This window comes from Tachypleus tridentatus, chromosome 8, assembly GCF_004210375.1.
Source record: "Tachypleus tridentatus isolate NWPU-2018 chromosome 8, ASM421037v1, whole genome shotgun sequence".
Classification (NCBI taxonomy): domain Eukaryota; kingdom Metazoa; phylum Arthropoda; class Merostomata; order Xiphosura; family Limulidae; genus Tachypleus; species Tachypleus tridentatus.
In genome coordinates, this window is record NC_134832.1 from 35,505,806 (window position 1) to 35,739,100 (window position 233,295).

General features: G+C 32.1%; 1 protein-coding gene across 10 annotated transcripts; it reads left to right on the plus strand.

Moving 5' to 3' along the window:
* Positions 1-72,160: 72,160 nt before the first annotated feature.
* LOC143222169 (A disintegrin and metalloproteinase with thrombospondin motifs 20-like) lies at positions 72,161-212,375 on the plus strand. 10 transcript variants are annotated; one of them, XM_076448244.1, is made up of 40 exons: positions 72,161-72,464; positions 77,009-77,096; positions 77,563-77,906; positions 94,062-94,236; positions 115,878-116,092; positions 120,141-120,224; positions 121,621-121,745; positions 123,046-123,086; positions 125,117-125,222; positions 126,022-126,171; positions 135,840-136,098; positions 136,535-136,683; positions 138,938-139,001; positions 139,484-139,601; positions 139,849-139,982; positions 145,174-145,291; positions 145,978-146,073; positions 149,709-149,875; positions 152,501-152,627; positions 157,190-157,313; positions 159,343-159,553; positions 168,215-168,379; positions 170,138-170,302; positions 170,865-171,167; positions 171,512-171,682; positions 172,867-173,094; positions 173,429-173,590; positions 176,237-176,422; positions 181,837-182,001; positions 184,520-184,687; positions 186,188-186,352; positions 186,780-186,947; positions 188,215-188,388; positions 190,258-190,470; positions 191,405-191,540; positions 192,676-192,862; positions 193,509-193,645; positions 194,906-195,102; positions 199,495-199,593; positions 204,409-212,375. In XM_076448244.1, the coding sequence occupies exons 3-39, from the start codon at positions 77,904-77,906 to the stop codon at positions 199,588-199,590; spliced, it is 5,652 nt and encodes a 1,883-aa protein (XP_076304359.1). In that variant the 5' UTR covers positions 72,161-72,464; positions 77,009-77,096; positions 77,563-77,903; the 3' UTR covers positions 199,591-199,593; positions 204,409-212,375. The 10 variants fall into 10 exon arrangements, 6 of the variants coding, with proteins under 6 accessions (XP_076304359.1, XP_076304355.1, XP_076304354.1 ...); XR_013012048.1 differs by lacking the exon at positions 77,009-77,096 and having other exon boundaries at positions 72,162-72,464; positions 194,906-195,067; positions 199,495-199,607; XR_013012047.1 differs by lacking the exon at positions 77,009-77,096 and having other exon boundaries at positions 72,162-72,464; positions 194,906-195,067.
* The last annotated feature ends 20,920 nt before the right edge of the window (positions 212,376-233,295 follow it).

The following is a 233,295-nucleotide window of genomic DNA, read 5'->3' on the forward strand; positions in this document are numbered from 1 at the left end:
GTTTAATGAAGTAAGCTGTAATTATTTTCTAAGGCAGTTTGTCACAAGTCAATAATAATTGCGCTGCTTGAACACGTACATCGAGACAATCCAAACATTATAATGCTATAAATAAAAATAATCGGAGCTGATTTTAATAATTATTTACATTAATAACAGAAAAAAAAAAATCTTAGCAAGCTTCGCAGGAGAAATGTTGAAAAAAATAAAACTGTTGTGAGTACATGAATAATTAATAAAAGAATCATCTAGTGTAATTACAGTTAAGAAGAGTGCGTTATCAGCACGACGATAATTAGAGTTATTTCAAGTTGGTGTTTGTATAAAACGTACATATGGCTTTATTAATTTCACGTCTTAACAATGACTAAAAAGGACTTTAATTTTTCTTGCAAAGCAAATTTTCGAACTTGTATTAATAATTCTTCAAGGCATATCGATTGCATAATTGAAAACACGACAATCGCTTTGTTATTTAACCATGCACTTCGAAAGCTCTGACTTCCTTTCAGCTGATTACTTATGTTATTGAGTTTACATTATGTACTTATTTTATAATTAATGAAATAAAATTATTTTTGTAAATGGATCAATATAAGCGTGATTAAAAGCTTATGCAAAGAATAACAGAAGACGAGCAATAATATGAATAAAAACAAGTCCATCCCTTTCTAAAATATATATGATTGTTTCTCATCATACATTCAAAGTTTAATTCAGAAACAAAGAATTGTGTAGCAGACAACTAATTAGGTGAATTAAGAATAGTATGCAGAAAGAAAAATGTTTATTTGATCAATATATGATCAAACTCATGCATATACTTATAAGAATTTTGAAAATTATTAAACAAAAACAGTTTCATTTCGTTTCTGATAAAAAATACATTCAATGATAACTGACTTATTTGTAGAAATAAATTCATAAAACTATATTTATTCGTGTATATACCGGAGAGTTTGCTTTACAGATATATATATATATATATATAATTTATAATAACAGGTCAAAAAGAGTGTCACACATTTAATACATACAAACCTATGGTAGAGATTGTAAGTAAAATGCACTCTAGTGGAACAGGTATCAACAGAAAGAGGACCACACAATTTAGAAGACTTTAACTTTTTTTCTTTTGTATGTAAGTCTCACAAGTGAAATGACGCATAATTATATGTCATTTTTATCTAAATGTTGAAATAAAAAATAAATGAAATTTAACATCCTAATTCTTTAAAAAAGGAAATTTGAAGTCATGAAAAAGTGATTAACCATTAGCGAAGTAGCACAACGAACTAAAAGGCAATGTAGGACAGACAGAAAATTTTCACTAATAATTTGCATTTAAAACATAAAAACGATAACAGAGAGGATTTACTGCAATACATGTATTTTAATATCTGCAATTGTTTCAGTTTGATGCATGTAACATATATTGTTAGATGTGTATTATGAAAATCCCTCCTGTTTTCCGGATTTGTAGAAGATTCTCGAGAGTAAGAATCAACAATATATGTTTTACGAAAATGCTAGCGTATCTTCAAATATTGTTGAATGTTCGAGAATTTCGCCTGATTGTTATAAATGCTAGCCAAGAGACAGTAATATATTATTTGACCACTACAGTCCGTATACTATAAGACTCGAAAATTATAACTGTAGTAAACGCTCATTGATCGGAAAACTACAAACATTTGACCAGGAATGTTTAGAGATTTCGAAAACTATGAGCTGTCTAGCTTCAGAGAATTAACTCTCGACGTTAGTATTTCTACGGGCCTGGCATGGCCTAGCGCGTTAAGGCGTGCGCTTCGTAATCTGAGGGTCGCGGGTTCGCGCCAAACATGCTCGCCCTCCCAGCCGTGGGGGCGTTATAATGTGACGGTCAATCCCACTATTCATTGGTAAAAGAGTAGCCCAAGAGTTGGCGGTGGGTGATGATGACTAGCTGCCTTTCCTCTAGTTTTACACTGCTAAATTAGGGACGGCTAGCACAGATAGCCCTCGAGTAGCTTTGTGCGAAATTCAAAAAACCAAAAAACCAAGTATTTCTACGAGGACATTAGACATTGTTAGCAGTAAAAAACGAACGTGTGCCTCAAGCCATCAAGAAAAGTGTACCTGTGTATTAACATAGAATTCATTGGTTTGAATTTCGCGCAAAATTACACGAGGGCTATATGCGCTAGCCGTTCTTAATTTAGCAGTGTAAGACTAGAGGGAAGACTGCTAGTCATCACCATTCACCGCCAACTCTTGGGCTAGTCTTTTACCAACGAATAGTGGGATTGACCGTCACATTGTAACGACCCCATGGCTGAAAGAGCAAGCATGTTTGGTGTAATATGGATTCGAACCCGCGACGCTCAGATTACGAGTCCAGTTCCTTAGCCACCTGGCTATGTCGGGCTCAAAAATTAATTAGCTCTCCGTGAAAATCGATGAAACATTCAGTTCTCAACCAGATAGAAGACTCAAGTATAGTTTTTAAGTTTGTAAAACTTTTGTATATAATATTATTCGTATAATACAATATTATATATGGTATATAATAATATATAATATTATTTTTACTAAATATTTCTAATAACTATTAATATCATTTCTATATAAATATATTTGTGTTAAAAAATTGTGTGTATCAGTCTTGTTGGCAAAAATATCATATATTTCCATTTATTTAACTTCTAAATTAAAATTAAAATTTCCGGTTATTTGAAATCGCACTATTGAAAGCACATAACATAATAAATTGAAGACTCGTCTGAGATAAATTAGAATACGTAACATAATAAACTGGGGCCTCATGTCTGAGATCTGAATCAGAGATAAAATTCATTCTAAATAAAAATTCAAATCTTAATTCAATTTATATTTATCAATATCAACAAGATTTGATCATATCTGATTATAGAGGTTTTCTTCAATTACCCTGTCTAGCAAAACTAACAAAATATAAAAAAGTAGTTGGTCTAAATTGCCAAAATTTTAGATTTAGAGGTTAAAAATTCAATGAGAAAAATTAACTATAAAGCATATTGTTAAAAATATTAGTGGATGATCATTTTTCGTCTGATGAAATATTAGGAGAATAGTTTGGTGTGTCCACTAGTTAATAAGAGTTGAGTGACAAAGATAAGTTAGAAATCCAGTTAAACCTAAATCAAATCGAGCTTGAACAAACCCGCATTGAAGCTGAGAAAGAGCACATAACGAAGCCAAAAGAGAGAAAAAGCAAACCTGTATTGAAGCAGAGAAAGAATATGCCAAATCGAAGCTAAAAGAGGAAGTAAACGTCTCGAGGCTAAACAAGCCCATATAAAAGCCGAGAAAGAAATTAGGCTGAAAAAAAACGTCTCGAGGCTAAACAAGCCCATATAAAAGCCGAGAAAGAAATTAGGCTGAAAAAAATGGAAACTTTACTCATCTGTTACCAACCAAGACAAAATGACAACTTTAAAATCAATTGATAATTGAAATACCACCATTTAATGAAAGTTGTTTTGATAAACATTTCCAACATTTAAAGAAAGTTCCCTAAGCCATGGAATGCCTCACCAAAAAAATATTCTTTATTGTGAGAAAGTGTTTTGACTGGTAAAGCACAAAAAGCTTATGCTGCTTTTTCCCTCTAGAAGACTGTAGAGATTATGATAACGTTAAAGCAGCTATCCTCAAAACATACGATTTAGTACCGGAGGCTTAACTCCAAAAGTTTCGAGGTTATCAAAAGCAAGATAATTGAACTGATGTGGAATTTGCCCATGAATAAGAGGTTTATTTTGATCGATGGTGTAATTCTATGCATATTGGCAACAGTTTCGACAAACTAAGACAATTATGTCTAATTATTGTGCAAGTGATGACCTCAAAACTTATTTGGGTGAAAAGAAAGTTGAAACACTGGAGGAAGCACCTGCTATTTCAGATTATTACACCTTAACACATATACTACATGGTCAAAAGTATGTGAACATCCGACAATCATACCCATATGTGCTTGTTGAACACCTCATTCCAAAATCATGGGAAATAATGTGGCTGAAATAGCCGAATCCGCTCATTAGAAGGGGTGTCCACATACTTTTGGCCATATAGTGTGCAACCAATTTTCATTTTAAAAATTCCTGCCATCTCACCAAATACACATGTCTGGTCAATCCACTAAAGTTGAGGATTCTTATAAAACATTCAGTTCCTCTAATTCGAAATTTTCTAACAGTCAAAATAAAACTTCATCAAAATCATCAAGGATTTCTGTTAAAGCCTCATTATGTTTTGTCTGACTCTTTAAGGAGGGAGGTGTAACGGATTTACTGTTATACATTTATTTTAATATTTCCACTTGTTTCAGTTTGATGTGTGTAACGTATATTGATGTATGTGTATTGCGCCATTTCCGCCTGTTTTTTAAATTTCTAGAAGATTCTTGATAGTAAGAATCAACAATATATTATGTTTTACGAAAGCACATAGCATATCTTCGAATACTGTCGAACGTTCGATAATCTCGCGTAATTGGTATAAAAGCTGGCCAGGAGACAGTAATGTAATAATTATTGTTTGGTCGTTACAGTCCGAATACTAGAAGACTCGGAAGCTATAACTCTAATAAACACTTATTAATCAGTGAACTACAGATATTGACTACGAACGTTTATAGATTTCAAACATGACGAACTGTTCAACTTCAGAGAATTAACTTTGGATGTTAGTATTTTTACGAGGACATTAGATGTTGTTGTCGGTGAAACAGTACGTGTGATTTAAACCATCAAGAGAAATGTTCCTGTGTATAAACATAATTAATCAGCTCTTCGTGAATGTTGAAAAAATGTTCGGTTCTAGATCAATAGAACAGTCAGTATAGTTTGTAAGTTTGTAAAAGTCTTGTATATATATCAATATTTCTAATAACTGTTTGTAATAACCGCTATTATAAACTGTACTGTTTTTGTATATCAAAATATTTTTATGTTAAGAAAGAAAATTATGTATATTAGTCGTGTTGGCAACTATAATAAATTTCATTCAATGAAGAATTCAATTAATTCTTAAGTTGAAAATTAAAATTTCAGGCTATTTGAAATCGTAATACGTAAAGTACGTAATATAAATTGAAAATTCGTCCGATATAAATCGTGATAGGTAACAATGGAAAAATTATAATCCGTGATCACAAGAAAAACCTACTTGTAGAGAATTATGTACAGGGTGTCTGGAAAGTCACTGGGCACTTATTTATTTATTAACAGACATGTTTCAATATAGAATACAGGAGGTAAATATGAATGACAATTATAAACAATATTGAAAGTGACCCTCGTTTGCATCAATACAGACTTGGATCCTTCTTATTTTGTTTCTAAACACCGCTGTCAGTTGCTGGCTTGAAATAGACTGAATGAATGCTGTTATCGCTGCTTTCAAAACTGCACAGTGACTTTCTGAGCACCCTGTATTTAAAAACGGCTGGTATGGGTAGAGAGAGAAAGCACTAGTAGAGGAGCGAACTAGAAGGTCGAAACGTTGTTCGCTCCTCTACTAGTGTTTTCTCTAACCATAACAGCAGTTTTTATATATATAATGGAAGAAATGGTTTAAGCAAAAAAAAAGAAAATATTATATCTAAATCGTTTATCAGAAACACCTGGCTAATAATGATAAAAATAGATATAGCAGTATTTATAGCATGTTAAAGGTAAAGTAAATGTTAAAATGGGGACTGGGCTCTTATAGGATGCCGATGGTAAGGTTTTTTTTCCTTTTCTTTGGTTTTATAAGAGAAAAGATATTAGTAATGCATTAAAATCATGTAAATAATAAACCCTTAGTGGTAAGATGAAAGACTAAGAATTTAATATAAATAAAGTAAAATGTGTAGAAAAGGTTTTCCTTGAGTATTGTAAAGCTGTTATTTTGAAATGGGGGGTGATAAGAGTTGATTTGTAAATTACTGGTCAGATAATCTTACTTTTGAAGTGATTCTGATTTTAAAAAATAGCTATACAAAATCACTTAGAGAATAATCGTAAAAGAATGCCAGCATGGAATCATCAAAGGAAAATATTGTCTTACTAATAAATTTCTAATCCCCGTTGCACGAAACATGCTCGTCCTTTCAGCCGTGGGGGCGTTATAATGTGACGACCTATCCCACTATTCGTTGGTAAAAGAGTAGCCCAAGAGTTGGCGTGGGTGGTGATGACTAGATGCCTTTTCTCTAGCCTTACATTGCAAAATTAGGGACGGCTAGCGCAGATAGCCTTTGTGTAGCTTTGCGTGAAATTCAAAACAAACAAACAAGATACAAGTAGTTTGAAACGACATATTAATGATGTGTTTTGCAATAACGCCTAAAATATTGTTTGTATCAATATTAAAAAATAATATATTTTTAATATTTCAAAATCTAGAAGAGAGATGAGCGCACAATTTCATTATTTCCCACATCTGAAATGATTTTCGCCATCTATAGTCAACTGTGGGAATGTGATTTGTCCCAAAGAAAACAATAACCAATAAAAGCATTACATTAAACCAAGGGTTACTGGGAATGCTATGTAAAATTCACTCGCTAAAAAATTCCGAATCATTACGTACAGTATAGTAAAACTCATTATAAGTAGGTCAGTAAGTACTCCATTGTTTCAAGACTGAAACTGGAATTTACTTTGTTTTGTTAAAAGAAGTTAAAGAAAAATAAGAAATATCAAAAACGGTTTGAAGCATGTATCCTTCCATTTGGCGCTCGCTATTCTTGGTACGGTTATTATACAGAAGCAAAGTTGGCAGTCTATTCTCTCGAGTTTTCAATGAAATATTATTAAATTATTTCCCTATACAGTGTATATGATAAAAATATTTCGAAAAAATAGTCATTACCACGAAGAGGCTGTTATTTAAAGGAAGCCAGAAAAAAAGGGCTTAGAAGGTGGAGGGGTAAAGAGTGTGTTTTAGATACAAGTAGGGCCTGGCATGGCTAGGTTGGTTAAGGCGTGCGACTCGTAATCCGAGGGTCGTGGGTTCGCATCCCCGTCGCACCAAACATGCTCACACTTTTAGCCGTGGGAGCGTTATAATGTGACGGTCAATCCCATAATTCGTTGGTAAAAGAGTAACCCCAGAGTTGGCGGTGGGTGGTGATGACTAGCTGCCTTCCCTCTAGTCTTATACTAGACATAGTGACGTCTACATTTGTAAAAGAAGCACAAATTTAATGGAATATTTTAAGGTTTAATTTTTATTTTTACAATAAATCTCATTCGTGACTTTTCTTATTATTATAACAATGACTATGATTACATATTTATAGCTTCGTAAAAATCAGGTTTTGCGAAGTAGGTTTAAATAATATAACAATTTAGATTGTTATTAATGAATGGTCAAAGTAATGTTTTGTTTTATTAAACACCGTTGGGACTGAAAGCTACAGTTTGGTACTATTAAAGTCTTCTAAAAATGTGCTTTTACTTCTTATTTCATTCATTAATTTTATCTTGGATCCCTTCCAACTTCCACATCTGTTTATAAACATGTCTAAGTTCCGCGTGTTTTGGTGGAAATAAATACATAAATAGCTTATTATACTCAGTGTAGAAGAAACACAATGGCGTAAATAATCATTCAAATACTTACTCTGAGAGTAGACAGAATAGTTCATGAAATTATGGTGTACTTTTACTTTTTGAATACCAGCAACATTCTGTAGTGAACCCAAATCAGCAAAGTAAGGCAGCCTTTTAAACTTGGACTCTGAAAGACAAGTACTGATACTCAGTTAATAATAAAGCTCGTTATTAGAAAAATAAAAATAAACAAACACGTGAACCAATACAAACTGATTATATTCCTTTGTGCAGCAACGTGTAAATTATTCTTTATGAGGTATAAGAAAAAGAAGGATCATTATTTTAAAATACAGGTATTAAAAACATATTCAAAGTAGCGTAAATACGTTTACTGGTGTACCATTTAGTAACCCACCGGTAATACAAAAAACTGGGTTTCGATACTCGTAGTGGACACAGCACAGATGGTCTATTCGTAGCTTTTGCATAACAACGAACAAAACTTTATGAAGGTTTAATACGTTATTCTAAACCAGTTCTGAAACCTCAGCGTCAAAATTTCGTTTTGACATGTTACCACGTCTAGTGATGTTAGGGCATCTTGACAGAGTAATTTCGTTTTCCGTAGTAAGAACGTTGAAAGCAAACTACATCTCTCTGTATGTTTTTGTTAATTTAGCTATTGCACAAGGACAGCAGTTTTCTAGATCCCGTTTTCATAGTCCAATCGCACAAAAATCCATAAGTTACTAAACCGGTATGTCCATCTATGATAAAGTGTGAACGTCTGTTTCAGTCTTCAACTGTTTGAAGTATAACAGAAAATATATATATTAGTGTCTAGTAACTTACATTACTGAATAGGTTTTACATAGTTAGATGAAACATCGTTTACTTATTCAATCATTTGGACAGCAGTGTCCCAACAAGTTTTAATAATTCTGTCTTGAATTAAAGATTTAAAGTTATAATTTCAAGTTCAAGGTCTTCTTTAAGCACTCAATGTTTAAATCAAATAGGGTGTAAAACTTGAGCTTCTTCTGTTTTGCATTTCTTGTCAAACATTGTAGACACTTCTAATATTTTTAATGTGGCGAATGATAACAAAGTCCTTTAATTTATATGATATGAAAACATTTTTCGTTGCTACAAACGGTAATGAAACCTAGCAATAATAAAACAGTTGTCATCCTTCTCATGCGTCCGTTTGATGATTTTTTAATCTACCCATAGGTGACAAATTTTGAAGATCAAGATCAAGATCATTTAAGGTCAATGACATTTATTTTAGTCTTATACCAGATAATATTAAACAAATGAAGTAAAGAACATGTTTATTGTGTATTTCATTGGATAAGAAAAAGAAAACAATAAAAGTCAAAGTAATTATCTAAATAGAATAGATGTTTAGACTTTTGAGTAATTTCTTATTGCTAGAATTTTCAAATTTATTCCCTTAATCATTGGCCACGTAGGGTAGAGCTGAAACACGCTACAAGCTGCCGTTTAAATTTTATAAGATGAAAGTATGAAAAATTCTGTTCGACGGTGACACGGGTTATGTTTGACCAATAACCGAAGGATTTTAGTTACGGGCAGGATATAATGATTTGTGTGGTCGATATGAGATATGATTATTGTACTTATGAAAACATTGTGTACAAGTTATGTTTCTTATATATGCTATTAATAGCATGTCAAAAGGAGGAAACTCTACATAAGATATAAACAAGAAAAACAACAAATTATAAAATAATATAAGGAAATAAATTTTATTTTATTTTTTTCTATTTAATTACCAATAAATATAGTTTGAACATTGTATGGAGACATCTTTAGAGCATTCCAATAAATTAATACTGACTAATAAAGATATACAATTGTATTTCAAAATACGAGTTAGAATTTTAGGAGTGGTTAATAAAAGGAGATAAGGGCATTCCAGTGTACTGACTATATTTTAAAACGGATTAATAAATGTAAAAAGATACATTTAAAAAATAATATGAAATTTAAATGCAAAGTGTAGAAATATTCAAATAAATCCTGTATTGTATGGACTGATCAATATAACAATCGATGATGAATGAAAAATGCGTCTTTATTGTGTCTGTATAACGTGTTTATAATGTATGAGAATTTTAAAACAGTTTAAGTATTACTTAAATAAATTCTTTGAACGTTTTCTGTGAACTATGTCTTACAGACAGAAAATAAAAGAAATGTGTCAGTATGCTGAATAAGCGTTTTTATGTATTTTGTTACAATGACACAGAAAGTAAGTGAGAGTGATAACTAGAATACTTAATTAAAATGTTAAACACTACACTTGCTAAATAAAAAAATTAAATTAAATTAGAGAGATAAAAAGAGGCTAAAATTAATAGAAAAGACGAGAGGCTGCTAAATGATAAGTTAAAAGAAAATTAAGAATAAATAGCTCACAATAAAGTTCTGTAGGCCTGGCATGGCCAAGCGCGTAAGGCGTGCGACTCGTTATCCGAGGGTCGCGGGTTCGCGCCCGCGTCTCGCCAAACACGCTCGCCCTCCCAGCCGTGGGAGCGTTATAATGTGACGGTCAATCCCACTATTCGTTGGTAAAAGAGTAACCCCAGAGTTGGCGGTGGGTGGTGATGACTAGCTGCCTTCCCTCTAGTCTTACACTACTAAATTAGGGACGGCTCGGTGCAGTGGGCTAACAACCTACTCACTTAAATATCTGTTGAAGAATCCGCAAGCGATTGCGGCCCTATGTTCCTTGATGGAATCTAATGGTGATAACTAACTAACTAACTAAAGTGCTGAGTCATACGGATGAAACTTCTAAATTAGATGACTAAAGAACTGAAGAATCAGGAGTGTAAAAGTGTTGTACATTATATTACTAGATGTAAAGTTTGAATATGTGGTAAATCAAAATGCTGAAAAGATCATACTAATTCATTTGTATGAGGCAAATTTTCAACTCAGACGTACAGAAAAGATATTGCATTCATATTTAAATTCCTAAAACAAATAAACTAAAATTCACAGGATGAATCAAATAACATTAAAATGGTGTAATGAATTATAAAAGAATAAACAGACTACTAAGTCTGTAAACTTCTAAGTTAAAGAGATGGAGATGCTTGTAAAACAAAAAAGAAACAAAGTATCAAAGAACATATAAAATTAATGTGTAAAGGTATGCCAGTACCAAACAGTTCATTAAAAAACAGCAACGAGAAATACTCGATTTCAAAAAAGAACCATATATGTTGAACTTTACTTTTTGTTTAGAAGATAGTTTATATTCAACATCTGGGACTTATTTTATGTGTGAAATGTTGTGTCAATTTGAGTGCTGCTAACATTACTTTTCCAAATAGTATTTAGAGATTTCACTAAATAGCGAAACAATACTAATTTTTTACCAGTCCGAAATCAATCTATGATTAAATTATCACAACATAGACATGAAAGCAATTCATCCTGTATGTAAATGATATGCGTGAAATATAATTTTACTCCCTCATTTTCGAGAGAAATGTCCTGCTCAGCCCCACTCAACTAACTCCAGGCTCCCTCCAATAGTTACATTGCATGAAATCTTACAAAGGTCTTAAGAAACTGTATATTATATTATCTAACTAAATTCTTGTGTGTTTAATAGTAATTGTTAACAAACGTGGTTTTCCAGATGTAAGTGTAATATACAAGGCTACAAAGACTTGTTTTTAAGAAAAAATATTAAAATTTCAAAAAGCCAACTTTATAGTTATTCATACTAAATTTACATGCTCATTTTTCTTTTCTGCAAGACAATTATAACAACGTATTTTTAAACGCTACGTTAGTAAAGCATAAGTTTAATTTGGACTACCAAGCAAACACCATTAAAATTGTCTTTAGACTATAATCTAAAATTTAATGATACAGAGTTTCTATTACAACTACTAAAAATAAAATTTTCCCTTGTCAATTCTTCTCTTTATTTGGGATTAGCTATTCCCTTAGATACGTTGAATGAATGTTCCCTTATGATTTATATATCACAAACCATCACACTCCTGTAAAGCTGTTGGTCAAACCATGAACTAAATGTTTTCTTGCCTACTCCTGTTTAAGCAGTTTTGGGATTTTGGCAATAGTATGATTGCATGAATTTCAAATTGTATAGCATATTGTAAGATAATAATTCCTATTCCATTTGGCTATGATTTTGTTTACAGTTCAGTTATTGTTCCTTCTGTCGTTTAGCTTACGAATTTTTAGTTACATTAAAACTCTAACTCAACTTCTACATAATCGCGTTTATTTTGAGTATTTTGCATGTATTATAAGACTGATGTTAGTTTCTTCTATCAGTAACGTACAGAAATAATTAATTCTGCACAAGAGTAATAAATTATGTAAAGATATTTTTCACAAAATTATGTAAAGTATTATTATATGATTTGTAATCACGTAATTTAATAAGTGAATAAAAATCTAGTTCACGAGATATATTATTGCTTTATGTTATTAGTGGTTTTGTCGTTTAAATATCGAATGCTGTTATTTTATAATTAGACTGTTTTCTACTGATTCCATTTTTCTATTTATTTATTCCATCACGTATCATAATTTATCTCGGACGAGTCTCTGATTTACTACGTTAAGTACACTAGATATTAAGATTTCAAACAACCAGAAATTTTAATTTTAAAGTTAATTCAGTGTCAATATGTATCAAGTTTATGATATCTACCAACAAGACTGATATTTGTATTTGTGTTTTCTTATAATAAAGCCACATCGGGCTATTTACTGAGCCAACCGAGAGGAATCGAACCCCTGATTTTAGCGTTGTAAATCTCTAGGCATACCGCTGTAGTCGCTGAGGGGCAAGACTGATACACACAATTTTCTTTCTTAATACAAATTATTTATAATAACGGTTATTACCACTAGTTATTACAAATATTGGATTATATACAAGAGGTTTACAAACTTAAAAACAAAAGTAAGTTTTTTATTTGGCCTAGAACTAAATATTTTATCGACGGTCTAGTTGCACGACAAGAAATTAATTCTGAGTTAATATTATTACACCTCGCTTAAACTAGTACTGTTATTTTTTTGCTGGTCTCACACCGCTTACAAGGAGACTTTTTACCGATGAAAATATTTAATGTTTGCATGGAAATACTAACGTTTGAAGTAAATTCAATTTAGTTAAACGGTTTCTAAAGTTCGAAATATGTGAAAGTTCCCGGTTACATTCTTTAGTTTTACGATTACTAAACGTTAATCACAATTATAACTCCCGAGGCTTATAGTACTCTGACTGTAGCTAACCAATAATATTTTATGATTGTCTCTCAGCTAGTATTTATGCTAATTCAGGTAATATTCGCGGAAGTTGAACAATATTCGAAGATACGCTAGTGTTTTCATAAAACATATATTGTTGATTCTTACGCTTGAGACCCGGCATGGCCAGGTGGGTTAAGGCGTTCGACTCGTAAACTGAAGGTCGCGGATTTGAATTCCCGTCGCACCAAACATGCTCGCCCTTTAAGCCGTGGAAGCGTTATAATGTGAGGGTCAATTCCACTATTCGTTGGTAAAAGAGTAGCCCAAGAGTTGGCTGTGGGTGGTGACGATTAGCTGTCTTCTTTTTAGTCTTACACAGCTAAATTAGGAACGGCTAGCGCAGATAGCCCTTGTGTAGCTTTGCGCGAAATTCCAAAAACAAACAAGCAAGCTTCTTACTCTCGAGAATTTTCTGCAAATTTAAAGAACAAAAAGGGCTTGCGCAATATATTTCAGATGCATCAAACTGAATCAAGCGTAGGTATTAAAATAAATGTATAACAGTAAATCCGTTACAATTTATTGAAATATTTATTAACGTGGATTTGTATATTTTATTGTTCATTAACGTTTGTTTCAAATTCTAGCCAGGCACGTATTTTTTCACTGTATTTTAGTATATTTTCAACTTTGTATTTCAATTGTTTCAAAGTCACATTTTAAATGTTTGAGTTTATCAAATTATAATAAATTTGTTAGTGTTTTGTTCAACCGTGGTTATGGCGGTGAGTTACCTTGGACCTTTGAAATACATTAACCTTTTCTTCAAGTACCCGTAGAGAAAAGCCCCACGCTAGCATAGCGGTAAGCCTATGGATTTACAACGCTAAAATCAGGGGGGCTCGAATTCCCCTCGGTGGGCTCACCAGATAGCTTGATGTGGCTTTACTATAAGAAAAAAAACAACGTGAGAGAAAAATTTGCCCTCCATAGCTATCACTTTTTCAATCCTAATACAATTCTCAGTGGTAATTTTGTTTCTGTTATATGTTATATAAACTGCCAATCAATTGGCTAAGAATATTACGTCATTAAAATGTTACGTAAAGAAACATTCTCCTAAACTTGTAAGAAATTAAGAACACAATTTATTCACATTTAAAGCTTTTATATAATATACATGAAAATCATCAAGCATTAAGAAATGTGTATGTTGAACCCCAGTAGAACATTTTATATTGGCTACACAAAAATAACTGAATGTTATTTCAACATATACGTTTTCCAATTAATGCATAGTTTATCTGTAATGCACGAAACTAATAAAATGTTAAACACTGTGTGTGTATTGAGATCTTTGATTTTTTTTTAAAAATCAACTTAGTATTGAAGATAAAGCCAGGAATAGATAAAAACGTACTCACTGACCGACCAGTTTTTTATTCTTCATACTAAATATCGAGGTAAGTCTCTCTCTCTCTCTCTCTAGGTGTTTGGGTATATATATTTTGTATACCCAGGAGGGTCAGGTTCACTAGACCTCCTCCTCCTTCCATAACTTTGTTTGAATGGCCTCATTAATACATTTTGAGTAAATACAAAGGGCTGGAGTAATAGCATAACTTTAAATCTGGTCCTTTTCAGGAAAATGTCCATTTATATTGTTCTTTAATTTTTTATTTTTTTAATAAGACTAGAACGTAGTTTGCCTGTTTTATTTTAGCACTATTTTTAATTATTATTATTATTATCATTATTATTATTTTAAATTTGATTTTATATCTTAAAGACCTGATGCATAATAAGTTTAACGGGGAGAGGTGTTTAGGTCTCTCTTCATCATATATGCAATATCTGTCTAGTTCGCATAACAACTCATTTTTTCGCCAATTTTTATCAAAATATTTTATTGTACTATGTAGAAGTCTATCTGGTATTGTTTGTGTATTTGAGTATTTGTGCATGAACTTTGATGAAGTGGTTTTAGTTACTCTATATGCTGATATAATTAGTGTATCTTGTAATGTTTGGAGTTTGGTTTGTAATTGTTTTTCACTTACATTAATCCATGCAGGAGCTGCATAGTCTATTACTGGTCTAATGTATATCTTGTATATTTTCATGATATTTTCTGGTGTTGTTCCATATTTTTTTTACCAGTTAGACTCCCAGCATAGTCTAGTTCGCATAATTCGCCAAATTTTAGTTTTTATGCTATTTACATGTTTTATCCAGGTAGGTTTACAATCATATGTTAACCCTAAAAATTTTGCAGATTTAGCAGTCTGGAGAAGCTTTCCGTTCATGTAGATCTAGGGTTGAACTTTTTGATGTTTTGTTGATTTTGAAAATATCACTAACTGTGTCTTCGCTGTGTTTATTTTAATTTTATATTTTTGGCAGTATTCACATAATCTGTTTAGTTGTGGTTGTACGTTAGTGGCTGCTATTTCTGGTGTTAGGGCACTTTTCCAAATTGCTACATCATCAGCGAACTGTGACGCATATCCATGGTTTGGGTCTTTAAATGGCATATTATTTACAGTCATGATGAAGAGAATAGGACTAACTACCCCTTCTTGAGTAATGCCAGCTTCTGGAGTGAAGAACTCCGAGAAAGTTTCCTCTACGTTTATTCTACATTTTCTATTTTCCAAAAAGTTAGATAACCAGCTAATAATTCCTCGCGGTAGTCCCATTTCATATATACGGAACCGAAGACCATTGTGTCATACAGTGTCGAATGGTTTCTCGATATCGAGGAAGCAGGCGACAGTGCATTCTTTTTTATTAAAGCTGTTTATTATTGTTTCAATTAATCTAATTAAGTGATCTGTTGTTTTTCTATATTTCCTAAATCCGTTTTGTTCTTCTGGTAATTTTGAAGTAATCTCCAAAAATGTGAAGAGTCTATTACTTATTATTTTTTCAAGAATTTTGCCTACACAGCTGGTCAAACTGATCGGTCAATAACTGTTTGGTTTATTAGCTGGTTTTCCTTCTTTGTGGAACATTAATATATTAGCTTGCTTCCAAAGAACTGGGATGCACCCAGAGTATAGAGATAAATTAAATATGGCTAATAGGTGGTCAAATAATTTTGGAGTGCCTTTTATGAGAAGAATTGTTTGTATTCCATTATTTTCCGGTGCTTTATTTTTTGAATTTTTGATTGCTTGTTCAAGTTCAGTTAGTGTGATTTTTTTGGTGAGTAGTAAAGTATTATAGTCATATGTATTATTAGTTAACTGCTTTTTGATGAGCTAATAACTTGAATTTGGCGCGGTATAGACACTACAATGCATGTCGTGTTCTACTGCAAGTCTTTGATTGTTGTCCCCTGCTGAGGCAGCGATGAGTTTACGGACTTACAAAATAAACAAACAAAAATATTTATTAGTTAATTTACGGCTGTCAAAAGGAAGTTACTTTAGGAAATGCTCTGTTAAACTTAATCTGGAAGAACTCAGTCGGAGTGGGAGCCAGTGATTTGTATGGCTTTTTATATCATGCTCTTCTAACTAGTTATTATATTATCAATAATTTATATTATTGTCTTAGAAGAGTACTTGGTCATCACAGTATAAATACAGTATTGTGGGATGCATAAGATTGGAAACAATGACCAAATATATCCTAGGTTTCACTTGTACTTTTAATGTAATTTCAAGACATGATCTGCCACGATAATTTCCCTTTCAGTTGCACAACCTCCAGTAGCTTACATTGTCGATATAACAAAAGAAAGGCAAAGTGTCTTATGTAGTTGTTTATTTTACAATAAATAAATAAAATTCGATTAATCAGACTACATCGCATGTTTTCAATCATTCGTTTCCCTCAATTTGTGCTCTTAAAACCAATGAAACTTTGGTTGACTTTTTGTATCTGAAATAAGCAGGTTCTTAACTGGTTGTCGGCTGCTGCATGAAAAAGAAATTATGATGTATTTCACACAATCTGGTTGTGGATAATATTTTATACGGTCTTCCCAAATCTCACAAAACAGGCACCCCACTTCGTCCAATTCTCTCCGCTCTAGACACGCATAGTTACAAGTTTACCAAATTCCTTATACTACAGCTACTCATTACCTATCAATTCACTAATTCTTATTTTTTTTTTTACTATTTTACATGATAATTAAGTAAACCACCCAAAAAAACATACTATGGCTAGCTTTGATATTACCTTCCTTTTTATAAATGAAATTATTGATATTTGTATTTCTGAGCTTTCACGTAATAATTTTTTTCTAAACATCATGTTAAGACCGTCCTGGACCTTACAAATAGCACAAATAGATGACGTTGCCGATGCGCTCCCCGCATGGCCACACGTTAGCTAATATATTTCTCTCTTATCACCAACAGAAATGGCTTGACATCTGCTCAGCTAACTTTAGGTCTACCCTTTAAAAAAGTTAAGTGCACGACACTTTTATTATTTTTCGTAATTAAGATCATCGCTCATAATTTTTAAAATATCTGAATTCACATCTTGCCATTAAATTCACATACGAGGTTGAAAATAATAATAATTTATCTTTTTCTTTTTGACATTATACTAACTGTAACACTGATGAATTTTGTACATCAATCTAGAGAAGAAAAAACGTTTCCTTGACTCCCTCTACAATTCGACAGCTTTATCCCTTCTACATGCAAAAGAAATATTGCAATATGCTTATTAAACAGAGCTTACAACCTGTATTGCAAGTACCTAAGTTTAATTTTGAAATGTGAGACGTTTAGTAGCTACTTATTTGACCATTATACCTTAGATTTTAATCACCAATTACATAAAATGAATCAATATTAATTTCTATGCAGTTTTCTTTCTTTTCAAGTAGATTATGCTTACTCAGTTCTCTGAAGAAGCATAACACCTTGCTTGCTTCATCATACAATAAAATATATCTGTGTGACACAAATTGTTTCTTGATTGGATTATCTGTTAATAAGTTAATGATTTATGATGTAAAAGGACAACGTTTCTCCAATATACGACTTTGGTGAGAGTACAAATTGCATGATGTTGTTGTAATTTTGGTGTCTATGTTTATTCTGTTTCAATTATTCGGATTCTAGGTAGAGACTTTTATCTGTCTTTATATGTTTTAAGCCTAGGGTCTAAAATCTTTTCTCTATTTTTTTGTTGCAATTTAAGGTTTAAAATTAGTTTTGTTATAAGGAACAAAAATATGTTTAAAATTAAGCACATAGCTACACAATGGGCTATCTGGGCTCTGCCCAACACGGGTATCGAAACCCGGTTTCTAGGGGTGTGAGTCCGCAATACCACTGGGGGGCTACATAAAAATACTCGCTATAAACTGCTTTATTAATGAATGCTAAATACAAAATAATACTTAGCTTTACACAAATAAGCAAACAAAATTAATGTATATGTTATGTTTTTATCTGCATATTTATCGAGAATAGTTTTGACCAGACGTAGTCCATGATATAATTCGCTTTCATAATCCAAAAAAAGTTAGGGTTTACAAGAAATAAAATGCTTCTCCAGTAAAAGAAGAAAAAGTTAATATTGTCCACACTATTTTTTATAACACATGGAAAGGGAGGTTAATTTTTCAACTGTTTTTTATTGCAAGTGGTTTAACTTTTCGTTTTTGCTTTACATTAAGGCTAGATCATGACCTAACTTAATTTACTAACGTCCATCAAGGGAAAATCTATTTGTTGCTATTCGTACGCATTTTCTCACTTTTTATATAGAGTACGTATTTCATTATAACCAACAAACTAGAAAAAAGTACCCTCGACGGGCTCACTTTCATTACCACAAGGATTCCTTAGATTACTTTCAGTCAACGTGAACTGCCGATTTGTTTATTTATTTATTTTGTCGTCTAGAATGTAATGTACCTGAATAGCTTTATATAAAAAATACGAATATACTGTCAGGATTAATAAATATTAACAGAAACGAATAGCTGGAAACATACTTGTTTCTTGTACGTTCAGCTACTTTCCTTATAAAATGTGTTACTCTTGGATAGCTACTCTTTCTCACGGCATGAGAAGATTTAGGAACTGTCTTTGTAAATAGTTTTTCTCAAACAGTTATGCATGTAATGCTTCACCTTTTTTAAGAGACAAGGCTGAATTACAACTTACTTTATTTTTAATACACCACACACAGATTGAAAAATCCTGCAGCTTGAAACGACATGAACATTCCAGCATATGATAACAATAAGTCTTTTTTTTCAAGCAGTTATGGATTAAAACAATGCTGTATCACGTTGTCAGTCTCTAAACTGAGGTTTAATGAAAAGCTGTCAACAAATCACATGGAAGATTTTATAAGAGATAATCCTTCGCTTGGTAAAATAACTAAAAAATAAGCCAGATTTCCAGACGTGATTCTAAATTTTGTTATTAAACAAATCTAAAAGGTTGTTAAAGTTTTATTAGTAGGTAACTATTTTGCTCATGCGACCTGAAAATGGATAAAATCAAAGAGAGAGAGGCTAGGACCTTCAGAGAAAAATTTAATTAGTTGTTGCTGTTTTATGCTGCGTGTTAAACAGTGGTTTAGTGTTTGCATGATACCTCATATCACATAAGTGTAATTAGGACTTGTTTGTACAAATAAATGTGAAAACCATACGCTACTTTCTGATTTAACTTTTAACTTCGTCTCAACTGTTTTTACATCAGCACTCTTGGATAAACAAACTACATCTTCTTTAAATAAGCTTCATGCGTTACGCAAACTAACCGAGTTAGACCAGCTTTGAAATTTGAAAGAGTTAACCGACACTTGATGATTACCCTTTGTACAACGGAACTCTCTTCGTGCTAACTAAACACTTACTAATTTAATACCAGACACGCTGGCGAGGATCCCAGATGTTCAGCATCGTATTTATTGTAGTCAAATCATTAACACGTTATTCTTGTTGGCAGTTACGTTAAATCTACTTGTAATAAGCGAATACAGTTATCCAGTTAATTAATGAAATTATAGATCGATTAGGTATCGTATGAGAATTAACAATTTTTCCACATATTTGCTTCTAGTTTGATATTGCTGAGAAAAATTGTTTGTTTTGTAAAATATTTGTAAATTACATAGTGGAGTTCCTGAAAATTACGAAATTTAATGGAGCTTTTTCAGAAAGTTTTAGTATGTTCATGCGTTATATGATGGTTAAAATTGAAAATAATTTAAATTGTTCAATCGGTACTTGGCATTGTTAATCTATAAAGCAACATAGTGCACACCTAAACATGTACTTTTTCATCTCTTATAATAATTATTATAATACTTAATTTACAAATTCTCTCCAGTGTATTCAAGGTTTTCATGTTGTTGCAAATTTAAATATATATAAAACGCTAATAATATAAATAAGGAGTATATATAGAATAACAGAATAAAGAATAATAAGTAACCTGTGGTAATCCAACTCTTTGTAGCTCTAAGAATCAAACCCAGCATCTAATTCCTCCTACCAAAATAACTGGGCCTTAATCCTTCTCGATCGTGTTATACAAAGAGAAATACTTTGGAAGACGAAAGAAAAACGTAATATCTTACAGTAACTCAACTTCTTGCATATCATGGGATCTAGTTCAGGATCACTTTCGCATCTTTATATCTAAGTATAAAAAACAACTCAACTATCAAAACAACATTCCTACTTCTTACAAACAAGACTCGTTTTCAGGCATAATTTTTAGGTTAGTAGAACGACTCCACATTCTATGATAATCCCCTTTTTTGCGAGTCTTAAGACTGAATAATTTTGTATCTCTCACACCATCAGATTTCAATATCTACTGACGAATTCAAAGTAATCTTAAGGACTTTATTTTGAATTATAAACAGTTTGAGTGTCATGCATACAAATAAGGTAAAACTAACTTTCGATGCATCAATATGTTTGTAAGTTCACAATTTTGGAACATAAATTGCTTAAATTATTCTGATGTTTTTAATTGTAATATTGAGGGAAAATAATAGATTTTTTGGTTTAAAACTTAAATCATACACTTTTCTAAACAATACGCGGCTGTCACAAAAGTACGTCACGTCGTTTAGGGGAATATCTGAAAGATTAAAAGAAAGACTTAGGATATCATAAAATGAAGGACTTGAGGTTTACGAAATCCAGAGTACGAATTATAGGTCTTACACATTAGCATCCCCCGACAGGTAACCTATTTGTTACTTCGAAAGTACATGAAAGTTTCTTTTGTTTACCTCTAAATGATGTACTCATGTAGCTGCTTGTGAACTTTATTCAGGTGGTATCAGTTATTATAAAGTCACAACTCACTTCACATAAATATGAAGATGAATAATTCTTAATTCCCACGATCTGTTCTGAAAGCTGTTGTATAATTTTAGGCTAGCAAATTAGAAAAAAACAAACTATGTTTTCAATAGTTCGTTTTCTTGTTATCCAAGACATGGAGCATGGGGGAATATTCAACACAATTATGATTATAAATAACAAATCAGTGCGTTTGTTTTGTTCAAATCTTTCGCACAAAGCTTCGAAAAGGCCATCTATACTTAGACGTACCTAAGTTTGAACTGATAGACTAAAGGGAAAATAGCTAGCCACCGCCAACTTTTAGAGGGTGGGTACTCTTTCCTAATGACCCTCATCCTTGTAATGCGAGAAAGCGTTTTTTTTATTTTTTGTAACGGAGACACGTGAATACATAATTCAACATACTGCTCACTGCCCAAAGTCCATCCCTATATCGTGATGGCCATTTGAAGGAAAAATGTATCTCAGGACGGCTAGTATGGTAGTAAATCTTTTTACTAATGACAAATACCAACCAATTAAAAATATGTGAATGTATGGCATTTAGTGACAACTCATCATGCAGGAATAATGCAATTCGCAATTTTCTTACATAAGATGTTCGAGGTGAAACTCGTCATTGATCAAACTCAACTTCGGAATAGCAAGACACTGGGTCAGAAAGTATAGTTATATATTGGCACATTTTATTTCATTTTTTCTGCAATTAAGCAATGGTCCCATTTTAAGGTGTACACTGTTGATTGCAAATAGAGCATAGTTGCACAAAATAAATTACAATATTGATTGCCTCTACGTAGGACCTCTGCAAAGAAGTCTCCATCTCAACAGCTATATATACTCTTTCTGAGACTAGTTTTTCTTAAATATGGGTACTACTTGTGAGACGTTTGTTTATATGTAGTTAAGGGTAAAGCTACACAATAGGCTATATATGCTCTGCCCAACCGCGTATCGCAACTCGGTTTCTAGCATTTCAAGTCCGAAGACATAGATACCGCTGTGCTGTTGAGGGCTTGATGAAAGGAAAAAAATTATTGTGCAACTAATACTTTATCCATGCATAGTCAGCCATTAACACTGTATCTAGCAATACTTATTTTGCGAAAATTCCTAATTAAAAGTTTGTAAATTCGCAACAAGTTTCCCATGTCGCATGGTTTCTGAATAAGCCTGTATATAAGAGATATCATACTTTGGACACTTTTAGGCATGACTACAAATATAGTACATATCAATGTCAAAGAAATAGTTAATTTTTCAAAAAATTCGTTTCATTGTTTCTTAGGAAATTATCAGTAAACGTAAATAGTAGCAAAAATGAGAGACTATCAGGAAACGTAAGTAACGAGAAAGATTTAGTATTGCTTTCTAGGAAGATATTAAAAATCAAGATGACATCTCAATTTCACATTTAGTCAGATGAGTAGACGTAGATGGTCGTTAAATCGCCCCTATTTTTGCTTTTATAAACATTGTTCAAGAACCGATTTAATACATTTAACGCATGAAAGACTAACCATAGCTTGATTTTACATCAGCAAATTTCTAGTAATTGGTTTTACATGCTGCTGTACAGCTGCCATAAGGATCTAAGCACTGTAATCGATTGTTAAAAGGAATTTTCACATTATGCTAAGAAGTTTTGTTTTGTTTATATTTCGAGCAAAGCTACCCGAGGAATATCTTCGTTGGTCGTCCCTAATTTAGCAGCTATAGGCAATACGGAAGACAGCTGTCGTTAACTCCTTAGATATTTTTTTAGCAACGAGTAGTGAGATTGACTGTACATAATGATGCCTTGTGGCTGAAAGAGCGAGCATATTCGGTGACGGAGATTTGACCTCACGATTCGCAGAATGCGAGTCGGCTGCAATAACAACCAGGTCCTAAAGAAGCAAGAACATTATTCCATCAAGAAATGTCACTACAACCCAATCGATATACAATTCACTGAAATGCACCCAAATCTTCCTGCTTCAAAACTCGATTTATGGATTGCTGTATTAGTGTTCTAAACCTTGTTGATGATTAAAAGCAAGCACTGAATTGCATTTTACAAAGGTAAGTAATTCATTTTGTTCTGCTCTTAAAAGTAAAGCAGGAGGACAACATACACATTACGGTTTTATAAATGTTTTATTTTTTGCTTTCATTGCAAGAATAGCGAAGGATAAAGATGAGGCAACAGATGGTCAAAATCTTAAGTGGAACAAAGTTAGTAGTGTGTAATGCCATTCTCAAAAAGGACGTTGCACTTTTAGTTACAGATCCCGCAAAAAGTAAGATATGAGAAATAAAAGAAGAAAAAGATGTAACAATAACTGCGTTTCATTCGTAGTGTAATGATAGTGCATGGTAAAAGTTCGTTTTAATAACTCCAACATAAAGTGTGAGTTTTTCTTTTATACGGTCCAGATTTTTCATGATAAACATTCGGCTTTTAAAACCACTAACTACGTAATTAGGTAACTAATATATTTCGCAATATTATCAGAAATTGATTTTAAATGATCAAAGTTAAAAGTATGTTGGCACTTTTGACAAATGAATTTTTTTTAGAATAAACTTTTTATAAACTACTTTTTCTGTATACATATCTGTATGTAAATTGTACTAAATAATAGGAATCGTAGGCAAATGTTTATTGGCCAAGCAGTATATAAATGTTTTGTAGTTTAAATACAAAGCTACACAATGGGCTCTGTGTGATTTGCCTACCATGAGTATCGAAATCCGTTTCTAGCGTTATAAGTTCGCAGATAACTATTGTGCTATTCGGGGCAGAATGTCGTTTTTCTCTGAAAATTATACAATGTTTGATAAATTTGATTTTTTAGTTTTACAGCAAAGCCACATTGGGCTATCTATTATGTTCACATTATCATATGACTATCCTTAAATTCTTGTTTTTTCTTTCTTCAACAAAGATACACATTTTAGTGAGGAACAGAAAAATTCGCAGTTTATAATGTTGTTATTTGTGAAGCTGGCATAAACTAAAATAACGTTACAATTATAAAGTGACAAGAAAAAATGCTTGTTTTAATAAGTGCATTTTGCCATCAATATATTAGACTTATTATCTCTGTCACGAAGAAATATTTAACGTTAAATGCTAAGTGAAAAGAGGTATCTGCTTTGAAGAAACTGTCAGTCTTTGATCATTTTTCATATTTTCAATCAATAAGACTAGGTTAAGAAAAAACAGTTATCATAAATGAAGCATTCCCCATGCACGTAAGTGCAAACTTGTCTTGTCGCTTTTGAAAAGATTTTCAACTGGTTTATAATAATAGTAGTTGCTTATTATAATAATAAAGTAATGCTAGGTTTGATTCTGATAACTGTCAGTTATTGAGGTTTTATGAAAAGACCGATTCCATATTTTATTCATTTGTTACGTCTTTAAATTAATTATATTATAAAAACAGGCGTTACACAAAAGAGTGTCATGTTCATTACAAATGAAAATTACAAACAGAAATACTGACGCTCTATAATAGTGATGTAACTTTAAGGTAAGCATGTTCTTATTTTCCTAATTAAAATTCAGAAAAGCTTTTTGCGGAAATTAACCTGACAAATTGAAAATTTTGTTTCTGTTTGTTTTTGATCACATCATTCCTGCAGACTGTACACACACACACCTGCACTAACACACACAAACACAAATATATATCATAATGAGAATAATTTTATTTCACCTTTCCATTTTATTGGAAATTATTAAATAAAAATCTGATTTTAAACATTGATAATCATACCCGTATTACTATCAGTAGCTTGACAAGTTTTCGCCTATCCTACTCATTCATTTGAGAAAAGCAAATCCTGACTATACAAAAGGTTAAACCATATTTCAAATTATTTTATAAATTTACTAAAGCCCTTTTAACGTTGGACAGAATTGAGGTTAGTTGACACGTTTCTTTCTTTCACAACACTACTGTAGGGGCAATTCTTTGTTTCATTGACAAGTGCTTTAAGCACAATAATGAAACACTACAAAGACTTTTTGTTTGCTCTACAATACTGATAATCGTAGTTTGGTTTCCCTTGTTTGCACAACATCTCAGAAATAATGGCTGAATTTTTACTAAACTGTTAGCTCACAGCTAAAGCGTACTTCTGTGACGTATAACGTGGAATGGCATACATGGTCATAATGCCCTAAAGAAAGGGATGGGTTAGTTTCAGATCTGTTGTCCCGAGATAATATGTAGCTTTGTCCCAGCAAAATGATTTTATTAGAAATCTTTTAGTAGCGATTACAATTTTCTGATCCCAATGAGTTATACTTCTTAAACTTAAGTACCTATACAGATCTATTTATACATACCTATAACACACGCGTAAATATATCTTTCTTGGTGTCAACGTCTGTTACTTATCTTTTTTGTTTATTCTATATTTTTAAACTTTCAAGTATACAATAAGTATTTTATAGTCAAATAATTATGTTCATGATATAATGGAATCACGTTACCACATATGTTAGTCAAAACACAAGTTTTAGATGAAATTAGATAGACGTTGATAATTGAAGACAAATAATTCTATTTTTTTTCTTCTAACATACGTTCTTTCACTATGAAACTTTACATAGAGACTTTCTAAAGAAGTGGAAGCGTTCAAAAGTTACTACAGCATGTCTTGACAATAGCTGAATTGAACATTCTGTTTATTCAGCTTACCTATTATTAAAGTTATTGGTGTTAGCAGTTTGTTTTGTTTTAGGGGCTGAATCTATAGAGGAGTATTACAGCTCCAGCTTCAACAGTAAATAGGACCCAACATGTTTTGTTTAGATTGTGAATTTGATTTTAATCGAATCAAGAAACAAACACATAGAAAACTTTCTATGTCACATATTTTGTAACTCATACGTTTACAACTGAGGCCAATAGCTTTTAACTAGTTTCGTGCGTAAACAGTCATAACTCTGTATTTCTTTCGTTTAACCCCGAAACCTTGTGTCGACTTACCTCGTGCATCGTTACTTGAATTCTGTAAAAGCACATATTTACACATCCGTGAAGACCAGCACAAACAACAAGGTTAGCTTATCTACTTATAAAAGTAAATAAATAAAAAATAATTTTTACGAGGTAACTGCTCAAGTTACAAAGCATGAAAAAGTTTGTTTGTTTTTGAATTTCGCACAAAGCTACTCAAGGGCTATCTGTCCTAGCCGTCCCTAATTTAGTAGTGTAAGACTAGAGGAAAAACAGCTAGTCATCACCACCCACCGCCAACTTTTGGGCTACTCTTTTACCAACGAATAATGGGATTGACCGTAACATTATAACGCCCCCACGGCTGAAAGGGCGAGCATGTTTGGCGCAACGATTATGCGAACCCGCGACCCAAAGATTACGAGTCGCATGCTTTAAAACACTTGACCATGCCGGGCCGCATAAAAAAAGTAATAAAAGCATAACAGACTTACTGCTTGAAGTTATGAAATACCTTTCGCGTTTTGGCTTTAAAATATTAAGTAATATTTAACATTTAAGTGTGCAATGTTACTGACGTATATGACTTGTTGTGATAATTTAGAAGTTTCAGAATACGTTTCTGGATAATTAATGGTAAATTAAAAAATTTTAATACTCAGACATGTGATAATCAAATAAGAGTACAGAATGTGGTTCATTCTTAACTACAAATAAACATCAAAATACTGAAAAATTAAAAAAATGGTTCAAAAAATTCAGAACTTCAGATTTCTCTTATCAAGTCTTCATGCTTATAAATATTTTACTAATTTTATAAGAGAAAATAATAACATACAAGAAACTTTGTGAACTTTTTGTTTAAATAGTATTGTTTATGGTGAATAGCACACAAACGTCCCATTGAAGAATTATTTCACGATGCATACAACTAGTTATACCGAATTTTGCAAAAGTTAAAGTCTTTGGAAATTTGTAATAACGAAAACTCCACTTGTAGTAAAATTATATCTCATGATGGCTGGTATGGGTGTTAAAACTTTTATTAAAATAAAGTAGAGAACACCGTTTCGACCTTTTTAGATCAACTTCTGAAGATGACCTAAGAAGGTCGAAACGTTGTTCTTTATTTTATTTTAATAAAGTTTTAGTACCCATACCAGCCATCATGAGATACAGATTTTGAAAATCTTACTCAAAAATATTTAATGTAACTGGCTAATCTTAACTCTTCTCAGAACAACATTTTATTGTTGAATGGTTGGAAATTCGCCATAAATCAAATACTTAAGTGCTAAATATGTCACCCGTGCCGACATGTCAAAAGTATTTTTTTGTTTTTGAATTTCGCGCAAAGCTACTCGAGAGCTATTTGCGCTAGCCGTCCCTAATTTAGCAGTGTAAGACTGAAGGAAAGCAGCTAGTCATCACCACTCACCGCCAACTCTTAAGCTACTCTTTTACCAACGAATAGTGTGATTGACCGTCACATTATAACGCCCACACGGCTGAAATGGCGAGCATGTTTGGTATGACCGGGATGCGAAAGCACGACCCTCAGATTACGAGTCACTCGTCTTAACACACCTGGCCATGCCGGGCTGTAAAAAGTAATTATAATGTTTATTTGGGTTTACGTTTCATATCTAATGTTTTCTGACAAAGTATATTCACAATAACACACTCACGATAATATGCTTATTTGTGCTAGTCTTGTTTAATTTATTATTTACGTTTCTAAGATAAGAATGTCATAAAATAATAAAAATAACCATATGTGAAATGTTCCAGCTCAAAACAATTACTGTAGGGTTCTCCTCTTTTCATCCTTCTCTTCTGAAGAAAATAAAAATGCCTTATTGTATCCGATTTTAAAACAGTTGCAGTATTTATATTATACTAATGTCCCTTGAGTAGCTATTTCGAGAACCAAGTATTCCAAGTCCAGGATATTTTACTCATACTGTAGGTGGTAATGGATAAGTGCCAGTTCCAAGTGAAAATCCTGAGTCATTTGCTATTAAAGTTTTATTCTAAGTTTCCTTACATGAGAAAAGCAACTATCGACTTACTGTAGCACTCTGAAGAAAACAAAGATGCTCATTTGTTCTAAATTCGTTTGTATTTCAAGAGAAACGGAAACATTTTAACAATAAATATGTTTAATGTCTACTGAGACAGTGTGGCGTAACGTTTTATCTCATTGATAAAAGTTATTGAAGATAATCAGCAAATTAAGATGAGTCTTGCAATATGGCCTCAATATGAAGACACTTACTTTTAATCCTTAGGACTCAACTTAAATAAAATCACACATGTTGACAGTAACGTAATGTAAACTACAGAGTAAGATCAAACGTTGGTGAAAAGGGCTTTCTTGACATGTTGCCAAATTCTCAACACAAACTTTGTTTTTGCTACGACGAAGTTGTAACTGTGGTGACAATTCGACGAAATTCTGCATACCTACATTATTTAGCGATGTGCTTTTACGAATATAATGTAGCCTAATTTTAATATTTAGTCCACTGGTGATGTAATTAGAAAAAGATGGATATCACTTTAGAATGCAAAATTTACTAAATTTAAGAAGAAATGTAATAAAATGAACTTCGATACTTTTATTTAAAACAAACAATAGCTAGCTGGTCTAAGGATGTCTTCGTTTAACGATTGCATAAAATATAATAATTAAAGGTTGTATAATAAACATTATTTATAACAAAGGAGTGTTTAATTTTGTGCTAGCGTTTTGTTTTTTGCATTTCCTAGAACTTGTCTTATCCCCGCTGAAACAGCGGTGACTCTACGGATTTACAACGCTAAAATCAGGGGCTTGATTTCCCTCGGTGAACACAGCAATAGCCCAGTGAGACTTCGGTATAAAAAACACATATAAACATGCCGTTTTATTTCATTAAGAATAATATTATAAACTTTCTATATTTTTGATACATAAAACTGTACCGCGCCATAAGATTTTGAAATATAATTACTTACTTATGTGATGTTTCGTTTTTACATCCATCATGTTTTTCTATAACCTAAAAGGTATTCATTGATTTAACTCAATTCTTATAAATACAAATATATTGACAAAAAAAATTTTATTCGCACACTGATACTGGACATGATATAGTTCTATAACAATGCTTTTTTCTTTTGTGTTTTTTAACTTAAGCGGAAAGCTACGCAATGGGCTATCTGTGCTCTGCCACCACAGGTAACAAAACCCAGTTTCTAATGTTGTAAGCCCGCTGTGCCACTGGGAGGCTGATAACACACCTAAAACTAGTTTATGTTAAGAAATCAAAATATATTTCCATAATTATTGATATATACTCAAACTCGATTGTGACTTGAGAGTTATTTATAACAAGAACTTAGCTCTTAGACAGATAAGTAAGTAGATTTTATTGGAGTACAAATTGTCATTAGCTTTCTTAACGAAAGCAGTATCTCGCAGCAAAATGTGACGATGTTTTATCAGTTTATTAATCTTTATTTTTTGTTAAGCATAAAGCTGCACAATGCTGCACGATAGCTATTCCTTCCAAGGATATCGAAACAAAATTTGAGCGTCATACTTCCACTGACTTGCAGCAATGTCACTGAAAGGCTTTATTTTAGCTAGATTTTATAGGAACTATTACAGGTTGGAGAGCGCTTAATCGTCATTCATGAATAGTGCTACGTTATAACAGGCCTAATTTTCTCTTTTTTTTCTTAATTCTGTTCTCTTTCTATGTGCATTTCTTTCTGAATCCAATTTCCATTCGTAAAGGTTTGCAACTGATAACTAAAAAACAAAGATGAATTAAATATTTGTATTTTTAAGAGGGATGTAGAATTTATACGCCTAATTACCTGCTACAAAGCTGCTCTTATAAAGTGTCAAGTACCAAATATTTAACTTCAGGCAACAGGTAACACCCAAGCAAAGTAAAATGCTGATGAAACCAAGATAATCTATTTTAAGTGCAGATTAAAGCTTGGAAAAGAAGACTGAGCGCAAAAGACAAAAAGTCTTAATTTACCACCTCAGAACTAAAGTGAAGTATCAACAATTAACTCATAAACATGAAACACTAAAAGAAACAAATTACTCATATTCATTTTAAATGTTAAATATTTTCCAAAGTTAGGGATAAAAATGACCTTCTTAGAAACCTTCTTCAGCTGTTCAAGCTTGAACTGTAATGGTGTAATTATTTTTGTATTAGCCTTTCCATTTCAGTGGTCAAATACGACATAATAAATCCATACAAAGGCTGTGTTCATCTTACGAATATATATAATATATAAGTACTTTTTATGTTAATATTAAATTTATTCCAACGGTGCTAAAAGATGTGTAAGGAAGTGTTGTATTGTATTTGTTATATTTTCACAATATAAAAGAAAACTTGGAAATTTTCTTAAATTTAAGTTATTTGTCGATGAAATTACCTACTGTCATCGTATCTAACAGCCACTTAAGTTAATTACTTAAAAATAGTACTATTCTATATTTTAAATAAAACGTTTGGTATTGTTTATTGGTCGTTTAACTCTTCTAACACTGTTAGAATGAGTTAATACTAAACGGTTAGTCAGAATTAACCGTTTTGTTTCTTTGGCTACCTATTGTGTCCATTGCAGAAGTCACCCTACTTTATCGAATAAGCAATGGCTTTGTGATTTTTCTTTTTCTTTAAGAGATAGGTACACTGAATATAAGTAAGATACATCAAATTAACAGATGTCATCTAAGCATTTAAAAAAAATAGTTGGGCTTTTGCTTCTTTAGGCTTTCTGAATCATTATTATTCCAATATAAGTTCGTCACAAAGTTAAGATTTCTTGCAGATAAGTTAGATTAAAAAGTCAATGATTTTTAAAACTAGTTTATTATTGGAAAAAATAAATGAGTATGTTAGTATTCATAAATCGTGGAAAACATCTTTTTTAACACATATAACTTCTAATTCACTCCTTTGAGTATTCGTCTTTTAATAGTGAATAATGGTTATACAACGCATTTTAGGATTGTAAGATCTGTATGAGAAACATGTAGCTATGTTTATTTTATAATAGAAACATGGTTATCTGTTTGTTATACAGATCTAAGTAACTACGTTTATTTCTCAATACAATACTGTAAACATATATTACAATTTAATAACAATAAATTATAAATGCAATACATATTAAATTATAATTAATTCAATAACTTTTAGGTCATGCGGGTTAACAAAAGTAATTATTTAATACGTTATCAAATCACATTTAACTTTACAACAGCAATAACTCATTTTATTACCTCAAATAAATCTTCTATGTTTTTATAGGTAAAAATTCTCTTACTAGTACCTTAAACACAGTTAAGTTATTTTATTTTAATTTTTTATAGCTAAAGGAAAATTATTAAATTTTTGGTGCAAAATAACAAAATGTTTATATATAATCTCCTTTTATCTATTGTAATTTTATATCATAATGTATTATATTATGCATGAAATGGAGGTGGGCGTAATCACGTAAATTTGCTTGGGAGTCACCGATGATACAAACTTATAAGGTGCCCTAACGGGACTCATAAAATATAAAAAAGGGTTAGGTATATTTGGATACACATAATTTCTTATCTTTATGCAATAACTTTATACTTTTGTTAATAATAAAAATTATATATATTAATAACTTGGAATATTGTTTTTAGAATATTGATTTGTAAAAAGACAATTGGCTTTAGTGTATTTTAATAAGTCCCTCCCCTTCCTTCTTTTCAAAATTCCATACTGAATTATTGACTGCATCAATGAAAAATAAAGAATTCTTAACACTAATTACTTAACCGTTTTGTAAGTAAGAGGTGTTACTGCCCATAAGACACTTTCAATTTAACTTGAACCTTAAACATTTAAGTCTAAATATCTTATAACAATCACTCACTCAATTTTCGAATATTTAAAATTGTTAATATTTGTACACCAATTAAAACCAACATGGCCAGATATGGAGAGGCGGATAGGACGTTTAACTAGCAACCTGAGGGTCACGATGGTTGGTGATGACTAACCCCCTCACTCTAGTATTACACTGTTAGAACAGGGGCAGATAGCCCTTGTGTAGCTTTGCGCGAAATTAAAAAATAAACAAACAATTATCAATGTGCAATTTAAAATCGTTTTCGTTTATAGTCATTTCAATTTTTATTTAAGAAAAGGTATACTCTGTTTTAGTGTTATCAATCGTTAATTAGTTTTAATCAACAATTTTCTATTTACAAAATATTTTTAACGAGTAGAAAGTGCCAAAGTATATTTAGTTTACTTAATCACATTCTTATCTAACCATTCAAGTTCAAATATTTGGCAACAAAATATGTTTTTAAAAATATTTTTAAACTAAAATTCATCTTCAGCAACGTTAATACTCTGAGTACTCAAAAAACCTTCAAAAATTATAATCAGTCATTTCTGTTTATGGACTTCTTAACAGCAGAACGAATCTAGATAATGAAGACAAATAAAATTACATAAGCAGGTGAAAAACGTATTTTTGAAACAGTATCAATAACAACAAAGCGAAGCGAAAGCTAATTATTGAAACTACGTCAGTGAACTAAGTTTATGATGACGAATGCACTTCTCTTCTTCACTACATTCTGGAAATGAAAACGTGTAATTAGAGTTTATATTCATAATAAATATTTTGAATTACTCATTATCAATGTGTTTTAATATTTTTTCTAACAAAGGTTTAAAATAATTATTACATTTATTTTCTAAAGGTTTAACTTATCATTTCCTTAGTCATCAACAGCACAACCAGATAATATCATTACCGTAGGTACCCACGTATAGTGTGCAATATATGTTAACGTACCTGCAAACAAAAAAATAAAATAAAACCAAGAAGTTCATGTATCATTTATGAATACGTACTTTGAAACAATGCCCTAACCATACAACATATTGAATGGTACGGTGGATGAATTGTAACAAAGGATAGAAAAATGATTTTATGATTCAAGTTGAAGAGCTCCCAATAATTAAAAACGGTTTTGACCAATTATATTGTGACTGATCATTGTTAGCAATCACCAACGTACAAGCCGTGCTGTTCTAGTGGTTAACAAAATGAACCCGTTATACGTGTTTAACTTGAAGTCTTAAAGATAAATGTCAAAAGTTCAGACTTTTTACGCATTCCTTTTCGTTTTGGTTATTTTTTTACTTCCTTTGATTCTACAGCGACTAAAGATGATGAGATAAAAACATTAGATGTGTTGAGGCAACATTTAGAAAGAAAATTTAATTTGAAAAGTACTGCAAAAATGCTGTTCTCTCTTAAGGTGCGCTCTTCTTGTTTGTTTGTTTGCTTTTTGAATTTCACACAAAGCTACACGAGGGCTATCTGCGCTAGCCGTTCCTAATTTAGCAATGTAAGACTAGAGGGAAGGCAGCTAGTCATCACCACCCACCGCCAACTTTTGAGCTATTCTTTTACCAACGAATAGTGAGATTTACCGTCACATTATAACGCCCCCACGGGTGAAATGGCGAGCATGTTTGGAGTGACCAGGATTCGAGCCCGCGACCTTAGATTATGAGAGGGGAGTGGTAATAATTATGGTACATTATTTTCTCTATCAGTTAGCTATTTCCCATCTTAAAAATTCATTTTGCAGTATTTACTTTTCTTTTTATTATTTTTGGATTGATTTGATTTTTATAATATATAAACTTATTTTCAGAGTATTCATTAAAGGGATAGAATTAACTTTTACTAATTTTTGTTTCATTAGTGATGCATGGTTTCTTAAATTTGTTTGTTTATAACGTTCTATATATACATATATATATATATACTTTATTTTTTGCTTTTATAATAAATATTTCTACAAATATTTCACATGAACTCTCTCTCTCTCTATGTATATATATATATGTGTGTGTGTATGTTTAGTAAAATTTTACTAAATTTTATTTTATGCGCAATAATTTGTGGATAAAATCCAGTTTAATAAGAATAGGTAAGACCACAGAACAGATACTTTGTACCAAGGAATTTTTAATTTTACCTCAGATAATCCCTTCCTAAACATTAGTTTTTCAAGCACCACATTGTGTGATGAGATTCTGCAGGCAGCTTAATAGGGTCTTGTGTATAACTGGGAGGGTAAATGAACCTAAGGTTTATCAACAGAAACACGTCATATCTAAGATACACTAATAATGCACAGAGATATAACAGAATGATCACATTACCTTCTGATTCAAACGCTAGCCAAGTTTTCTTTGTCTTTTTAATCCTAGTCTTCATTATTTCCACTGAGAGCTAAACTTAAAGCATTGATAATAATTTGACAGCAAATATTCGTTCATTAGTTTACTAAGCCGAGTATTTTGCTTCGCCTACCATCATGCCCCATGTTGAACAAAAAATGCGGTTTAGCTAATAAATAAATGAATATATGAAGAAAAACTCAGTCTGTTTAACTAATTTTTTATGTATTAAATAATATTTGTATTAAAAAACAGAAAACTGTGTGTATCAATCTTGTTGGCAAATACCACAAATTTGTTATATATCGACATCCAATTAACTCCTAAATTTAAAATATCATTTACCTCACTTTCATGCTGTTTCATATTATAAAATGTAACATAATAATATTGATGCTCGACCGAGAAAAATTATAATACGTAACATAAAGAACAAATATTTGCTGCAAAAGTCTTACCAGTGCCACTAGTACAGCCGTTTCAAGCATCATTATTTTTGCTAATTGTTTACGATAATATCACGTGACGCTAAACGCTCTTTAATTAAATTTAAATTAGATAGTGCTAATCTAATTTCATTTGCTTAACCAATACTTATTTATCTGCAGGTCGTTTACCTTTATACTTTTGTTGCTATAAATTAGTTTATTTAATCTGAATGACAAAGACTAAAAGCGATCCAATTTTAGTCTTAGTTTAAATTCTAGTAAAAATGTTAGATCGATATGATGGCTCACGTTACTTTCTGCATAGGCGTGTGTAAAATTTTCAATGAATTTGAGCGGTTTCTGGTAAATGACTTTACACGTGTGACACCAAATGACACTCGTAAGGTTACAAAGCTATACCAGTTTACCAAATTTGAAAAAAATATTCATAAAAGTTATGTTTTTCTATCAAATAAAGTTTCTGAGCTTGTGGTGCGAAGAAAAAAATAGGAAAAACTCAGATGGTATATTTCAATTCTTTCTTAATGGATTGCTTTGAAATGTGGTATGTGAAATGAAGTCTAATACAGTGCAGCTACTGAAAATATATGACAGCTTCGGGTACCGCTGTTAGAGTTACAGAAGGTGGAAATCACTAAATTATCACTCCTGTTAACAGCATACAGGCTATTTTTTTATTGAAATATGTACTAATGATAAACATTTTACACTGTGTTACTGTTCTTACTGAAATTATGTCATATCCTAGACTTTTCTGATTCTATTAGAGTTTAATCAACTAGAGTGAACATGAAGTCATATTACCATGAACTATTCTCTCTTTATGCATGAAGACTCGGCATGTTCGCCCTTTCAGCAATTGGAACGTTATAATGTTTCAACCAATCCCACTATTCGTTAATAAATGAGTAGCCTAAGATTTGGCAATAGGTGACGACGACAGCTGCCTTCAAACTGTTAAACTATCTGCTAAGTCCACTGAGGGGAATCTAACCCCTGATTTTAGCGTTATAAATCCGTAGATATATTGCTGTACTCCCGGGGGCTTATTAAAACGAATTGAGAAAAAAGTTTCTTAGTGAAAGCAACCTAAAGATGAAACTTCATTATATATGTTGTAAAAAGAAACAGAGTATCCCAATAAAAACTAAAAATTCTAGGCACCTCAAAGACAAACTAATAAAAATTTTTATGGCCCTAATCAATGAAAACATCACATTACTGAGCCAGAGTTAAAAAAAAGTACTTGGTCCTAAAAAGAAATTATTAATTTGTTCTCGAAAAGGCTACCAGGATATAAAAAATGGAATATAGTTAAAAATACAAACTAACAAACAGATTTGGTTTATGTCAACCAAGCTTCTCAAATGTAAATAATTGTCGACTAAATAATTTGGGCCTATTTATGTTTCATATACTATGAAAAATAATGTGTTTTATTTCAATCATCATAACATATTGTATGAATGTATAAAATATTTTGATCACACATGAAATACTTTCTTTTTTGGCCGTTACGATATACAATTGTTTTTTAATCTAAGGAAAGATAATAACAATGCAACCCACAAAAAGGGAACACATTTGCTACAAATTGTTTATTTGTGTTCATATAGGTTTAAAGGGCAAAGGTTAAAGACCCCGGATACAATGAAATGTGAAGCGATACAAAACTGATGAACACATCAAGAACTATACACATTATTGCCAATTTGTGATACCAGTTTCAGAAGAAAAAACTACGTTGCAACACTTTGGAAAAACCACACAAATTCTGGTGTTCAGATGGTTGTAGGAAAAATATTTCACTTCGCTTAAAGTGATTTTTCATCAGTATCTTGTTGCTCTTCATAACTTTTGAAATAACAACTTAATTCTAAGCGAGATGTAAAAGGTTTACGATACATTTATTATGATAGCTAAATATTAAATAAACTCACTAGAAATAAGACGCCAGACAATCCAAGAAGAACTGTTTTATACCATATGATCTGCGAGAATCTTCTTTACTGCTAATTGCATGAACTAACCACATTATTCAAACTGAACAGAATACATTAAAAGTGTTAACAAATTATCAGAATATAGAAGGCCAAACAGCAACATGACTTCAGAACTATTCGTGTTTGGCTGTATGAGTGAGTGGAATCCTAGAAGTGTTACTTATTTTGCTAATGAGAACCCTTAGTTAATAAGAGAGTAATGTCGTTTATGTTAGTAAACTTAAAAATAATTTCAAGTTATCCCGGAATGAGGCTAGTTAAAACACCAGAAATATACTAATGGGTGATAAATTCAAGTGACCTCGCCGCAGATTCATGATATTTAGAGACTCTAATATCAGGCCTATCTTTAACTGGGGAAAACATGTTAAGATAAGAAAACGATACTGGTAGGTACCTGAAGTCTGCAGTTTGATTTACTTAACCTACGTGAAGAAAGTTAATGCATTTAATAGATCATATACACAGTAATATTTGATCCAGTCTAGCTCCATCCAGTTAGGATAAGCACCTGCTCTTTCTCGACCTTTTCTTTTCACCAACTATAATCTCAATGTTCTGTGTTAAAAAGACGTTGCATAGAATATATGAAAAATTTAATTTGATATAATCATGCGCGATGTCCAGCGAACAGTCTGTGTTCTGAAAGAAAAGGCCCGGCATGGCCAAGTATGTTAAGGCGTTCGACTCGTAGTCCGAGGGTCGCGGGTTCGAACCCCGATCGCACCAAATATGTTCGCCCTTTCAGGCGTTATAATTTGACGGTCAATCCCACTATTCTTTGGTAAAAAGAGTAGGCCAAGAGTTGGCGGTGAGTGGTGATGACTAGCTGCCTTCCCTCTAGTATTACACTGCTAAATTAGGGACGGCTAGCGCAGATAGCCCTCGAGTAGCTTTGCGCGAAATTTCAAAAAACAAACAAACAAACAAACTGAAAGAAAAAAAAGAGGATGATTAATTATAGCAACTTAATGGCTGATGTGTATTCATAAGAGCGGAACTTCATAGTTACACTGTTACACTGTTACAAATTTATTATGGAAATAAACACATCATAGTAAGATTATTGTTTTTCCATAAGCATATACCTTTTCAATCCAAGAAGCTAAAACATTGAAATATAATACTGACATAAGATTAGTCGCACTGTCAAATACTTTAGGAATTTCAGTGTAATGAACAAAAAGAATTTTGTAGCAGTGTTATAAGTCAAAACGTGTAAAATCTTGTGTATAAGCAAAATCAGAACAACAGCCTTCAATTCTTCTTCATACGCAATAATAAAACTATAAAAAGTACCTTTTTACACCGAGTAGTTATGTACATGAACACAATAAAGGGAATATAATAACAAGATCCATAAGTAAAGCTGGAGACCTAAAGAAACACAACGTATTTAGAATCAGTCAAATTTACCATAGTTTCTTTTTCATATATATAATATCTTCTTTGTTTGACTATGTTGGTGATGTACTTTCCAAGATAACTGATCAATAAAATGGTCTTTCTTAGAGATGATCCTGCTAAACACACATCGATTATAATGTCCCTTTGAAAGTTGATGAAATTTAGGATCTTGGCCACTGTCTAATCGTGATATAACTAAATCTCCAAAACAAAAGTCTTAAACAACATTCTGATGCTGTGTCTTATTTCTCTTACACGTGCATATAGATGAAGCGTTTCACAAATGTGCATGTAGAGGGTCTTACTAACATGTTCAATTAGTGAATAATGTATATTTTATAAATGTGAAATATACAAAACTATTTAAACTAAACGCAATTTATTATTGTCTATTTTGTTTTTTGATACATTTCTTGCTGTACTTAACATTCTATTTTATTTTCCTAACTACATCAATGATAAAAAATTGTTTGTTTGATTATAAAAATGTAGCCATTTATTACATATAAATTAAAAATTAAGTAAACTAAACGCATGCAACTAAATAATACATACTGTAATTGTTCTTTATTTAACTCTCAAAAACAATAGATATAGTTATGAAATAGAATGCTAAAAAAGAAATCTTTAAAAGTTATCTGCACAGTGTTCTTCAATATTACCTGGTACTTTCTATGAACTAAATGTTTTATTGTAATATATTAAATTTTAATGTGGATAAATGAGGCAGATCAAATAATATTATTTCTGAGTAAAAGCGCCTTTCTTTTAGTATTTTTGTATACAAGATCTGATATTTAATACATGCATTTTTTCCTTTTAATGAGACATTACATATTTTATTATAAGGATATGTTTTAACTTCAAGAAATGTTTGATCTTTGGACAAAAGGCAGGTTATCTTTCCTTTTATTGTAAAATGTTTACATTCTTTGGTGTTTAATGTGAGTTATTTTGGTTAAACGTACTTTTAAAGTTACTTTTCTCTAACATCTAAAAGTTTGGTTGAATAAAACTTTGTTAAACATTTTTATTTATAAAATATAGATAAAAACAATATATTTTAACTACACTTGTTGAGTGACATTTAATGTTGACCTATTGTCAACTTATGACAGTGGGATTTGACAGTCACTGTTATATCACGCCTACGGCCAAAATAGTGCTTTTCATTTGTACTGTTTTTAAAATAATTGGTATAAAAACTTTATGCTATCCAGTAATGATATTATATGCAAAACATTGTTGTTGTTTTTTAACTTGCGAGTTAATTAATAGTTTAATTTTGAGTTTACTTTTTGAAAATACATATATTTTTCTCTAAAAGCTGCAAATTGTAATACAATTACAGAACGCAAACAATTAAACTGATTATTAAGCATCCATAAATATAATGCTTTTTCACATTAAAATTTATTCAAGCTCAATTGTGCTAGGCATACTAAGAGCTTATGTTTGTATAGGTGATCTATTCATATATAGCCGTAGATCGGTATATTAAAATACTCATAAATTATTTAGCTGCTAATAACGAACTTTATAGTTACTAATTATATGCCATCAATACTTAATTAATTTTACTGATCACCCACCTGGAAGAAGGATTTTCGTGTTTTTGAAAAATGTTCTATTTTTCTATCATTTTTCTTTAACCTTTTTTTTTCTATTAAAAATACGAGTTAACTAGGTATGACATCATAGAAAATATATATTATATTGCTTTTTATATGAATATAGAAATTTTGACTCGTATTCGTTTTAGAAAAATCGCTGTTTTAATTTATTTAACGCTTTAAAAGGCTAGAGATGTTATCCGCTATAACTTTAATAACAAACAATTACAGGAACTGCTAGTTTGTTGATTTTACGTTTTTAGCGATGTATTAAAAACTTGTTTAAATCAATCACACACTGGCACATGCAAATGCACTATTAACGTCCACTAAATACAGAGGGCCTTAGGAAAGTTATATGTATGATCGCTTTTAGTAAACAGCTAATTGCTTCTCTTCGACAGGAAATTTAAAGAAACTACTTATTTATCTAGTAACCAATTTCAAACACACACAGTAGCTGTGAACCGGCTAAGTTTGAAAAATGTATCTTACAAACTGTTTCTATACAAATATAACAACCATAATAAGTTAAGCTATTTTGAACATTAATAGGTGATGGAGGGTATCATTCTGAATTTTTGAAAAAAAAAATCAAATAATATTTGAATTCTTAGAGTAAACCGACAATTTCACATCTTTATTCTAATACTGTCGATTTGTTATACATCCTTTTTGGCAAACACACACATTCAAACCATTTTATACTACTAGCAAAAATACCAGCTCAGAGGGCGGGTATATCGTCTAGTTTCTGCGTCAAGCTACTGGGCCTGTGGCCTTCTCTGGAATTATCTGACAGTCTTACAACAATGTACACATACTCTACATTCAATAACGTTCACCATCCATGAGAAAAAGAAATTTATCGAAATTTCAGTTTTAAAATGAGCTATCATCACAGAGTGGATTTTATTTAGGTATTTACTTATAGACTATGTTATCAATGAAAGGGTTTTGTTTTTATGTCGAAACACTTATGAAATTTTCACGAAATAACCCCCCCCCTTCGCTAGTACAGTGGTAAAATAACGGGTTCGATTCCCCCAGGTGGGCTCAACAGATAGTCCGATGTGGCTTTGCTATAAGAAAAACAAATATCCTTAAGTTTGTTTTTTACTGTTTTATATTTGAAATTTACTCCTATTTGTAATTTTTATTGGTTAAATTTAAACTTTCTAAGGCATCATTTTTATGGAAATTCCAACTTATCTACTTTTCAGCTCCTAGTTATAAAAATATTACCCAGTTATGGTTTCTGATGATCGGTGTGATAGTTTCCGCGATCCTTTAAACGTATACTTGGCAAGTCCTATTACAATGAAATTGAAACATTCTAGTACTTTATTTCCTGATACCTTTGTCCTGATCACAAAGTTGTGTCCTCTAAATAGGTTTATCCAATGTTTTTCTGTATCTCAATATAAGAATGAATGTAGATGACCTCGGTTTTCACACTGCTCCCTCAAATGTTAAAGTTGTATCAAAAATACCTATTTAAACGTGGTTTTGCTTTTTGAATTCAAGTATCCAGCCTAATGAGAGAGAAATTTCTTAACACTTTCTTGAAACAATTATTGTTGTTTATTATCAGACCAGAATACAAACAATCTCTCGGTTTTTACTCTATTATATTAAATTTTCGTATATTAATGAAACTGAAACATTCACAAAGAAACTGTAAGATTTAGGAACACTGATACTATTACTAGATTTTGTTTTATTAAAAGCATACAGCTAGCCGAATGTGTGCCGCTTATACTAGCTATGTATAGTATATATATATATTAGTGAAAATCATTACATTTTAATGAAGTGAAATAGTAAAATAAGTAAAATCATAAGGAAGAACTGCGTTATAAACAACAAATCCAAACCTCTGGGCCCGGCATGGCCAAGTGTGTTAAGGCGTTCGACTCGTAATCCGGGGGTCGCGAGTTCGAATCCCGGTCACATCGAACATGTTCGCCCTTTCAGCCGTGGGGACGTTATAATGTGACGATCAATCCCATTGTTCGTTGGTAAAAGTGTAGCCCAAGAGTTGGCGGTGGGTGGTGATGACTAGTTGCTTTCTTATGCTAAATTATGGACAGCTAGCGCAGAGAGACCTCGAGTAGCTTTGTGCGAAATTCAAAACAAAAAAAAAACAAATTTTTGACTTATTATACAGTTTGTTATTTTAACTTAAAAATAAGCTGAAACAAAAACAAATTTAACAAAAAACGCTGAATCAACCGAAAACATTCCAGGGTGTAATCTCCCTGGATTGTAGCTTGTACCCTTGGATTTTCTCAGTTGATGCAGCGTTTTCTGTTTAATTTGTTTTTGTTTCAGCTTATTTTTGAGTTAAAATAACAGATTATATATATACATAGCAAGACGGGACAGTTAATCTCATTTCTTCTTATATATAAAGTCTAATGGCAAAGTATATGATAAAGCAACAACAATAGTTTCATTAACTTTAGTAACTGAACATAATTTACGATAATGCCATTCCTAATATAATGTATATTATTTTAAAATAATAATATGAAACGGATGAAAAATTGTAGCTCGAAATTTTCAGAGGTAGCTGCCAATTTATTTGTATGCTTTTCACTACAATGAGGGTCTACATATTGGGGAATTTTTTGTATTTAGTTTTTTTACCTGTTACAACAGCAATGTAAAGAACTGACTCAATCACTCTGTGAAATCGCTTATTTTCTATACGTAACTCAATCAATAACAAGTGAGATAGATTAAAATATTTATGATATTTGTTAATATTTTTGTATTATTTATATGTTATTAGAGAATTGTTAACCAATAATAAAGTCATGTATCTATAAGTAATTTGATGAATAAACAGATAACAATAATTTGTTTAAAATTCCGATCGATATGGACATCATTATTAATTTTAGTTAAGTCTTAGGGCTTATGACGCTACAAATTAGGTTTCAATAATCAAAGTGGACACAGCACAGATAACTGATTTTATATTTTTGTGCTTAATAACAAATCAAAACTGATTTCGTGTTTTAACTTTTAAAAATTGAGAATTTTTAGTATATCCTTCTGTTTTTCACGTTTCACAAACAGTTAACACAATCAATCATTGTTTAATTACTTTTATTCCTAGGAAAGATTACAAGATTTAGTAAAAAGAACCGAATATCATGGATAATACTAAGATAATATATTCCTCTAAAACAAAGTATTTGTTTTCTATATTATGATGTAAACTGAAAATGTATTCCACCTAAAAAAAAATAACATCTACGTTTACCAACCCATTAGTGGGAGGACACTCCGACACTTCTCTGTTATATATCAACATAGTGGGTCATGGGGAGTTGAAGACAAAAAAAAAATAGTTTCAAGGAATTACTTTGACCCACTAACTTTACGACACGATAGATGTGAAAAAAGGCCTAGAAGCTAATATTAAAAAAAAACACTTGTAATATCTTTAACCAATTCAGTAATTGGAGTTTAAACGAATTTGTCTGTCATTGACCTGATGTGTGAATGGGGAGACCACGCGACTAACACTAGTAGGAAGCTCTGTTACAGAACGGTGCTTGAGTCTTGAAAATTCCAGGACATAATTAACTTACGAGTTCGTGGTGTAAATGTTTTGAAATTACCACAGACTATACACAAAGAAATAACAGTCACAAACATCCTTTAACGAGTTTTTACCCACCAGCAGACGATTCCATAGATTCGCTTATAACACACGACTGAACTTATAATAAAGATGTCCTAACTTTGTTGAAGTAGGTAGTCTATTATTTAATGTTTTTTTACAGCCTGAGCTGACTCTAATTTCTAACTTCTACAGGCAAACGTCTGTCTAATTCAGGACAATGTTGCTAAATGTATGATTTGGTGTGTCGAGGTAATAAAGTAACGTTGGAATTCTGTCAGTTTTAATCTATTCATGGAGAATTATAAAATTAATTTCGTATATTTACGTTCCAAGACAAAAAACACTTGAATTTAACACTAAATAAAAGTGTTATATTGCAAAAATGAGAGAAGAAGCAATGACACAAGCACTGACTACTTGACAACATTAAAATATATAGAGAATTCAATTATTTATTCAAATAATAAAACCAAACAAGCTCCAAAGTTTCCTTGATATAAAAATTGTACTAAAAATTCGATCTTTTTCTTCCAATTTGCTAATTAAAAATGCTATCTGCTAAATCGACGGAGAGAAATCGAACTCCTGATTATAGCGTTGTAAATCCCTAGACTTACCGCTGTATCAGCGGAGGACCCCTGATAACTATTTAAAAATTGTTGGTACTACGAAGTTTTGTGAGTTTATGATACAATAAACTTCGGTGAATATTTATACTCATTTAATAATAAACTTGGTAAAACAAAGAGGTGGATTGTTTCATCTCGTCAAGCTTTGGCTACTTTTAAAAAATATTTTTTGATGGGAATGGCGCTCTAAGAAACTTGTCTAAGACAGTTACTCAAGTTCGATCAAACGATAATGTCTTTTGCTTTCCTTGATTTCATCAACTTAATTTACAGACAATATTCGAAAAACTGATATCCAGTAATATCACTGATTATCCTTTGAACTCATGAAAGGTCACAATGAGTTAAATGTTTGTGTGTTTTTCATAGCTTAGATCAACTATAATAACTGATAAGAAATCACAAACAAAATGTATTAAAGCAAATGTGTAGCGAAAAAGCAAAAATATCACTTCAGAAGATTTACTTCATATTTAGTGTGTGTATATTTTCTTATGGCAAAGCAACATCAGGCTATCTTCTTAGTCCACTGAGCGAAATCGAAACCCACGTTTTAGCGGTATAAATCGGTAGACTTACCACTGTATCAGTGGTGGACTTTGTACTTCGAGGCTGAAGCGAATATAATTATTTATTTAAAAAACACAATATATATTCGAACTTAAGTAAAGTTCAATTGATATATATATTTTTTTAATTTTGGAGACGACTATTTAATCTGTTAACGTAGGACTTCACCAGAACTTAATGAGGACTTATGCTAGCAAATCGAACTATTGTTTAAAAAAATCTCATATTTGTAGGTTAAGCTAGATGAAATTCTCCAAAGTGGATTGTATTCCTCTACTTAAAATATCTTTTAAATAAAGTTTATACTTAATGTACTATTAGAAAGTACTCTAAAGTAGACTTACTCTTAAGACTTGCTTATTCAATGTAACTTTTAAATGTATATCCAGACAATAGCGATTTATAACACTATGTAACACCAATTTTGTTCCTAGATAGTATGTACTATTTCTTAATTGTTTATCTTGTAAAAGTACAGAAAATGGCCATTATTCCCTCAAACTTGTCTTTTGTGACCTCGAAAATAAAATTAACCTATTTTCTATGTAAAAACGGGCAAATCTGCACATTTTCATTTACATAAGGTCTGAATAAAACAATATATGAATCAAGATTTACATGTATTTATACTAAAACTATACAAAAATGTTTAGAAATGAGTAGTTTTTCGAGATTTGCGACTGTAATGTAAATCACTTTCACGTATCAGCCCCCAAATACAGTTCCCATCATGTTTTCGTTACAGCTTCCAGTTCTTATTAATCTCTATAAAATTTTGAGGTTGTAAAGATTTTAAATTTTTCTTTCATTCATTTCTCTAAATGAATTCTAAGAGAACCCATTTGAAACAACATTACACGTAATTATATATATATAATTTGTTTTGAATTTCACACAAAACTATAAGAGGGCTACCTGTGCTGGCCGTCCCTAATTTAGCAGTGTAAGCTAATTCTTTGGCTACTCTTTCACCAACAAATAGTGGGATTGCCCATTACATTATAACGCCCCCATGGCTGAAAAGGGCGAGTATGTTTGGAATGACAGGGATTTTAACCCGCGACCTTCGGAGTACGAATCGCGTGCCTTAACCACCTGGCCATGCCGGGCTAAGTATATATATATCTATGCCTTCAGCATTTCAATAGTTTACAAGTAATCATTAAATTTTTATAATTTTTCACCCACTTTTTAAAGCTGTGAGTTTCTCAGCCATTTTTTAAGTGTATCATACGTTGTTATTACAAAATAGTAGACAAAAATACGCATTCTGAGTTTTATAAGATGTAGTGATGCAAAATTGTTGAATATATCGTTTATATAGCTACCTATTTTAAGCTATCTAATTTTTTCTCATTTTTCTAGTAATTACGTTAGTTACAACTGAAATAATAATAAACGGTAATTTGAAGTTGACATAGGTCAAAAATTCATAAACTTGTAGTCATATCCCATTTGGCTACATGTCTATAAAGCTTCTCCTTTCGAAACCGACATCTACGTACAGAGAAAGTATATATGAATGTTTGAATAAGCCTGGTACAATGGAAATTGCAATGTCGGGTAACAGTTCGTAATCACATCCAACAGCATTGAATATAAGCACCTATTGTGGGAACAGTTCTAAAGACATGTTTCATCAGTTGAACCAATTAATCTATAAGTTATACAACCTGAATTAAATTAGAAAGGTGCGGCTACGGTGGAAACATAGTTCTAAAAGTGTGAGTCACTTAACTTATAATGTTTTTTGTTGTTTGTAATTAAGCACAAAGCTACACAAAGACCTATCTGTGTTCTGGCTACCACGGGTATGGAAAACAGGTTTCTATTAATACAAGTCAGCAAACATACTGCTATGCCACTGGGGTAGTAATCTGTAAAGTATACAATTTTGTCCTTGAGATGATATTGCGTTATAAATGTCATAGCATAATAAAATAAAGCACCAACTACTTCATTTATAGTCTTGCAGTGGATCAGCGGTAACTTCACAGACTCAGACGCTACGATCCGAGATTACATTCTTCACGATTTACAGAGCGCACGTAGCCTATCATCTTAAAACAAACAACTTATTTATTCTATATATTAAACTTTAAGATATTTAGTAAAATTTATTTATATAGTAATATAATGTGGATCTCTTCATCTTAAAAAAAAGTCTTGTCCATTGTGCTGTAGACAACTAAAAATGTTTAAAAGATGGACGAACATATTTTCACTTAATGACATAATCGTACAACTTTTCACTCTATTAAAGAAGTACGTGAAGTCGAAAAACAACGAGAAGCTTTAAAACCAGTTTTTAAAAATAAAAGAATGCGTTGATATCAGTTTCACAAACGTTGGCAATAAAGCGTAATAAAAAGAAATAAAAACTGATTGAAAACCAGATATCCTGAACTTAATGGAATAACGACTATAAGACCCAGAGATTTTGATACACAGTATGTCTTAAAGTAGCTCATTTGAATCGCTAGGTAATTACTTTTAATCTCAAAGCTTATGTTGAGTCCGCTAAATTTTATTTCTGTGAATTATTTCTTCTCTGTCTAACATGCTGAAGGTTTTGTTTTTGTTGAGTTTTCTTTGTTTATATCAAATCATGACTAATTCATCAAGAAATATATTCTCAGGATCTCTAAAATGTATTTATAAACTAATCAGAATGGGGCTAGTTTAAGGTTGGCTTGAAAGAACACTTTGTATTACTGACAGCCTCAATCTGGATTTACTGAAATATTTATTATTGTGTTGATAAGTAACTTGTCAGTTCGCAGAAACATTAATAAACAAAATTCGTGTTATTTCATTTTATTTTATAAGCAGTTAAATATCATCTTCAATATTTTCATGGATAGTTACTTACATAAGTTACCCATGTACAGTAACTAAATTGAAGAAGTACTGATGTAAGCGCATCGTAAAAGTAAACAGCAACAATAATGTATACGATAATACAATAATGGAAAACTGAGGACATTCGCATATAAGGTTGATATAGAAAATTACTATGTTAGGCCTAAGTAGGTCAAGTATATTATATTCTTATTCGTGGAAATATATAGATAAATGAGTAAATTTTAGAGTAGATGTATTACCAAGTAGAGTTCAAAACTATATTATGCATCAAGATAGTTACAGCTATACCTCAATGATAAAAAAAGTTAGGTCTATATGGAGTCAGTTTTATGTACGAAACAAATGTAAATATTTACACTGTTTTTAATTTAATATTTATAACCTCAAAATATTATCTAAACCTCAGTTAAAGTTCTTGGCCTTAAGCAAAACAAGAAAAAAGCAGTTTTAATTTGAAAAGTAATACTTCGGTACTTAAATCTTGACACAGTTTTATCATTTAGAATTTGACTATAAAAACTTAACTTTAGTACTATTTTACAACAATTATCAAATCTACTTGTACGAAAGCGTTGAAAAGAGGACATGGATTACTTAAATCTACTTAACTTAAAAGTTCAACACTAAGGAGAGCCTTTAAGTAAAATTAATTTTAGTGCTGAACTGTTCTAGCCTATACAAATTACGTAGTACGCATTGAAATTTATACTTCATTCTCATAATATTATCATATTTACTTAACCTATTTGTAATGCGTCTCATTCTGCTAATTCTGTTAATCTAGGTAAAATAAATACAAAATAATCTTTTAACTTGCAATATAACAAATTAGTAAATTTAATAAATAAAAATTAATAAAAATAAAGGGAACTATCATTTTTAAAAAAATAAATTATGGTTTATAGGATGTATAAATTGTTAGACTACATTCGTAAAGTTCTCTGATGGATTAGTGGTAAATTTATGGAGAAATAACGCTGAACTTGAGGATTCGATTCTCTGCTGTGAACAGAGTACAGAGTCCATTATGTAGCTATACATTGAAACATAAAACATTCGTAAAGCTCTTATGTTAAAAGCCAATTAAATGCATATTTATCTTTACTTTTATAGGAGATAATTTCGATAAATATAAAACAGAGTGGCTCCCGCAATTATACAAGTAGCAACAAACATGATTACCTCTAAACGTTTAATCTAGGTACGACTTGTAATTATCCACTTCTATATCAATACTTATCTCCTTTAGTTTGATTATTGATTTAACAAAATGTTTGTTTGTCTTTCAGTTTCGCGCAAAGATACACGAGGGCTATCTACGCTAGCTGTCCCTAATTTAGCAGTGTAAAACTAGAGGGAAGGCAACTAGTCATCACCACCCACCGCTAACTCTTGGGCTACTCTTTTACCAACGAATAGGGGGATTAACTGTCACGTTATAATGTCCCCAAGGCTGAAGGGGGCGAGCATGTAAGGTGTGACGAGGATTCGAACCCGGGTCCCTTAAATTATAAGTCGAGTGCCTTATTCACCTGACCATGCCATTTGTAAAATAGAGAGAAACAAAGCCCAAACCTTTTAATCTATCGAATTTTACACTGTCATACTGAAGCACATTCATTTTAGGAATTAATTATTTATTATATTTGTTGAAATCTATCACCAATTAGATCAGATATTTTTAGTAATGTCGTTTTAGAATATATTTTTATAAAATATAAACTAGAGAATTGTCATTGTATGTGTTTAAGACTTTGTACTTTAGGGCCAAAAACACAAATGCACTAAACTGTAGTATTCTGAATTTCTATTTCCAAAACAAGGGTGAAGGAGAAATCTTTGGTTTTATGCAACTTATGTGTTAACTTGTATTGTAAAAAAAATTGACGCATACTGGGTTTTTAACTAAACAAATAAACACAATCTTATTGACGCGTTTAACCTGAAATGGTGTGAAAAAATTTTTAAATAAAATCACAAGTAGTATGATACAAGAAGTAAAAATCATTAAACGTTAAAGAGTAGGTTAAACGACAACTGAACATACAAAACTAAAACAAAAATCATTGTCGCTTCCAGGTTGCCGTGTTCTCTTTGAAGACTATACTAAAACACTTTTAAAAGAAGCTTCAACTCCGATAGAAAGCCTGTCAAAAGTAAGCAAATGATAGCTTTGTCTTGTGGGCGGAACTATTTGATCAGTGATTACTAAAACACAATGAAAATACTGATGAATCTATAATTCTAAATCAAAAATAACAACAGAAAGCGCCAAAAAAGTTTGAAACTTAAAAAAATGTCATATCATAAATTAATATAATACATTTTTAATTAAAGCAGATTGTTAAATATTTTACACAAAAAAGGTCTTCTACCTTTCATTTGTTCTTCAGCTTTAAAAAACAGATGCAAACCTCAAGTAGAGGTTGTTCTTAAAAGTTTTAAACAAAAAACGGTGACATGACATTTATTTTTATGTCCACTAGGCAAACTTTAGAATATTACTGTTTATCTGTTTTCATTTTTATGAAGTCTATCACATACACTTGTGAAAGCCAATTTACAATATTGCGTAGCTCTTACTGCAACAAGAAATATACTACACCTTTAACAATAACCTTTTAAGTTTTCAGAATAAATAAATAGGCATTATCTTAAAATCTATGTTTAAAGATATAAACAGATGCATCAAACCGAAATGTAAAACAGACCACACGAAATCAGAAGAACAAATCGATTTAAGAAACAATAAAAGAATAGGAAGTAAACCTTATAGCATATTAAGTAATGATAGATATCAATGAAAAAAAAGTTTAAGCTTTCTCCAATCTATATTTTTTTTTGTTTCTAGGACTGATCATTAATCTTTAATAAACTCGAAAGATATGTGTAAACCTGAAATGCAATAGTACAATGTACATTTCTATCTTGGTGATATCACTTCCGGTTTATTCTAACATTAAAAACACATTCTAGGTTAAACTCTGAAAACTTTAGAGCATTAAGCATTTTATCAGTTGGTGTTTCATTAATAATGACAACGATTTCCTGCTGAATAAACGACAGGCATCCTGGTAAGAGAATAGAAAATCCGGAAATATAATATTTGAAAAATATTTTATACTTCTTAGGTTTTTCTTTGTGAGAACTTAACTCATTTTAGTTTATTTTTTAATTGTGTTTGTTAAATTTTACTATTTAAATAAATCATCTGTTCAAGAGTTCTTAAAGTAAAGTGTAATTATTAATTCCTTAATAAGATCAAGAAGAAATATTACTAGCACTTAAATAGTAAGCAGGAATAGTATCGTGTTTAATTGAAGTATTAATAAGACGGAAACATCTAGTGAGGGATAACCCAACAGCTTTATGATAATAAATTGTAAAGCTAATTTTATGCATTGCTCGTTTATAGAACTTATTAGTTAAGTTTAAACTGATAATGTTGAAGTGTCTCCCGAATCATTGTGTTGAAATATAAGTATTGATTACTCTGGACCTTTTTCTTCTACAAATTACATGTAAACCACGAGTTCTTGAAGAAATCTATCTTTGTGAGGTATATTCGAGGAGCGATAAACCGTAGACCAAACAAACTGTGAAACGAAGAGAAGGATAAAGATTTTCTGTTGATTTTTTGTTTCTGCTAGAAACACTTTCTGTATCCCTGGTGAGATTTCTTCAAAACTCAAAGCAAATAAAATAAAAGAAATCAATTATTATAGTTACAATGACGGTCAATTAATATATGTATTTACGATTTAATTTATAGATTAATTTACCAGCTATTATATACTGTCTGTAAGATAGCTAGTACAGCTGTTTAAAACAACGTACAAGTTAATGATAGACGAACAAAAAATTTGAGGAATTTCGTTTGCCAGAACATTAAACCGCCGAAATCCTTAGAAATAACTATCATTTAAAGTTTTAAGTGTCTTTCTGGATTTCCTTCATCAAGACGATCTCAGACGCCTCTTGACAACTGAAAAAGACAAAACAAAAACACATCAAACCATTACTGTGCTTGGCGGTAATGTAAAGTTAGAGAACATGAATTCATCAAACAACATACACACTACTATTGCAGAGTCACAAAGGTGCATTTTAAATGCATCTGTGGTCAACAACACTTGTGCATCAGTCTTCTTTTTCATTAGTCGCTTTATAATGGAGGTTTACCGAAATGAGCATGCGTACTTTCTAGATAAATATCTAAATCTTAATGCCTGTCTGTAGAAATAATAAAGCTTATGTACGCATGCATCATTAAGTGTTTGTGCCTAAAAGTGTAATTTTATTTGTTTACCAGAAAAATAATCATAAAATATCTTAAACTGCAAAAATTTTGATTTTTTTAATGAATAATTAATAACCATTGATAGATATTGTGTAACATCTACAACCTTTCCATCAAACAGAACCTTTCAAGACTAAAGTATTATTACATAATATGTTTAACCTTAAAACCTGACACGCACACACACACAAAGAGAATCTTGTTTCCCTGCTTCCTGCTGCGTAGTAATAACTTAACGTCTTCGAATTATGTAAGAACATGAACAATATTCTAGCAACACTGTTAAATAATACTTCTGAATAATAGATGCTTTATGTAGAAGTTATCAATTGAAATGGAGGACCGATTATAGAAATATTTACTTCGTGGTTGGTCTATATAAGTAGACAACTTTTCACTGTTGCTACGATATTGGTGTTCTTTTCTTCTTGAGAAAAATGAAACTTCTCTTTAAAAGCACCTCCTGAGAAAATGCTAGTTAATTTAATTGGTATAAAATGCTCTTTATACAAGTATGTATCAAAAACGAAATATTTCTGTGAAATTTCCTTATGACGTTTATGAACTAAACTTAATAGTTATAGCATCACCCACTGACTGCTTATTCGCTGTACAGGGTACGTAAGGTACGTCTACGGCAGTCGAATGCGAGCGTTCCATATACGTCGCACAGCTTGAAAAAATTAAACGCGCTTTTACAAAAGCTGCAGTCAGTGGGTAAATGAATTACCACAAAACTATTTAACTCCCTTTTGGTCCAGTTTGTGCCTTACATTGCCGAATACTCTATGATATTCTCGTACTTCGGACTTCCAAGAACACATACTTGACACACAATAATAACCTTGATTCTATATTCACAATAGTGTATGCTGAATAAATAATACTACCCTAAAGTGTTTAAAATAAATTCAATGATCTATTCTATATAAACTTGTGCATGGACAAATATATTCTCTATTCAATAAGAGTAAGTAAAGATAGTGATAAGGGTTTTAATCATAAATTATTTAACATATACTAGTGTTAATAAAAATAAAGAGCTGATATTTAAACAATTGTTGTTTTTACTGTCAAGAACATATAGTTAAAACAGCAGTTGCAAAACAAAAACAGTTATTACTAATAACACAGATGTGCTCAGAACGACAAAGCATTCTCACACAAAGATAAATTTTGTATAAAACCAGATAATCAAAGCCTTATAAAAGAAAGGTTTTACGTTATATCAGTTAGTGTTTACTCAGAAATTATGTTTCAGTAATCAACTGCCTTTTATTGTTTAGATACGCCAAAATGAAACACAAATAGATTTTTCTATAGCGTATAGCGTGGTGCTTAGCAATCACACAATATATATTTTTCTTTTTCAATATAAGCCCATGTGGTTAGTTTGTGTGAAGATGGAATATGATATTTAAGAAAGTGTGGAATCTCTTCTCTCATTTAAAACGCTCTTAACCAGATGCAAAATATCTAGCAAGAATATCAGGTCAACATTTGATCACTGTTCATAAGGAACCTTGATTGTCTGCTAAAAATATAAATACATTATGACAGATTAGTACTCAAACATTATACATTTGTAGTCGGTATGTTATTTAACTAACATAAATAATATGGATAACAATTGGCTATTGCATTTGGATGTTTCGAAAAGTAACAACGATATACTCATATGGTGGCACATGCTGCCCATTTTAATAAATTAGTTTTGGATTTGTTAATTTTTCAGTGCAGTGTTAGAATGTCAGTATTCAAATTACATAAAAACAACATTAGCCATTGTTACCACTGACTGTTACAATTCTCTCGAATCTTCTGAAAACATGATACACTCATTTCAGTTAATTATCTTTAAAACTTGAAATAAAAATACTAATTAATTTTCAAAAGTAATTCATATTGATTTAATTAGCCAACAAAAGGAACACACTTCTTGTGTTTTGTGCCTGGCATAGCCAGGTGGTTAAGGCGCTCAACTCGCAATCTATGGGTCACATCAAACATGCACGCCTTTTCAGCCGTGGGGTAGTTATTATGTGACGGTCAATCTCACTGTTCGTTGGTAAAAAGTAGTCCAAGAGTTGGCGGTGAGTGGTGATGACTAGTTGCCTTTTCTCTGTTCTCACACTGCTAAATTAAGAACGGCTATCACAGATAACCTTCCTATAATTTTGCGCAAAATTAAAACAAACTCGTGTTTTGTACAGCTAATGGAAAAACCCCATACATTTCTTTGTATTCAGTTGACCATAAAATCATGTACAGCTTTATTTGCAGCTAACTGTAAAATTAAGTTCTTTGCTTTGTTTACAGCTAGTTGTAAAATCACATTTATTTTTGCTTTCTACACAGATAACTATAAATTTACATCCCTGTTTTATATATAAAGATAAAATATGATATTTCTACGGCTGATCTGTTTATTCTAAGTAAAAAGAAGTAGATGTAGAGTTAGAAGTATCTAATTACATAACGAGATAGAACTAACTGCATCATAATTTGTTTCATTGCAACTAGCATCCAGGAATGTTTATTTTTGAAAACGTTCTGGCAAATGTATTAAATAAAATTTATACAGCATTTAAAACAACTGATAAACTAAAATTAAAAGCCTTAGTATACGGATCTTTTTTAATTCTATTACTTTATAAATGTAAAATTATTAATTTATCAAAGCAATATTGTATTTTGAAAGCAACAGGAATTGTAAACTGTTCTCTTTGTAAACTGTTTTTCATAATTTGAGGTCAAAATATCAACTTACCTATTATTTTTAAATATATCGTGGGTGAATGACGTTGAAGTGGTCAAGGTCTTATCATAAATGGCTAAAGCTTCTTATGAGTGCGTATTCTAGTGTGTAATACGTGTTCCTCTTTTGTTTATGCTTTTTGGAGGGAGAGACTGTATATGTTGGATTATTTATTGGCTAAATGTCAAACTACTCTCCTAGTTATCACAAACAAGGACAGGTTTAGCGATAACATGCTTGACATAAAACGAAGTACAACGTATGTTTTACAAGAATATCACTTTATATGATAGCGTTATAAGTGTTTGGAAACTAAATTACACCATGTCTCTTTCTCCTCCAAAAGGAGAGGTAGTTTAGTACATACTTTTTCAATTAATTTCTCCCTTTTATTGAGACGTGTTTTCCCAACCTTTAGTTTTTAATGAATTTACTACTGTACAAAGATTGCAAAAACAACCACATCCTTGGGCAATTAAATTACAATAGCAAATAATGTCCTTATGACCCAAAAATGTTCTAACGGTGTCAGGATTTTACTTTGGGTCTCGTATCTAACATAGGGGTTGAAAAATTGAATATAGCCTTTAAAGATAAAATATTTTTGTGATAAGTGTTATAACAATCGATATTTCATCTGAAACAAAAAAAGGAAAGTTACGTTTATAACTGTCACAACGTGTGTGCTGCCCACGATGACAGAGTAACAAGACGATAAAACATTACATTTTTTTATTGATAAAAACATATTCAAATAATGATTTTTTGTGTTGATTTAACATAGCTTGTTTATAAGTTTGATTATTTGAAAATGTTTGTTTCTTGTAAAATATTTTTATTCATTTATAACTCAGGTTATAAAAGATCTTACAAAAAGCACCGTACTGTAGATAACGCTTTGCCAGCACAAGGCATTATATACTATGACGTATACGTCTAGGTTAGCCTAAAAATGTAACTTAGTAAATATGAATATATTTGAAATATGTGTACGGTTCTCCAAGGCTTATTTTGTTTTTATTAGTTCTTTCACAATGAAACACTCTGTATAAAGAATGTCTTAAAAAGTAAAGTTAAGAGAAGGTGAAAATTAATGCTAAAATATTTAATCTTGTCATGAAATAACGAAACACCTTTCATCAAGATCTACCTTTTTGACATAGAATGTTACACTTTCTTGTTAGTTAGTATTTTTTATTTATTTTACGAACATAAAATAAGACATAAGCATGCCGTTTTCACATCACTTCAAGTTTACAGAAAGCTAGAACGTAATAACGTGCTGCTGGCACGTTATTATATATAATATATTTATTATAAACTAATCACATATGTGGTATGTTTCTTATAACTTTGATGGCCATCTTTCTGTGTCATCTGTGAAAGATAGATAGAAATTGTTGTGAAGACATCTTATAGGATAGAGCGACAACGTTAAACTCAAGAAACACTGCTCTACGTTGTATCTTAAGACGGCTGATACCCATAATAGCCATCTCGAGATACATACTTACTTCAAGTGGGTTTCATCATGAACTGCTCTACATTCTGCTTTTATAAGTTGATGCAGATGGCTGTACGACATTTTTCATGTTAACGCAGGGCCTTTATCTGTGCGTACTGTAAACGTATATTAGAACAAAACTAGTAATTTCATAGGGAGCAAATCAATGGATCTCGCTTGTCGTTTGGACGGTAGTTAGTGCCTGAAAACGTACGCAACGAGCGGAATTTTTTCTCCGTAGGTAAACATTTGGGCTAGGTTTACGTCGGTTACTGCATCATGTATTAAATGACAAAGGTGTAACAGCGATTATATGATTCAGTTCCAGTACACAGTAAAATATAATAATGAACATACACTGCAATACCCATCAAGCAAGCGTAAACAATAATACATGCGAACACCTACAAAGGCACATGCAAAGTAAATACACATAACACTGTATGAAAACTGAACACATGCTCAATACATTTCGAGTGAGATTATGTAACAATGCATAAACATGTGAAATTTATCACAGTACACATGGAATGGGTATGTATTTCTTGTACATCAAATAGATTTAGAACAAATATTTATTTGAAATCCTTACATTTTAAAATGAACCAAAAATTCGTAGATCTGAATATTTTACTCGGAGTCCATAAAATTTGAAAAATAACTTAAGTCTATGTCTTCGAATATTTTCTCATCAATCGATATATTTTAAATTTTACAGGAAGCCTATATGATGAGATAGATTAACTGTTCTTGCTGTATTTTCTATGAACAACACCACTCTCGTGACATCAACATACGAATTACCTTAATCTACTGAATATAAAAAAAAGAAAGCTCGAGTGCCAAATCTATTAGTGAGGGTTTTAACCCCCATGTTGAAATTTACAATTCAATTTCATGCATACATCTTTGTCTTGTGAAGTTTATTTATTGGCCATAAGAAATATCTATTAGAAATTATACATTTTTTTCTGTGAAGGATTGCTAATAGTAATGATATTCTTATTGAAAACTTTTTGTTTTCTCCGCATGGTCAGGTGGTTAAGGCGCTCAACTCGTAATCTGAGGGTCGCAGGTTCGAATCCCCGTCACACCAAATATGCCCGCCCTTTCAGCCATGGATGCGTTATGACATTACGGTCAATCCTACTATTCATTGGTGAAAGAGTAGCCCAAGAGTTGGCGGTGGGTGATGACGACTAGCTGCCTTCCGTTTAGTCTTTATACTGCTAAATTAGGAACGGCTAGCGCAGGAAGCCCTCATTTAGCTTTGCGCGAAATTCCAAAACAAACAAGCTGTTTTCCCCATAGAGAGTGCACAAAACCTCGTGACACTAAACACTGTGGTATTATATATTCAACATACAATCGTTCATTGCCCGCCTATTGATATACTTAGTAAAATTTAATATATTAGAAAGCTAAAGCGCTCTGGTAACCATGCAAAACAGTTTGCGTAATGAATAAATTACTTCCGTTTTTAGAGATTATTCAAAATAATTCAGTCTACAAAAATATTTTAGAAAACAAATTTTGCGTTTCATAGTTACGATTTTTCACATTTTTTATTGCCAACAAACAAGTTTGTCTTTATAACAAAAGAATTAATTCAAAGTTAATTACCATTTTAAGACTTTCAACAAACAAGATGAAAGTGCACGCTACCATCAAATGAAAGACAGCTGTTTCATATATTCGAAAATTACAGGTCATTCTGGCTTTCTTTCTATATATAAATAAGGCATACAGTTTTAGGTCATTTATATAATGTAAATTTAACAAGAGTAGATAACTACAGATTGAAATTTTTGTAGCTGGTGTTCGATATAGCAAACAACATGACTTGTAAGACCTTATAAAAAATAGCTTTGTCGTAAGATATCATGATAAGCTGGTTCTACTCATAAAAAGCACCATGAACACATGACAGTTGTAACTGGCTATAGTAAATTGTCTACGTAACCATACTTAAAATCTCTTGCTAGAAAAAAACAGTAATTCTTTTCTAAATCAGGAAGGATCTCAAGTAAATGACAAGTTAATAAAAATTACCACAGAACATCAGTTTCTTTACTTCTTAAAGTCATATATGTGTAAGCTACAGTTCGCATATTTTTGCTGTGACACGTTTCTTTATTGCTCTCATCATACAGCATTATGATTTATATATCTACAATTATAAGTTTATACTTTAATTCTGTAAATTATTGTGTTTTATGGTGAATGATAATTTTGCGTTTGAATGCATATATTATATGAAACCCAAGTGAGCGGAATAATCTATAGGCATAAATGTTTAATATATAGAAAACATATAACTTTATGAAAACTTTATGTTAAGAGACATCATTCTCTCACTCTCAGTGTTTGGGTATGATATGTTCGTACCCTGGAGGGTCAGATTCTCTTTGACCTCTTCCTCCTTCCCGTACTTATGTGGTCTTGCAGTATTTGATATTGATAGTTACTTCATTTTTGGGTCAAAGTGAACTGAATATTTCTCCGACCCTATTCAGGGCAAAGTCCATGTATTGTGATGCATATATTAGATATCATTTCTAAACTGATTGATTGATTTTGAATTTCGCGCAAAACTACACGACGGCCATCTGCGCCAGCTGTTCCTAATTTAAATAGATTAAAATAGTATTTAAATGTTGCCCTGCAACTTTGGACTAGCAGTATTGCGCCCAAGAATTTAGCTCAGAATTATAGCTTACTACTGAGACACCTTAGCTTATAGCACGTAATATTTCTTTGCTAGAAATTAGTTGCAATATTAGTTTGAGTAATAATAGGTACAATTTATTGCAAAGTTGAAAACTCATGTTTTATCTTTGTTGGTGTTTTATACGATCTCATACCAATTTTATAATATAAATATAATTGTGTGTATTATTATTGTTGGCAAATTTCATAAATTTGATACATATTAACATCCAATTAATTTCTAAATACAAATTAAAAGCCCAAGCTATTTGAAATCGTAATATGTAACATAATAAATCGGAGACTCGTCTAAGATAAATTGTATTACGTAACATATTACATTATTCTTGATTATCAACATTACGTTAAAGGCAGAAGTCTCAGTTGTTTGATATGCTTGGCATGTTACTTGGCGGTTGGGGCGCACATCTAGCAATATACAGATTTTGGGATTGAATTCCATTTCCGAGCATGCTCCTCCTTTCAGCTAGGGGGGTAGAAAGAAGTATAATGTTGCGTTCAATCCCATTTTTAATCTATTCCTTCTAAATCAGGGACGGCTAGCGCTGATATCGTTTTAGTGAACTTCAACAAAAATAAACAAATATTCGCTTGACTACAATATATTCAAATAACGTTAGCATGTTTGTCTCTTGTATAACTTTAAACTTCGTTTACAAATTTGAAGCCTTCAAAATTATTGTCATCACACAGCTTTTTGTTTGTTTGTAATTAAGCACAAACAGTGCTGTGCCACCAAGGGTGCTGAAACCCGATTTGTAGCTTTATTGGTTCGCAAACTTACAGCTAAGTCACTGAGAGTTCACTATGAAACTTTTTTTTTGTAAGTTATAACCTCAAATAAACTGTACAAGCAGATAAAACAAACAGTTTACTTTTAGTAAATAATATATATAGTTTGGTTTTAATGAACTAATGCAAGTGATTACCAATCACAGATTTTAAAAAGAGAATCCGATGAAGTTATTTATTTGGCAGGAATCTTCATTACCCTATTCACTATTATTGATCATAAAAATGTTGTCTATTTGCACTATTCTATATTTTATTCATAACTTAATTAGCGGTTTATCAAACATCTTCTACAATTTTTTCAAAAAGTTGACCTATTTCCTTTATTGTTTGTTTTGGTATTTTTTAACAAGTTATTGGTCATTTTTCTCTGGTTCGTAATGGCTAAACAACAACAATAAAAAATACTATTTTCAATGAGTTATAACTTTTTAAAGAAATGCTATCAGTAAAGAAAAATTATGAACACTTTAGAATATAGAACTTCTGAAATTTTCTTAATACCATCAAAAAGTAATTATTAAACCCACTCTGGTCTGCATGTTTTTATTTTAGTAATGTATTTTTATAATATTGCTCTAAGATTTTGAGGAATAAAGAAAAATCCTTCAACTCTTTATTTTTAACCTGCTATAACATAAAGCTATCATGCATGTCTAAAGCACACAACTCATCATGGTTACTTTGCATTTACGGAAATGACTATTTAGTAGTAATTTCCATAAGATTTCGTTTGCATAGAAATCCACAGGCTATATGTCTTTTTATTTTATTCTCTTGCTGCTTAGGGTATGCGACTATTGAACTAAAATGTCGTAGAAGTAACTCATTTATACATAGTTTCTGTTTGTTTCCAAACGATCACATTCTTTCTGATTACGTTGCGTATTGCTGTCTGATACACTTGGTAGCTTTTGCCGGTGACCTTACTGTTAAAAGAAACCGCATTTTGTCTACCACGGCTTGTCTCTTTCTAGTATCTAACAGTGATCCATATTTCTTTGTTTTCCAATGCCATTAATTACATGACTTAATATCCCCAGCTTTGAAATCATAAACTTTCTATCTAAATACAATTTTATATGATTGTATGAATACTTTTTTGGAAATTACTATTACAAACCCATCCCAAAATCGATTAATTTTTAGTGGTGTCATATAACATACGAATGCTAAATAATGCTAAAATCTAGTTGCCATTCCATCGTGATTTTATATTGGCTGTGATTGTTACTTGACTTTCTCATTTACATATTATAGAATTGTGTTAGTGGAACGTAACCTCATTATTTAACCCATTCACTACAACTGTGACGTATGTTTCCCAGTGCACTCACCCCATTCATGCTGCGATTGGGACAAATGTTTCCCAATTTCGACGGTGTTTACTCCTGTCTCTGATGAGGCCAAACTCATCATTTTGATTGCTATCATTATCTTATCTAAATGCCTCTTCATCATCACGCATATAAATACCACTTGACTCACTTTCCTTATCTTCTGAGCTATATGAGTCAAGCACAGCAAACATATCTACAAAGTAATTGAGGTTGCTACTCGTTGCTCTCGCGATGGGAGCACGAGCATGGTCAGCATGCGCTTATCGTGCACTCTTCTTAGACATCTTGTTGGTCACTAAAGAGCTGAGAAGAAAACATTAAAAAACCCATATATTAACATAATGTTGGATACCAATAAATCCTTTATAACACATTTTACTCCCATACGTCACACGTGACAATTTTGAGTGGTAATTGGAAATATTTGTCCCAGTCGCAGTGTGAAAGGGAAGGATCACTGAGAAATATACGTCACAGCTGCAATGAATGGGTTAACAAACTAGCATACTCACTTTTATAATTCCAAAATACTAGATAAAAATAGATTTTAAAAGATTTAGTGCAAGGTCTGCTTGACAATCCTACATAGAAAATGTATTTAATTTATTGTGTTCCAACTATGTCAACAGTTGGAACTGTGCTCGGTTGTTTGGCAAAGTTTAGATTCGAACATCATCCAGAACTTTCTGATAATCAAAGAAATTACTTTCGCCAGAACTACAAAGATAAAAAATTCTCAGCAATACCAGCAGGCATTTCCTAAGATGACATATAAAGAACAAAGATGGAAGAAGCACCATCTAACTAACACAACTGGGACACAATATACTGAGCTTAAACAACCTTTGACCACAAATACAAGAGCATTAAATATACTAAAACTCTACAGCGAACGTTTTAATCCAATCTATAAAGTATCAAGAAGAAACACTTCAAAAATTCAAAAGACTTACGAAGACAGATAATCCTGCGACTACTACAAACATCCACAATTACAGGTTGAGATTACTAAGTGATAAAGAAAACAAAATCCTCAACCTAGGTCTAAGTTTCGCCATGCAACCTAGCACGGTTTCAACTGTCAAATAGCTGCAATCTTATAATCTGCTCTACAAAATCTTCTGAAACCTATGGCTGAACAATTCACATTTCACACTTGCACTATCCTCAGGAATGCCAAAAATCCAAGCCCGAAAATCATTAAACAGAAATGTAGTCCACTGAACATTCTAAAACAAGACAACAATATCAAGATTCCATCAGCGGACAAAGGAAACAGTATAGTCACCCTGTACGTCAAAGATTATGACAAAAAGGTCAAGCAATTACTACACAAACACCAATACAAATCGATCAACAATGACCTTACAGAGGAGAATGAGAGAGCCATCGATAGAACACTGAACAAACTTAAGAAACAAAGCTTAATCAACTAGAAGTTAACGAAAGATTTAAGAATCAAGGAAAAAATTCCCTCATGTGAATGCGATCATGGCGACGCACCAGTTTCTTTAAACGTTGATCATAAGATATGTCAGAAGAGATTCAGTGGGGGAAGTACTGTCAAAAGTCTGAAGAGAAATATGTCTGAGTACAGGAGCAGTAAGTAAACTTATGGTGTGCGGATCTTGACGATACGAACAATGAGAATGATTCAAAATCAGATAAGGATAAAAAATACGAAGACTTTTACTGAGTGAAGTGCTAAGTTATCAAAAAAATTGAAGATATGGAAAGAGAAATACAGAAAGAGAAGAGCATTAGAGTATAACAAAATAGTATTGTCCTATCGTACGGATGTACATTTGGTACGATAGACACGTCGTAACAATTAATTATTTGGATAAAAAAACAGAACAGCAAAAGAATCGTTGCATCATGCCATACACATCTGTTTACCCAATTCATGAACTTTCGAATTTCAGGATCGGATAGGATACATAGCTCACAACCTATAAAAATAGTAATATTTTCTGCTGTTGAGTCAGATATTACTTGTTAGGCTAATACGTATTCATATCTTAGAGTTATCAGATTGAAACTTAACGTATAGAAAGAAACGTGTTTTTAAGTGAATAATTGCATAGCATGATATTTTCTGTAACACTGTCATCATTATAAAAGAAAAAGGGCAAGACATATATTGTAGAAGAAAAGAGAACGAAGTTCCTGATTATTTCCGAACCACTCAGACCATTCCTGAAAACGTATGAATGTTGGTTCAAAATACAATCTCAGTGCGCTATCGAAATTTTAGTAAGAAATATCAGTACACAGAAAACTACATCTTAACCAGAACCTACATTTTATCACGTCAGTTTTGAAGCTTATTAAACTTTAATCTGCATTAATCTGTTATTATAAGTTATCTTCTTAGAACATCTCAGTGCCGTAGACAAAAGAATCCACTTCGCTATTGGAATTGAGAAACAAAACAGTATTGTTTCTTGACATACTCACCAGCAAACAAGCAAGACAAAATATAACAACTGTATACAGAAACCACACCCACGCCGACAGCTACCTACACTTCCAGCCTTATCAACCAACCTCGATAAAACGTAGTATAATCCAATGCCTAAACAAGAGAGCAGAAAACATTTGCCATAAGACATCCATCGAAGCAGATCATAAGATCATAGAAAGTTTTAAACAAAATGATTACACTTCCTTCTTCATCAAAAACTCCTTGAAGAAGAAATTGCCAAAATAGATCAGAAAGTTACCATCATTACCACCATTTACCTACAACATTTGAGTAAAAAACTCAAATGTATAGCCAAAAAAGTCAACATAGAAGTCCGGTGAAAATCCTACAATACCTTAAGGTCCATTCTGGTAAAAAACAAACAGCAACCTACCAAAGAGAATCTCAAAAACGTCATTTATGAATTTCAGTGTCCCTGCAACGATATATAATTGGAGAAATGGGTAAACTTGCGACAAGAATAAAAGAACATAAAGATAGTACAAGACTCATGGAAACACAAAATTCAGCCATTGCAGAGCATGCCACGTCAACTGGACACAAAACAAACTGGGAAAAAACTAAAATCATCAACACAGACAAATTCTAGAAGAATTCTAGAAGACAAGAAAAATCAAAGAATCATTTTATATTAATACTATTAAACCTTCACTAAACAGAGATTGCGGATTAGAGGTGAGCAATCTGTGGCTGCCATTGGTTGAATCTACAGGAAATCTATCTTCCAACCATAAACAGTGATAATCCAACCAATCACAACACGCTTTCCACAATCTACCAGGATACTATAAAAGACCGTCAACACCTACACACACACTCAAGGTTCAGGCTATAATCTTTAAACGCAAAATCTCGAGAAAAAAAATCTATCCCTAAAGTCAAACTGAAAATGGTGAACACTGAGCTTAAATTTTCTTCAACTATAAAATTTCTTGGCATCATATTCAACAAGAAACTAACTTGAACTGATCACTTCAAAACCATACTCTCAAAAGTCTATAAACGAATCTTCTACCTCAGAAGAATCAGTAGTATTGTCAAGGGCTGTAGAAATTAAAACGATTCTCATCATATACAAGATTTACATCCGGCCGATCATTGAATACGGCAACATGATTACTGCGAACGCACACCTCTACCACCTTAAAAAATTATAACAGGCCCAGAATCTTACCATTCAAACTGGCATATCGACTCCCTAGTTACACACCAACAGCTTACCTTGACAAAGCAAGCACCATCTCGCCTCTCAAGAAAAGGCTTACCTATCTAGCATCTAAACACTATAGAAAAGCAAGCAACCGCACACAATTAACAGGGCAATTTCCACAACTAGCAGCCACCCCACGAACTTGGCAGCGATACCTCTCTCCATACAACTACATACATGCCCTGAATGTAAACTCTAATGTCTAGCCATATATGCCTTCATACTTTCAGTGTTGGGCACTGGTGGGGTTGTTTTCTTTCGGCGCCCCGCCAGTGAAAGTGGGATTTCTCGGGATACTCCCGTTTCCCCCCACATCAAAATTCTTTTTTCTCCTAGGATTTATAGACGGCAGTTACCGTCCATTCTACAAAGTTTCATCATGAATACTCTCCCTAAACAATCTACCAAAGCTACTATTGTATATATACATTAAACACCAATTCTCTGAGTTTCATCAGTTTGTTTAAAAACTACACGTTATGAATTAAAAAATACAGAAAAACAATAAGGAAACAGCCTTTCAACTTGCAATTTGTATAACAATTGTATGTGCTAATTTTTTAACGTTTTGGAAATTTTTCTGAGTAAACATCATAGCTCAATACCTATAACGGTGAGAAAATGCACTAAAGTAACATTCGTACTGTAACATTGCTCTCTAATCGGCCTAAAGGATAAGCAAAGTTTTGTCTACTAAGGACATGTTTTCGCTTGATCCTGTGCTTAATAACTAAAAAGAAGTGGGTAAAGTGAAACGCATAGCCTTCACCTGAAAGCCAATTCACAATCTTAAATTACAAGTACCTTCTCAAATATTGGATGTAAAGAAACATTTAAATAGCCACACGAAATGAATTAATGATATGGCCTTTTAACATGATGTTAATAAATAATATATTGGTGTCGTTTGTTATTAAGCACAAACTCCACAAAGGGATATTTGTGCTCTGTCCGCCACCGGTATCGAAACGTGGTTTCTAACAGTATAAGTCCGCAGACATAGAGCTGTGCTAATTAATACATATGTCTTTGTTGTATTTTGACAACTGAACTGTTTTTTTTATAATCTATTTTATTCGGAAAATCTTCACTGTTTTTTTATAGACTTCAGTAAATGTAATTAAATTTAGAGCAAGTTGTTGTTGTTTTGAATTAAACAGAAAGCTACTCAATGGGCTATCTGTGCTCTGCCCACCACGAGTATCGAAACCCGGTTTTTAGCGTTGTAAGTCCGCAGACGTACCACTGAGCCACTGGGGGGCATTAGAGTAAGAATACAACGAAAACAATAATTTCCCTTTCATTGGATCATTTTAAGGCATGGCAAATTATATCTGTTGGTAAATAATTATTAATATTCCTTATAAACTCAATTTTTACTATAAGACTTAATACAAGTTAAGGCGTGCGACTCGTAATCTGAGGGTCGCGGGTTCGCATCCCCGTCGCGCAAAACATGCTCGCCCTTTCAGCCGTACGGGCGTTATAATGTGACGATCAATCTCACTATTTGTTGGTAAAAGAGTAGCCCAATAGTTGGCGGTGGGTGGTGATGACTAGCTGCTTTCCTTCAGTCTTACACTGCAAACTTAGGGACGGCTAGCGCAGATAGCCCTCGAGTAGCTTTGTGCGAAATTCAAAACAAACAAACAATTAATACCTATTTTATCAATATTTACTTTCTGGACATTACTTTGGGAGAGTTTGAAAAACTCACTTGTGTGTGAAACAATAACATTACGAAATCACTTTTAGACTTGTTCCACACAAGGAATCCTGTTTATTTGACTCGCAACAAGTTTTATTCATAAAAACACAAAACGACTAAGAACAAAGTGCCACAACAATTAATACTATTGGAGCCATCGTCTTTTATGTATAATAAACTTTAAAATATTCAAAAATAGATGAAACTCAAGAACGTACCAGCAACCTTTACAGGAGATATTTTTATGTTTTCTGTTGAAAAATCAAAAGGAGAGAAAAGTAGGCCATTACAAATATGATTCGTGAGCTTAGACTGGTGTCCAGGTGTGGTTAAGTAATTAGTGTGCTTGGATCATGAAATCCCGGTGTTTTGCAAGTCGTTGTTGTAGAAATATGCTCCATCAGACGAGAGTAGCTCAAGAGTTAGTAATTAGTGCTTGATGTTAACAAAATGTCTTTTTCTCTAATTTATCAGTTCAACATTAGGGACGACTATCCGCACCGAGCTTTGTAGGGAAATGCTGAAACAAATAAACTTACTTAAATTAATCTAAACTAACAAAGCGATCTGCAGTTTGTACATGTTTTTAGACACTGACATTTCTGACATATATGGCTAATAATGTTATATCATACAGGCTTCATTGAGCATATTTACCTTTAACAATTTGTACAAACTATCCCTTTCAATTCAGAAGGAACAGAAACTAATGTTGTTTAAAAAAATTCTTGCGAAGTAGAGGGTTCGAAAGACTGACTCCAGTTTATACTGAAACAAAGTCCGATTGGCTTTTGTGAGAAAATTAAGCTTCTCATGCATAAGTTGACTATTGTATACATTCATCAACAAATAAAGAAATAAATTAAATTTCGCCAACCAGTTTTACCAAAATGTGTGTTTGTTTAAGACAAATAAATAAACATGCCTTTATATAGGTTATATACATCTTTTCTACCAAAAAATAGTACTATTAAGTGTTACAATTAACTAATCAGCAGAGTTGTGTCTATCTGTTTTAGAATTTAGTGTAACTGAATTTGATACAATATTTATTAGGTTAGCTCTTTTCCTACTATGTCAAGCCCAGCGTAGCAATCTGAGAGTCGCGGTTTTGAATCCCCATCACACCAAATATGCTCGCCCTTTCAGCGGTGGAGGTGTTATAACGGTATGACCAATCCCTCTATTCGTTGCTAAAAGAGTGGCCCAAAATTTGGCGGTGGGTGATGATGAACTGCCTTCCCTTTACTCTTACATTGTTAAATTAGGGACGCCTAGCGCAGGTAGCTCTCGTGTAGTTTTGCGCGAAATTAAAAATAAACAAACAAGCTACGTGTAATCTTATTTTCTGTCAATTATCCAACCAGGTGGTTAAGGCACTCGACTCGTAATCCGAGGGTCGCGGGTTCGAATCCTCGTTTCAACAAGCATGATCTCCCTTTCAGGCGCAGGGGCGTTATGTGACGGTTAATCCCACTATTCATTAGTAAAAGAGTAGTCTAAGAATTGGCGGTGGGTGGTAATGACCAGCTGCCTTCCCTCTAGTTTTAGCTTAATTATGGAAGGCTAGCGAAGATAGCCCTCAAGTAGCTTTGCTCGAAATTCAAAACAAACCAATCAATTATCTTATTTTATAAGACGGAAATTTTCAGTTAAGAGGTTATATTTAAAATGATTTCTTAGAATGTTCAATAAGAGTTTATTTTTAAGTGTTTAATCAAACTTCTACTTGAAAACTTGATTAAACTTGTTGAAACGTTGAATAAAACTAAAAAAAAACAACGATAAATTAGTTTTGTTTCTAAATGTCAACTGAATGTTTGCTTTTGAGTATTGAATAAAACTTCTTGAATCTTTCAATAAACGCTTTGAAATGACGAATACAACTTTTTAAAATATTGAATGCAAAACCTCTTTGCTGTCAAACTAATTTTTAAGCTTTTCTATCAACATAGAAACTTTTTATTACAAATTTTCTTTAATTACCTTGCCTCAGAAAGCTAAATTCAGGAAGCGTGAAAAACACAGTGAAAAGTTAATTTTCACGACTGACTGATATTAAATGAGAACTGAAAGTTAACACCTTATTCAATTAAAGAGTTCTCTTTTATTTGCCATGGTGTAGGATAGAATAAAATTTAATTTATTGCATGTTTTTAGCTGTCGAAGCAGCCAAATATTATTAGAATTATATTAGGCCTGTGGTATTTGAATGATGGTTAATCACCTTTCGACCTCTGGCCAATAATGCAAAGTTTTTATTCTTCATGACAAGAAATATACGAACTACTATGTCATTTTCTAACCTACTGATACAAGGATGTAAAAGAATAGGTTGTATCCAATTGAGGAAAAGAGTATCAGCTTCTATAAATGTTCAAAATGCCAGGCATGGACGACACATAACCGAGATAAGAATCTGTCAGCACTCAAACTTAAACTGAAACTTGCATTATCAAGCAAAATTAAGTCGTGAACAAAAAACTGTTATAATATCCGTACAAACAACATACGTAATCTTGAAACGTTACTCGTGGGATTACATTCGTATCAATTTTACCCAACTTTTCTTACAATCAGGACAAGTAAGGAGAATAGGATGAGCTTCCTTATTTAGGATAAGGATATGTTTTAATTCGTGGCATAGCACTGCTTCTGTAAATTTACAAATAATACATTGACTGTAGTTTAAGTTATCATGTGTATAGCTATATTTCGTGTAGATTGCAGTTACTCCAAATTAAACAGTTCTTTTGAAAAGTGCTAAAATGTAATATACAAAATAAAAATGCACCTTGCAACGTAATTTGATTATTTGTTCACCAGTAAAGGCTTGACTTGCACCGATAGAATTAATAGAATAAATTTAGAACAGTAGTGTTATCCTCACGTATTACACGTACCTGAAAAATACTTTACGCAGATTGTTGATGTTGTTGTCAAGTAACATTGTGTATTTTGAGATGCGTAGATTAAACATATGAAGACACACACGAAAAAAAATGGTTTATGTGTTTCTATTCTCAGTTGTTTTACAATGATTAAGAAGTCTTGATATGAGCATTTGAAATTAAAATTTTATTACCTTAGTTTAAAAATATACTCGAATCAATCTTCTTCTAAAGAATAATTTTATATTATAAAAAAGGTAGCTTACAAAGCATGAATATTATGTCAAAGAATAATAATGTTTTGGTTTCATGCCCTACTAGCAATTTTTATTATTATTCCTCTGTTTGACATTGAATTGATAAAACTAACGAAGGTTATAAAGCACGTAAAAGATCAAATAAACTTATATATTACCATAAGTTGCATCAGTTTTGTTAAAGATACAAACACACACTAAACTAGTTTGTTTGTTTGTTTGTTTTTTGAATTTCGCACAAAGCTACTCGAGGGCTATCTGTGCTAGCCGTCCCTAATTTAGCAGTGTAAGACTAGAGGGAAGGCAGCTAGTCATCACCACCCACCGCCAACTCTTGGGCTACTCTTTTACCAACGAATAGTGGAATTGACCGTAACATTATAACGCCCCCACGGCTGAAAGGGCGAGCATGTTTGGTGCGACGGGGATGCGAACTCGCGACCCTCAGATTACGAGTCGCACGCCTTAACACGCGCCATGCCGGACCACCACTAAACTACTTCAGAATGGCACGAGAAAATAATTTTGTTCAGAATTAAAATTATTAAATAATGTCTGTGCTTGTTAATAACATACATGATAACAACAAGAAGGATAAATTGTGGAGAATTCGAACAGTGTACTAATAGTGTTTGCATCTCAATTAAAGTTATTATGCATTTCTCACATCAACTCATAAGTTTTAAGACTGTGAAACTCTCTGGGGTCAAACTTTAACAGTAGTTGTAACTAGTGATGGAAAACTAAACTTGTGAATCAATACAGAATACATATTGTTCAATAGAACAATGACAACATATTTACCCGAACAGTTCTTTTATCTAATCTTCTTATTACTCAGTGTGTTATCCTAAAAAGAACTTTTAGACCAAACAAAGAGTAAACTTTGCACATATACTCTCAATTTGTTTCTAAACATGCATAAAATCTGCTTAATTTACCTAGGTGTACCTTATTCTGAAATTGATAAATATCTTGTTTCAAAGTTTATCTTATTATTCAATAGAAACTTGGAAAACTTAATTCTGCACGTAATGCATATCTGGGTTTTGTTTCATAATTCACTTTCATTACGCTTGATATCGCATCACTTTTCATAAACATTTCCTGGTATACTAGATATCGTTAAAATAACAGTTAAATGTCTATCAGGATGATGTGCTGAGGCGTTTCACCTATTTTACTATTATACTGCAGTGGTAAATCTGTACACAGCTCCCACACCATTAATATTCAGGTTATAGATTACTTTCAAAAATAAATATGTCATACTGAAGTATTATTATTATTGCAAGATTCAAATTATTTAGCTAACAAAAGGGGTTTGTCAGACTAGCAAATTGAAATAGTTGGATGAAGGAAAAAAGAAACTGACACATTAATAAAAGCCTCAAAGTATTCGTACATATAGTGAGCCTTAAATAACTTGCATAAAAGCCATTAAAACTGGCATTCAAACAATACAAGAGGTTTTTGAAGTATTAACTGTTTGAAAAAACAATGTTTCAGTAAAATAATTTAAAGTTTAGAATTAGACATGAAATAGTGATAACAAAAGAATTATAACTGGTCAGGTTAAATGAAAGCTCATTCAGGCACTGTTAGAAGTCTAAAATAGTATAGAAAAAATGAAAGCATAAATATATAATGACCTAAATCGACAAAGCAAGATGCCTTAAACTGCTGTTGGAAGGTAAAAAAATGAATAACAAACTGCGCAGTAGAAGAAAAAAGAAAATGTAAAGTTTATTGGCTCAATTTCAGGAGTCTTGGACTACTAATTCATGTATGAAAAGGTGGATTATATTTGTATCACCACTATAAAAGATATTTTTTCACTGAAACGCTGGAAAGTGGTGGATTTGTTTGTTTGTTTTTGAATTTCGCGCGTAAAGCTACTCGAGGGCTATCTGCGCTAGCTATCCCCAATTTAGTAGTGTAAGACTAGAGGGAAGGCAGCTAGTCATCACCACCCACCGCCAACTCATGGGCTACTCTTTTACCAACGAATAGTGGGATTGACCGTCACATTATAACGCTCCCACGGCTGAAAGTGCGAGCACGTTTGGTGTGATGGGGATTCAAACCCGCGACCCTTAGATTACAAGTCGAACGCCTTAACCCACCTGACCATGCCGGGCCTAAAAGTGTTCAATCTTCGAGGTGACTCAAGACCAGTAAAAACGAAAATATCGCTAAGTACCAAACAGTGCGGAGTGTTTTTAAGTAAAAGTAGGAATCTCAAATAATTAAATAATATAATAGCCCTTCAAGCACTGATGTGACATTCAAAGTGTTCGGACAATAAACAGAGCTTTCAAACATTAATGTGAGACTTAAAATATTCATGCTGTTAAAAAGTGACCGAAATAATGGAATTGTTTAAAACGTATAAATAGAAATTTCAAAAGATTTTATTTTTATTAATGAAGTCAAAGCTTTTTACATTGGACCCTTCATGTTTTTTAATTTACATAATTAAAGATAAACTACTTACACTTTTTATATAGCTCGTAGTATGTGATCAAAGAGGTAGTTCTTATTTTAACCACTAGGGCTTGACACTGTTCACGGTTTATATGTGTCCCAAATATAACACTAGGAAGAATTGTTTCCACACAGTACGCTGTGCAGACAGAGACATCGTGGGTTCGGGGAGCTTCGTCTGTCGTACTAAATTCAAAGGCGTCTATCAATGTTCCTAAGACTTTGTTGTGTGCTCACGTGATTTTGATCTGCCAGGTCATTGTGTCTTGCCTCCAATTAATCAAATTGAATGGCATGTGCCAAGATTGTTTCATCCAGTTTTTGAGTTGATAGTGCTTACGTGTTTTGGATTCTGTCACGATGTGGTGGGTACTCACATCTGTACTTCTTGCAGGAGTTACTGTAAAGAAAGCGTACTTTTTAAATACAGGTGAGTGCTTACACTAAATGTGTAATCTGATTTATTAATACTCGTTCGGAATGAGAAAAAGTAAAATTAATTTTATTTTAATATATATTAATTATTCCTGGCATTATATATTACACTTCTAGGTTTAGATTTGTATTCTTTATTTGATAGTTTGTTTTTCTTTTTGGTTGTGGGGACAAATATCGTGATTTGGATTACTTCTCAACATTTAGTTACCTATTAGTAACATAATATTTTACATATATTTTAGTGACAAAACATTTCACGTAACTGATAGAATCTATGGTAAGGTTTTGCTTCCCGACGAATTAAATGAGTCATATGGGCCATTAAAGAAATTCGGGTATTTATTTTTATTTTTTGAATCAGCCTTGCGCGTGGGTAACACTCAAGGTCTCGTACAACAAGCAATAATGCAGTTTAAAATTACTTCTAGATTTTGCTAAGTTGTTACTTCATAAATAAGTAGGCAAAATTCATAAAACTGTAATAGTTATTAAATGTAATGGCCCCTGTAGTAGTCGTAACATGTGATTTTAAAAAATCGCATATATGTGACGATAAACTCTATTTAAACATTTGAATTTTATTTCATAATAAAAACGAATCTCACCTTAAAATAGTTAAAATGAAAATAAATAACAATAAAACTTTTATATGGTATAATAGAACTCGAAAACTAAGTAAATAAAAATCTGCTTGTACCCAAACGTGAATCTACATAAAAATTGACTTGCGACATAGATAAAATGGGTACAATTAGACGCGCTGATGCATACATATGAATGAAAGGCAACGTGGGCGAAAGCTTGGGTTCATAGCAAGCGTTAATCGGTAATATCCTAGTTTAATATGACAAATCTCGCACACCAAAAGTGTGCTTGTCAGACGAAATGAAGGATTTACCGATTCTAGTCATTCTGGTCATTACATTCATTCACAGCTATCAAATGAGATTAAACTTATTACTTCAACGCTTTTGATTATTTCGATACTAAAATAACAAAACCTAAAGAAAACGTAAGCTATCGTTACTCTTGAACCCTTAATTTACATATAATACACTAATAGGATATAGTTTCATTGTTAAGAAAGAATTGACAGAAAGTAGTGCCCATAGGATTTGTTAAAAATGGAGAATGAATTGTTTCTAACTTATGTCCTAAGCCCGGCATGGCCAGGTGGGTTAAGGCGTTCGACTCGTAATCTAAGGGTCGCGGGTTTGAATCCCCATCACACCAAACGTGCTCGCACTTTCAGCCGTGGGAGCGTTATAATGTGACGGTCAATCCCACTATTCGTTGGTAAAAGAGTAGCCCATGAGTTGGCGGTGGGTGGTGATGACTAGCTGCCTTCCCTCTAGTCTTACACTACTAAATTGGGGATAGCTAGCGCAGATAGCCCTCGAGTAGCTTTGCGCGAAATTCAAAACAAACATACTTATGTCCTAAGCTTGATCATGAAAGTTATAAGTAGTGAATTCTTTAATTCATATCGCATATAAACATGAGTGTGTAAAATAGCTCAGGAATTTTTTCTGAGTATCATTCCGAACATAATTTAAGTTTTTACTTAATATTGAATAGAACAAAATACATCGTTCTGCCTTTGTTACGAGAATTCAGTGTTTAGTTAATTTGACTTTAGTTCTGATTTGTACTAGTATTATTAATAAAATATTTTTGTAATATAGTAATAATAAAAAAAGGTGGATGTAGCAATAAAAACACCGAAAAAATATTCCAGTTTGTATTTCTAATAAATTGGCTGACACACTCCCTATTTTGTTTCTTAAAATAATGGTGATTTTTTAATACATTATTATATTTCAACCCTTCTTAGATGTTTAGTTAAGAATTATTTTATCCACATTAATTTAACATATATTATTTTCTAAAATGATAGACAAACACCTGTAAAATTTAGAGACTACTTGGGATATTACAAATTGTTTTATTTCAATGTAAATACATAAATATGTTAGATTTTTACAGAAAGTCGGAAATAATGAACGTAATTATTATTATATCATTAGTATTTTCAACAATGACGTTTATGGATTCTTGTTTTTTTAACAATACGATTTGCTCAAAACCAATACTTCAGTTTCAATGAAGAACAGAGGGAGGCTTCTGAACTGGTTTGGCTTAAATATACTTTAACACGAAGTTTGGTTAACTTCCATATTTATAAATTATATTTAGAAACCTCTCCCTGCATATATATAGTCATTCAAAAATATTAACAGTATTATCCGTTTCTGAAATTAATATTGTGATAGAGTAAGAATAAGTGTATAGGTACATTTTTATACAACTACCACATCCAGCCAAAAAGACAGTTTTAGTGAAGACTATATTTTGCTCTTTTAGAATTTTCGCGCAAGGTTATCCCTAATATTCAAGCTACAGCTGGGAGCTAGTGGAGTTTTGGCTTTTATGACCTGAATCTATCAACACTTGCAGAAATAGTACAAATGAATCTTTCAGTCTCGGCAAAGTAGCAGTTTTGTGTATTAATATAGATCGTGTCCTTGGTTATGCTTTGATTAAAATTAAACTTAAAACGTACCCATATCTCAACCTTGTGAACGCTGTTTATTCAGTAACATTATAGTTGTAATCATTTCCTAAAATAACAACTAATCTGAGTAAAAGGTAGTTTCATAGCATTGAGAAACGTAACTGATTTATATATTTCTAGAGGATAGTCTTGTTGTTTTATTTTGGTTCTAGCATAAAGAATATGAATTTATAACAAATGTGACTGTCATATCACTCTTCGGAATATACAAGGTGACGGTGTTGTTTCTGACGCAGCAGTTAAAAAACAAGAACAAAAACTTAGCTGTTTTCTTTACTTTGAAGCTCCTATTTGCGGTTTAGAATATGTTGGTCTAAACTCTAATTATGTTTTTTTTTCAGTTTTCTATCCGTCATCTTTAATGATTTAGTGCTTTCATTGTACTAAGAAAAGTGTTAAATATACATTTTCTTTTAGTTGTGTTTAAGGTTGCTGGGTAATATATTACTTGCACAACGTGTTCAAGGTTTATACGTAATATATCTTAATACCACTGTTTAATATTCGTGGAAGGTGTTTCATTTAATCACACTTTTCATTATTCAGAGAAGATAATTATAGTAATAATTGTGACCAGTATTCCTGGAATAAGTGTGTTGCAATCGCAACGTTCAGTTTTGTGGAAAATATGTTTTTTTTTATTGTCGAAAATGTCTTAATCACAGTATCAAGTGTTCCTAGAAGATTGTTCTTAGTGACAATATTTAGTGTTCTTGAAATAGACGTAGTTCTGATAAAGGTGGTATGTCATTATCACAGTTGGTTTTGTGTGCATTTTAGAGATACGTATCAGTCGCAGATAATTTCGTACACTGAGAATAACATGACTTCAGTGTCAGAACTTTACTTTTCGACTAGGCTAACTGCTTTTAATCATCACGATAGAGAGAAAAATGTTAAATGGGGACAGTGGGAACAGTTAATAGTTTCTGTTCTTTTGTACAAATTAATAGCCTTAAATGATGGAGAATCCAATAAAATGATTTAAACACTACAACCAATATTTCGCTTGAATGAAACCAAATGCATATAAAATGTCCTTCCCAAGAGATTCAACTAATCTAGCTCAATTCAGCTGTTCATTTAACTAGTTATTGGAATCCTTCATTCGTTTTATGATAACTACATTAAATAAGAAATTGTTGTTTTTATTCAAGTTTAATTAACTGGTCTGTAAAGAGTTTTGGTTGGTTTTACGACCACGTTTATCTTCTGATACCGTGAAGAATAACTTTGATGTTGAAACGTTTTACATGTAGCAGAAGATTCACATGATTTTTTTTTTGTAAACTGAAAGAAAATTAAAAAGACAGATATGTAGAAATAACTCGTTATTCGTCCCTTGTCACACGAGCGTCAAAAGCAAAATATATATAAAATTGTATGTAGTTATTTGAACACTAGAAAATAAGTTTGGGAATGGGAGCTTCTCGGTCATAATACTGCCACTCAGTTTAACAGTTAATAGTTTCTGTTCTTGGGTGACTCACTTCCTGCTGTAGTATAAAGGAAACTAAAATATATTAAATTTGGTATATATATGGAGAGCACATTCAATTTATTGTCATGTGTGTGTTTAACGGACTACAGTACACCATGTCATTCCAAATTATATAGCATAAAACTCGGTTGTGAAAGAAAGTAATTTTTCGTTTTTTGTCTTATTAAAACTAGTTTAAAAAAGTTTAATTAATCATCCTATAAAAGGTACAGACACGAAGATCTGCTAAATGCTATACCTTCGTAGACTATTTCTGTCATTACTAGAATTCAAGATGATTTCTACGTTTCGTATTATATGCAGTTATAAATATTTATTTGTGACACAAGGAAACATTTTTCTATTTTATTTTAAACTGTCACATTCCACTTGTTTGTTAATGTGTGTGTGTGTGTGTATATATATATATATATATAACATTTTTTTTTTCTCTACGTCAATCTCAAACGGGCATCTTCAGACGAATGACGCTCTCAAGAAAAAGCTTAATGTAATGATACGAAATCACCAATAAAGAAAGAGGAAGATAATTTGCTGTTTTTCACGCAGTTAAGTGAAATCTAGTTTCATGCAAAAACATTAGCTGATCTTATTTACCTTAAAACTTTTACCATACTAATGGGCCCGGCATGGCCAAGTGTGTTAAGGCGTTCGACTCGTAATCCGAGGGTCTCGTGCTCGAATCCCGTTCGCACCAAACATGCTTGCCCTTTCAGCCGTGGGGACATTATAATTTTAACCCCACTATTCGTTGGTAAAAGAGTAGCCCAAGAGTTGGCGGTGGGTGGTGATGACTAGCTGCCTTTCCTCTAGTCTTACATTGCTAAATTATGGACGGCTAGTGCAGATAGCCCTCGAGTAAATTCAAAAGCCCGAAATTCAAAAACAAACGATACTAATTTTTAATTAGATAAATATGTTAAACAATTGGTTAAAATCTCCGAGATATGATTTAAATCTTGTATTTCTGTTCGTATGTGATTGATGATATGATATCTAATCAATTATTTTCAGATTCTCAAGTGAGTTCGTTGCCCACTAAATCTCAGCTGGTGCACCCCGTTCGTCTCGATGCCAGTGGACGTCCTTTTCCTGGTGGTCAACACTACCGCCGGTGGAGTTTAGAAGACTGGAAACAAAAAGTATTTTATAGATGGGTTGCTTATAACAAAACATTCCTCTTGCAGTTACAAAAAGATGATAATTTTATAGCTCCCCAATTTCATCATCACACTGTGGAATTATTAGATGAAAATACAACGTTGTGGATACGGCCATTTCCAGAAAGGTGTTACTACAATGGCTATGTTGAAGGGGACAATCGATCCCGTGTCTCCCTTAGTCTTTGTAAGGGAATGGTAAGTATTGCATGTAACCAAAATTGTTACGTAAAGTATTATATTTATTAAGAATTATTATGTTATTTTGTTCTCGGCACACTATAAGGTTTTCTTACACCAGGTGTTAGTTTTTATTCTAATGCATCCATCATATCTGTGATGAACACTAATTCAGAGGTTCTTTGCTGATTCTTCTTTACACATTGACATATTACAATGTGGTATTAATTTTATGTTTTCTAAAATCATTAGTTTCAACTCATTTTCAATTATATACGATGCGTTTACGTATTACCAATGAAAACTTGTTCATGTTTTTCCCATGGGTGTTTTGCGAAATTGTGAAATTAACTATTTGTAATTATAAATTTTTTCTTGAAATTTGTTTTCGGGATAACCTGCTTTCAGGGCTATGTTTAGATGACAGAACATTAACAGTTTCTCATGGTCAAGTGCGTAAGATAAGATAGACTTCAAAACTACCTTTGATGAAATGTATTATGAAATACATTTTTATTTATATACATCTTTTTATCACAAACTAATTAATGTGAAAGAGGTAACATCTTATTTTCTTGATCATACGGTGCAATAAGAATCTACCTCCTTATCATATTTGATCTTCCTATTTCTGACTGTTGGGTTTTATTGGAGTGCATTTCGTGATCTCGTGATATAGAAAGGTTTGCACAGTTCCTGAAGCTTCCTTGTTAACTTATATATGAAAACCCATAATTCTTGAATTACTTGTATAACATATAATTTTACATAGATCCAAAATATCTTCAGTTATAGCCATTTTCTTAATTTATACGTCAAAGACAAAGGTTAAGCATGAAAAGACGAGGCAGGATCTGTGACATTTTAAGATTTAAAACTCCCTGTGATCAAGGTACACCATTATGCTAGATAGAAACTCTACAACATTATTAAATTGATATGTTGCATAGATTACAATAATATTAAATTATACACTACCCTTGATATAATATTTTTACGTTTAAAAAAATTGTAGTCTCTCAGAACATTCGCATCGACGATATAAAATGAGATCAAAATATATATCCTTAGAACATTTTGTTATTAAAGACATAATACAAAATCGGATGACACACCCTTAAACAGCCTGTGCTCAAATTTTTATGGTACATCTATGTGATCGACTACTAAATATTCTGTGATAAATTTAAAATATTAAGATCAATAGTAAACATTTAGAAAACAGTACAATTAAGATATTCTAAACATATCAGTATACAGAATACTATAATTTCTTGTGGAAATGTAATAACATGAGATTAATGTTGGGGACTTAAAACACACGTAATTATATTATATGCCCAATCAATCATATCGTATATCCAGAGCATAGATATAATGTGAAAATAATTAGTAAAATCTCAGAGCCTACTATAATAAAAATATAGCCATGAGATAACAGAGTAGATCAAAAAAGTATTTTGGGTTCAATGTATTAGTGTATGATAAGGTCATAGGCTCTTAGAATTTTATGTTTAAAGCATAAGAAAACTTCATATTGTAAAGATTTGTAATGCACTATGGTGAAGAAAATATTGTAAATTAGAAGTTAAATCCAAGATGTCGATCTCTTTTAATAGAATTGTTGGCTTCTACAGCGCTAGGAGCCACAAGAAGTCTGAGACACATTTGATACAAACACTAGGATCTACGCTGAACTGTATTCTATCCTTACTTTAATTATTCAGTGGTAAAAGGCACGATTGTTTTTACTTATGTAAAAATCACTCTCATGTTTTTATAAAGAAATATTAAGAGAATTTTGAAATTAGCTGAACTATCATCGCATCACACTTTTCAGTTGACTAGTGGATATCCAACTTCTTATTTTTTTTGTAGCTTAGCAAAGACAATAAAGCAATAAGTTCTTCCATACACTCAGTATACATTTGTTAATTCCCTTGTGCTGATATTAGTGGAGAGTGTGTGTATGTGTGTCCTCCAAGACGTGCCGACAAACATTGAGAAATGCAAAGTTCAATAAGCACTAATAAGATCTAATCACAAAATCAAATAAATTTTATAGTGTTTGATATTTCTGTAACCAAGGCGGTTTTGCCAAAAATTAGTAGTGCATGTGCCTAACAGAAAGCGGGATTTTAACACCCAATACTCTGTAAAAGAAACAATGAATAATTTTATACATAGTCTAAACAAATCTCAATGATGACTAATTATTAAATTATATTCCGTGATGACGAGAAAACCCACTTGTAGAGAAAAATATATGTGTAAAAACGGCTGGTATCGGTTGAGAAAAATTTTTATGTAGAGGAGCGAACAACGTTTCGACCTTCTTCGGTCATCGTCAGGTTCACAAAGAAAGAAAGGAGTAACTGACCGTTAACTGACCACATGTTTGGAGGGGGTTGTGTAATTGAGTGTAGGAATGTAGAACCGATACACGATTTAAAACAGAAATCCACCGAAAAATCACCCATACTAAACTATACATTCCTTAGGACTCAGCACATGAAACAAAACAAAAATTGAACGTACTAAGAAACCAAATAAACACAGCCATAAAACTATTTTTACCAGATAAAATTAACGATGAATTAGACAAAATAAAACAATACTTCATGAACATCAATAAGTTTCCTCCACAAACCATAGAAAACATTATACGCACACACCTAGACAAAAAGCAAAATCAACTAAATATATCCCACGGATTAAAAAATCACGAAACCATATACTGCTGCATACCATATATTCCCGACATCAGCAGAAAAATAACCAACATTTGGCAAAAACTAATAACAAAATATGACATTCCAGTTAATACCAATTTTATTTAAAAACCAGACACAAAACTGAGGTATATACTATGTAAAAACTACACTGACAAACATTATTTATAAAATACAAAGTGATAACTGCCACGACGTCTATATTGGAGAAACAAGTAGACAAATAGAAACCAGATTCAAAGAACACAAAAAGTCACCTTCACACGTTTTCAAACACTGCAAGTCAAATAAACACAACATAACCAATAAAAACATCCAAATATTAAATAAAGAAACAAATATAAACAAGCGCAAAATTAAAGAAGCCTTACCTATACAACAACTCAAGCCCAAAATAAACCAATACAAAGGAACACCTTTATACCTATATTAATAAATATATCCAACACATAAGCACGCCCTCTACATTCCTACACTCAATTACACAACCTCCTTTAAACATATGATCAGCTATCGGTCAGTTACCTCTTTTTTCTTTGTGAACCTGACGATGACCGAAGAAGGTCGAAACGTTGTTCGCTCCTCTACGTAAAAAGTTTTCTCAACCCAAACCAGCCGATTTTACATATATATTAAATTATATTGTTTATTTCATATGAAAATACCTGCTAGACAATGATCCATATATTATTTTATAGTGTATTTCTAAACGAATAATATTTTAAATTAGTTATTTAAGAAATAAAATGTTGAGTTATGCTTATGTTTTCAAAGAACTAAGAAGTAAAAAAATCAATCTGTGCGGCAGTCAAAAGGCTATGTTGACCTGCTGCTTTAATAACACAAACACATGAGAAAAAATCAATCTGTGCGGCACTCAAAAGGCTATGTTGACCTGCTGCTTTAATAACACAAACACATGGTGACACATTTCATGTGGATGGAATACCAATTCATTGCAAGTTAACCTCCCACCTACTAACAGCTGGTACTTGTCATTACAACTGGGTAGACTGAAATAGTTAGGGTAAAGTGTGCTTAAGAACACAAGACCATGTTGCAAGCAAGCCTCGAGCTCACAACCTTCCGAATGTGAATCCGTAGCGCGAAGCTAGCTACTAAACCACGCTTTTGATTTGATTATGGCTTAGTTATTAACATTTACTTTAATTTATACAATAAAGCACTTTATTTACTGTATTATTTATACATAAAAAATATATACTAGTTTTTATAAAGTACACAAAAATTGAATGCAATTTTTCTCATCTAGTAAGGTGAAAAAAAAATCAAGTTTACTGAGCTGGCGAATGGAATTCAAATCCATATAATACTCCAAAATATTCCTCTTACTTGAAGTTATTAACGGGTTCTCAGGGTGACAGTGAAGCACCTTAATGCCTATCATACATGTTAATGGATTGACTGTCCGTATTTCTATGCATGACAAAGATACTGTGACATTTGCCGCCGTCTCTAATTTTGAACTATTAATCAGAGAGAAGGCGGAAAATATCACAGTATCTTTGCCATACATAGAAATACGGAAAACTAAGTTCATTTGATAAAGAACAAAGTTTCGCAGATATTCGTCACAAAACAATACTTTCAGCCTCAAGTCCAGCCAAACAAAATTTGAATATGTTTATGATAAACTTGTTGCCATCTGCTCACGTCGGTGATACGTCAACAAAACATGTGTCCAGATACAGCATTTTAAATAAACTGGTGAAAAGACAAAGACAGTTTAAAGTGAGCACCTGAATACCGGTATGAAATTCAACTTGTTTGTAAAGGGAGGTTACTCAAACATTACAAATTAAAGCGAAAATGTTGAAATTCTGGTGGTCACATTTTATTTGGAAGAGTAAATAATTTGTTAGAATAACATAATTTTTATATCTTATTTGCTTTAAGTTTTTACCTGATACCTATTTCGTTCTTACTTAACTGAAAACAAACTCTCAGACATCTGTTTTTTTTCTGAGAGTATTATCGTTTTTTCTGCTCTGTACTAGAATGTTCTACTGTTAGAAGAGTATTATCGTTTTTTCTGCTCTGTACTAGAATGTTCTACTGTTAGAAGAGTATTATCGTTTTCTTTGCTCTGTACTAGAATGCTCTACTGTTAGAAGAGTATTATCGTTTTCTCTGCTCTGTACTAGAATGCTCTACTGTTAGAAGAGTATTGTCGTTTTCTCTGCTTTGTACTAGAATGCTCTACTGTTAGAAGAGTATTATCGTTTTCTCTGCTCTGTACTAGAATGCTCTACTGTTAGAAGCTCGAATAATGCTGATGCTTTTTTCTTATAAAACAGAAAGTTTTCGAAAGTAAAAAAAAAATTAGGATCCTAATAATTCGTATTATCGTTAAAGATAAATACATTACTTCTTAAAGTTATTTTCGCTTATTCATCTCAACAACTATATGATTTTAAAGAAAAAGGCCAACCATCCGTTATTCAGTGAACTACTTTGTCGCGGATGAGTCTTGCCATGCTTTATGGGCTGATTTATCATCACTGTCTGCAACATTGTGTTGACGCAACGAAAGTAGTTGAAACTATGTCTTTATTTCCATCAACACTCAAGACTACAGACTGGTAGTATAGATAACACGCTGGTAATAAATAATACAGAGGAAAATAGAATACAACAGTTTTCTTTGAATGCATATGGAAAATTTTTGACTGGTAGAAAAATCGTTTCAGTGATTTATTAGTTACATTCATATGGAAGTATTTTCGATACAAAAGACTTCTATGATGACTTATTTATTTGAAACTATTAATTTAAGTGTTTCATATTGTATAGAATGTACTTTTTCATGAAATTTCATCATTTCAATTCCAAAGGATATATTGGTCTAATTCTGTTAAACGTACTTAACAAAATCAAAGTATGAAAATCATTTTTAGATCTAGTAACAGAAGTTTAAAAATATTGTTACTCATTTGTTACTGTAGTTATAGGTATAAATATAAATTTTAAGATCTAAAATATGATATATTAAAATAATATCAATATTATTTATAACAATTTACAAATTCCTATACAAGTGTGCACCAATTGCATGGTGTCTGTTACATAAGATGGCAAAGAAACTTTTAAACTAATATTTCGCAATTATTCAAAACTTCTTCTCGGTGGACGCAGCAGATAGCCTGATGTAGCTTTGCTATAAGAAAACACACGCACGCACACACTTTTTAAAACTTAATATATTTGAGTTAAATTTATCGAGGTTATCGAAGCTCTAGCATGTTACGATAAAACAGTTATGTTACAGCTCGTGCTCTTTGTATCCATAAGCATGTACTGCAACATGAGAATAGATTATGGTATGGTGTTTGTAATTTTCATATGTAAGTAGTGAAAGGTGTCAAGAGTTTAACTAATATGTGCGTAGGTTAAAACACTTATATTAAGTTACGTTTGTGGTTTATGACTAGATTCGAACATATTCAAGTTTCTCTTCATAAATTATTAAAATAGACAACTTGTCAACCTTGAAAACTGAATAAATCGTTAAATTCGCCCACATGTGTTCGGAGTGAAAAGAAGAATAGAAGATTGTGTTGCTTCCGAAACTTTTGGTTTACTGAAAAACTTTAACCAATGGAAATCGAATTAAATTTAAAGTTGTAACAATATTAATTTTGTTCTATAATATGTAGAAACATCGTTATGTTGACATTCTGAGTTCATTATCATTTGTTAAGACCACTCAAACTCGGTAGCTCAACGTTAGTACTATAACCTGTTTTTTATATCCTTATGTATCTTCAGAAATTTCTGATTGCCGATCTTATTTATTGTTATAGACTAAAATAATTTGCAACAAGACGTGTATTTATTTGAAACTTCTTAAAATCCTTAAGTTTTGGAAAGTTTTTCTTGACCTTAAAATTATTGAGAGGAACCATAATGAGCCAGCACCACACGAATTTTAAAAAATGGAACAAAAATATACAGTCTATGTCGCTTATTACAACTGTTTTTGCATATGTATCCTACACTGAGAGTATATTATTTTACCAGCTTTTTATTGAGTGCTTTACATTGAGTGTTGTAACAGGTGTATAAACTTAACATTACTCAAAATAATACATCATGTGGATATCATTGTTTGTGAATATACAAAAGTCAGTATTTTGAAGATTAAGTGAATGGTATTTTCAATGCACAATCATCTGTTTCGAAAATGTAACCTCTACCAACCCATCCAACACACATACTGAAAGAGTACGTTGGAGGAGTTTGCTGTATTTTCTCCTGTACACACATAAGCGAAACCTCATTTGTCTGGTTAATGTAAACTCAAAAGGACTTCAAATTGAGTACATGTTTTAATAAGTTTTTTTTCTTACTTACCCTTGAGTGAAGTATTTATTATATGTACAGGAGGAGGAAGTCATTGTAGACGACTTTTTTGAACATTACAGTATTTACGTGAGAGTAGTTTGGATGAGGCAAAATATACCTCCATACCTCTTCTTTATGAGTAAATGACGAGCTTGAAAATAATCTGTTTATTTCATTCTTTGTTAAATAGAAAATTATTTTGTATATTTTCAAACCACCGTTACAAACTTTGGGTCTGATGTTTTCAATGAGAACCGATATTGTAAAGGTTGCCCTTTGCATTAGTAAGTGAGTGATATACAAGGATTTGAAAATAAAAAGGAATTAGAACAAGACATTATGTATTTTCAAAGCAGTCAAGATTTAATTCGTTGATAGTGAATAACTTAGTACATATTTGTAACTAAGACGCAAGTCTCGTATTAAGCAAACCATTGAGATTTTTGATGTTATACTAACAAATCAAAATTTTCCAGGATCATTAGGTATATTCATATTCAAAATGTAACAAAGTATCGATAAGCTATCTTGTACTTAAATGATGTGTTTCAAGAAAAGTTTGATGTTCACTTTTTGTTTTAAAAAAACTCACAATTATTTAATACTCAATTCTAAAAATAAGACAGTTTCCAGTCACAAAAATACAATAAAATATCAATAAATTACTATACAAGATTAAAATCAGTAAAAAGCCTGACGATACTGTAAAACAGTGTCATACTGTCTCATACATGTTTCCACGTATATTAATGCGTCATCGTTCCTGGCCCAAGAAGTTTTCATTTACTGATAAAATTGAAAATTAGTTCGTTATTTTAAATAAGTTGTAATTCTTAACCTTTCTTTGTAGTCTATAGTATTTTAAGTTGTTAAGAAGTGAGAAAATATTGTAATATTTATACAAAATATTTGGAGTTAAAATCAGTTAAAGGGAGAACACATTTAGCTAATAATCTAATTTTTACAAGTCTTAGATTTGTGAGGCGAAATTTTGGAGACATTACAATACATGTATGGTTGATCTAAAAAATCTAGAGAAAACTAACCATGCAGTGAATGCACCTGTCCTAGCCTGTCAGTCCAAGGGCTCATGGTTTGCGTCCCTTTGCCATAAAATATATTACTTTCTGGGTGCACCATAAAGGTGATACTGAAATATCACTATTCAGTCGGACAAGATTCAGCGGTTGGTGTTTTTGATTAGCTGCCTTTTTTCTAGTCTATCCATCCAAAATTAAGGGCAATTATGCGCAAATAGCTCTTGTATAATTTTGTGCGAAAGTTCTAAGCACTACTACTACAAGGCTGAACTGCCTGTATCAACTAAAAATGTTGTATCTTTCATTTCTTTCCTGTTACATAGCATATCCACCTACAGCCTTACCCAAATAACGATTTGTATGTTATTTGCAAAAATAGCTCTTAACGAAGGTTTTTGTGAAGAGCAAGAACTCGTCTTGTTTTTCGAAAGAGAAAAATGAACAAAACATCTAGCTCGGAAATGAACTTAAAAGGTAGTGTGTAAGATTATTTAATATATTATACATAAACAAAGAACGGATGGGGTCATAGCAAAAGTACAGTTGACGCAAACCTTGATATAATGAGTCGTTCTTTAAATAACTTATACTCTAAACATTTCAATTACTCTTAAAATGTTTTATGATAAATGTTCATAGTACTTACTAAATTTTTATATATAATGAAATATAATAAACGTAGATTTTAACAAAGCTGAACTTGATTTCTTTTTCATTTCAAATCATTTGAATTGTTAACATTGTTACAATTTTACATTATACTACTATTTACAAGTTCGTTTACTTACTTATCTCAAGTATGTGTTACTGTCACGTTACCACTATGACGTCAACTGTATTCTCAGAGGTAACAAAGGCAAAACAACATACTTTACAAAACTGTTTCAGTGCTGTGAACATCAGTTCTTGTTCTAACAAGTTTTCTTACTAATAATATATAATTCTTATGGATTCTCTTTGTTTTCAACAATTATCTACAACCTTATCTATTTGGGTAAGCAGAAAATCGTGGACAGGTACAAGTCTTTCCCGGTTGAACATTAAAAGTTGAAACTTGTGACACGTTCCCTGCAAAGAACTTTATTTATAAGTCTACAGCAAAGAAAGTATGAAGTAATTATTTATATAGATCTTCTTTTATGTGGGAGAATAATAGGCTTAGATGTAATTCAGACGTTTAAATTTGAAAGTCGGGTGTGGCCTAGTGTTTAGTATACACAAATTGTGAATATTTCAGAATCGTTATTGCAAATAGGTCTTTGAAACGCTAAGTATGCATCCTAGAAGGAAAAGTACTGAGGCCTGTTACGTATTCCTTTTAGGAGAAGGAGTAGAAAAGCCTGCTAAGTACACCTTCTAGAAGAAATATTAATGGAGACTTGCTAAGTATTCCTACTAGAGTACGTATTATGTAGGCCTATGAAAGCCTACTGCATATTCTTATTAGGAGGAGGAATAGTGATGGTAGTAGGTCTGTTAATATTTCTATTAGAAAGAATAGTAAAGAGGCCTGCTGAGTATTCTTACTGGATATAGTAATATGGAGACTTCATTAGTTCTCTTACCAGATAGAGAAGTATGGAGGCCGGATAATTATTCTTACTAGGAAAAGGAGTGCAGAAACATACTAAACAATTTACCAGAGAGAATTGTATGGAGGTCTATTAAGTGTTTTTTATTAAGAGGAGGAGCATGGAGGCCTACTAAGTATTATTATTATGAAAAGTAGTATGAAGGCCAAATAAGTATTTTTTACCAGATGGAATAGTATGGAGGACTGATATGTATTTTCACTAAGAGAGTAATATCGAGACCTCTTTAGTATTTTTAATAGAAAAAGTAATTTATAAGTGATTTAAAAGGTAGTCCCCAGTTAATATCGATTTATAGCAAGGTGACCTGTTAAAATCTGCATGGTAATAAATGTTAAAAAGTTGTTCTCGAATTAACAGTTTCATCATTTACAAAGTAATAATAATACTTCAGTGCGAATCATTCTATCTTTTGCGAACATATTAAAAATAATGACACCCTTGGATTGAAATGAATTAAAAGTGATTATTTATTTTATTATATCACCCAATCACGAATTTTTTGCTGTTGTTTACATTAAACAATAAAAAAAATGAAAATCATAAAATAGCTTTGTGTTAATAAAACGATCAATAAACTTTTGATGCTCAGACTTGGGTCTGCTGGTTAGTAGAAACAAAAACTGAGAGTTACATTTTGTCACATTATTTAGATTTATTCAGATTTTTAAATCAACGCTACAAAAGGACTACCTCGACTATCTACACCTGACCTTGCCTGATGTTTAACTGATAGACTGGGAGGGAAGGCAGCTGATCATCAGAACTCGCTAACAACTTTTTGACTATTCTTGTCCGACCAAATAGTGAGATTTTATCGACACTTTTACAGTACATCTACGGTTCCTAAGTGCTGAGCGAATTTTTGCAGTAATTAGCCATGTATAGTTAATCTTTGAGTTGACAGTCTGATCACGCTAACCATAAGTCACGCCTGGCTCTCATATCACATCACCTAGGAGGATTAAGTTCAAGTACTAACGATAAAAATATAAATTACTTAAATAAACCTTATTTAAGAACCAGTAAAGTTTTTCTGATTTATAATGAATTGCCGAAATTTTTACAGTCAATTACGTAATAAATGAATTTTGTTGCCCGCTGCCTGCGGGTGCATCTTATTTTGTCGCTAACACAAAAATTGGAGTGTGCCAGATACACTGAAATAGACACATAACACTAAGCTTTGAAGTTTCTGAAGTTTAACCTGTCTCTTACTGTGAATCGTATAGATCACAGAGCTTAGACAAGTTTGTTTGTTTGTTTGTTTTGAATTTTACGCAAAGCTAAACGAGAGCTATTTGTGCTAGCCGTCCCTAATTTAGCAGTGTAAGACTGGAGGGAAAGCAGCTAGTCATCATCACCCACCGCGACTCTTGGGCTACTCTTTTACTAACGAATAGTGAAATTGACCGAAACTTATAACGCCTCCATGGCTGAAAGTGCAAGTTGGTTTGGTGTGACGAAATTCGAACCCGCGACCCTCAGATTACGAGTCGAGTGCCCTAACCACCTAGCCATGCCGGGCCTGCTTAAACAACAAGGCGTGCAATCTAATAGAAAACCTGACAACAGATATCTATCTTTCTTGAAGGATCTAGAAACCTTCTGTAATAAATATCAAATATTTGAAAACACTCTTTGTGTAATGTTAAGCTGTATCTAGATAAGCTGCCAGCTGTTTCTCATGGTTAAGTGATTCATTAACTTTTATTTATATTTTATTTTTCATCTCAAACACTATTCAACTGCTGAACCATTAACGTTTCATTTCTTTGGACAATATTTAAGGCATTTGTATTTCATATAAAAGCTTATGCTATTACGCAACAAAGAATATAACTACCTTCTTATTAATTAATGTCAATTTTATAATTATATTACATTAAACAGTAGATTCTTGTTATTTAGTTTTTTCATGTTAAAAACACAATATTGGTTGCAGTTAGAAATAAAAAATGGTATAAAAAATTAAGTTTGCTTCACAATGAGATAAAATATTGAGTAACTTGAGGAAATCAATATTATTTCTTAATGAGAAGCTTCCAATGGCAAAACGACATGTCTGTGGACTTACCACACAAGAAACCGTGTTTCGATATCCGTGGTGGGCAAAGCATAAATAGCCAATTGTATATCTTGGTGCATAACTTCAAACAAACAAACACAATTAAATTATGGTCAATTTTGGAAATATTATTTCAATTTGCAGAAAAATTCTTTAAAGATGCATACTCAACTACTGCAGAATTTATTGCCTTCCATTTTTAAATTGCTGTATTAAATACCTCGACACGAATTGTTTAGGCAAACCCCATTTCAGAAATCCAAAATGGTTTACAAAATATATTGTACAAAATGCCTATGTACGTTATGGATGAAAGACTGGGAAACAACTGACGACTCCTGTGGATTAACATAAAATAATTAAAAATGGAGATGGCTTATATTTTGCTGTAGCAGAGCCTACGTTACACAATGAGAAAGAAATTAATGATAGAATTTAATAATTAATAAAGAAATAAAAACTACGGAAGTTTTTACTGAAAGTTTCTGATAAGTATTTTTAGTTGTTAATAAAGTCACTTAAACAACTGGGCACTACTTTATGTGAATTAACACTTTATCACACATAAAAGCTTGTTTAGAGTCTAAAAATTTGTAGTTTCAGTGGACTTAATAGACGGTGGTTGGGAGTCATACTAGTTAATTTAGATAACTGGTTGGAACCCTTTATGCTAGTATAATATCAAAACATATCTGGAGTCAAACTTAAAAAGAAAAAACAAATATTTTTCCAAAATTTTCCGTTTCAACACATCTAAGCATTTCATAAGTTTGAAAAACTTCTATAACTGAATAAAGATTTTCATATTTTGTGTGTGTGTGTAATTTCTTTTTCAAAACGTACAATTTTTACCAAGCTACACCTGTCTAATTTATGAAATTCAATGAACTGCTTTACATGACATGGTAATTTATACCAATTTTTTAACAAGTTATGTAAAATTTTAATATGATCAAAATTAATTGGAATAAATTCAGTTCCATAATAGTAGGAACAACATCCAAGTTAGCGTCACCATTCGACTAATGTATATAACTTTAAAATATTTTTATGGGCTTTAATTATTTGTACACACCTTAGGTGAAACATGGTATTAATTATTTCCTTTAAGTGAAGATAATCAAAACTTTAACATTGGATAAAGTGAGTGAAAGATATTTTATTTCTTAACATATTCATGTAATATGGATTCAAACGTGCCAAATATTCGGATTTTTGTTTTACATTATACTTTTTTCATTTTTTTATGTCTAAACTTAAAGTTAAACAAAACACTTTCTGCTCTTTGCTTATTGCGATTATCGAACACAGACTTTTAGCGTTAATTTTTAAAGCTTATCGCTAAGCCTTGAGGCGATGCACCATTTTAAAAAATCATTTACAAATTAAATTTTTAAAATAAAAAATAAATGACTGTAAAGGGATGAAGGCTAAAACTATTTTAATTTAGATTTATTACAAAGAAAGAAAAATAAGTGATGGAATTTTGAATTTAATGTAAGTTTATTGTTAGTGTATTATTACGACATTCGTTTCATTGCTATAGTTGGAAAATTGCTTTTAATGCGTAGGTAGCATTGTTGTTAAATAAAAACAATGCAATTAATTAGTTTTATTATTGATTACAGTGAATATAGTGAAAATCAAACTTTCCTATAAACGATATTCAAGAAACAAAAAGTTGCCAAATCATTCCAGTAATAACTCTTATATACGACTAAATGTTGAATATCTGTCAGTTGTATGAATTCGGGTTTGAGTAAAAACATATCAAATTAACAGTATTTAATAACCATAAATATGTGAGACTGAATTAGTACTTACTGTCTACTTATGTAGTTATTTTTATTTGGTTTTTTATATTCATCCCTTCCTTGTTTCTCTCCTTTTTGGTATTGCGATCCCTACATCATACTGAATTATTGCAAATTCTTTTTTGTTATTTGTTGATTAGAAAATGGGCATCCTCACTTTTAGCAAATATTTTGGCCATAATCCCAATAATACCTCACTGAATTCGTTCAGCTCAGGAGGTTTTGATTAGCCCTAAACCTATGCTAAGGTAACAACAGTGTAAAACATTTCTAATAATAACAATAAAATATATGTAATACAAATTTTAATGTCTAAATATCTATACTTAATATTTTAATCAATGTCGTTAATAAACTAACATTAAAGAAATATTAGAACATGCAAACAAAACATAAAAAAATGTTTTCGCTTCATCCACTATCAATGATTCCATACCCCTTAATTATATTGTTCACTTCCCGGCTTACTCCGAGCCAAGGACCATTATGAAATGCAAGAACTCTTGTAACCTTGAACTGAGTTGTTATCATGTGATGAAGAAATACCCTGGGAGAGATCTGAAAATAATCTCATCTCTCACAGACATCATGTGAATACAAAAATAAAAATTAGTAAGAACAAATATGTCTGACGTCTTTCAGTAAAAATAAAGTACAAAATAAATAGTTTCAGCTAATTTTCTGTCTTCGCATACAAATATTGCCATTGATTACTTCTCTCTATTCTTTATACCAGTACATCATAGTAGCAAATACGTCTGAGTTTCAAAGTACAACAGTGACGTCAAGGAGTGAAAATTTATGGGTGTACAATGATATTCACATATACTGTAACGTCAGGTCTAGTAGTCCAGAATAGTAAAAAAAATGTTCTTTTCTTACAGGTTTTGCTAATTGCATCTAGTTACTACTGTACTTTTAATGTATTTTGATATATACTATAGTAATGTATTTATATAATCAATACCATGATAGAGCAAAAATAAACATCAACAGTAACGTTGTAAGCTTCCTTGTATCATATGATATATGCGTTTTATAGTAAAGATATTAGATATTTATAGAGTAACAAGAGTAGTCGTCAACGGTCAGCAAGAAAATAGTGAACAAAGTTTTATAACTGATGTATGATTAAATAGTTTTTCAGTAAAAAAGAGAAAAATATATTAATGCAAGAACATGCTAGACCAGAAAAATTCATTGTTTTCACTATAGCTCTGTTGAAACCGTTATAATGAAAAGAATTCCAAATGGAACTAAACTGAGTATATTAATTATCTTTACAATTACAGTTAATTTCCAGCATCTTCTTTAATCGCAAATCTCCTTATTGTAACGTATATGTACGCACCAGAATATTTCAAATGATAATTATACGGTCAATATATAACTTTATTTTGTGTTTTCTGAGTTGATTGTTAATTTCAATCCAAAAGGTACTGCAAAAATTATTCGTTCTAGAACGTTACTTTTGTACACTAAAATAAAACGTCTTCCAGGTATTAGTAATTGCAATGAAAAAGTTGCAACGTATCTAATATTAATTTTTATTACCAGCACAAAACATGTAAGCTAGATTTTTTTGGGTTTTCTGGTTATTGTTAATCAATGTTTCTAGCGTAAAGTTCTGTTTAATTTCAACGATTCTTTTTTTTAAATATTATGGTCTATAAGTGTTTTGAAGTGTTTAAAACACCCGTGCAGCTAAACAACAAGATAGCAAAACAATGTAGTGTCATAAGTAAAAAGAAACTGGAGACATTATTCGAAATCTCTTGAGCAATGACAAAATATCTTTAGTTAAAAGTGATAAATTTCAATAGAAGATCCTGTTTAATTTAAAGATAAAACTATACGTTTCCACTGCAAAGCTGGTAACATGCCTATTATCCTGAGAATGCTGCTATAATCGTCGTTTTCCGCTTACAAAAAATAAAGCTCAATCGTTTAAACTAGTGACGTGAGTTTGCATCTACCAACTACATTCTTTCTCAAGCTACTTTATAATTTGAGTCCTTTAGATTTGAGTCTCTCTTTCGGTTTTTTTTACATTGAAGTAGATTCTACAAATACGTCCCTTACTTATAAAAAACAAAACAAACTAAACGATACCGTTGCATGTTTAAATAGTGTGTTTGGATTCACTGTTCACTTTCTAAAGTACTCTATTTAGGTTTGAAATATTAATTATATTCTCTTTACTATTTCCGAGTGAACAGAAAATATTCTATTATTGAAAATTATACGTTCAAGTTTGTTGTTTTTTTTTGCTTTGAGGTTCACTAGATAGTCATTTTGATAGAGAATTATGTGTTGTTCTTGTACTGTAATATGATATTTATGAGAGGTCATTCCCACTACATAATAAGAAAAGTCAAAACATCCAATTTACACTTAATTTTCAAACAAATTGAACTTGGAAACTATTGTTTTAATATAAACTGAATATTTCAATATAGAACTAAGCAATATACTGAGAATTATAATAAATGAAGTTTAATTATTTTTAAGCCAAGTGTTAAAACATGTGGTTATGTCTATATATTTGTTTGTTTTTCACAGTTTGGATTAATTCATACTTCTCATGGAGATTATACAATTGAACCAGTGTCCTCTAGCAGTGAAAGCACGAACTTCGATGATATATCTCAGAAAACACATCGCATGATTCAGTTAAGCCTGACTCATTCATCTGGAAAGAGCCGTAAAAGTCCTATGGAAAGGTGTCATTTAAAAGGTACATTTTCAATGTATGAAATCTTAACACATTGGCTACCAAACCTGTTTTGCCGATACTTTCCAGGGTCCAAAAAATAAATGTTGTTCTAATGTCGCACTCTCATCTGTATATGTAGCCGTTGTGTCCCAGCCAACAAGTGGCCCTTTAAAAAAGAAAATAGAACACGACTCACCGGTGGGTCGTGTGAGTCATACTTGAAGACTATCACGACTCACTTGAGGGTCGAGTGGGAGCCAACTAGTTATAAACTATTTACATTTACAGGTAACAAGTTTTAATATTAAATTATTAAAAGTATTAAGTGAAAAAAAGGTAAAAAAGAAAGAATGACTCATGGAAAAAAAAGCTGTAATTTGATAGTTATTTCTAAGAAAGGGAACCCAAGTTGTGATATCCTATATAACAGTCGATACAGTTTGTATACAAGTACAGCAAAAGATTAAACTCGTGTATTAATTAGGTTTGTTACATTCATTGATTTAAATGCGCGAAAGAGTTCCTACTTTATACATAATGTAAACGTTATTCTAAACATATAATGGATATATGTGTAATAAAAGTGGTTTATAAATAATTGTCAGTGTATGCAAAATATCAAAGTATAATAAATCATTTATAAGAATATAATGAAAAGCATAGGAGTTATTTCTTAAAAACAAAATTATTCGCCTTAACAACTGATATAGATATTAATCTTACAATTCAATATTTAGTCCAAGAGCTAGGACTCACAATTTAACTTATTGGTACTATCTTGAGGAACAAAGTCTGGCTCTACTTTTTGAAGTAGTCTATGCCTATAGTACGTATTTTGGTATGATAACCGTTGCAGAGAGGTAACTTAGTGGTGGTAATAATCTACCTCTGGAAGATATTTTGCTACAACTCTTGTTGTATAGTTTATAAAGTACAAATTAAGGCAAGTGAAATCAATACATAATTTATTTATCATGTAATTTTCATTTATGTGCGATCTTACAACGTCTGTAAATCAGTGCAGAAGCCATGTAACAGTGAAGCTTTTCCAGATATGTAACCCTTCATAGAAAATATCAGATATATTACAAGGATATGGTAACATTTTCAGACCTGAAATTTAAAAAAAAAAGTATACATTTATTTCATTTAATATACCATAACAAACATTATAATAAAGGAGAGATTTTGTAGGCTGTCATTTCCATACACTTTGTTATAATGAAAATATCTGTGAATAAAAATTAAACTGGTACCGGCGACAACTATGCTGAGTGACAATTAGTCCCACGTTTTTATATCTGTGTTGTATTAGAATAATTTCCTAAACCTGGTTTATGTTATCAGTATTTTTATTAGGTAAATTATCTTCTTTTTAGTTAATATTTTAGTAGCTTTAATCTAGGGATTTCTTAATGAATTGAGACATTATTGAACTCTCGATGATATCAGTAGGAATATTAACAGGTTTTTTATGTGCGAAAAAGAACTAGGAACTGTTAAAAGTGTGATTTCTTGACTGTATGTGACTAAATCCAGCAAAATGATATTAATAATACATGAGAGGTTAAATGTAGGTATGTAAAAGTAATGGGATAGAGACAATGAATATGTAGCAGAAATTATATTCAACCATAATGTGACAATTGTGTCCAACACGAAATTTCATCGTAAATTGGTTTAAGCATTCGAGTTCAAGGGCATGTCAGTTCCTAATGTTTAAAGCTTATATTAAGCAACATAACTCAGACAGTAGCATTAAAGCCAAGGCAAAGCTCCATGACGTGTGTGTCTTCTGCTGTCACTATGACCATCTTTAACTCAGGCTTTGCAGTGTGAAGTGCATGTAGGAACAGACAGGTATCAGCTGCTTCTTTAGCAGATCCCAATTCGGCAACTTCCGTTGAGTTATCTTTGGTCATCTTGTAACAAACATCTTCATAAGTTACATGCAGTGTCTTGTCTTATGGCTTTTTTCCATTCTTTGATCAAAAATTTAATCCGGCTTTATATATTGGAAGTGCATCTCTGGAACTTTTTCCATTGCTAGACTCCGTAGCCTTCTACAATTGTTCTTGAAATGAAGAGATGTACCTGATCCGTTATTGCATCTATAAATATTTTTAGTTGATGACTTTTGGAATACATCAACAACACATCAATCCTGTATCTCTTTACACTCTTACGTAGAAACAAAGACATTTTAGGCTCTGTAAACTTGACAAACGTCTTCTTGTTGGCAATTATCTTCTGCGCCAATCTTATCCCATCAATGGGTCAGGGATCTCTTATGCTGTAAATACATTCTTCTCTAGCTCCCTAGCAAGTGCAGCTTTGTTTGTCTTATGCAAAGATCCATCAGCATTTGTAAGTGCACATAGAGTGCATGGGTGGATGATGACATTTTTCTTGAGCAGTTCTTTATTCTCGGCAGCATGGATAATATGCCCAAACAAGTTTCTGTCAGCCTTAAGCAATACCTCTTTAAATTTACCTATTTCACTGACTGTTTTCACTAATATTGTGCTTACATTGGAAAAGTTTTTAGGTTCAACTTTCTCATCTTGTAATAATATTTCACTGTTGGCGGATCTTCTTCTGAGTGAATCTTTTTGAAAGCCTGATATTTTATTTCTTCTAGTTCTCTTGGCCACACTTGGTAGCGCCAATAAATCAGCTGTTTTCAATGAGGTCAACAAAAACTTGGCATATTTTTTTATAATTCTGAATCTTTGAATGCTGAAGATCAGAATGAGCCACTTTAGATCTACCGTGGTTAATTATCTTTTTCAGTTGTCTGAGGTACAGAGCCCGTACTGAGAAGTCTAATACTTTTTCACAGTCTCAGGCTTCAAATTGAACCTATTTGTTCCTCCTTGCATTTGAGTGTCATTTCTTATCGTCTCCTCCACAAGGATTCGTATAAAGGGTTTCTGGACCCAAATTGAACTAATAAGCCATTTTGCATGAATGCATCATCTATATCTAAGTGTTTAATTGTGCACTGATTGTGGGTATATAGCCAATACTATACTAAATTATTCTAGCATCACCAAAAGTCAGGATGTCAAAGCCAGTCCAACTTTCAGCCAGTCTGACATGTGTGTCATAATCCAGACAATGTTCTTCATTTTCGCTTGCTTGACAATGACGGAGTCGCTCTCCATGCTTTCAGTTTGAGGTTTACGGGTAACCTCGTTGATCCAATACTGATACTTCTCTTCTTGATTTTGTCAACAAAATGCAGTAATTTAGTCGGTTATCTTCGCATTAATGATAATCCCATTAACTCTGTTGGATTTCCCATCACTCAGGTTGGTCAATGATGTCCTAGACTAGGGTCTAGAAAAGTCCAAGACAGATCTTTGCTGGAAGAACGACTTTATCTTCTGACAGTGATAGCTTTTTCAGGCATAGGCTGTGCTAATCTCTTCTGTCTAGGAGTAGAGTACACAGTGACCAAGTTGTTGAGAATCTGACTCTTAATCGGAGATATAACTGCAAATGATAGTAAATTGCAGGGACTTCTTCTTGAGACAAATCTTTTGCCAAGTCTAGTATTAGAACATACATTCATATTAGGGCTGCATTTACAGAAGTAATCCACGAATATAAACTTTGCGGAAATACAAGCTTCGAGCCTGCTTTCTCATCAGAACAATAGATGGGGCAATCCGTGTACGGCTGCTTTGACGACATGGTGTTGTTCATCTCACCAGTATCCTTTTTCATTCAGGCACCTTACAAAATACTAAACATGAAACTTTCTTCTATAAATATAATAGTTCTGATTTCTGCACAAACTTAACTAAATAGCTAAAATGCAATAATTAGATTACTCTCATTGGAAAGGGAGTGATCTAAAGCAAATTTGCACACGTCTGTAACAAACATGTCTAAAACTGGAGTTTGTTATCCTGCATGATTGCATCACTTATGTATTTTTTTCTGTATCTTATCACAGGGTATATTTATTACAAGGGAGCCACAACAAAGTCATCCACTTGCCTTTTATGCCAACAAATACATGACCTTTAGCCCAAAGTAATTTTGATGGAGGTGGGGGATTAAAGCACTCCTCCCATCTTAAATTTTTATCCAAGGCTAATTTTTCTAAATTTTGGCATGTATATAATTGTTGCATTTGTATAATTTTGACATGTATATAATTTTGACATGTATATAGATTAGGTCATGTTTAACAAATTGCCGCTTTCAAAATTTTCCGAGCTCAAATAATAATGTTGATTTGATCGGAAATATAAAATGTGCAAAAACGCAGCTTTTAAAGGAATTTTTATTAGGATTTAAAATTGTTTAAATACCATCCAAATTTTAATGAAATGTGTCTGATACAGTTGCTACCTCTTCTAGAACATACAAAATAATATTTTTATAGTTTTGAGTGATATTTATTTGAAAAACATGACTAAGGTTTTGTGTATGCTATGGCAACCCGGATAAATATATGCATCAAACTATAGTATCAATATGTTTATAATAAATTTGCAACAAAGTCATCTGATGGTAATCACCCTACAACGAAACAGTAGTGAGCTTTATAATGAGCGTTGTGCTAAAAAAATATAAAGCTATTCATTTGAAAATGTTATGACAAATTTTATTACTTTTAGGGATGATACAGATAGTTTAGCACAAATTGCATTCCTAAGTGGTACCGATAACAGGTCTGGCCCGTATACCATCTTCTTCTGTGTTTTCAACTGTTTTGTATTATTTGGCTGAATAACAGAACTTCGTGACAGTGTTGATTGAATAAATTAATTACTGGTGTATATCACAGTACTGAAATTTTCTTAATATTAAGCTAGTTGATATATTTACGTCAGTATGTTTTTGAGATATCCATAAGCGCTAGTTTTTGAAACTTAATTTTTTTTCTCAATCTCTTGTTACAAAAGGGTGCCTTTAATTTTCTGGAACATTTCAAATTGTTTACAAAAATATTTCAAGAATTTCCTTGAAACATAGAACACTTTATTGCAAGTTTGACTGTCGAATCTTTGCCGTAATGAATGGGTCTCTCATATTTGTAATTAAAATCGTAAAGAAACTGTTAATACCACTCACAGCCAACTTAATATTAATAACATACACTGAATTAGCTAGAAAATGGAACCCTGTGTGTGTGTGTGTGTGTCTGTGTGTGTGTAAAGAATGCTTATAAAAATTGTTTTTTATCCACTTAAAAGTTCAGTGTGCTTCGTAAAAACACAAACACCAAACAGGCATTCTATAAAGGTCAATAACATCGGACCACAGAACATAGAAAGAAAAAAAGAAGAGTCATAGAATTATGATATCTGTCAAATCAAAATTATATTAGTAAACCACGGGGAAGATGTCTAGTTATATGGAAGTTTCTTAGATGTTTTTCTTCTCTATTTACGACCTTTAAAGGAAAATAATTTTAATGTGTAGCACACCAACATTTCGTGTTTACATTCAATTACAGTCGACATGGAGAATGTGCATTAGAAAACTGTTTTTATACAATTAGCCATTAAAAGAAGAGGCTTGTGGTAGGAAAAGAAAAACTTATCACACTTTCATTCATATGGCAAACTACCCTCGTCAGAGGAGGATAATTTATCAATAAGTTCTCAAATCATAATTGTTTTCTTGTTTATTAAAACCTATAATATGTAATAAATGTGGACTTGTCATTAATTAATTGTACTATTGCTTTAATTATCAAGACAGTAAAGGTTTAACTTTTGGCTTTAAAATATATGACTTAGCGTATTTTGTTTTGTTAAAACGAACGACACCGCCCTTACTTTTGAAAGTATTCTAGACTATTCAGTTACGGTTTTTTTCAAGTACACATACGATTTTGACACACTCTAGGCTCTGCCAACTAATGGTGGCTCCTGATAAGTTGGTGTTCTTCTATGACCTACTTTACAACGTTAACATAGAAAACGAATGTTCACATATATATTTAACAAATACATTTCCGTTTTGTTAATAATCTGATGTAATTATAGAGTCTACAGTTTTTCTAAGTATTTTAATGCGAGATTTCACGTTTTCTTCTTGTTAAACATGCAGAAGATGCATGTGATGTTTGTACTAGTGTTTCTTGTCATTTTTAAATGTATGAATCGGTAGCATAAAACTTATAACTTTTTTAAAAACTATTTTTGTAAGTAAGAATTATTTATGAAAATTAATCGTTAGTTTTCGTCTCACTAAAATGTGTAATTCTAGTGAAGAAAAGAAATAATTTGTGAATGAACCCTAAAGTCACTGATGTAGTATAACGCTTCCTTCGTTTCTTTGCAAACTGAAACAAAAGTTTTGAGGTAGAAAATAAAATATTTTTACATAATGTGATTACTGTCTCAAAACACAAGACAATATTCTGCCTAAACGCAAAAACATTATCCTCCTGAATGAATTATTGTCAACTTTACTCATAACATCTCGACTGAACTTTCTAGAAATCAGTTATGAAAGAACGTGGTTGAACTTTAATTGAGCGGTGTTGCAGAAGGGCCCTAATCGTACCTTACTTCTTTACCAGAATGTTGTTACAGAACAAGCCTATTTGAAGGTCCGTACGTACATCATATAGTTAATCATTTATGTTTTATGCTTAAAATCATACTAGCGAATCAGTTTAACAACTTTAAAATTTTAATGACAAATCCTAATAAATGTTTATGACGTATAAAACTATTACAGGATTTGAATCTAATGAAATATCAGTTTTACGATCATTTATGTGTGTTACTATTAGGGAAAAAAAAGAGAAGTTAAATTAGAGTTTACTGTTCAAATAAACCCAAACAAAAATATATTTTAATTTTTGGAAAACAGTAAATTCTGATAATGTTTGTTGTTGCTAAATTACGTATTCTTGCCAGATGTAAGTGTAATTATTAAACCGCAATTTTAAGCAGTCACTCTCTTTCCTCCAGATGTTTATATGGAGTGTGGTCAAATAATGACTACCCAATTATAAAACTTGACCCTTGTTTAAACTAGTTTCAACAAATATTACATATCTTAGAGATAAACTGAAATATGTAATAGTAGTATGCTGACTTTCATTGAAAAAAATAAATAATTTGTGAATGAGCCCTAAAACTTACTAATGTAGAATTAGTTTTCCTGGGTCAAATTGAAACAAAACTCCTTTACTCAACAATTCTGAGCAAAGATTCAACATATTACTGAACTTTCACTATTTGTGCTACCCTATTCACTTTTCATTATAGTTTATATCATTGAAATTGACAGAAATATTGAAAGAAAATACAAAAAATAAATCAATTCGCGAAAGAAAACGACGCTGATATTTATGTCTTTTTTTCCCATTTTTAAAAATAACTTTCAGAATTCTAAGGTCTCCAAATAACAAGGAATAAAAAGGATCGTAAAGTAATACTACGCAATTCTATCAAATTATGAGACTGCCAAAAGTTGTGTATTAATACTTCGAAAGGTCTCCTTATGGAACTTTGAACATGTAGTCACAGATAGGTCAGGGGCAAAATTAAAAAAAAAAAATGTGCTGAAGACCCACTAACCTATTTACATCATGTCATTTGTGATTTTCTAGTATACAATTTCGATTCTTCTTCAATACAGTACATACCCTACTATATTTATAGCTATCTTTTATACCCCGTTAATGTCAGAGTTTCATCCTGCAACATACTATTGAAGAATGGAGGGACGGAGACTTAACGTCACATACAAAAATTTCTGCCTGTGTTTTAGTGTTTGCAGTGTATATCTAAGTGGTGTTTAGCAAGGTATAATATTATTTTATGCACATTATCCAAACTTCATAAAGCTCTGAAACTACAACGTATTTAGTAAGTGAAACTATTCAGTGTCCTAGAAATTATAAACGCTTACAGAAATAAAGAAAGAATGCAATTGTATATAATTTCATGCCAGAGAAAATTTAAAGACATGATATCCCAGTACTGAGATATCTGTAGCAAAATATCTTCTATTCTTGAACTTTATATATTGAAAGCAGAGAAAAAATTATTTACCTTTGTCTCGGTTTTCTGAGTATTATTAACAATTTATTGTGTGCAAAATATTTAAGTGTAAGGAGGAGAGATGTAAAGATAGTACAGTTTTTATTGTTTTCAATAATTATTCAGTGTTATGAATAAGTGAAAACTGCTTTATTTTTCAACAATATTACTATATATCTTGTGATATCTTAGCAACACAACAGCTTCATGATAGTTCTTGGAAATATTTGTAAAATTTAAATGAAAAAGTTTTAATTAGGTTATTTTTGTTTCTTTTTTCATGGAAATGGTAAAAATTAATCATTTTACTACCACTAATTATTCGAGCAATGAAAAAAGGATAGAAAATAATTGAAACATTTATGGCTCTGTATCTCATACTAAGTTGTAACATAATGTATTGTATCAGTTTTGTTTGTAATTTAACGCAAAATTTTACCACGATTTGTTACTTTACATGCATTTTTGTTTGCCTTTTAATATGAATAAAGAAAAAAATACTATGATTACATTTAAAATGTAATTAAAGAACACAGTGTATGTGAAATTTACACTGTTCTTGAAAGATAACAGCTTTAAACATCTTACAACTAGAATGTAATAATTACCTGTTATAAAACTGAAATGCATTAAAAATGAAGTCCAGTTTATGGAAAGTGAAGCCTAATGGAATTGTGAGACATATGATGAACATATGAGATTGTCGGCAGCAACTTTTAATATATTAATCTTTAAATCGTTTATTTTAAAAGTTATTACTCATAAAGATTTTTTATAATTTCCTTGTCTACTCAAAAGTCAACATGTTGAAGTTAGAAGTCATGAATGTGTGGATCCATTCTTATTAATAGCGTCTTTGTTTGTTGTTATATTTTTAAAATGAAGTGGCTCAACTAATGATTAGTTATTCTATTACAACTAATTGCGAGAGATGGGTTGTATTATAAGAACGGGATATTGTAGTGACACCTCATTTAATTTTTTTATGGTTTAGTCTCTGTGTTCATATCTTACTAATTTTGTTCTTTATGATGCTACTCTGGCCTCAACTGTTTTAATGTTTTATTAAAACTTTGATCAGAACCACAATAAATTCAAATTTCATAATTTCCGAATAACTTTGTAGCTTATTAAAAAGAAAACAAATTGGAAACGTCACGAAAGAGATTAATAGCAGGTCTTTTTTTCCTATCTTAAACGAATTCAAAACATCCGAAAACACGAAAGTAAGTTTTTAAGTCTTATACGTGACTACAACACTGCTAAAAAATAAGCGTTCGTGTTATTCGTTGTGAGACAAAACTACATACGATTATAACACTCGATTACATAAACAGTAAGCTGTAGTAGTTAATGTTTGTTGGTCTTTTCTTTAAACGTTATCTGACTTCTGCCGAACAAAATTAACCTAATACTGACATCGTCATAAGTTATATACTTACAGTGGCTTATCCCAACCTAAGTTTTGTAGCTAATTTTCAGTTAGGTCTTCTTATCGACTGTGCAGTAACTAATGCATACACAAATCAAATACCACAGCTATATTTATTTTTTTAAAACACACTAGCATCTAGAGATAGCTGTTAGCATACTGTTCTTTCGTTATGCTCCCCATTGACACAGCGGCGTGTCTGCGGATTTACAACGTTAGAAACAAGTTTTCGATACCCGTGGTGGGTAGAGCAAAGATGGTTCCATATGTAGTTCTTTTATTAATTACAGTCAAATAACTAATCAATCCTTTGTAACAACAGGAGAAACAGAAATTCTAAGAAGTGTATAATTTAAATACTTTTCCTGTTTCTTACCCGTAAGAAGTATTTTTTCCCCTTTGCTGAGGTTGTGGTTGTTCAACTTATCTTCTATTTCATATATTGTAAATTTCTTTTAATTACACCATCGAAAACAATAACATTACTATTGTAAGGCATCTAAGACATTAATTAGACAAGTTATTTGTAATTTTAAGATTTGACGTAACTAAGAAACTAGCACTGGTTCTCGTTAAGTTAAGCAAATAGTTTGTAAATATATAAAGCTAATTATATATATGTTAATCTGACTGAAATTAAAAAGGAACTGAGTATAGATAAGTCTTATTATTACGTTGAGGTTGTAATTATTATTCATAAGAAGAACTTTCTGTAAAAATACTTATGTTCTGAAAAATTATATAAATTCTTCAAACCTTGTTAACTGCCATGAATTTTGTTGTAAGTTTTGAATTTTCACATTGTTATACATATTTTGTGTTAATACATCCTTGTAGATGTTTCATTTCCTATCCACTTCTTAACATTTTTCTGTTACAGTTGTTCATTTGCATGTATATATGAATAATTTTCGCTTTATTCTGTAAAGAGCTATTCTATATCTAGTAGTATCCTACCACGAATTTAGCTTCGTTTTCAGTTATATGTTGTAAAACACACACGAAGATTTATATATAAATCAATATTTCAAACTGTCTATATATTTACGTCGTAAAGAGTTACATGTCTCAGTATATTTTAATAATTATTACACATTACAATTTGTGTTGGTGTTGGGATGGAAAACTCAAATATTTATATTAGCAGCACAACGACTCAGCAGAGAACTGTTACAAGAAATGAAATGACGTAGTTACCTTATAACCATATTAAATAAAGTTCAAGTCGTGATTTATTGCATAACGAAGATTAATTACCAACTTTATATATTCAAACAGTTTTGAATACACAAACTGACAACAACGAGTGATACAATTTGCGGTAATACACGAATCACAACTATATTTTACATTGTTTGACGTTTTCTAGGTAGTGTAATGCCCCCTAAATAGTTATCTTTTGGAAATGGTATGTAACAACGCTTTTCTATGCAAAATATTAATATATTTGAGTCATAAAGATGGATTAAGATAGGGAATTTAAAATTTCTAAGACGCAAATATACCTTGAATTTGATGGCATTAAAAAACAAAGGAGGATGGATCAAATGGGGTACCTAGGATCACCCAAAAAAGAGACCTGCAAACCACAGTTATATTAGACATAGAGTGCCAGCTTGTTACTAGTAAGAATCTACATACATATCTCAGGCACCATTATGCAATATAAGAAGGGTTTCTGTCTTGAAAAGCGTCACAATTCACATATTCATAAGTTTTCTTCCAGTATGTATATACATTCAACCATCACATACTCCAATTAACTGGAGAATAAAACAAGTTTTCATGCTCTTGATGACAAGAAACCCATTTGAAATAGAACCTGAGGATTACCTAAGAAGGTCAAAACGTTGTTCTATCGTTATCAATGAAAGTGTTAATACCCATACCAGCAGTTCTGAGATACAGGTTTTCATGCTATTCCATACGATGACATACAGGTAAAATTTATAAACACAGCATCTACCGAATTTTGTGCAATAGAGCTATTTAAATGGGAACAAGAATACTGCCAATTTCATAAGCTAACTAGATTATGAAAACCCATAATAAATGGACAAACTGTCCATGACGGTCAAATAATTGACGGTCATATTATTTGTAATATGCTTTCAACATGACAACAGCTTTATCGATGGAGCCTCTTTCAATGGAAACTATGCTGCAGTGGTATAGTAAAGAGGCACGTTCGTCAAAAAGAGCATCATAGGACTTACCATCATAGACTGTAATGACGTGGTAAGATTCCAAATTTGTCTTGATATAACGTAGTCACCCTCTGTGTGTATGCAAAATAAGGATTACAGAAAACTTTATTATATGATTCTACAATCCCGTTTAACAAAACAATCTGGTGAAATTTTAGGCCTATATATGTCTTCATTACGTAATTAATAAAGATAAAAAAATTCATATTTGCTTGATTTATAAATCATTGTTTATATCTTCCTGATGCAAACCTCGGGTAAATTCATTTATAATTGCATATTTATCTAATACGCCGGACTGTGAATCCTGAGTTCTATCGTTCAAATCTCATTTCTGCTAGTTCACACACACATGCTTTACTTTGGGGCCATGCAGGCGTTAAAAGAGTAACGGTTAAATACCACTATTCAATTCGACTGCAGACAGATACATGAAAGTAGCTTTTGTGTAGCTTTTCATGAATATCCATAAACAACTGACCAACAACCTTTCAAAAGCAACATCCATTCGTTTTGACTGTTGAATGCAAATATGAAATACTTATACATAGCTGAGTTTTAAACTCCAGCTAAACAAAGGCGTTAATATCAGATGAATAAATAAACATAATAGCGTGACGTTTAAGCTTGATAATTTTGAGAAAGTTTGTTTGTTTGTAATTAAGCACAAAACTACATAATGGGTATCTGTGCTCTATCTACCGTATCGAAAACCGGTTTCTAGCGTTTAAAGTTGTGCCATTGAGAAGGAGATATTTTAAGAAAAAACGTAAGCATTTCTCTCTTTATTTTGTTAAATATAACTCTCTCCGAATATGGTGACGAGAAACTCCCTTTTTGAAGCTTGTCAAAATGTTGTACATTTTTTCCTTGTAATAGTTTTTTTCGTTACGTATTCAAGGCCTTCTTAAAACTTTTTAAATCTCTCCTACTTTTATTGGAGCCATAACGTATTCTACGCCTATTGAATCTAGAATAAGGCCTTGTGTTTCCTACTGATAAGAGTTATTGATTATTATTTTTGTTTTTTAAATATAATTTTCTTTCTCTTACTTTGTTCTTCCCAAATGAAGCAAGTTCTATTTTTTTTTTATCGTAAGAAAATCATCAACCCAATCTTTATTATGTTAGCATTTATTTGTAGTCTTCTGGTCATTAAACGCTTGGTAAAATGCAATAGCTTATTTCGATTGGGGTACGGTATGGCCAAGTGGGTTAAGGCGTTCGACTCGTAATCCGAGCGTTGCGGGTTCGAATTGCGGTCGCGCCCAACATGCAAAGCCACATTGCTGAGTCCATCTGATTTTAGCGTTACAAATCCGTAGACTTACCGCTGTAACGCGGGGATTACTGTTTCGCCTTTTTTTTTAAACGTTAGCCCGCGTAATAGGAGTGCAAAAGCAGTATCCATTCTGATGAAAATCGATTTTCGACACAAGCATGCATGTCCGTAAAAAAACAAAAAAAAACGTATTTATAATGAATGTTAAAACTCGATGCTTAATAGTTTTCAAACCTTAGCCTCAGTTGCCTTTCATATGATATCATCATACGTATCACACACGTCCTTATACCAAGGTTGTATTACTTGCTATGGAAGACTGCATAACTAGCACATGCACTCATACATTCCATTCCAGCGAGTATAATTTTCATTGCTTTGCAGTTTACTTAGTGTAATATCTTGTCAAGCGTGACGATGTATATAAGTTGTTACAAATATGGAAATAGAGCAGTTGATTTGTCATTAAATATATATATAAATTTCTGTTGAAAAATGATTAGTGGACTAAATGAGAAAAGTATAGTTTTTCATTCAACTCAATGTACCACTGAATGATGCTAATCGGTAATATTGTAGAATGGGAAGGATCCGTTGCACAAGCAACTATCCGTTCAAAATCGTTAAGCGTTTTAGTGTTCATTTCAATGATAAATGACTTGATAAGGTAAATTAATATTAAGAGATTTCTCTTCATTGTGTTTCTACAGCAAGTTCCTGTAGCAGAAAAAAATAAACTGAGATGTCTGTAAAACCACATAAATATTTTTCATCGTTTAGCGTCGTAAAGAATCTCCATGATAAAAACTATGTATGTATGTACCATTTAATTCGAAAGATTAGTAAAAGCAAGTTCTGTTGCCTACGATCGCTCGAGGTGCTTGTCGGTCGAATAATCATATTTTTACATTTTATTGAATAATTAATAATTTAGATGAAATAGTCACATTACATGACGTTCTAATCCTGAATAATATTTACTTCCTATTCTTTTGTTACTTACGAAGTGTTTCAATACAAGACGATGTTTTTTTAAGATACAAAATCAATAAAAATTGAGAATTTAAAAAAACTTTCGAATAGAGATTAGAGAATAGAGAAAAAAGCAACCAAACGAGACTGAAGACATTAGTGACTCCAACTACAAACTCCTATTTTGGCTCTATGTTGTGACTATGTTGATTAAATAATATTTAACAGTCACATTGTTTCCTTACATTTTTTACGATCCCTATTTGCAGGTTTTAAAATTCCGAGTTTTTTATTTAAGTTGTTGAATTTTTTACGTTCAGCTATAGGCAAATGATTACTTCTATGGTAGCTAATTTTATGCATTATAATCAAAATAAACATAGCTAGTAGCTTGCGTGATACTTTTCATGATTCTTATCTCTAGCTGTTGACTACTTGGTCACATTAGTTCGAGATGTAAAATACTAACCTGTAGCTGGAGATTGTCATGAAGACGTGATTGAAAATATAATGATCATTTATAGATTTTAGGTAACTATATACTCTATAGAAGCACAACAATGGGCAAGTATATGCCTAGACTAAGACACAACCTCCTAAGCGTTTATAAATTTTTACTAGTAGAAAAGCTGCCTTTTCAAATAAAACATGTACGTTTAAAATATTGTGGTAATTTCGCACGTAGAGTACGTAAAACAAAATATTTTTTTTAGGTTTGATACGTGCATTTTAAAATAACAAACAAATTATTATATCGATATCACAGAATTTCACTATAATTTATCAGGTTTAATAAATAAGGTGTATTTGGGTTGAAAAATATACATAATATTTCGAGCTCAGTTATCTCTTACCTCTCCACTTCGATTCTACTAATAAAAGGAAGGATTTCCCGCGTAAACAAAGCCCGAAAAAAATTAGATGGAGGACATTCTGAGCTTTTGCTTTGTTGTACATCCGTCATGGAAAGAAATTGGTGGACGTAATACAGTGTTTTCAAAGATGGAAAGGTGAGCGGGGCTGTCTTGGTTTATTAACTAAATATGATAATATCTCAGAAAATACAAAGACAGGAGATTCTTATTTTAAATTTTAGCTTGTTAATGTCGGTATCTTGAGTTTCTGATTCGAAAGAAACTATAGATTTTTAATTTGTTTATCATAAATGTCTGATTTAAATCAAAGCTACATTCATTATAGCACATGACACACAAAAAATTATATTTAGGAATTTTGTTTTAATATTTACTTTTAAATTAAGAAATTACCTAATGTTCAATATTGAAAGTTAAATTGTATTGCACAATTTGATACCAAAGCTATTGACATACATTGGTAAAAGACTAGTTAATAAAATTTGTAAAGTATACAAAAGTGATAATATGCTTTTTGACGTCTGACCTTAAGAAGACCCTCAGCGCGTAAAGGTAATGATATCTTCGTTTATACTATAAACTACGATGTGTTTTTTTTTACCTTAGGTACAATATAGAAGAATCAAATCAACTTCTCATTACTCCTACAACCTTCGCAGTACTTTATATAGTATAAATACTAACTATTCAATGACACTGTTTTAGTGTGATTGGTTGCGTTTGCTGATAAATGTATTATTTTCATCTCACAGGATTATTAATCACATCTCACTGAGTTTGTCAGTTTGTAACAGTAATGACTTTTCGTTTGTAAACGTTTTGATAGAACTGAATTAATAGTTATGTGTTAGAAAATAAGCAGTTAGTTGTGGATGACAATCGGTCAGTGTCTTAAATCGACGGAAAAGGCAATAGTCTGTGGTGTAAAAGTGATCATCTGACGAGGATTTCAACTTTTTTATGGTTCAAAAATCGATTATAAGGGCAAAAAAGAAGAAAATGGAGTTTTGCCTTGTGATTTTTCTTCTTTTTTTATAGAAAAATAGCTTTACTGGGTCTGTACTACTATTTTATTAATCGGCATCCTTATTGGGTGTTTATCAAAATACAAAATAAACTTCTGTAAATTGTTTGTTGTTGATCATTTAAAGAACAAGAGATTATAGCATGTTTAGCTTAATATTAACTACATTTACGAGCTCAAACTATATTAAAGGTGTTTTATAAACTATTTTATCATTTACAACTAAAATACTTGAGAGTTAAATAATTCTCGTAACACGTAGAGAAAGCCTCCGTTGCACAATTAACTTATAAGGCTAGAAACCTGGTTTCAATACCAGTGGTGGACAGAGCAAAGATAGTCCACTGTGAGGCTTTGTGTTGAAGTGCAAACACACAAACAAACAGTATCGAATAAAATTAAAATAAAGATAAAAATGAAAAAAACGAAAAAAAAGAAAGGTATCCATTGTGAGTTCCTGTCATTATCATTTAACTCATAACAGACAGTGTTTGTGATCCAAAGTCACTTCTAACATTTCTGACATAAAATGATCCAGGGAGAAAAAACTGATATCATTTTCGGATTCAGCGTACAGGAATTAGTGTAGAATATGTAAAAATGTCAAGACAATATGTCTATGCTTTGATTTCCGGCACAACTATGTACATCCGACAATTGCCATGAACCTTATTATAATTTTACACGTACAATTCTAGACAGTTCTGAGCAACGAGAGAAATAAATATAAATCAAGCTTACAGAGACACAAAATTAATACCTATAGCTTTTTGTTGTTTTATACTGTCTGGGCTACTCGTCTCTAGTCTAGCAGTGTAAAGTAGCTAGTCATCACCACCCACCGCCAACTCTTGGGCTACTCTTTTGCCAAAGAATAGTGGGATTGACCGTAACATTATAATGCTCCCCAGCTGAAGAGGCGAGCAAGTTTTATGTGACGGGGATTCGAACCCACGACCCTCAGATTGCGAGTCGAGCGTCCTAACCACCTGGCCATACTGGGCCTCCCTTGTAGTATGTGACACAAAATTAGCTTTAACACTTGCATAGTTCGTGTAAGTACAAATAGACAAATATATTTTGGGTTATACCTTGTATAGTAAGGGCATCTTGAAGTCTCATCTGCGTTGGTTCCTTGTCGGTAAGCCCGTTTCATTAAGTCTTAGAAGAAGTCCTCTATTTTACATGTTTCTCATTTTTATGTATTTGTTTTTAACTTCTTAGCTTTATTGAAAACCTTGTGTTTCGCATATGTAATAGATTAAAATCACTAAATAGAAACAAACTATATCATTATTGTTTACTGTGTTCTTGAACCAACAAGTAAAATAAAACATAGACCAAAGTTTACAGAGATACAGAAATTAACAGCTTCAGCTTCTTTTATATTTCAGGATCAATCTTGTTGTTTTGACCTACAAGTCGTCCTGTGTGCTTTTTAGACAAAATAATGCGTTAAATATATTATTGTATCGTTGTACAGCTGTATCATAAACATGTTGTAGATTTATTTCGGTATCCACAAGTCTTGAATTCCTTGATAAAAAATAAAATAAAAAACAAAAAACAAACTCCATATAGTACTTTACATGTGAATACAATATGTGTTGCGATTAAAAATACTTTATAATGTAACTTGCATTTGGTACTCTTATTTTTTAAACTTCAACAGCCCCACCGCTAGTACAGCTGTAAGTCTATAAACTTACAATGATAAAATCAACGGTTCGATTCCCCTTAGTGGACTCACCACATAGCCCAATGTGGTTTTGTTATAAGAAAACACAAACTTAAACACTTTTCAACAATTTTTGGAATACAAATCCCCTACACGTGTCAAACGCTTCAACAATAACATATTATTTGTCACATAATGTAATTCAAGTTTTAGTTTTATGGCAGTGCTACTAAGGTTATCTGCCACCGTTACTAATTTTGAAATGCCAGTCAGAAGGAAAAGAGCAGATCGGCAGCACTTACGACAACAAATTGTGTGTCAGGCGCTCTAACCACCAAGTCAGAACCTTTTATTTATTAATACTGTTATTCAACATATATCACGTACGTTTCAAAACTCCCTTGTGTCATGGAAATGGTGTGCATTATATTGTATCTCAGAACGGCTGGTATGGGTATTATCACTTTTATTGATAAGGGTGTGCATTATATTGTAACAAGATTCTCAGGAACAGAAGTTATCAAAATTAAACATTAAGAGAAAGTAAAAACTGTTGCCCGTAATTCACCTTGGTAGATGTATTTAAAAGATAATGACCATATCTGAAATCAGGATTTTTTAAAAGAGCGACTTCCGAACAGAAAATCAGAAGTCGAAGTAAGGTTAAAATGCCAGTTTGGTGTTGTGTCTGATTAATAGCTTTTAAGTATTTGGAAGCTGTTGGCCAAAATCTTAAGGCCAATGAACATAAAGAAAAATATGCATTTTGCGTTGTTGACTCAACCACTTATTTGAGTAGAGCTTCGAAAGATGAAAATAAGAAAAAAGAAAATAAAAAAAAACCTTTTAGCATTTAATAGGAAAAATGTAAACACTATAAAATTAGCTTAAATACCAGCTGGTCAAAAGTTTAAGATCATACCAAAAAGAAGTCCTAAACAGGGTAGGAAATGCCCAACAAGAGGTCTCAATAAAGAGTTGAATGGCCGTCATTGCGAATAACTTCAAACTTTCGCTTTGGCATGGTAGATATAAACGTTTGCAGAAGGCTGGCTGAAATGTTATTCCAATTGGTGAAGATGGCTTCTCAAAGATCATGCACTGTTTGGAATTGACGTCCATTTCTACAGACTTCCCTTGCCATCCACCCCCAAACATTTTCAATTGGATTCAGTTCAAGCAAACACTCTGGATGGTCCAAAGGAATCACGTCATTCACCATGAAAAAGTCTTTGGCCTGCGGGCATTGTGGATTGCAGCGTTGTCCTGCTGAAAGATCCAGTCATTTCCACACAAGCGAGGGTCTTCAGTCAATAAGGATGCTCTCTTCAACATGCCAATGTAGCCAGCTGCTTTTTGACGCCCTTAAAGCTCCATTGTTCTATGGAAGGAGAAAGCACCCCAGATCATGAAGGAACCTCCTCTACTATGTCGTGGGATATCCTTATCGTACCAGTAATGTTGGAAGCCATCTTAACCATCCAGGTTAATTTTTTTTCGCATCAGAGAACAAAACCTTCTTCCACTTTTTTACGTCCCATATTTGGTGCTTTTCAGCAAAGTTTAACCGAGTTCTTTCGTGGTGTGGAAGGAGGCATGGCCTTTGAAGACGTTTACGGTTTTCAAAGCCTTTCTCTCGTAGATGCCGTCTTATTGTTGTTGAGCTGCATTTTGCGTCCGTAAGGGCCTTAATGTGATTCGAAAATCGGCTGGTATCTTGCCGGACAACCCGTTGAATCCTCCTGCTTGGCCCGGCATGGCCAAGCGTGTTAAGGCGTGTGACTGGTAATCTGAGGGTCGCGGGTTCGCATCCCCGTTGCGCCAAACATGCTCGCCCTTTCACCCGTGGGGGCGTTATAATGTTACGGTATAAATAATAAATAAATAATAGTTTATTTATACTTATTAATGTAAGTGTACGTTTCCTGCATTAGCGGTTATATAAATAGATTTAATTGAATTTTACCTACTAGTTTAGATTTGTATTTTCTGCATTAAAGATTATATTTAGGCTTAACTAATGTTAAATCATTAGTGACGTGCTGTAAACCCTCTAACGAGAATATGAAGGTTCATTTTTTTTATATACAAAAACGGCTCGTTTGGGTTGAGAAAATATTTTACATAGAAGAGCGAACAACGTTTCGACCTTCTTCGGTCATCGTCAGGTTCACAAAGAAAGAGGTAACTGACCGGAAGCTGACCACATGTTTGAAAGGGGTTGTGTAACTGAGTGTCGGAATGTAACACCTCTACATTCCGACAAAATAAAACAATACTTCATCAATATCAATAAGTTTCCTCCACAAACCGTAGAAAACATTATACGCACACACCTAGACAAAAAGCAAAATCAACCAACTAAAGTAAATATATATCACGAATCAAAAAATCACGAAACCATATACTGCTGTATACCATATATTCCTGACATCAGCAAACAAATAACCAACATTTGGCAAAAACTAGTAACAAAATATGACATTCCAGTTAATACCAAATTTATTCAAAAACCAGGCACAAAACTGAGGTCTATATTATGTAAAAACTACACTGACAAACACCACACCAACATTATTTATAAAATACAATGTGATAACTGCCACGACTTCTATATTGGAGAAACAAGTAGAAAAATGGAAACCAGATTCAAAGAACATAAAAAGTCACCTTCACACGTTTTCGAACACTGCAAGTCAAATAAACACAACATAACCATAGAAAACACTCAAATACTAAATAAAGAAACAAACATAAACAAACGCAAAATTAAAGAAGCCTTACTTATACAACAACTTAAACCCAAAATAAACCAATATAAAGGAACGCCTTTATACCTATATTAATATAATAAAATAAATAAAATTATATATTCAAACATCTAATACCGCCCTCTACATTCCGACACTCAGTTACACAACCCCTTTCAAACATGTGGTCAGCTTCCGGTCAGTTACCTCTTTCTTTGTGAACCTGACGATGACCGAAGAAGGTCGAAACGTTGTTTGCTCTTCTATGTAAAATATTTTCTCAACCCAAACGAGCCGTTTTTGCATATAAATTTCTCAACAAGTGGGTTTCTCGACATCACTGATTAATATGTAGGTTCAGTTAACGTAGACTCGATAAAAGTGAGACATTCTTCAAATACAAAAAGACTCGATTGACGTTAGCTTACTGATGTTTATTACCTATTTGTCGAAAAAAATAAAGAGCTGAATTGCACAAAGTTTAATGGGTTGGTATGTTCATTTGTGTGAGATGTGGATGTCCCATCCTTGTGCTTCTTAACTTAGCCCATAATGCCTAACGTCTATGGTTTCTTTCTTTCTTTCTTTTGAAAGATAAAATCATCAGTAAACATGAAACAAAAACAGGAAATCTGAGTTAGGTAAATAAAATCTTACTTTCATTATACGGTCACGAATAGTAAAAGGGCGTATTCTATTGTGAGTAAAAGTGTGTGTGTATGTGTATCCCAAAAACAAAAACATAAGGAAGTCGCTAATTGATTGTTTGAAGTTCTAATGAATACATCCGACTTTACTTAAATATGTAGTTCTTGGTTACATCAACACAAGTGATTAAGAAATCATAAAATCAAACAAAAATCGTGAGTCGTAGTTACTGCCATTTCTAGAATAGATTAATGTTTTAAAGACTAAAACTTGATGTTTGTTTGATAGTAATGCTTTATTTTAAAACAGTCTTGTCCTTAAAGCTTGCATTCTTCTTATATCTATTATTTATAAGTACTAGCATAAAATGTTCGCGCTTCCTGTAGGGTTTTAAACCTCACTAATGATTCACGCCGACCTCAATTTACCGAGCAGGCTCCTTTATTATCCAAAATTAATTCTTTAGCTATCCCAAGGAAGACCTGATAGAAATTCTACTACTTACAGACCACCAGCATGTCGAGTGACCTTCCAAGCGCGTTTTTGCTCTCTCAATCCCCATAGTAAGGGAGCTACTCCTTATGAATAAGAATATCCCCAGAACCACCCCAAGATCTCATGTTAGCTTCTGAATTGTGGGAGGAATTCATGGACAAACAAACACACAGCATTAAATAACATAGGATATGACACACATTTGCTTCTATTTACAGTAATTTTTATTAGAATAAATAGCTTAAAGTACTTAAAAATAAAATATTCTGTTTCAGATTCTGCTAAGTCAAAAAGAAAAAACAAAATGAAAACTGAAAATTTGAACATCGGAGATAACTTTCGTCGTGATTTTAATAATTCCTTCAGAATGCGCTCCAAACGCTCAGTGTCCTTTGAGCGAAATGTGGAGGTGTTGGTTGTCGTTGACAGGCAGATGGCTGATCAGTATGGTGGAGAGTTACGTCACTATGTTCTGACATTAATGTCAACGGTAGGTACTTACTTGTTCACGACAGTTTTTAAATTAATGGCGTATCCAAAAGCATAGACAATGCTATTACAATTTTTTTTAAATGTTCCCATCATTTCATGATACGATGAAATAAAAATTATTTATTTAAGAGTATAATATCACCAGAATTGCAAATCCATCTAAAACTACCCGAATGTGTTTTTGTTGTTTGTTTTTACAGTTTCATCTGAATGAAAAAGATAACTTTTAGCACTGAACCACATCTAAATTTGTATAGAACAATTAAATCCAACAAATGATAGGTTAAATAAATTTGTCATAAGATATTAGTATTATGTTTATTATACTTTTTAACAGTGTCCACTTTCAGCCGCTTAGTTGTTTTGAAAAATTAGAAAAGTATACAATACTAGAATATCAGCCACACATGATTTGTCATATACATTGCCAATGATGCATTTACACAATCGAAAGTTCATGATATTGACTTAAGCACAAAAAAACACTGTTTATATAAGCCATTTGTTACAGCCACAGTTGTTATGGTCTTGGTGCCTTGTTCAAGCTGGTAAAAGCATGATCATGATTAATCATAATTGTCATAAGACTTTAGTATTATGTTTTTATTTTTTTAAATTACTGTTGTGTCCCCAGCGACGTAATTAGGTCTGGACTGAGTAGATGCGTTATTTGCAATGGAGTTGGCGAACATAGTGGGATTCAAATACTGTTATTATAACCTCTTCTATTTTTTTATTATTAAATACGTAGAAAATTAGATAAAGAATGTAATATTAAAAATATAATAGGTCTAATACTTATATTTTATGCAATTATAATAAAATATATTCATACTTTGCCAACTTGAAAAAAGTTTTAATATCATAACAATAACCAGTGGCGGCGCCCCCAAATGAGCCAAGCTCCCCCTCAGCCCCCAATATTGTTACATACATACATTCATAAAATATGGAAAACACAATCGTCGTTGTTGCTTAACGATTAACATCAAAAAGACACAGATCTGTAAAACTCAACGTCTTCATTAAGATGAAAGATAGTTAGCCTGATAGTGACCTTACTTTTCCTCAGAGTGTATTAATTTCAAATGAAATAATTCGTTTCTATTATGTAAACTATGTCTTTATGTTATATTTCTTTTGATTTGTATCTTTACTCTTAATGGTATATTAAATGTTCAATCTAAGCTAATCTTGATTTTTTTTATTATTATGTATTACCTTGGGTGGAATTTAGGTGAGCTTCCTCTTTTACATATACGTGTATTTTCATAAACAGATTATTTCTCATTTAAAATAATGAATTATTAATCAGAGTATGAGTTTCCAATGAAAACTGCATTAAAAATGCAGTTCAAAATAGCACACCTTTCTGAAATGTACCTTGGTATTTACATTATTATAATTTACCATTTATACTTCATATTGATTGCATTTTGGGAAGCCCCTCCACAGTTTACCTTAACCCCCTCCCTAACGAAAATATCTTGACGCCGCCACTGACAATAACAAGGTTGCTCTACGTGAAAACTATTCTTGCAGACTATTCTTTTAGTTTACAAAAATTATATACAAAAGACATATTTTGTGAAAAAAGTTTTTAAAAACATAGGTCATTCATGGATTAAAACTATTTCGCAATAACTTTCGCTTTTCAAATATTTCATGACGAGTTGCTTAAAAATCTCATTGTCTGTCATAACTTGTAATCCATACTAAACATATCTTACAACACCATAATGCTATATGGATCTCCTAGTTACTCATAAATTTTACATCACAGCAATAACCATATATACCGAATCTAACCATGTGTAATGGCTCTTTATTACAAGAAACTGAAAAATGTGTTCTGTAATTACACATGAGGAGGTGCTTAAAATTATTACGACGTTTATAAAGTAGTATATGATGCATTCAAGAAATTACTAAAACTTAAGAACGACTATTCAGATTATTTCTGTTGTCTTCTTTTTAGGTCACTTTCCTATGCAACTTAATTATTTTTATAATATAATACTTAGGGACAACAAGGGACCTATTGGTCCATCTCGGCTGTCACATCCTCTAAGCCAAATTAAAATTATTAAAAAATAAAGCCAGTCCTTTTCATTTACAACCTATCAAGCTCTCTTTTAAGCTCACTCAAATTTACTTCCTCTACGAGATACGCCACAGACCAAACACCCTATTTAAAATTTAAAAATATCTTAGCTAAAGACAACTTATACCTTCGCTAAATCTATATTTGTGTTTCCTAGTTCTATAATTCTCTTTGTTAAGTATTAAAAAATGTCGATGCACCAACATTATCAATTCCTTTTACAATCTTATACACTTCAATCAGATACCTTCTAACGCCTCTTTTTTCAAAAGAAAACAAGTTTAAAAATCTTAATTTCTCCTCATATGACGACCTCCATCCCAGGTATTATTTTAGTAACCCTCCTCTGAACCGTTTTCAACAATTCTTACCTAAGGTAAGGAGTCCAAGACTGAACACAATATTCCATATGTGGCTTAACAATGACATTATAACCTCTTTAGAATTGTATTCAATATTTCTGTAGGTACAACCTAAAATCCTTTAGTGCTACCACTAGCAACAGCACACTGCTTTGATAATTTTATATATATTGATCAAACATTACATCAAGATCCTTTTCTTTCATGATATTTTTAAAATAGACTAAATAGAAGGATGTATTTAGATTCTGAAGTACCAACTTAACTTTACATTTTGGTTATCTCATTAATATACAAATTGACAATGTAAGCTGTACCAAAACCATCAGTAAAAACAAACAAAAACCCTCATTTAGTTTTATTTCAATTTTCGTTTTTGTAATAATAGAGGGACCTGCATTCCATTGACATAAAAACACACCACTGACAATTGCTGGGTTACTTGTGTTATCAATATGAATATACTTGTGAGTTAATTCTGATAAAAGGGAAAGTGAAATATTACTCAAATTTGTTTTTGTCATTTTGTTTAGTAAACATTAATGTGAAGAACAATCCATAGAAAATTATCTAGCATATTGTCGCGCATTCACTTTATTTTGTTAATTTTGATAGACATAAGGAAACAGCCGCCCGCTAGTACAGCGGTATGTCTTCGGATTTACAACGCTAAAATCAGCGGTTCGATTCCCCTCGGTGGGCTGAGCAGATAGCCCTTTGTAGCTTTGCTATACGAACACACACACACACACACATAAGGAAATATACGACGTAATTTGTAAAATAACCTTAGGTGCAGTTCAGCTGTTCAAATTTAATAGTACATTATGACAAATGCACGATCACAAAATTAAATAAGTGAATAAAGTTTATATCAGTTGCCAAGTTTCATGCTGTTTTTCGAGCTATTACACTTAAGATGTAAGCAAAGTTTGCAATATGCAAATCAAGTTATGTAACAACTACAACTGATATAATGGAGCGATATAAAGGAAACTGCAATTAGTTATATACTTATTATGGTAAGCAAAGTGCAGCATCTTGTAACACATAAACCTATCAACTACAAACTTAGTTGGCAAAGGCCGACCACAACTTCCTGGCAACTTAATCAAAGAGGATCTTTGTTGGGATTCACCAAAATAAGGCATAAGTTGCAAAGTGAAATGGGTAATCATACTATTTTATACGAAGACATACCTTCCAATTTTTTTAGATAAAGTGCTTATAGATTTCTATGCAATCTCACTGTTGAAACAGCCCTTGAGAAACTGTTGTCCTTGTAAATAAAATAGTGTATGGAAGGCATGCAAAGAGGAGGTGTGCATTTTTAATAAAATAATTTATTGCAATGAGAACTACGTTTTTTGGACTATTGTTCAGATGCACAGTTGTCAGACAAAACATAACCAGACATGGTGATATGTACCGTAACGAGGCTCCAAAATTGCTTTAACTATTGTATTTAGCCTCTGTGAAAAAGCTCACTAAAATATGCAATAAACAAAACTAAATAAAATTGAAACTAAATTTTGTCAAACTATTCTCATCTCTTATTTTATACTTGCTTCTTTCCCTAGGTTGCAACGATTTACAAGGAACCCAGTCTTGGAAATTTCGTTAATATTGCGGTGGTGAAACTTGTTACGCTAACTGAAGAAGAGGTACTATCCTAAATTTGTACAGCATATCTTAATGAGTTAAAACATAAGAATTTTATCATTGTTATCTGCAAAGGTTTATTATATCACATTGATACTACCGACAGAGTTTCGTCATTAAGCTGAACAGAATTATCGATATGCATACACTCAGTACGGTTCACAAAATGTCTATTCTACATGTTCGCTACAGTTCCATTTTTTATTACATCAGCGAGGAAACATTTCTTTGACTATAACTGATTTAAGATTTTTTAAAATAATTTTGTGTCCCGGCATGGCAAAGTGGGTTAAGGCGTTCAACTCATAATCACAGCCTTGCGGGTTCGAATCCCAATCGCGTTAAACGTCCTCCCCCTTTTAACCATGGGGGCGTTATAATGTGACGATCAGTCCCACTATTCGTTGGTAAAAGGGTAGCTCAAGTAGTGATGACTAGCTGCCTTCCCTCTAGTCTTACACTGTAGAATTAGGGACAGCTAGCGCAGATATCCTTCGAGTAGCTTTGCGCGAAATTCAAAACAAACGAGTAATTTTGCCACACACTGTACCGTAAAAAAAAATATGGATTACGAACATTAACCACGAGAATTTTATTATACCTGTATAAAAGCAATTTTACTGAATTTATTATCTGTAAAAAATATATTTCATCTTCTGTAATAACTTCCCTGATTTGAACCAGAACGGCACCAGCAGAAATTCTATACCACCATAAAGTCATAATACCTTGTAGGAAGAATTAAACGTTTGTAGTGCAACTAATAATTTATTTCGTCATTAAGTCAGCAGCATCCTAATTCATTGAAATCTACAATAAAAAAGTCAGTTGTTTCAAAACAATATTTTCAATTTGTAACTTGATTTCAAATACACATTCATTCCTTTATAGTTTTTCAATTCTGATCATAATAGTAGAAAAGTTTAATGTTTTAAGTATTGGTATTTTCAGCCAGAAAGCGCCTCATGCACACATGGGTTAAATGACCATATCAGACTACTATGGTCCAAGCAAAGTTGTCTCTATAGCTATAAGTGCGCTTTAACTGTGGCATTAAGGTGCACATCTTAGACCTTTCAATTAGCAGCCCAGCAAATTAATTTTTAACTAATTGATTTGCATTTTTATTCACAGGATTTTGGCTTTAAATATCTAAATATCGTCATTGACATCATTTCGCGATTTACTGTTGCAATGTGACAACAAATGTATATTTTATGTATATCAAGTAAAATAATGTGGGTGTCATAAAACATGGAGAAATTAGTGTCGTTGTGTAAGTCAAAATAAAACACTCACAGTGTAAACGTACCCGACTTTTTTAAACGTGCACTTGTATAACTTGTGTTTTCTGTAAATCTTATCTATTTTTTATATTTGCTTGATTTGTAATTATAGGATCGGGAAATCGTCCATTCAAGTGCTTCAAAAACATTACGTAGTTTCTGTCGCTGGCAACGGATAAACAACCATGACGACGATAGCCATCCCCATCATCACGATACTGCTGTCTTGATCACAAGGTAAGGTTCCCCATCATCACGATACTGCTGTCTTGATCACAAGGTAAGGTTTTATACAGAAGACAGTGACATTTTTTATTCTTCTAATTTAACCAAAGAAGACGCGTAAAAGTGTCGAAGTTTGTTTCCATGATAACGTTTTCAATGTTAGTGAATCTTAACACTTTTACTTCAAATTGGTTTCTCGTCATAACGAATCTCAACTTTGTTTTATGCTATTTTATACTGTATTTTGTATTTAGTTAGTTACTGTTGTACTGTAGATAAATATAGAATTCAATTTTATATGTTATTTCATTTGACCATCAATCTGAAGTATTAAAGGTGAATTGTATTACAATGAAGTGTTAATTTTTAACAGATTGTTCGGTGAATATTAAAAACAGGTCGGATAGAGTAAAAACACTAACTTTTGTAATAATTAAGAAAAAAAGACTTTGACGTGTAAGCTATGGAATTCAGATCAGGGCGTTTAACTTTCTAAAGCTCACTCAGAAAAGTCATGAACGTCAACATGTTTTGCAACTTGGCAAAAGAAAAAAAAAAAAACTCTCTGCGTTAATGCCCATACAGCGACTGACTACGTTAGTACCGTTGACTTCTTGTGCCAAATGAATAACATCATAGTCAAGGGCGGTGTGAAGGATGCTATGTTTTTTGGTTTGGTAACGAAAACTTGGCGTCAAGGATACCTAAAATGTGTCCAATACAAGGAGGAACAAGGCCTCTCTTTCGAATGCATTGCGAAATATCACATGCTAGTATACAAAGTAGATTGATTATCCGTATTTTACTGATGATTATCTGTTGTGAATAATAAGTTATATTATAATGAGTAATCAGACTCGGTAAAAAGTTAGAATTCTTTAAAAATAAATTATGTGTTTTCAACTTTCAACTAGAAAATTATGTATACATATTTCTTGTTCTTATTTTAATTTTCAATCTTGAGCACTTTTAATTGAAATTAAAAAGGTGTAGTTATAACGTTTCATTGAAAAAATGTCATAACAACATCTTACTATTTAGAAATCTGAAAGGAACTTTCATATTATCTTTGGATCTTAATATTTATAATATACAGTACAGTTGATTTTTAGTCTTGGAATAATGCTTCTAAAGTTGTAAAGAATCTGTAAAGAATACTTAGTAGCTTTCACTAAATCTAAATGATTATTTTATTATATAAAACATTTTAATGCCTGCAAGACAAGTGAATATAGTTCGCTTTTGTTGATTTTTTTCTAAATCCTTGAGAAGCTTCTTTTGTTAAATTGATTTAAATTTTATCTTTCCTCAGGAAGGATTTGTGTAGAGTCTCCAAAGCCTGTGACACTCTTGGTAAGTGCTAAAGAATCATTCAACAGCTTTTTTATTGTTTTTTTATATATTAGTTCTTATAGAAAGCATATGTTTTTTTTTCTGTTTTGTTCGGGTTTTTTTCTATGTCGCAAATATATCAAGTTATAAAAGTACACTTTTATACCGTGATATAAACACTTTGGAAACCAAATTGACAATAATATGTTCAGCTAAATTACTTGTATCTGATGCATAAAGATTGCGTGTACAAATATATCCCTTGTAAAAAATTGGTTAAAATAAGTTAAATAACTAACATTCCCATTAGTAGCCTATGTCCAGTTTTAGTATAGACTTATCCAAAAGTGGCATAAATATTGAGTATAAGTTGTGGCAAAATATTATGAGGACAAATTCTAATTCATTAAAACATTTAACATAGAAACATAGCCTTACTAAGCTATTGTTATACACAATTCTGCAGGTCGTGAGTTCGAATCTCCATCCCACCAACTATTTTTGCTTTTGGGGGCGTTATAATCTACAGTTAAAATCCCATTATGCGTTGATAAAAGCAACAGCCAAAGCATTGGCGGTGGGTTGTGATTATTAATTGTTTTTCACTAATACATTACTGACAACTAGCGCAAATAATACTCGTGTATCTTTGTGCGAAATTAAAAAAACAATAAATAATACTGAAAGATATGCTGATAGCGACGTGTTATGTCAATAATTTTGTAGTTATGAAAACTTAGAAATTTTTCTTTGTAATCGTTCAACGTTAATAGATACAAAATGCATCAAGTGGCAACGCTTTTATCACTTGCTGTAATTGTGTTAGTGTGTTCTAAAATGTTATTGCAATTTATTTATCATTATATACTAACTTAAATGGCTCAGTACTACATTTGAGGGCTTATAAACTAAAATTTTGATTTCATTATAGACAACGAATGAAGAACAGATAACTCATTGTATAACTTAGAGCTTAACAACAAACGAACTTTGATCTATAGATACCCATTGCATTATATACGTTTGCGTGTCAAGTCCTACTATCACAAATTAGTCTGTAATCTACGCCACGTTAATAGATCACATGTCAGTCTATAATCTATAGATACTTTCTTCATTACCGAGAAACTTTGACCAGTTAACCGAAAGACTTAGCATCAAGTTAGCATTACCAAGAAATTTTGAACAACTAACCGAGAAACTCAACGCGTCAATTTAGCATTATTAAGAAACTTTGACACATGTTGTGATTTAATATCAACCATATATTTCTTCTTTATGTTCTTTCGTATAATAATAGCATAAACGGACACCAGTGCAGAAAGTGTTTAATGTCGCGTACGTCCCAAGAATGGTATTTAGCGTATTAGCTTGCAACATCTCTCCGGGATTCGCCACAATGGTATTTTTCAGTAGAGGAATGAACATTAAGTTATGGCGTCAAGCATATATTTTTAAAAAACTCTGTAACGAATTATGTTCCCACCTCACTTATTTTATCAATGAATGTGGCAATTTACGATCCAGTAGTTACCGAAACGATTTAGTATGATATGAACATGAAAATTCATGATAACGTTATCGGCCAGTTGAATATCGAAGCTTTATAATTCATATGTAATCTACTGATAGTTGTGTATAGTCACAAAACTCTTTGTGTTAGAAACGTTGGACTGTATCTCAGACAACTACGCTCTTAGTTATATTTAAAATGTATATAAAATGTTCACATGTTGAACTTCAATAGTGCCGTTTTATATTACAGATGACTTAAAGTTTTGTAAAAATAAATAATACTACACTATTTGTATATTGTTTTAGTTAAGAATTTACGTAGTTTAGCATTTTACTGAGTCGGCTAATGACGGTTCTTGTGTCTGGGCCATTTAAGGAATGCTTTTCTGTGACGTTTAACGATTAACAAATTGCTAGTTCCATGGCTTCTCACACTGTACAATGTTGTAAAATATATTCATTTATAGAGAAACTACCTGAAATAGCATAATCGAAAACGCCAGAACGTGTTTTATTTTCTTGTTTTTCTTTTTTAGGCCTGGCCAACCCAGGAATGGTGTGTTCTCGCTACAGTAGTTGTGCAATAGTTGAAGACAATGGCCTTAGTGCCGCATTTACAATAGCTCACGAGCTGGGCCATGTGTAAGCACATAGTTCTTGACTTTTTCTTTCTTCTTGATTATTGTCATTTCTCTGAACTTATTAAAACTACTTATTTTAAATGATATTAAAGTGAAAACTTGACACAGATTTTTTGGGACAACCTCCTATTTTACAAGCAGTGAGTTTAGAGGGCTTTTATTACCGATTAGTCAAACTTCAAATGCAAAGCATCTTAGTGTTAAAGACTCAAAGTGCACATTTTTAAACTTACCTGCTGTAGCTTCATTCTGATTCAAACTAATTATTGTAAATTTACCATTATCACTTACCCATTTACTGCTTCGAAATATCTGTTGCACACACACTGAAGTTAACTCAAAAAGTTTGTTCTCAAATTTTGATGAAATACCTAGTGCCTTTTACGAAGAGTAACTTTTACATTTCGAAACTTTGAGATTAATACCAATAATACCAATGGCAGTAAATTACTGTATTGAAATGTCTACAAACTGCTGAACAAATAAGTCATATCTTTCGCAGCAAAGAAGTACAACGAAATGCTGCGCTAACAAACTTATCATAAATAGACTTAACCATCTTAGATAATTTAATAATAAAAAGAAATTAGCTGTAATACGTCCATAAACGGTAAATTTCGTTTATGATCTAATTCATTTATTTATAAGTGTTGTTATTGCAAAACACGTAAAGCTATCATTTCATAAGAGGTTATAGAGGTTCATAAAACGCAAACGTTCTTGAACCGAATCCTTAAATAGTTGTGTGTGTGGGTATGTATGTGAATTATATTTAGTAAACTATCGATGTTACTATACAGACTTGGAATTCCTCACGATGATGATTTTAAGTGCAGGAGACACAACAACCATGGTCAAACTTTAAAAGTTATGGCTCGAATGTTAGACGAAAAAAGCTACCCATGGGACTGGTCTCATTGTAGTAAGAGGTATATCACCAACTTTTTGGAGTAAGTAAGACTTTCAGTTATGATGATTCATAATGCTATATGCCAGAAAAAGTGTGGTTTAAAAAATCAACAGTTTGTGTAATATTTTCTCACAATAAGAACTGTTTGTTGAAAATTATTAAAAATTTTATTGAGATGTGATGTCAAACAAATCTTTGATCTAACTTAGATTTAGTTGCCAGTTAAATCTGAATATCCTTCATTACTCTTAATAAACTTTTAAAATCTAATAATTTCTTCTTTGAGTTATATTAGGATTTATAGAAGAACTGTGTTTGTTTGAAGTTAAACACAAAGTTACACTATGGGCTATCTTTTTTCTGCCTGTCACTGGTATCGAAACCCGGTTTATAGCGTTGTACGTCCGCATACATACTACTGTGCCATTATCTGCCTTTTGTTGTAGTTGTTTTACATAATGTGCTAAACCAGAAAATTACTTGTATATATGGTTATCTGAACAACCTTTGCTATATCTAAAATGGTACCTGACCAAAATTTAGAATGAAGTTAGTTGATATAAAACTTACAATACAATACTTTTTTTTATATTGACTACGTAATTTTTATCTATTCGGTAACACATAGATTCTTTAATGTTCAAAGATGAGGCCATTGCTCTTCGCAATATTTATGTCATTTTGGTACGTTTTTTCTTTCAACTGAAAAAATTACACGTTAAAATTATTTTCTACCAAAAAAAGAAATGGTTTATCAGCTACAACATATGGAATATTCATAGTGGACTATCTGTATACTTCTCTGTTTGATGAGAACCGGAACTACATGAGTTTATAAGGTACTATCAATAAAGATTATGATGAAAAATGACTACAATAATGCATAATGTTAACACGATAGTAACATTTTGTGTACGTTTTCGTATTGGAAACAAAACCTGGCTGCACATTCTTACGTTTCCAAACTTTCTTGGAGATACAGTTGTATTGTAATAAAATCTACTGAACTGTTTCTACTGGGTCTGTTCAAAATTTACAAAGTGAAATATAACAAGATGTTTTGTATGATAGAAACTAAATAGGCTGTCTGAAATAAAACAACAGCTAGTTATTACCTTAAGTAGCAAATGTTACTATTAAACCGATAATTTTAGATCACATATCAACCATTATGATACCACAGTAGTTACTACCGCACTATGCCGCCTGAGGGTTATATAGCCATAACGTAATAGGCACCAAAAAGCACAACTGTCTTAGGTGAAGGATGACAATTAATATCGTAATTCTAACAAGTGGAACCATAGGGCATGATGGTATGATTAGTATGCAGATAGTTCATAAGCAAATCGCCAAAGATTTATCTAGACCAAAGTGTCTCAGCATGTCATCAATTTTATAGTACCAATAAGAGTCTTACAATTACTAATTTATCTAATCTACATAATGTCTTGTTTACATTTATCAGTACTGAAAGTTCATATAGGAATTACATTTTATTTTTTAAGTAGAACATTAAATTTGGTACTATATTACCAAGGTTCTGTTGGTGGATAGTATAATTAATAAACTACAGATGGAGAGCTTTACTGGATGTATTGTGCGTGTTTTACAAAGGTGGACTGAACTTCTGTAGGCGGATAGTGTTACTATAGTCCCATATGACTGCATATAGCTTTATTGTTACATATGTTTTACAAAGGCAGTAATGTTACTTTAGCTGAACAGTGTTAGTAAGGTTCAATGGGCGGATGATGTTTTTGTAGGTAGATAATGTTACTATATTTTTATGTGATTACATATAGCTTTCGTTTTGGTTCATTTTATATTTATAGTTTTCATCTATATATTTAACTGAATTAAATGCGTTTTACAAAGGTTATTGGTGTTATTTGGCAAATTGTGTTACTAAGATTAGTGCTGCTAGGGTTAAGGTTGTTTCTATAAACAGACAGTTCAAAAGGATGATAAGCTTATCGTAGAATGTCTTAATGTGTCTAGATTTAAAACATCGCAGGTAGATTAAAAGGTTTTAAATTAGAAATTTTTTGTAACACAAACACACACACAAAAACACTTCTTATTACTAAAATTTATTATTTTTAGTTTGTAATGATATATTACGAGGTGATAGTTATGTCACTTTCAAAATATATGTATACCAAATATTTGTTAACAAATTAGAAATTCTATTACACCAAAGCATTATTATTAGTTCACCAAAGTATGAAGTACAATTTTCACAAATTAACGTAACCAAAAAAGCTTGTGTATTTCATAGAGTCCAGCAACAACTAAATCATAATGTAAATAGTTGTTCTTATCAATAAAAACGCTCTTGACAAATTTTTTCTCAGTTTTTCTAACAATAAAAGATATGATCTACACGAAAAAAATTAAATCATTTCATAAATCTAACGCTTTTACTGTTTATCATTAGAGAATATGCTTTACAACAGCAAAGTAAAATCACAGCAAAGTATCACACATAATTTATTAGAAAAACTTCAATAATTAGATACACTAATATATTATTTAAGAAAATTACACACGTCTTAGTTTATAAAATACGGGATAAATTTTCATACAAGTTATGTACATTTTACCTGTATTATTATTACTTGTTCGTTTCTGTTCAGTATGTAAGAAGTTTATAAACGAAAAACTTAGTGCACAACTCTTTTATTTTGCCGAGTTCATGGCACTGTACAAAAAAAATATTTTATTCTCACTACTCAGTAATATGAAACTGTGTCTGTCATATAACAATCGGTTGAAGGATCAGACTGTGTCAAAGTGAAAAAAAGTTTGATTATGATTGATTCAATATTTGTGTTATCTACTGAGACTTTAAAAATTACATCAATTTTATAGGCTCGTAAAATGTATAAGATTTGTGATTTTATTTCAAAATACAATGACATATATTTGTATGTACTCGAATAGTACCAGAGTTAATTGTTTCTGGATAGTGTTGTTAAGTTCGATCACAAGTTCAGACGTATACTAATTTTTTTATATCTTTCTAAAATAAACAGTTGATCTTGGTCACTTTTCAAATATTATTATTCTATACCTTTCATCACTAATATTCCGATTAATGCATTTCTAATACAACACTAAAATACAACATTTTCCTTGAAACTTTCTGGAATGCTATAAAGAAATGTTAATTTATCAAAAATAATGTCTATTCTCCCTGATAAAAAAATGTGATCTACAAAAAAACAGATATCTTTTTTTCACATTTTATAAATTCGTCACGTTTTTTTTGCTATACCATGTCTATCATTGCAAATACACTTTTCAATTAAAATAAGGTGTTTGTTTACTATATTTTATGTGTCGTGTCTGGTGTGTTTTGCTATATTTTAGTCTATTGAAAAGAAAACAAAGCATGTCACGTTAATAAAATGGTAAAAAGAACAAAGCCAGAAGTCAAGAAGAACCAGTAAAACATAAATAATGACAGTTAGATTCCTTTGATATTATACAATATGAAGTAACATCTGAGTCATCTCATACGAGTCCAGTAATTTTAATCTTCAAATTCAGTAGTTCAAGGACCTTGACAAATGATATATCCAACCAACAACAGGAGAAATTTAAATAGTGGATTCAAGTTTATCTGTACAAAGCATAATTGAACAAATGTGATTATGTTTTGAGATCTGCATTGAAATGAATGAATGAATCTATTGCTCAATCTGTTTTTAATCAAAGAATAACACATTTAAATTTGTCAGACCCTATCGATGAAATTTTCTGGAATGTTAATTTATCAAAAATAATGTGTATGTATCCTAATTTTGAATATTTTGAGAACAAACAAAATCTGGAAAATAACTATGAAAACCACCAAAAAAAGAAAATATTTCAGTTGCTATATTTTATGATAAAAATGCTATCTACAAGAAAACAGATATCTTTTTTTTCACATTTTATAAAGTTGTCTCGTTTTTTGCTATACCATGTCTATCATTGCAAGTACAGTTTTCAATCAAAATAAGGTGTTTGTTTACTATATTTTATGTCAGTATAACGATAGAGAAGCTAGTTGTATATTCCTGATATTCTTAAGACTTGAGAATCATTAGGAAATTATTTTTGTTTCTAAGTTATATTTTTGTTCTTGATCAAAAACTCACATATTTGTTGTTTAAAATAATAATTGCTTACAAATATATCTTTGCATATACGTTTGTTTGTTTTTTCGATTTCACGCAAAGCTAGCCGTCCCTAATTTAAAAGTGTACGACTAGAGGGAAGGCAGCTAGTCATTACCATCCACCACCATAAGTCTTGGCCTACAGTCACATTATAACGCCTTTCCTGCTCAAAAGGAGATTCCAACCTGAGACCCTCAGATTACGATTCAAGTGCCCTAACCACCTCACCATGTTTTACATGAGTAGGTTTCTGTTTGATTTTCACCAGATGTTCCAACCATTGGGTTATCACTCTCTCCAGTACAAAGCTACACGAAACAAACTTAATTTAGTGCAAATTTAGTTTATATGTATAATAAAAACATATAATAAAGTGCCTGCATTCACAGAATGGGCTACATTTATATACAATGTGATTATATAATTGATATAGCTGATTAATTCATAGTCAAAATGTCCTTCATTGTAAATGATATGCTATTTTTCCAACTGACACAGTCTGAATGTTTAACTGTTTGTTGTGTGTTGGGAACAGTTTAAAATTACTGAGCAATGAAAATAAGATATTTTGTTATTTAATACCATGAACTCAGTAAAATACAATAATTGTATACAAAGTCTTTTGTCTATAAACTATCAAAAATCTTATATACTTAATTGAAATGAACAAGAAGTAACACAGACGTAATGGACAAATGTATTATGAAAGCAATCCAGTATTTTATAAACTAAGACGTTGTAGTTTTTGTAAATAGTATCTTCGCGTATTAACCCTGTTACTTTTCACTACTCATGACAAGAAGTTTTAGTGTATGATATTCAAAATTTTATTACATTACTTTTTGTTTATTCTAATTGGAATAGCATCAAATCTTGGCTAATAATTCATATTTTAATAGTACATAAGTTTTAAATTTTTAATTATAGGAAATATTTTCTCCAGCATGTCATCATCCCTATTTTATCCACCACCATTTGAAAAAGTACGATATTAAAATTAAATTACTCTCTTTAAAATCATCATTATTTAGATAAACTGCATATATTATAGTCTTCAAATAAGCTTGGTTACAGAGCTATCAAACAAAAAAATCAGACTCCACTCCTGCCACACCCACATGTCATATCTTATCTTTTGTAATTCATTAATAGTTTACTCTTATGTTTAATTATATATTATCTATAACCAATAGAAGCTCAAGGTTTTCATCTGTCGAATCACGTGCTGTATAATATTATGTTCTGAACGGTCAAATGCCAATTTCATTCAGAATAGGAACAGCTTTTCCATGACAATAACGACTGTTATTGCAGCATTAGAAAACCAGTAAACATTTTAGAGGGAAAGGAATTTGTCTACTTTTTGCATGATAGTAGCCTATATTGCTTAAAGCATTATTTAACTAAAGAAAAATTATTAATTACAATAGTATGAGTAGTATAAAAAATAGGGTTAGCTCCCTTCGACAACCTAAAGCAAGATGAAAAGATAAGTATTTTATTTCTTGTTTTTTCATGTTTATTTTTATGTATAATTATAAAAGCAACTAAAATGTAAAAATAAGGATATTTTAGGTTAGTTAAGAATAGATTGAGTAAAATAAATAATAAAAGAAAACTTTCACGAGTCACTCAAGTGAGCTATTTGTACTAGTTGTAACTCGTGGGTAATGTAATTCGATAGTGTAACGTGAGCTGCACGATGCCTATGTGATTTATAACTTGTGAGCGCGCGGACAGTAGTTAGTCATGGTTAAAAGGGCAATAAAACAATAATATTTAATTATAAATAGATGCATACTGTTATGAATTTAAAGACAATTAGGGTAAACGAATGTGGTTTTATAGTACAATATGAAGTCATTATGGAAAGTAAAAAAGGGTAATTTAGATTTATTTCGATTTTTTTTTGGTAGTTACGAGTTCGGTCAGGTTTACAAGTCCCGTTTCATATAGATTAGAGAAAAGAAAGTATGAAATTTTATTAAAAATGATTTAAATGTATTTAGGAGGTGGTAGGCATTACACAAAGGAAGTTTAATATTTTTGAGATAAGGAAATATATTTTTAGTTTTAACATGAAAATTACTTTTCATACGGACTATTCAAAATAAATGCTCAATATATTTGTAGGCAAATATTTATATTTGTTAGAAACACTTCTAAAGATGATTGTGTATGTTAAAGACTTGCAATATAAAGTGATATAATGCTGAATTTTGTAACGATATACACACTGTACTGAAAGTTACAAGTATTAAGTCTACAAAGACTTGAAACGAGTAAAAAAAGGTCACGTGGACTGTCTTATAAACCGACTCGTTACGAAAGAGTTAAATTCTTCAAGTTTTGTTAAGTATTTCATTATGTGTGATAGTTGTTAATGTTGTAATTTGACATTGGATTTGTAAAACATATTCTCCAATGATAAACAGTATTTTTTTTAATTTATAAAATGATTCTCTTTGACTTTTCTTACAGGCCATATCTTTCATTGCGAGAAACAACAAAACAGAAACACTTTATTAAGAGTTTTTTATCGATAATAATCACTCTTATATTATTATTTATTTCATACTGAACTATATGTAATATATGACTTTTTTAGGTTTTTCTCATTAATAAGAAGTATATTTAATGGTTTGGTAAGATAAGATTAAATGTTGTAGTGTAATAGGACTTCTGATTTGTCAAAAGATATTTAATATATGTGTTTGAAAGTAATATAACTTTCGTATAGTAATATATCATTATATACTAGAATTAATATATTTTACCAAAAAGGTGTATATCTTGTGTTACAAAATTATTTTGCCAGTTTTAACAACAGCGTAGTTAATTTCCCACGTGACGATCTCTCCCGATCTCGCATTTCCTAAAATTAAACATTATCATGCCTGTTGGGAGTCTTAAAGTTGTGGTCTTAGGTGAATGTGTGAACCTGGATATGTCAGCTATAGGACTGAAAGAGTAGGCTATCTCTATTAAACATTCATTTTGCAAAATGTTAAGATCATTACCTATCGCATTTATGTAAATAGTTTCAAACCATCAAGAAACAAGTTAGAGAGAAAGATATGTCAAAATATTTACAGAAAGGTAAGAATAGTAGTAGTTAAACATAACTGTTGCTGTAGATCCTTTACATTTTAAAAGAACAAAGCAACTTATAAAAAAATAAACATAAACATGAAATTTAAAAACCGTCCTTTTCAGGGCGAATAAATGTTATACAATATATTAATCATATAAATGAATTAAGTATTTTCCGCATAAAACATTAGAAAATGCAAAAAGTGTTATGCAAATTAAATATAGAAGCAAAACTATAATCAGAATGTTAAATTTGTACTAAATCGATAGTTTAAAACACAATTGTTTGTAAAATTTGATATATATGTATATATAATTATACATTATTTTCGTAAATTTCTTTTAGGACAGATAATAAGAGTGAATAAAGTGGATTTATTAGCAACCGTATAGTAGTTGCTTCGTTCAAATAATGAATAAATTAAAATAGTATGTATGTTAACATATGTATCAGCATAATAGCTGCTGTCTCGATAAATTAATGGTTTCACTTGTAACTTTTTAGGATATATAATTAACTCCATACTACTACGTTAATGATTTAATCACATGTTGAAACACTTTAAGGCAACCTATTATAAGCTAGCTCATCGTTCTATTGAATTATGTTTATTGAAACACCATCACCCCACTAGCAATACCTTTTATTAATAAAATTCGTCAAGTAATATCATCTGCCTATAGAATCATAGTAACACAATCCATCTAGTAACACCATCTGTTTTTGTAAAACACGAAGTTCAACTAGCTCTTTCAATATTGGCTCAATCAATTTGAATGACCTCTTTGTCTTTATATAGCTTTGATACCGCTAACTTTTCATCTAAATTTAAAAGTATTTCAGTAAACATTTTAAGTTTTACAAATACATAAACGTAATATTTTTAGTGAAGTGTTTTAATAAGCTAAAAAAATATGAATATATCGAGTATTTGTTTTAAATAGTGCGTATGCAAAGTGATATTTATGTTAACATAAAAATACTTCTTTTCATCTCAAAAATATCAAATTTTATATATTTGACCTATAGAACCTCCTAAATACATTTCAAATGTTTTTTGTGGTAAAACTTTGTATTTGTTTTATTTTCTGTTCTAACTCTATACAACTTTGGTCAATTTGCCCGACGGCATAACTACCAAAAAATCTAAATATATCTAATTTATCCTCTTTTTCTGGAATGACCTCAAATGTACCATAAAACTACATTCGTTTAACATAAGTAGCTTAAAACTATTAATAACATATGTTTATAAGTAAATTTTATTTTTTATTGTCCTTTAAACTATGCTTACCTACTTAATATCCATGCGAGGTTGATGGCACTTACCAAGCAGTCTATTTGACTGCATACTTATAATTTTTTAGGAGTTTGTAATTAACTGTTAGAAAAAAACAACAATAGACCATATATATATTATTGTATAAGCTAAAATAAGAAGTCACATTTACTGGTTAGATATTTTAAACAGGTTGTAAGTCGTAATAAGAATCCCTGGAATATCGTAACAAATAAACCATGTAGAGGAAGAGGTATTATATTGAGACACTTCAGCTCGTTTGAAATAAATGCACGAAGAAAGTCATTATCCCACATTTAAGTGAATAAGTTTATAAGTTAGGTATATATATATGTATGTTAACATTTATCAATCGTGAAATACATCATTAAAACTTAAATACAAACAAGTAATTTAATGGAAAAGTTGATACAGAGCATTAAATGTAGAGTAAAACATTTAATGTGATCTAAAGCTAATAGTTACCATGTATCCTACGCTTTATAAATGCCTTCACTTCAAAATCCTACGATTCAGTTTCTTAACAGTAGGGGTTTTAGAATTTAACAAAAAATGTTTTTTGAGCATGCTACAATCTGAGCTTCATATAGATTATAGAAAGTGGCTGGCGTGTGCCAACACATTTAAGACGCTTTTCTGCTCTATATTTAGGTAGTTTTTACATTCCTAACGAGCCTCCCAACGATTCGAGGATACTGTTCGACTATATAAAAACGGGGAAGGCTACTGAGAAAGTTCTATTGCCTACTTTAATTAAACCTAGTAATATCATGTATTCTACGATGTTAAAGATGAATTATTACGGTGCATCTTTGTAGACAATTTTGACGATGCTGCTTAGTGCCTTGGAAAATTTAATAAATATGAATAATATTCGGAATAAAAAACCGTGTTTATATGATGAATAACATTTACTATACACACAAACTTAAACTAGGAACGACCTTGCTCATTTTGTCAGCTTTTGTTTATTTGAATATCGATTTATATAGATACACACACACTCACTCACACATTCTTTGTTAATCTGAAGATAATCTAAGAAAGTCGAAACGTTGTTCTGTACTTTATTTTAATTAATGTTTTAACACCCATACCATACTTGAGAATACATTATTAATAGATTCATTCTATTTCTCTCTTAGCTCGGGTAACGGAGAATGCCTCATCGATAAGCCTACAGAGAATTTACTAATTCATAATTCTTCGATCATGAAAACGTATCCTGGGCAAATATACGACATGGATTATCAATGCGAGTTGGTGTTCGGTAGCGATTCGAAAATATGTCCTTATATGCCTGTGTGTGGAAAGTTGTGGTGCACTCTTCAGGGAAGTAATAACTATGGTTGTCGGACCCAACACATGCCTTGGGCCGATGGAACGTTTTGTAGTCCAAACAAGGTATGGCTTGGCTAAACCTTTCATAAACAAAATATACAGACTTTGTTTTCTCTTTAAAGGACACAGTACTTTCATGTATCAATTGCTAATTGACAATATACTTTGTATATAATCGTAATGTTTATTATTGACAGTATTAACAACGGCTCAAAATTACACAATTCAAGTTACATAATTTTGCACCATTTTTCTTCAAGTAATATAGTTATTAAAATGTTTCATGGGACACTCAGATTGCATCTCAAGCGTTATAATCTCCTGGCCATGTCGGGCCTCACAGGAAGGAGGTGTTTAATACCACAGTTAGATTATAAAGTTCTATATAAAAACATTGATTACCTAGAAATCCATAGTCCAATGTTTATTACCTCGGTTAGATTTTAAATCAAGTTATTCATAGGATAGACAACTTAATGAATGGGAGCTCTTTTGTTAGTGGTGCCAGCGGGGTGAATGTGTGAAAGTGAACAGTGGAAAACAGGAACCAGTTGATGGTCAGTGGGGCAAGTGGCAAAGGTACGGGCAATGCACTAGAGACTGTGGTGGTGGTATTCAGAAGTCCGTGAGAGAATGTGACAGCCCTAGGTGAGTTTTAATTATATTCTCATTCTCTATAGGGTGAACAGTAGATAACACTAAATTGAGGGTGCTTAAGATGCTGATAATTTTGTTGTATTTCATACGGTTTTTTTGTGCTATATATTTGTGACCAAGTTTCATTTTCAAAATGTATTTACCAAATTTCGAAATCCTTTGATCGTGAAGAATTTCGTGTGTTTTTTTATACCTCTTCTTTTGTACATCTTCGTCTTTTAGTGCTTGCCTTTTTAATCCTCAGTTAAACCAAAATTTATTCAGTTTTATACTAATATTGATGTTTACAGCTATTTGACATATTACTTACTGGAGGATTTAGTTACAGGAGGTAATCACTGTCGTCACTACTTTCAAACAGTTTTATTCCAGAGAAATCAAACAAGATATTCTCATTATTCGTTTCGATAACACAATCTAAGGGGTCCTTAATGAAAAACCAGAGTAATTAATTCTCAAATTTGCTTAAAATGGCCACCTATCTGTGCATAAAGATAATCGACATGTATACTGTTTTCTAGAGAAAAGGAATTACGTAGAGAAACAAAAGCGGTAGTAAAGGTTATTTAATGTTCAAATAATAATTGGTACAGATGCAAAAAATATCAACAAAGACTGTTTTAGAGGCACATAAAATGATACAGGCAGATGCTTGAACAATAGCGTTCATAACTATTCAAAATCGCGTTCAAAAGTTTCAACACTAAGGTTCTGGCGCGCTAAATGGTCAGTGTATCAAGCCGCAGGTATTTTATAAAAGTTGAGTATAAGATACAACGATTGAACTTTCAGCATGAATTCTACAGTTATGGTGAATCTTGTTCATTAGTTGCCTTCCTTTTACTCTGAATGCAAACAGACGTTATGTAGTTTGAGAGAATATTTGAAACAAAACCATAGAATTCATCAATAAGTTTAAACATACTACATTGGAATAGCAAATTAACGTGAAGAAATGAAATTTAGCCCTAAAGTTATTGGTGGAATATCCTTTGCTTTTAAAACATTTTTCTGAGTTATTGATGCTTCACATTTCTTGTGATTACATTGGCTTTGTTGATTACCTTTTCCTGCATAACATTACAATTCAGAGAGAAAATTTAAACATGAAATGTTAGTATTTCAATTAATACAACCAATTACGTATGGGTTTTATATTACTTTATTTGATAAAATAAGTGTTTTCATCGTACAGTTCAGCTAGTTCTTTACAATGAGTGTTGTAACAGGCAAAAAACAAATTTGCTGAACGTGATGTAGACACTTTTTAGAAGATTTGTTAGTATCACCTAGCAAGTCGTCATAATTCAAATATCGTTATAATTATTTAACTAAAGTTGTTTTTAAACCATCTTTTTACATTATATTTACAGCAAAAATAATCGTAAATCTAAGTAAAACTTTGTTAATCATCTGTTTTCTTTTACTGTGTTTTGCACTAATATTTTATAACTCGACTAGGTTATATCTAGAAAGTCTACAAATTCTAAGAGTTTAAGTGTAGAACAATATGTTGTAATGCTAAAATGTTCTATAAAAATTGTCCACTTAACCGAGATAACGGTTAACCGCTTGTAAACCGCTTCACTTAAACATTAAAACTAATGATACATCCGTTTAGCAATTCGCCTGTTTTTTTTTAAATTTAAACCACATTATAGGACGTTATTCTTTACAAGATGTGGTGTTCGGTTTGACTTTTAAAATCTGTTACTGTTATTAAAGGTAAAAATACTGTTTGTAGAGAACACGTGTAATATATACAAACACGTGAGTTGATTGGTTACTTTCAGATTATTTTTGTTTTTTTAACTGCTTGGTCAGTTAATGGTGGTAGCTTAAAGGAGACACTTGTTTGAAGCGCTCTGTCACTTCTAGTTCTTGGCTAATAATCTTAGCTTAAAAACGAAGCACTTGATATAAAAGTAATTACGAGCCTTAAACTTTTTAATGAAATATCATTATATTGTTCATTGGTGTTTTAAATTTATTTTACTCAATATTTAAAAGATTTGTAAAGACCATTGACATATCATAACGATAACTGTCTTCGATTTCATCTAAATTATCAATATATTAATTTAAGCGTCAAAAAACAAGATAGGTGAACTTATTATAAAACAACTTACGAAGATATTCTTTCACTAACATAACAAATCATAAGATTTGAACTATATGAGTATCGGGAGTAAGTTGCTTAATTTGTTTCACTTTGTCTCACATGCATTTTGTTGTCATTATGCAGGCCTGTACACGGAGGAAAATATTGCTTGGGGCAAAGAACCCGATATCGTTCTTGTAACACGCATGTAAGTATAAAAAATTAACACTTGTATAAATATATTTTGAATAAAATTATTGGAAAAATAAGATTATTTAACCAATTTTACATATGTTTGCCGGGAACTAATAAAGTTCACAAGATAAAAGCTTTGCAGAAGATTTCAGACATAATAGATGTATTTGTATTTGTCGATTAAAAGTCAAGGCATCAAATGACTGAGGTCAGAAAAACTTCAAATATTGCATTTAAATGTTTTTCAGTTTCGTACTTATTATCACGGGTTTAAATTAAACTTAAAGTTGTTTTGCTAATCTTCTATTTCTGTCAAAAGTTGAAAGAAAAATGCGTATTTCGAATTATAAGTCATATTTAGTATTTCAACAAACAGTAATGCTTCGAATGCTATTTTCAGTTTTAAGCTAATTTTTGAAGCTTAAAAACCAGGTATCAAGTTTCATTAATTGAGTAATTACTTTTAAAGTAAGTGGTGTTTACTTTTTCCTCCAGAGCTGCCCACTTGGTACTCCAGATCCCAGGGCCGAAGAATGCTCTACATTTGACGGTAAAACCATGAACTTTCATGGACTACCCTCTAACGTCAAATGGCTCCCTTTTTATTCCGAAAGTTAGTAATTTTTACAGCACTTCATTTTACTTTTTTATATATACATCCCTCACATAGTTAGAAATGCTAAATATGTTAAGTGAATATTAGTGTCAATTTTGTTTTAAAAAATGATAATGGTATGAAACTTATTATTCAATAGAAATGAACAACATTACGTATCTCACATTTAAAGATTATTCTTTAATAATATAGATAAGTCTTATTTTTACGAATGAAGTTACTTTTAGCTTTGTATCGTTTACAGATCGTTCAGAAGCCTGCAAACTTTACTGTCGAATACGTGGCACTACTGCTCACTTCCTGTTAAAAGATAGAGTTATAGATGGAACCCCATGTGATCAGGATACGTTCCACATTTGTGTGAATGGTGTATGTGAGGTAAGTTATCCAACTTGTCTATCTTTTTTTCTAAGCTTCGTGCTCTTATGTTAAATACGAACTAGTGTAAACATAGTGGTAGGCTATTTGAATTCGAGACCAGTGAGTTCCTGTCGTATTCGATCTCCTCTCGATATTGATTTTTGTAGACGCTATCGCTTTCTGGCATTGACCATGATAGATTAAGTGAGTTAATAAAACAATATAATTTAATACCACAGACTTAACATTCATTGATCAGTGTTTATCAATATTCTTACCTTCCGTCGCCAAACGTAGGATAGTGTGGTTTAAACTGATTCATAAGTTACTTTTCTTGACTGCTTGTATTTAATCGCTCAATGAAATGGAAAGTAATGGCAGATAAGACTATTTTGTAGGATAATGCTTCAGAGTATTAGTGAATACTATCAAAAGAATGAAAGGAAGTAATTATCTGGAAGCCTCAAATGAGATATACATAAGATTTGTTATAACGTGTTATCGTTATCAAAATTACCTTAACTTTTAGAATTAAATTATTAGTTATATCCAGAAACATTTTAACTATGTTTTATATTATTTCAACGTTTTCCCATTTAACCTTTGCTTTACTTTAGATTTCACTGCAATAACGTCTTGTTCTTCTAACAAATCCAACACGGCAAAGCATTGAGAAAAAAAAAAAAACTATTTTGTTTCTGCTTATCAAATAAGTCGCATAATGCATTTCATCCACTGAAATCGAAAAGAAAATTATCTTGCCTAACAAAGTCAAATTATCTCCATCTAAAGCTGTTAAGACAAGACACAAAAATGTCAAATTATATTGGTTTGACTAATTTTATTCAGAAATATTTGATATTATGTATCAAAGATTATTTTATTTTACCAAAACAATTCCAGAAGATTCTTCAGTACATGTCATATTTACAACACAATAACGACAAAACAGAACTTTCAAGTAATGTGTTCCATAAATACATTTAAGTGTTTCGTGGTTCCACCTGTTTTTAACATTCCCTAAAATCAGGATGTTGTGTAATACTTCATTTTAAAGAACGTGTGCCTTATATCCACAATACATGTCCTCTAATCCCTTAAGGTTGTGTATTTCGGAATTAAAACTCGTCCTCTCAATGTCACTTTCATCGTTGCACTTGTTATACATTCAATCAAAAGGTATCTTTAAAGATAAATCGTAAAATATCCTTCATTAATGTTCTACAAAACCTATAACTTTTTGTATTTCAATGTGAAAGCTCTTCCTGTTAATGACATACATCATTTACATTTCTGTACAATCAATCCAGAAGTATTCATTTTAAAAGTAAATTATGAACCTAGCAATGTAGGTCTATTTGCATTTTATAGTTGATAGGTTCCCTGCTGTGACAGTAGTATGGCTTCTGATTTACAATGCCAGAATAAGAAAAACACATAACTAACAGCAAATGGTAATGTTTCTGGAAATCGTTAGAATGAAACTAAGATCCTCATTGCGTCTTTACGCTTTACAAGTAAATATAATTTTTATGGAAATATTAAGAAATATCCGGCAATTACCCTGGCTAAAATACCTTTTCAGGCATCAACACTCTTAGATGAAAAAAAACAACTGTTGCCCAACTATTATCCATACTTAAAAATCCACTAAACGTAAAATCCACTAAACAGTATTTCTGTTTATCTGATTGGTTTTAGAGTCACCCATTTACACAGATTTATAACGTTGTGAGACACTTATACTTTGCCAATGACATGATAAGTTTCTCTAAAAACAGTTGAATTATCTAGTTTATAAATATGTTAAAACAACAATTGAAAATGTGATACTTACTGTTAAGCTACATTTAAATATTAAAACTGTATACAAAAGTCTCATTTGTTAATTATTTCCAGGCTGTAGTTAACTATTATTTCGACCAAATGTTTCCCTTCGATCAGAACCTTCTTCCTCTCTTTCTTTGAAGTAAATAAGGTAGCTACTAAATATATTTCCTTTTTATTTACAGGAAACTACAATTCTAACAGGAAATGATCACAAAAAAACTTAGGTTCACCCTTCCAGTTAATTACATAAAGTACAGTTTTAGATTTATTGTTATACAGACGTAGGTGTCATTGGTGAATATAAACTATAGTAAAATAGTCGCATGTAGTTTGAACTTGTTCAAGATCAGTCATGTTTATTGAAATTTTTCGTAAACAATTCGGTGTAGATCCTCCTCATTTTTAAAGCTGATGTGATACTTATCTAAAGGTAGTTAAAACTGGTTGCTCCAGATCGCAGTTGTGTTAATCACAACTTGAATTACATTTTACCATTGCAGTTATAATTGAAGTAACTTGTAATTTCATAATGCTCACTTGCAATTAACTAATAACCAATAATGTTCATGCACAACAAACTGGTAGTTGAGTATGTAATTCTTATATATTCAACTTATGAAACTCTTGTTGCTTATAAATTATGACATCATATAAATGAAAATAAAATATTTGGGTACACAACGAAATAAAGATAAGGGGCAGTGAGGATATCTAGGTAGACACCAAAAACATAAGTTGGTTAACTTTCGCTTCAAAATATATAAATTTATTAACTTGTAATAAATCACCATACTTGACTGTTCAAATGTTATCCAACTGCTCAGAAACAACCAGAGTTGAAAATATATACTGTACTAAAATATGCATTTTATACCCATTATCTATCAGTTTGAGTAGTTAATAAGTAAATCATTATTTATTTACAATGACTAAGCTCTACTCATGAGCAATCAATCATCAGTAACATCTGAATAACTCGTAAGTAACTTGCAATATTCGTGAATACATTAAGTAATAAATCTACATTGAATAAACTGTGGGTAATTTACTATATTCATGAATAAAAAACAACTAATTAGTAATATTCATGGGTGGTTATCAATAGTCTCACGTTTTTACGAGTACCCAATGGGCGGAAATCATGACACAATAGTGATGCTTATTGTTGGCGTTTCAGTGGGGCAAAAGAATCTTTCCTGCTCTTTATGAGTTGAAACATTGTTAGAGATTAATCCAGTAAAGAATATTGGCAAATTATCCATAGTGCTCCAGATAGGAATCCTGGCAGATAATTAATATTACTTCAGATATGAATGCTAGCAGGTAATTCACAGTACTCAAAATGGAAGTGTTGACAGGTAATTCAAAGAATCTCTAGAGTGCAGGGAGATACAGAAATTTATTTAGACTTTTAAGATTTTAGGATCATTACTTTATGGAGTCAGTAGTATCAGATAGCAATCAAAATATGGTTTTCCACGTTTTCGTTTGGGGTGCACAATTGGTTTTACTCTCTAGTATGAATATCTCTAGTTTGTTTCGAAAATTCATTGATAAAGACATTATGTGGGATAAAATAATTTAATTTTGAAGTAACATTCTTTATGAAACTTTAATATATTATTGAAAAGCTTAAAATACATATTTATTACAGTTAGAAATAAAAACTTTCTGAAATCACGAATGTAAAATGGACCCGGCATGGCCAAGCGTGTTAAGGCGTGCGACTCGTAATCTGAGGGTCGCGGGTTTGCATCCCCGTCGCGCCAAACATGCTCGCCCTTTCAGCCGTGGGGGTGTTATAATGTTACGCTCAACCTCACTATTCGTTGGTAAGAGTAGCCCAAGAGTTAAGGGTGGGTGGTGGTGACTAGCTGCCTTCCCTCTAGTTTTACACTGCTAAATTAGGGACGGCTAGCACAGATAGCCCCCGAGTAGCGTTGTACGAAATTCAAAAACAAAAAACAAACAGAATGTAAAATGTATTCTAACAAGTTGATGTACCTCTCCTCTATCCAGGTTACGAACTTAAAAAAAAAAGTGGGGTTGCATGCTATGCTAAATAACAACCATAATTTTTAAACAATTTACTTGTAACATTTTGTTATAGTGTTCATTATCACCTCACCAAAAGTTTTTATTAACTTTAAGATATCAATATGGACATACTATACTGTATGTTAAGTGGCCAAAATAGTGGCTATAGGTGTAGTTTCTATTACAACACTCAGATCTTTGTCCTTCTACAGTGCTTCATGTTATTAATTAATTATCGGTAATTGAAATAGGGCGGAAGTTGAAACGTAACGCGTCAAAGTAGAAAATGAATACAACTGAAGAAACAACTTTTCATATCAGTTAATGCCACATCGGAAGCCAAATGCAATAAGGAATTCAATTAAGAAAATTTCAACACCTATAAAAGTTTGGTTTTCTACAGACCCCCAATAGCACAGCGCAATGTCTTCGTACTTACAACGATAAAACCGGATTTCGATGCCTCTTTTGAGAAGGGAACATATAGCCCATTGTGTAGCTTTGTGTTTAATTATAAATAAATTCAAACAAACTCGTTTTTATACAGCAAAATGTTTACAGTTCAACCAAATAACACTGTGGCTGTTGACGTAAAAACTCGAACTGAGATTATGTACCACTGCAGTAATGGTGGCCATTTTTGTTCATTGCTTTACTCCATAGTGAATGCTAGCGCATTGTTGGTGACACACAAGACATTCGTAGCGCACCCTTATACTTTGTGTATGTTGTGTTTAAATAAGTTAACAACGCTGTGTGTGGCGCTATCTGTAAATTTAATTAACGGTAACTTACGTCGATCATAATTGCTTATTATTAATAATAATTGGAATGAAGGAAGTTGTTAACTGTCATTAATAAGCTATTTGTTCCAAATTATCATGTTATAAAGATTGGTTGAGACTTGCACAACGCCCTAGGAGTAGCTAAATAACGGACAAAGAGACAGATTTTTGTGCTTTATATATATATAAATATATATATATATATATATTTTGACATTCTGTATTACTAGAAACTTGGTAACATTGTGAAGTTTGATAAAATAGCAGTATTATAATAGGCTGTTATATTATTTTGATTTATTAAAGAAATTCTCTACAAACCATATATTATTGTATTCAGTGTAAAAAATCTCTTATCAAAAACTCACCAATTGTTCTTGGAAATAGAAATAGCGGGCGTTCAAAATAAACAAGAGATTAAACGCTAGGAGAATTTTTAACAACATGGACAGTTATATGTGATATTAAGAGCTCTTGACAAACAGTGGTCTATTATGAGTGTTATTAAGAACTACTGGCGAATGATTGACTCTTAACACACAGTATGTTGTTTACAGAATGCAGGATGTGATCGTATCCTAGGTTCCAACAAAACTCTAGATCGATGTGGAATTTGCGGAGGTGACAATTCCACTTGTAAGACAATACGTGGACACTTTAACGAGGTTAAGTATGGTAAGTGTTTATAAAACCTATAATGTTGCTAAATGGTGTGATTTGTTTTCCAAGATTTTAGGAACATGATTTTTGTTGTGTTTTCATAACGAATTATTTTGGGGTAGGATAACAAAGTACGTCTGCTTAATATGAATAACAGTAAACAATCTTAAAACGACAACTCGGTAATTGACGAATAGAATTTATGGGAATAATAGTGTAACAATCAAGACATTTTATAAAAACGTTAAAATTTACTTTAGTCGAATAAAGTAAAAAAAGTTAATATAAATGTTAACTTCTTTGAAATAACTGTTCTTCAAATAGTGAGTTTTTAATTCATTACAGCAATACCAAGTTAAAATATTGTTCTTAAGTTTCAACTCTTTCATTTGACAAATTTCTAATTTTGCAGATATATGTAATATTTGACGTTTCATCTTTAAGAAAACTTTAATATTTCAAGGACAGCTTCTTGTGCGTTTAATCCAAAAGGAAAAATACAATAAATATTTTTAGAAAACGAGATTATTCTAAAAACTCTTTGAACAAAATATTTATTTGTTTTTCATTAGTGGCATAGTAACAGACCACATTATTTGCTTTATTTTTAAAATGTACTGAGATTCAGGCATCAAATAAAAAATTATACAAGTCGCAAAAACCGTCGTGTTTTTATACTCTCAGTTGTTTTGTTGTCCCAGGGTATCACTCGGTCGTCATGATTCCAGCAGGAGCAAATAACATTGAAATACTTCAATATGCTTACCAGAACTCTCCACAAGATGACAACTATTTAGGTAATTATTCTGCATTCTAAGTAACAACCAGTGCAAGTTGTTATTGACAGTATACTTAAATAACTACAGAACTATTATGACATTTCATTAGATAATTATCTAGGATATTTTGTATATTGTAATCACTGCTCAAGTAAATAATCCGCGTAATTTCTGTCAACTTCTTAATATAAATAAAACTGTATCTCTAAACACTGTAGTACTTGTTATGTTGGAATGGAGTTAAAAGAAAAGTCTAGCGCATTGTCTCCATGATGCTTACAAATAACTGCTAAAGTTGAGTTATAATCGTACTTGAGCACCTAATTACCATCATCTAGTGTTTCACAGCTTGTGAGTCTCCCAGTATTATCGAAAAGTGTTGTTGAAGTGGAAAATAGGAAACTAGCTAAAGAGCAAAAGTGTTTATCTTTCTTATTTCTTCTTCCATACTAGCCAAAAAAAAGTGAACTTTTCGCACTGTGCGACAAAAAAGCCTCTTAAGAGCACTTAGGAACAGGTTATCACTAAGAATGATAGTGCTTAGTATGTAGGATGAGCCGAGAGAAAATGGCCACCACATTCAATTATTCTATGATGCTTGCAAATAACTGCAAATAAGTTGAGTTTAGATTTATTTGTATACATAATTGACATTATCGAATGCTTCACTGTTTTCATAACGTATATATCACACTAATATTATGTTCTTCCATCACATGTGTTTTGGTTGTGAAATAATAAAAAAAATACTAATTAGCAGTGAGTTCAATTTAAAAGCATATATTTACTTAACTCATAAATGTGTTTCATTTCTGTTCACTAGATGATAGCACAGATAGTTCTTATGTAACGACTATTTATCACTTAATTGCACCAATACGATATTTTCCAAAACAATTTCAGTAAAAATAAAGAAAAATCTAAATTAATATGCAAGATATCAAAGATATCAAGTATTTATGTAACTGACATATATGTGTAATATTACTGATGTTTGAGTTTCACGACACCAGTTTCTTAATTATCAGTGGGACGAGTCTGAAAACTGAGTGTATGTGTGGTATCACAGTTCATGTCCTGGTATCTGTATAACCTCTTCCCTAGTTATTAACATGGCCCTAAAATACGGTACATTCGATTATATACATATGTAATGAGTTCAGATGAAGTTTGAAGGCATGGGTTCTATAATCTTCTTAACATCTGTCCAGTGCTCTTGAGTACTTATACAGTCTTAGAAGGACCATTTTAGCTTCATTATCCTCCAGTGTAATTCAAAATTAAAGAAACTGGCAAAACTAATATGAGGTTAACAATATATATTATCAGTGAAGTAAAGGAATAAATAAAGCTACTGCTCATTTATCAAGCTACCTCATTGAAATTGTTGAAGAAAAAAGGAGGAAAACAAGTAATAAAAATTAAGTATTAATGTAGCGATGACAATGCCAAAAAACGCAAATAAGGTAGAAATGAATACACGCAAAGCGATACAAAATATCCTACATAAGTAGCCAGTAAGTAATGAATTCAAAAACTTTATGGTTATTAGTTACTGTATAGTACTATTCAGTTTAAATGCTAACAGATGACAGGAATTTAACATTTTAGATTTAAGTAAAATTTATTCTTGAACATTTAGTGATTAATGCATTTTTTATTCATCTGTGCTTTGTTTTTGCATTTTTTAGCACTACCACCCCTAAATACTACTAACATTTTGTAACTTGTTTATTAGTTGTAAATATTTTGATAATTATCCTAATTTTCTAATGTCAGCAAGTTGAATGGCTATTTGAAAGCAATAATCGCCATAAAAATTGCCTTGCAGCTAAGCGAAGCATGCTAAAATCATATGGTGATTATTTAGGTACAATTTTACGTCACCCCAATAAAGATCATTATGGTCGAAAAGTATAGCATTGTTTTTTGCTTATCGCAATTTAATCAGTTTTTTGTAATTGAAGAATTTTCTCAAACGCTTAATGCCAGTAGGTAACTATATCTAAAGCACGTTACAATACGTTACTATCCCAAGTACTTGATAACAGCCATTTTTTCAAACGCAAATTAAATGATTATCTCAAATGTTTTAATTATTACACGTCTACTTCATAATGTATTTTACACAATTAATTAAATAAACATTCCACTTGTTCATTGACAGTTATTTTGGCTGTTACTGAAGTGATCCTTTGCAATCGTTAGGCAAATTACCAAAAGAATGCGCTTAGTACCATTATTCCATTAGATAACTAACACAAAAAACGTAAAAAATAAAAAAAATTAATATCAAAACTATACCGCCATTTAAAAATTAATATGAATCCCAATCTATCAAAACACAAAAGAAAAACAAGAATGTTTCTTATAGCATAGTTACCTAACTGTATCTTATAAGCAGAAGTATTAGTGAAACTGTATGTATGTATGTATGGCATACGTATTGTTCAAGCCCAACATAAAAAAACATTTCATTGTTGAGTAAAATATACAGCTAAAAACGCCACATAATGTCATATGTTTGGTCGTTATTACTAAAATCAAATCAAGAATAAGTTTGAAATTTTGTAGAATGGACGGCAACTGCCTGTTGTGGAGACAAGTGTAGAGGACGACATTTTGAAAGTCTTCCGCCTTTCGTTTTCAGGTATAAAGATTGTTGATTTTAAGATAAGAATATATATACACATATATTAAAAACCTTCGTATGTTTATTGCAAAACAAATTAATGTTAATCCTACGATTCAATATTTCTAACATTAATTCATGTTGATAAACTGTGTTTAAAGAAACAAGCAAAAGGTATAATGGCTTTGTTAATTGACGAATGGTAATGCTAAAGGAATCAGACTCACTCAAAAACCGTTTAGTTTTTTGACTGAAGGCGATAGGCGGAAGACTTTCGAATCATTGTTCGCTACATTTGTCTCCATAACAGGTAGTTGTCCTCCATTCTGCAAAGTTTCATCATGAATACGCTGCCTAAACAATCTATCAAAGAAGAATAAGTTTATTATAGCATGGATTTGTATATATAAATTGAAATGATGCTAATAACTTCGCTTGTGAGCATTCAATTCATTCTTGATGGTGTTTTAGTCAGCTATTTAATGTAATTGCAGCTTCGAATCCTGTTCCGTTCACAATACATCCTGTTTATTGCTTTCTACTTCTATCTTTCAATTTTCATTCATTATTATCATGTCCTGCTGCTTCAACATGCAAAACGCGTTCATTATCGTGTATTGCTTTTTCATCAAGACATAAACATCCGTTACCACCAACCACGTATAGGTTCTCTAACCCGTCAATCCCGCTATACCACACATTTGTTTCAGTCACTAAAGCAACAAACAATTTGCAACTGTTTTTGTTGTTGTTTTGTTCAAGATGCTTTACATTTTTATCATTGTTTATATTTCAAACATTTGATACAGTTACATGTGTATGTATAGGCCCACGTGGAAGGATGTAGGTAACTGAATAGTGACTTTCTGCTGTTTAGAGAAGGAAAAAGAAAAAGCACGTATATAAATTGTTTTCGATTTTTCTAATTGTTAAATAAAATTAGTAGATAATTTATTATAACCTATATGGATATTGTAATTTATAATTAGTAGTTGTAAGTAAATTACATTTTCTCTTTCAGCTCTTGTGTCTAACAGTTATGAGTATCTTCTTAACGGTAACTTCACAGTGTCTCCATTTAAGAAGATTATTAAGTACGCTGGCACTGTCTTGGAATACAGCGGGTCTCTTGCCATAATAGAGCGAATTAATACGTCTAAACCACTCATCAGGGAATTACATGTTCAGGTGAGACCTTTTTCAAATTAGTGTGAATATGCTTTAGAAACAAAAGTATAGCCTTATTGGCGTCGAAAAAGGTTTTATTTTAATTTCGAAACACATAATTTATTATTAATTATACAAAGATTGGTGAACAACTTAAAAATACATCCTTTCGTCATAGCAGCTGAAATTCATGTTTAGATAAACTTCAATAAAATATAAAAATGTAAAGACAAAATGCTTTAGAAAGAAGAAACAAAATAAATTTACAACTGAAATCACAATTTTTCTGAGAGTTTTTATGATGATAATCTAAATTCAGTCTGATTTCTGCGTAAATACACTTTTGGTTCTTTCTTACTTTTTTCATCCAAGTTAAGAGGCAAACTTGGATAAAAGATAATAAAGAATATATTAGCAACTCTAAATAAAACCTTTTCTATTTTCGAGCAGACATGGCCCGGCGTGGCCAAGCGTGTTAAGGCGTGCGACTCGTAATCTGAGGGTCGCGGGTTCTCATCCCCGTCGCGCAAAACATGCTCGCCCTATCAGCCATGGGGGCGTTAAAAATGTGACGGTCAATCCCACTATTCGTTGGTAAAAGAGTAGCCCAAGAGTTGGCGTTGGGTGGTGATGACTAGCTGCCTTCCCTCTAGTTCCCACTACTGAATTAGGGACGGCTAGCACAGATAGCCCTCGAGTAGCTTTGTGCGAAATTCAAAAAAACAAACAAGCAATCGAGCAGAGACCCTTCGTTAGGCAACAAAAACTGTGATACAATGGAATTAGTCTCAGAGATAATTGTTAAAAGGTAGGAATCTTTGTATTATCTTACCTGCTAATTATTTCTGAGCCTACTACCATTGCAACACCAGTGCGACTGCGATAAGTCTTGGGATATATAACGCTAAAATCAGTGGTTCGATTTTCTCATTGTAACTTTGCTATAAGAAAACGCCAAACATCATTGTAACACAATCTATACTGCCTGACAAAGGGCGTCTACTAGATGTGTCGCAAAAAATAAACTGAAAAAGTTTTCATTTAGACTTGTCAATTTATTCTTTATTATCATTTATCCAAACATATATATACATAACTATATGGCTAAAGTGTGTTCGAAGTTAAGCACAAAGCTACATAATGGGCTATCTATGATCTGCCCACCACACGTATCGAAACCCGGTTGTTAGCGTTGTATGTCAGTAGGCATACCACTGTGCCAGTGGGAGCATATGAGTAGAAAAGATAGACTTAAATCCCTTTCTCACTTCATAAAAGGTATAAAGAATGTAGCGTAAAGAAAAAATCATTCACTTCAACACCATATATAATATTAACATAAATGGCTGCTAGGAAGTATTTTACCAACTTCACAACGAAGTACATGCATGCAAAATTTATAAACAATTTCTAATACATGCACTAAGCTTCAACACTAATGAAAACTGAGAGCTGTTCAGGGTTGAGGGTTTGAACTTCACTCTTAATTCTTCTGATTTGACAGTGTTGTAATTTGTTAATATTACCTTTCTGCTTTGGCTGATAAATAGAAATGTATTAGTCATATTGTTCAAAAGCTATGTATTTATCAGATGGTATTCTTAATTCGAATTATACATATTTTATGCTATTTTTCTTCAAAGATTATTATTAGTTCCAACGAGATAACCTTATGGCTAAACATGTTTGCATGGTTCGAATCGCATAAATAATTTTGAGACATCATAAATTTACAGAACAGATATTTACCACACAAAAACTATTATTGTATGTAAATATCGTACATGAATACGTAAAATATATTAGTTATCACAATATTTTTAGTCTAGAAAATTATTCATGGAGGCCTGGCATGGCCAGATGATTAGGACGCTCAACTCCTAGATGGCGGGTCGCAAATTTAAGTCCCTATCCCATCAAACATGCTTGCTCTTCCACGTTATAACGTGACGATTAATCTACCTCTTCGTTTGTAAACGAGTGGCCTAAGAATTGGCAATCGAGGTTGATGACTAGCTGCCTTCCCTCTAGTATTTTACTACTGAAATAGGAAGGGCTAGCGCAGACTGGCCTCGTCTAACTTAGCGTGTAATTCATAACAAACCTATCCATAGAAGTTAATGAGTCATGATATTAATTAGTATACTGCATATTATTTGACAGCTTTTATCATGTAGAGGTGTTACATTCCGACACTCAGTTACACAACCCCTTCCAAACATGTGGTCAGCTTCCGGTCAGATACCTCTTTCTTTGTGAACCTGACGATGACCGAAGAAGGTCGAAACGTTGTTTGCTCTTCTATGTAAAATATTTTCTCAATCCAAACGAGCCGTTTTTGCATATATATTTACATCTCAATATTTATAATGTAGTGATAAACCTAGTAACTTCTAATTCAAGTATAAAGGTTAAGATCATAGATAAAAAGTTAAAATTACTAATCCCCCTTTCAGTTGTATATAGTTCTGTGGCTACAAATTAATCAAGATTAACTACTAAAGGCATTTTCAGTGCTAATGTAGGCAGTTTTTACACTTTAAAGTACTAGGTCAACGTTGTTATACCTTGTGACTTCTAGTTTTAAAACGTTGGGAATAACTGCTTTAATGAGCTATAAGTAGTATGTTTCATATTTGGTTAAAGGTTCTTACTGTCGGAAATCTTCGTCCGCCTAACATTCACTTTGAATACACTGTTTCTCTCCGAGATGAAAATAAGTACCGGTGGGAGTTAGAAGAAAAGTGGTCAGAATGTTCTCTTTTATGCAAAGGTGAGAAAAACTGCCTTGTTTCCTTTTTGAGTCTTTGTCAGATTTTTAATTACCGTAATATTTTATTTAAATTGAAAAATAATGCATTATATGCTATTTTTCTTTCTATTATACTATGTGACGCAAATTTTGTTAATGGATAGAATGTGTTATTTCTTAATTGCTTATGTTGTAAAATGGTCATTATTCCCTTCAGACTTTGCTTTTGTGGCCTCGATAATAAAATGAACCTATTTTCTATGTAAAAACTGCAAATTTGCACATTTTCCTTTACATAAAGCCTGAATAAAGCAGCATATGAATCAATATTTACATGTATTTGTACTAAAGTTATATAAAAATGTTTAGAAGTAAGTAGTTTTTCGAGATTTGCGACTGTAATGTAAATCACTTTCACGTATCAGCCCCCAAATATAGTCTCCTCTCATGTTTTTGTTATACGCTCCTTGGTAGCAGCGTTCAAAGTCCAGTATATCTCAGTGGAAGCGCTCGCCTTGCTCCTCTGAGTATGTTCCCATATTCTTCTTGAATTTATCAAGATAAACGTCAAGGATATGGACTTTCAGGGACATCCTGCAGCCATTTTGCCGTAGTTTTTCACCAGAGCTTCAACCAATTCCACATAATTTTCGGCATTGTGATTGCCCAAAAAGCCCCGAACCACTGCGACAAAGCTGCCCCAAGCTTTTTTTTCCCTCCCTACTGAGCTTCTTGGGGAATTATGTGCACTCTAGGATCTTCTTTATTTGTGGTATAACGAAGACACCAGCTTTGACCTTTGCGTCAGACAGCTTAGGGAAGAAGTCTCGAAGGTACTTGAAGGCTGCAGACTACTTATCAAGAGCTGTGACAAATTGTTTAATTAGACCCAATTTTATGTACAATGGTGGGAACAACACCTTCTGGAGGTCCACTAGTGGCTCACACAGGGAACTCGGTCGGTTTTGGCCACTGCTTCTTGTTGTAGTGTCCCTGCTGTCCCAAAAACAAATATAACAGGGAAACTTGGTAAAGCCTCCTTGAAGACCCAAGAAGAAAGCCACCATTTTGAAGTCCCCGATAACATCCCAGTCATACTCATCATACCTCAAGGCTTCTAGCAAGATCTTAACGCTGTTGTATTCCTCTTTGAGGTGCACAGAATGAGCCAGGGGAAAAGACGGATACTTATTCCCGTTATGGAGCAGCCCAGCTTTGAAGCTTTTGGATGAGCCATCAATGAAGAGGCGCCACTCGTTTGGGTTACAGGCAATTCCAGTTGCCTCCCACATGACCGAATATTTTGTGGCAGAAGCAGAGTTCATCTTGACGAGTGAAGTTCTACAACATTCTTGAAAATTCTTGTGAGTTCGAGAAAATTTTATCAGCTACTCAGCACTGAATCTACCTTGAATGTTCTGGAAAATGGGTAAATTTGAAAATTTCATTACCCATGTCGCAAAAGCAAAGTTTGAAGAGAAAAATGTTTTTTCCATTTACTTTAGGCATAAGCATTTGGGAAATAACACTTTCTGCCCAGGAACAAGAAAAAGTAAATTTTATTACATAGCGTTATTTAACATGATTGTGTTATGACACCGTCGTCGTAAGAAAATATTTGTGGCATGTATTTTTATTATACAAGAGTATAATGACAAAACATAAGAGGTTTTTTTGTCATTGAAACCACAAGTTACTGAAAAACTGCCAACAGTATTTCTACGTATTATAACGCAATGTTGTATAACGATAATGACTACATGTTGCATTTGGATTAATTTTCTCTTATATAAAAATTCACTAATAAAAAATGAAAAGTACGTGTCGTGTTACTATTTAAAAGTACTTTAGTGGGAAATAATTTGAATTGTTGCTTTGGATTACATGCGAAACGTATATGTAACACTAAATAGCTTCATGATAGAGAAACCGAAGCTCAATAATGTAGATGTAGACGCCTGTTTAAACAAAAACATTTTATTTCATCTTCATCGAAATTTCAAAAATCGTGTTACAAAGACGATTATTACTAAAATTCTAATATAATAATAATCATTAGCTTACTTAGTTATTAAGAAAAACTGTAAGTGGATGGATAAAACAATGTTTATGTATGTATTACACAACAGCTGGATTAAGTATGAAAATTTAAAACTATTTTAAATCTAAAAAAGCTCTGTGAATCATTAAGGGTCGGGCGGCCCTTAGCTATGAGTAGACTTTCTTTAATGTAGAGGTCAAGGTTTGAGTATCCTGTGGTGATGATAGAGAAATCGTTGAATGAGATATCGTTACCTGTTGTTTCAGCATGTGAACGAATAGATGATCGGCTGGGCTTATGTAGTGGGTTACTGGGCCGGTTAGATACTCCTAAATTTTCTGTGATGTATTTACTGTTATATATTTATTTTAATATCGATGTTTGTTTCAGTTAAGTATATATTTAGAAATGCATGTAACTTACATTGTTAAATCTGTATTGCGAAATTCTCGCCTATTCACTAAAGTTGTAGAAGATTCTCAACTGTAAGAATTAACACCTTACTATATGTGTGTATGTAAATACCAGAGACTGCCAGTTATGTTGCCTTAGCTGAAATTTTTGGAAACTGCATACTCAAGCTTATAAAAGGTAATTAATGCAATGCGCGGAGAGACGGTATATATTTGTTGGTTTGCTAAGATTTGTATATTACAAACCTCGAGAGCTATAGCTGTGATTAACGCTTATTAATCGGGAACTTCAGACTTTGACCTGGATCATTTATACGGTTCGAACATTATAAACCGCTTAACTTCGGCAGATTAGCATCGGACGTTAGTATTTTTTACGAAGACATTGTATAACTTCAACGCTAAAAAATCTCCGTGTGATTAGCGAATTTCTAGCTAGCCCTACGTTAATTGAAATGTACGGATATCAACTCAAGTCATTCGCTCGCCATGAAGTTTCCGGATCGGAATGAATATTTTATTCTGTTTGTGAGTTTGTAAACATTTATATATGAATCATTATTTGCAATAGCTATTATAAATTGCATAATTGTTTGTATATTCAAACATATTTATATTAAGAAAGAAAAGGAAACTAACTTTGCAGACAAACATCACAAAGTTGATACATCTCTACAATTCATTAATTTCTAAATTTAAATTGCAATTTAACTCAGTTTCATGATATTTGAAATTGCAATACGTAACATTATAAATAGAGAGCTCAGCCGAGATAAATTATAAAATGTAACAGTTCACACTCTAGGTTTTAAGTGGCGTTTTGTTTTGCCAATGTACGAGACCTGACAGTCACAACACGAATCATGAACGTTAAAGCTTAGGTACTTGATCATTGTACTGAAATACGTGTTTAATAGGGTTTGCGAACCCACAGAAGGAAGAGATATAATGGTGAAATATCTAGACTCTGTGTACATTGGTTAGTGGCTGAAATAGGCGAGTAATATCAAAAATCTGATGACATTGAATGTTTAGGCATTGAGGATCATTTGCTACTTGATATAAAGCCGTGATATAACACTCAAATCAAGTCAATTAAAAACTACCTCTATGTGCTACAACTTTAATATTGAAGTTCTACTTCAGACTGATAATTTCAATTATTGTGTTGAGCCAGAAACATTATTTTCCTTGTAGGTCTTGCATAAATTTTCATAACTTTTAAATCGAAAGTATTTTGAGAATAATTAAATATTTAAACAATAGAAATTTATGCAAAAAAAAGAGTATATTTTGATTATCTTTGTTTGGCCGTAATATGCTGATATAAATCAGGTAACAAATGACTCCTAATATTCCTAAACATCCAGTGTCAAAAGATTTTTGATATTCTACAGCTACTTCACAACAAAAGAAATGAGGACTTTAGGCTTACCCTCTGTAACATATGATCTGAAATTATCTGACATGCTACTTGGAGTTGCAGAACATGTCACACCGTGTAGCATGGAATGTTTTCATATTTGGAAAAGAGACGAAATGTTGCTTTGACAATGTTGTGTAATGTTGCCGTGTCATAATACCATAAAAGTGTAGTAATTTTGCTTTATATATAAGTGCAATAATGTAACACAATGCTTTGTTTTTTTATAACAGTGCAGTAATACCTTATAATGTCATTATGTGTGTGTTCTGAAACAGTGCTTTAACGGAAATTACCCTTTATCTGGAAGATTTATTAGATAAGAAGTATTTCTTTACATGGAACTGGTATTAACAATAGGTGTAATTCATGTTGTTTTTTTGTAAAGATTCGGCTAAACGAAGACATCTAAACATTTCTTGATTTCTTTTAGGTGGCATAAATCGTTTTAAATATAAAAATATAAATAAAAAAGCTTTGAGTATTTTAACTAAGAAACTTATTGTATCGTTTTTAAACATTCTAATGAAATTTTACAAATTTTGGTTCAAACATTATTCCTAAGACCCTCTTTAGTACGACCTATCAGAAGAAGAAATCGGTGTTCCCTTATTTTTTTTTAAACGTTATAAAGTAAACAATGAATACAACTGACTGAACTGTGTAATTGGATTGAGTGATATTTGCTTTGTTCTTGAGATTATAGGTGAAATGTTCCAAAAACCCATCTGCAAAAGAATATTTGACGGGCAAGTGGTCAACGAAAATCATTGTGATATTTCTAATAAGCCTTCTCATGTCAAACCTTGCAATGAACAGTGCTTACTCAGGTAATAAATAATTACATTTATTGCTTTGCGTTTATTCTATACTAGTAAGGCTATAAGTAGTTTTAAGGATATGGTTTTTGCTTTCCTTACTCCGTGGAATTTTACCCAAGGCAGCAGCCGACAAACATTCACACAAATAGAAATAATAGTTGTCCTTTTCCCTTTTTTTCAGTTTAGTAGTATCAAGAGTTTAAATACAGTTTATCTCGATTTTCAATGTTTCAGAAAAATATTACTTACTAAAAATCTACGTTTGGCAAACAGTGATTTTAAAAGAAAGAATACAAGAGTTTATTTCTATATTTAGGATTTTTAACTGTGCACTATTTAATTTAACTACTCAACATCCACATCACGATAATTTTCTAAATAAATAATATAAATACTTTCATCAAAATATAATTTTATGGTTCTAAAAAGACGAGTCTACGACTGGCTATTGAGCTAATAATGTTCGTTGTATTTCATTAATACTGCGAAATAATTTTTACTCGCTCAAATATTAAATAAAAGTAAAGGAACAATAATACAGTTAATCTTAAGCAGATGAACAGTGAATCAGATTACGTGCCTTTAGTCTTAACAAGTAATTTCTGACTCAACAGTAGCAGAAATCGTAGGACACTTTGTAGAAACCATTTCCTGCATTTAATATTGTTTCAGAATTTCTTTGGAAATGTGAATTGTTTTTCATGAAGAATCTAGAGATGTACATTGTTCTAAATTTGATAACGTCCAAAGAAATTACGATTGGATTTGATTAGTAGATTTAACTGATTTTTTATGACAACGGTCATAATATTATTGTATTAATTTATCTATGGAACACTCATAATTTCTGAGCTTCTTGTGAAATCTGTGAGTAACTGTTGAGACAAAAAACCAAAATCTTGTAATGTGTGCTCTTGTCATGATAGAAATGAGGTCTGATTAAAAAAATAACCCACAAATGTAAAATAGCAAAATGTCTGAGATATTACTAGCGGAGCAAATTGGATGCGATAACAATAGCACAGCAGTCGCGCAAAAATTGATCGTAAGTGAGGTCAGAAGATTCGACTGCAGGATAGGATAGAAACACTTGAATAACCACTCGGATCGAAGAAAACCGTATAGCAATGGACCATGCTCTACTCACTCTTAGGCTTCCTAATTTCCGGATCAATTGGATACCTTCCACCCCCAAAATAGTTTCTGCCATTCAGTCAAAAATTGCTTGTAAATAAGCACCGAGAAAAAGAATGTAAGATTCTTCCATCCAAAGCGGGCCCGGCATGGCCAAGTGGTTAAGGCACTCGACTCTTAATCTGAAGGTCGCGAACTCTAATCCCCATAACTCCCAACATGCTCGCCCTTTCAGCCGTGGAAGCGTTATAATGTGATGGTCAATTCCACTATTTGTTGGTAAAAAAAAAAAACTAGCCCAAGAGTTGGCGGTGGGTGGAGATGCCCTAACTGCCTTCCATCTAGTCTTACATTGCAAAATTTGGGACGGCTTGCGCAGATAGCCCTCGTGTAGCTTCGCGCGAAAATCAAAACAAACCAAACCATCCAAAGCATTCAGTTACTGTGCAAGAAATAGAAGTGCCATCTGTCTGTGTAATATTACACTATTATTGGTTGTTGTTATTCTTGAGCGTTATTTATTATTATTTAATTTAATTCAAAATAGTGTACGTAAGTTCCACAAATTACATTCAACCGTGACATCCATTAATGTTTTATATACAAATATATTTCTGTGTATTTCTCTAAAAATAGTTCAAACAATAAGATAAAAAAAATTCATGTATTTGAAATGTTAAGTTAATTCTCCGTGAATGCTTAAATAATTTTATAAAACGCTATCGAACTCAAACTTGCCTTATTGTTCCAGATTATGTTAATTGATAGTTAGTATAATATAAGCAATTATGTTCAAACATTGTTTTGTATAAGATTTTATGATTTGTTAGTGTTTCTACTTTGCGAGTTGTATGGATGAAATAACACTTATGAATCATATAGTATTTCTTTATTTCAATTATAGCTGGAAAACCTCTGTTACATCAGAATGTTCGTCGCAATGTGGTCGTGGCACGAGACAGCGAGATGTTAAATGTGTACAAGAATTTAGCAAACACAAAATACTCCAAGTTAATAATGAATTTTGTGCACACCTTGTTGATAAGCCAAGTAGCACAGAATCCTGTGAGGGAAATTGCTTTGAGTCTCATTGGATGTTTGGTAAATGGTCTGCCGTGAGTACAGCTTAGTATAACAACTTAGTTATTTATTTTTCTACAACATATCTAATCTATCTGCTTCCTTGACGATACCACTGTAGATTATTTAGATAGCCTGATCTTTTACCCGTGTATTGTGCTGTTATCCAACAGCATGGTTTGAATTTTAAGTATTTTATTAGCTGCGTCTAGTGGGTTAACCTATTAGCTTAGTTGTAAGCGTACATAAGTAAAACAAAAGTATCTCACAAATGAAATCATAGTTGAAAACGGACGGAAAAAACAAATTGAAAACAAAAACAGAATATATTGCTACTTTTCGCCATTTCAATATATCAGATCATAGTGCCATCGCTCTAAAATTTCAAGCTCAGCTTTGAAGTTTCCAACTGCTTGGATCTTAAAAAAACAGTACTGGCTTTTCTTTTAAATAAAACTATCTGGTGGCACGTGAACGGTGAACATCCTTAAATAAATTAAGAATTTTGTAATTGAAATATATCCTCAGCCTTTTATGATGTTTGTTAACTTTTTGAGGCCTAAGAGCAATTGATGATTCGTCAACTTAAATATTCTATACCTTCAATTATAGCGTTGTCTCCTACCAATGGAGAATTTACATTCGGTACACCTAATTTTACATGTTTATCGTAAACTTCAAATTTCTGTGAGAATTTCGAGACAAACTAAAATGTTTTTATTTACATTTTTATATGGAATCATTTTATCATTGTGTGTATTCATTGATATTTGTTAATTTTCTTTTATCAGTGCAATTTTGAAGATTATTTTTTTAATTTTTTTACTGGTAGTAAGGGCCGCACTTCAAAGGATGTTGCTACACGCTGATTGGCTGCCTTATGGAAAGGTTTGTGTAATGTCGCCAAAGATAAAGAGGTCACAGTTCCAACTTTTGACGCCAGAAAACTCTACATGTGCGTATGTCTCTCTATATATGTAAAAACGGCTCATTTGGGTTCAGAATTTTTTTTATGTAGAGGAGCAAACGTTTCGACCTTCAGTCATCGTCAGGTTCACAAAGAAAGGAAGAGGTAACTGACCGGAAGCTGACCACATGTTTGAAAGGGGTTATGTAACTGAGAATCGGAATATATAGAGCGTGCTTAGATGTTTGAATATATAATTTTATGTTTATTTTATTATTATTATTTATTATTTTTAATATAGGTATAAAGGTGTTCCTTTGTATTGGTTTATTTTGGGCTTGAGTTGTTGTATTAGTAAGGCTTTAGTTTTGCGTTTGTTTGTTTGTTTCTTTATTTAGTATTTGAGTGTTTTCTATGGTTATGTTGTGTTCGAAAACGTGTGAAGGTGACTGTGTTTTTTGAATCTGGATTCCATTTGTCTACTTGTTTCTCCAATATAGAAGTCGTGGCAGTTATCACTTTGTATTTTATAAATATAATGTTGGTATGATGTTTGTCAGTGTAATTTTTACATAGTATACACCTTAGTTTTGTGCCTGGTTTTTGAATAAATTTTGTATTAACTGGAATGTCATATTTTGTTACTAGTTTTTGCCAGATGTTTTGTTATTTTTCTTCTGATGTCGGGAATATATGGTATGTAGCAGTATATGGTTTCGTGATTTTTTTAATCCGTGGGATATATTTAGTTGATTTTGCTTTTTGTCTAGGTGTATGTGTATAATGTTTTCTATGGTTTGTGGAGGAAACTTATTGGTGTTCATGAAGTATTGTTTTATTTTGTTTAATTTATCGTTAATTTTATCTGGTTAGCATAGTTTTATGGCTGTGTTTACTTGGTTTGTTAGTATGTTGAGTTTTTGTTTTGTTTCATGTACTGAGTCCCAAGGAATGTATAGTCCAGTATGGGCGATTTTTCGGTGGATTTCTGTTTTAAATTGTGTATCGGTTCTTGTCATTTTGAAGTTAAGAAATGGTTTTTGATTGCGTTCTTCCTGTTCACATGTGAAGTTAATGTTGGGATGTATAGAGTTAATGTGATTGAAATAAATTAAGCGTGTGTTCTGTAGACGTGAATCCCGCAACCGTGTCATCTACATATTTGTACCAGTATAGTGGTGGATGTAATGGTGTGTTAATTGCTTGTGTTTCAACTTGTGTCATAAAAATATTGGTGATACTGCTGATACTGGGTTGTTCATTCTTAGGCCATTTGTTTGTATATAGTTGTGGTTGTCGAACATGAAGTTTGTTTTCATCGTGGTGAATTCTATGAAGGTTGCTAATTAGTTGCTGGGAATGTCTATTGAGGGATTAGGGTCTCGGATATAGAGTTCTAAGGCTATTTTGCAGGCTTCAGCGGTTTAAACTTCTGTAAAGAGGGATATAACATTGAAACTGGCCATTAAGGCTTTATGATTAAGTTGATTAAGATTAGACTTGAAATTAAAAGTTGAGAACTGGCTGTTACATATTTGGAGAATGCTCATGCAATGTAGTTACCAAGATTGTAATTAAACGATTCGTATGTGAACATTATTGGTCGTAATGGACAATCTGGTTTATGAGGTTTAGAGATGCCGTATATTTGTGGTGTGCGTGAGTCGGTTTTGCGAAGGTATGAATAAAGTGTTTGTGAAATTGTGTTGGCTTTTTTCATTTTTAGTAGTATTTTGTTTAGTTGCGTTTCGTGTGTCTTTGTTAGATTTGTATGTATTTGGTTTAAATTTGTTTGTGTATGATAGGATGTTCTTAATTTTTTGGATGTATTCATTCATGTTCATTATGACTATAGCGTGTCCTTTTTCTGCTTTTAGAATTTTTGTTTTTGTCTTGTTTTAGGTTCTCAATGGAATTAATGTCTCTTTTTGTAAGATTTCTTTTTAGCTTTCTGTTTTGTGAAATTATGTTGATGGTTTTGTGAGAAAATTCTTTTGAAAAATCGTTTAAGATGTTGTTTGTAGGTGTTTCTGGAAAATATAAAGTTTAATTTTTCCTGGGACGTTTGACTGATGGATGCCAATAAAATTGTCTAAGTTGTCTTCTTTCTGTTGGTTGTTTTCTTGTTTTTATGTTTTAATAATAGAATAAATAATATAAAAATATATATACAAACATCTAAGCACGCCCTCTACATTCCGACACTCAGTTACACAACCCCTTTTAAACATGTGGTCACCTTCCTGTCAGTTACCTCTTCCTTTCTTTGTAAACCTGACGATGACCGAAGAAGGTCGAAACGTTGTTCGCTCCTTTACATAAAAAAATTTTATCAACCCAAACGAGCCGTTTTTACATATATATTTTTCTCTACAAGTGAGTTTCTCGACATCACTGATTGCGTCTCTTTGTGTGTGTGTGTCTTTGCTTGTTTACCATAACACATGGCCAAGATGCCAAACGTTGTCATCAGAGGACACGTTTCTATCCAGTAATGACAGTTATGGCAGTCACAATGGATGATTGTCAAAAAGTAGAAAACTTATTTTTATGCCACCATGACAGGCAGACATGACTTATACAATACCTGTCTCAACGAGAATGTAAGTAATTAATTAAATCATCCTAAAAAGGACGCTTAACGCTAATTCATTTATAGTTAATTTGTTCTAAAAACGGATATATTACTTACTCAAGTGTTTAAAGATTTCAGTAACACTATTATAATAAAAAATCTAGACACAGTAATTATTTTTGATAATTTATTTTCTTCTAATAAAGATTTTGCAATCTGGCCTACATGAAACGGCATATCTATTAATGACATATGTACGTAAAAACATTTTACAACAAAATCGTGAACAAACATATCACTTCTCTTTACGATATACAAATTTATATTAGTCTTCATTTTGACACATGTTAACATTGGTCATAAGCATAATATATAGAATATTGTACACACATAGACGTTTATGATCCTGTAGTTTTTAGTTGCAAGTCTACATTTGACAATTTTTGTTGATGAATAATCATATATTGAGATCATGTAGAAATGATGAATCAAAATGAATCAAAATATTCTTTTCCATTTTGATAAAAAATAAAAACAGACCCAGTGGCTATCAGGTTTATGACTAGGACTCAGGTTGACGATGTATAACTTTTTTATGCATGGCAGATATAGTTGACCATTGGCAAACACACCTCCAAACTTTTTTTTGTACACAAATCCTGAGAGAGTATCGAACAAATTTCTAACGTTAATATTTATATTTTATTAGATATATTATGATGTTCCTTGGCTGACTGATTTCTAAAACTGACTAAAATTCTGCATATGCTAGAACATTTACAGTGTTAGGTAAAGCACTATAAAAACATTTAAATTCATTAATTTTTCTGTTTCACCAAGTTAGTCAAAATCTCCAGCAGATAGATCTGGTGTAAGATGAAAGGCAAAGTGTATATCTTCCCAAGTATTCATCATGTGATGTATCATTTCCTCTGTTGACTTGTTTTCCAGTTCCACTAAATAATGTCTTATAGTTTTGTGCATACAGCTCAGCTTCAAAATATGGCTCTGAAAGTCATGTGGATATCGCATTTTTTCTATCCACATTGGTTGCCACGAAATTAACATTGTAATATTTGAATTTTTTCCCATGATCTTTTAAATGCATAGTTATCAACACATCCTATAACAATACATGTAGGTATTTGGTACATAAAAAAATCGTTATCAATAGATGTTTGTAAATTTCCGTGAGGAATTGGAAACGATTTACACGTTGTATATTTCAAAAAAAATATTTAGCTTTTCCTTTCCAAAATATTTTAAGTGACAGAGCAACTGATAGGCTGATCTACACTTTTTTATCGTAGATGGAAACATGTTTTAGTACAATTTTGAATCCTGGTTCCTCAATTTGATATAATACAGAACAAATCATTATTTCGTATGACTCGGAATTTTAATCTTATTCCATTAGTCAAGAATTTGTTCTATAGAAAGATATTTGAAAATAAACGATCAACCAATTCAACTGTAACTGTTGCTCTAACCGTCATTGAAATCGAGATCGTCAAAATTGCTAGAAAGCCACCAAATCAGCCTGTTATTGTGCTGTATCTGTTAAATTAGTATGTCAATTATTAATACTATCAAATGTATTTATGTTTATATTTAGCTATGACATTCCAAGTCCACATTACAAACTTGGGTATTGTCTTAGGTCCTCCATCAATGATAAACTTGTATGTTAAAAAGTTATCATATGTTTAGATTGTTTGTGGGTCTGTGCGAAAGAAAACTTCTATTGTCTTGGTATTTGTCTGCAGCAAAAACACTCATTAATTAACTTTCATCACCAGTAATAATATTGTAGTGACAATACGTACGTTAGTTCACAGTGAAGAAATATCGATGATCAAAAAGCTATTGTAAAAGTGTTTCCTTTTATTACCATTTATTCCTTAATATAAAACTTTAAGTGTAACCTAAGGATATTACTACAGTTAAATTTAGATTTTCTTATAACAACAGAAATATAACAAGTATTGTACACTAACTTTACAAAAGCTAATTTAATCCATACATATTTCCGTTTTGTAGATATCAATGGTTATTATGCTGTCAATATCTGTTTCATGAAACATGAAACAGTGGTATAGTGTTTCTGGTTTCTTTATCTGTTTTGTATAAATACTTGTTATTCTCAGTGATCATGAAACTAACAAATATAAAAGTATTTTTACACATGTAGGAACACTAATAATCACCCCTTATAGTAAGGGAGACAGTTTAGATTTTATGTATTTTGTATAGCTTCTAAAATAAATAAACTTTTATTACTTGCCCCTTATGTCTCATTTATGATATTCTACTTGAACAAGTATATATAACAGGCTGTAAGTCAGTATAATCGTGTTGGGTTTATAAATTATGAAAGACTATCATTTATCGCAAGAAACAACAGTTGAAATATTTTGTTAACTTTTTATTCACTCTTGTCAACGTGTGTTTGAGTAAGATTGTTGATTTCTTTTTTAGTTGTAAGTTATGGTAAACTTTTTTATCGTATACATTAATAATCTGTGATTTAATATATTAAGTTAATTTTTCATTAAGAGCTATAATATTTAAGTATCAAAATAAGAAACATATGCATATAAATTCTTTTATTCTAATTTGACAAAACAAAAAATCTTATCAGATATCGCATCACTTCCATGACAACAAAATCGACGTGTAAACAAAATAGAAAAGATATGAAAAGTAGAAATTTTCTTTTATATTAAGAAACTTGAAATAGAATTTTAGGGTTTTTTATAGAAAAGATATGAAAAGTAGAAATTCTTTTATATTAAGAAACTTGAAATAGAATTTTAGGTTTTTTTTGTCCGTTTCGTATAAATGATCAGAATACTTGTTTTTATTTCCGCATTCCCTATCTGTGTCTAACAGCCTTGTTTTATTTACAAACTTTTAAATATTTCCTAATATGTAGCACTTTTAGAAATCTTGATTTCTATATTAGAGATCAGATGGAAACTGCAAGTAAAGTGCAAAGCTGATTTAGTTTTCGATTTTTTTATAATTTCTAAAATAAAGAAAACTTTGATTACTTGTGTTAAGACTATTAGTTAGAATTCATTATAAAATTATTATGGTCACCATTACTTGTGTAAACTGAATATTAATAGTTTTCTGAATATTAAATTAATCATTTAAACGTTTTATAATAAACTATTAAATTTCATTAATTAATGTACAATGTATGTATATGTAGAGTTCATTATTAAATATTGTGTACTATAGTTGTGGTCTAACTAGCTATATTTAGAAATTTGTAAAAGTGAATATTAATTCATATAAAATTATTATAGTAACGGATATAAGTACGTGTATGACAAAACTAAATCGTTTAATTCATGTTACCAAAAACTTTATTTGGTCCTTGGAATTGCTATGTACTATTACAAAATATATTTGTTCATTCTCGATATATGATCTTCTCTGGGAGTTGCAATCTTATTCAAACATGTTACATTAAATAACGTTTTTAAAAATTTATTGTATTCATACCATTTAATCTATAATAGTAATTAATCATATGTATTATTCAAATATATTACATTAAATATTTTTCTGACATTCTTCATATGGGAAAGTCAACCCTTTTAAAATTCGTAAAAGATTAAGTAACATAGATATTTTCTCACAAACAAGTTTTAATTACGTAATAATAAACGTTTTATTGACGATGTAAAATGTTGTATACAATGCAAGTTTTAATTATTGCATGATATCGCCACTTTTAGGGTGATTCAAACATATATTCACATATTGTATGTCAGATTGAGTATGATATAGCCCTTTTATCACAAGAAATGTTATAATTTAGTATCGAAAATCTTTAATCACTTGATTAAGTTTAATTATCGTAATGTTCTTCTTGGAATAATTGATAAGGGCATAGCATGGCCAGGTGGTTAAAGCGTTCAACTCGTACTCTGGGTCGCGGGTTTGGATCCCCGTCACACAAAACAAGCTTGCTCTTTCACCCTTAGGGGCATTATAATGTGACGATCAATCCCACTATTTGTTGGTAAAAGAGTAGCCCAAGATTTGGCGGTGGGTGGTGATGATTAGCTGCCTTCCTTCTAGCCTTACACTGCTAAATTAGAAACGGTTAGCGCAGATAGCCCTCGTGTAGCTTTGCGCGAAATTCCAAAAACAAACAAACAATGATAGGAAATGTAATCTGTAAATTATTTTGTTGTGTAAAATCAAATTAGTAAGAAATTTATTGTATAATAAACGTTTTTTTAACGATGTAAAATGTTTTATAAAGTTTTAAATATTGTATAATATTGCTCTTTCTAGTGATTTGCACCTAGAAACATTTGTATGGACGGTAAAATGCACACAATGGTTACCATGTTATATTTGTTTTTTGCGCAAAGCTACACAAAAGCTATTCGCGCTAACCGTTCATAATTTAGCAACGAATAGAGGAAGTGATATTATAACGTTCTTATAGCTGAAAGGGCGAGCATGTTTGGTGTGACGGGGATTAGAACCCGCGACCCTCAGATTACAAGTCGAGTGCCTTAACCACCAGATAATGCCAGGAGTTCATGTTATGTTTAGTGTTGGTTTTGACATTTTATTATTATATCACTGAAAATGTTTAATTACTTGAGTGAAGCGTAGGTAGGAAATATAATTAATTAATGAATTAGCATTAAGTGGTCTTTTTTATGAAAATGTTTTTATAAATGAACTAGTGCTAAGCATCTTTTTAAGGACAAATTGATTATAAATGAATTAGTGTTAAGCATCCTTTTTTATAACGAATTAATTATGAATGAGCTAGTGTTAAGCGTCCTTTATATGACGATTTAATTAATTATATTCTTTTTTTATACATGTATGTGTCATGGCTGCCTCTCATGGTGGTAAAAAAACACCCTCTCTACTTTGTGATGCTACCCACGTAATCATCCATCATGGCTATCTATCTAGTATCGAATTACAATTTCAATCCTTCGTAAGTTGTTTCCGCCCTCTGGTGATGACAACTTTTGGAACTATGATCTCGTAATTTTTTTATTATATCACACCCTCTTCCCATACTCTGAGACAGCATGAGCCGACATTCTTTGGACGCTTATGTACGACCACAACTGCTTTCGCTTAATAAATAAAATATATTTTTGAGTTTATTTTATCCATGTGTTTGTTGTTTCAAAATATTGAACTTTCACTTTTTCTTCACTATAGTGTTCTAAATCCTGTGGAGGCGGTGAACAAATTAGGAGTGCCACCTGTGTCGACTTAAATGGTAAACAACTATCTGAATCTCTCTGTGGTTTAGCGAAAAACCTCAAAAGGCAAAGCTGTAACACAGGGCCTTGTCCAAAGTGGATGACTGAGGAGTGGACAGAAGTACGCCCTCATTTTTGTTTCATGTGTCTTTTCTTATTACATAAATTTTTAAAAATCCTATATTCGCCACTAGCAGTTTTACAAATTTTCTGTTATTGGGAAACAATTATTTTAGTATCTAAGTATGTTTCATAGATGTGAGCCTAAAGTTTTCCAACAATACAACTCTTGTAATACGAAAGTTTGAAATTAAAGCCAAAGAAACATTCTATCGACCTAAATTTATCTGGAAGAGTCGTGCTAATACACAAACATTTTGGCTATTTTGATAATTACATTATGTAATTTGATCTCTTATCTGTATTACAATATAAAACAGTGTAAAGTGGGAGGAGTGGTACAGGTAACAAAATATTGTACAGAACAAAAGATTGTTTGTTATCAAGATGTTATAAAGAAACGAGAACAATATTACTGCTAACACTTGACTTCTTCAGAGATGATATTGGTTCAGTATAGATGTAAGTGGAAAGGAAATATTTAAATTACTGACATAAAATGTTAGTATGAAGCGAAAAAAACTATAAAAAGTTGGTCGTTTCATTTAAATTACATTCTTTAATCGTGTTTTAGTACATCATATATGAAATGCAAAAAATGCATTGTTCACCTTTTTTAGTGTTAATAATAAAGTACACGTGAATCTTTCCTTCTGAAGGTTAAACCAGTAGTAATGGACAAGTCAGAGCCGTATAAATGTAGAAGATATCGGCAAAGGATTTAAAAAGTACATCTTATTTCATAAACCCTTAGATAACATAGTATAGAGTGAGCTACTGTAGCGTGGTCCTAATTCTAGGTAGGAGTCGCAAATGAAAGACAAAACCATCAATTACAATAACTTTAAGTGTAAGTTACGAGAAAACCGAAAATGCATCGTATAAAAAGTCAGATCCCAGAAAATTACTAATAGGTATATTACACATAGGAATACGCTGTAATAACTTTTAATAAACCTAAGTGTAATACTTTGAAAAGTGGAAATAGAGCAGACTGAAGATATTTTGCTCTGTGAATGTTCCTAGGAAAAAATTTAGTTTAAGAAAAATTAACCATTTTCGTATAATAAGCAACAAAACAAAGAAAAAACAATGCGTAATGAAATCAAGAGAACTTGACAAAACATTCTACACCGGGACACAAATCACGGGGTGGGTCACCATGTAATGTGCCATGGTATTTTTGAGGTACCGAGGACCCAAATTTGTTTAACGTACACCGTTTATTCAGTTTAACCACAATTTCGCCGGCATCACATGCTTTTAAAAAGAGGGGCAGATGTGTAAACGTGTATATAAATATACATGTGTAAGTATATATACATCTATTAATGCATACAGATATACAAGTAGAAGAGGAACATCATATAACAAATTATCAACCAGAAAAAAAGTCGTGTTTTGTTCCCTTATCAAGATAAACCTCTGATGTTCAGCATTGTATGATCATACTTAAAACACCTGTTTTTATAAAAAAAATATTTTGTTTTCGAAATAGAAGTTCCACGAGTCCAAAAGCTTTGACAAAATCATTATTTTATAAAAAAAGTGTTTTTGTATTTCTGTTCTTACCTTTCATAGTTTCAAAACGTGCAGATTTAACTCGGCATATAAAACCATTACCTTGTGTGCAATTGGATACATTTATAAGAACAAAAAAATAATTAGCCTCGAGACAATGAAACTCTAAACAATTTTTTTTATTATTTTTACTTTTAACTGTTTTGTTTCCTTCTGATGTTGAACTGGTATTTTTTAGTGTTCAGTGTCATGCGGTGCAGGCGAAAGACGGCGTCTTTACTGGTGTGAACACGGCGGTAAAGCTATCAGTGGTATTTATTGCAATTCTAAGACGATCCCAAAACACACAAACATCTGTATTCAACCAGCTTGTACTAAATGGGATCATGGAGAATGGAGTCCGGTTAGTTTTTTATTTTTTAATAAATGTATTTTAGAACACCAATGAAATATTGATATATGCTTAAAATAAGGAAGAGTGGCGCTGTTGAGTGACGTCAATTCTACTTTCAAACTGTACGAAGTATAAAACGTATCAGAAATTTGGGTTGTTTTTATTGTTCTTAATCTCTCCGACCTTGGCTTCTTAGCTGGCATTTGTGACTTGACCATTTAGCCCAAGGGTGCATAAGGTACTGTTTAGGCTCAATCTCCCAATCTTTCTTAATCTGCACTGTATTATAGACAGTGACATCTCTTTTGTGTCATAATCTATTCTAATAATGCGACAACATATTTCATGTTTGATGTAATAAAATGTTCCAGTTGGCTGTATAATTTGCTTTTAGAGCAAGTTTTTTAACTTTTTTAAAACGTGTAGAATACTAGAAACGTATATTAAGATGTTGATATACTATTATGTTAATTTTATTATTTTATTTAAACGTATTACATAACTATAACTGATCAGTGCCGTCTTTAAAAACCCAAGTAATTATGTGCTTCAAGTACGATTTTTACTACAGTGTTCTGTGACGTGTGGAGACGGTGTCAGCACGAGAACTGTTCGTTGTCGTACGTTGAAAGGCGATATTGTTCAAACTCACCTCTGTGATACCAAGACTCAACCATTAAACTCAACAGCGTGCAACTCGTCACGTTGTATCCAGGTCACTATCGCTTCAGCCACAACAGAAACGGTAAAAAACCTTACCTTTCATTTCCGGAAGCAGAATAAAACATCGCTTTTTGAACAATCTTCCTTCACACCATCATCTCCTGCTTCTGTCCCAAGACAATCAGTGTGGAGATCGAGTAGTTGGTCTGAGGTAAGCAAACCTTTGGTAAAAAATCCATAAAAATGTTCGAACTATTTTCTAGAATTCTATATGAAGTCCTTAAAGCTTAAGAGGCTTAGTCCAAACTTCTCCCTTTACTTTAGTCCGGATAACTGACTTGGATCCATGCTATGTTTCAAAATTTCCAAGTGTAATACCCCTTCCTTAATCAGACAACGATTTTATAGTGCTTATATAAATTAGCCATAAAAGTACATATATTTTCAGCATTTTCGTGTGTTGCATTATAATGATTGTTTTTCTTGTAATAAAGACTTGTAAGTATAATTTAACTTATTTATGTTCAATCTATGCTTTGTGGCTTTTTATTTTAGTGTTCTACGAGCTGCGGTGAGGGAATGAGGACACGTCACATAACGTGCCAAGATGGTTATAGTAACGTTTTACTTTCCGAGTCGTCTTGTAATATGTCAGATCGACCAATTGCTCTCAAAATCTGTTATACAAAACCTTGTGGATTATGGAAAACGTTAGAATGGAGGCCGGTGAGTGAAATTAAAAAATTATCTTTTAAACTTAGTCTGTTAGATGGCTACACTTGGGAAACGACGGCTATATGGAGCAAAACCAACAGCTTGTTAGGTAGAATTGTTTGTTTGTTTTGGAATTTCGCACAAAGCTACTCGAGGGCTATCTGTGCTAGCCGTCCCTAATTTAGCAGTGTAAGACTAGAGGGAAGGCAGCTAGTCATCACCACCCACCGCCAACTCTTGGGCTACTCTTTTACCAACGAATAGTGGGATTGACCGCACATTATAACGCCCCCACGGCTGGGAGGGTGAGCATGTTTGGCGCGACACGGGCGCGAACCCGCGACCCTCAGATTACGAAGCGCACGCCTTAACGCGCTAGGCCATGCCAGGCCCTTGTTAGGTAGGAAACAAAGGCTGTGTGGATTAAATTCGCAAGGCGTCTGCCAGGTAGTTACACTAGCTGTTTAGAGTGAATTTAAAATATTAATTTTATAAATCATCATAGTTAGTTTTTTGTGGTTCAGATGAGTAATATCGTTTTCTCTGGTCATTAGTTTGGTCCGAGTTTGAGTAAACGAGTAAAGAAAAATAGGCATTCTTGCGATCTAATATTAATTTGAATTTTAATAAAAAGGTTGTAGACGTCAGGTTATTTTGTGAAATGAAGTCTTTGACAGAAAATAACTCTATAATGTTATTGTTAAAGAATAGTTACCGATTTTGTAGATAAGGTAGTGGTTCGATTGCTTAAACTATGGAACGCAATAGATATGAAAAATAACGTCTAATCACCACACTTCCTTAAATGCAGAAGCTTAGATAATATCGTTAGAATGTGAAACAGTTTTAAATAAAGAAAAGAAAGTTCCAGGTTAATTATTTCTGATCCCAATTCTTTTTATTCTAGGTAAGAACATATACCTAATTTTTTGTATTCTACGTACAATTAGAAGTTTTTATAAATCTAGACAACAGACATTAATATATCTACTCCAAATCTAATAAATTAGATTTGGTTTTGTTTTTAAACCCTTTACTTGTTCATGACTACTTGCATAAAATGTTGCAATGGTGTTAAACATCTCTAAGTACTGAAAAAAAAAAGTCATTTACGTACATGATTTATCAAGCTCGAAGCAAACTAACTACAAAATTGCCATTTTTATTTTTGTCTACAAAGTAAATCCTTACTTTAGTGTAGCGCAACTTGCGGACAAAGTGTGATGACACGCACCATTGGTTGCTTCTCCCTGAATGGAACTCAACTTGAAGATCAAGACTGTGATCATGAAGCTCGCCCAGTGAGTGAAAAGATATGTAATCTTCCTGCGTGTACCAAACTTATTGGAATTTTAAGTGAAACTGGAAACATTACTCATAATAAAGTAGAAGGCTTTTTCTGGAGAACAGGACCTTGGGGAGCGGTAAGTAATAAATAAATAAAAATTTGTACTGTTTCGGATGTTTTACCTAAATATTAGATTCATAATGAATATCGGGCAACGATTAACAAAAACAAATTTAGTAGAGGCTCCACTTGAAAATATATCTTTTGGAGAGATGTAGCCAAGTTTCTATATAAAGAGTAAAAACCAAAATACTTACTGAAACCCTCACCTGCTAGTAACAATTATCTAATTAATGGATACTGATTTGCCTCCTAATGTGTAATTTTAACCTGAAAATCATGGCGAACAAACAGTATTCTAGAGCATAAATTGGTTCCGTGTTAACCTAATTTTTTTTGTATGAAATTAGTGTTCACGAACTTGTGGTGGTGGAACTCAACGGCGCCAGGTGGCATGTTATGACGAACTGGGTAGAATGAGCGATCAATGTGAATTAACAATAAAGCCCACAGAAATTTCACAGTGTGAAGTGAATCAGTGCCCAGTTTGGTCAGCAGGAGAGTGGCAACAGGTAATTAGCTTTTTAAATAATACAATTCACAATGCACTTCATAGTGGTAGGAATACTTTCTGCTACTTATTTTCTTTGTGATATTATTCTAAACTTCTTAAGAGGCGCCTATACTTACGGAGGATTACAGCAATATAAAATTATGCAAATTTTTTCTACGCGTTTTTCAAAGATTTGCCTGAAATATTACATGTGAATAATTACAGTATTAAATCCTATGTATATAATGCTTTATTTTTAATGTTAGAGATAAAAACTTTTCGACGTCGTTAATTTAAAAAAGCTGAGTTAAAATACGTTGAATCTTTCAGATGGGACTTAGCTCTTAGCCATTTTTATTTATTTTTGTCCCGAGACTCATTTTATTCTTCATAATGAAAGCCCTGCTATAGAACGGAATAATTATATTTTACTTAAAGAGACAGTTAGTGATATCATCTGTACAATGCTCCTAGTTGACTGTTTTATTACATTTAAATCAAAATGTTTTTGTTTGTCAGGTTTTGATATATATCACACTTTGTTATACTCATTATCTGTGAGGTTTCGTATCTATGATTTCGACTGTTAAGTTTAAAGTTGTGTACTTCTGCATGATAAGCTAATACGTTAGAACTCGGCGGTTATGAACCAGCCTGATAACGTTAAGAAAACTACAGAATGACTTGCATTTAACCTCAAGCTTATTTACTTTTGTTTTAAGTTATAGAATGTTCGTGGCCCTTAAATGTGTTAGACTGTTCAACGTTTGATGGATTTTTCTGAAAACTGTAGTCGAAACCTGAATGAAATAACACTGAACAGGAAACCTTTACAGAAATAACGTTACACCTGTATATTGATGAAATTACATTTTGAACACCAGGCATAGAAAATTTTCTATCGTATTTTTCTATATATATGCAACCGACAATTTAACAAAAGATGCAAAATTTTGTTTCCGTTAAAACTTGTAACTGTTCGATTAAGACGAGTCATTCGTATCACTTACCACGATAGTGGTTGATAATAGGAATTGCAAAGAATTGCACAAAACCCTACCATTCGGGCATAAACACCTTTAAAGTAAAGATTCAGCTCAAACAACACTTTTAAACCCTTATTATTGACTGATAAAACCATACACATACAAAAATGCACAAAAACGGGTATGTTAGACTTACAAGGAAAACAAACTCCACTCAAAACATTCCGTTTGTAATTCTTATTATTATAATCTTGCTATCCTCGAACAAAAAACGTTTTCGTACATTGCATCCAAACCTTTAGCAGAATACTACATAAAGTACAGAAAAGTAGTAGGTGTATTGAAAGATTGATTTGTTTCTTTCACATTTTACATAAGTTTAAAAACATCATAATTCCAGTACAGTTTTTTGTGGCCGTAGCACTATATTTTTACGTAAGAATAGTAGGGAGTATTACGTAATATTTTTTCCTTTATTAGTAAGGAAAAGTTGAAGGTAGTAGGAGTATTGAAAGATCAATTTGTTTTTTTCATATTTTACATAAGCTAAAAAATATAATTTTAATGTAAATAATGTTATCTTTATCTCTTTCTTACGGATATTTGTTGGTTTTTTTTTTAAAGCTTAAGTACATGGTTAATTACCAGTCAATAACGGATGAATATTGGATGACTGTAACATGTAGATACTCAATGCTTTGTACACTATATAGTCAGTGTCTAACACACATTTGCTGATTGCTATGCATAATATATAGAGAACTTAGTTACACAGGAAATATAAATACTCACTATATTATTGAACAAATCTCCATGATGATTTTTGGCTGCTAAATAACATTTTACATCTCAAACTAATGTGATCAAATAGTCAATAGCTATAGTAAATCATCATGAACAGTATCATCTAGCTTCTACCTATGTTTAATAACATTACAATGTATAAAATTAGCTACCAATTCAATTAATTATTGGCCCATTACTGAGCATTAAAAACCTAGCAAACAAGATAAATAAAAAATAATAAATTTAAAAATCAGCAACAAGAGATCGTAAAACAAGTAAACAAGCAATGCTGGAAATATAGACATTAATTACTACAAATACCTATTCTGACTCTATCAAATGTAATTCTAGGTTGTTACATGGAGCCAAAATAGGATTTTGTAATCTGAGTAAATAATATCCACATTATCTCCATGTTTGTTTGTTTACTTTTTTCGATCCTTTTTTGAAGGTTTTGAATTCATAACTTTTTATTTATCTTTCTTAAATCAATACATTATACTTGTTCATATAAGAAAGTAACTCTTGATGTTAAACTGAGAAAACTATTAAACCATGCACAATTCATAGCTTTTTATTGACAAATCCTAAGGCTTGAACAACATGTATAGCGTCACATTGGCTAATGGTAAGTTCTGAACCACATGTATTGCTTCTCATTAGCAAATCTTAAGGCCTGAACGACACGAAGCACGTTATTTGCAATATCGAAAATTCTCTGGGTATTTTCAAACCTCATTTTACATCAGATACATGAATATTATCTTGACAACTTAAAATCATGCTGAGCACGCACGAAAAATCCATGTCACACAAGTATTACATAGTGAATAGCAAATTCTTTATATTATTCATTGCGTATTAATGCAATATTTAATTTTTTTTTCTTAAAGTGCAACAAACCTTGCGGTGGAGGATTTCAAACCCGAGCTGTTACGTGTAGAGACGAGATAGGACAAGTTATTCCAGAATACATGTGTGATGTTTACGCTAGACCTTCAGAGTCCCGGAAGTGTAACACTAAACAATGCCCGTTTTCTTACTCTGGTTACCGCTGGTATCTCAGCTCTTGGAGTCCGGTATGGTAACGCTATCTACACTATATCATGCATACGTAGTCGCTAAAATAGCGTATAGTAGAGATACTCTGGTGCAATTTTAAATATTTGAATTTTGGGTTTATTGAAAGCATTTACATAGCTGGAACGTGTTAGGTTTTTATAGGTATCATACTTTAGAAGGTGTTCTGTCATAGATATTATTTGTGGCAAAACAAAGGTATTACATGTGGATTTCATAAATAGCTTTAATCAATCTTTCTTTTGAAGTCTTCTTAATAAAAGACTTTGCGTATTCTTGCTGATTTATGTATCGCGGATTATATAAGCACCTGCTATTGTCTGACTGTAAGGCATACAAATGTTTTTAGTTTGTCGATCTAACATAATTGGTTGAAGAATTAAGATCTTGCGCGTGTGCAGTTTGACGTTTTTGTTACTATAGGTTTGCTGTGCTTATGCATGTTTTCTCTTATTAAAGTTAAATGAAGTTTGTTTTGTGTTTCAAAGTAAGATATTTGCATTGATACATTTTTTGTTTAAAATGCAATTTAACTGCTTACTAGTTAAATGCTGCATGAAGATTTGAAAACGTTGCACTGTAACTCAAGATACTCATCAAGTGCTCTCAAACTATTCAGACACATGGTTCTGAAAAAACTACTTATGCAGTGTAATGCAATGGATGATATCACTTGTGTAGGCAGTGTCAGCGCAAAATCTCGTTACGTTCGCAATGCATTAAGCGGACAGTATTTACAATTTAATATAGTGTATTACTAAACGTCTACTCCTTTATGTATCTAAAAACGATACACTTGCAGTGTTTTACGTAAAATTTACAACTATATCTTAATATACCGTATAGTGCTTTACTATCTGCTCCTTTCCTCACCAGCTTTATAAGCTGCTTGTTTCAGTAACCGTATTAGTTAAACAGTACTAATGGTAAATATGATAGTAAGTCTTTAATGCTTTTGGAATTCAATATGAAATATTATGTTATTAACTTCAATCTTGAATTGATTATGAATAACAAGAACTTATCTGTATCATGACGTAATTGGTAAATCAAGAAATACATCTAAATCTCTGTTGACTGCTCTTAAAGATTAATTTCTTTAATTAGTTAAGTTAATTGTAGTTAATTTTATGATTAAAATAGCTAGTCATTTTGAGTATTCAAACAAACCAAATTGTGATGGTTTTAACACTGTTAGCTTTACGAAATGAAAAAATAGTTCTGTACGTAAAAATTCTAAATGTGACTTTTTTCTTTCATCCATGTGTTACCTGATGAATAACTGCTTTTCAAATAGTGGAAGAATTGTTGTACATCAATCAAAATTGTTTGATTTATTTACTCTTTAAGATATACATGTAAATAACATGAAGCTAATCTTTTTGTGTATTTTGATGTGTCATTATACTATTTATATTGTTTTAATATACTAATATATATTTTAGTAATGTTGTTGTTCGTGCCTTTAAATTTTAAGTGTTCTTTCAAAATGATTACAATTCTCTTTAGTCTGTGATTAGTCTAATCAATTAATTTGAATATTAGATTAGGTGGCCATAACTTTGTGACTAATTTCTTCCTCTATACTACATCTATTTATTTTACAATCATGCATACTCTTATTAGAATTGCTATTAGTTTCATATATCAAATATAATAGAATTCAATGATTAAGAATATAAAATTAGCAAAATTAAATTTGCTTTCGATTAAATCTAAAGAGTGTTCGATTAAGATTCTGTGCAATTTAACTGTTATAGAGAAAGTTATTTCGGATACTGCATGTTTCAGATTTTTTGTTCAAATGTAACATCGTAAGGATCCGAATTAGAAGTAATTAAAACTATAGTGAGTTTATCCTAGGGATTGCATATAGGAGATGAGATATAGAACCCATCGGCTTTTTAAAGATTTTTTTAAACCAATTATGCCAGACATTACTTGTGGATCCATAAATTTTTTTGGTTACAAAACTCCTAACATGAGCCATATAAAAATACTTCAGTATTACAATTCAACCTACTAAATACTGCTGTTTATATTTCACAGAAAAAGAGTAACTTCACTGTTTTTATTATTCAATCTTAACTTTGATTGTTGTAAAAAAACAGAAACGTGATGCAATTACCTAACATGATGCAATATATACACTCTTACCGGAAGTAACTGAAATGAAAGCAAATCTGTAATTTGAATAATGATTAATGAAACATGTAATTACAGCATAAGATGGAAAAAAGAAAGTTAAAATTAAAATCTGTAATAATACAACGGCGTGTCTTTGGTATTACTATTAATAGCTCCAAGAATTCTGAAATTTTGCACCCATACTAAATGGACCCTGAGGGTGTACACCTAAGTATTATTGCCTATTTTATTTACATGCGTGCGCGTATGTGGGCTCTATAGTATACCATGTAGTATACAAGTTTGATTAAGAACTTCTAATATATAGAAAAGACAGTGCGTTCTGGTAACAATGCGTTTCAACAATGACTTTATGTTGCTTAGGAAGAAAAGTATAGCCTAATATTGTTATTAGTCTATGTAGTGAAAGTATAAAATGAAATGTATAAACATAAGAACTGGAATTGAATTTGTTGGTTTCTTAAATTAGTCTCTTTGATTAAAGAGGCTTGTTTTTTAATCAAACGCTGGTGATATAACAAAAATATATTAATTCAGAAACGATTTGAGTTTAAAATTGAATCAATATTTTTACTTATGATGAATTTTATGCAGTTGCTAAAATATATCAACCTAGTGATATATCAATGTAATATCTAATAACCTGCAAAGCTAGGCACTTTCGCTAGTACATAAAGGTATTTATACATATGTATCGCCAAACACCCAATACCTTCTGATTGTCAAAGTGACTACTTAATCAACTGATAATTAAATTTATTGAACAGTTGATTTTCACTATAGTACGAGTGTGCATTGTTAACCCTTAAGGCCAACTTTGTAAGTTTGGTAGTCGATAGACATATAATAGATGTGTATTCAGTTGTCAATGTTGGTTCTAACCATATGACCAAAACTGAATTCTACTTTTAAAATGAAATAGTCTTCATAGGCTAGTAGTTAAACGATTTAGTCGCTGAATGCTGGAACTTGATGAAACCAATTAAATAGGAAAAGTGATTTTTAGCTTGTATCTCATAGTTAACTTTTAAAAACGTAATAGTTTGGGGTGTTATATCCTTGGGTTAAAACATGGTGGTACTTAGTTGAGATATTTTGGGGTGTTATCTCTTAGGATTCAACCTCATAACATTAACATATCAGTAGGTATATAATGGTATTTGCATATAATTGCAGTAGAGGTTTTTGGAAGCAATTCTAAGCCATTTAAGCTGTTGGGATATTGTAAGAACAACAATACCAGTTATCTTTTTTTGGTTATTAAATAGTTCATTTTATTGTCATTTTTGCATCTGTATCCCATTAATTTTTTCCTAAATCCTGAAATTACCACCATTCTATTGCTAACTCCAGCAATGAATACATTCGAATACAGGGATTTTACAGTTTTCAATAACTAAAATAATAAACCTGATCTCAGCTAAAAAACAAAAATAAATTTCATTTATAAAGTTCAAGAATCATGTGAAACATTGCAAATTTTTAATTATTTTATGTTTATGGGAAAAATTAGGAAATCATTCCTTTGAACAATGGTAGATAACGTAGTCTTTACAAGATGGGAACAGAACGTTTTCAAATAAGAAATTCTTTTTATGTAATTTAACTCGTAGAGCACCTGAAATTCCAGAGTAATTAGTGTGAAAAAATTATCAGACGTATCGCTTTAGAAAACAAATTAATATAACTGTAAAAAAAATAGCATGATTTTGTTATCGAATACATCGTTGTATACGCTGAATGTTAATGGCTAGGATAATTGTGTAATTCAAAAAAATCACTGGCTGCTTTTCAATGTCAGCAATCTTTTTTTGCATAAAATTCTGTTTATTTTGGAATTGTTTCTAGGTAAAGGTTCTGTTTTCACTACAAATCTAGCCAACCATGTTAAGACAATCAGTGAAACTCGCCTTTGACTTTCAACTACGTAAAAATAAACAAACATCGAGAATAATGAAAGTCATTGTTAGTTCTTTCGAAGAATACTGTCAAATACAGGTATTATAACATAATGTATTTTGGTAAAAGTTATTTAAAGATGTAAAATTCAGTTTATTTTGAATATCCAGTTTAAATCATCCTTTCGTCATACGCGAAATGACTACTTGTATGGAGTTTTATATTTTTATACCTTACTTTTTTGCTGTTAATAAACTGAAACTATAGTAGCTCAGTTTGTTTTGTTTTTAAATAATAAAATGCTACTAATAAATCTTGAGATAAATGGTCAAACCTTATTATTATTATTAGACGTTTACATAGATGATTAGTCAATTTTAGACAGCAAGAGTTTGAAATTGTCAAGCAAAGTGTTTCATTTAACAGAACTTAAAAATTAAAAATTGAACTTTTAGAGTCCATCCGAAATCTTTGTTTTACTTGCATATCCTTAACTTCATACTGTCTGTCTTTTCTTGCAATAAAAAGAAAAATAAATAAATTCTTGTGAAACTACAAGAGGTTTTATTACTGTTTCAAATAGTTCGTACCACGTAATTATCTTGCACATGGAAGCAATTGATAGGTTTCTATGCGAAAAAGTTCAATGCTACATTAAAGTACGTTAAACTTTACAAGTAATCTTAGGGTGACCTGAACATTACTTTAAATCATTAATCTAGTGCCAAGTAATTATGACAACAAGCTGTTAAATCTGGTTGAAAGACATTACATGACTAGTCTAGATCATCGCACTTTCAAGTGTAATGACTCATTTCTCTGGAAAACCGAGAAAAAATAAGTACTTTAACCTGCCAACAGCCACGTGCTCCTACAAACTTCAACAATTGGTGCGACAACGCTATAGGCGTGACTTTTTGAAATAAATCTAAATTAACGCATGCTCAATTTCTATACCCATAATTCCATATTGTGGTAAAAAAAAGCAAGAGTTTATTCTCTAATTTTTACCCATAATTCCCTTCATTTTTATTTTATTCTCCTATGATCCCTTTTTTTGCTGTTTACCGATTGACTAAACTATTTTAAATAGTAAGTCCATTTGTTAAATTTATGTTAAATGAACTGCTTGGGATGAAACGAGTTTAAATCAATCTGTTAGACCTGTGGGCTGTATTTTAAAGGAGAATATTTGAGGTTAGGTAAAGCGAACTATTAAACTTATTTTTAATTACAACAAGTTTCTTATCAGTCAGCCGTTACTTCTTGCACTGAAAATACATCTATTTGTTTTAGTGCTCCTGTTTTATAAAACCTTTTTGCTGTATTAAATAGGCTTAAGAAACAATGTACTTCTATATTTTAGTGTTCTGTGTCTTGTGGACAAGGTGTAGTAACAAGAGTGATAAGGTGCATTGATGGACTAGGACGTTCAGTGTCGCTTGAGAATTGCAACGGACCATTTCCAAAAAGTTTTAAACAATGCATAAAACCTGTTTGTATGGCGTGGGAGTGGTCGGAATGGACAAAGGTGAGTTTTATTTCTATTAAGAAAACCGCAGCATCGATAAGAATTATCTTTAAAGTGAATTGACAGGTTATCAAAGGTATGGAGAAATATTTTAGTTAGTTTTGCGCGAAATTAAAAACAACACGGGGATTATCTGCACTAGCCGTCCCTAATTAAGTAGTGTAAGACTAGGGGGAAGGCTGCTAGTCGTCACTACCCACCGCCAACTCTTGAGCTACTTTTTTACCAACTAATAGTGGGATTGATTGTAACATGGTGAGTATGTTTGGTGTGACAGGTATTCGAACCTGTAACCGTCAGATTGCGAGTCGAGTGCCCTAATCATCTGGCTATTTTAGGACTATGGAGAAATAGTGTACACGTTCTTCTTTCTTTGTGCAATAAATTTAACATGTTTAGTTTCCTTTCTTAATGTACATGAATGGGTAGATGAACAAACATACAGAAATAGTACCCTTGCTATTTTTTCTTAAGCTACGTACTTATAAAATTGTAATATATGTCGGTCAGTGTTTGAGCCAGAATGTAGTTTTACGTCATGTTTCTGAACCCCTTAACCTCATTTAAATTCTTGTTCTTGTAATCAGGTAACTGAACAGCTTGAGCCTCTTTCAGCAAAGACAAATAAAAAGATACTAATTGAGTCACTAAAGCATAATAGCAAGTTCAGAGGGAAAGACATTTTACATGCAAGACATCAGAATGTGAAGAATATCAGAACTTGATAAATAGACATATTTTTTTTTCACTTTTTATTCAAACAACTACAACGCATTTATAGGTTCGTAGTTGCAGCAATGAAAGCACGCAAGTTCTCTATAACTGTGTTTTAAATAGTCGTATATTGTAAAATATATTTAGAAAATCTAAAAATTAAAGAAGAGAATACATTATAAGAAAAGATAGCGTGAACGTTACGCAGCATAACCGGATCTTAGATCAAATACAATTAAATTTAAGTTCATGAGAGAAAACAAATCGCAGCCACAATACATGCGTCCAACACCAGAACACAAACCATTATGTAATATTTCTGATTGTTAGTGGTATTGGCGGAAGTAAGAGCTTTATTGTGTTGTTATACTGTTTATCCACTTTTACTTGAACTTCGCTGGCCTCGCATTATTAAGAAGAGAAAAAAGGAAAAAATGAGCAGATATGGGACGTTGTGAGCTAGAGTACTCAACTTGCTTTATTTACTTTTTTTTAAACATGTGAGACCGGCGAAGTTGAAGTAAAACTGGATATACAGTATACCCTCAACACTGAGTCTTTCGCCAATACCTCTAAAAATTAGGAATATTGCATACACCATATGATTTGTGTTCTGGTGTTGGTTGTATGTATTGTGACTGCGATTTTTTCTCTTCTCTCACCAAAGTTTACCTTTAATTGGACAACACACACACACACGTACGTTTTTGTTTAACCTGACTTTAGTTTCGTAAGATAATGTTTATAGCATTATTACGTGTACATGTAAAACCTCAGAATAAATGTGATCGTAATCTATTAATAATATTGCTCAAAATATTTCAACGATGCTAAATCGTGGGATAAACTAATCATATTGTGTTTTGAAGTTTTAATTAATGAAATCACAAAGATCAACAGATAGATGTAGCTGAAATCGCTTTGTTAACATTAATTTCATCAGAATAATAATAATTATATAAGCTGGAAACAGTAATCAGACATGCTGAAAGTACTTTAGACTAAATACAATTTGCATACTTTTTTGGCACCTTATATACACATTTTAACAGTACATCATTTTCTTTTATCATATTAACCCAGTAGGCACGTCAGTTACGAACCATACTTGTTTTAGTAATGTTGGAAAATGTTTGAATATAGATTTCTTTCTTTTCAATTTTACTAAGTCATTCATCTTTGTTTTTCTGGGACAGCATGAAATATTATCCCTCCATTTCCGATTGTTGATAAAATCCAGTAATTCATAGCTTTTTCCTGTGTTAAAATTTCAGTAATTGTATTAAAAATTCTAACAATTTATGGATAAAAGCAAAGAAGAATATTTAATAATATGCAAATCACACTTACATTCTATATCTAGTGCCGACAATACTAGTCGTCCACCATCAGGGATCATGTTACGCATACAGCTCTTTTTGGACTAATTATAGTTTTTAACTACACACTCGTATCCTTTTTTTTAAAAAAAAATTACTTATGTTAATGTTGTAACAACAAAACATAAATGTACTAAAAAGAAATTAATATTTCCTTCAGTTATGTTCCCATTGATCAGCTGTTAGTTTAAGAGCTTATAACGCTAAAATCTAGGGTTCGATTCCCGCGATGGTTAGAACGTAGATAGCTATGACTTTGTGCTAAAATAACTTCCTTCAGTTATTTCGTTGCGTACTAACGCCTTCTACTTTTAGAGTTTTGACTTTTCTATTTGAATGTTTTTAGTGGAATATAATTAGCGTTTCGAAAAAATAACTGAAATATGTAGAGTATAAATGTGTAATAGAAACGTTATATTTTACAGTGCTCTGCTAGATGTGGATACGGCGTGCGAATACGACATTCAATATGTAAAGAAGGCAATTCCACAGTAGACAGCACCAAATGTAAGGGTGAGAAACCAGGAAAACAATCTCAACATTGTTTTCGTCGACTGTGTAACTACGAGTGGTCTGTATCACAGTGGTCCCAGGTAATCAAATTGTGTTAAACTTCAGGTATTACTTAACACAGTAAATCGTTTTTCAGCTATTCTAGAAGTATAATAAACTGAGCTTTTGATTAAACATTCCTTGGTCTAGTGAGTTGATTTTATAATATTACTTCACTTATGTGACAACTCAGTATTTGTCATGTGAATATTTATTTAACCATAAGCCAATTATAAACTAAAATAAAATAAAGTGGTGTTGGATGCTATGATAAATAACAATATTAACTTTCCAACAAATTATATATACTGTAATATATTGCTACAGTATTCATTATTACTTCACTAAAAGTTTTGTATGAGCTTTAAGAACTGAATATATATACTTAAAGCTTTCAACATTCAGATCTTAATGTTCTTCCAGTGTTTCACTTGAATAATAATTACCGGCCATCGGTCGCAGAAGTGTCTCACGGGCCGAAGTTTAACAATTACAGGTAACCCCGTATTAAGGCATGGGCTTACCAAGCTGAAACCCAGGGCCTCAACACTAATTAGAGGGCCTTAAGGTATGACTATGCATGTATTGCATCTAGAGGTCCTGTCTCGAGGGGGACCTCTATAAGGTGACGAGCCTAAAGCCAATAAATCCCTTAATCCGCTCTTGATTAAAGGTCGAAGGTGGAGGTGAGTACAACTCGAGGAACGGGCTCTTTGTATCAGACTTATTATGGCTGTCAGAGCAGAAACGTCAACTGAGCTTACATATCACTGCAATAGTGACGGCCATTTTTTTCTCATTTCCATACTCATTGGCAGCCCTAGTACACTGTCTGAAATATATATATAAGACGTTTGTGGCCTCCCTCAATACTTTGTGTGTGTTGTGTTCTGAAAAATGTAAGTTATTTTTATCTTATGTGTGTAAAGACATGTCACTTGCGTCAAAGATAATTGATGCTTAATAACAACCATAATGGCGGTTGGAGGAGTAAAACCTCCACTAAAACGTCCCTTGTTCCAAACTATAATCCCTCAAATTTTGTTTGAGATTGGCCCAGCGATCTAAGAGTAGTTACGTAACACATTTGTGCTTTACATATACAAATAAAAAATTAACATGATTAGAATGTACTACCCATCTCAAGTATTGGTTTGAAACTGCAACAAAGAAGCCTCAAATTTCAATGTTTTATTAATATTTAGAAATCTCATTTAACAAAATTGTATGGTGCTTTAGATTTTTTATAAAGTAAAAACCTTTTAGCGCTATTTGCCTTTTTGGCGAAATATAACAGAATGTATGAATTTTTCTAATACTGTTTTTGATTTATAATAATAAAATGTTATTGTTCACAATTAATACCTAAAGTTATTTAAGCTTGCGTGCTAGCCTACCTACCTACTTTATGGCATTATTATTTAACCCACAACTGTTTCCTAATGATGTATTGCCCACTAGATGGCAATATATATTTGATTATTGTTGTTGCCCACATTATACTTCACAATTTGTTATAACAATAAAGTGTTTTCGTCTAGTGTTCCGTATCATGTGGCAAAGGCATTCAGCGTAGAGAGATTATGTGTCTTAATGAATCCAAGGATGTTGTTTCAAAAGATAATTGTGAAACCCCACCTCCTGCTGACGTCAGAAAATGTAACCAACCTGAATGTGTGCAGCGGGATTGGACTGATTGGTCACAAGTACGAAGTTTTGTAATATTCCTAAACAGATTAAAAACTGAGGCAAACAATCGTTTGAAAATAACTTAAAACACGTTGGAAAATGAAAAAAAAACACAAACATAGCTTTAGGCACTAAAAATTGCTTTTGGAATTAATAGAAGCTCATAAATAAAAATATTGGCAATGTATTTATTTTTAGCTTTCAGTGTGTGTGTATATGTGTGTGTTTAAATTCAAATATTTTGAATTTGAGCTTTGGGCAGCTCTACCTAGAGTGTATAACTGCAATCACTTTTCATTGTTGTTGTATAAAGAAGTTAACATTATGCAACGTATAAATTATGCTCTTTTGGGGGCAACCATGATATAACAGCTAACCACTTAAGATTAACATAAGTAAAGTCAATATCTTATATTTTAAACATTGTGCTACTTCTACGTTTAGTGTTCTTTTACTTGTGGCCAAGGAATCCAGATTCGTTATCCTCGATGTTTACAGTCGAACATTACAGTTAATGACTCGGAATGTGGAAAAAATATCCCCGAACCGGCAACTCGTTCTTGCTCTGTCAAACCATGCCTTTTCAAATGGAAGAAAGGAAATTGGAGCAAAGTAAGAAACTAGAAGATATATTTGCCGTAATTAAGTCCCTCCAATTTTTTGGTCCTAAAGGAAAAAGAAATACACTTTCAGTGACATCAAACTATTAATCGAAACACTATGATCATACGTCGTTTTGATGAGGTAAATAAATTCATTTCCGCTAGCTATTAAAATTTTTTTATAATAAATTTCTTTCCTTTGGTATATTAAAGTGTTTATACGGGAGATTAATTATTGTTTAAACATTTGATTCTTCCTAAGTCTCCTGAACTTACAACACTAAAATCCAGAACTCGATTTTCCCTCCCTTCCCTCCGTTGGACAGAACACGTATAGCCTGTCTGTAAATTTGTGTTAAAAAAATCAAAGTAAAAAAATATTTTGTTATTTTTTTAGTACTACTAGGTAAATTATAATAAACAAAAAATGTAATTTATGTAAATATGAAATCAAAATTTATAACTCTTATTACTCGGTGTTTACATGTTGTTTTTCTAAAACTCTAAAGCTTATGAACTGACGCTTTTCCCTGCTATATTTTTCCACAATTATATTCCTCACTTCGAAGTTTCTTCTCGTTTCAAGAAATATCTGTAAGTGTGTTTGAGACCTCTTAATCACGTCTTGTACGAAATAAATACTCCTTGGATATTAATAACCTTATTACAATAACTTGTCTATAAACGATAATTTTGTTTAGTTTTGCCACAAGGTTGAAGTAAAGTGAGACAAAGATTTTATAATATGGAATTTATACCTTTCCACATAAATGTTTAAAGGGTAATTATTATTAAAGCCTGCAAATGTAGTGAATATAAAGACATTTATTTTAATCTCATGTGGTTTTGTAGGACGTTTACTCGGTTAGTATTTATTTAACTTAAAGGTGTTCTAGCAGTACTTAAACTTACTGAACACACAAAGTTAAGGTATGCTAAAGGCTAAAATTGGTTTCAGAGTTAGTTTTTTGGCTGCTTAAAGAAGGTCGAAAATTCAAGCTGGAATAAGCCGCTTCAAGGTACTCTTCATACTTTCAGCTCTACAACAGTTGTAATTGTGAGACAGTTTTCTTCTGGTCAGCATTTCTAGTTAACGTTAATTGTACTGGAACTCTAATGGTCTCTGACTTAGCCGTTCAGCTTATGTATCGTGTAAGGTTCTATTCAGGTTGAGAAAGCCACTACTAAACTTATATAAATTTTGTTTGTGCCAAAACAAACAGTAGTGACGAAAAACATCGAAATGTTTCCATCATATTTATTCGTTTCTTTTCTAGTGTAGTGCGACATGTGGAAAAGGACAAAAACAACGAGAAATTAGCTGCTTAGACAGCAATGGTGACGTAGTGACAGACATGTTATGTAAATCGAGACGGAAACCTAAAACCACACGAGTATGTAAAAGGGTTACAGCTTGCCCTTATTCATGGATATCTGATGAATGGACACAGGTCAGTGGTACTCATAGTCGTTAAGGAAACAATTTGTTTATATATTATTTTAGAGCAATGTTTAAAAACGTTAATGTCTCATCTGTATTTTACAAATATTTATGTAGAAACACGTAAAAAGTAAGCAAACGTCTAAGTTTGGGTTCAACAAATATAATATTAGATAATATAGTGAAGTTAATGTTGGGGTATTTAGTTTTAATAAATATCTACATTATTTCCAGCCTTATTTACTTACTTATTTTAGTATCCCTATTTGCAGGTTTTTAAATTCACTATTTGTCATTTATCTTATTGGCTGGTTTATTTTTATGCTCAACTATGGGCAAAGGATTACTTGATATGGTAGGTAACTTCATGCATTGTAATGGTAATAAACATAACTAGAAGCTAGCTTGGTCGCTTTAGTTCGAGACGTAAATTTTTAAGCTGTAACTGAAGATTGTCATGGAGATTTGTTTAAGAATATAGTGAGTTTATAGTTTCCGTGTAAATAAATTATATATAGTGCATAGCAATGGGCAAATATGTGCCTAGACTAAAACGCAATGTCTCTTGCTGGGACAGCGGTTAGCCTACTTATTTACAGCACCAAAATCAGTATTTCGATTTTCCTCGATGGACACACCAGATAGCCAAATGTGGCTTTGCAATAAGAAAAACACGCATACGCTAAGACACAATATCCATCAAGCTAGAATATACTTTTCCAGTAGAAAACCGTCTTTTTTTCTAATAAAACATGTGTCTTTAGCATCCGTGTATTTGAAAGCAATTATTTTACGAATGTGTAATAAAATTTAATGTTATGTATGAAATAAAGGAGTGAAACAAATCAATATTCAAATAAACAAATCACCGTTCGTCTATTATATGCTGGTAATTCCTGTTTCACCATGTACTTAAGCCTTTCAATAAACACCAAGTATTTGTAAGAAAGCTAACTTCATAACCTCATTTACACTAGAATTGTGATTTTTTTTCTTATCTAAATTATAGAAGAAACAAATCAAGTTTACAGTACCGCTACACACTTCGCTGTCTTTTATGCAGTATTCTACAAAATGTTTGAGTGCAATACACTAAGCCACTTTTGTTGTAGATTGGCAAGAGAATAAGATTGGTTTGAATATGGCACAAAGTTACACGAGCGACATCTTCGATAGCCATCCCTAATTTAGCAGCGAAGTCAATACCATCCATTGTGAACTTTTGGGCTGCTAAGAGTGAAATTGACCGTAACGTTATAACGCCCCCAAAGCTGATAGGGCGTGCATGTTTGTGACAGTGATTTGCACTCGCGACTATCCGATTACGACTCAAGTACCCTAACCACTTCGCAATGCTGGGCTTTTTCTCCCAGTATTAATACAACGATATTATAATCGTGACTACTTTTGATTACATTAAACAATTGCTCCAGCGCGTAAGCAATGAAATAAAACTCTGCAAAATAGCTGTATTGAAACGATTTTACTTTATTAGAATATTGTTTTTAAATTTTACCCCAAATCCAAAATTTGTTAATTCAGTTACTTTTGATAGTCATTTGTTTTATTTCAGGATTTGAAAGTTAGCCGACGAGTTATTCACGGAAAATTAAATTTTGAAGTAAAAGGCTGAAATATTTTAGTAATCTCTTAACTCTAAAATATCCCTTTATTTTAAATAAGAAACAAACAGCATTCGAGACAAATTTGGTAATTTTTTTCAAACCTTTAAGCGCATTTTTTATCTTTGATTTCAACAGATTTATTTATATCAAGAAAAATTTTAAAAAGTTAAACAGAGTTTATTTAAATATAAAGAATATTATTAAATTTAGGTTTATTTAACTAATGTTCATTTTTTTGCTTCATGTTAATGTAGTGTTCGAGCTCGTGCGGACCAGGTGTACAAATGCGAAGAGCCCACTGCTTTAAAGTAAATGCGTACGGTTGGATCGACCCTAACCCGTTAGAAGAGCCAATTTATGACAATGAAACATGGTGTGACCGCAAGAAGCGCCCTCAAGGAGTTAGAATTTGCAACTTGGGCAACTGTGAAAATGGAGCTGTGTGGAAACCCTGGCCATGGAAATCTGTAAGTTCATAGAGTAATTGCTTAGAAATTATAGTTACACTACTGAGGCCTAAAGCTGTGAAAAGTAATCACATAAGTTTTTTTAAGTATTTTTCCCCAATATATCAGAGCGTTGTCATTATAAAATCAAAATCAAAACATTTGTAAAGTGAACTTGTATATCTAGAAAACTGCTTCCTCCTCACAAGTTTACGTGCTTGCTCAATACAAAAGAAAGAATTTAAATAAAAAATATTTGAAATATATAAGCATTTTCAGGGTGTTCAAGCTATTGATCTAAAAATCAAGGATTGTTTGTTTTGAATTTTACGCGCAAAGTTACACGAGGGCTACCTGCGTTAGCTGTCCCTAATTTCACAGTCTTAGATTAGAGGGAAGGCAGCTAGTCATCGCTACCCACGGCCAACTCTTGGGCTACTCTTACGAAATAATAGGGGGATTGATCGTCAAATTATAACGCTCCATGGCTGAAAAGGCGAGCATGTTTGGTGTGACAGGGATACGAACCCGCGACCCTCTGATTACGAGTGGAGTGTCTTAACCACCTGGCCATACCGGGCCAAAAATCAATGAATTAATAATCTTTTGTAATGCATTTTATCACATTATTTTACAAACAACAATGTTATAGTTACCTATGTAAATGGAGAACATCTCTTAGACTTTTACCGCTAAATTTTCAAAAGACTCAACCAAGGACTGACCAGATCAAATTTCTCCTTATGATATTGACATACAATTCCATCAAAGTTTGAAATATATTATTGCGGATTACTGTTATCTACAGAACTGTCATTCGTTTACATGGAATTCGATTATGTTATGAAGAATCTAAAGTAAGAGTATGAAAAGCACCAACTGTAACACTTAAGTGTCAAAACATTTTTCTTGTAAAACTTTCGTTGTTGAATAATTATAGTTAGTAAACTTTTAGTGTTCAAGGTCATGTGGTGTGGGAAAACAAAGACGTCGAGTGTTTTGTTATAACTTGGAAAGAAAACGAATCGGAAAAAGAAACTGTGACCGCTCTTTACGCCCAAAGACCAAACGCAAGTGTACCATGAGACCATGTAAGTTTGTCTAGATTTGTTTTGCGTCCAACTTTTGTTGAATTTGAAATAAAATATCAATATATGTATATCATAGTACATCCTTTAAGCTAGTTTTATAGATTATGCTTTTGTTATAGAACTGTATAAAATTCGATATAACCATTACTCACTTCATATTTATTGAAATTATACGATGAAACTAAGCATGTCAAATATACGAAAATGTGCAAGTGTTAGATGGCTTATTAATTTAATAATTCATTTAGTGATACTTGGAGTGCTGACAAGAGATTAATTAACTGGCTCAAATTTCTGAACGGAATCACAACTGTTAATTCAGGTGAGGGAGCACCACGCTTGAAGTAACATTGTACAAACCACTACCTAAGGCAACTCATTTGTTACAACGTCACGCATCAGTTGTAAGCAACCTCTCCAAATAAGAACAGGGTATACAGACGCCTATCGTACAGAAATCTTAGTTTGCATACAAAAGAAACAAACTTCCTATGTAATTAACGTAAAGAGTGCACGTATGTAGTTAGTTTTTGTATTTGTACGTATTTTGTTATCGTTACAACGAATATTTTATTGTTGTGACTAAGCCCATAGTAACGTTAACACTTAACTCGTTTTGTCTTTGAAAAACAACCGTCGTAACTGTAAGATCTCCTCGGGTCTTTCACTTATTGTTTGTTTGACCATTTGAGCAGTCAAAAATAATACATTTTTGTAATATTCAAATATCCCAAAAAAATACGTATTAATTCATAAGTTTAACCAAGGTACAAGTTTATAAAAAAAAAAGAGTCACTCTCAATATTTTTTTCATTGTTTATGAGAACATCAGCGAAGATGTCAAGTTTTTTTAGTAAATCTGATGTTCGCTGTCTGCTACCATATATAGAAATATAAACTCGGCTTTCTCGTTGCATTAGAAAGCCTCCCCTGATCATATCATGGTAAAACTAAAAACGATCATGAATCACTTCAAGGTATACAAAAGCAACAAATATATAGCTAACCAGATTAATTTTTGAAAATATATACATTCATCCTCTTTAAAATAGCTTTTTAAGCTTTCATTCAGATCAATTTTCTGTGTTTAGAACTTAAATAACGTTATAGTAGAAACAAATTCAATATTTTACAGGTAAAGCAGTTAGCTGTAAAGATGTCCAAGAACGAACAGGGATAAGAGAAGACGGAGAAAAAGAGTTGTATATACGTGGGAAGATACTCAAGATATACTGCGCCAACATGAACACTTCGAACCCTCAGGAATATGTGTCGCTACCTAGTGGAGATAGCAACAATTACTCTGAAATGTATGATAAAAGGTTTGCATATTTTACGTTAATAAAATATTACTACATTAACTCATATTGACAAACATAACGTGTATGCTACAACATTATGCTTAATCAAACAAAACTAGTAATTTCTAACTTGATAAATCCGGTTTGAAATTCAAAAAATAAAAACGTTTATTAATGCACATTAAAACTTATTTTCCTTGAGCGGCCCCAATTTTTGTACAGCTAAAATTCCAAATTGTTTTGTTTTGCTGAAGTATATTTTCTTTTCCAAAAACAATAAAATAAGAATGTTAAGAATCAAATTTCGTAGGAACATTTATTAGCCTGTCTGGCTATTAATTTATTTATTACATCTCTTATTTGCAGCGGATTAAATTTCACTAAAAGAAGATGAGCCATCATGAATGAACACCTTATAAACGTGTTCATGTATTTTTTTGAGTTAAAGTGAATATTAATTCAATTTTTTGCGTAAATATACATGTAGAGTCAGTGTTCCAACATAAAGGAAGTCCAAGATCGTTACTTTTCAAAATTTCTAGCGTATTTGCTTTTTATTTATTTAAGTGCTCGAGCATGATACTGGAGTATTAGTAACTTAACACAATTTGAAACTTTTTTAAGTCCAGGATAAACGTAATTTATTTTTAGTTTGCTATATCTGCAGGTTATTAAGTCCCGGCACATGTCCCTACAACGGAACTCGTCATGATTCTTGCCCATGTGTGATTGAGCGTAGGCTGCGATCAGGACTGACAACGTTCAGCAGGCTAGCAATAAACATCACAACTCTTCAGGCCCTTAGTAAGTTGAATATTCTACAGAAACAATGCCTTTCACACAAGAAACTAACTACCTACATAATTAACGTGAAGACAGCGTAGTGCTACTAGGAAAATCATATCAGTCGTCAGTCTTTTTAGTCTTGGCATCCCAATTCCTATTTGTTGGTCTAATTTGAAATTAAAAGGTCTTTCATAAATTACTATTACAGCAGTAACAAGCTTTATCGTTGTAATTAAGAATGTGAACTTTCAGAATAATATTATCTCAGACATGAAACTTCACAACAATTTTGTGTATAATATAAATTCATTCATAGTAGGAGAAATTGTTTTGCGTGTTAAGCTTAACTTTTACGATCATTAACTACAAAATTAAATAAGGGTCCATGTTGGATCCTTAAACGTAATTTTTCTAAACTGTTTATACATCTAGTTGCTTACAAGTCCAGGAATCTATTGTTTACCTTGCCCATAATAATATAAGTAACACAAAAATAATTTAAACACACATTCCGTGAATATTGCAGTCATTTCTACTGAGTATTGAGGAAAATAAAAATATAAAATAAATATGCTTCTATTTTTCTCATTGGGTTATGATGAAATCACTGGCCTAAGAGTCTCGTTGGAATATTGAACTGGAACATCATTTTTGGTGGGTTTTTTTAATTTCGCGCCAAGCTACACGAGGGCTCTCTGCGCTAGCTGTAACTAATTTTGCAGTGTAAGACAAGAGGGAAGGCAGCTAGTCATCACCACCCACCGCCAAATCTTGGGCTACTCTTTTACCAACGTATAGTGGGATTGACCGTCACATTATAACGTCCCCACGGCTGAAAGGACGAGTATGTTTGGTGCGACGGGGATTCGAACCCTCCACCCTCAGATTATGAGTCCAACGCCTTAACCCACCTGGCCATGCCGGGCCGTATTGTCAGTGTAAAGCCCGCTTAGTAAAATCCTCTAACCTCTTGTTGCGAATCAAACTAACCTATACAATTTTAGTTCTAAAACGTTTCACCACATATCACAATTTATGTAATCTTTGTTATATTTGTCTCCTAAGCCATATCATTTATAATTCTGTTTCACTTATGAAACTAATAATCTGACTGAAACTACAGGCTTTTTTTTCTGGATACATTTTTGTATTGACTATAGCCATTTGTTAACAAAAAATTCAACATTTTAAAAATATCTTACTTTTTTTTTTTTGGCCCGGCATGGCCAAGCGTGTTTAAAAAAAAACTAAAAAAAAAACTTTTCTTTTTCATAACAGCTGATGACTTCACCTTCAGTAAGACCTCAAAAGGTCAAAGAGTAAGGTATGGAGAGGCTGGGGATTGTTACAGTCTCAATTCGTGTCCACAAGGTCGTTTTTCTATCAACTTGGAAGATACCGGTTTCATTCTGTCGGAGGCTACTCAGTGGAAAAAATACGGTACTAAACCTTATGCCAGACTATACATGTTACAGGTAAAATGCGCCATCATGTGGCAACAATTATAACTAGAGGCAAGAATTCTTTTAGAATTATCAGCATGAATATGATTTGACTTGTATTTTTGACGTTAATTGGGGTTTTCCCTGATTTGTGTTATTTACTTTAAGATAAAGTTAAATCCGAAAATGAAAAAAAAACCAAAAAAAGTTATCCCATCATTCACAGAACGAGCTAATCTCTCCAAAAGTGACTATTGGCAATTTTATAGGCTTCAAGGTACGAAATGAAAACAAATATATTTTAAATTATTATACTGTCATGTTAATTATCAGGCAGTTCGGGGTTAGAGTTTTAACAATATTAGTTTGTAATTCAGCGTGAAATATACGTTAACACAAATGCCACAGTGTTTTTAAATATGTCGCGATAGTGTATATATTATTGAAGCTACCTGTAGATGGAATGCTATTTACGCTACTGATTCATAAAGCTCTTGAATTACGATGTAAAACATGATTAATTCATGGGTTATAAATGCCACAATAATGATTAAATTTCAAATTAAATATTTAAAATTAGAATTAGCTCTACATTAGTCAAACTATAGTTGAAGTGGTAACGATATTTCTTACAGGAAGGTTGCGTTAATTTGCAGTTAAGTATTTAGAAAAGTTTCAGCCATTGAAACTTACAAAGTTATAGTTAGGATATGATTACAATAACTATGGCTACGTGAAATTCATTACCTTGTTTATTCGTGGTCTAAGTATTTTGGCATTTGTACTGGGTGTACATAGTATTTCGCATGACAAAACTGTGAATCTGAGGATTTAAAATTTGCGTCCAAGAATCACAAAAATGCACACCGAAATCTGGGTCAGTGGATGTGCTAAGGAGAAGTAGTAAAATACAATTTTTCGGTTAGGCAAGATCTTGCGGTGGTTGTTGTTGCCTTCCAATCTATCAGTTCAAAATTAGGAACGCCTATGCTTGGTTGACCCTTTGTGTAGCACTAGGTAAAAATTCTAAAACATTCTTTTTTTAAGCATCAAAAGCAAGAGCGTAGATCCTGGGGGGATGGGAGTATACATTTCTTCATTTTAGGTGGGGGTATGGTGCATACAATCATCCCCCCCACAGTTTGGTTTGTTGAATTGTTTTATTGCATCACAGGCTTACAAATTGTGTGTTTGTTCTTGTGATTCTCGTGTTCTTACCAATCGAATTACACAATTAGGCCTAGATGTAGGCTTTTTCAGTAGCCGAAATGTACATCTTTAATACAGGCGTGCTTCTAAGCTTTTCAATCTAAGCGATTACTCTGTGACTGCATGTTTACACCTTTCACGTTCACGTTATCAGAGATTACCAATTTGCAAATTGAACAGTCCACATAAGTGGTTGCAAAAATGATCAAAAGCTATTCACTTGCATAACTACTTCCACTTGCACGCCCAAAGGATACTGCCTCAATGGGGGTTGCCAAGTAAGAAGAGATCAAAGTATGCTGCATGAATGTCATGCAACTATCACGTAATATAAACTTATTATATAACTATTATATAATGTATACCTGACTATTACATAATTGTAATGCGCCTGAGTATTACATAAATACTACGTAATATTTAACTCTCGGGTGTATAATATACCGACACCAGAAGACAGCTATGAAGAGGAGATCAGCACATATTTGATCAATACATCTTAACACGACTATAATACAGTCGGTATAAAACACTAATTTATTTGTTAATTATATTTCCTACCCATTTATATTTAAATCTTTCCAAAAAAAGGTGCTCAACTCTAATTCATTAGTTCTACACATTTTCTGAACATTTATATCTAAATGTACATGAAAATGGACGCTTATTTATATATCATAAAATAATTAAAACTTGTAGTTTTGTTAGTTTGACTGTATAATATCAGCATAACTTCACAAAATATTTAATGTTTTAATTTACGCGAGGTTTTCAAGGATGGATACTATATTGTTTCAATATCTAGTTTAACTTGCGTCCATAGGATATTAATAAATCTGCTATTATCCGTTATTTGGATATCACAACTTGCATTTTACTATATAATAAACATGTTTAAACACTATTAAAGAATTACAACACTCACCTTTCTTTCTTTCTTTTTTCGAAAATTTGTGAGAACTCAACTTTTCTATACACATGTTGATAATGATAACAGGTATATTATATACAATAAAAACTAGTTATTTTCTGTAAAACATTCACTTCAAATTTTATTTATACCATAGAAATAAAACTTAGTTATTTTTCTAACTGACGTCATTAACATTGAAAATCAATAAATAAGAATATAATTCAAAACTGTTTGATCATTAACGTTGTTGACATTCAGTGAAACTTTAACAATACACTGTTCTTAAGTGGTTGTCAAGTGGTCACTGACATAGCATTTGAAATATAATTTCTCCTTTTTGTCTTATAGCTTAAGGTATGTCGGATTTTAGTAAGAAGACAGGGATGAATCAACATTCATTTTGGTCGAAGTCTGACGTGTTTGGTATTTAAAGCCACTGCCCGACTTGGTTTTAGAAAATATTCATGCCAAAACGTCAAGTTTAGAAATATATTTTATCTCTAATGTGTTAGCTAAAGCGAGTGAAATTTTCGTTTGATTGTACGGAAAACTTTCATTAAATTAAAAGTAAATTATAATACACCGTTGTTATCTATTTATTTACATTATATTTAATACAGAAAATAAACTCCACATAAATTTAACGTTCGCTTTACAAAACTAAATGTGTATCGATGCATTTTAATGAATCTAAGTTTTTAAAATGTGATTATCAATGATAACACTTTTTATACAAAAATGTTTCAATGTGTAAAACTTAAATCTGGTATTCTACTTGCATACACTAAAGATAGTACACATATCTAAATAAATATTTAAAGTGGAAGTGAATCGAACTTTCATTTTGAAAATTGTTCTATTTCAAATCATGTTGTCATCTTCGTAAAAATCAACATTCAGTGTTTTGTATCTCTATGTATGATCTATGTTTACTGATTTTTTTTCAGTTTCAGTGACATAAAACTTGTTAAAATACGGTGAATGTTAAATTTGTGTAGTGTTTGAACCATTCATTTTCAATATTAAATATAATGTAAATACAGAGATAGTAACAATGTATTAGCATTGATAACCACATTTTTAGAAACGTACAAGGTAATTGAATACAAAAAAAAATGTATTTAACTGAAATTCATCAATATACATTTAAAGTTTTGTAAGGTGAATATTAAATTTGTGTAAAATTTATTTTCATATCAAGTATAATGTAAAGAAATAGATAGTTTATTGTAATTTACTTTTATTTTAATGAAAGTTTTCTGTACGATCAAACGAAAGTTTCACTCGTTTTAGCTAACACATTAAAGAAAATATCTTTCTAAACTTGACGTTTTGGCATGTATATTTTCTAAAACCAAGTCAATCAGTGGCTTTAAATACCAACCAAACACGTCAGACTTCGACCAAAATGAATGTTGATTCATCCCTGTCTTCTTACTAAAATCCGACATACCTTAAGCTATAAGACAAAAATGAGAAATTATATTTCAAATGCTATGTCAGTGACCACTTGACAACCACTTAAAGTGTAGTATCAAAGTTTCACTGAATATCAACAATGTCATTGATCAAACATAATTTTGAATTATATTCTTGCTTATTGATTTCAATGTTAATGACGTCAATTAGAATGATAACTGCAAAGTTTTATTAGTTTTATTTCTATGGTATGAATTAAACGTAAAGTGAATATTCTATAAAAATTGTAAGCTTTTATTGTATATAATATATTTATCATTATCAATACGTAACCAGAAAAGTTGAGTCCTCAAATATTTACGACAAAAAGTTGTTATTATTTAATACTGTATAGTTGTATTATCATTCTCATAACGGATAACAGCAAATTTGTTAAAATCCGATTTATTTCCACTTTGTTGAAACATTACGTTATCGTTCGGAAGTACATTATATAATAGTCAAGTGTATATAACATAAGATTGCGTAACATTCGAACAGTGTTATTGTATCTCTCTCATCTGGCGACCACCCACTAAAGTTGTATCCTTTAAACTTTCAAGTGAAAAAATAATTACTAATAATAATCTTAACTCTGTAACAGTTATATTGTATTGTAAATATGAAATATACTTTTAACAGTCAATAAAATGTTACGCTGTTGGTTGTCTAAATATTTAAAGAAAAATTTTGTTTTACTTCATCTCAAAAAGGTGAAAAAAGGTGTTTACTAGCGTTTTCTTTTTTAATTTAAATCTAGAGCTGCAACTTTGAAGAAGATTCTTTTTTTGCAAATTTTATGAGAAGACGGTACTGCCATTTTGTATGTTTGTTTGTTTCTTTAGAACAGAGAAGTAGTTCATGGTAAATGTGGAGGTTATTGTGGAAAATGTGCACCAGACGTCGGTAGTGGTCTTCTATTAGATGTGGCACCTCCCTGACAGGTAAAATTTAAACTGTAAGCATTTATTGCTAAAATCGCAAACTATGATGTGAATAAACACTGAATAGTTTTCATTTAAATTTTAACTAATTTTATTAGGAATGCAAATCTCAGTTACAATCTAAGCATTTAGATGCTTTTAGAAAAAAATATGCTCAACAGTGAAGAGCTGGCGAGTTTTTATTTTATTAAATGATGAAAATGATGCATTTAAACAACTACAAAAGGTATCCTCAAACATTTAGGCAGATATATAAGAAGTTAAGGCTATATAAAGACAGTTTTATGCAGGATAAAAATAAACATTCCCTCCATACTTAGTGTTATCCGTGTTTTTGTTCCTTCCTCAAATTAAAAAATTGTGTTGAACTTAATAATAAAGAAAAACACAAACATAAGTATTACATGAAGCATTTATTAGATGTTTCAGAATCTTCAAAATTCCATCTTCAGTAAGCTAGAGGTATAAAAATAGATAATAGTAATTACACCAGAAATGTGATGTGTAATAAATAATAGGATATGAGTTAATAAATACAAAAAGAAAGAGTGGTGTATAAATAGACGAGACATGAACAGTGTGCAGCCGGTACCTTGCAATGGACTTTGTAGATATGCTCACTGATCACTATATTGCTGAAACTAAACGTCACCTTAAAGTGCGAGCATTTGAAAACATGTATAAACATACAAAGAGTGGAACAAAAATAACAAATCCTTGATTAAAGCGCTCGACTCGTAATCTGAGGATCGAGGGTTGAAATTCCAGTCCCAACAAACATGTCCACCCTTTCAGCTGTAGATCATTATAACGTAATGATAAATCCCACTATTCGTTGAAAAGACTATCCCAAGAGCTTGTGGTGGGTTGTGATGACTAGTTGCCTTCTTTCTAGACTTACGCTGCTAAATTAGGGACGACTATTGCAGATAGCTCTCTTGTAACCTCACGAAAAATTAAAAAAAAAGGTTATCTTAGAACATGAAAAGTTGCTTCCCATTTTGTTACTGTAAAAACCGCTATTAAAAACTTTAAAACACAAAATATGAAATCATAAATTTGCATGTATTTCACCAGGGACTAAACACACCTTTGTGCCAAATTTGTTGATCTATCAAAAATCGGTGAAGTAATGGTAAAAAAAGAAATTTATAAAAACCGCAAAATACAAGAATAAATGTTTTATTTCTTCCCATGGAGTAAATATGAGCCTTCATACCAATTTTGAAAATCCCTGGAAAGTAGTTACAATATAGAGTACTATTATATTTATATACATTACACTAATTTATAATATACTGTATAATTTTACTATATATAGGTTAATAACTGCCTTCCTGTTTTCCGATGGATTTTCTTTAGCCTGTTGTTGCACAAGAGCCACTTTACCAATATGGTCTTTTCGATAGCTGCCATGGAAACGAGGAGTCATTACTTCCGGCAACAAAAAAGAACCTTTGTGGGGTTTGTAAGTCATTTTGGATCACCAATGATTTAACATAAGATAAAAAAGATAAGACCATTGATGTTATGTACACATCAGCTTTATAAGCGGCTTTACCGTATTTCTGTGGATTTCCTGATCCCAGCTGTGTTGATAAGCTTTAAATAGGCGAAACTGCAGTCCACAGCAGAGAGTAAAGCCAGTCAAGGAGAGCATTAAACCTCTGCATTGCATATTCTCTTTTCACTTTTCCTTTGGTGAAAAGGAAAAGAAATCTTCGGCATATACAGTACTGTGCAAAAGTGTTAGGACAAGAGAATATTTTTCATTCTTTCCATTTATGGGCTAACTTTTAATGTCATTGCAGAATGTAAACTTCAACATTATGGTAATTCTTCACTGATCCCTGTTGACAACTGAAAGGGCAAGGGTGAGAATACTTATTCTTTAGAATTTCCAAATAGTTATACCAAGAGCTTGTTGTAAGGGTTCTGTTAGAATGAACATACTGATCAAATTTAGGATCTGAAATAGTCTTTGCAGTGTTCTAACTATATAGAAGAAAAGTAGCAAAGAGCTAGCATATGGCAGAGGTATATGCTAGAAGAAATCAGTTTTATATCACTCCATAAATAAACCTTGATAATAATAATAATAAATAGTGCTGCCATGCTATTGTCCAAAAAGCATAAAGAACTGTCAGTACGCCAGAGAGTTTGCATAAGTCTTCTGCAATGCTGGTTGGACTCTTCAACAAATTGCTGCAAACTTGAAATGCTCCCCAAACAATATCAAGTACATCCTAGATTATGAGAATGGGACAGGTAAATTGAAAAATCAGAAATGAAGAGGGAGAACACCTATACTTAATGAAAGTTATGTTAAGATAGTCTTCCTTTTGTCCCAAAGGCTGCATGAAGAAAGATAACACTGATATCAAGCATGAGATAAACGACCATCTATCAAATGACGGAAAAATGTCCAACTCTAAGTATCAAGAAGACTCAACGTGAATGGAATATTTGGTCGTGTAACTGTGATTTCCAAATATTGTCATACTGAAATTAGCTAAAGGTATAAAAACAGGACTGTTGATAATTGAGAAAGTGTGTTATAGTTGGTTGAGTCCAAGGTTGAAATATTTCATTAAAGTATAGGTTATATGTCCAGTAGAAGTAAAGTGAAAAATAAAAAGATGAATTTATGTAGCATAGCACCTACCATGAAGCATGGTTGGGAGGTGTTTTTCTGCTGAGGCGACAAGAAATCTTTGCAAGATACATAGAATAATGGATCAGTGCAAGTACCATCAGATACTAATCCGTCATGGCATGCTCAGTGGTTTGCGTAATCAAGAAAGTAACAGCCATCCAACCTATGCAAAAATTACTTATCTACGAAAGAAGCTGCTGGAATCATTCAAATAATCCAATGGCCCCCACAGAACCCGACATTAACCAAAGTGAGAAGATAAAAATACGACAAATCGGAAGTTACCTCCAAAGAAACTTTACTTTAAATGTCTAATACACTCCCACAAACTTCGAAATGACACTTTGAATAAGTATATTTTAACAATGCCTAAAGGACTGTCAATAATTATAAAAGCAAAAGGAGACAAGTAAAATATTAAACGTTTGTTAAACTTGGGTACTTCCAATGAGTTTCTGTTGAACTAAATATGAAAACTGATAAAATGTTTTTCCTGTAATTTACTTTCAATTGTTTTTTAAAAGAGGCCCGACGTCTAATTTTTGACTTTGTCCTCACACTTTTGCACAAAACTGTACATATATAATCATTAAATATAACTTACCTGATCAGCCATATTCACTACTTGTTTACAAGTGCTTCACGCTCACTTGTAAATTCTTAAGAGCAAAATATCACGATCTGCTAATTCAAAGTAGTTTCTCATTACCACCATTATATAAAATTTGTTTCATAAACGACCATCCACCAAATGACGGAAATGTCTAAAACTATAGTATCAAGAAGACTCAACGAGAATAGAATATTTGGCCATGTAGCAGTTAAAAGACCATTACTGCGATTCTCAAATATTGTCAGGAGCCTGAAATTTTTAAAAGGTATTTTTTTATGAATGATCAACACTCACGTTTTTATGTCTGTCCATGTCACGTTTTTTTCTATTAACCTTAATTCTTCAAGGGCTGAAGACACAGTGCAGCTGCTGATGGTGAGGCCCCAAAGAACCTTATAGAATACCTTCAGACAGCCGACAAAGACTTGTTTCCAAATGTTAATGTTTTGTTAATACTTTGGCGCTCACCACCTACAGGAAGCGCTCCCGCTGAGCGTTTCTTTCCCAGATTCAGAAGAACTAGGATATATTTTCGAAGTAGAATTGTTGAAGTGTTTCTGTTTCTGTGTTGCTACATTTCCATTACGACATTTATGTTATACTGAGGCGATTTTGGAAAAATTTATAACAAGAAATAGAAGACTCATATCCCTGGGGAACATTCTATTTATTGAACAATAATATGGGTCACTCAGAATACTTGTTTTGGACCAAGGGGAGAATGTGACCCGAAATTTATATTTTTGATAAATTTCTACTGTCAAATATAATGTCGCTTTCTTAGTCCGTAATAATTTGTTAAACGTATTTTACGATGTTTAACGCTTCATTAATTTCTTCATTCATAGTACATGTAGTTCTAATAATCAATCATATATTTCAAATTGCGTCTCTGGTGCTACTGGTAAAAGTGCCTTTGTCAAGTCTTGAACCCTTTCCCTCTCGAAATCCAGGATCTGCTCCTGATTATGTATTTGCGTACTTCTGGCTTACTGAAGATAAGGCCATGTGGTTAAGGCACTTGACTCGTAATCTGAGGGTCGTCACACCAAACATGCTCGCCCATTCAGCCGTGGAAGCGTTATAATATGACGGTTAATCTCACTATTCATTGGTAAAAAAAGTATTCCAAGAGTTGGCGGTGGGTGGTGATGACTAGCTGCCTTCCCTCTAGTCTTACACTGCTAAATTAGGGACGGCTAGCACAGATAGCCCTCGAGTAGCTTTGTGCGAAATTCCAAAAACAAAAACAACGAAATTCAAAACAAACCCTCTGTGGACTCAGCATATAGTCTGAGGCTTTGCTGTAAGAAAACTCACAATAATTCACACAACAAAACAACACAAAAGATAATTTTGAAGATTCCAGAAATTTTAATAAATATTACATTAATTAACGTTCATGTTTTCTTTATTATTAAATGGCATTTTCTAGAAAAAAATAAATCGATTACTTATAATTGACTTATCTGAAAACTGTACTGTATTTTCAGGTGTTTCGTAATGCAGTATCACTGTTAATAGCTTTTCTCCAACATTTTTTTAGGACTACGTTTAGAAGAAAAATTCATTTAGAAGCTACTAACGATTACCGGGACCCCTGGCATCAGTATTGTTATGATTGCTCATTGACTCATTTGTATATATCTCATACCACATAGCATGGTATCTAACCTTTAGACCACCATGTGGTAATTACGTCTCAAGTATAATACTTGAAAGTGATGTGATTTCTCAAGTTCTGCTTTCAGAAAACGATAGGTGATAATGTTTAAACAACAAAAGTCTTAAAGTATCAATTTTTCTCACTATTCATCCATCCACAGTTTGAAGCTTTTAAATTTGTCTGGTTTCCCTGGTTAATCTTTTCGAGTTTATTACACAAAATAAAACCAACTTGCAGAGGTTATAGGTCACATAGTTCACCAACCAAAAATATAAATTCATACACGTCATACAAAAAGAGATGTCACTGCCTCCAAAGTGTTATGCAAAATTTAAATTTATTAATTATTAATAAAGTACGTTCACAACATCTCGATTAATCTAAAACTACATTAAGTCGTAACTTGTATCTTAAGTTGATATGATTTATAAGAATGCGTACTCTTAGTACAGTTTATTGTGTTTTACCATGAACGTATATCTTGTGTGTTTACGTACAGGTCAGTTTTTCATAGAGCTTATTTGAAAGTGCATGAATTGATTTTTATAGTTTTATCTGAATTATATAATGAAAATTGCATTTTCCGAATCATTTTCTTGGCTAAGTGTTTAGTTTTACGAATTCTAGTTAACAAATAATAAACTATCATTTTGTGTTGTGAGGTACGAACAAAGCTTCTTTCTGTACATTTATCTTGTTTTTTTTTCTGTGCTATTCGATTAACATGTTTATTCATGTTTAACATGAGTGTTAAACCTCTAAGGTGGACTGTTTTTTAAGAAAAAAAAATGCAGTTAACTTTTTTACTTGTTCGGTAATATTAATAGACCTAAACTGCCTTTGATGATCAAATGTACTAAATACTAAGAAATTCAATTAGCTTTTCTATCGGAATACGAGTTGGGGATAGTTGGGACTTTGCTCTTTGTTAGATTAGATATTTAAAAGTGATGTTGCTAGAATCCAAAACAACTTTTATTATTGGCTGCATTTCAGTACTGAGTCGAGGAGTGGGAAGGAGGAGGAGATAATACCTTTTCCCAATTTTTGTAAGAATGGTCATCAAAGCAACGTGAAGCGCAATCGTTTGATAAAAGTTACTTATAGAATGCTGATGTATAGATATTTTTCATAAACTTTTACCTAAAAATATTTCAATGAAAGTTTGTGCATAAAATAGTCTATAGGTATGTCGTGATACTGATAATGTAAAATCGATTAATTCATTACAGTAGGACAAGGTCATTATGCTCTTGATATATGATTTCAGGAAGGCGTGCCAAAATAAATTGAAAGTGTTGAATCTAAAAAAAAACTATTTTATTTAAACCGAATACTAATAAAACGTCAAAATCAAATTTAAATTTTGTTTCTGAAAGAAACTTCTTGGGAAAAATCACAAATATTTCAAAAGTTGATGTCTCACATTTTATTCGTATTAAACCAGTTGCATGTGGGCGCAAAGGGTCAAACCTGAAAGGAATGTAAGGTACACCACTTCCGTTCATATCAGTTGTCTGTAAAAGCAATGTTTTCCAAACTTTCTGCGGCACATGCAAATAACTTGGAATGGTAAGCCTGGTAGTATCGTCCTGATTAAGACAGGCAGAAAGTACTGATATACTGTGTATCAAGGAGAAAATAAATCAAATTTAAGATTTTGAAGATGTATTAACTTGATAATTAACTTACATTATTAAATAACAATTACTTAATTTCAAAAATTCCATTAGAGAACACAGCTATGGTACTTTGGGTTCACACTTGTGTCAGATCAGTAGATCTGTCGATTTTTTCGCTTCAGCGTAATGCAGAGTGAACCAAGACTGAATATCACTTCATAAGGATTCAAATTAATATATTCTTGTATTCACTTTCACTTTTTTACAAAACTTTTATCGCTATGTTTTAGCGCGCCAATAAAATTTCATTGTGCCATAATTTACACATGTGCCGACTATTTACCATACCAAGATTAGTTATTTAGTTCATTGTTTGTAAGTTTTCTTACTCCATCTTTTTTTAGCCTCCTCTTTTGTTAAAAAATCTGGTTCTTAGTTGTATTTTATGTTTTTAAAATGTCTTTTTTTCACTTGTTTCATCATTGACTGAAAAAGGCTAGACGGAGACATTTTTGTGGGTTAATCTTGATCCTTCAAGTAGTTTCAATCCAATGATTTACTTGTAAAATTAATGTGTGGAAGCTAACTGTTGGTTAGATAACTTTTCGAAGAACTACCTTACTAATTAAGTTTCTTATTTAATAATATTAGTTCTACAAATAAGGAATTAAAAATCAACAAGAAACGTTTGAAGCACACCTAAGGCTGGTTTATTTTAAACGTTGTAAGAGTTCCTAAGAAAATATTGCAGATTATCTATGGTTTACTTATTAACACAAGGTCGTAAATCATTATTGTTTGTGTATGTTTTTCAACTGTGGAGTTATTTAAGAAAAAAACATTCATAAACCAAGTAATAAATATTTGCTCTTAAGTGTCGTATCTGTATTTGCAAAGCCCTGTTTTAGTAAACTCTTGTCAACCTCTATAAAATCTTTCTGTCAAGCATGGCCTATGGTTAGTATCTTCGGAATGTGAACCGGAAAAATCCTGGTTTGCGATCCTTCATCGCAAAATCACACTTGCTCTTTGGTTTGTATGGTGCGCTATAAGAGTGGATATCAAATACCACTACTTAACCAGATAAGAGTCTCAGAATTTGGACTGAGTGTCGGCATTGGATAGCTGTCTTTTCTCTAATCTATCAGAACAAAACAGGGGAAGGATTTGGAGGAAATTCTGAGAAAGACAATTTTATTGTATATCTAGTGCCATCAGTATGAAACCTCACGTAGTGCGTATTTTTTCTATGCGATGAATGACATAGTATTTATTAACCATCTTGTATTATCCTTTTACAAATCCGCAGGCATTTTGGATTTAAAATGAAGTAGCTTTGATCTTACGACTTTCAAAATGAAAATCATTTTTCTTACAAGCATTTTAATTCATAAAGTCACTTTTTCAGGTTAAAAGTACTCTAAAGGCTTCTTTTCTAATCTTATAACCAACAATTGAGGTGTACATAAATGCAAACTTTGTGTGTGCAACAATGATAATCCACAATTTGAAAAATCTAACAAAGTGTTTCACTTTTGAGTTTTAGTACTGAAGGAAATTCTTCAGGAGCAAAACGACACTTGTAGTCATAATGTCAAATCACATCTCGGAAATCAAACGTCGGGACATTCAGACAAGCAAATTCGTAGTGTAACTCTTATCCGAGTATGTTTGATTTTACATATGTTTTAGGGCATGCCCTAGCGCGTTAAGGCGTGCGCTTCGTAATCTGAGGGTCGCGGGTTCGCGCCCGAGTCGCGCCAAACATGCTAGCCCTCCCAGCCGTGGGGGCGTTATAATGTGACGGTCAATCCCACTATTCGTTGGTAAAAGAGTAGCCCAAGAGTTGGCGGTGGGTGGTGATGACTACTAGCTGCCTTCCCTCTAGTCTTACACTGCTAAATTAGGGACGGCTAGCACAGATAGCCCTCGAGTAGCTTTGTGCGAAATTCCAAAACAAACAAACAAACAAAACATATGTTTTAGAACTGTTGAAAGTACTAGAGAATGATGTTTGATTAAAAAAAAAATAGATATTTTGCTAGACCTAAGTTAAACGTTGCGAATTTTATAAACTAATGATAGCGAGTTGTGTTAAATCGGAAACTAAGTAGCTTAGAAAAACTTTGAAATCTGCTTTTAGTCATAGTTTATTTACTCTACCATATTAGTACTACATTAAATATAAATGGTGATATCCTTCGTCGCATTTGCCTTAATCTCGGGAATCGTCTCAAATCTTCTTCCTTTCAAGGGTCTTTTGAGTTTGGGGAACAAGAAAAAATCGCAAGGAGCAAGGTCAGGTGAGTAGGGGGGGGAGAACAGTGATCGAGTGTTTGGCCAAAAACTCACGAGTTCTGAGGGCTGAATTTCGCAGCAACGCGGTGCATCTTCAATTTTTCGGTGAAAATCTTGTAACAAGATCCAACTGATATCCCACACTCTTCAGCAAGCTTCCTGACAGTCAGACGTCGATTTGCCCGCACCAGGGTGTTGATTTTGTCGACGTGTGGGTCGTCAGTTGACGTGGAAGGACGTCCAGAACGCTCATCATCTTCAATGGACTGTCGACCATCCTTAAAACGTTCATGCCACTTGGAACATGCCGTACGCTTCATAGCAACATCACCGTAAGCCGTGTTAAGCATAGCAAAAGTTTCAGTCGCAGATTTTCCAAGTTTAACACAAAATTTCACAGCAAGTCGTTGCTCCTTCAGGTCATTCATTCTGAAATCCGCCAAACGAAAAAATCGCACTTCACTTAAAACCGCGTAGCTAATACACAAATGAAGATACCTGCAATCGGGAAATGGCGTCGGAATCAGCTGATCTGTGCGAACCTAGCGACACCAAGTGGATTCCCCTGGAACCAACTGGAGCCGCGCAATTCAAACAGTCCGCGTATTCTTTTAAGAGCCCTCGTATAATATTGTAGGTCATTTGCGAGTCGATTTATCCACTTACATCACAAGAAATGAAATACAGACAAAATCAAGTGGAATGAAAAATGTTTCCATGATGAATTTTCAAGGTCTCGCTCATGTTATGTACTTATTGATAGCGCATCTGCTTTAATTAAAATGGAAAAGAAAACAAATATGTTTCACTATGACACTCAACTCTTTTATGGTAACGTTAAGGAGGAGTTGAGTCGAATCAAGTGTTGTTTATCACTGTTTATTATCCACTTGTATTACTAAGCCATTTTATGGTAACGTTAAAGAGTTGGATCGTTAATATGTATCTGTTGTGTATCAACGCTTACTATCGATTGGTTGTATAACTAAGTGCTTTTATGGTAACAGTAAGAATTTGAATCTTCGTAGTGTTGTTCAGAAACCTCTTTTGTTATAATCTTAAGAGGACCTTACCCTTACTGAGAGTTTTCTTCCAACACCTAGGCTCGATATGTAACTCCAAACTCTTAGAAGATAACTGTAAGAAGAATTTAAATTGTGTGTGTGTGTGTGACACTGCCATGTAAATATGTGTGTGTGTGTGTGTGTGTGTGTGTGTGTGTGAATAAACGCTAATTGTGGTTTGATATGGAAGATATTTGAAACAACTTAATAGACTTTAATGATACACTCTCCTGAAGAGTCATCAATATTAATTATTGGAATCTCATGGCCTGAGTCTACATTTGTGGAACAAAACACTGACTTTTTAGCTAACATTTTACTAATATTGCGAACCGTAGTGATTGTCCAAGCGTTTATCTGTCTCCTGTTTAGGACCGCCGCTTCCCTCGCTGCGTTTGAAAACCTGCGCACACAGGCAAAGCTCAAGATTCACTTTTGAAATGACGGGAGAAGAAACATGAATAATATTAATGCCAACTTTTTATTTCACAAACAGAAAATCTACTCTAAATTGTTAGGAATTAATTACACTGACATTCACATTTCAAATGTGACGCAACTTAAAAGATAAAAATGTAGGTTTATCGCATGTTATTGTCGAGCAGTTGTTGGCATGGCTGAGATGTTCAACAATAACTTTTCGAGGTGGGCAGTATAAGATACTCAGAGCTTTGGCTCTGAATAAAACCTAGAATGCAACACAATTAACCTTTTTACAATCCATGGTGGAACTGAAATTGATAGGTTAACTTAAACTTTTTCGGTCACTAGGGGCAGGTACTTTTGCTCGTACTTGTATATTTTAAAAACTGCGTGGTTGAGGGATTATATGTTAGCACAATTACCACTGCCATAAAAACGTTGAAGAAATCTCACTGCCAATATAGGATTGCAGCAATGGAAAAGCTGCAACATTTATACAATATAACTCATAGAGAAAGATTAACGTACTGACAGATTGTGTCAGTAGGTTGTGTTTTTCATACAAATATACGTAGGGAGTTCCTTTTACATGTGCAACTTTTGTATTGTTTTCTAGCGGAGCCTTTTTAAGCATATCTTTTCCCCATTTTATATTTTAGCTTTAATTATACACAATTATAAATTAATGTTTGAAGGATGTGAATACGTTTTGATCTTGCATATATTTAGAGCTAAGAGCATAATAATTGTGGATGGTATTATATTCTTGTTTATGTAGAGATATTTATATTTATATATAATTTATGCCTACTCAAATAATCAAAGATTTAACTCCAACATAATCACTATCTCTGTTGTCGACATGTACGAGCTAGTAAATCTTGGTTAGTTTTCAACCACTTTCAAACGATTAAAAAATATATACGACTTCATGAACGATGTTTCTCTCACGAACATAGGTCAAAATATTATCGCCGTAACCTCCATGTTTATGTACTGGTCACTACTGGTGTGGTCCACATATTACATCGTATTGATAAATTTTATATTCATGCTTATCACAACGCTTAACGAAAGAACTGACCAAAAAAGTGGGTTTATTACAGTACGAATCTCAACAGAGAATCTATTTGAAGATCGCGTATTTGTTAAAGTAAAATTATCCTTCAGGTTCAAATATTTGTAGCATATGTAAAAAAGGAAGTCTTTAATAATTTATTTTTATTTGAAATTTCGCTTCTAACCAGAACCGTGTTATTGTTTGAATGATAGCATAAAAAGGTTTTAATGTATTTATGTAAAAATGGCTGGTATGGATTGGGAAAATTCTATGTAGAGGAGCGAACAATGTTTCGATCTTCATCGGTCATCGTCAGGTTCACAAAGAAAGAATGAGGTAACTGACCGATAGTTGACTACATGTTTGAAGAGGGTTGTGTAATTGAGTGCAGGAATGTAGAGGGTGTGCTTAGATGTTTGATTATATTTATTAATATAGGTATAAGGGTGTTAATAACGACGAATTCGACAAAATAAAACAATACTTCATTAACATCAATAAATTTCCTCTACAAACCGTAAAAAACATTATACGCACACATCTAGACAAAAAGCAAAATCGACTAACAAAAGTAAATACACCCCACGAATTAAAAGATCACAAAACCATATACTGCTGCATACCATGTATTCTCAACATCAGTAAAAAAATAATCATTTGGCAAAAACTAGTAACAAAATATGACATTCTAGTTAATACCAAATTTATTCAAAAACCAGGCACAAAACTAAGGTCTATACTATGTAAAAACTATACTGACAAACACCACACCAATTTATTTATAAAATACAATGTGAAACTGCCACGACTTCTGTATTGGAGAAACAAGTAGACACATTGAAACCAGATTCAAAGAACACAAAAAGTCACCTTCACATGTTTTCGAACACTGCAAGTCAAATAAACACTCAAATACTAAATAAAGAAACAAACATAAACAAACGCAAAATTAAAGGAAGCCTTACTTATATAACAACTCAAGCCCAAAATAAACCAATACAAAGGAACACGCCCTCTACATTCCTACATTCAATTACACAACCCTCTTCAAACACGTGGTCAGCTATCGGTCAGTTACCTCTTTCTTTCTTTGTGAACCTGACGATGACCGAAGAAGGTCGAAACGTTGTTCGCTCCTCTACATAAAAAAATTTTCTCAACTCACACCAGCCGTTTTAACATGTATATTTTTCTCTACAAATTGGTTTTCTCGTCATTAAGGAGTTTTAACGTATTACTTGTTTCATAGTTTTTATGTATTTCGCATTATTATACAGTAATTTTCAGCCAAATGTAACTGCTTTATGGTTGATAGTGTGTATTATTGTGTATAAGATATAATCTTGTTGTTTTTCTGTCCAATAAAATGGTTTTTCTTTATGTTAAGTAAATTGTTTTTTCTTCTCAGCTTTACAGAGAATGTGCATTTAGGTAATCTGTAAAGAAAAATAATATTCTTGGCAATTTATATTATCTATAACACCAGTTTATCTTTATTTAGTCACCTTTATATAGAATTTTATCAGCGCTGGGGTTTTAATAACGAAGAGGAAAACTCACAAAAAGGTTTATCCTTGCGTCTCCATAAGAAATTTATGTAAAACAAGGGTAATGAGAAAAATGGTATATTTATTAATACACGTTTCTCGTTTGTAACCAATGATTGGTTGTAAACTATCCCCCCAGTGGCTCAGCGGTATGTCTGCAGACTTACAACGCTAAAATCTGGGTTTCGATACCCGTGGTGGGCAGAGCACAGATAGCCTTTTGTGTAGCTTTGTCTTTAATTTATAACAACAACAACATTTCACAACTACAAAAGATGATGGGCTCATAACCTTAACAACTGATCAATCTGTGATAGGACATAGAGGTTTGAACAAAAAAACTTTGTTATTGGTTTAGGAAGAAAAAATAAACGTTAGTTGCCAAACATTTATTGCTCTGACTGTTGAGAAGTGCTTTGTACATATAAATCAGACAGCACTTTTAATAACTTCAATTTCACTGAGGCAATTTACAGACTATTTAATATGAATTATTGTTTATTTCATTGCACATTGGCAGCGGGTGGTATTCACTAGCAATACTAAATTGAGGACGGCTAGTGCAAATAACTCTCAAGAAGTTATGCACAAAATTCAAAAGAAACCAAATTATTTAACCATATTATAATAATTTAATATGGCGTTGTGTATTAGATAAATATCCTATTATTTAAAAAAATAAAACAACACGTAAAATGTCAGATTAAAACTCCATGTATATGAAACTTGGAAATTTTACACTTGGTTACATCATAGTAATGTATTTTCAAGTGAGAAACATTTTAAAGTTTAGAATTTCAACTTTACAAGCTGGTTTTGCATTATTTTCTATTTATTCTCTTAAACCTACCAAAAATATAAGTTCAGAAAAGGGACCTGTAAAAGTACTCTGGTGATTAAATAATATAATTTAAAAACTTTAAATCTTTCTCACAACTCATTTATAAAGGATTACAGGCTATTTATTCGAAATACTGTTTTAACCTTAAACTAAATGAAACTAAAACACGATAAATTTGACAAATAATATTTAATTTCCTTACTCATAAATCATACTAAATTACTAACTTGTATCTGATCACTTTGAGATTAAGATTGAAAAAACACGTTCAAACTCTGTTTAGTATTGAAGTTACAACAAAAAGTAAAAAAAAATACATATCAAAAGTTTGTTTGAGCAAACCAAACGCACATACAAAAAACATTGGATGAACAACTTCTAATTATTACACATATATATTTACTTTTAGCAAGTGTTTTATTTGAGAAGCAATTGTTGAGTTGCTGTTGCACCTACAAACTTTTAAATATGTTAGCTATCAAGACTGAAAGGCTTCATATGAAGATTTTTGATCTAAGATAAATAATTTCGTTGATATTATTTCTTCTATAATCTTTCAACTACGGCCGCAAGGTATGGCTACCAAAGAGGCCAAAATTCGATAAATCCAATACTTAGTGTATGCGAAAGTCAGGTAAGCGACACCCCCAAACTCTGTCAAGGGTTTGACAGGCATCAGGCTCTGTGATCACGTCCTCGAACACAACCTAAGAACATAAAACCAGTTGGTAAATATAGACGTAGTCTTGGCATGTAATAGTTACATCATGGAGTCGAGTATAAGCTGAAAGAAGGAAGTTAATGATCAGAGGTTAATTCAATCTGGGTTTTGTGGTAAAATATAGTTTGGTAACAAATAATTTTCTAATTTTAGAAATAGTATATATCTAATAAAATATAAGAACTCTTACAACACACTTGAAAAAACAAGCGGCCTGAACTTGTACTCGATAATCATGACGTTGACTTGTAAATATTCCTCCATTGAAAAAAATATTACGTTTTAAGGACATTAATATCGAATTTTCAACTCCCTACAATTATTCATACACGACCATAAAATATCTTCCAAACCAACCAAATAAATTTCCAATTCAATGTGTGAATATTTTTCAAAATAGCGCGAGTCGTACAAAAAAAAGTAGCGTTGTTGGAGAGGGAAAGCAGAAAGTTGAATTATAAATTCTAAAATTTAACGCTTTCCATACATAAGAAAAATCAAGGCACCATAAAGAATATGTGAAGAATAAAATTCTTATGTGATTACCATTCAGACTAGTAAAGATCTGCAACATTTATATTAAAAGAAGCAATTTTTATTTTGGGAGTTTACATGTTTGATTATTTTTTTCTCGTTGTTTGCCCATCAGTGGCACAGCGGTATGTCTGCGAACTCTCACGCTACAAACCGGGTTTCGATACCCGTGGTGTGGTAAGCAGATCACAGATAGCCCATTATGTAACTTTGTGCTTAACTCTAATCAAACAAATCATCGCTGTTCAGCTCTTCCTACTGCTTATAAATCCCACACTTATGGTCAGATGAACTCACCGGGCTTCAATTATTATTAAATATGTGCTCTTAATAAAAATATTTAAAAAAAAAACATTTTAGACAAACACAGTATTTTGGAAAGTTTGAGAGGATGTGCAAACATACATCTGACAAGCGCTTGGAAGCCATTCTCTCTCTTTTTTTTTTTTTTTTAATGAAGAAGAATTAATTACCTACTTAAGTAAAATGGTATTGTTTGACAAATGAAATGTCAAACTGTTTCACTAGCTCAATGTCTAAAAATAAATGTTCATTTGAACATTGTGAAGAATATTAGCAAATACCACTCTACATATATTTTCTATGACGCCCTAAAATTGAAAATAGCTGAAGGGTTTTTAATGTCTTAAAATCCGACTTTTAAACCTCTAGAATATTACTTTTTTTAGAAAGTCACTCACTTTTACTATTTTTGTATGAAGTCTATATCTGAAAATATCTTGACAACGTTCAAATTGAAAAGCTTCGACTTTCAAACTACTTAAAACAAGGTTAAATTTTGTTCTACAAATAGTCTACTTTTCATATTTTACGTGGACATTTACACGTGAGGGTCACGAATATCAAATACTTAGTTAATTTTAGTAAAGAGAAAATATATTTTTTGCGCCTTTTTTTAGTGTCATCTGTATTTATTTATTAGTGATTAAACGTTATTTTAGATTTCTCATGAAATAATGTTATTACCACTTTCTTGATAACTTAATGGAATATATAATTTTTGTTCTTGTAACAATAAAAATGAAAGTAGTAATAAAGTCATCTCACCAAGAAATTTAATACAACTTTTAATCACTAATTTTGAAATGTAGAGGACGCTTAAAAGAAAAGGCGCTAAAACTTATGTTTTTTGTTTAGACGTTAGTTTTCTATATAGATTTATCGTTTGTAGTTAAGCAAAAAGCTCCATAAAGGGTGATCTGTACTCTGCCAGCCACAGGTGTCGAAACCCAGTTTCTAGCATTGTAAGTCCACAGGGACATATCACTGTGCCATTGGAGGGGAGGGGAGTATACTGATTTATTTTATTATTTATTTGTTTCTTTGAATTTTGCGCAAAGCTACACGAGAGCTAAAAAGAGTTGTTAAAAGAGTAGCCCAAGGGTTGGCGGTAAGTGGTAATGATCAAGCTGCTTTCTCTATAGCCTTTCACTGTTAAATTAGGGACAGCTAACACAGATAGCCTTCGTGTGGCTTTGCACGAAAATTCAAAGCAAACACACAACACAAACTTTTTACGAATGAATAATGGGATTGACTGCATCGTTATAATACCACACGGGCAAACATGTTTGGTGAGATGGAAATTTGAACACGTGCATCAGATTCCGAGTCAAACGCCCTACCCACCTGGTCATGTTCCATTTGTTTTAATCACATATTATTTGTGATCATCATTCCCCTCCGGAAGAATTTTTAGTTGTAAATTATGTTCTTCGTACTAACGTGTTACTATAAATATTATATTAATTTGATAGGGAAGTAGTAAACAAAGTAGATTTTTGTTTTATGTTATACTATTCATCGAATAAATGAAACTTAGTTTGTTTCTTTATATATATGTTTAATCAAAATCACCTTATATGTGAAGAAAGATGCAGTGTTCGGCTTAAAGAGAATAAATAAAAATTGGAGTCCAAACTAGTAGCTAAATTTATAGCATTCATAATAATCTTACAGCAAAATTATTCATTAATTAGCTAGGCCATATATATTACTTTACCCACCATAAAGCCCAAAGTTGAGCAAATAGTGCAGCCTGGCTAATTAATGAATAATATTTACTGTAAGATTATTATAAAGACTATAAAGGTAGCTGCTAGATTAAACTCCAATTTTGATTTCATTCCTTTAAGTCATATGCTATATTTTATTTTGGACGCATCTTTTCTTCACACCTAGGTGTTTTAGGTTATATAACATGACTCATTTTTTCAATACACACCAACAGAGCAAGTTAGAAAGTAACACTCAATAGTAACCACTATTAGCTTTAGGATCTCAACCCGTTTATTACGAATAGATCTTTACTTTACAGAACCATCTAGATTTTTTTGAAATATATGGTGGTAGTTTTCCTCTCTAAAACAGTGTTAATAGCTTCCTTTATAGTAACGCTATGGAATTTATATTAACATTTTTGTCTTCAACCCCATGCAATCGGTACAACTCTATCAAGCATCATTAATTACGATAAATGCTTAATAAAGTATCAAGTGACGCTAATCGCTCTTTAATTGGGATAATTTCATAACATTTAGTGAATTTGTGCTGAAAAGTTGGCAATGAATAGTGACCGTCTACCCATATAATTCTTTTGAAAACCTGAACAAAAAAATGCTAATCAATACTTATGTATTTGCATGTCCATTTACCTTACAGCTTTTCTGCTATAAATTAGCTGTCTTTAATCCGAATGACAAAAACTAAAAACGGCCCACTTTCACTTTTGAAGCTGTAGTAAAAATGTAGTAGTGACTTATTGAATAAGCGTGCGTAAAACTTGTGGTTAAATTTGAGCAGTATCTGATGACCAACTTTGCACTTGTGGCGAATATTGACACCAAATGAAAATCATAACCGTTGGATGCAGATATCTAAAAAGAAATCTAAAAAGAAGAACAACATAAAATTAAGTATGTTTTTCTATCAAATAAAGTTTCCGCACTCTAACTGAAGATGTTATATTTCAGGTATTTCTTAATAAACTGCCTTAAAATGTGGTATGTGAAGTGAGAGAGAGACCAGTAAAACACATCCACTAAAAATATGTGATAGTTTGGATTAATACAGTCTGAACTACAGAAAGTGGGAAATCGCTAAACTATCACTTCTGTTAATAACAAGTGTCCTGCAAGTTGTTGTTTTTTGTCGCAAGACAGTACAGTGTGTATTGATATGTGTGAGTTTATTTTCACACTGTAATATTATGAAATACAAATTTCCATTATATTTTTATCATCTAAATCTGTCAAACTTTCATAGTATTTCAAAACTTTACTAAATCTGGAGCGAACAAACTTTCTTCTTGGTATCAAAAGCGAGTGGAACGTGGGACTAGTTCGAGTTATTAATGTCTAAAGTTTTTGTGGAAGTTCAAAAAAATTTCATGTCTTCGTACAAGTGGTAACAATCTTATAACAACAGTAAACCTAAACCACAGTGAAAATAATATTCACGTCCATGTTATTCCATATGGAATAGTCACTCTTCTCTTTCAGTACGACCCACGTTCCTGCTGTTCCATACTGGACCGCCATTCTTATCTCACTGTGTACAACCTATGTCCGTGATATTACATCTATAATCGCCACCCATCTTTCTGTTTGTAAACAAAGAACAAAATAAATTACTTCTTTGATAAATTGTTTAGGCGGAGTATTCATGAAGAGTACAGTGGAGTGGGCTTCAACTACCTATCGTAGGAAAAATACAAGAAATTCATGATTATGATGCTTTAAGGCTTTGGTATTTATGTAAAGCATCATTGCGCAACTTAATACACAAAATATTCAACCTTACATCTGTTGTTTTTTTTCTGTTATTATTGAGTATGATAATTCTTCAAAAATAAATAACGTGATATAGTCTCATACAAAAGACAATAGTATTTATGTAGAAGTTATTATCGAATTTAAACAGTGATGTCGAGAAACCCCACTTGTCACCTGACGATGACCGAAGAAGGTCGAAACGTTGTTCGCTCCTCCACGTAAAATATTTTCTCAACCCAAACGAGCCGTTTTTACATATATATTATTGAATTTAGTTTCTCAGCTTCATAAAGTCTAAAACCAACTTTCTTTGTTTGGAAAAAAATATATACAGTTTTCAACAGAAACTGAAAGTTCCAGCTACAAATATATCGTAACAAATGTAAGTTTTACAGAAGTAAGCCTTGACATTATTATAGTGTCTCATTTCCCACTTTGAATAAACATTTTCAGTGCAGGTCTCGTACCGAATCGCACTCTCTAGTGGCACGAAAACTCCATGCACAACATTTACAAGCTATGATAGTAATAATGACCTAGAGCAGTAAAGTATGAAGCTATATTTGTTTTACAGAGACAAAAAACTCTCCCCTAGCTTTAAATTAAACCAGATCACCAATTTACTCAGTATTTTTAGCGTATGTATGGAACTGTGTTTCAAAAACACATATGTAATCATCGTAATGTATATTACTAGGCTCACCAAAATATTAATAAAAGAAAGCTAAGTACTTAATGAATAAATTGATCATATTATAATACATTACGATATTCAGGAAATCACAAAATCTCATATTAACTATATATGAAAACATGAAATTTTGAATTTTTTACTTGCATATAAATTGCTAAACATTAATATTTATGAAACTATATACATTGTTTTACGTAAAACCTGTAGATGATTTTCTTAAATTTATAATTTGTATCAGAAATGTTCACATGCATGTTAATATATGAATTAAAAACAAAATGATATCTGTCTATTACATAGATAGGTTTTATATAAGGATAATGATATGTTAGGTTATTTAATTATTATTTTATTTCATATTTCCGTTATTTTTTAAGTATAAGTTTGCTTCAGAGGCTTAATTTTCTCACTTTCGTTATATTGCTTTTTTCTTTAAATTTTCTTCGATAACCGTTTTTTTTTACATTTCTGAAACTTCGAAGAAAAAGAAACACGTGTATCTGCTGAAACAAACTGCATGTGATATTAAATTCAGGGTACCATTTTTAAGCCTTATAAAGTTTTCCTCCAGGAAATTTGTGTTTAGGCATTACTAAATTACAGTAATTACGATGCTTATAAAATTCCATTAGATCCTTGTACATCTGATTGTGACTAAAATTATTTAGCGTTTATGAGTATATGAAAGTGTGAAATGAAAAAGAAAAAGGCAAGTCATTGTTCGGCTTCATTTTCTGAAAATAACATCCACTGATCTAAAATTAACTTCTGAAATAACCATTAAAATGCCAAAAATTTATAAAAGTAAAGTGAAACTAAGAGAATAAAACGAAATAGGCATAGTTTCGTGCCAGTACCTGTCTTACTCAACTGGAAATGTTTATTAAGAGCCTCATGAAATCATGTAGCAGGTAACTACAAACTTTGTTGAAAGAGATTGACAGCCCATTATTTTAATAATTTAAGTGATCTTAAGATTAAGTTGATAGTTTTCTAACCTGAAAGTCATTGGCATATAAATTTAATGTTCACTGTTATTAAAAAACGCACAGTATCCACAAGCATTATACACTCTTAATGCACTTCACGTAAAATATGTTTATCTTCCTTCCATTTTACCATTTTACTTATGTACATCATTGACAGACAAATATACTCGTACGACAGAATTTTATGTTCTCTTAAATGCTGGTAATTCTTATTTGGCTCTGGTTGGAAGCGTTATTACCTGGTGATGTTTGTCATGTTTATCATTTTATCAGAAGTCTTTAGTTTTACGTCTGATAGAAGTTCCGTAATTTGTCTATTGAGTTCACCATGTAGACATTCAGCAGACAAAATCACTTAGAATGAAAGCAGACATTCAGCATTAAGTATATAAACGAATGACATACCATGGATATTTCAGAAAGTTGCAAAAGAGTGCAGATGTATACAACAATATAATACTGTTATAATTAAGTATTTAGTTTTTAAAATAAATTACAATAATACGTTGAAGGAAAAACTGAAAGAAAATGATAAAGAGGTGATAATTTGTTTGCTTATTTTGTTTTCACGCGAAAACAATCAGATAAAGATATATGATACAAAATATTTTGTATGAATAGTTCTAATGTATTTTGATTATTAGAATGATATATAGTTTGTCTTTGGTGTATATCTTCATAATTGGATTAAGCATTTTTCTATAGCTTGCATTATTAGAAATAATTATAGATCACATACTTTTTAAACCTTCAAAACCTCAAGAAACTTCACCTGAAGTTAAACACCAATATACTATGGTCATAATTTCGCAAATAATATCCTAAGTTCCTACAGTTTAAGAATTCTAACAATAAGTTAACACGTAGCAAATAGTATCATGTTTCTCAGTTTAGATTTCTTTTAGCTACAATTATTTATAAAACAGAGTATATTGAACATATCTCAGAACGGTTAGTAGGAAGGAGTATTGACACTTTTATTGATAAGGAGAGAACAACGTTTCGACCTTCCTAGGTCATCTTCAGGTTAAGTAAGAGAGAAGTTGAATGTGACCGTTGACGGACACATGTCTAAGAGACCAGAGTATAAACGGGCACAGATTGTAGGAGGCGTTGCAGTTGGATGTTAGGTTATTAATTAGTATAGGCATAAAGGTGTTCCTTTATATTGGTTTAATTTTGGTTTTAGTTGTTGTATAAGTAGGCTTCTTTGATTTTGCATTTGTTTATATTTGTTTCCCTACTTAGTATCTGGGTGTTTTCTATGGTTATATTGTGTTTATTTGACTTGCAGTGTTCAAAAACGTGTGAAGGTCATTTTTTGTGTTCTTTGAATCTAGTTTCCATTTCTCTGCTTGTTTCTCCAGTATAGAACTCGTGGCAGATGTTGCATTGTATTTTATAAATTACTTTGGTGTTGTGTTTGTCATTGTGGTTTATACACAGTATGGACTTTAGTTTTGTACCTGGTTTTTGAATAAATTTGTGGCTTACTGGAATGGTGTGTTTTGTTATAACTTTTTTCCAAATTTTAGTTATTTTTTCACTGATGTCAGGAACATATGGTATGCAGCAGTGTGAGGTTTTGTAGTTTGTTGTATCTTGGGGTTTATTGTTGTTTGTTTGTTCTTGGTATAGGTGTGTGCGTATACTTTTTTCCACGGTTTTTTTGAGGAAATTTGTTGATGTTTATGAAGTACTGTTTTATTTTGTTGATTTTATCGGGTGAACGTAATTTTGTATCTCTGTTTATTTGTTTTTTAATATGTTGAGTTTGTGTTTTGTTTCATGTACTGAGTCCCAAAGAATGTATAATCTAGTATAGGTGATTTTTCTGTGGATTTCTGTTTTCAACTTTGTATCAGTTCTAGTGATTTTGAAGTTAAGAAATGTTATTTGGCTAGTTGGTGTTTTTTCTGTTTACAGGTGAACTTAATGTTGAGGTGTGTCCAGTAAACGTGATTGAAAAAACTAAGCGTGTGTTCTGTAGATGTGAATACTGCAACTGTATCAACATACCTGTACCAGTAAAATTGTGGGTGTAAGGCTGAATTGTGACTCAATCTGTGTCATAAAAATGTTAGTTAGAACTGGTGACACGATATTTCCCATACTTAGGCCATTTATTTGTAGGTAGTTTTGGTTATTGAACATAAAGTCAGTTTTGGTGGTAGTGAATTCTATAAGGGTTGCTAATTGGTTTCTTGGGGTGTGTATGAATGGTTTGGGGTCTCGGTTATAAAGTTTTAAGGCTATCTTGCATGCTTTAGTTGTTGGAACTTCTGTGAAGAGGGAGATTACATCAAAACTGGCCATTAAGACTTTATGATTTAGTTGATTAAGAGTATATTTAAAGTTAAAAGAGTCTTTGAAAAAGGAGCCGGCTGATGTTACACATTTAGAAAATTCCCACGCTATGTATTTACCGAGGTTGTAGTTAAATGATTCATAGGTCGACATTATGGGTCGTAGTGGACAATCGGGTTTGCGTAGGTAAGAATAATTTTTTTCTGAGATTGTGTTGTTTCTTTCTCATTTGTTGTAGTATTGTTTAACTGGTTTTCATGTGTTTTTGTTGGATTTGTGTTTAGTAGTTTAAATTTGTTTGTATCTGATAAGATGTTTATTTTTTGAATGTATTCATTTGTGTTCATTGTAACCATAGCATTGCCTTTATCTGCTTTTAAAATTTTGATGTTGTTGTCTTGTTTTAAATTGTTTATAAAATTAATATTTTTTTTAGTTTTCTTTGCTGTGAAATTATGTTGATAGTTTTGTGCGAAAATACTTTTGAAAAGATGGTTAAGATACTGTTTTGAGGTGTTGCAGGAAAATAGAAATTTTCAATACTAACTGGAAAGACAGGTTGTTGGTTGTCGGTGGAATTGTTGTCGAGATTGTCTCCTTTCTGGTGGTTGTTTTTCGTTGTTTTGTTGGTGTTTTCAGTTTGTGGATCACCAATCTTCTAGTTAATTCTTCCAGGCAGGCTTTCATTTCGACGGATGGAATATTTCTAGGTGTTACTGTGTTGGTGTTTTCAGTTTGTGGATCATCAATCTTCTAGTTAATTCTTCCAGGCAGGCTTTCATTTCGACGGATGGAATATTTCTAGGTGTTACTGTGAAGTTTAGTTCTTTGTTCAGTAGATGTATTTCTTTATTGCTTAATTTTCGGTCGGATCTATTAATTACGAGGTTTGTTGGTGGTTCGTCGTGTTGGCGTCTTTTTTGTTGTTGGCACCTTAATTTATCTAGTTTCTTGTTGGGGCGGACCTTCTTTGCCTTGTCGTTCTTATTATTGGAACACCAAATTTATTCAAAAACCAGGCACAAAACTAAAGTCCATAACAAACACAACACCAACATAATTTATAAAATAGAATGCAACAACTGCCACGGCTTGTATATTGGAGAAATAAACAGAAAAATGGAAACTAGATTCAAAGAACAAAAAAAAAAACATTCACACGTTTTTGAACACTGCAAATCAAATAAACACAACACAACCACAGAAAACACCCAGATATTAAGTAGGAAAACAAATGTAAACAAACGCAAATAGTTTTTTTTTTATCAGATCTCTCAAACTACGTGCGGCATGATTCACAATACCTGAAAGGTATGCTCATTTAAATATATTGCAGAGCAGTTTGGGAAGCTTTAAAATTTTTCGATGCTTAACTTTGAATGCCATTTAAAACTGCGGGAAAACGTAGGTAAAAAAAGTGACTGTACGCTGCGAATTCATCTAGTTTATATCTTTCAGACTAAGTTAACCCTACTAACCTTATTGTATACCGTAGCTTCCTGGAATAACAATTAAGCATCCCTGAGTGACATCTGATTTTGTTTGGTAACAAAAAAGTGTACCTAACACAGTAAATATTTACTGAGAAGCAAAAGAATAATCTTACAGAATTTTGACTTCTCTTTTCCTTTACAGAATTAAATATGCTAAAATCTTTAACAAAATAATTAAAAAATATAAATAGAAGTGATTTAATGTAAAATTTATATTTTAAAATTAACAGTGAGTTGATTCTAATTCCTTAATTAAGTATTTTATTTCCTAATACGATAAACTCTGAGGGACGGAGAAACATAAAAAGTTTGAAGACGGCTGGTTTAAACGTTGTTATCTATAGTAAAGTTTCTTTCATTACTTTTCCGATGTGCAACAAAAAGGTTTGCAGTAACTTTATAACAAAAAAACCATCTTTTGCTTTGATAGAATGTCTTTAAAACTTTATTTTTAGTTATATATCTGTTTCATCATTACGCTAAAAGTTAATGGACATATTTTTCCGTTGTAACCAGATTTTATGAAGGATTTAATCAACAAAACTGGTAGAATCTTTTATTGTGTATTGTAGCTGTCAGAGAAAAGGAAAGTGATCCCACCCCTAGGAAATGACGTTGTTACACTTTTTTAAAGGTTAACTTTGCGTACTTTTGTTGCATAATTAATCAGGTATAATGGATTGGACTTGCGTAATTTACTCAACTAGATGCAGATGTCCTAACTTTACATTATACACATAAAGTACTATGTTCCTAATATAAAATATGAAAACTGTTTTTTTATTAATAGAATCTACATTTTAAATTTCGTAAGCTTCAACAGTTTTACTCCAATTCTTGCCTAGTCATGCAACACACAAGTCGCAAGATTTTCCTTACCAAAAGGAGGAACTTTATGTAATATTTAAGTGCGGTTGCATAGAAATTTATACTGAATAATTATTGTATATTTATTCATGCCTTAACTGAGGTAAATATAATATGTAGTCCAAAACCGGTTCACACTAACATAAAGAAGCCAACTTACATTAACGTAATTGTTGATGCATTTTGCATTCCGATCGAGTAAGTTCAGTCCAATCGTCAAATTCTGCCCAAAGGATATGGTTCTTCTATGAGCTATTGCCATTGGTTTCCTTAATCAAGGAGTCGCACATCAGGTGTTTCACTTTCAGTTGAACCACCCTGCTGTAAATAACTGCCTTCCCGTTTTGATAATTCTCCTTTTTTTATGGTCTGAATACCAATCTGAATTTCCCACCTTCTTCGACCAGGTTTTGCACGATTTTTTCATGGACGCAAACCTACAACACAACTTCAGTCACCGATCAATTAACACAGATCGAAACGTCACTAACCGCTGACTCATTAACAACAACTGACACCTGCCTTCTAGTATCACAAGCTCTTCAAGCTAGTACTTATTGACGGAAAAAAGACTACCCAGACGATAGATCACCTTGATGCCGAATCACCACCACCCAATATCCCTATCTGTAACACCTTCGCACGGCAAAAAATCATTTACATAATTGCAGCCTATCTTTACGCTCATCAATAAGCAGCCTCGTTTTACGCTCATCGAATTCGCACCGGCGTTCAGTAATATTACACCATTGACCTGCAGTCATGACATAGTAAATCTCATGCACTTCAAGCCCGTTGTCTTCACCAAGGTCAGCAAATAAGTCGGTTGAAATTGCCAGCCCTTCCTTCTTCTTCACGTTAACCCAATAGGCGCTATATGGCTTCATCGGCGCCAGCTAGTGAAAGTGGGTTTCCCGAGGTTCTCCAGTTCCCCCACATCAAAAATTGGTATAAGATCTACGGATCCCCTTCGCCCTGATGGACCCTAAGTCCCATATTGGTCGTGTGATACTCACACTCATCATTCCTATCGGCTCTCTTTCCCTGTATTTGCTTGCTCGTATGTAAGTTGTTTTTGTTTTTCGGGTAGAATGAACAGAAAACAAATTTCATGTGCGGGGTGAAGAGAAAACATTTTTCTAAGCACCACCAGTTATCTCTGTTTCTAGGCAGTGGGGACATAGATATTTAAACCGAAATACCTATCAGGTTTCCCCATCTTCCTGGCTCATTTAAATGTCTAGGTTGTAGAATACGCTTTTTCCAAATTATATCTGTTCGAATATCACACTCAACATCGTAATTTTTCATACTTCAGACATTTTTGTGGTTATTTCTAGTGTAGCCACAAACCTGAGTAATTATTTTTAAATATAAATATAAAAGGATAATAACATTTAGCGCTTATGTTTAATATGCTTGTAGAAAAGTGTAACCAGATTTTCAAAATTTGCCGCTTGTAATAGTTCCGCCTAAGTTGGTCAATAGCATTATATCGATCTGTACCTCTCGGATTGTGTAATGAAATGAGCTCTTATCTATCCTCTGACCTCATGTTATGAAAAAAAACGTTTGATATTCAAGTGAAAAAGTATTTTGATGTTAGTACAAATTATAAACCCAATTCTGGTTTGTTATCAATTTAAAAAAAAAATATTACAAAACTTTCAATTCACCAAATTAATCTAGTTCATGTCGAAATATGAACAAACATTTATCAGAGTTCATTGTTTATAAGGTTCATTATTTTATGATATCTTGTCCACTACTATGTGTCATTAAATAATTTGATACAAATTTCACTATTGGATTTTTTGCTTGTTTGTTTGTTTTGAATTTCGCGCTAGCCGTCCCTAACTTAGCAGTGTAAGACTAGAGGGAAGGCAGCTAGTCAATTCTTGGCCTACTCTTTTACCAAAGAATAGTGGTATTGACCGTCACATTCTAACGGCCCCACGGCTGAAAGGGCGAGCATGTTTGATGCGACCGGGAGTCGAACGCTTTAACACTCTTGGCCATGTCGGGCCCAGGATTGTTTGCTCTTTTATTGTGAAAAACTCTTCTTGTACCTCTTATGTAATGAGTGAGGAGAAGGGACATTTCCTAATTTACGAGAACCCTAGGCCTTCAATCTCGAATCCATAGCTCTAGCGAATTTACTGTTATAAATTTATTTTAATATCTACGTTTGTTCCAGTATGATGCATATAACGTATATTGTTAAAAAGTGTATTGCTCAACTTGTATAATTCTTTGAGAGTGTATTGTATTTAATACATTTTTATCATTGTATATATGAATAATATCTTAGTTATAATTTGTCTTAAGAGAATTTTTAATGCCCTAAGGAGGAAGGTGTAACGGACTTACTGTGAAACATTTATTTTAATATCTACGTTTGCAGGGGCGTAGATTTTTTACACCCGATGGGGGGAATGATTTTTGCAACCACTTATGTGGACTGTTGAATTTGCAAATTGGTAATCTCTGATTACGTGAACCTGAAAGCTGTAAACATGCAGTCACAGAGTAATCTTGTTGCCACGATACTTGCAAGTATACTTAGCCCTACTGATTGATACTTAAGAACTATCGCTTAGATCGAAAAGCTTAGAAGCACGCCTATATAAAAGATGTACATTTCGGCTACTGAAAAAGCCTACATCTAGGCCTAATTATGTAATTCGATTGGTAAGAACACGAGAATCACAAGAACAAACACACAATTTGTAGGCCTGTGATGCAATAAAACAATTCAACAAACCAAACTGTAGGGGAGGATGATTGTATGCACCATACCCCCACCTAAAATGAAGGGGGGATGTATACCCTCCATCTCCCCAGGATTTATGCCCCTGTGTAACGTTTGAGTTGGTTTGATACATGTAAAGTGTATTGCGCAAATCCCACCTGTTGTCTAAATTTGTAGAAGATCCTCGACTGTAAAAATAAACAATATATGTTTTACAAAAATAATAGCGTGTCTTCAAATATTGTTGAACATTTGAAAATTTCGCCTTAAAGTATATAGAGTTAAAAGATAGTAATAGAATATTGTTAGTCTGCTACAGTGAATATACTATAAGCATCAGAATCTGTAATCGTGATTAACGCTTATTAATCGGAAAACTATAGAATTTAACCAGTAAAGTTTATATATTTCGAACATTACAGACCATTCAAATTCAGTGAATTAACTGAATTAATGTTGGTATTTCTACGAGGATATTTAATATCTTCGTCTTGTAAGCGATGTGAGACCAGTTAAGATTGGCAGCTAGCTAGCTTAAGCCAGGCATAACAATATCGACTCAGAATTAATTTGCTCGTCGTGGACCTGGACCGTCAATAAGATATTCAATTCTACACCAGATAGAAGACTCAGTATAGATTGTAAGTTTGTATAACTCTTGTATATAAACCATTATTTGTAATAAGGGTTATAATAAATTGTATTGTCGTTTGTATATTAAAATATACTTGTATTAAGAGAGAAAGTTGTGTGTATCAATATTGTTGGCAAATACCATAAATTTGATAAATATTGACATTCAATCAACTTCTAAATTAAAATTTCCGGTTATTTGAAATCTTAATACGTAGCGGATACTCGTCCGAGATAAATTATAGTACGTAACACTAGATACCAAGAACAACAACTACCATGACTACCATATCCAAACCTGATATGGGGCGAAACGCCACTGAATATAGCAAATGTAGTCTTGTTGAAATATTATTACATTTTTCTTATTTCCACTCAGGTTTTCTTATATATTTCATTTGCCTACTAAATATTTTACTAAAGTTGAGTTGGTATAGGTATTGTAGATTTGCACATACATTTCACAAGTGTTTTCTAGACTAAAAGAGCACGTTGTAACATTAAGATCCTAGCAAGATACAAGTAGCAACATTGAAGTATATTGATTGTTATACTTTCTATATTGATGTACACACAATTATCAATCAAAATTATAGTTTTTTTATATAGAAGGTGTGTGTTTTCTTATAGCAAAGCCACATTGGGCTATTTGCTGAGCCCACCCAGGGAAATCGAACCGCTGATTTTTAGCATGGTAAACCGTAGACTTACCGCTGTACTAGCGTGGACTTATATAAAAGGAAACAGACAAAATTATTAAGACTTTAAACTGATTAAATAAAAGATATATTTAAATGAGCACTTTTTTCTTTTGGCACTGTCAACTTGCTGAAGTTTATTGAACAAGCCATAGTCTGTAACATATTTTTCGTTGTTAAATATAATCCAGACGTTTATTGCTCGACTAAACTATTTACCAAAACGTGATCGTTTAAGTTAAAACTGAAATGAATAGTTACCTTGCTGCAGCATTAGAATCCCATGAAGTGATAGGAATGTAATGAAATGTAATATTCTTGCATCCTTAGATAAAATATAATTTTATTCTAAAAATTGCACCTTCTCAAATCAAAGTTTTGGAGTGTATTTACACACAAGCTGAAAAACTTAAAATTGGGCATTATTTGAATTATTCTTTGGAGAATTTAACCTCATGTAACAGAATATCCTTCATAAAGCATTTTTCTTACGAGAATCATGCGGACAACTGAAAAATTTGTGAGTCATACCAGTTAGTAACCCAGGCTGTGTATGGTGTAAAAAATGTTTTTGAATTTCGTGCAAATCTACACAAGGGCTATCTGCACTTGCCGTCCATAATTTAACAGTGTAAAAATAAAGAGAAGGCAGCTGGTCATCACCACATACCGCCAACTCTCGGGCTACTCTTTTACCAAAGAATAGTGGGATTGACCAGTGCCCCCATAGTTGAAAGGGTGAGAATGTTTGATGTGACAGAGAATCGAACCTGCAACCCTCAGATTACGAGTTGAGCGTCCTAACTACCTGGCCATGCCATTGTAAGAAAATAAAAATACTAGTAGAGAAGTAGCATGGTGTCACAATCATGTGTTATAATTACATAAGATGATACAATTATTCTTACGGGTGATGAAATCAAATTCTGACAAAATGTCAAATTTACCCATGGCTTGTTTCAATTATTAAGAAGGATACAGTCACATTTGGTAGTTGTGAAGGATTGATTGTAAGGGAAATTGTTTTGTTTAACTTGATAACTAGTAAGACACAAAAATGCAGAATTCATAAAATAAGTGTTTTCATTCAATTTTTGCATAATATTCTAATATTATTTTGTATACTAAGAATGCTGTCATTTATTATGTTTCCACTTTCATCAGCCCAGTTAATTTGCATCATACGTGTATTATTATTGTAAGATGTGTATTACGTCTTGATATTCTTCCCGTAAATGTTTATTTACATATAAATTTAAAGCTTCTGTTATTTACACGTTTCTTTTACTAACATTATTTGTATTTTCATTGTAATCACATGTGCTGAAGCATTGCTGAAAAAACAAAGCGAACAATGTTTCCTTATTGCAACACAAACCATACGTATATAATTTATAACGGATATTGATATTATTCCATTATGGCAAGTCATGCGAGTATTTCGTCATTATTTACACGTTTCTTTTATTAACATTATCATTGGTGATTAAATAATGCTACATTGATATTTTTATTGTTCGTGATGTAGAAACAAAACTTTATATTACTTTCAGGATCTTAATTCTTGTATTTTTTAAAGCTTAATTAGAGTGAGGCACCTGACCGGTTAATTACTCCATTTAGTATTTTATCATCACTTTCTTTCTTGTAAATGAAAGCTAGAAAAAATTGAACACGCAAGTATTAATTAATGTTATTTTTAATGATGATGAATATAGACGTTTTGATAAACTGGAGTTGAACAGCTTTTGATATCTGAATAAACGAAAAACTGTTTTATTTGTTTTTGAAATTCGCGCAAAGCTACACGAGGGTTATCTGCGCTAGCCGTTCTTAATTTAGCAGTGTTTAGCAGGCAGCTAGTCATCACTACTCACCACCAACTCTTGGGTTACTCTTTCACCACCGAATAGTAGGATTGACCGTCACATTATAACGCCCTCACGGCTGAAAGGGCGAGCATGTTTAGTGCGACGGAGATTCTAAAAATGTTCAGATAGTGAATGGAATGATTGAATCTGAAAAGAGTTAAAATCCTTTCATGATGCATCAAAAAAATAACTACTTAAACTCAAAAGACAAATCTAGTTCTACTTTTTTATCGCTTCTGTTGTGTTTTTTTTAATATATGCGCTTGTGATATAAGATGAAAGATAGACAAGGGAAATATTGAAGGTTTTCATGATCCATTGTTCCATTTCAAGTACAAGATACACAAGTTGCTATTTTTAGTCATTTAATAAACATAAAATGGGAACTGATTTCCGATAAAAATTCCTCCAAACAAAAACACAGCAATATTTACACCAAAATATTTTAAATATTTAAATCTACAATGTATCAGACTTGCACTTCTCATGTCATAAAGAATGTGCTTTGGTAGATTTGTTTTCAGCATTCACTTTAAAGTTGAAAAATTAACAAATAAAGGACGAAAGCTCAGATTTAAAACACAAATCAAAATTTGATGAGAAACAGTTTCACTTTAAATCAAACAAACTTAGGTTCTTTAATTATAAATAATGTAAAAATGTAATTTTAAGGACCTTTTATTTTTGATCTACACTACATGGCGCCTGATCATCACACCCATATGCGCTTGTTGAACATCTCATTCCAGAACCATGGGCATTAATATTGAGTTGGTCCCCCCTTTGCTGCTATTACAGCCTCCACTCTTCTGGGAAGGCTTTTCAATAGATTTTGGAATACGGCTACAGATATTCACTCCTATTCAGCCACAAAAATATTAGTGAGGTCGGATATTGATGTTGGGAGAGTAGGTCTGGCTCGCAGTTGACGTTCCAATTCATCCCAAAGGTGTTCGATGGGGTTGAGGCCAGTACTCTGTGCAGGCAATTCAAGTTCTTCCACACCAACCTCGCTAAACCATGTCTTTATGTACCTCGCTTTGTGCACGGGAGCATTTTCATGCTGAAACAGAAAATGGTCTTCCCGAAACTGTTGCCACAAAGTTGGAAACACACAATTTTCTAGAGTGTCATTGTATGCTGTAGCATTAAAATTTCCCTTTACTGGAACTAAAGAGCCTAGCTTAAACCATGAAAAACAACCTCAGAAAAACTTTACAGTTAGCAATATGCATTCAGGCAGGTAGCGTTCTCCTGGCACCCGCCAAAGCCAGATTCGCCCGTCAGAATGTCAGATAGTGAAGTGTGATTCATCGCTCTGGAAAAAGCGTTTCCACTACTCCAGAGTTCAATGGTGGTGTGCTTTACACCACTCCAGCCAACACTTGGCATTGCGCATGGTGATCTTAGCCTTGTGTGCGGCTGCTCAGCAATGGAAACCCATTTCATGAAGCTCCCAACGAACAGTCCTTGTGCTTACGTTGCTTCCAGAGGCAGTTTAGAAATCGGTAGTGAGTATTGCAGCTGTGGACACACGATTTTTTGTGCTACGCTCTTCAGCACTCGGTGGTCCCGTACTGTGAGCTTGTGTGGCCTACCGCTTCGTGCCCGAGTTGTTGTTGCTCCTAAACGTTTCCACTTCACAATAACAGCACTTACAGTTGGCCGGGACAGCTCTAGCGGGGAAGAGATTTGACGAGCTGATTTGTTGGAAAAGTGGCATCCTATGACAGTGCCACGCTGAAATTCACTGAGCTCTTCAGTACGACCCATTCTGCTGCCAATGGAGATTGCATGGCTGTATGCTGGATTTTATGCATCTGTTAGCAATGGATGTGGCTGAAATAGCCGAACCCACTAATTATAAGGGGCGTCCACATACTTTTGGCCATGTAGCGGATATCAATATGGTTAAAGAAGCTTGAGAATACAATATTCTGTGAAGTCAGTGACAGAAATTTTAATGAGTCATAGCGGCCCGGCATGGCCAAGCGTGTTAAGGCGTTCGATTCGTAATCTGAGGGTCGCGGGGTCGAATTCCGGTTGCACTAAACTGCTCGCCCTTTGAGCCGTGGGGGCGTTATAATGTCACGATCAATCCCACTATTCGTTGGTAAAAAGAGTAGGCCAAGAGTTGGCGGTGGGTGGTGATGACTAGCTGCCTTCCCTCTAGTCTTACACTGCTAAATTAGGGACGGCTAGCGCAGATAGCCCTCGAGTAGCTTTGCGCGAAATTCAAAACAAACGAGTCATAGCTATACTGCTGTCATCTATCGCACATTAGGTTAACCCTTTTACAAAATTGTTTTTATATTCTGTACAAAAGTACTCAATTTCGGACATATTTCTTCTACTCAGTCAAAGTTATATTGTATGAAGCACTCAACTTTTTACGTAAACCTGATTTTATAAGGTGTTTTAGAAAGTTCTTTATACAGACTTTAAATCTGATTATAATAATAAAGGAAAAACAAAATGAATACGTCTCATATTGTGTATGGAGTAATACAAATGCACTTTTCTTCAGCTTAATGCCTTATAAATTTCTGAATGTCAGAA

Excerpts from the sequence above, each read along its gene's own strand:
- LOC143222169 (XM_076448240.1), top strand. The coding sequence starts at position 72,395 with ATGTGGTGGGTACTCACATCTGTACTTCTTGCAGGAGTTACTGTAAAG. Across the intron at positions 139,983-145,173 it reads GTGTGAATGGTGTATGTGAG|AATGCAGGATGTGATCGTAT; the intron begins GTAAGTTATCCA and ends TGTTGTTTACAG. Across the intron at positions 171,683-172,866 it reads AAACGTTAGAATGGAGGCCG|TGTAGCGCAACTTGCGGACA; the intron begins GTGAGTGAAATT and ends TCCTTACTTTAG.